This window comes from Cetorhinus maximus, chromosome 1 (assembly GCF_964194155.1).
Source record: "Cetorhinus maximus chromosome 1, sCetMax3.hap1.1, whole genome shotgun sequence".
Lineage (NCBI taxonomy): Eukaryota > Metazoa > Chordata > Chondrichthyes > Lamniformes > Cetorhinidae > Cetorhinus > Cetorhinus maximus.
The window spans coordinates 233,076,930-233,365,287 of record NC_135879.1 but is presented as its reverse complement, the minus strand read 5'-3'; the positions used below and the strand labels follow the sequence as shown (position 1 = coordinate 233,365,287).

General features: G+C 44.0%; 2 protein-coding genes and 1 long non-coding RNA gene across 3 annotated transcripts in view; 2 read left to right on the top strand and 1 right to left on the bottom strand.

Annotated features, from left to right (window-relative positions):
- atrn (attractin) overlaps positions 1–44,094 on the top strand; it is a 364,031-nt gene extending 319,937 nt beyond the window's left edge. Inside the window, exons 28-29 of the mRNA XM_078554529.1 lie at positions 27,907–28,021; positions 37,354–44,094. Of these exons, the coding sequence (XP_078410655.1) occupies positions 27,907–28,021; positions 37,354–37,478 (240 nt within the window). The 3' untranslated portion in view covers positions 37,479–44,094. The remainder of the gene's footprint in view (positions 1–27,906; positions 28,022–37,353) is intronic.
- Positions 44,095–81,703: 37,609 nt separating this feature from the next.
- On the top strand, positions 81,704–98,184 carry LOC144687944 (uncharacterized). The gene is made up of 3 exons (XR_013578250.1): positions 81,704–81,825; positions 83,055–83,119; positions 98,021–98,184. It is a non-coding gene; the product is annotated as an uncharacterized LOC144687944 (long non-coding RNA).
- On the bottom strand, positions 81,819–281,781 carry gfra4a (GDNF family receptor alpha 4a). The gene is made up of 8 exons (XM_078554577.1): positions 281,484–281,781; positions 164,362–164,640; positions 138,646–138,726; positions 129,087–129,432; positions 103,751–103,860; positions 103,238–103,372; positions 99,212–99,375; positions 81,819–82,065 (listed from the first exon to the last, which is right to left on the bottom strand). Exons 1-8 carry the CDS (start codon positions 281,521–281,523, stop codon positions 81,925–81,927), a joined length of 1,296 nt encoding a protein of 431 aa, XP_078410703.1. The 5' UTR covers positions 281,524–281,781; the 3' UTR covers positions 81,819–81,924.
- Positions 281,782–288,358: the final 6,577 nt, after the last annotated feature.

Here is a 288,358-nt window from a genome sequence, read left to right as displayed (position 1 = left end):
GATTATGTGTACGTTTTTGTCCTATTTGCAAAGTGTCCGACTGACCCAGTGTTATTAAGGTTTGTGGTACAGAGCTGTCGACTATTCTTAACATCGCCTCTGTTCTCTCTATCAACGTGTGTGATAAAACTCAAACACTTACCTTAAGCTGAAGTCGGAGGTTGGGAATTTCAGTTCCTGAGGAGCCCCGGGCTTTTTGCGCATGCGCCGTCTGGGAAATGGCTGCACATGCACAGTTCATTTATTTTACCACCTTCGAGCCAGGAACCGATCCTGCACACCTGTGCAGAAGCAAGGAAGTGCAAACAGCGTGAAAAGCAGGTCAGATGATCTGAACTGGAGCGCCAACACCAAGTGAGTGTCCCAGGGAGAAGTCTCAAACCAAGGAGAGGCACAGGAGGAGGTCCCAGAAGAACTTCCCAGCTAAGGGACAAAAACAGCGATCAGAAATAGGTCTCATTAAGTTAAGCTAAAAGAAAGGAGCAGAGTAATAGGCTCTGAGTTAAAGAAAGCTGCAGTGAGCAGACTTGAAGTGAAGTGGGCTTGAGAGAAGCCCTGAGGATCCAAGAAGTCCGCGGAAAGTTGGTGACTCCATGCTGTGGGTTGTTGGGGCAAAGGTCCCCCTTTGAATCAGTGGTGTTCTGCTTAACACAGCTTGGAAGGTGATGCTCGAGTGTACCCAAAAATCTAGAGAAAAGGAATTTCAGAAGGCGAGATTGAAATCCTGTGAGTTGGGCCATTGTAGAAACTGCCCAAGTAGGAGCGACTTTTGGAAAGAATTCCAAGGTGAGATCTTCAAATGTGGAGATTGGAAACCCTTGTGAGAAAGACAAAGTTTCAGTGAGATTAGTTGGCTCACAATGTGACAAACGCCTGGATGGGCTGTGAAGAAATCCATGGAATCTACTTTGGTCGCACCTGCCATTTATTGGGGGAGCTATGTCAGAGAGCAAAGACAGGGATTTTGAAGTTCTGAGAGAAGAAAATCTACAAGGTTATTGAGACAGTAGTTAACTGATTAATCAGTTATAAGACTCAGTAAAGTGATCAGTTTACCAAAGGTGATACTGGAAGACTGAGTTTGGGGAACTCAACTGTTTGCTCTGCAGTTGAAGAAACAGTGAGTTCAGAATGCAGGTTTTGTGTGCCTCGGAGGGATACAAGTCGAGTGAGAAGAATTAAGTGAATGTTCAGGAATTCACTGGAAGAAAACTGTTTGCAACTGTGCCAGTCCCAAGCGAGAAGCCTTTGTGTCAAGCAAGTGGTAACTCTTCTCTGGTTTATGTGTCCGTAAATACATTGTTGGGGTAAAGGAATAGTGTGAATTTGAATCGTCATCTTGTGTTTGTATTGAGATCTTTCCAACCTTTATGTCTGGTGTAATATAGTTCACTTTTCTTGTGATGCAGACTCCTGTGAATTTGTTCAGTAACTTTCCTCCACGCATTTCTTAAAAAAAAAGTTAGGATATATCTGGGATCTGAGTGGTCGAATATTAACATCAGCTGGGATCGTAACACATGGAGTACACAATACTGCTATAAAGTGTGGCACTGTTAATTCATCAAGGCTAGGCTACTCCTACCTGGAGGAGAAGAAAATAAAGTGAGCAAAGAAAGGTTTCCTAAAGAGAGGGAGCTCATGTTACTTTAAGTGAGAGGAATGACTTTCAGCTTTCTTGAGGTAATTAAATGAGAAATTAGAATTTTTATTTTTTTTAAGAGACTGGTTAGAATTTGGTTTAACTGTGCCACAACTGTTGTTGAAGCAAAGTTCACGTTTTGAGAATAAGCAGGAGACTGCAAATAGACCAGCTGGTTGAAGGAGAAAAATACTGATGCAGGCTAAGTGGCCTATTTCTGTGCTGTAACATTCAGAGACTCATGGTAATTATTGGGTGCACCCAGTTATAACATTATGTTCTTGTTTGGCTCATGAGGGTTTTCAAAGGATGTAAGGAGCACGTGTTGATGTTTGAACCTCTATTTGAAATCATCATGCTCTCTCCCCTCTGTGTTCACAGCCCCTTTACCCTCTCTGTCCTCCTACCCAAATTCCCCTTCCACGCCCAAGCCATACCCTCTTTTGTATCCAACCCCTGGAAAAAAGAACTACTCCCCAATTCATTGATACCTGCACTTTCAAAATCCAACTGCCTAAACTTTGGCCCTCCAATTGACACAACATTTCTGCAGCAGCAGCAGCGACACATCTCACCTCTACCTTCGATACCCTAGTCATCAATAAAAATATTACTCCATCTCACCCTTGCCATTCCCCAGTTTTGGCTCTCATCTTTGCTCCATTAGGTCTAAGGGACGCAGGCTTGAAAGGATTTGCCAGGCAAATGGTTTCGCCATCCTTTTGGATCCTACTCTTGTACGTTACAATTGCTCACCATTCCAGGCTCATCCTGGATTGCAAAGATATAACCCTTGGCTTCTTTTCTCCACTGCAAACCATCTTCTTAAACCCCTCCCCCCCCAACAATAAGTGCGAGAGCTCAAGGACTTATTTGTTACAAAGGTCAAGACCATTCCATCAGCTGCCTCTGCCGCCACCCCTCTCCTTCCACTAGCCCACCAAGCAAAAATTCAAAGCTGTCCCCTTTTTCTTTCTTTCCTATCCCCCCTCCTGCACTCTCCAAGCTCACCTTGTCCATGAGATCCACTCCTCAACCCTATTCCCTCCTGTCTACCACCCAGCTTCCCCTCCTGGTTCCCATGTTAGCCGATATTCTTAATGGTTCTCTCTCTTTGGGTGTTGTCCTCCTCTTTAAATCTGCCGTCATCACTATTCTCCTCAAAAAAAAACAACCTTTGACCCTACCATCCTTGCAGACTGCTGCCCCTCTTTAAAGTCCCTTGTAGTGGTTCAAGAAGGCAGCTCACTACCACCACCTCAAGGGCAATTAAGAATCGGTAATGAATGCTGACCTTGCCAAAGATGCTCAAATCCCAAGAAGGAATTTAAAAAATTGACCCCAGGATGAAGCTCCAGTCATCACTAAGATTGCCTTTACCACCTCCAGTACATTGCCCGATTTCAACTTGCTTCAGCTTATCTGCTGCAGAAAGCTTCATTTTCATGCCATTGTTAATTCTAGACTTTTAGCTATTCTAATACTTTCCTGGCTGGACTCCCACATTCTACCCTCTGTAAACTTGATGTAACCTAAAACTCTGCTGTCCATGTCTCAACTCAGACCAAGTCAGTTCACATATTACTCCTGCGCTCACTGATTAAGGAGAACGTTGCAGTGATGGAGAAAGAGGATGACCCAGAGGGGTCGAGGACAGAATCTATTTGGCTAGAGATAAGGAACAAAAATGGTGCAGTTATATTGCTTGGTGTAGTCTATAGGACACCAACTAGTGGGAAGGATGTGGAGGAACAAACTTGCAAGGAAATTAGAGTAGCAAAAATTATAGAGTACTCATACTGGGAGACTTATATTATCCCAGTATAGATTGGGATAGTAGTAGTGTAAAGAGCAGAGAGGGGCAAGAGTTCTTAAAGTGTAATAAGGAAAGTTTTCTTCAGTATATTTCCAGCCCAGCAAGGAAGGAAGCACTGCTAGTCCTGGTTCTTAGAAATGAGGTGGGCCAAGTAGATCGAGTGCCGGTTGGAGAACACTTAGGGGAAAGTGACCATTGTATCATGTGTTTAGGCTGACTATGGCAAAGAACAAAGAACAGTCCAGAGTAAGAAAAATTAGCGGGGGAAAGTCAACTCCAATGGGCTAAGAATGGGCTCACCTGGATGGAGGGCTGTAAAATTCAGCCCAGTGTGTTGTGTGCTGCCAATTTCTTTGTGTTTGGAACCATGTTGGCTTAGAGTAGGAGAGGGCTATGCTCATTGTACTTTTATATGACTACAAAACTGGATACTTTAGCTTTTAAGAGTTAGGAAGATTCCTGAGGTTTGGGAAGGGAATGGAAATGGTGCATTCTGTACCACATTTAGTAGTTTGATCAAGAACAAGACTCTGGGCGAATGGCCGAATTTGGGTTTGGCAACACCCGAAAGTTGAGCTAGTGTGTGGTGTGAATATGTGGGTGGCCCTAGGATGAGGTAGAAGTGAGGGAGGATGCAATAGCCTCAATTGTTACTGCTTCCATCGTGGCTGCATTATTTGGTTGACCACTTTTGAACTGCATGGCTCTTGTGAATGGGTATGTAATCGGGAGGGCAGGGTCACAACTTGAGCCAGTGCAGAAGGGAAAACTGAAACGAAGTATCACAGATGAAGTCTTCTGTTGAGGGAAGACTTGTTTTAATTAGTGAGCAACACCACTGGAGATCAGCTAGTAACCAAAAAGAACTCTTAAAAAGTGACATCCAAAAAAAGTATCAGTATTTTGGCCATTTTATCAGCGCTGAAAAGCTACAGAGATCTCTCTAAAAGGGCAAAGTGGAGTGCAGCAGAAAGAGGGATCGACCTAGGTGTAGTTGGATGACGGATGTCACAAAGTGGTTGAAGACATGCTATAGTGGGTGTGTGTAAGGATGGCACAAGACAGATGAGCCGACATACCGTGACAACAGATCTTTTGATCGGAGTAGCTACAAGCAGGGCAGGACATCAGACTTTTTTGAAGAGAATGCTGCTTCACATGCACTACCTCCCCACCCCAATCAAGATGACTTCTTGGCCAACATGATGTGGCTCTGACCTAGAGACTAAACAGCTTCTGGTTTATATGGTGCCTGTTCTCTGTTGGGTGGCACTGGATTCTGCAGCATATCTTGATGATATTGGGCCAGAGGAGAGAACCTCAGAGATCCTTGTGACAATTGTTGGAATTGTGCTCGCAAGCATGCATGTGAATATCAGATGCAAGTTCGATGTACCTTCCCCCATCACAGGCACCTACATTCACTGTAACACTTCATATAGGTGGAACAGCATTTTGAGTGAGGAATTGCATAGCTGTAATCCCCTGTAGAACTACCCCAATACAAGTCGCATCTTATAGAGAAGTTAAAGGAGAAACTAGAGTAGAGAAAAACAGCTAATTTGAATAGCAGCATAGCTGTGTTTCATCCCACTTTGATGTGACATTTTTTGACTGCAAGTCTGTCAGTCAGAAGAACCAGGTAATAGAGTTCAGCTGGCCCATTTCCAAACAGAATTGCTACCTTGATTTGATTTTCTGTATTCTCATAAGTTCCCATGACAAAGCACTAACACTTTAGAATTTCAAGTTGTACTATTTAACAGTCTTCCATTTATATATCAGCTGTTGATACTAAAAATCAACTGAAACCAGTATTTATTTTCTGGAGCAGTCAAGTGTTCATGGTTGTGATTAGCTGAAGCCTGAGGAGTTTTGTGCAATTTAAGTGCAACTCAGTGTAAAACTGATAAAAAATACTATGTTACAAGTTGTGTTTACTTTGGTAATGATAAATTGGTCAGATGAAACCACTCAATCACTATGCAAAACCTTATCCACGTGTGCAGTTTACAAACATTGACAGCATGTGCACTGAAGTATTTGATGAACGCTAAATCCACAAGTTCCTCTACGTTGCAAGTAGTTTTAGAAAAACTATAATACAGAGTTCCAAAGGCAGTTTACTACCTGTCACACAATTGCAGGTTACTGAAGTAAAATGGCACCATTTGGCTCACGAGATTCACCTACACAATACGTAGCCTGCAATCTAGATTTATTCTGAAATGTGACTTTTAAGGCCATTTTAACTTGCAGAAGAATGAAAGCCTCCAGTTCTTATGAATTTTCTGTGTATATATTCCTATCTTTTCTATTGAACAAAGTTTGTTTTGTTACAATCTTGCATTCTAAAGTAACTCTAATGAAGCTTATAAGTCGAATGGAGTTAATAAGAGGTCGCAAGCAAACACCTTGTGAAAGACCAGATGCAGAAAATCTCTGGCTTACATCTTCCACAAAGTTCATGGACAACCCACAACTGCATCCATACAAACCATGTCAGATGCGGATACTTGATGCACAAATGGAAAATTATAAACTCTCCAGTGCACATCTGTAGTTACGCACAACAGGCCAAGGAGCATATAATGGCTCAGTGCCTGATTCTCACATACAAAGGAGCCTTCAGAGTGATGCATTCTGCTACTGCTGATGCAATTAGCTGGCTTAACCACCTGAATTAAAATTATAATTGTTCCTCTATATCTACATCAGCCATAAAAAAGAGAGACTGAAGTATGCTACTGAGTCTCGGCTCTGTGTTCCTATCACGTCAGGAAAGCTAGCTAGTGCAGTCAAGCGTACATATTGAATGCCTTAGGAACTTTCTGCTGTCTTGGATGTCATTGTCAACAGAGGCTGATTTATATATGTCCTGGAGCAAGTGTTATCATATTCTCCTCTACAGACGGATGACTGATAGAGAGTGGGAATGTTGATGTGACCAGTGTTGGTGACATTGCTGTCAGGTGGATTTGAGTTGTTGGGGGTTTATGCAGTTTTATGGCTTATCAAAATGTTTGGTAATTCAATTGTAACTTCAGAAAACCACACTGTACATAAAATTTCAATAAAAGTTTCAAGTGCACATCGGAAGATTCAGTTTTCTGCAACAAATTCTGGAAATTCTGTACACTGAGTGCTGATTATACTGTTGACTGTGTCTGTAGCTGATTACTCAAAGATTTATGGCCTGCACAGTATCTCACTTGATCTGCTGTATATCAAAATTATATCACTATATTTTGTCATAGTGAGCCAAGCCAGCACAGCAAGTGTTTGTGAATCTAATTTACTTTGTAGCTAGAGCCCCACTCCAACCCCCTTTTCTGTCATTAGCAATTTTCTCCATAACCAAATTTCAACATCTCACAAGCTGGGTGATTGAGCCTTGCCTACTGACAGGTTGATGAAATAGTAAAAGCTTCAAGTTCAATTACAGTAAACAGTCAGTCTTGGAATTGCAACCTTTTGATGAAACATCTAGTCAATTTCTCATCAAGATTTTAACCTGAAACTGACTGCGTACTTCATCAAAGGGGTTTCATTGCACCCTCGAGATGGACAGTTCACTACAGTTGAATTGAAATGACCGCTTTTAAAATGGTCTTATTAAGAGATTCAGTCAGTGTGCCAACAGAGATGAAGCACATGGTGTCTGAAGGTTTATTTAAATTATTTATTTAATTTATTGAGGAGTTGATTTTGCATCCGTTTTGGTAGGCTAAATAGATGATTAAGACATGGAATTTCATTATAAGTGGGTGGATATTTCGAAGTATAAAGATTGATGTGTTTATATGTGATACTTTTCACTTGTTCAATGTGGAACCTCTCTCAGATGGTTGTGGTAAATTGTTCTGCAGAAAAGCTAAAACAGCAGTATCTAAACTAAGCTCAAAGGCTGCATGCAGCTCAAGTGTCCTAGCAATCTGCCCTTCAAAACTCAAGCAGATTCTGTTCCATTTACAGATGAACCAGCAACCTTCTGACTCTGAGGTGAAAGTGCAACCTCATAAACTCAGTAATAACATTCTCATCTCTAGGTCAGAACGTTGTGGGTTCAAGCCTCACTTAGCACGTAATCTAAGTTGACAGTTCACTGTAGTACTGTACTGATTGTGTGGCACTGTGGGAGGTGCTGACCTCTTGGGTGGATGCAAAAAATCTTGTGGTTTAAAACTTATTAGCTGGTTATTTATCCCATTACTGACTGAGAGTTTGCTGTTTGCAGTTTGGTTGATGTGTTTCCCTATATTACAACAGTGCTTACACTTCAAAAGCACCTAATTGTGAAATATTTGGGATTTGTTTGCTCTTTTATCTATTTGTTGGTTTGTCCTGGTTAAATTTTATTGGCCTACAGGCTTGTGAATGATTGTTCTCAGTACTGTTGAATAAATCTTTAATGAGTGCATATTACTATCAACAATTTAAGATTTTTGCAAATTAATTGGAACAAGGAGTTAATCATCATGTTCTACAAGGCTCTGTATGGAGCCTCCCAAGAAATGGAGCGCAGGTCGCAGAATCAGCCTGTAGTATGCTAGCCAAGTACGCATGATCCATCTCAAAAGCTATGTATTTAGGTGACTTCCCAAGATACAAAGCTGGTGATGTAGAGGGTATAATATTGAGCCATTGAATAATAGGAAATACAGAATAACATAATTCGCAGAAAATGGCGGAGATGGCCCAGCCGGTCAGTCTGAAAGCAAAGACAGCTTTAAATTTCAGGTGAAGCCATTTGTCGGACCATCTCATCTGCCTCACAACAATGTTGATCTGTCTTTTTGTTTCAGGCACTGACCCATCTATTGTTCAGCTTTTAAAACATTGTCATTCTTTTATATCTTTGTTGTCCAAAAGCTACGCTATCATTTCCCTATGCTCCCTTAATTCTGTTACAACAACAAATATAGAATCTGTACTATATGTAGTGTAAATGCCTCTTTATTTTTCTGTGTGAATTTTCATGATTGAGTGAACAATAAAACTTGACGTGTCAAGTGATCATACTGACATAAGTGCACGTGATGCCCTCTCACGCTTTTTTTTCACTAGTACTCGCTTTAACTTAGATTGTGAGAGTCTAGCTTCTGAGCCAATATTCTACATTGCTAAATCTCTCTCCACACCTCGGCTAGGGACCAACAATTTTGCCTCCAGGACCCAAACTGAACAAAAATTTGGATGAAAGGAACTTGAAATATTAAGCTGCAGATGCACAATTCTAACACTGTCAGCTTCATTCAGATAAGAATCGTGTAGCATACTTTGTTCTCGTAGAAGTGATGTAAGTGCATTTGTTCATGGATCTGTGATTTGTTGTCCAAGCAATGACCCCTTCTTGTGCTCTGCTAAACTCCTTGAAAACAGATCGGTGCATCAAGGTTCTTTTGCCATCAAACACAATTGGCTCAGGGCCTGTATCCAGGCAGTTCCCCAAAATTCTTCTTATTGCAGAAATATTTTTTAAACTCAAAAGAGGACAAAATCATTCAAACAATCCTGTGCTTCCACTCCCGTAGAAGCCAGTTGGAGATGGATATAGAAAAGGAGAAAGATCTTCTGAGCACGCTCAGATGAGTGTAACTGTGGAAGAACAGCAGAGATTGATTTGGTGCGATTTGCTGAAATCCTGGAAAAAGTGTAAAGCAGCTTATATTCTGCCAAAGGAGTGTGTCTCGTCCTCATTCTCAGACAATGTCCTTGCTGTTCCAGAGCTGTAGAAAAGAACATAACCCAAGGAAAGTCAGAAGAGGCTCAAAAAGGAATAAGAAAATCTTGCAAGGGATATCAAAGCTAACAGTAAAAGTTGTTGTAAATATCTTGAGAAAGAGTGGAGTATAGGGGAATGCAGATCTAAAATTAGATACTTGTGAAACTATAATTGGTGAAAAGAAGTGGCTTGCTTGTTAAGTGAAAACTTTGTTACTGGAGAGAGACAGCACCAGTGGAAATAATTCAAGAGAAGCAACTTCGATTTTATATGTTTTTAAATGGTAATGGAGAGCATAATGAGACTTGAGAAAGAATAATCTTGAGTATTGCTGAAAAAAGAGACATGAAAGTTTTTGTCTTGCACTCGTCAGGACACTTCAAGAATACCAATATAACAGCGCACTCTTCACACACACTATAAATTGTTGTATTTCTTTTATATTGGTATTCTTGCAAAGTGTCCTGATGAGTGCAAGCCAAAAAGCTTCAATATGTCTCTTTTTTTTAGCAATACTCAAGTTCTGTACTACCAAACGACTAAAGAATAATCTCCAAAATCTGGTGGCTTCAAGGCAAATATTAAAAAGAAATAAGTAAGGAAATTACAGATGCATTGGTCATAATTTATTAAAGCTTTCAAGATTCTGGGATTCTTCTTTTGGATTAAAAATTGCAAATGTTGCATTAAGATAGGAGGAAGTGGGAAACTGCAGACCTCAGAGTCTTCAGTTGTAGAGAACATAGGAACAGGAGTAGGCCATTCAGCCCATTGAGCCACTACGCCATTCAATCAGACCATGGCTGATCATCTACTTCAACACCCCCTTCCTGTGCCATCTCCATATTCCTTGATGTCATCAGTCTCCACAAATCTATCGATTTCTGTCTTGAACACGCTGAGTGATTGATCTTCCACAGCCTCTGGGCTAGAGATTTCCCAAGATTCACCACCCTCTGAGTGAAGAAATTCCTCCTCATCTCAGTCTTAAATGGCCACCTCTTATCATGAGATTATGTCCCCTAGTTTTAGATTCACCAACTAGGAGAAACATCTTATCTGCATCCGCCCTGCAAGAATTTTGTAACTTTCAATGAGGTCACCCCTCATTCTTTGAAACTCAAGAGAATACAGACCCAGTTTCCCCAATCTCTGCTCATAAGACAATCCCGCCATCCCAGGGATTAATCTGGTGAACCTGCGTTGCACTCCCTTTATGACAAGTATATCCCTCCTTAGAGAACGGGACCAAAACTGTACACAATTCTCTAATTGAGGTCTCATCAAGGCTCTGTACAACAGCAGCAAGACACCTTTACTCCTGTACTCCAATCCCCTTGCGATGAAGGCCAACATACCATTTGCCTTCCTAATTGCTTGCTACACCTGCATGCTAACTTTTAGTGACTTAAGAACAAGGACACCCAGGTCCCATCAGGCACCCATACTTCCCAACCTCTCATCATTTAAGAAATATTCTGCCTTTGTTATTTCTGCCAAAGTGAATAGCTTCACAATTATTCACATTATATTCCATCTGCCATGTTCTAGCCCATTCACTTAGCCTGTCCAGGTTCCCTTGAAGCCCTCTTGCATCTTCCCCACAATTTACGTTCCCACCCAGTTTGGTGTCATCAGCAAATTTGAAAATATTACAATTGGTCCCCACATCCAAATCATTTATGTAGGTTGTGAACAGCTATGGATCTAGCATTGTTTGTTGCAGTACCCCACTAGTAACAGTCTGCCATCTGAGAATGATCTATTTATTCCTACTCTCTGCTTTCTGTCTGTTAACCAATTCTCAATCCATACTAGTATATTTCCCCCAATCCCATGTGTTCTAATTTTACTTTAAATTACCCTTCTGTGTGGGACCTTATCAAAAGCCTTCTGAAAATCCAAATACACCACATTCACTGGCTCTCCTTTATGAATGCTACAAGTAATATCCTCAAAGAAGCTCCAAATTTGTCAAACATGATTTCCCTTCTATAAATCATGTTGACTTCACTCCTTTCCCTATCTCTATAATCTGAGCTCCTCTAATTCTGGCTCCTTGTGCATTCCTGTATTTAATTGCTGTTGAGGCGTTAAAGCCTTGGAATTCCCTCCATACGCCTCTCCTCCTCTCTATCTCGCTATCTCTCTTTTCTCCTTTCTACCTCCCTTTCCTCCTTTAAGACACTCCCTGAAATCTACCTCTTCGACCAAGCTTTTGGTCATCTACCTTATGTGTTTCAGTGCCATATTTTGTTTTATAATGCTCCTGTAAAGCAACTTTGGGCATTTTGTTACATTAAAGATACTATATAAATATAAGTTGTTATTGTGATGCCCTCTGTGGCTCAAGGCTCATTGTCTGAAGTGCTTATTAATTATTTTTCAACCTCATTGGTTAAGTTGATACACAGTGTCTTGCCCTGATCACAAAGGTCCCTGGTCTCCTGTAGAGGTTGGTGTTCTCTAATTTGTATTAAATTCCAGTGCAGAATCTCATAGCTTGTGGGCAAGTTCAAGTAATGGATGGCTGGTGATCTTGAATTTATGACCTCCAGTTACCAACTCGATAACCAGTGGAACTCACTAAACAGTGACTAAACATCACAAAAACGGATTACCATATTTCCATTTGAGGGAGCTTGCTAAGCGCAAATATGACTGCTGTGTTTCATTAACCTTGGTTTAATGTCTCATCTGAAAGATGACACCTCCGACAGTGCAGCCGTCCCTCAGTATGGCACCGGAGTGTCAGCTTTATTTTTTGTGCTCGAGTCCTGGTGTTCTCATCCTGTCCTGGAATGTGCGACTCCATTAAGCCACAACTGAACATCTGTGGTTTTAGGTTTTATGAACTGACTATAAAAGAAATGGAGTAATACAAAACCTATACAAATTATTAGTTAAGTCAGTAATTTAAAATACTCACCTAACTTTGGATACCTTCAAGATGATAAGGATATGGAGCAGATGCAGCAGAGATGTATTAGGATACAAGAGATAAGATCTGTGGTAAGAGCAAGCAGACATTTTTTTCACAAGAACAGAGTGGTTGAAAGACCTGATAGGCGTTCAAACTTCATAGAACCATAGAACACTACAGCACAGAAAACAGGCCATTCGGCTCTTCTAGTCTGTGCCGAAATATTATTCCGCTAGTCTCATTGACCTGCACCTAGTCCATAACCCTCCAGACCTTTCCCATCCATGTATCTATCTAATTTATTCTTAAAACTTAAGAGTGAGCCCGCATTTACCACGTCAGATGGTAGCTCGTTCCACACTCTCACCACTCTCTGAGTGAAGAAGTTGCCCCTAATGTTCCCCCTAAACCTTTCCCCTTTCACCCTAAAGCCATGTCCTCTCGTGTTTATTTCTCCTAATCTAAGTGGAAAGAGCCTACTCGCATTTACTCTGTCTATACCCCTCATAATTTTGTAAACTTCTATCATATCTCCCCTCATTCTTCTGCGCTCCAAGGAATAAAGTCCTAACCTGTTTAATCTTTCCCTGTAACTCAACTTCTTAAGACCCGGCAACATCCTAGTAAATCTTCTCTGCACTCTCTCAATCTTACTGATATCCTTCCTGTAGTTAGGCGACCAGAACTGCACACAATACTCCAAAGTTGGCCTCACCAATGTCTTATACAACCTCACCATAACATCCCAACTCCTATACTCAATACTTTGATTTATGAAGGCCAGTATGCCAAAAGCTTTCTTTACAACCTTGCCTACCTGTGACGCCACTTTCAGGGAATTATGTATCTGAACTCCCAGATCCCTTTGTTCCTCCGTGCTCCTCAGTGCCCTACCATTTACTGTGTATGTCCTACCTTGGTTTGACCTGCCAAAATGTAACACCTCACACTTTTCTGCATTAAATTCCATCTGCCATTTTCTGGCCCATTTTTCCAGTTGGTCCAGATCTCTCTGCAAGCTTTGAAAGCCTTCCTCGCTGTCCACAACACCTCCAATCTTAGTGTCATCAGCAAACTTGCTGATCCAATTCACCACGTTATCATCCAAATCATTGATATAGACAACAAACAACAATGGTCCCAGCACAGATCCCTGAGGCACACCACTAGTCATAGACCTTCAGTCTGAGAAGCAATCATCCACTACCACTCTCTGTCTTCTCCCACACAGCCAATTTCGAATCCAGTTTACAACCTCTCCATGGATACCAAGTGCCTGAACCTTCTGAACTGACCTCCCATGTGGGACCTTGTCAAAGGCCTTACTAAAGTCCATGTAGACAACATCCACAGCCTTTCCTTCATCTACTTTCTTGGTAACCTCCTTGAAAAACCCTACAAGGTTTGTTAAACACGACCTATCACGCACAAAGCCATGCTGACTATTCTTAATCAGCCCTTGGCTGTCCAAATAATTATATATCCGATCTCTCAGAACACCTTCCAATGATTTACCTACTACTGACGTCAGGCTCACTGGCCTGTAATTACCTGGTTTACTTTTGGAGCCTTTATTAAACAACGGAACAACATGAGCTACCCTCCAATCCTCCGGCACCTCACCCGCGGCTAAGGACATTTTAAATATTTCTGCCAGGGCCCCTGCAATTTCTACACTAGTCTCCCTCAAGGTCCGAGGGAATATCATGTCAGGCCCGGGGGATTTATCTACCTTTATTCGCTGTAAGGCAGCAAGCACCTCCTCCTCTTTAATCTCTATATGTTCCATGAAACTACTGCTTGTTTCCCTTCCTTCCTTATACACTATGCCAGTTTCCTGAGTAAATACTGATGCAAAAAAACTGTTTAAGATCTCCCCCATCTCGTGAGGCTCCACACATAGATGGCCACTCTGATCTTCAAGGGGACCAATCGTGTCCCTTACTATCCTTTTACTCTTAATATACTTGTAGAAACCCTTCGGGTTTACCTTCACATTATCTGCCAAAGCAACCTCATGTCTTCTTTTTGCCTTCCTGATTTCCTTTTTTAGTATTTTCTTACATTCTCTATACTCTACAAGTACCTCATTTGTTTCTTGTTGCCTATACCTGCTATACACCTCTCTCTTTTTAACCAGATTGCCAATATCCCTTAAAAACCATGGTTCCCTATGCCTGTTAACTTTGCCTTTAATCCTGACAGGAACATGCAAACTCTGCACTCTCAAAATTTCGCCTTCAAATGCCTTCCACTTACTGAACACATCCTTGCCAGAAAACAACTTATGCCAATCCACTCTTCCTAGATCCTTTCTCATTTCCACAAAATTGGCCTTTCTCCAATTTAGAATCTCAACTCGAGGACCAGACCTATCCTTATCCATAATTAGCTTAAAACTAATGACATTGTGGTCACTGGACCCAAAATGTTCGCCTACACATACTTCTGTCACCTGACCTGTCTGGTTCCCTAATAGGAGATCAAGTATTGCATCCTCTCTCGTTGGTACCTCTATATATTGAATTCAATTTTTTTAATGTCATTACTGTCTTCATTGTTTAGTGAGTTCCACCTGTTATTGAGTTGGTAACTGGAGATCATAAATTCAATTTGACTAGCCATCCATTACTTGAACTTGCTCATAAGCTTTCTATGGGATTCTGCACGAGACCCTAATAGAAATTAGAGAGCAGCAATCTCTGCAGGGGATTTGTGACCTATGTAAACAGAGCAAGACACTGTGCATTAACGCATTTATTTTTTAAAAATTTACAGCAATAATTGAAATCAGAAGAAATGATACTCCACATTTGTAGAAGTTGATCTCTTGTGCCAGATGTGTTGTTTAGCAGTAATTAATTCATTGACTGTAAAGTGTAATTGTATAAATTAAGCTTAAATATCTACATTGAATAATTACTTGTGCACATCAAAAGAGCATAAAGAGACACTTTTATTGACACTGGTGGGTTGTAGAGTCAGGAGATATACATTTGCAATGTCTCATTTTGTGGATGAATCTAAAACTGAGTAAGGATTGATTTCTGGTCTCCCCCTGAAGTTTAACGTCATGAGGTCATGGAAGGTACAATATAAGTGCAAGTCTTTTTAGCAAACAACGTGTTCTCCTATTTTTAAAATGAATCTTTTAAAATATTACTATTGAAACTTTTAAAATGTTTATTTAAATCTCTTTGCTCTTCTATTCTTTTTTAAAGTTCTTGCATTTAGTTTATATTTTCCTTGTAGTTCTTCCCAAGGTGTATCACATTACATTTCTCTGTATTAAATTTTTTGTGACCTCTGTTTGCCCAGTCTGTCTATTTGCCTTTGAAAGTGCTTAGCCCTGTCACAGTTAGCCATGCTCTCCCATTTTTTAAACCGTGCTCCCATACCTTCCTGCCCTTGCCACATCTGAATTCAGATTATTAACAGAACAATGCTCTCAACATTGAATCCCGTTGGGAAATCGCTGTTTCCATCACTCCAGTCCAAAAAACATCCATTAGCCACAGCTCTAATTTTTCTGTCCTTTAGCCAACTTCCTATCCAAACTGAAACATTCCATTCACCAATGTCTTCCCTAATTGCATTAACAGTTCTCCTATGAGATACCTTATCAAGCATGGATCGAAAATCCATATGCTCCGCATTCATTTAATTTCCTATCTTAATACTCTCCATTATTTCCTCAGAATTCAATTAAATTGGTGAGACAAATCCATGCTGGCTGTCTTTAATTAAATCATTCCTTTCTAACTGAGTATTAATTATACTTATTACTGATGTACAGCTAACTGTAAGTTATCCAATATATTCCTTTCTCCCTCTTTAAACAGATGTAGTACATTGGCACGGTTATGGGGTATGTTGGAAACATTCTCTGCATCGTGCCAATGTAACACTACCACCTGAAAGTTCCTCTCCAAGCCACTCAGCATCCTGACTTGGAAATATATCGCTGTTCCTTCATTGTCGCGGGGTCAAAATCCTGGAACTCCCTTCCTAAAGCACTGTGGGTGTACTTACACTGCAGCAGGTCAAGAAGGCAGCTCACCACCAACTCAAGGGCAATTAGGGATGGCCAATAAATGCTGGCCCAGTCAGCGATGCCCACCTCCCATAAATGAATAAAAAATAACTCTGTTCAAGTGAACGACCCACACCAACTCTCTTGTCTTTAAACATTGTATTGAACATAGTATTCACGAAGGTCCATCTCGTTCACTTTCTCTCATCCTAGTAGTTGCAAGATATAACAGTGGAGATGTTGACTAATGGCAAACAATCTCTATGAATTAGTCTACAACAGACCCAGCAAGACATGACGTGAGAAAAATCCCAATGGTGGAGAATGTCATGGGTAAAGTCACGTGATCCTGCCAAGCATGCGCCACTTACAATACATCATGTCTCAAATTAACATATATCGTATCCCAAAATATTTCCTTGAAATCTATCAAATTTGAACGTGTCAACACTTTGCTGCTCTTGAGCCTGTTCCATAGATTGAATCTCAGTGAAATATTGTTCCTGCAGATATATTTTGAATTTACTGCCCCTTCAAGTGCAGGCCATGCCCTCTGTTTCTACTGTCTGGACAAGTGGAACAGCCTGTCATGGTCAACATTCTCCCTCATGGGGGAATCTAAAATGAGGGGGAACAGTTAAGGACTCTCCCATTTAATGCAGAGTTGAGGAGGAATTTCTTCTCAAGGGGTCATTAACCTTTGAAATTCTCTACCCCAGAAAGCAGTGGAGGCTGGGTCACTCAAGGCTTAGTTAGACAGGTTTTTGATCTACAAGGAGTTGAAGGTTATGGGGGGCTGACAGGGAACTGGAGCAGAGAGTTTTAAGTAGGAAAAAAGTAATTAAGGCTGATGTTGGTCCCCTAGAGAGAGAGAGTCTGGTGAGTGACTTGGAGGGGAACTTCCAGGTGGTGGTGTTGCCATCTATCTGCTGCCCTTGTCCTTCTGGATAGTAGCAGTCTTGGGTTTGGAAGATGCCTTGGTAAATCCCTGCAGTGCACCTTGTAGCTGCTACTGTGCGTCGGTGATGGAGGGAGTGAATGTTTGTGGATGTGGTGCCAATCAAGCGGGCTGCTTTGTCCTGAACGGTGTCAAACTTTTGGAGTGTTGTAGGAGCTGCACTCACCCAGGCAAGTGGAGAGTATTCCATCACACTCCTGCCTTGTGCCTTGTAGATGGTGAACAGGCTTTGGGGAGTCAGGAGGTGAGTTACCCATAACAGGATTCCTAGCCTCTGACCTGCTCTTGTAGCCACAGTATTTATATGCCTAGTCCAGTTCAGTTTCTGGTCAATGGTAACTCCCAGGATGTTGATAGTGGGGATTCAGTGATGGTAATGCCATTGAACATCATGGGGCGATAGTTGGATTCTCTCTTGTTGGAGATGGTCATTGCCTGGCTTGTATGGCGCGAATGTTACTTGCCACTTGTCAGCCCAAGCCTGGATATTATCCAGGTCTTGCTGCATTTGGACATGGACTGCTTCAGTATCTGAGGAGTCGCAAATGGTGCTGAACACCATGCAATCATCAGCGAACATCCCCATTTCTGACCTTATTATGGAAGGACGGTCATTGATGAAGCGCCTGAAGATGGTTGGGTCAAGGACACAACCCCGAGGAACTCCTGCAGTGATGTCCTGGAGCTAAGATGACTGACTTCCAACATCTTCCTTTGTGCTAGGTATGACTCCAACCAGTGGAGAACTTTCCCCCTGATTCCCATTGACTCCAGTTTTGCTGGGCTCCTTGATGCCACACTCTATCAAATGCAGCCTTGATGTCAAGGGCAGTCATTCTCACCTCACCTCGGGAGTTCAGCTCTTCTGTCCATGTATGAACCAAGGCTGTAATGAATTCAGGAGCTGAGTGGCCCTGGCGGAACCCAAACTGGGCGTCAGTGTGCAGGTCATTGCTAAGCAAGAACTGCTTGATAGCACTGTTGATGACCTCTTCCATTACTTTACTGATGACGGAGAGTAGACTGATGTGGGGGGGCGGAATTGGTCGGGTTGGATTTGTCCTGCTTTTTGTGTACATTATCGTGGGCAATTTTCCACATAGCTGGGTAGATGCCAGTGTTGTAGCTGTACTGGAGCAGATTGGCTAGGGGCATGGCAAGTTCTGGAGCACAAGTCTTCAGCACTATTGCCAGGCCCCATAGCCTTTGCAGTATCCAGTGCCTTCAGCCGTCTCTTGATATCACATGGAGTGAACCGAATTGGCTGAAGACTGGCATCTGTGATGTTGGGGACTTCCGGAGGAGGCTAAGATGGATCATCCACTTGGCACTTCTGGCTGAAGATTGTAGCAAATGTTTCAGTCTTATCTTTTGCGGTGAGGTGCTGGGCTCTTCCATCATTGAGGACGGAGATAAATAGTGGAGCCTCCTCCTCCAGTGAGTAGTTTAATTGTTCACCATTTACGACTGGATGTGGTAGGACTGCAGAGCCTAGATCTGATCCTTTGGTTGTGGGATCGCTTAGCTCTGTCTATCACTTGCTGTTTATGCTGTTTGGCACACAAGTAGTCCTGTGTTATAGCTTCACCAGGTTGATACCTCATTTTTAGGTATGCCTGGTGCTACTCCTGGCATGCCCTCCTGCACTCTTCATTGAACCAGGGTTGATCCCCTGGCTTGATGGTAATGGTAGAGTGGGGGATATGCTGGGCCATGAGGTTACAGATTGTGTTCGAGTAGAATTCTGCTGCTGCTGACGGCCCACAGCATCTCATGGATGCCCAGTCTTGAGTTGCTAGAACTGTTTGAAATCTATCCCTTTTATCACGGTGATAGTGCCACACAACACGGAGGGTATCCTCAACGTGAAGGTGGGACTTCGTCTCCACAACAGCTGTGCGGTGGTCATTCCTACCGATACTGTCATGGACAGATGATTCTGCGGCAGGCAGTTTGGTGAGGATGAGGTCAAGTATGTTTTTTCCTCTTGTTGGTTTCCTCACCACCTGCTGCAGACCCAGTCTAGCAGCTATGTCATTTAGGACTCGGCCAGCTCGGTCAGTGGTGGTGCTACCGAGCCACTCTTGGTGATGGACATTGAAGTCCTCCACCCAGAGTACATTCTGCACCCTTGCCACTCTCATTGCTTTCTCCAAGTGGTGTTCAACATGGAGGAGCACTGATTCATCGGCTGGGGGAGGGCGGTACGTGATAATCATCAGGAGGTTTCCTTGCCCATGTTTGACCTGATGCCATGAGACTTCATGGGGTCTGGAGTCGATGCTGAGGACTCCCAGGGCAACTCCCTCCCGACTGCATACTACTGTGCCGACAGCTCTGCTAGGTCTGCCCTGCTGGTGGGACAGGACATACCCAGAGATGGTGATGCTGGTGTCTGGGACATTATCTGTGAGGTATGATTCCGTGAGGATGACTATGTCAGGCTGTTGCTTGACTAGTCTAAGAGTCAGCTCTCCCAATTTTGGCACTAGCCCCCTGATGTTAGTAAGGAGGACTTTGCAGGGTTGACAAGGCAGCAATTGCCATTGTTGTTTCCAGTTCCTAGGTCGATGCTAGGTGGTCCAACTGGTTTCATTCTTTTTTTGTGACTTTTCAGCGGTTTGTTACAACTGAGTGGCTTGCTAGGCCATTTCAGAGTCAACCATGATGCTGTGGGCCTGGTGTCACATGTAGGCCAGACCAGGTAAGGACGATAGATTTCCTTCCCTAAAGGACATTAGTGAACCAGATGAGTTTTTACAACAATTGATAATGGTTTCATGGTCATCATCAGACTTTTAATTCAAGCTTTTTATTGATTTCAAATTCCACCATCTGCCGTGGCAGCATTCGAACCCCAGAGCATTACCCTGGGTCTCTGGGTTACTAGTCCAGCGACAGTACTACGTCATCACCACCTATAATTAGGACTATTATGCCAACTGGAAGTTCTTGGAAAGACACAGGCTGTGGAGAAACAGAACTGAAGATTGAAATAATTCCTCGAATGTACAAGTGCAAGTAGATAAACCATAAAAAGACCAATGCTTTTTTATAAATAGGGATAAAGTACAAGTGTCAAGAAGTAACCATGAGTTGATTCAAAACATTGGTTATATCAGAGAGTCATGTCTGCAGTCTTGGGCACTCTATTATGGAAAGGGCATTAAAGCCCTAGAGAGCAGTGAAATATAGATTCACCAAGATGATGCCAAAGATGGACAGCTTTAGTAATGAGGAGAGACTTGGGATACTTGGACAGTTGCCACTATAATAATGAACGTCAGAACAGGAGTACCTGTAGGCTATTCGATCCCTTGAACCTTTTCCACCATTCAATGAGATCATGGCTGATCTGTGTCCTAACTCCATTCACCCACCTTGCTTCCAGATCCCTTCGTACTTTTGACTAACAAAAATTCATTGATTTTTTTTACATGAAGACGTGTTCCTAACTTCTCTGCTGAAATGGCTTGGCTCTGATTTTAACAAAACCCTTTTATTTATGACCCTTGTCCTGTATACCCCATTAGCAGAAACAGTTTCTCTCTGCCCTTCTACCAGTTCCTTCCAAGATCCTAAAAACTTCTATTAAATTACCCTTTAACCTTCTGTATTCTAAGGAATACAACCCTAGTTCCTGCAACCTCCTTGATAACATTGATGAATCTGTGTGCACTCCTCCCAAGGCCAGTAAATTTTTTCTAAGGTGAGATGCCCAGAACTGTATACAATATTCCTGTCTGACTAGGATTTTGTACAGTCAAAACAGAACTTCCTCCCCTTTATATTTTAACCCTCTAGTTATAAAGGCAAATGGTACAAAAATAAATAAAACCAAAAAAAAATGCTGGAAATACTCAGCAGATCAGGCAGCATTAATGGAGAGAAGCAGATTTAATGTTTCAGGTCCATAACTTTTCATCAGAACACAAATGATATAGTTGCTTGGGAAGGCAACTCTTTGGTGCGAACATTATTTGAATTCTCATGCAATTAACTTTGTAAAACATAGTAGTTGGGTACAAAAAAAATTAACAGACAGGATACGAGAAATTTAAGAGGTTTTTAAAATTTATGGAGAGTTAGCCCTGGTTTGGGGAGATAGCAGAGGAGGTTCACGAGAACGATCCCAGGAATGAAAGGCTTAACATATGAGGAATGTTTGAGGACTCTGGGTCTATACTCGATGGAGTTTAGAAGGATGAGGGGGGATCTGATTGAAACTTACAGAATACTGAAAGGCCTGGATAGAGTGGACGTGGGGAAGATGTTTCCATTAGTAGGGGAGACTAGGACCCGAGGGCACAGCCTCAGAGTAAAGGGAAGGCCTTTTAGAACAGAGATGAGGAGAAACTTCTTTAGCCAGAGAGTGGTGAATCTATGGAATTCATTGCCACAGAAGGCTGTGGAGGCCAGGTCATTGAGTGTATTTAAGACGGAGATAGATAGGTTCTTGATTGGTAAGGGGTTCAAAGGTTACGGGGAGAAGGTGGGTGAATGGGGTTGAGAAACTTATCAGCCATGATTGAATGGTGGAGCAGACTCGATGGGCCGAATGGCCTAATTTCTGCTCCTATGTCTTATGGTCTTATGATAATGATGAGGGATCGCGAATTTAAAATTCTCAGTGAGACCACCAGTTGGGGTTGGAGTATGGAAATCTTTGCAATAGGGACCACTGCATGTTTTAAGAGAAATTTGAATGAAGCAGGCTAGAGGGGGAGAGAGGAGCAGTAGGATTTGTTCTGGGTTACAGTAGTATAAAGATGGCGCAGATATGATGGACAGAATAGCCTCTTTCTATGATATAGATGTGAATGGTTATATGAATTTCAGTTATGGGTAATGATTAAGGAAGCTCAGCTTGTTTTCTTTGGGAGAAATGGCAACTTCCAGTGCCATTACTGAAATTTTCACAACTTTTTGGGGAGGATGGCAAAGTTGTTCCATGTAAATTGTTCCTGGTGATGAAGGGTTTTAATACCAGAAGTGATTAGATAAAAAATTAATAGAATCATAGAATGATATAGCATAGAGGTGGCCATTTGGCCCATCATGCCTAGGCTGGCTCTTTGAATGAGCTTTCCAATTAGTGCCACTCCTCTCAGCCATACAAAACTTTCCCCTTCAGGTATTTATACAGTTCCCTTTTAAAAGTTTTATTATTGATTCTGCTTCCATCACATTTCAGACATTGTCTTCTATATATAACAATTTGCCTTTTTTTAAAAAAAAGGTTTCCTCATGTTGCCTCTGGTTCTTTAGTCAGTAACCTTCAATCTGTGCCCTCTGGTTACTGGCCCTTCTACTTAAAAAGTAGACAGCTTTTGTTTTAATAATGGTCATAATATGGTCAGTATAAATTAGCATGGTTGAACATTGATGTTGATGCTTTCGATGGATTTATGATACATTTTGAAAGAGAAAAAAATACATATTGAAAAGTTACACTTGGGCGCAATCCGAAAGGATGGGCTTGAACTTGCTGTCCATTTCCTCTTCCTTAACATCCACATGTCTTCATCTTAAAAGTTGTAAATATTATGCATTTTTTTAAGTGTGAAATTATTGTTTTAGAAAAAAATATTATGTCTGCATTTAAGATTAGATGGGATTGATGGATGAAGAAGAGGAGTTTACAGAGATATGTAACAAGGTGGGAATTGCGGGAAATTTTTAACCAAAATTGCTGGGTGGGAAAACCACAGGACTAAATGAAAAGCTGATTTTACACCCAGCCCAGTGCGGCCAATTTTAACGTATCCAGGTAACTGACAGGATTGGATGAAATGTTGGTTTTGCACCCAACTGATTTTGCTCTCCATCAAAGTCAACAAATTAATATTAGGCAGGGATGTTAGATCAGCATTTCACCAGATTCTCTGTGGGTCTCCCACCAGGCAAGCAACGTTGTAATTGTTCCCTATCTATTTGAACCCCGAGGTGTGTCTGTATTTATTTGTTCTCATGGTGGGTTAACGCTAACCCTGGTTGGTTGAGTCCCAAGACTTTTGTCCAAGTTGTGACTTCTGTGTATTTCCTTGTAGTTCACATGAACAGAAGATTAATCATAAACCCAGGATGGGGATCTGCTTTGGCTTCAACTGTCTGAGCATTCAGCTGCTTTACATTAGTCCTCAGCAATTCCTTCAAAGAATCTGTGATATAATCAGCACACATGTGAAGAGTTATATGCAGCTAAATAGCCTCTAGGTCTTTATCAAGTGAATAAAATTGTTGGATGTTTGCTGGCTTACTTTGCAACAGAAGGACCAATTTTGCAGCAACAATACAGAATGAGTTTTAAAAAGCAAAAATCATCTAGATATTCAAGTTTAGAGAATGTTTCTACTTTTCAGAAAATATGATGTTAGTAGTATTTTACCAAGTATATTTTTTATTAATAAACTTTGTTATAATTAAGACGATGTCAGGACATTGGCAATTTACCTCACCACAATTTCATCTCCTGCTCCAGAATCCTCATCTTGGCTGTGTTGCTGTAGGCAAAACAAGAATATTGCAGTTGTTAAAGAGAGGGCTAGAAAAATTTCTGGCGGAACCAAGAGTGTTTTTTTAACTTGGAAGTAAACGATCTACTTTGCTTAATAAACAGCAGGATGTGTATTATCCAGAAGGGCGATAGCAAAGCTGTTTGTAGTCAGAAAAGCACTGCTTTAGGATATGACGCAAAAACAAGTGCTGCCTCCTTCCTCAACCATCTTCCTGTGGTGATTCTTCAACAACCCTTTCATTTCGATGTCGCTTCCCTGTGATTTGGGAAATGTTAATTGTGTATTGATTGTGTTTAATTCTCAGCAGGTGGTTGGCAATAACTGGGGATTCACTTGTGTCCCTCGAAATAGACACTGACCTAAACTGTGGTTGTTGAATTGGTGAGGTGCTTGTTTGTAATCAGTAACTGTATAAATAAATGCTCTTAAAAATGTGTCAAGGTTGGTTCAAGTTAAATACTTCACCAACTGGCTTTTTAGACTATAACAAATGTAACTGATTATACTTTGGTGTAGCTGTATATTTTCTTCCATGTTATTGAAAAATGCTTTCTAACTTACCTCCTCCCTGAACCTAATGATGCCAATATTTTATGCTTGCTTAGTGAGTTTATTCCATAAGTAGCTAAATTATACAGACTAGGAAGGTCCCAGGTTAGCTGATCTAGCTAAGACTAAGCTGTGATATGTATCAAATTTGGACTTTATGCTACCTGAGATGATTTTTTTTACATGCAGTATTTATGCTATGCTGGATTGCATGGTGGCCAGGCCCACAGAATTGCATGGGAGGCCATGCATCAGCCTGTTGGCGGCAAGAAAGCCTTCCGCAGTTAAGTTGGGGGGGTGGGAAGGGGCCGACTCGAGCAATTCACCCGCTCGTGGAAGATGCCAATTAGGCTCATGAATGACCCTCTCGACACCAATTACCACTGAGCCCACTGGAATTTAGTAGTAGCTCAGGGATTAAATGGGAGCTGCACGGTGTTCTCATACCTCCCGAAGGCCACCCAGCAAACCCTGTTGGATTCGCCTTGTTGGCGGAGTGGGTGCAGGGAGGCCCTCTTGTTCACAGCGTCTGATCGAGAGACCTGGCATCAGGAAGAGAGGACATTGAAAGCCACCCACTTGCCCTTGCCTCCAATGCCCCTTCCTCCGGCAACCTATTCTCCACCACCCCCATCCTACCTTTGTCCAGGGATGCAGCGTCGATCCTGGTGAAGTCCTAAGAGCATTACCGCAGCAGCCTCCACTCCCGGTGGTGCTACTGACAATGGAGATCTGTAAGCCTCTGATTGGTCTGTGGTTCTCGTGGGGTGGAATTTTCCACCCAAGGCATCCTAAATCTCAGGGAATGACTGATGCTGGCCAGTTAAGTGCCTTACAGGAAATTAATTCCGTCAGGTGAAGCAGGGTTCCCACTGGTTCTCCAACTGGTGGGCTAGACCCCTGTCACCCACATTAAATCACAACCATTAAGTAAAATATCAGGCATTTCAGGCTGTTAAGAAAAGATGGCTCCTTGCGGTGGAAGCAGAGTCTTTGAATATTTTTAAGGCAGAGGTGGATTGATTCTTGGTAAGCAAGAGGATGATAGGTTATCGGGGGCAGGCGAGATGCAGACTTGAGGTTACTATCAGATCAGCCATGAGCTTATTAAATGGCAGGGCAGGCTCGAGAGGCCGAACAGCCTACTCTTGCTCCTTGTTCGTATGTATGTTCGTATTATGCTGTGCATTGCCACAATGGCAGGCACAACAGGAGTTTCCTACCATATTAAAGAGCACTAACCGTGATCGACATTTTGACCCAAACGCCCATCTCCTTGACTGAAACACGAGGGTTCACAAAGAGACTGTCTCTTAGCAATCTGTTTGCTGAGACAGATTGGTCTCTATTTGTGTGGCACTAATTTGGATTATCATTGTATGGAGTAAGAGTTCTTTGTTACAATCCATGGATTATGCTACCAGTGCCATCTGCCTAAATATTAAACGGAAAATATTCACTCCAGATAAGGGATGTGAGGTCTGCTTATCGGTGTAACTGCAGACTAAGTGGTGGACTAATCACCTTTTGTATAATCCTGGACTAGACCCCCAAATTTGGTTATGATCCATCTAGGGACTAGTAACTTCTTGTTTAAAGTAGACAAAATTTGAAATCCCAGGTCCTTACTAAGAGAATAAGTCCACAAGGGACACCCACATCCCATAAATGAATTTTTAAAACTCTACGGTTTTAAACAAACTAAAATAAACTTTACTATGTGTAGTCAGAAAAGTGTACAATTTACAATACCTATCTTACACTCTTAACATTCAGAACTAACATGAGGTACATGTGAATTAACAAGCAAACTGTGGTTAAACACATTACACTGCACAATAAATGGCAAAGGCGACCAAGACAGATTGCACAGATTTCTCAGCAACCCTCCCAGACATCGTGTCCACTGTGAGTTACACAATCTCGTTAAAACACTGTCTCCCTCACAAGGGATTTCCAGCCTTCACCTTCGAAGGTCTGTCCTCAGAAATCCCCCCAAAAGTTGCTCCAACTTGGACTGCCTCCATGACCACTCACCACCTGATGGTTTAATCTCTTCTCCTGAGACTACTTCCACTGGCTTCCCAAGGCTACACTCCAGCGCCAACTCTCAGGCACAGCTCCAGCTCCTCAGCCATGCCAAGCAGAACACCACTGCTCCAAAGGGTTACCTTTTGCCCCAGTCACACACAGCACAAAGTCACTGACCTTCCGAAGCCTTTTTAGCTCTCCAGGGATTTTCCCAAGCCCTCACTACCTGAAGCATGTCAATTGCAATACTTTTGCAGCCTGGAGTCTCTTCCTTTGCTCCTCTCCCCAGGGGTTTCTGTCCTCGGTGTTCCTACCGGTCATCTCTCTCTCTCTCTCTCTCTCTCTCTCTCTCTCTGGGTCCTCTGTCCTCTCCTTGTGTTCCTTCCCGGGTGGTTTTCTTCTCTCTGGGCCTTCCCCAATGGCTCCTCACCTTTGGCTCGGGACTTTCCCCTTTTATGGCATCCTTGCACCATTTTTCAACAAAAAGGTGCATTGCTGTCAGGATGGCCGAGCCCTTTAACTGCAAGAAGAGAAACCCAGAACAGGGTATACACAGCCAGACAAGCTATCCGCACTGCAGATTGGCCAAAACTGGCAGGTTGCTGGGGATTGTAGTCCTTGGCCTCCTCCTGAGAAACCTCCCCTCTCCTGCCTCAAGAGAAAGCTAAATCAGTTTCAAAACACCTTAAACTCAGCAAATGAGGAGGCTATTGCTTGGCTTTGGGGATTTGCATTCATAAAATACAATCAGAGTAACTGGTGATATTAAAGTTGAGTAAATATCTAACATACAGTACTGCAAACTATGAGTTGAGTCTTACAAATGACCTCCAAGCTCCTCAATTGAGAGAGAAGTTGGCTTAGGGTTCCTGCTTCTGATCACTATTAAGCAACTCCCAGTGAAAGTGTATATGTCCTCCTTGAGGACAGAATCTGGCTCGAACATGATGTTTCCTCAGTTAGATATCTTGCTGACAAGGTTCTAGAGGTTTACCAATGCCTGTAAAATTGAGATCCAGTAAGGACTTGATTCCTTTAGAATGTCTAGGTGGGAGGAAAGATGACCATATTATAGTTAGTAGACATTAACATTCATTTCACCTCCTCCCATTCATTACTTCTTGTCTGCTGCATTAACTGCTGACTCTTTGCCACTGTGGGAGAAAATTAACGTGTCCCTATATATGTGCACATGCAACTTAATTTAGGAACAGTACAAATTACTTAACATGGCGACTGCCAATCTGAACATCAGCCCTGCCAACCCATCTGTGCAAACCAAGCTACTGAGCCAAATTTACAGAAGTGGGCTTCAGTACTGACAAAATATTACATCCAAATTTTGCAAAACGAGGATGGTTTTTAGGTGGCCGGGCATGATTTAACCGTGAAGATTGCTTTGCAAGTTTTATTTACACATTTATGTGTACAATGTGTTTCATTAGTATTCACTGGGCTGCTGCCTTCACAAAATGAAGGGACCTAGTGTTCAAGAAAAAGCTAATAACAATAAATGGTGCTGAATGTAACTATTTTTATTAGAAATATGATATAGTGCCAAAAACCTGCTTTTAAAAAAAAATGTTTTAGACCTGTGTCTGGATATGTCAGTCACATAAAGATCAATTATTTGCAATCCAATTTATATCTGCTCCATCTTTAAAATACTCTCATACAATTACAAAATATTTTGTTTCTTCTTCTCTTGCAGAGCATCCCTAAACCCATTGCATTAGAGCCGTGCTTTGGTAATAAAGCAGCTATCCTCTCAATATTTGTACGATTACCAAGAGGAGTGGGAGGAATACCACCACCAGGACAGTCAGGTCAGTGACAGTTCCTTGCCTAACTTACAATGAATGCTTAGTTCCTGGATATATTTTAAGTGTTCAATTCTATGCCTTGCCAAACAGTTTGTGTTTTAAAAAAAAAACATCCTTGCTCAGTGGGATGGAGGCCTAAGAAGACTTTTTAAGTATGTGAGAGGATGGGAAGGGGCCATGTTCTTTTGCTGTTTGGTAACTTTCACTCTGGAAGGACTGAGGATTTGTGATTACTTGATTAACTTGTGTAGAAGAGTGCATTTTTGTAAAGCAGAAGAAAAGGTTTGCTGTGTAGTCTCTGTCGTTTTCCCCTTTGAGGACATTCTGACATTTGATACAAATGTGCTCTTTGCTTCCAAATGGAATCCTGCTTTTAATTAAAGAACATCCTTTTCTTAAATTTTGCACAGTACAAAGGAAACTGTGTGCACAATTAAATCAAAATCCTACATAGAAAAGTAAAGAACAAGTTTAGAAGTTTACAGCATGGAAGGCGTTTGGTCCATTGTACCTCTACTGGCTCATCGCTGGAACATGGGCAAAGCAGGAGGCCATTTAACCCCTCAAGCCTATTCTATTATTCAGCTAGATCGTGGCTGAATTTACCTCCACTCTATTTTATCCACCTCTGATCCATATCCTTTGATAGTCTTGCCTTTAAAAAAAAACTTGTCAATCTCCATTTTGAAGAATCCAATTGTCCCAGTATTTGTGGGGGAGAGTACCAGATTTCTTCTTTGTGGAAATAATGCTTCCTGATTTCACTACTTTAAGACCAAGAGCAATTGAAAATTAACCTCAACCCTGATGTCCTTCAGTATCCTTATATCTTCCTCCACTTCAAATATTTACAAATCTTTCCTCTAAAATTGTAGTGATTTCTGTTCCAGAGCCTTTCATACTCCAATATTCTTACCCTAACTTTATCGTTTAAGTTTTAGCCTTTTGTAGACCCCTATTTTAATTGCTTCATCAGTTGCCTAGGCCATAAGCTCTGGAGTTCCCTCTCCAAACCTCTGCCTTTCTCTCATCCTCTAAGTCACTTGATAAAACCTAACTCTCTAACAAAGCTTTTGGTGCCTGTCATAATGGCCCGGTGTCCTCTTTTTGCCTGTTAATGCTCCTGTTGAGTACCTTGGGACATTTTACTACATTATAAGTGCAATATAAATAAGTGCAGTTGTTTAGTTGTAATCTCTTAGTCCATGAAATTCTACACCTGGCACTTTATATTCATTCATTTTGCTTTATCATATTTTATTTTTGATCTTGCATCCTATTTAAAGATTTTCCACTGTTAATCTCTTTGCTGATTTCTCCACCATGTTATTTTAGGGCCGATTCCTTTTCAACTCTCTGAACTTGGCTTTTTTCCAGTCTAGCATCCTTATGCCTAACCCAATAATATCCTTTTCTAGTCCTGAACCTGTTGTAGACACCATTTCTCAATTGTTCTGCTCTCCATAACTTATTTGCACTACTTAACTTCCTAGAAATAAATAAGATCATAAGAAATAGGAGCAGGAATAGACCATTCGATCCCACTCCACCATTCAATAAGATCATGGCTATTCTGATCGTGCCGTCTTTCCACTTTCCTTCTTGCCCCCTATAACCCTAAAAACCTGCCTATCTCAGCCTTTAATATACTTAACGACCCAGCCTCTACTCCCTTGTAGATGAAAAATGTGTCTAGCTCAGCCTTGAATATTTTCAACGACCCAATGATCCACTGCTGTCTCTGGAAGACAATACCACAAATGACCCTCCAAGAGAAAAAATCCTCCTCATCTCCATCTTAAATGGGAGAAGCCTGACTTTTAAGCTGTGTGCCCCAATGCACATCCCGCCCCAATGCCCATCCCGCCCCCACCGCCCAGTTCTAGATTTCCCCATGAGGAGAAACATATTTTCAGCATCAGTCTAGCCAGGGGGAGGCGGTGGCACAGTGGTATTGTCACTGGACTAGGGATCTGGGTTCAAATCCCACCACAGCAAATGGTGAAATCTGAATTCAGTAAAAATCTGGAATTAAGCCTGATGGTGATCATGAAATTGCGATTGCTGTATATAAAAAAAAAATCTGGAAGGAAAACTGCCTACATGTGACTCCAGACTTATAGCAATGTGGTTGACTCTTAAAAATGCTCGCTGAACGAGGGCAATTAGGGTTAGGCCTACAGCACAAAAAAGCCCTTCGAGTCTGCGCCAATCAAACAAGTACCTAACTATTCTAATCTCGTTTTCCAGCACTAAGACTTGGCATTGCAAGTGCACATCTAAATACTTCTTAAATGCTATGAGGGTTTCTGCCTCTACTCAGGCAGTGAGTTCCAGATTCCCACCACCCTCTGGGTGAAAAAATTCTTCCTCCATCCCCTCTAAACCTCCTGCCCCTTACCTTAAATCTAATTAATAGGTTGATCCCTCCACCAAGGGGAAAAGTTCCTTCCTGTCTACCCTATCTATGCCCCTCCATAATTTTATACACCTCAATCATGTCCCCCCTCAATCTCCTCTGCTCCAGGGAAAATAACCCCAATCTATCCAATCTCTCCTCATAACTAAAACTCTCCAGCCCAGGCAACATTCTGGTAAATCTCCTCTGCACTCTCTCTAGTGCAATCACATCCTTCCTATAATGCAGATTTCAGAACTGCACGCAATACTCTAGCTGTGGCCTAACCAGCGTTTTATACAGTGCCAGCATAACCTCCCTGCTGTCATATTCTATGCCTCTGCTAATATAGGCAAGTATCCCATGTGCCTTCTTAACCACCTTATCTACCTGTCCTGCTACCTTAAGGGACCGATGGACATGCGCGCTAAGGTCCCTCTGATCCTCGGTACTACCCAGGGTCCTACCATTCATTGCGTATTCCCGTGCCTTGTTTGTCCTGCCCAAGTGCATCGCTGGTTCGGCCAGCATTTATTGCCCAACCCTAACTGTCCTTAATTTGAATGGCTTGCTAGGCAATTTCAGAGAGCAGTTAAGAGTCAACCTCTTGCGGTAGTCACATAAGACCGTAAGATGTAGGAGCAGAAGTAGTTCATTGGGACCATCGAGTCTGCTCCACCATTCAGTCAGATCATGGCTGCTCTGATAATCCTCAACTTCACTTTCCTGCCTTTTCCCCATAACCCTTGATTCGTTACTGATTAAAAACCTGCCTATCTCAGCCTTGAATATACTTAACGACCCAGCCTCTACAGCCCTCTATGGTAAAGAATTCCACAGATTAACTACCCTCTGAGAGAAGAAAATCCTCCACATCTCTGTCTTAAATGGGCTACCCCTCACTCTGAGATTATGGCACCCCCACAAGGGGAAACAACCTCACAGCATCTACCCTGTCAAGCCCCCTAAGAATCTTATATTTTTCAATAAGGTCACCTCTCATTCTTCTAAACTCCAATGAGTACAGGTCCAGCCTCTCCTCATAAGAAAATCCCTCCATACCTGGGATCAATCTCGTGAACCTTCTCTGGACTGCCTCCAATGCCAGTGTCTTTCCTTATAAAAGAGGACCAAACCTGTTCACAGTATTCTAGGTGTGGTCTAACTAGTGCCTTGTTAGTTTTAGCAAGACTTCCCTATTTTTATACTCAATTTACTTTGAAATAAAGGCCAACATTCCATTCGCCTTCCCTAATACCTGCTGAACTTGTGCGTTAGCTTTTTGGGATTCATGCACGCAGACCCCTAAATCACTCTGCTGCAGCTTTATTCAGTCTTTCTCCGTTTAAGTAATATTCAGCTCCTCTATTCTTCCTGCCAAAGTGCATACCCTCAAATTTTCCCACATTATATTTCATCTGCCAAGTTTTTTGCTCACTCACTTAACCTGTCTATATCCCTCTGTAGACTCTCTGTGTCATCCTCACCACTTGCCTTCCCACCTATTTTTGTGTCAACCACAAACTTAGCGATAGTACATTAATTTCTCTCATCCAAGCCATTAATATATGTTGTAAATAATTGTGGCCCCAGCCCTGTGGCACTCCACTAGTTACAGGTTGCCATCCTGAAAATGCCTCACATATACCAACTCTCTGCCACCTATTAGTTAGCCAGTCCTCTATCCATGCTAAAATACTACCTCCAACACCATGGGCTCTTATCTTACTAAGTAGCCTTATGTGTACTACCTTATCGAACGCCTTTTGGAAATCCAAATATATTACATCTACTGGTTCCCCTTTAACTAACCTGCTTGTTACCTCCTCAAAGAATTCTAATAAATTTGTCAGGCATGATTTCCCCTTCATGAAGCCATGCTGACTCTGCTTGACCATATTATGCATTTCTAAATGTTCTGCTATTACATCCTTTATATTAGACTGTAACATTTTCCCAATGACAGATGTTAAGCTAACTGGCCGAGAGTTACCTGTTTTTTGTCTCCCTCCCTTTTTGAATAAGGGTGTTACATTGGCAGTTTTCCAATCCTCTGGGAGTTTTCCAGGATCTAAGGATTCTTGGAAGATTACTACCAGTGCATCCACTATCTCTGCAGCTATTTCCTTTAATATCCTAGGATGCAACTCATCAGGTCCAGGTGACTTATCAGCCTTTAGCCCCATTAGTTTCCCTAGTACTTTTTCTCTAGTGATAGTTATTGTATTTATTTCCATCCCCCGCCCTTTTGCACCATGACTATTTAGTATTTTTGGTTTGCTATTAGTGTCTCTTGCCGTGAAAACTGATGCAAAGTATTTATTCAACTCCTCTGCCATTTCCTGGTTCCCCATTATTATTTCCCCAGCCTCATTCTTTCAGGGGCCTATATTGACTTTGGCCTCTCTCTTCCTTTTTATATATTTAAAGAAGCTCTTAATGTCCCTTTTTATATTACTTGCTAGTTTACCCTCAAAGTTTATTTTCACCATCTTTATTTTTTTTTGCATGTAGGCCAGATCAAGTAAGGACAGCAGATTTCCTTCCCTGAAAGGAAAGATGATACAGATGGGTTTTTATAACAATTGACAACAGTTTCATGGTCACTATTACTAGCTTTTAATTCCAGATTTTATTAATTGAATTGAATTTAGATTCCACCAAGTGCCATAGTGGGATTTGAACCCATGTCCCCTGGATTACGAGTCCAATGATATTACCACTACCCCACCATCTCTCCTTGCAATCTTCAAAAATTGTGTAAAGCTTATATCAAACATATTGATATAGGAAGCAGTACTGCATGCATTTTAAAAAGCATTCCACATTTTACATATATTGTCTTATTCCAGTCTATTTTGAGATACAGTAAATTGCCCAAAGGTATTACCCTCTTTTCATACAATCCTGATTTATTCGCAGATATCTCCCTCTATTTCATCTCCACTGTTTAGTGGTATGTGATACACAATAAATTTTGTACCGTTTGTTGACTCTGCATATGGATTCTGTCTTAACATAATTACCTTGTATATCCTTCTGTCCTGGTGTTGGGACCCGTATACTTTACTAAAACTACCAGCCCACCTTCTCCCATTTTCCCTTCCTCCCCATCTCTCCTGAAATTATTAAATTCTGTAGTCTGTCCAAATTTAAACTATGTCTCCATTATAGAACTCTCAGCTTTGTTTTGGATACTTTGTATTTTCACATGCAAGTTGATCCAAGTATTTGGAACTAACTTTGAAGCTAGCTGGTCAAGCTGAGAAGGATTTTTTTTTTTTACATAAAAAGTGTATAAGATCATTGGCTTTATTAATAGAGACATTGTGCACAAAAGAATGAAATTATAAAATTCTGGTTAAGCCTCAGCTGGAGTATTGTGTTCTGTTCTTGGCACTGCACTTCAATGAGCATGTCAAGGTCTTAAGAGAGGGTGAAAAAGGGATCGATTAGAATGATACCATGGATGAAGGACTTTGTCTCTGTGGAGAAGGATCTCCTTAAAGTAAAGAAGGTTAAGAGGAGATTTGATTGAAGTGTTCAAAACCTTGAATGGTTTTGATGGAGTAAATAAGGAGAAACTGTTTCCAGTGACAGAGGGGTCAGTAACCAGAGGAAGCAAATTTAAAGTGATTAGAAAAAGATCCAGAAGTGACATGAGACAACTTTGTTTTTTTTACACAGTAAGTTGTTGGAATTTGGAATGCACTGCCTGAAGGGGCAGATTCAATAGTAAGTTCCTAAAGGGAATTGGATAAATGAAGAGAAAATATACCATTCTATGAGATGAGAGCGAGCGGGTGGGACTAATTGGATAGCTCTGCCAAAGATCTAGCACACGGATGAATAGTCTCCTTCTGTGCTATAACATTCTATGATTCATTCTTCCCATTTTCCAGGTTTTATTCATTTTTGATAGCCATTTCAATAACGGTATTTATACCTCTCTATTAATTTTCCTTCCCAAATCAAGTTATTTCCTCTGGCATGCAGGCATTTTTCCCGCCAAAATGAGCCAGAATGATTTTATCATGAGCCTATTACAAACCCAGCAGGGGTTATTTTAAAAATTGAAATACTAAATTCATTTTTCTAAAAAAAAGGTTTAGGCTTTATAAAATTTTAATCCTATTTGCTCATTTTCAAATCATAGAAATTTTAGTACAGAAATAGGTCATTTGGCCCACTGTGCCTGTATCTTTGATCCTCCCTTGAATTTTCATTCCATTCCCTTGTCCCACTCCTCATTAGAACCATGGAAAAGTTAGAGCATTCGGTCTATCTTGTCCATGCCAGCCCAAGGACACCCAGATGCCCTTTCTAATCCACCTTCCTGCACCCGGCCCATAGCCCTGCAGCTTACGGCACTTAAGGTGCAGATCCAGGTACTTTTTAAAAGAGTTTAGAGTTTCTGCCTCTACCACCAACTTGGGCAGCGAATTCCAGACACCCACTACCCTCTGCGTAAAAAAGTTCTTCCTCATGTGCCCTCTACACCTTCTGCCACTTATCTTGAATCTATGTCCCCTGGTTCTAGAATTCTCCACCAAGGGAAACAATTTTATCCTGTCCACTCTATCTATTCCCCTCACAATTTTGTACACCTCAATCAAGTCACCTCTCAGCCTTCTTTGTTCTAAGGAAAATAACCCCAACCTATCCAATCTCTCCTTGTAGCTACACTTTTCTAACCCAGACAACATTCTTGTAAACCTCCTGTGCACTCTCTCCAGAGCTGTTATGTCCTTCCTGTAATGTGGTGACCAGAACTGCACACAATACTCCAGTTGTGGCCTCATCAGTATTTTATACAATTCCAACATTATATCCTTACTTATATATTCTATACCTCTGCCATTGAAGGAGAGCATTCCTTATGCCTTCTTTACAACCTTGTCTACTTGAACAGCTGCCTTCAGGGACCTGTGTACTTGTATGCCAAGATCTCTCACTTCATCTACCACTCTTAGTATATTCCCATTTATTGTGTAATCCCTGTAAGTGTTTGACCTCCCTAAATGTATGACCTCACACTTCTCTATGTTAAAATCCATCTGCCACTTTACCGCCCACTCCACCAACCCATCTATATCGTTTTGGAGATTATGGCTATCCTCTATGCTATCCACTACTCGGCCAATCTTTGTGTCATCTGCAAATTTCCCAATCGTGCCCCCCAAGTTCACGTCCAAATCATTAATATATAACACAAACAGCAAGGGTCCCAACGCTGAGCCCTGTGGAACACCACTTGAGACAACTTTCCATTCGCAAGGGCATCCATCGACCATTACCCCTTGTTTCCTGTTACAAAGCCAACCTTTTATCCAATTTGCCACATTACACTGAATCCCATGGGCTTTTACTTTCCTGACCAATCTGCCATGTGGGACCTTGTCAGATGCCTTGCTAAAATCCATGTACACAACACCTTCATCAACCCTTCTTGTCACTTCCTCAAAGAATTCAATCAAATTTGTGAGGCAAGACCTTCCTTTAACAAATCCATGCTGACCATCGCTGACTAGTCCATGCCTTTCCACATGATAGTTAATCCTATCTCTCAGGATTGATTCTACTAATTTACTCACCACCAATGTAGGACTAACTGGCCTATAATTGTTTGGCATTTCCTTTGATCCCTTTTTAAACAATGGAACTACGTTTGCATTTCTCCAGTCCTCCAGTACCTCCCCTGTATCTGGTGAAGATTGGAAAATCATCCTCAGAGCATCCACTATCTCCTCCCTGACTTCCTTCAGCAGCCTCGGAAACAATCCACCTGGCCCTGGTGACATATCAGCTTTCAAGGATTTCAACCTTTCGAGTACTTCCTCTCTCTTTATGACTATCCCATCCAATATCTCGTAGTGTTCCTCCTGGACTACTATATCTACATCCTCCCTTTCCTTTGTAAACATGGAGACAAAATATTCATTCAAAACCCTTCCCACAGCCTCTGCATCTACACACAAGTTTCCATCTTCATCTCTGATAGGTCCCACTTTTTCCTTAACTAACCTTTTAGCATTAATATATTGGTAGAACATCTTTGGGAACTTTACTTGCTAATCTTTTTTCGTGCCCTCTCTTTGATTTCCTTATTTCCTTTTTTACTTCATCCCTGCACTTCCTATATTCGTCTAGGCTATCTGCAGTGCTTAGTTCTTTGTGCCTATCGTACGCTTTCTTTTTCTGTTTGATCTTCCCCTGTATTCCTCTAAACAACCAGGGGGGGTCTAGATTTGGCAGTACCGCTCTTATTTTTGTAGGGGACGTGTCTACTTTGTACAATTAGGGTCTCACTTTTTAGTGGTTTTCCACTGTTTTATCCTCCAGCAGTGCTGTCCAGTCCGCCTCAGCCAAGTCCCTTCTCATTTCTGCAAAATTTGCCTTCCCCCAGTTCAAGACTTTTACTCCTGCCTTATGTCTGTTCTTTTCCGTGGTACTGCTAAATCTAACCGAATTGTGATCACTGTCCCCGATATGGTCGCCAACGGTCACTCCACCCACTTGCCCTTCTTCATTCCCTTCAACACCTTCCTTTTACCTAATGTTTAAATGTTATGAGTGACTGAAAAGCTACTCATGATAGAGCCCTATTACTCTTTGTTTGAAAAATTTCTTCTTTCCAGGGATCTTTCCTGGGTTGGAGTGATAAATCTGCCACAAGGTATCGAGGGTAGGCTGCTGATGCCCCTCAATTTATCTGCCACAGGAATGTGAAGGTGCCACCCACTTTCTTCCCCTCCAGATTCTTTCCTATGAATGATCCCCTTCTCACACCGCACCCTCTGTTGACGGTACCACGTGTGGAAATTCTCACATGTCTGCGTCTCATGTGACTTCCCACCAGCCACATCGTGTTAATTTGTCAATAGCCATGTCATAGCTTTTGATGTACTAAATTTTCTTTGTTTTGTTCTTTCATTAGGTCTTGCTGTAGCCAGCGCATTAGTTGACATTTCCCAACAAAAATCAATGGATCACAAAGAAAAGCCTGGAGCCGTGCGGAATAGGAAACACCTTCCCCCTGCACAGCCGGCCACCTGCATTTGACACTTCAAAGCCTCATTTTGTCGATCTCTGAAGGATTTTTTTTAAAAAACTTAGCTTGCGGTGCCGGTCCACTTCCGTTCCGATATGTGGCCAAAAGGGACTAAAATCATTTTGAGAAACACATATCTCCATCTACCCCTCTTCTGTGCATGTGTGATATTTGCTCGCTGAAGATTATGTGCTAGTGTCTATATTTCCAAGACAGAGTTTCTCATCCTGCCACATTACTTTTTTTTTGCACTCACTTAGTGAAATCCTGTTAACGATCACATTGCCTGGAGAAAGAGGAAATGATGATCAAAAGCAATATCTATTTTTTAAACATTTTTATTCATCCCTAGGAACTTTAGGCGAGGGAGGGCCAGAAAAGACTTTATAAACTTCATGATGTATTAAAAAAAAGGCGAGATTAAAATATTACATGCTTTTGACCATTGTAACAGATTACAGCTCTATTGTTAGGAAGGGGGAAGTAAGTACTGTCTGTCTCAAGTCGCCAGGGATGCCAGCTCTGTTGACTTGTTTCAGAATGATCACAGATCATATCTACACAGGGACACTGATAACATACCTCAGCTTGTATATATAGTCATTTAGAATTGCTGCATCTCAATTTTAATAACATCCAGGAGCCTTCCAAGAACACTACAGAACAAAAACTATTCTTGAATTAAACTACCTGATTTTTATTCTTTTTTCTGTAGTTCTGTCTAGGTGAGCAGATAGCCATGTGCTTATTCAATCCATGGGAAATTTGGTAAGAAACACTAAATTGAAAGAAAAGTGATTTGCATCATTTTTATTAAGGGAAACTTGGTCATGAATTTTGTACCTACGCCCTAAACAATGAAAGTTAGTAAGAACCTCGTAGCAATAGAAATGGTCTGTTTATATTTGATGCTTGATCCTTGTGAAGCTGCCTTGCTCAAACATAAAGGAATAGTTCACCTATGAAAGTGGTTTGCATGTCTCGTGCAGCTTGATCAACAATAAATCTTGATCAAATTCTACATATAAGCTTTTATGAGGAACAGAAATAAGACGCTATTGTCAGCAGTAATTATCGACTTTCCGTGATAACTTGGTGGACTGGCCACTGTGATTTGAGTGCTCTGTGCTATACATCATATATTTAACACTTTCTGCTAGCCACTGGCGAAAGCGTGTTGAACAGAATGTTGTTCTCTACTTTTCTGTTATGAACACTTCCTTTTAAGGATGTGAAAAACAAGCTTCCACACTTTTCTGTTTTACAGGAAGCCTTGATGCACAAACTATGATGGTCGTATGACCTGAAAGCTGGTTAAGCCATTGATGTTGTCAGTTTCTCTCTACTGAACTACTTAAACAGTTTTGCTGAGCCAATAATGTTGTAATTACAGATTTAAAACTGGAAATAATGGAGATTTGAATTAAAAATTAAGAATGCTGGAAACACAACAGGCCAGTCAACATCTGTGGGGAAAACCGATAGAGCAATGTTTCGAGCGTAGTTCTCGTGTAAAACTGAACATCACTTCAACTTGATCAGTATTTTAAAAAGAATGATCAAAAATTAATGTTTTAGATGTAAGTATTCATCAAAAATAGTTCTGACATTGAATTACACCAAAAATGTTAATCTTTAATTTATCTTTAAAATGTTGAAATGCCTGCAGTGTGATTCCAACAATTCTTGATATTGTAAAAGAAAATTTATTTCGGAATTTACGGCATTCGCAGCAATCTCCGAATCACTCCTCTTTTGTTATTCCTGCTGAACTCTCTATCACAATTGACTAACCTAAAAACCAGCATTAGTGCGCGTTTAAATTTAATTCAATTATTCCAAAACTCAATTATCAGAAATTTAAACTGATCTTGATTTAATTCATGGCATTCGAGCGACCCAGAAATATAACTAACTGATACTGATCACTATCTTACACTGATACAGGGAGGGACAGAGACTCAATTTAAAAGTAAGGGCTCTCAGGACTTACCTATATTTGTTTTGCTATTTTTAGTAAGGCTCAGTCCCTTCTAGATTATTAATTGTATCAATATTAATTGTAATGGTTCATGATTGTCACAAATGGTGCAAGAAAGTTGACTGATTCCAAATTGTTTACTTAAAGTGTTTTGAGCTTTTTCCAGCAGTGTTAACAGCGCACTGTACTGGCACCATTCAGCTCGGTCATTCAACCCAGGGCACCTGTCAAGGTCAGAAGTCAGTGCCCAAACCATGCACTCCAAGAATACATGTACATTATGGAAAACTTGAATATTTGGCACTGGGGAAACCAGTTTGTCATTTGACTTTTGTTCCTATTTATTCTCATTGGGATGAGGACAAGGCAGCTTGGGGTCCTACAACTCTTTAACTGACCAAATCATATTGTGCTGTTGGTAAGGCTTGTAGTAATCCTCGAGTAATCCAGAGTAAATTGTTATCATCTTTCAGAAAGCCAGACTATGACTATAATATGTTGTGGATACATAATGGCTGTCGAAATTGGTGGCTTTGAAGCATAATGAGTAAAAACATAATTTGGAATCTAAATGCTTCCCTAGAATTCAATGTAATAAATTGAGAAAAATAGACGCCGACAAATTCTGAGCTCCTGGTCTGTTTGTCAAAAGGACCTTTTATATTCACAGTAATTAGATTAGCTGGTCAGGTGGTACACCCCTTTGGCTTTTTATTGTTTGGAGGCGGTATTACTTTTACACTCACTAGATTTTAAATTTTGGGGACGTTTTTATATTAAAGCTTAGAAAGTGAATATGCTGACATCATTGACATTCATAAGATAGCCAAGCTTTGGACTGGAAGGAAAGTCAGAAAGGCATCTTCTAAACTGAAACAGAAACGTACACACATGGAGAGGCTTTTGTTCAAACCATTTGTTCTCTAATAAAAATTTTATCAGGGAATCGAAGCTAGTTGAAGAATTTATCTTTTATCAAGAAGCAGAAACAGTCAACCTATTTTTCTTTCCTCTTCATAAGATTGTAATTTAAAAGATAATTTATGATTGGTGCAGCTCTCGTCTCCCTTTGCTATTCACCTTTATATCTCCCTCACAAAATAATTTATTTTGTCTTGCCATCAGTGAAGAGGAGGGGCAAGTAACCACTGACTGGTCAAGCTAGTTCACAAAGCTCCTATTTTCTTTTGTCTTAAAGTAAAGCAAGAGCATTAACAATTCTCCTTTTGTCTTCCTCCCTGTGAACAATTCTGTTCATTACTATTGTACAGATGGGACTGGGAACCACACCTGGCCACTTGGGTCATGAGTGCAAAATTGAGATAGGACTTTTAAAAAAATTATTCTTTCATGGATGTGGGCGTTGCTGGCAAGACCAGCATTTGTTGCTCATCCCTAATTGCCCTCAAGAAATATAGCATAGGTATAGCACTTTCTTGTGTTTATAATGAGGGTGAATTATTTTCTCCTCAGTCATGCATGCTTTGAATCATGTAGAACTTGCAAATGCTGGCAGCTGGAATAACGAAGAAGGGATTAAATTTAGTCCTCTGATGGTTTCTTATCAACTATGTCTTTGGGGAATCAGCCTACATTCCTTAATGCTATTCTATGAGGGCCTCTTATCCCCCATTAACACTTTTATTTCTTCATCCAAACCTTCCTTTACCTCAGTGACATGAGCCTGCATGGCAATGATATTGTTCTTTAATGCGCCTCTGCAGGCACTCAGCTGGTTATGTTAAGCTGAAACCTTGGTTGCATTGTAAATCTAACCAACGTATATAGAAGAGGAAACAGCACCTTCCTGTTCAGATCTGAAATTTAGTATGCTTTTACAGTTTCCGGGTGAAATGAATGAAGGCTTTTTCAAATAAATCAGTGTTCCCACTGATGCTCAACCCTACTTCCTTAGATGCTAGAGTTCAATTTCCTCAGACAGTGCAAAAAAAAGCTATTCTTTAATGTCCAAATGTCTAGAAGCAATGATTCAGAAAAGGTGAGCAGCTATTAAGGAGGGAGAAAATTGTAAATATTCCACTTTTCTAAATAATACATTCAGGCTCTGACTGTCTGCTCAGCAGAGAGCTCTCTTGGTGAACTGGCCAACATTCCTCTCCCCACCAATTCCATCAGATATAAATTAACAGGTTGACCTTTCAGTCATTAGTTGTTTATGGAATCTTGTATGTGCAAATTAGCTGCTGTATATCCCTACATTAATTGCAATTTAGCAGCAACTCATTGATTGTAAAGTACTTTGGAATGTCTTGAGGATGTAATGGGGTGCTATGCAAGTACAAATTTTTTTCCAGTAAATATATTAGGCGTGGAGGAGTTCAACACACGAGAACCTCCCAAAGCTTCTGGCTGGAGAAGGAGAAAGAAACTTTGACTTATTGCTGTTAGCCAACTTTAAGGTAGACTTGATGCATTTACCCATCCATCGCAAGTGGCAGTTTCTTTCTTTTCCTTCAGCATTTGAACCTCTAAGGCCTTCAGTGACCTCTCCTACCCTAGAGATTTGTCCCTTGCCCATGCTAACATTTTATTGATTCTAATTTATTTCTTAAAATTCAAGTACTTCTTAAATATTCAACTAATCAGAAAGTTGTTTTATCCAATATTGTTGGGCTTCTGTTAGAGATTAGGTAGGGCCAATATTTGACCTAACTGGCTATTGCAAGTAGCTGAAATTAGCCACAACGTAAGTTTGCAAGACAGAATGACTTTGTGGACCTCACTTTTTGGCTGTACTTCAAAACCTTTTGATGGACAACTCGGCTGCTGATGTTATTTTTCCTTTCTTCTCCTCCTCCTCCAAGCCCCCGCATACACAACCAATTAACACCTGGACTATTGACATATTGGATTGTTTTACCCTTTCAGGACCTGTTCTCAACACTTTGAAGGTTACATTCTGTGTAGGCCAACAAAAGTGACATGTTACCTTGAATTAGTTGGCGTTTTCCATTTGGGGTTAGTGGTTAACCCAGGTTTTAACAGAATTTTCTACAATGAAGATAATCAACCTATCCAACTTCCTTTCTCACTTGTTACATATAAATATAAAATAAGCAAAAGTTATGCCATTACCAAATAGTTTGTAGCTTCAAAAGTAGTATTAAACATTTCATAAAATTTCATATGAAGAATGCACTGTGCAACTTGTTTATCTTTAGAACAAGTGTCACATTTTGCCCTTCCAGTTAGTCACGTTTGCATCCTGTTCCAGTTTCAGAAGGGGAGAGGGTTTGATTTTGCTGCACCCCGTTCTAAACAAAACCCACAGGTCAACTTCAAAGCAATAGTTGAGAATTGTAATTGTTAGTCGAGTGGAGTATTCCATCAGATATAATTTTTTAAAACGCATTGCAGAGAGAAATTGTTAAAGTTGAAAATGTAAATACTTTAATCTCCTTGGGAGTCCGGTCTTCGCTAACAAATTTTAAATATTCTAATTAGCTGTAGCAATCAAATAAATCAGACAAGATTTTTTTAATTGCTCACTTGGATCGAACCTTGAAATCAGAGCATTGAAGAGTTGCAGACACAGAACTTTGAACTATTAATTTTTTTGTGTGTTTTGTTTCTTTGTGTGCAAAGTTTTTTGGGAGTCAGTAAGTTCTACTTTAGGAAAACTTTTTTAAGACACAAAGAAGAATATGCAGCCTGTTGTGTATTGTAAAGTGTTTTAAACAGCAAATGTTTGAGGTGAAAATTTTTATGTTGCCAGGTGCATTGTTTGCATAATGTGTAGAAGCAGTGATTTCTCTTTTTCTACTAGGAGGGCTGCTATAGAAAATTCTGCAGGGATAATAGATTCCTGTAGTTTTCTGTAGTGGTGATTGCACGGCTGAGAAGTTAGTAACTATTTTAATAACTGATATGGAAGTCTAGCACCTTGCTGTAACACATCATAAATATATATAGCAGGTTCATCATGTGAGTATAGAAAAGACGAATTAGGGGTTCTGAAAAAGACGTAACATGCCTTCTTTGTTTCCAGATGCTGATGGGCTTGCTGAGTAGTTCCATCATCATCTGTTTTTGTTTCAGATTTTCATCATATGCTGTTTGTAATGCTCCCACACAAAAATCACCCTCATCTTCATCTGATTGTTGAACAGGATAGCCCCATTTGAAGGTAGACTTAAATTAACGTGAGATGTAGTAAAGGAAAACCTAGCGGTGTGATTAAATTCTAGTGATATCACTGCAAAGAGACTGAAAGATAATGTTCTATGAACACTGCATTTTATTGAAGTGCCCACACAATCCCACCTTATGTGCACAACTGAAAATGTGCATGCAATGTCTTTTGGATGATAGCTATCTTCATTTTATACGATCACCGAGTTTAGTCAAATGGCTGTTTGTTGGGGGGGGAGGAAAAACACAACTGGAATAACATTCTGGAGCCCACCTCAACTTGTGCATTTAATTGGTCTGGTAATCTTTTTATTAAAAAGTGATTAATCTGTACAAATGCTGGGCCTGTCCTTGAACTACTATCTTGGGAAACCCAGAAAGAGGAGAATTCAGTGATGAAAAAAGGAGCTATCTTTTTTGGAAAAGGAGTGGGGTATTTTGGAAAATTATTGGCATAGCTTTCCAATCCTTTCTAAAATGTACTGCATTGGAAATCAGTAAGTCACTGGCATCCTAAGGATCAAGCATTACGGTGACTGAATCTTCCAGAATCCCAAAATGGAATTGGATTTTACCATTGTTTTAAGGATTACATTCCACAATTGTGTCCTGTTTTAGGTAAAACTGGACTTATGTACATGGGGCCTGCTAGTCCAGTGATGATGGCAAAGATGCTAAATCCTTCCCAATTGCTGCTCGCCAGAAGAGTCCCGCGCTCCCATCACTTAATATGCCCTATCTTAACAGATGCATACAGCAGAAAACTTGTACTTGAAACCTTGGGACCAGCTGCTCACTAGTCTTTTCCTGATGTATCATTTCCTTGATCCCTGAATGTGTGTTGATCCTGAACCATGAGCTGTGAAAACGCACAACAAGGCATCATATAAGCCATTGGCTGATTTTTCTGTAAAGTCTTCACTTACTGCTTCCAGAATGTTCTTCCTGTATTCTTACTTCCATGTGCATAAAATTAGTAGTTTGTTAATATGTATAATTTAGCATCGATTGCACTGGTATGTAAATATTGAGTAAGTATTGTAAACCGTTTCACTGCGAGGGGGATTGTTGAGGGGGTAACATTTAGGATTGCACTTTTTCGTATAATTTTTGTATTGTAAAATAACAGCTAATTTAATGGTTGAAATTTGAATTGAAATGAAAATAATGGAGGACTTCAAAATGGGGGAAAAGGCCTGTAATACACATGTAAATAAAGGATGAAATTTCACTGAAATAAAACTAGTTCCAATTGTGATACTGTGAATATGAAGGTGATTTCCTACATTACAACAGTTACTACCTGTCAGTTTTTTTTTGTCTGTGCAGCACTTTGGGCCATCCTGAGGTTGTAAAAAGCTCTTCATAAATGCAAGTCCGCTCTTTGTTGTGCATTGCCACAAAGGCTAGTGTTTTATACTGTGCATTAGCTGTCACAAGCCCTTTTTAGTTCATAGACTTACGGAAAGAGGTAAATTGCAGCAACATACCTCTTTCTTGTTGCACCCTTAGCAAATTCACTTCAGCTTTAATTTTATACTGTTCTCGCATGTCTTAAGACAATGCTTCAGAGGACCTCAAGATCAGGTTAGCATGGGATTGCTACCATGATTGAGCAGCACTCCCGATACTCACTGTATTGTAGGCAATAAATAAAAACTTGAGCCTGGTGCTGGAGAGATTTAGAGTTGTACTGCACATGAATCAGGAGAGATGGGCAGGTTACAAAATCTGAGCAGAAACACGAGTGGGCCATGCGAAAGGCCAGGCTATAACAGCAAGTAGCTGGTGCTGTCAAATTACAATAGTGAAATGCTCTTCAGAGAACATGCTGACAGTGTCTCCATAGTACAAAGTTAGGGATAATCTCAGTATTCCGTTAAAGTGATTATCCTCATCTCCATGAGGAGATGGAACACACTGCCTGAAAGCATAGTGAGAGCAAATGGGAACTTTCAAAATGGGAATTTAATTTATTGTTGAAAGGGGAAAAAATGCAGGGCTATGGGCAAGGAGTGGGAGAATTTGGATAGTGATCTATGGGAAATTATGGTGTTGACTTTGGCGTCAAGCCCTAGTTCAATTCGAGTTCCTTTCCAATTTATAATTTTACTCCAGGCTTTGAATGTATTCATTACTGGTTAAGTTGCCAAGTAAAGAAAATCTTTGCCTGTTTAGCTTCTTAGCCAAGTGCTGCCCTTTTAACTAGCTGGATGCAAAGCTGGACTGGCTGATTGCCACTGTGCTTTCTAAGAATCGTAAAATAGAACTTCACACGACTCAGTTTTAAGTTTCATATTCTATCTGTTAATTGGGCCAACATGGTCAGCTTGGAGAGGCAGTGGCTAACTTTAAAGACTGGCCCTAGGTCTGTTAGACACTGGCAACTGATGTTTCCAATAATTTCATTGCCTCTGCAACTGAAGTTGGAATTAAACTGAGGTTAGGAGCCTGCCAGCTGTCCATACACAACGTATCACATTGTTGAAATAACCTCAAAGAGAAGGAAAGTGGTTAGGTGAAATCATAGGGACTTTAAAACATTACCTGAAACCCTTTTAGAGAAATGGAGGGGACATAACGACAGAATGTCGTGAGATGAGAATGGTGAAGCAACAGCAGCGGACTGAATTTGTAGAAAAACTTATCCTTTTCACCATAAATAAGAACAAACTTTTAAGGGCAGTATATTATTAATTAGTTCCTACATTATCCCTATTAGTAGCTCTAACCTTGATCAGAGACAACTACCAAAACTAGTACTAAGATTATGAAACACTATCTAATTACCAAACAACAGCAAGCTCTAAACAATATTCACACAAAAACATGCGTTCGAGCTTGAGAAGGTTTACTTAAGTAATTATTCCTTATCTTCACCCTTCCTGATGATTGCCCCTCCTTTTCATAGTTTTTTGAGACTCAGTTGACTCCCGTAAAACACCATTATTAATTTTTGTTGCAGTGTTCAATGCCATGATCTTTCCTGTTTTCCTTGGCAGCAGACAAGACAACTTGGTTAATTTACAGACTACGTTTTCCATTAGCCCAAAAGTTTGTGACATTTAAATGACCCAAAATAGCCTTATACCTTACAGGGGTTTCTCTGAACCAGTGCCAATGACTGATCAATTTGGTGTGACGGTATTTTGGAGCCTGGAGAGAGCATTCTCTTAAGTTGGTGTCTCAGCTAACATTTTACGCTTGGGATCCATTTCATGAAGTTCAGAAAATCTGTTGCACTGAATGGGGTTTAATGAGCCAGTTCAGTGGGAGGCGATAGATTTCACACCGTCAGCCAACTAACAACAGCATGGCAGACTTGGACAGCGCTTGTGCTCAGTTAAGAGATGCTCTGGGTGAAAGGTAGATGAATGGCGAAGGTTTACAAGAACAGGCCAACCTAGAGCACCAACACGCCTTTCTGAAACTGTTGAATTCTGTTGAGACATACCCTTGGTGTATTAGAATACACATTTTGGTTTCCATCCTGAAGTGTAGAAAGGGATCCCATTGGTACCACCCATCGGGTGATTCTTCAGGCCATTGCAGCATACAAATTGGATATCGAATTCTGTGCAGTATTCAGAAATGAGCAGGCTGGATCCGTCCTTGTGAGAAATGTTTAGGGCAGGTTGTGGCTTTTTTTTTACAGGATTTCAGAATGTTGTATGATTCAGAGGACTTGATGTCACTTCAATCAATTCACATGCGTTGATCTAATGCCTCATGCGGGATTTGTGAAGTAGCTGGAAGCTAAGTAATTATATGGCCAAATTTTGGATTGTGTCCAGGACCTGTACCCCAGCTCCAAGATCAGTATAACGTTAGAGAAGAGTCTCTGCAAAGCTGTTTCTCTCAAAAGCAGAGATGGTAAAATTCTTCACTGCCACACATTTTTTTTATTTTGTAAAAATATACTTTATTCATAAAATATCTTCAATCACATTCCAAACCATTTCAAAAACACCATTACAAGGGTACAATCCAGGTTAAACTTTTACAAAATGTATCACCAGGTGCATCAGTACAAACAATACATGCTCTACCTCACTATTGACATGCATTGAATGGCATGAAGTTGTTGAATTTGCACAGATATGAGCCAGAGAAAGTTAAGTGCCCTTTAGCAACATGGTAACTCTTAATTGCTGACAATCAACCTCTCTGGCACTAAAAATTAACTATTATGAGTGTAGTCTCATTCCTTCAGGTATTAATTTTAAGTCACATTTTGTCTTTTTTTTGTCTTCGTCTGCTTTCTTTCCCTCACTTTATTTCCCTTTCTATACCTGATTTGATATTGAATTCATTTAATTTACACTTCCTTCTCAGTCCTTCAGTTTATTTCCCAATCCTTTAAACAGAGGTTGTGAAAAAGTGTTATCTAAGGAGGTACCCTATTCATTGCTCTGTTCACCATTATCGTGTCCCATTTTCTCTTCTGTGCTGTTTTCAGCTCGTACTTTCAACAATCTGTGACACAAAAAATTTAAATACTTGGACAAAAGCAAAACACACTGCAGATGCTGGAAATTTGAAATAAAAATAGAAAATGCTGGAAAAACTCAGCAGGTCTGACAGCATCTGTGGAGAGAGAAACAGAGTTAACATTCGAGTCTGTATGACCCTTCTTCAGGGCTAAAGAGAAGTAGAAATGTGATGAAATTTACACTGTTTAAGGGGGGGGTGGGGGTGGTGGTGGAGCAAGTGAAGCTGGATAGAAAGCCAGCGATAGGTGGGGGCTAAGGAGAGATTGACAAAGATGTTATCGACAAATAGGCAAAGGGAGTGCTAATGGTAGTGGTGAGAGCTAAATAAGGTGCCGATAGTGGCATAAGGGTAAGAAAGCAGAATGTGTTAAAAGCAGAACAAGAGTAAGCAAGGGTAATTTAAATACTTAAATGTGCAAAGGAAATATCTGACTTCATAATGGATGGCCTCATTTCCTGTTCCAGTATTTTCAGTGAGTACTGTGACACTCCTTTTTATGTAGACGCTATAGTTCTGAGGAGCTGAGGCAGTGTGAATTGGTTTTGCATGGTGCAAGAGGAAATCTTAACTATGTCCCTGAAACCATTCCTTCAAATTAAGAACATTCAGAACTTTTTAAATAACATCTAGGCTCCTATCTGGTATTGATGTTCACATGAACATATCTGAGAACACACAATGAAAGACCTTCTGACCTATTCCTGCTTTATAACTCTTTCAAGTACATTCACAGTTCTTGACTTTTTTTTTCCATGAGTGGGACATGAACCCACAACCTTCTGACTCAAAGGCGAGGGTGCTATGAACTGAGCCACAGCTGACTACACTGCTCTCAATTGAGGGACTCCACTTAGTCAGGGTCAAAGCCGTTTATGCAATTAATTGTTTGCGAAGCAATTGATTACTTGAGAAACACTTCCAGGTATCCCAAGGCTGTGACAAAATGCTATCTACTTAAAGGTTGGTGTCTAATGATCAGCTAGTGACAGTCTTCCCTGGGAATAGATAAACAGAATCATTTTGGGATCAAGGTGACATAAAGATGTAAGTTATGAATTATATGAACCCTTGTGAATGACTTGATAATTCAGTGCCTTAGACAGGCAGATCTACAGTACTCCAACGCACTGGTGATGGTTACCTAGATCAATAATGGGCTTTGAACAGGTAGAGAGCTGTGTGACCAAGGATTCTGGAGACTCTTAAACATGATGGGATTCTGTGTTCATCGGACACCCGTTTGACCAAATTTCATTAAATTCATTCTTCACTTCATCATATTCCAGTTATAATTTACAATGTAAGATATACAGTTTGTGGCCATATTTAAAGTGCAGCTGCGCGCACACCTCTCAGTGCTTCCGGCCCAGGACCGCCACACGGAAAACAGCATAGCCCCGAAAGACAAAAAGACTGCAGCCCACCCGGACTTAAGTGATGCGACCCTCAAGCGCCTTTTGAACATAGTAGAGGCCCACCCTCATGTCCTCTACCCCACCGCTCTGGCCGCAGGATGGGCAGCTGCATCATCAATCCAGCATGGGAGACAGTAGCATTGGTGGTCAGCCCCAATGTCCTGCAAAAGAGGACAGCCACTCAGTGCCGCTATAAGATGAGAAAAGTGAGTTACCCTGCTGTCTCATCCATTCCACCAGGGTAATTCACTCTCCTCATCACTCTTAGCTCTCACAAATCCATCACACACCCATAGGGATCTCACACCTCAAAGGACAATATCACTAACACACACATCCTCACATCTCCATCAGGCTCATACCCTCTCGACCTCATCCCATCCATGGCTCCACTCACCACACAAACATTCCACACAGTGCCATGTGTCCTGCTCGCACTCTATCCATCTGTTTTCGTGCAAGAGAAGCCTGCTCACATCAGCAGGAAGAGGTCCCAGACTGGGGGTGGAGTGGTCCACATTAGGCCCCTCACTCACTCTGAGGAGCGTACCATTGCGCTGACTGGTGAGGACATGGACCGTGCTTACAGTAAGGTTGGTGGCAAACACCCTCATTAGGATCCTGCACCACATCATCCCTTTCTCAATGCAAATATGAGTGCTCCCTTTCCTGCTTTTGACTTTGCTGCCATGCACTACTTATCTCTACGTTGGTTCACAGGGAGCTCTGCCAAGCGACTGACACTCCACCCACGTCCTTGCCTCCAGCCAAGAGGACACCTCCTCCATTGAAGAGCTGGAAATAAGCAGCCTGGAAGACCCGTCACATCGCTTACCCACACCCTGCACCAGCGCAGAGACACACTCAGCTCGGTGGGACCTAGATCTAGAGCAGGCTCGGGTTCACAATCTGGTGGTCGTCACACAGACATGTCCTCAGCAGGCCGAGGCAAGGCTGAGCTCCCCGGCACTCGGAGGACTGCTGGGGAACAGGCATCTGTGAGGTCCGAGTCAGATGACAAGCCTCTGGATTTGGCCTTCCAACTCATCCTGGAGAGTCAGCAGAAGGTGTGGAAACATCACACAGAGATATTGGAAACCCTCAATAGAGTGGCACGTGAGTTGGAGGACTGCATCTGCCTGCTTTCTGGTGAAGTGCTTATTTCCATGTGTGTGTATGGAGGTCTCCATGGGGAGGTGGCAGATGCCATGGAGACTCTAATCCAGCAGATCACAGAGATGTGTGCAGGCCTGCACTCTATTGCGGGAGCCATGGGTGGGTTCCTGCAGTGGCAATGCAAGAGGGAAATGAGGCACCTCGACATCCCTGCAGGTGCTCCTTCCACTTTGGGAGTTTGGTCGGGACCCCCGGGCACCCGAAGGGGAGAGGAGCGGCAGCTGGACACCCTTGTGTCATCCACTCAGTAACCTCGAGGCTGTCCTCTCCCTCTGAGTCCCCTTTGCCTGTGAGCCCCTCAACCTCGTCCTCTGTCACTGCAGAGGGAGCAGCCGGCCAACAAGAGATTCTGGAGGGAGAAGTGTGTGTGTGGGGCAGGGCCTTTCGGAGCTCCATGCAAACTCTCTCCCAGACACACGATCCTTCATGTATCACACTCACCTCAATGTCCTGAGCATTCTCAATGCTGCCTGCTGGGGTTCACTTTCGGTTGTCCATCTGAGCTGACCTGCATCTCTGTCCACCTGGTGATCACACTCCCATACAGCACCTGATCTTGCCCACCACGACTCTCGTTTCACTTTTGCCTCCCCCAGCCACCCATTTCCTTTCCCCCATCACTAATGATGCCCCTGGCATCACTTTCCACCTCCCCTCTGTGACCTGCCAGCCACAACCCTTTTCCTTCAGGGACGTCCAGGTGAACGTACACGTTCCCTCCCTTCTGAAAATCCCACTCACATCCACATTCATTCCCCCGACCACTTCCTTCCCACTCCCGGGGTCCGTCTCTGCCTCTGATCCCCACCAACCACCCTTGCCGTCCCTTCTATCGCTACCGTCGAAACCTTACCCTACCACCTCACTCTGCCCTCGGTCATTCTCACCATTCCCTTGTTCCACGCCCAGTCTTAGTTTGCTCCCCAGGAGGCAGTCATGGACCCATCAGAACCCTCCCTTGCACGTTCACCTGGACATTCCCCCCCTCCTTGGAACCACTTCCCCTTCCCGACTATTTCCACCCCACTGCCTCCACTTGCTCATTCCCCGCCCGGAGTCCACCCCCTGTTTAGTCCTTCCCCCTCCCTGACTCCTTCAGACACCCTTACTTCTTCTCCAGTCTTACTCCCTCCACTCTCCGCACTCCTTCCTCCCCCCAGACTCCCCTCTCTACACCCCTTCTTCCCCCCAGACTCCCTCCCCGCTCCACAATCCTTCCTCCCCCCAGACTCATAACAACATAAGAACATAAGAAATAGAAGCAGCAGTAGGCCATTCGGCCCCTCAAGCCTGCCCCGCCATTCAATACGATCACGGCTGATCTGCCCCAGGCCTCAACTCCTCTTTCATGCCAGCTCCTCATAACCCTCAACTCCCCGATATTTCAAAAATCTATCTACCTCCTCTTTAAATACTTTCAGTTATCTAGCCTCCACAACTCTCTGGGGTAGAGAATTCCAGACATTCATAAGAAATAGGAACAGAGGTAGACCATTCGGCCCCTCGAACCCGCTCCGCCATTCAATAAGATCATGGCTGATCTTCTTGTGTTTCAATTTCCACATTCCCATCTAACCCCGATAAATAAGAACATAAGAAATAATAAAAACATAAGAAATATGAATAATAAGAAATAAGAAACATTCACTACCCTCTGAGAGAAGAAATTCCTTCGCATCTCAGTTTTAAATGAGTGCCCCCTTATTCTGTAACTATGTCCCCTAGTTCGATATTCCCCCACTAGTGAAAACATCTTCTCAACATCTACCCTGTCAAGCCCCTTCACAACCTTGAACGTTTCAATACGATCCCCCTCATTCTTCTAAACTCTAATGAATAAAGGCCTAACCTGTTTAGCCGTTCTTGAAAGTCAACCCCTTCATCCCAGGAATCACCATAGTGAATCTCTTTTGAACTGCCTCCAATGCCAGTGTATCCTTTCTTAAATGCGGGGACCAAAACTGTACTCAGTACTCCAGGTGTGGCCTCACCAACACCTTGTACAGTTGTAACAAGACTTCCCTATTTTTAAACATCAACCCTCACAGCAATACAGGCCAAAATTCCATTTGCCTTCTTAATTACTTGCTGCACCTGCATGCTAACTTTTTGTGTTTCATGCACAAGAACACCTGGATCCCTCTGTGCTGTGCTTTTTTGGAGTCTCTCCCCATTTAAATAATAGTCTGCCTTTAGATTCTTCCTACCAAAGTGCACAACCTCACACTTTCCTACATTAAACTCCATCTGCCAAGTTTTTTCCCACTCACTCAACCTGTCAATATCCCCTTGCAGATTCCTTATGGCCTCATCACAACATGCCCTCCCACCTACTTTTGTATCATCTGCAAATTTGGATACATTACACTCTGTCCCCTCCTCCAAGTCATTAATATAGATAGTAAATAATTGAGGCCCTAGGACTGATCCTTGTGGCACTCAGCTAGTTACATCTTTCCATCCTGAAAAAGACCCATTAATTCCAACTCTCTGTCTTCTGTGTGTTAACCAATCCTCAATCCATGATAATACATTATCCCCAATACTGTGAGCTCCTAACTTGTGCAATAACCTTTTACGTGGCACCTTATCGAATGCCTTCGGGAAATTCAAATACACTACATATACCGGTTCCCCTTTATCAACTCTGCTTGTTATATCCTCAAAGAACACTAGCAAATTTGTCAAACATGATTTCCCTTTCACAAAACAATGTTGACTCTGTTTGATTACGTTAAGCTATTCTAAATGTCCTGCTATCCCTTCCTTAATAATGGGCTCTAGCATTTTCCCAACTACAGATGTTAGGCTGACTAGCCTATAGTTTCCTGCTTTTTATCTCCCTCCCTTCTTGAACAGGGGGGTCACATTAGCAGTTTTCCAATCCTCTGGGACACTCCCAGAATCCAGTGAGTTCTGGAATATTTCAACCAATGCCTCCACTATCTCTGCAGCCACTTCCTTCAAAACTCTTGGGTGCAGGCCATCAGGTCCTGGCGACTTGTCTGCCCTTAGTCCCATTAAATTTATCAAATACTTTGTCCCTCGTGATAGAGACTGTTACAAGATCTTTCCTCCCATTGGGCAGAATTCTCCCCCTGTCGGGGGGGGGTGGGGATTTTAAGAGCAGGTGAGTGGATGGGCAGGTCCATTAATTACTTTAATAACTGTCAATGGCCTCAAATGGCCATTGACAGGTCGGTGGGCACACAGCTGATTCAGCTGAGCCCCCGCCTACCTGAAAATTTAAATGGAGCGAGGTTATATCGGGAGTTCGACCTGACATCATCCTGTGTCATTTTACATGTCAGTGAGCGAGCCCTGCCCCCTGCTCACCGACCAGGAAATCTTGGCCATTAGCTCCTTGCTTATCTGATATCTTTGGAATGTTTTTGTATCCTCCACTGTGAAGTCCGATGCAAAATATTGGTTTAAATTATCTGCCATTTCCCTGCTCCTCGTTATCAATTCTCCAGTCACATCCTCCAAGGGTTCCACACTCACTTTAGCCACTCTCTTTTTTATATACCTGTAGAAGCTCTTGGCTGTTTGTTTTTATATTTCTTGCCAATTTAATTTCACAATCAATTTTCTACCTTTTTATTAGCTTTTTAGTCATCCGCAGCTGGTTCCTAAAAAATTCCCATCCTCTGGCCTACCACTAGTTTTCGTCACTTTGTATGCCTTAGTTTTTAATTGGATACTCTCCCTGACCAGCTTTGTTAACCACAAGAAGGTTCATCCTTCTCATTGAGTCCTTCTTTTTCATCGGGATAAATTTTTGCTGAGTGTTATGAAATATCTGCTTAAATGTCTGCCACTGCTCATCCACTGACCTTCCCCTTAGTCTATTTTCCCAGCCCGCCTTAGACAACTCTTTCTTCATACCTCTGTGATTGCCCTTTTTAAAGCTGAGGACACTGGTCTGAGACCCGAGTTGTTCACACTCAAACTGAATTTGAAATTCTACCATGTTGTAATCGCTACCCCGTAGAGGACCCTTAATTACGAGATCCCTTATTAATCCAACCTCATGACATGTTACTAGTTCTAAAATAGTCCGTTCCCGGGTAGGTTCTGCAATCTATTGCTCTAAGAAACAATCCCTGGTGCACTCTGCAAATTCGTCTTCCATGTTACCCCGCTAATCTGATTTGTCTGGTCAATATGCAGATTAAAATCACCCATGACAATTGTAGCGTCCTTCTTACACGCCTCCATTACTTCCCGATTTATACTTTGTCCTACAGTGAGGCAACTCTTCAGGGGCCTATAGACGACTCCCACCCATGACTTCTTCCCCTTGCTATTCCTTATTTCCACCCAAACTGATTCCACATTACGATCTATGCCACCTATATCACTACTCACCACTGCACTGATACCTTGCTTTATTAACAAAGCTACCCCACCTCCCTTTCCTTTTTGCCTATTTTTCCGGAACATCGAATACCCTTGAATATTGAGTTCCCAGTCTTGGTCACCCTGCAACCACATCTCTGTAATTGCTATCAAATCATATTAATTTATTTCTATCTGTGCCGTCAACTCATCTATCTTGTTACAAATGCTTTGTGCATTCTGATAAAGAGCCTTAAGCTTTGACTTTTTACTATTATTAGTCATTTTGTTTCTAATTTCTGCAGCAATCTTCTGCTTATATTTTCTGCTCCTTCCTGTCACAGTTTGATTATTATTCGCCTCTTCACTATCCTGCACCTCGGCTCTCTTGTTTTTTTTGATTTTTTAAACTTCCCTTCAATTGTACCCTCGCCCCCACTAATTAGTTTAAAGTCCAATCTACAACCAGGACACGGGTCCCAGCATGGTTCAAATGAAGCCCGTTCCAATGGAACAGTGCTCTCCTTCCCCAGTACTGGTACCAGTGCCCCATGAATCGGAACCCATTTCTCCCACACCAATCTTGGAGCCTCGCATTTACCTCTCTAATCTTATTTACCCTACGTCTCCCTAATATGTCGCAGTGTCCACAGCTCAGACTCCAACCCATCAACTCTGAGCCGAAGTTCCTCAAGCAGCCAACACTTGCTGCAGATGTGGTCACCGTGGATCGCACCAGCGTCCACCAGTCCCCAAATTCTACAGCTGCAACACATCACCTGCCCAGCCATCTCTATTCTATTGAATTAATTAATTTGAATGTTAAATATTTTAAAAATGAATTTTTTAACTGTACTCGTCAGCTGTAAATATCGTCTCCTGATTTAAACCACTTGGCCAATCAAACGAGACATGGAAGAGATACCCACCAATCATCTACCTGTTTTCCTTTGACGTCATACTTCAGTGCTAACGGGTAGAAACAGGTTGAAGGGGCTCTATGCCGCTGGATTTTATCTCCCGTCAGCGCTGCCCTTCTCACGTATGTCTGCTCTCCATGTGCTCCCGGCTCTCCTCTCGCTGTTTTAAACAGTGAAAATCCTGGCTCTCCTCCCGCTGTTTTAAACTATGAAACTCCCCCTCTCCACTCGCTAACTCCCTCCGCTCTCTGCAATCCTTCCTCCCTCCAGACTCCCTCCCCTCTCCGCATGCCTTCCTCCCCCCAAGACTCCTTCCCCTCTCTGCAATCCTTTCCCTCACTAAACTCCTTCCTTTACACTTTACACCTTCCACCCCCTCTTACACCTATCTCCTCAGTTGCTGTCTTCTCCCATCACCCCCTGCTTCCCCGTACTCCTTCCACCCCAACCTCACCCCTGACACTTTCATTCCCACCTCAGCCTCACCCCATCCTGACATCCTCATTCGCCCCCCACAACCTCATCCCATCCTGAGACCTCTTCCTCACCCAGTCAATCTTAGATCTTCCTCTCCCACCCGCCTGTACATCCTTCTCTCCCAAGCACAGCTGGACCTTCCTCTCCACCTCCTTGACCATCATCTGTTGTGAGCAGAACCTCAATGGTGATTTTCCAACTTCCATTAACTGCTTCGCAGCAGAGCCGTGTCCATGAGAATCCCCTGAGCATGCCAGGGGCATTCCTCCAGTTTGCCATTGCTGTCGGGCTCCGGCACCTTCTGCTCTTTGGATATCTGTGATGTGAGGAAGGCCCTGGTGGTAAGTCATGAGTTCTGCACGTCACACTTGTTAAGACGTGTTCTGCATCAGCACATGATCATGCCGACATGGACAGTAGATCCAGTGGGGCGGCGATAAGTCTGTCAGGCTGGCCTTATATAGATAGGCCTCATAATGATATGCAGATGCATTACAATGAGGTTCCCGACGTCCAATGGCGGGGGAAGACGGCCCGCCATCGACCGGCTGAGCGTTTGATCGCAAACTGGTTTCACCACGTCGTGAAACCGATTTTTGGCCTTCTTGCTATATTTTCTGTGGGGCACAGATGATTCTACCCTATGTCCTTGAAGGGACTGCCCATCTAAACTCATCACCTCCTCCACAAAATACATAATTTACATGGCAGGGCCTTCCTGTCCACGTAAAACGGCATGTTAACAAAAATTACTCGGACGGCTGGTGAAATCATATTTATTCAACATGTGAACTGTTACATGACAGAATTCAGGCTCTGCAGTCAGTTGAGTACATGATTGTCTGTTGCAGCATATAACTACTTGGTACTAAATCAAAGTGGTTTTGGCATAATAGGTGCCAACTGTGGCATTCAGTGGAGAAATTGTACGTATAGTATGTGCCACGTGACACACCTGCAAACACCGGGTGGGATTTTCCAGCCCCACCTGCCGCCGGAATCGTCCGGTTCTGCCAAAAGTCAATGGGCCACTGCATCCGCCACTGTGGGGCCGGAAAATCCCGGCACGTGACTTTTACTTGACGCTGTTGTAAATCTGTTGCTTGCGCCTCCCGTGGTTGTTGGGTTGGCTTGTCTGTTTCTCGCTTGCTTTATGGTAAGTGAATTCTTCACTTATTGATACACAGACAGCTGCCTAATGAGAAGTGTCAATCATCTTACGCACAGGAGTCAGTTTGTGCCAAGCTTTGAGCACTTTCCCAGGTGAATTTCTTGTGAAAATAGGTAACATTGTGCACAATCTATGCATCAATCTGCATGCGCAGAAACACTTGTAGTCAGCTTTCACTAAATACTTTAAGTGACTTTCTGTCACCAGATTCTTCGTAATGCTGGAGCTAAGCTAGTTGGGGGCAATATTGCCCTGTGTCAACCACCAGACTAAAGAGAAAACTTCTGTAATTCAGTATGCAACTAGATTGAAGCTGGAAATATAAGTAACACTCAACATATGAACTAAAAGCTTAATGTATTGGCTGTGCGTCATGGTCATACTTTGAAATATATGCTTTCTGTTCGAATGGTTTTTTTCCACTTTGAAATATATGCTTTCTGTTCAAAGGGTTTTTTTCCACTTTGAAAACTTTTGAAGTTATAAACTGCATATGGCTACTGCCTGCAGTACTCAGAAAGATGTTCACACTCATACTTTAAGAAATGTAATCATGTGATTGTCTTTCTGCACTTTCTGCGAATTGCTGGCTCTGTTGGTTGCACTGTTGCCTGAGTCAGGAGGTTGTGGATTCAATCCACCCCAGAGTCTTGAGCACTTCAGGTTGAAACATAATTGGGTGTAGTACTGAGGGAGTGCTGCACTATTGAAGGTGGAACAAGACGGTAAACCAAGGCTCTGTCTTCTCTCTCACGGGGATGAAACAGGTGGCGCTACTTTTGAAAAAAAACAAGCTGGAGAGTTCTCCCTGGCGCACTAGCAAATATTTATACTTCAACCAACATCAATTAAACAGATTACTGGTCATTGTCACAAGGTCCTTGATCATGTTGTCGCCTCCCAAGTCTGTGACCATCTTTCCGGGAACTTCATGTTTCCACTCGGTCTCAGTATAAAAATGGCTCTTATCAAAACCACAGTTGTCCTATGTGACGATGATGAGGGTAAACCATCCCTCCTCGTCCGTCCTTTTCTGTCTGCAGCATCTGACAGTTGACTGCACCATCTTTCTCTGATACTTATATACTGTGGCCCAGCTGGGTGGTACTGCTCTCACCTAGTTCCATTTTTATCTAATCATTCATCGTCATGAGTGAAATTTCTTTTCACACCCCCGGCTTGTAATCTCTGACGTCCCCTCAACGATCTATCTTTGACGCTTCCTATTCCATATCAATATGCTGCCATCGGCCACACCATCCAAAAGCAGTTAGTTTTCACGTGCTGACAACACCCAGCTTTACCTCACCACCATCTCTCTCAGCTACTGCACTGTAGCTAAATTATCAGATTGCTTATCCAACTTTCAATTCTGGATGAGTAGAAATTTCCTCCAATTCGATATTGAGAAGACTAAAGCCAATGTTTTTGGTCCTGCTTCGAACTCCATTCCCTCTCCCTGGTAACTGGCTGAGAGTAAGTCAGCCTGTTCACAACCTTGGTGACGTTTGACCCCCAGTTCAGCTTCTGAGCACACATTTGTGCCGTCGCCAAGTCTACCTATTTCCATCTCCATAACATCGCCCAATTTTGTCCCTGCCTCAGTCCTTCTGCTGCTGAAGCTCTCACTCATGCTTTTCTTATATAGGAACAGGAGTAAGTCATTCGGCCCATCGAGCCCGCTCCGTCATTCAATTAGATCACAGCTGATCACCTACCCCTATGCCACTTTCCCGCATTATTCCCATATCCCTAATGTCTTTTGTATCCAGGAAACTACAGCTTTCTGTCTTGAACAGACTCAATGATTGAGCTTCCACAGCCTCTGGAGTAGAGAATTCCAAAGATTCGCCACCCTCTGAGTGAAGAAATTCCTTCTCATTTCAGTCTTAAATGGCCTGCCCCTTATTCTGAGACTGTCCCCTGGTTCTAAACCTACCAGTCAGGGGAAACATCCCATCTACATCCACCCTGTCACACCCTGTAAGTATTGTGTAAGTTTCAATGAGATCACCTCTCATTCTTCTAGAGATTACAAGCCAAATTTCTTCAATCTCTCCTCAAGACAATCCCGTCATCCAAGGGATTAATCTAGTGAACCTTTACTGCACTCCCTCTATGGCAAGTATATCCTTCTTTAGATAAGGAGGCCAAAAATGTACACGATACTCCAGACACAGTCCATCAAGGCATTATACAATTGCAGTAAGACATCTTTGCCCCTGTATTCAATCCCCATGCAATGAAGGCCAACATACCATTTACTGCAACAGTATTCTAGCTTTCAGTGACACATGAATAAGGACACCCAGGTCCCTTTGGACATCAACACTTCCCAACCTCTCACCATTTAAGAAATACTCTGCCTTTGTGTTTTTTCTGCCAAAGTGGATGTCTTCACACTTACTCATATTATATTCCATCTGCCATGTAATTGTCCATTCACTTAGTCTGTCCAAGTCCCCTCGAAGCCTTCTGGTATCCTCCTCACAACTTACAATCTTAACTAGTTTTCTGTCATTAGCAAATTCCAATGCACCCCTGGCTGGTTGCCCACGTTCTACCTTCCACAAACTTGAGATCATCCAAATCAAGTATGTCTTACTGCAGCTATACAGGGCCTTTGGTGAGACCACACCTGGAGTATTGTGTGCAGCTTTGGTCACCTTACCTAAGAAAGGATATACTTGCCATAGAGGGAGTGCAGCGAAGGTTCACCAGACTGATTCCTGGGATGGCAGGATTGTCGTATGAGGGGAGATAGGGCCGACTTGGCCTGTATTCACTGGAGTTTAGAAGAATGAGAGGGGATCTCATCGTAACGTATAAAATTCTGACAGGGCTGGACGGACTGGATGCAGGGATGGTGTTTTCTCTGGTTGGGGGGTGTCTAGTACAAGGGGTCACAATCTCAGGATACGGGGTAGACCATTTAGGACTGAGATGAGGAGAAACTTCTTCACTCAGAGATTGGTTAAACTATGGAATTCTCTACCACAGAAGGCTGTGGAGGCCAAATCACTGAATATATTTGAGGAAATAGATAGATTTCTAGACTCTAAAGGCATCAAGGGGTATGGGGAGAAAGCAGGTGTACGGCATTGAGACAGAGGATCAGCCATGATCGTATTGAATAGCAGAGCTTGAAAGGCCGAATAACCTACTCTTGCTTCTATTTGTCTATGTTTCCTATCTCTGCTGCTCGTGGCTTAACTCGCACCAAATCCAGTTCCCCTATCATCCCTGTGCACGCTGACTTATGTTGGCTCCCAGTCAAATTTTGATTTTAAAATTCTCATACTGGTTATTAAATCCCTCCAAGGTCTTGCCCCTCCCTATCTCTGTAATCTCCTCCAGCCCCACAGCCCTCCAAAATATCTTCGCTCATCCAATTCTGGCCTTTTGAGCAGACCCAGTTTTAATTGTTCCATCATTAGTTGCCGTGCCTTCAGCTCCCTAGACCCATAGGCTCTCGTATGCCCAAGGTTCCTTTGACAGCACCTTCCAAACCCGGGAGCTTGACCACCTTGAAGGACAAGGGCAGCAGATGCATGGGAACACCACCACCTGCAAGTTCCCCTCCAAGGCACACACTATCCTGACTTGGAAATATATCGCCGTTCCTTCACTGTCACTGGGCCAAAATCCTGGAACTCCCTCCCTAACAGCACTGTGGGTGGACCTACATCAAATGGACTGCAGCAATTCAATAAGGCAGCTCTCCACCTCTCTACTTCACTTTCCTGCTCTTAAGACAATCCTTAAAACCTACCTGTTTGACTAAGCTTTTAGTCATCTGACCTTCAGTTTATACAACATTGGTGAGACCACATCTGGAGTACTGTGTACAGTATTTGTCTCCTTATTAAAGTAAGGGTGTAAATGCATTGGAAGTAGTTCAGAATAAGTTTACTAGACTAATACCTAGAATGGGTGGGTTGTCTTATGAGGAAAGGTTAGACAGGCTAGGTTTGTATTGCTGGAGTTTAGAAGAGTAAAAGGTGACTTGATTGAAACATGTAAGATCCTGAGTAGTATTGACAGGGTGGATGTGGACAGGATGTTTCCTATTGTGGGAGAACCTAGAAATAGGGGTCACTTTTTAAAAATAAGGGGTCACCCATTTAAGACAGAGATGAGGAGAATTTTTTTCTCTGAGGGTCGTGAGTCTTTGGAATTCTCTTCCTCAAAAAGCAGTAGAAGCAGAGTCTTTGAATATTTTTAAAGCAGAAGTAGATAGATTCTTGAGAAGCAAAGGGGGTGAAAGGTTATTGGAAGTAGGCAGGAATGTGGGGTTGAGGTTAATATCAGATAAGCCATGATTTTATTGAATGGCAGAGCAGGCTCAAGGGGCCGAGTGGCCTACTCCTGCTCCTAGTTCGTATGAATGTTCATATGTTCATATGATCCTTATGTGGTTTGGTGTCATATTTTGTTTTATATGCTCCTGTGAAGCGCCCAGGGACATGTTATTATATTTTTGTCATGTTTCCTAAGTAGCAACAGCGACCACACACCTTCTTAGTTGTAAAGCGCTTTAGGACATTCTTAGGTTGAGAAAGGTTTTTTAAATTCTTTCATGGGATTTGAGCATCACTGGCAAGGTCAGCATTTATGACCCATTCCTATTTGCCCTTGAGAAGGTGGTGGTGAGCTGCCTTCTTGAACTGTTGCAGTCCAGGTGGTGTAGGTACACCCACAGTGCTGTTAGGGAGGTAATTCCAGGATTTTGACCCAGCGACAGCGAAGGAACGGCGATATATTTCCAAGTCAGGATGGTGATTGGATTGGAGGGGGACTTGCAGATGGTGGTGTTCACATGCGCCTGTTGCCCTTGCCCTTCTAAATGGTCGAGCTCTTGGGTTTGGAAGGTGCTGTCAAAGGAACCTTGGGGAGTTGCTGCATTGCATCTTGTATATGGTACACACTGCTGACACTGTGCATCGGTGGTGGAGGGATTGACTGTTTATGCTGGATGGGGTGCCAATCAAGTGGGCTGCTTTGTCCTGGTTGGTGTCATCTTGAGTGTTGTTGGACCTGCACTCATCCAGGCAAGTGGGGAGTATTCCATCACACACCTGACTTGTGCCTTGTAGATGGTGGACAGGCTTTGGGGAGTCAGGAGGTGAGTTACTCATCGCAGAATTCCCAGCCTCTGACCTGCTCTTGTAGCTACAATATTTCTTTCTAACTTCTTTAATTTGAGTCTGCAGTATATCATTCTAGTTATTGCTTTGGAGTGATGATCTAAAACCACAAATCAACTCCACTGATCCCCATCTGATATTAAAGCTGCTTAGATGCATTAAAGAAAAAAAAGGCACAGAGGCAAGTAATGCATCACAAATTTGCATTGGAAAACACAGTCGTAAATTTGGAGCTTTTGCTCTTCACATGATTTAGGGTAAAACAGGTTTCAGAGCCATAGGCATCGGTCACAGCCTGTAGTCCTGGGAATTCAAACGGGTCAAATTTAATCAGCGAGAAGGTAAACAGTGAGAGACCAGAGTGGGGCTGAAGAGCACTCCTCTCCAGGCCACTGTCTCTGGCAGCTTATCTGGCTTTTAACCCTGAGGTACCGTTGGCACTCCTGCAACCCATCACTGCCACTACTCCACGCACTTTAGCTGCTCCTTGCAGCCAGGAAACCTGCGGATCACCATTTTTTACAATACATAGACTTACATAACAGTTATTCAAATGTATATTGTAGGTACCATGTGTGTTTCATTAAGGAAACAGGACATTTTAGAGGGCAGCTAGCAAACTTGAGGTCAGAATGGAGAAAGTTGAAAACAAAGGAATGATGGCACGGGAGAAAGAGAGACAAGTTCAGACATGGGGAGAGAGAAAGGCAAGTTAATCAGGAGTGAGAGGCAGACAAGTTCACATACGGGGAGGAAAGTTTGGACATGGAGAGGGAGAGCCATAAGAGAAAGACAGACAAGCTTTCGTACAGAGAGGGACAAGTTGAAACATGGGGAGGGAGAGGAAGAAACAAGTCCAGGCAGACACAGGGACAAGAGCACAGATTGCCAACTCGGGTTTGACATGTTCTTGGAGATTTGATCCTGGTATTCAATTGTGATTTAAGAATAGTGAAGTTTAAATTTTTTTAAAAACTGATTCATTGAAAATTTAAGTAACCTGTGACTAGTTTTCATAAAATTTTATTACTTTTTAATGATACACATCAAATTATAAAATAAAAGCAAAAACCAAACCATATTTGATTCATTCACTCCTACATTCCATCCCTGAATCCTAGCTACAGGGAGGTGAGGCTGATTTCTCAGGAAGCAACATCATAGCTGTCTGAATCCCAGAACAAAACACTTTGCACAATTGCGCATCTCACCATCCGACATTAACTCTCCCTATTGTTTGTTCCCTGTCTCTCTCCCTCCCTAGCTTATGCTGCTCTATGTTCCTCTCTAGTTTGTGATTCCCTCTGTACCTCCTCAGTGTGTGTTGTTCTCTCTCACTTTGCAGACAAAAAAAATTACTTTTGGTAGCCAATTTGTGCACAGCCAGGTCCCTTTATCATGAGATAAGTTATCAGATAATCTGTATTTGGTGATGTTAATTTAGGGATGAATGTTGGCCAGGACACCTGCCTTGCTCCTTAAGCACTGCCATGAGATTGTTTTCATTCACCTGAGAGGGCAGATGGGAGCCTCAGTTTAATGTCTCAATTGAAAGACAGCATCCTTGACGGTACAAAACTCCACTGGGAGTGTCAGCTGAGATTATGTGCTCTCGTCTCTGGAGTGAAGCCTGAACCCACAAATCTTATGGCTGATGTGCATGTGTTACCGAGACCAGCCATCAAGGCTGCACCATGGCAACTACTTGTGCACTAGGTAAGAAACCCTCCCCTGCCTTAACTACTCTGTAGTTGCATGTGGTTTGCTAAACATAATAAGTCAATGAACCAGCCCAAATGGAATCTGGACTGGTTGTTCTCAGCTATTCAGTAACTAATTTAAACTGATATGTTACAGGCAATATTGCACATGTCCAGAACACTGAAGGATGAGGCTGAAAGTCAATGAGGGGCTGTGTCACTATAGGAATACAAAAAGGCGGAAAGGTGGGTCTCCATGTTAATGGGGCTGTCATGTACAAATTCCACAGATTGCCATGTTTCTTATTATACCTTCTAACTAAAGACTGTCTGTGCAGCAAGAAGAATTCCTTTGAGATGGAACTTGGACTAGTGCCCAGTAAGGTAAATTCCATTATACTCATATGTCCAGAGGGCTTTGTTAGAAAGCACAAACAGTTATTTATCATCCTTTACTTTACTCCTTTAAGACACTGCTTAAAACCTATTTCTTTGTCCAACCTTTTGATCACCTGACCCAATAGCTCCTAATGTGACTTGCTTTCGTTTTATAGCAGTCCTGGGAAGTGCCTTGGGTCATTTTATTAAGTTAAAGGCGCTTTATATATCTAAGGCGTTATCAGAAAAATCTTATCTGGCTTTTTCAATCATTTGAAACAAAGTCATATTTCTCCTGTGAGTATATGGGCTTGGGTTTGCAGATGGGGAAGTGGATCTCCAGTGGCTGTGACTTCCACCCATCCCAGACTTGCACCCTGATCTTGGATATAGTTCTGGCCTCGTTGTGTCATTCCCAATGAGAGATGGTCTTCCCCTGCCTCCATTGCGGGCTTGCGGTAGGCTCTGGCAGAGGTGGGGGTGCAAAGCCTCAGCGGCCTGCCCCAACGGAAAAGGAAGCAGCAGCCCATCTGCCTAAAGGTATTTTGTTCTCTTTTGCATTTTCCATCCTGTTGTTGAAGCTTGTGAATAGCCGCCCTCTGAAGCAGCCGACATGTATCCCTTTGAAAATTCTTCCAAGGCATATTTTAGCTTGGGCCCATCTACCAGAGGCCTTGATCTCTGGTTCTACTATTCTGTACATGGTCTATCCTCAGTGACATTAATCATAGGTATGGAGTCAGCTGGCATCCCATTATACCCATCCCTGTCTCTCCCAAGCCATCATTAACACTAGGGATGTTGCTCCATGAATCAACAATCTCCAGATGATTCCTGATAATCTGAACTTTCTTGCAGCTCAACAATGAGACACTGAAACTCGTTGTGGGCTCTCACTTGGCTTAGGTTCTAATTCCATCAGCCTCTGTGGCTGATTGAACTCGGCATTCTGCTCAATCATGAGTTGACCCTCTAAGCTCCATATCAAATCTGCCACAACAATGACTCTTGCCACCTCTATAACATTGCCCACTTATGCATCTACTCCACCTTACTGCTGTTGAAACATTAATCTATGTCTTCATCGCCTTGCAGATTGATTGCTCCGACATCTTCTTCACTTAACTTCACCATTCCCCCCACTGCTTCTTCCCCTACTACTCTCTCCACTCCAGCCTAACAGCGTAATCTTTCCAGCTATTACCTATTTTCTGGAACTTTCTTCCAGAAGCACTTTGCATTCATGGCTCTCCCTTTGTTCAAAAGCACACTAAATACCCATCTCTTCAACTGGCCACCACCTGAGCTTGCAGAACAGGTGGGCCTGTTCCTTGTCAGGCTGGCAAAGGGAAAGATATAAGGCTATGCCGCCTTGCACCCAGGGCAAGCCTCATACTCTCGTTTCTTGCTTCATTCTCTCCACTGGGTAAGTAGCGTAACATCCTTCTGGTGTAGAATGCCTTCATGACCTCCTTGATACAACAGTTAACAACAAACTAGGAGATGTGACAGATGCAGCCTGGATCCATCTGGCATAAAAGTGAAGGGTTATGGTCATTGACAGTGCTGCCCATACTCCAATTCAAGGCTGCAGTCATGGTTATGGAAGGTGAAACAGCTCTGTGATACCCTCCATGGTGGAGTGAAGGTGCCTGACTTATTGCTCAGTGAAGGTAAGGTGTGCTCCCACCAGACACTCATATGGATATGGTCTCCAATCCAGGGCCCTCCTCTCTCTTCACGCTGTATTTTTTGCTGGTAAGACCAAGTAATACATGTTTAGAATCAGCTGAAGCTAACAGCAGAAGAGCTGGCAACTTTACAGCCACAAGTTTAGCAGTTTCTGTGTTTTGTCTAGGAGAACAAATGCCTAATGGTGAAGGAGTGAGCTTGCAACGAAGGATCTGAGTCCTTTGGGAGTCTGGTAGTAATTGGTGTTGTCATACAGTAAGTAATCAGCGCAATTGCTTTGTGTCATGGCCTGAATACAGCTGAAAGCAAAACGCCATGAAAATTGCTGTCAGCTATAAGAGTAATCTGTGTTTTTCTCCATCCAATCGGTATCTCCTCTCTTAGCAATGAGAGGGGATTCTTGAATCAGAAGACTGCAAGCATCTCACTCAAACTGGCACAGTCAATTTTGACAGGCTTCTAGACCATGAGGAATATAGTCAAGTTTCCATGGGCTATTAGAACCCTAAAGGCCTCACCACCAAAGTCCATGGCCATCCTCAATCAGGAATCACTGAGCACAACTTTGGAATACAAAGGAGTAGATGTTATACCATCGTAATATAAAGCTCTGGTTAGATCTCATTGGGAATACGGAGTTTACTTCTAGCACAAGAAGAGCAAGATTCCCACACGAAAACATGGTGGGGCTCTCTGCCCTTTTACTGTTGCTATATGTCTATGGCTTTCGAACACTTATAAGTTAATTGAAAAAAAAAGCAGCAAGCAACAGAAAAGCATCATTGCACATCCTGCACCAAAAAATGCCAATATTTGCAATCAAGGCCCAATGAGTGCAAAGACGCAAACCAAATGCAAATTGATGGCGTATAGTAATTATCAGTTTACACATGGGGTCAGAAAAACATCTCATTAAATGCAGGGAAGTGTCAGGAGCTTGGAAAGTAGCTAATATTATGATTTTCAAATACAAAAAGGTCAAATGTAATACCGGGAATTCCAAGCCTGTTAGCTAGACATCCAGAAAGGAGTCAATTATAAAGTCAGTGATTTAAGTGCATTAAAAAAAATTAAAGATGACAAATCAAAGCCAACATGATTAATAAAAGCCAGTTTGGGCCTAGCTGATTTGATGCTTCATACATATTGTTGTCTTTAAATTTGATGAGGGTCCCTCACAACAGACCTGCCAGCAAAACTGAAAATTGCTAGGAAGGGGTGAATTGGATAATAAATTGGCTAAATAATTGGGAACAGAAAATAGTGATTAATTGTAGTGGTGTGTCCCAAGGACCAGTCTCCAACCTTTACAAGTCTAAATCTTTACAATCTCTTCCCTGTCCTGTTGCCCCCTAGTTCTAACATAGTGACCCTGAGGCAGCTCCCAGTGTAGTTCAACACCATGCGCATCACCAAGTTGCAGTTTCAACCCTTGGCTTGTGCAGAAGCTGAAAGCCGATCTCTGCCAGGGCAACAGGTGGCTACAGTTAGCCCCAGCGTCCTTGAACTAGGGAGAAAGATTATAACTCATCATTACCTTCCAGCATCTCCGGCTGGAAACTGCATGCCAATGATTGTCAGATGAGAGAGCAAAGTGACTCAGATGTAATGCTCTCCATTGGCTGCTGCCACTCACTGTCAAGCCTTAAAGCAAGGACAATCGCCAGTCTGAGAATACAGTGAAAAGCTTCAAGGTTAGAGCCATGAACATTGACAGCTGGAGTGGATAGCCTTCGGCTATTATCAGCAGCCAATGATGAGTTTGTGGATAAATTCTAACGGGTCTCACAGGCTGCATCCCAGATCAGTATCGAGTTAGCTAATCAGGGCCAGGGTAGCGTTGAGAAATGTTATAATTGCCTTCAATGTGATGGAGTGGGAGAAAGTTCCTGCTGCTTATTGCTTTTCGATGATGCTTGATAAAATGCGCGTCTCAATATCAAACGAGGACACGACTGGTTCAACTGTGATGGTGCCTATAACAACAACTTGCATTTATTTAGTACTTTTAACGTGGGAAAATATCCCGTAGGGCTTCACTGCATCATCAAACAAAAATTGGCTGTAGAGGCAGTGAATGCCTTTGTTGTAATCTTTCAGAATTCCTTAGATTCTGAAAAGGTCCCAGCAGATTGGAAACCTGTCAATGTAACACTCCTATTCAATAAAGGAGAGAGACAGAAAGCTGGCAACTACAGGCCAATTAGCTTAATGTCTGCCATTGGGAAAAATGCGGTTCACCACCAGCTTCTCAATTAGGGATGGGCCATAAATGTTCGCATAAACAGCGACGTCCATATCCTGTGAAGGAACAAAAAAAAGGATGGATTTTTAAATTATTCATTCATGGGATCTGGGCATCACTGGCTGGGCCAGCATTTATTGCCCTTGTTCAGAGGTCATTTAAGAGTCAACTGCATTCCTGTGGGTCTAGAATCACATGTAGGCCAGGCGAGGTAAGGACAGCAGATTTCCTTCCCTGAAGGGCATTAGTGAACCAGATGGGTTTTTACAACAATCATCAATGGTTTCATGGTCATCATCTAGATTTTTATTGAATTCACATTTCACCATCTGCTGTTGTGGGGTTTGAACCTGGGTTTCTGGAATACTAGTCAATGACAATACCACTATGCCACCGCCTCCCTGGATGTGGATGTCCTTGTATATGAATCACAAAACGTTAGCATGCAGGTACAGTAAGTAATTGGGAAGGAAAATGGAATAGGCTTTATTGCAAGGGGAATGTGGAAGGGCAGCATTTATTGCTCATCTCTAATTGCCCTTGGGAAGGTGGTGGTGAGCTGCCTTCTTGAACTATTGCAGTTCATGTGGTGTAGGTACACCCAGAGTGCTGTCAGGGAGGGAGTTCCAGGATTTTGACCCAGCGACAGTGAAGGAACAGCGATATATTTCCAAGTCAGGATGGTGACTGGCTTGGAAAGAAACTTCCAGGTGATGGTGTTGCAGGCAAGTGGAGAGTATTCCATCACACTCCTGACCTGTGCCTTGTGGATGGTGGACAGGCTTTGGGGAGTCAGGAGGTGAGTTACTCGCTGCAGGATTCCTAGCCTCTAATCTGCTCTTGTAGCTACAATGTATGGCTAGTCCAGTTCAGTTTATGATCAATAGTAACCCCCAGAATGTTGATATTGGGGTATTCAGCGATGGTAATGCTATTGAACATCAAGGGGCGATGGTTAGATTCTCTCTCATTTGTTGGAGATGGTCATTGCCTGGCACTTATGTGGTGCGAATGTTACTTGCAACTTTTCAGCCCAAGCCTGGATATTGTCCAGGTCTTGCTGCATTTGGACATAGACTGCTTTATCATCTGAGGAATTGCGAAAGGTGAACATTGTGCATTCATCAGCAAACATCCCCACTTCTGAACTTATGATGGAAGAAAAGTTACTGATGAAGCAGCTGATTAGGCTGAGGACACTACCCTGAGGAATGTCTGCAGTGACGTCCTGGAACTGAGTGGACTGGGAAAGGAGTTTAACATAAAAGACGGTTGATGATCAATGCCAGATGTTTAAGAAAATAGTTCATGACTCATAACAAAGATATATTCCAGTGAGAAAGAACGATTCTAGGAAGGGGATAAACAAACCATGGTTAATCAAGTTAAGGATAGTATCAAATTGAAAGAAAAAAACGCAATGTGGCAAAGAATAGTGGTAAGAGAGAGGATTGGGAAAGTTTTACAAACTAACAAAACATGACCCAAAAAATGAGGGAGAAAATAAACTTTGAGGGTAAACTAGCAAGTAATATAAAAACAGATAGTAAGAGCTTCTTTAAATGTATAAAAAGAGGGAGGCCAAAGTGAACAATGGCCCCTTGGAGAATGAGGCTGGGGAAATAATTATGGGGAACCAGGAAATGGCAGAGAAATTGAATAAATAGTGTTCATGGTAGAAGACACCAATAGTATTCCAAAAGTACTAAATAATCGAGGGGCAAGGAGGCGGGGGGTGGGGTGGCGGTGCATGGAAGGGAGAGAGAAACAAATACAATAACTATCACTAGAGAAAAAGTACTAGGGAAGCTAATGGGGCTAAAGGCTGATAAGTCCCCTGGACCTGATGGGTTGCATCCTAGGGTATTAAAGGAAGTAGCAACAGAGATAGTGGATGCACTGGTAGTAATCTTCCAGGAATCCTTAGATTCTGGAAAAGATGACCAAAAAAGATTGGAAAACTGCCAAACTGCCAGTATTCAAAAAGGGAGGTAGACTGTGAAGGATGTAATAGCAGAGCACTTAGAAATGCATAATATAATCAAGCATAGTCAGCATGGCTTCATGAAGGGGAAATCATGCCTGACAAATTTATTAGAATTCTTTGAGGAGGTAACAAGCAGAATAGATAAAGGGGAACCGGTAAATGTAATATATGGATTTCCAAAAGGTGTTCGATAAGGTACCGCACATAAGGATAATTAATAAGAGCCCATGGTGTTGGGGGTAGTATATTAGCATGGATAAGGGATTGACTAACTAATAGAAGACAGAGTTGGGATAAGGGGGGCATTTTCAGGATGGCAATCTGTAACTAGTGGAGTGCCACAGGGATCAGTGCTGGGGCCACAATTATTTACAATACATATTAATGACTTAGATAAGGGAAGTGAATGTACTATTGCCAAGTTTGCGGATGACCCAAAATAGGTGGGAAGGCAAGCAGTGAGGATGACACAGAGGGATATAGACAGGTTAAGTGTGTGGGTAAAAAACTTAGCAGATGGAACATAATGTGGGAAAATGTGAGGTTATGCATTTTGGCAGGAAGAATAGAGTAGCTGAATATTATTTAAATGGAGAAAGACTGCAGAAAGGTACAGCACAGAGGGATTTGGGAGTCCTTGTGCATGAATCCCCAAAAGCTAACATACAAGTTCAGGTAATAGGGAAGGCGAATGGAATGTTGACCTTTATTTCCAAGGGAATGGAGTATAAAAAAGGGAAGTTGCTAAAACTACATAAGACAGTGGCTCAACCAAACCTAGAATACTGTGACCAGTTTGGTCCCCTTATCTAAGGAAAGATATACTGGCATTGAAGGCAGTCCAGAGAAGGTTCACTAGGTTGATCCCAGGTATGGAGGGATTTTCTTATGAGAGGTTGAGTAGGTTGGGCTTGTGCTCATTGGAGTTTAGAAAGGCGACCTTATTGAAGCAAACAAGATTCTTAGGGGGCTTGACAGGGTAGATGCTGAGAGGTTGTTTTCCCTTGTGGGAGTGTCTAGGACCAGAGGGCATAATCTCAGAGTGAGGGGTCGCCCATTTAATACAGAGATGAGAGAAATTTCTTCTTTCAGAGGGTAGTCAATCTGTGAATTCTTTATTGCAGAGGGCTGTAGAGGCTGGGTCATTAAGTATATTCAAGGCTGAGACAGATTTTTAATCAGTAAGGTAATCAACGGTTATGGGGAACAGGCAGGAAAGTGGAGTTGAGGATTATGAGATCAGCTATGATCTCATTGAATGGCAGAGCAGACTCGATGGGCCAAATGTCCTACTCCTGCTCCTACACGTTATGGTCACAAGTCCATTTTAAGGAGCGCCTTAAAGCTTGGGGGTTGAGGTGTGGTGAGATTTAAGAAGCACTTTCCAATCTTTAGGACCATGACATTTGAATGCACTTCTGCTGATGAATGAAAGAAGTGGTGGATGTGTAAAAGCCCAGAGCTCTTGGAATGTATGGTTTTCGAAGAGTGTAGAGCTGGAGGAGGTTACAGAGATAGAGAAGAGCTTGTGAATTAGCCTGCAGAGATTTAATGATGAGGTTCACAAATAAAGAATGCAAGTCCTTAGAATAAAAAAAATTAAGTTTAAAGTTAGATGGTTATATAATGGGCAATGAGCAAAGAATTACAAAAGTCAGAAGCCTTGAGGAAGAACAGATTATTTTATTCATCCAAAGGATGACGGATGTGTGGAACACAACATGGAAACATAGTTCATTCAGGGTCAATTGAAATTTTTAAAGAAGGAACTTGGATCAATACAAGTGGGGGGAAGAGAAGAAATAGTTGACTGACATGGGGAATAAGTGGTAAGGAGAGAGATCTTGGAGGTGGGGATTCATTAATGAGGTGGTCGTGCATTGACTGTGGAAGGAACAGGATGAACTTGTCTCACTCTAAGCTCTAGGTTCTTGTGTGTTTGCAGACGATGTAATGTGAATAAAAGGACACACAAACCTCATTTGTTTACATTTTAATATGGATAATAAAAATCACTCATTACAATCAAAAGAAAATTCATACATAGCTTCCTAACAACGAAGGCTTGTTGCCATAACGAGAATATTAGCATGAACAAAATGGTTTTGCATGGTGGGTGGAGAGAAGTGGGGGGGGGGGGGAGAAGGGGAAGAGATTTGCCAGAATAGACATCGTACACCACAGAACAGGACACCCAGGTTCCAAATCAGTACACTGACATTTAAAGTAAAAACATAAAGTACTGTGTGAAAGGAATGGTAATACATTAAATTGCAATGTTAACCCTTTTAGTTTCCCATCCCATATGATGGTTGACAAAATCAGCCAGGAACATGATTATTAACACTTACACCTGCTTACGTCATAGAACGTGGCCACATATACCTCAGAAAATCAGCTTGTTTTTAGAAAGACTTTCCGTACAGAAACATCTATAATTTTAGAAAATGTTTGATAATGTTTCATAAACTTGAGCAATGTTGCTAGCTTATGGTCTTTGCTGAATAAGCTGCGGCAGGGTGAGATTCCAACAGGCACTGCTACAACAGTTAGTCGCTCAGTATCTCTTTCCCCCCTCCACCCCCTCAATCTCTGTCAGATTTTCAAGAAATGGCTCATTGTCAGCTTTGTGCCAATTAACAATTGAAGGCAGTACAAGTTCTGGTCTGAAGACGGTTCAGGGCTCCCTCTCCACTGCACCAATAATGTGTCTCCAACTGAGCCCTTAGCTTCATAACAGTATTTCCGCCTCTAAGTCAGAAGGTGCAGGGGAGTCAAACCTTGATCCACACAGTTCCAGCTTTGAATTCTGAGTTCATATCAGGGGGTTCTCTCGCCTGGTGAGGTATGGGTGACTCCCCACTATTGCACAGACCGAGGAAGGCCATAAAATCTTGCCTCTGTGTAGGTCTATGCATCTTATTGGGTGATAGAAAGATGGTTATGGTCATAGGAGCATTAATATTGCGACTGTTAATCAGTCTGCGAATCCTTCCACTACTTCACACAATTCATCATGGTTACGCTCAACTTTGTGAAACAGCTCTATTTGATTACTGTAGAATTGCGTGTGTATTGTCAGCTAGTATCACTGGGAACTGGCTGAAGGCTATTTTCACTTGGGATCTTTGAAATCAGAAGGAGACTTCACAGCAGAAGGACAAGAGCAGCAGACACATGGGAACACCAACGCCTCCAAGTTCCTCTCCCGAGTCTCACACCATCCTGGCTTTGAACTATATCATCGTTCCTTCACTGTCGCTAGGTTAAAATCCTGAAACTCCCTTCACAACAGCACTGTGGGTGTACTTACACGACGTGGACTGCAGCCGTTCAAGAAGGCAGCTCACCACCACCTTCTCAAGGGCAGGTGGGGCCGTCCAAGAAGGATGGTTTACACATTAACAGGACTGGGACTAATGTCCTCGCAGGGACATTTGTAATCTCAGGATTACTCCCAGTGCCACGTGCTAATGAGCATAAGAATAGGAAGACTGAACAGTTCAACATGTGGCTGGAGAAACGGAGTAGAAGGGAGGGCTTTAGATTTCTGAGGCCTTGGGACCAGTTCTGGGGCAGAAAGGACCTGTACAAGGACAGGTTATACTTTAGGATTGGAACTAACATCCTCACGGGGAGGTTTGCTAATGCTAATGGGAGGGCTTAAACTAGATTGGCAGGGGGATGGGAACCTGAGGGCAAATTCTGAGACAAGAGGTGAAAAATTGGCAATGGTTAGTAGAGAAGCATTAACTGATAAGGAGGATATATCAGGGAGTAATATCAAGGTAAACAGAATACTTGGAGAGTTTGATAGAAGTAAGTCATTAGATGGGGTCAGAGCAAGAGGGAAAGTTAAAAAGCCTAAATCAAGATTAGTGTGCATGTATGTGAATGCACTGAGTATGGCTAATGATTGGTGAACTACGGGCACAGGTTGACAAAGGGAACTGGTATTATTGCTATAACAGAGACCTGGCTCAAAGAAGGGCAGGACTGGGTGTTAAATATTCCTGGGTACAAGGTGTTTAGGAGAGACAGGAAAGGAAGACAAGCAGCGCTGGGGAGTGGCAGTATTGATTAAAAATGGTATTACAGTGCTGGGGAGCGAGAAGGGTCAAAGATGGAATCCCTCTGACGAGAGATAAGGAATGAAAAAGGTGCAATAACATTGATCGGTGTAGCACATAGACCACCAACTAGCAGAAAGGATGTGGAGAAACAAATTTGAAAAGAAACTACAGAAAGGTGCAAGTATTATCGAGTAATTATATTGGGGAACGTCAATTGTCCAAATATAGACTCGGATAGGAATATTGCAAAGGGATAAGAGGGGCGAGAGTTCCTGGAGTGCGGTCAGGATAATTTTCTGCAGCAGTATGTTTCCAGTCCAACGAGAGGGCAGGCACTGTTGGGCTTTGTTCTGGGGAATGAGTTGGCCCAGGTAGATCAAATAACAGTGGGAGTGCATTTAGGGGAGAGTGACCACTGTATCATAAGGTTTAGATTGGCCATGGAGAAGGACAAGGAGAAAGTCAAAGCAGGGATAATTAATTGGGGGAAAGCCAACTTCGAAGGGATGAGATGCATCTGAGTCAAGTGAGCTGGAATCAAATGTTGGCGGAAAAGACAGTGGCTAAACAATGGGCTACCTTCAAAGAGACAGTATTACAAGCAATGTCAAGGTATATTCCCTTAAAGGGGAAAGGTAGGACAAATAAATCTAGAACACCCTGGATGACGAGAGCGATAGAGGTGAAGATGAAAAGAAGTACGGGTATGATAAATGTTAGGTAGAAAATACAATGGAGAATCAGGCTGAATGTAGAAGGGCCAGAGGGGAATGAAAAAATAAATCAGAAAAGCAAGGAGGGAGCATGAAAAGAGACTAGCAATGAAGATAAATGGGAATCCCAAGGTCTTCTATAAGCATGTAAATAATAAAGGGGTGGTAAAAGAAAGAGTAGGGCCGATTAGGGCATGTGGAGGCTGAAGAAGTAGCAGAGGTATTAAACGAGTACTTTGCATCTGTCTTTACAAAGGAAGAGGACGCTACCCAGGCTGACGTGAGAGAGGAGATAACTGGTACACTAGAAGAACTTACAATTGAAAGGAAAGTGTTGGAAAGGCTATCTTTACTCAAAATTGATAAGGTACCAGGATCAGATGAGAAGCATCCAAATATACTGAGGGAGGTGAGAATGGAAAAATTCAGAGGCACTGGTGATAATCTTCCAGTCTTCCTTAGGGACAGGGGTGGTGCCTGAGGACTGGAAAATTGCGAATGTCACAACCTTGTTCAAAAAGGGGTGCAAGGATAATGCCGGCAACTAGACCAATCAGTTTGACTTCAGTGGTAGGGAAACTTTTGGAAACTATAGATCGGGCCAAAATCAAGAGTCACTTAGACAGGTGTGGGATAATTAAGAAAAGCCAGCGTGGATTCATTAAGGGAAAATCATGTTTAACTAACTTGGAGTTTTTTGAGGTGGTAACAGAGAAGGTTGATAAGGGCAATGCTGTTGATATTGTGTATATGGATTTTCAAAAGGCATTTGATACAATGCCACACAGCAGGCTTGTGAGTAAAATTTTAGCTCATAGAATAAAAGGGAAAATAGGCACTTGAATAAGAAATTGGCTGAGTAACAGGAAACAGAGTGTTGTGATAAATGATTGTTTTTCAGATTGGAGGAAGGTTTGTAATGGAGTTCCCTCGGGGTCAGTGTTGGGACCTTTACTCTTCTTGAACTATATTGATGACCTAGACTGCAGGGCATGATTTCAAAATTTGCGGATGATACGAAGACTAGAAACATTATGTGATGAGGATAGTCTTGAGCTTCGTAGGGACATAGATATGTTGATGGATTGAGCAGACACATGGCAGATGAAGTTCAATGCAGGGAAGAGTGAGGTGATTCATTTTGGCAGGAAGAATGTGGAGAGTATAAAACAAAGGGAGAAACTCTGAAGGTGAAGGAACAAAGGGGCATGGATGTATATGTACATAAGTCATTGAAGGTGGTAGGGCATGTTGAGAAAGCAGTTAATAAAGCATAAGGTATCCTAGGCTTTATTAATAGGGGCATTGAGTACAAGAATAAGGAGGTCATATTAAATTTGTATAAGACACTAGTTAGGCCTCATCTAGAATACTGCATCCAGTTCTGGGCACCATACTTGAAGAAGAATAGACCATAAGACATAGGAGCAGAAATTAGGCCATTTGGCCCATCAAGTCTGCTCCGCCATTCAATCATGGTGATAAGTTTCTCAACCCCATTCTCCCGCCTTCTCCCCGTAACCTTTGATCCCCTTAACAATCAAGAACCTATCTATCTCGGTCTTAAATACACTCAATGACCTGGCCTCCACAGCCCTCTGTGGCAATGAATTACATAGATTCACCACTCTCTGGCTAAAGAAGTTTCTCCTCATCTCTGTTCTAAAAGGTCTTCCCTTTACTCTGAGGCTGTGCCCTCAGGTCCTAGTCTCTCCTACTAATGGAAACATCTTCCCCATGTCCACTCTATCCAGGCCTTTCAGTATTCTGTAAGTTTCGATCAGATCCCCCCATATCCTTCTAAACTCCATCGAATATAGACCCAGGGTCCTTAAACATTCCTCATATGTTAAGCCTTTCATTCCTGGGATCATTCTTGTGAACCTCCTCTGGATCCTCTCCAGGGCCAGCACATTGTTCCTGAGATACAGGGCCCAAAATTGCTCACAATATTCTAAATGTGGTCTGACCAGAGCCTTATAAAGCCTCAGCAGCACATCCCTGCTTTTATATGGCCAAGTAGGTGGTGAATAAACCGGATCACCAAGGATCTTTTCTCCAAGGCATAGAACCTAGTCTAGCTAGCCATTTGATCAAAGGGTGCTTCCGAGGGCAAAGGCTCCTGTTTGTCAGTGTCTAGGTGTTCATATTTCAATACTGGCTCTCACTGATTTCCAAAGAGACCAATTGCCACCAACCATCCACAGCCTAAAGCATTCCACTTTGTGTCCAGTTGGAGTCAGCCTGAACAGTTCACTGGTTTGTCAAAGGTACGATTGTGAGAAAGTTGCAGACCATTGCATCTGCTTTCCATTCCAGAAGTGCTTTCCCAACAACTCGGGGAGCACCTTGTTGTAGTGGCCAGCAAGATTGCTTTTATCCTGCTGAGGAAATAATTTGGCCAAATTTCTCCATAAATTGCTCCATAATCTTCCTTCATCAGCAGGTCCTCCAACCCTAAATCCCAGTTGGCATTTTCCACTTTTATGTCTTCAACTGTCTCCTCCAACATCTTAGTCATCATAATCCAGGGCTCTGGAACTATTTTCCTAAACTCCACTGCCTTTCTACATCTCTTCCCAATTTAAAATGCATTCAAAACCTACCTATTTGAACATGCCATTGGTAATTTCCACAGATCATCATCTGGTGCCCAGTTTACCCTTTTGTGAAGAACATTGCCATGTTTCATCATTTTACAAGGCGCAACTTCAGTGTAAATTTTTGCAGGCAGCTGCTAAAGGTTGTCTCCTGTAAGATCCCATTCTTAATGTCTGAAACCTGTATGAACATCACAGGAAGACTTAAGGACCAAGATGGTGTTCCTATCCACTGTCACTTAGAGAATATGATTTGGGGACTGGCTAAGAGGAAGTGGAAAGTGGCAACAGCACAAAGTGTTGCTATTCCACTTGTTTCTATAGATTAGTTTTCACTGAGAGGAGTGGATACTTATGCTTCTACACTGTGTAATGTTCAAGCTTATCTCTCCTTCAATGACTGATATTACAGTGCAGTTCCCCATATTCAGTATTAGGAATCTGCTGTTTGTTGCCCTTGAGGTGGTGGTAGGCTGCCTTAATGCTACAGCAGTCCATTTGGTGAAGGTGCTCCCACAATACTATTGGTAAGGAGTTCCAAGATTTTGACCCAGGATTCAGAGTTTATTAAATTGATCCAAAACACACAGGTTAACCAACAGCAAAAGTATATCTTAGTGTTAACAATCAGGTTTTATTTTAAAACAGATCAAGGCTAAACTGTTGAGGTCATTAATTTTAGGGACAAGGGTGAAAGCAACCCAATACAGGGTAAGTTGTAACAAAAATAAAGAGAAGGCTCCTCGGATAGCTAGGTGGGTTGCATGTGGTCCAGAGTCACAAGTACTGCTGTGATTTCAGTCAGAGAAGCAGTAAAGAAAGAATTTTCATCTATATAGTGCCTTTCACAACCTCAGGATATCCCAAAGCACCGTACATCTAATTAAGTAAAAATAAGCAATTAATTTTGTACTTAAAGCTGAAATCAAACCCTTCTGTGCAGTTTTTCTGCTTTCATCTGAAAAGAGGGTTGCGAGATTAAATAAACTTCAGGTGATTCTATGTTCGTTTGCTACAAATTTACCCAGGAGTCTGGGGAAGCTAAAATATTCTCCTTGGGACTTAGGGACCCAAGGCTCAGCTTTAGGAATTGTCTGAGATAAAAATCAGAAAACAACAATTTACATTTATATAGTTCCTTTAACACAGTAAAAGTGCTTCACAGGAGCATTATCAGACCCAGTACTGTGTCCAGTTCTGGGTGCCATACTTGAGAAAGGATGTGAAGACTTTGGAGAGAGTACAGAGGAAATTTGCAAGAATGATTCCAGGGATAAAGAACTGTAGTTACGAGGATAGATTGGAGATGTTGAGACTCTTTTCCTCGAAGAAAAGAAGGCTGAGGGGAGACTTAATTCAAGATCCTGAGGGGTATGGATTGGGTAAATACTGAGAAACTGTTACCACTCAAGAGAACTAGAGGGCACAGATTCAAAATAATTGGCAAAAGGAGTAAATGTGATGTGAGGAAAAGTTTTTTCAGTCAGAGGGCGGTTAGAGTCTGGAACAAATTACATGAAAGGGCGGTGGAGGCAGGTTCAATCAAGGTATTCAAAGGGGAATTGGATTGCCATCTGAAAAGAGAGAATGTGCAAGGTTACGGGGATAAGGCAGGGGAATGGGACTAGGTGGAATGCTCTTTCAGAGAGCCAGTGCAGACTCGATGGGCCGAATGGCCTCCTTCTGCACCGTAAAGATACTGTGATACTATGAAAATGTAACACCGAGCCACAAAAGCAGATTGTAGTTTGGTCAAAGAGGTAGGTTTTAACCAGCATCTTAAAGGAGAGAAAGGTAGGGAGGTTTATGGAGAGAATTCCAGAGTTCAGAGCCTAAGCAACTTAAGACACCCCACCAACGGAGGAACACAGAGTCCTTGGAGGATTGATACAGAGTCAGAGATGGGAAAGGTCATCAACGAGTTTGAAAAGCGTGAAAACTTTAAATGAGGCATTACCGGACCAAGGGCCAATGTAGGTCAGCAAGCACAGTCTGGATTATAAAACAAATCTAAAGTATAAAAGAGCAAAGACACCTAAAAAGGCACAAAGTAATGGGGCAACAGTAGATATTATCTTGCAGCAATGACATGAAACCTCCTCCTGTATTACAACCAAGAAAATACATGGTCTTTACTGCTTGGCTTTCATATTAGGGGTCTATAAACTGTAGAGGAGTTTACGAGGCCCTTAGATTTCTGTTTAACTAGGCTAGGCTGCGAACAAACTGTCTCAAGAATTCTGTATTTTTAAAATTATTTGTGTGTAATTTCTGTCAAGTATCACCTGTGGCTCAGCACTCTCATCTCTGAATCAGATGGTTTTGGGTCAAGTACTACTTCAGTCTTGAACACAAAAAGCTAGGCTAACAGGCCAGTGCAGTACTGGAGCTGTTATCTTTCGGACGAGATAAACTGAGGCCCAGTCTGCCTTCTCAGGTAGACATAAAAATCCCACAGCACTGTTTCAAAGAAGAGTAGGGGAGTTCTCCCCTGGTGTCCTTGCCAATATTTACCCCTCAGTCAACATCATTACAATTAAATCTGATCATCACGTTACTATTTAGTTTGTGCAAAATGGCTATTGTGTTTCCTACATTCTAACAGCACCTACACTTCACAGGTACTTAGTTGGCTGCAAAGCACTTTGGGATACCCTGAAGTTGTGAAAGGTGTTATACAAATGCAAGCCATTCTTTCATGCCGTAAAATGATAAAAATGTCTAAATTGACTACCATTTTGCTTTGGGTAGCTAATGCTCTCTTTCAAAAGTGGGTATTTGGATGGAGGGGGTTGGGACTTCCTGTAGATGTGTCTCTGAAGGTTTGCAGAGTCCCCAAGCGTGTGCCTATACTGACTAGTGTCCTCCACCTTTTAAAAGCCTGAAGTATTGGAATTTCTCTTTCTTGTTTTTATCTGTGGCAATGAGAACTACCTGTTAACCCTTAAATAGAGGAACTAAATGGCAATTCGTGAAAAAGAAATGTGCCAATCTCCTCTTTAATTCAACAGCTCCTTAATATTTGACAAGGATAACCAGGGTTTAAATTCATTCCCTATGTCTTACATCTATTGAAAACGGATCATTGAGATCCGACCTTGAACACCACAAAATAGGTACTGAAGATTATAACTTTTGAGTCTTTAATTAATTTTGGTGAATTAAGTACCTCCGAAAACTGTTTAAAAGGAAAGAATAAAAGCTTTGGGATGTCCGGCTGGGGCCACAGGCTTCCTTCTCCACCCAGGCAGGTGAAGTCAGGTTAAACTGGTTACTTAGCTGCTGCTCTTTTTAAAAAAAAAATCCTTACGATCAGAAGGCGGTGTGAACAGATGTTGAAAGTTGTCCAGGATTACATATTTGCTATTGTTGGGTGGTTTTTGTTTGTTGTTGTTGTTGACAATGACGAACCAGCAGAAAGTGACCAACTGATGCCAGACACCAGTCTCCCCATGGAGGAAGTGTGCACCTCAAAATGGCTTCCCCGGAAACTGTGTACGTCGCAAAATGGCCTCCCCGGGTGAAGTGTGCGTCGTAAAATGGTTTCCCCGGTGGAAGTGTTTCCGGTGTCGGTGTTGACTTTCCATTTCTCAGATGGCCGTTTAGAATCTTCGCCCGGTTTAAAAACAAAATGGCGTTTGACGGCACAAAACCTCTTGTGTCTCTTATGTAAAATCTTTCTCGGCCTGGAGGGAGGTGAATGAAGTTAATATACATTGAGTGTGTTTGTTTGTGTGTGTGTGTGTGTGTGGACAGAGGTTGATGGGGATCCTTCCAGCCCAGTGTCTAAATTATTCACATTGTAAAGTGAAAGTGGATCGAGGTGAGCAGGAGACCCCAGACCAGCTCCACTTGGCTGCCCACAGCCACTGCCAGGCCCAAGGCCTCTGAGGCCGAGTGCGTCGACTCTCTCCACAGCGGCCTCTCGTCAGCGACCTGCAGGGAGAGACCAGCAAAACAAGTCATTCATGCAGCACGGAATGAGACCATTCAATGGAATATAACCTTATCCAATTAGTTCCACTCTCCCCTGCGCACGCTTTCCTTTGTCAGTCAAGAGGTGTCAGCTATGGCTCAGTTCATAGCACCCTCGCCTTTGAATCAGAGGGTTGTGGGTTCATGTCCCACTCCCGGAAAACCAAGAACTGTGATTGTACTCGAAAGAGTTGCAATCTGTGACTGTTGATAACTCGAAAGAGTTTCCTTTGCCAGTCAGGGTGACCAACTCTTGGGGAGAAAAATTAAGGGACACTTTGGCCTGGGGGGGAACCATACCAGCAGGTAGGGGAACCTGTGAGAGTAGGCAGAAAGGAAGGTGGGGGGGCAGGGGGTGAGATGCAGCTGAACATGTGGGAGCATGAGCGGACAGCTGGGAGCAGTGCAAATGCACTGATGCATTCTGCACATGCACAAAATTTTAAGGTCTCAAATACAGGACAAGCGGCCTCCAGCAACATATAACCCAGGACACAGGACAGTCACCTCAATTACAGGACAATCCCATAAAATCTGGCATGGTTGGTCACCCTGTTGTCAATATATACCCAATTCCCTATTGAAAGTTAGCCATGCAGGTCTCAGTCTCCCGGTTCCCATAAGTTAGAAATAATCACATTTTAGACTCAAAGTGCTGGAACTTCATTGAGTGTATTTCTTACAGCTCTCCATATGGTTGATAGACTGATACATTGTTACTCAGCACATGAAATCAGCAGTGAAATGTGGCATCCCGGGATAGATACCCACATAACAGTTAGTTCTAACACTTCATAAAGAATGTAACATCCTTCTTTGTTCAAAAAATACTCTATATCAATATAACTGTTCCAACCATTAATTATTTTTTCCTAAATTATGGAATATTAGCAAATGACTTTTTAAAATAAACGGAACCACTTGGAGTCTTGTTTAGCTTGTTTTCTCAGAAAAACATTATTCCCAGTTTTGCTCAGGCCATAGGATGTTGTGCTTAATACTGTGGATTTCAGTGGTGAGTTGGGATGCTGCATAGGTAATGTTGTGCATGTAACTCTGGAGTTTTTTCATATTCTTTCATATATTCCTGCCCATTGCTAATTGCCCTTGAGAAGATGAGTTGCCAATACTTGAACTGTTGGAAAAACTGAAGGAAAAACTTTTTTACCCAGAAGGTGATGACGGTTTGGAATGCGCTGCCTGGGAGGGAGGTTGAGGCGGGTTGCCTCACATCCTTTAAAACATACCTGGATGAGCACTTGGCACATCATAACATTCAAGGCTATGGGCCAAGTGCTGGTAAATGGGATTAGGTAGGTAGATCAGGTGTTTCTCACGTGTCGGTGCAGACTCGATGGGCCGAAGGGCCTCTTCTGCACTGTGTGATTCTGTTGCTGTTGCTGTTGAACTGCAGTCCATGTGCTGTAGGTACACCCACAGTGCTGTTAGGGAGGGAGTTCCAGAATTTTGACCCAGCAACAGTGAAGGAACAGCGATATAGTTCAAAGTCAGGATGGTGAATGGCTTGGAAGGGAACTTCCAGATGGTGGTGTTCCCATGTATCTGCTGTCCTTGTCCTTCTAGGAGGTAGAGGTTGCGGGTTTGGAAGGTGCCTTGCAGAGTTGCTGCAGTGCACCTTGTAGATGGCACACACTGCTACCACTGTCTGGTTGGTGGTGGAGGGGGTGCCAATCAAACAGGCTGCTTTGTCCTGGATGATGCTGAGCTTCTTGACTGTTGTTGGAGCTGCACTCAGCCAGGCAATTGGAGAGTATTCAATCACACTCCTGACTTGTGCCTTGTAGATGGCAGAGATTCAGGAGGTGAGTTACTCTCTACAGAATTCCCAGCCTTTGACTTGCTCTTGTAGCCACACTATTTATATGACTGGTCCAGTTCAGTTTCTGATCAGTGGTAACGCCCAGAATATTGATAGTGGGGGATTCAGCAATAATAATGCCATTGAATGTCAAGGGTTAATGGTTAGATTCTCTCTTGTTGGAAATAGTCATTGCCTGTCACTTGTATGGCATGAATGTTACTTGCCACTTATTTGCCCAAAGCTAAATGTTGTCCACATCTTGGTGCACATGGGTATGGACTGCTTCAGTATCTGAGGAGTGTCGAACGGTGCTGAACACTGCGCAATTATCAGTAAACATCCCCACTTCTGATCTTATGCTAGAGGGAAGGTCATTGATGAAGCAGCTGAAGATGGTTGGGCCTAGGACATTACCCTGAGGAACACCTGCAGTAATGTCCTGGAGCTGAGATGATTGACCTGCAACAACTACAACCATCTTTTGTGCTAGGTATGACTCCAACAGCAGAGAGTTTTCCCCCTGATTCCCATTGACTCCAGTTTTGCTAGAGCTCCTTGATGCCACACATGCCGTCTTGATGTCAAGGGCAGTCACTCTCACCTCACCTCTTTTGTCCATGTTAGGACCAAGGCTGTAATGAGGTCAGAAGCTGAGTGACCCTGGCGGAATCCAAGCGTCAGTGAGCAGGTTATTGCTGAGTAAGTGCCGCTTAATAGCACTGTCGATGACCCCTTTCATCACACTGTTGATCAAGAGTAGGCTGATGGGGTGGTAATTAGCTGGATGGATTTGTTCTGCTTTTTGTGGACAGGACATACCTGGGCAATTTTCCACATTGCTGAGTAGATACCAGTGTTGTCGCTGTACTGGGACAGCTTGGAGTCAGCTTGATGTTTGGGTCAAAATCCTGGAACTCCCTATCTAACAGCACTGTGGGTGTACCTACATCATATGGATGCAACGGTTCAAAATGGCAGCTCACCACCACCCTCTCAAGGACAATCAGGGATGGGTAATAAATGCTGGCCTAGCCAGCGATGCCCACCTGTGGAAGAATAAATAAAATGTCGCTAATGTTTCATTTGCTGGTGACGTTGATGTTGCACTGCTTGTTGGTGATGCTGTTATGTTGTCTTCCTGGTTAGTGATGTTGCTGGTGTAGATGATTATCTTTTCTGCTTTTTCAGCTTGAATATTCAGCAGGTCGAATATTGATTCTATTCCTTCTCATTTTGCCTACGGGTTTCAGTCTCAATGATGTATGACCTTGGAGTCTAAGCTCCACCAACAATCTTTGCTGGGTTCTAGTTTTTTCATGATTGAAGTCTGTACATGTATCGTTTGTCCTTTCAATAGCTCAGGCAGAGATTCAGCGTGCTTGTTCAAGTATTGACCTTCCCCTGCCTGTGCATCAGTGAGTTAGGAACATAGGAATTAGGAGCAGGAGTAGGCCATTCAGCCCCTCAAGCCCACTCCATTGTTCAACTAGATCATGGCTGATTTTCTACCTCAACGCCATCTTACCGCACTATCCCCGTATCCCTTGATGTCATTGGTATCTATAAATCTATCAACCTCTGCTTTGAACATGCTCAATGACTGAACTTCCACAACCTCTGGGGTAGAGAATTCCCAAGATTCACCACCCTCTGAGTGAAGAAATTCCTCCTCATTTCAGTGCCAAATGGCCTACCGCCCACTCTGCGGCTGTGTCCCCTGATCCCAGACCCCAGCCAGAGGAAACATCCTGCATCTACCCTATTGAGCCCTGTGAGAATTTGGTATGTTTCAATGAGATCACCTCTCATTCTTCTAAACTCTGAAGAATACAGTCTCAGCCTCCTCAATCTCTCCTCATAGGACAATCCCACCATCCCAGGGATCAGTCTGGTGAACATTCACTGCAGTCTCTCCATGGCAAGTATATTGTTGTCTTACTTCCCCCTGGTCACTTGGAGGGACTATCTTGCTTGGCAGAGTTGGCTTATACTTTCTTCCATTCAATAGCTCTGCAGGTGATGTCATGTCAGCTTGAGAGGTGTAGACTGGAGTGTTAATAAGGCAAGATTTGGGTCTTCCTTTGTCCCTCGGCATTTTAGCAGTGTTCTCTTGACTGTCTGGACGCGTCTCTCTATAGACCCTTGTACCCTGGGTAATGTGGTGATGAGGTGAAGATGTTAAACTCATATTGTCCAATGAATTGCTTAAATTCTTTGGAGGTGAATTGGGTCCCATTTCCATATATTATTCTTTCAGGAATCCCTTGCTCAGCGGACAGCACTTGTACTATTCGGATGATTGCTGTAGCTCTCAAATCTTTCACAATTTGGATAAAAGGGAACTTTGAGTAGTAAGCTGCAATTATCTCACCTTCTTTAGCCCACCACTACCTTCTCAAGGGCAATTAGGGATGGGCAATAAATGCTGGCCTAGCCAGCGATGCCCACATCCCATGAATGAATAAAAAATAACTATGAGATACCATTCTTGATTGTGTGTGAATAAATTGGCTCCCACAGCATGCCATGGTTTGAGTGGTACGTCAGCAGAGATCACCTCCTCTTTCTACTGTGTATTTCTGTCATACATTGCATGTAGATACCATTCTTTCTATGTCTTTGCATATGCCTATCCAGTACACAGCTGATCTGGCTCTGACTTCTCCATTTCCATGCATTCTTCATGTATCCTCTGGAAGAGTTCTTCCTGCATCATTTTGGGTAGGATTACTTGGGATCCGGTAGCAAAACTCCATCCTCTAGTGAGATGTCATCTCTGATAAACCAATACTGCCATATTGCTGGCTGTGTTTGCTGTATCTTAGGCCATCCCTGGATCACTTGCTGAGAGACCATCGGTAACTCTTAGTCTTTGCTGGTCTCTTCTCTAACCTGACTCAGTTTCATGGGTATTATGTTCACCAGGTGATGGATCTTCCTGGCTTGTATTTCAGAGTGAAATCGTAACTCTGAAGCCTCAAGAATAACCTCTGCAATATTGCTGGAACTCTGCACAGATTTTTCTTGTAGATCTGCTCCAGTGGATGATGATCACCCTCCACTATGAACTTTCATAAGAGATATGTGTGGAATTTCTCACATCAGTACATCATTGCCAAAAGCTCTCTTTCCATGTTGGCATATCTGCTCTTAGCTGATGTTATAGCTTTGGATGTGAATGCTATCGGTTTTCCCTCTTGGACCAGGGCTGCTCCCAGTCCTCTTGTGGAAGCATCTACTTGCAGAGTGACAGGTTTCTTTCTCTCGTGCGACTCTGACCACAGGCACTCAACATCTTCTTTCATCAGCTCTCGTAGGTTTGCTGTGTGTTTGGACTTGAGGTATGAAAGAATTCATGTACTGGATCAAGCCAAGGAAACTTCTCAACCCTTCCTCATCTCTTGGAACTTCCATCTCAGAGATGGCTGTGATTTTTTTCAGGACTTGGCTTAACTCCGTTAGGTGTGTATATCATTCCAAAGAACTGGCATTCTGTCACCTTCACAGTGCCTTTTTCTGTGTTTAGCTTGATCCCAGCTTTTCTGGTTCTCTCCATGGCTTCATTGTAGATGGTGGTCGTGATCTTTTTCAGCGACACCATAGATCTGGATATCATCAGCTATGGCGAATGCTCCTTTACATCCTCAGTATCTCTGCTATATTTTCTGCTGGGACACATCCCGGTTCACTTTAAGACATATGAATTAGGAATAGGGTAGGCCATTCAGACCATCGAGCCTGCTCTGCCATTTGATACGACCATGACTGATCTGATTGAGGTCTCTACTTTCCTGTTTACCCTCTAAAACCTTTGACTCCCTTGTCAGTCAAAAACCTACTGAACACAGCCTTAAAAATATTCAATGATCCTGCCTCCACTGCTCTCTGGGGAAGAGAATTCCACAGATTAACAACCCTCAGAGAGAAAAAAAAATTCTCCTCATCTCTGTCTTAAAAGGGAGACCTCTTATTCTTGAACTGGGAACTTTCAGCATCCATCCTGTCAAGTCCCCTCAGGATCTTACTTGTTTCAATAAGATCGCCTCTCAGGCCCAATCTGTCCAACCTTTCCTCATAAGACAACCTCTGCAAGTGAACCTCCTCTGCACTGTTTCTAAGGCCAAAAGGTAAACACAGGAACTTGTACCAGCCAAAGGGTGTGTTGAATGTTGTCAATAGCAAAGATGCTTCATCAAGCTCACGTTCAGTTGCCATTTCTAGCATTAAGCTCACTAAAAACTTCTGCCCTTGCCAGTGATGGTGTGATCTCTTCCTGTGTTGGAATAGGGTAGTGATTCCTCTTTATAGCTTGATTAAGATTTTTGGGACCTAGGCAAATTCTTAGCCACCCATTTTGCTTCTCTCTCACCGCGATGGACTTCACCCAATCTGTAAGCTCTGTGACTCTGGTGCTCACCTTCATTTCCATATCTTGGAGCTCTTTTTCAAGCTTTCCTTTTAGTTCTGTTGGTACTTTCTGTGGGGGGTGAATCACTGGTTTCATTGCTGGGTCAATACTGAAAATCTTCAAAGCATCCAACCGTCTCATCAAAACACTCTGGGTACATTTGTACCAGATCTTCCTTGCTTCTGATTGTAGGGTGCTTTTCAATGGGTGGACAACCTTCAACCCTGGTATTGCCTCCTTCACCTCATGATTTACTGAGATCAGCTGCAGCTCTTCGCAACTGCTCAACCCAGGATATAAGGACCATCGGTTTCAGTGACGTAGAACATACAGTTGACATATTTTCCTTTGTGTGTCTCCCTGATTTGGGTTGTTCCTAGCTGTTAAATCTCAGTTCCACCATATGTCATTAGCATGATGTTGCACGATTTCAGAGCATCTTCCCTTGTGTAACCATTTTTTCAAATTTTTAGGAAAGATCTTCTGGTATAGGCTGAGCGGGATGATGTTACTCTGTGCTCCGGTATCAAACTTCAAATCCAGATTCATTGTTGCTGAATTATTTCTCACTCTCTTCCTGATCTGAATGGTTTCTTGAATTTCTTTACTCTGGGGACTGTCGCACCCAGCCATTTCATGCAGTTGTATGGTTCCTGTGCCTATTGTGTTCTCAAACTCATCATCATCTTCAAGGGTATGGATGCTTTGTTTCTTTTTTACTTCTCATTTGCTCTGATGGTTTGTCTCCAACTGGTTTACCATCTTCTTTCTTTGTTCTGCAGTTTTTTCCAGTGATTTGGCTTTCCACAAGTTCTGCAGTTTGATTCGTATGCAGGACATTTCCTTCTGTCTCTGAACTCGTGGCTGTCCACAGCTCTTACACATCTTTCTCTCTGATTTGCATTCTTTTGTTGCTATTTCACTGCATCAACCCTACTGCCTTTCTCTTGACTTAACTGAAAGCTATTCGATTGGGTAGTCAGCTTTCTTCATCTGTCCATTTATGGCTTCATGTACTCTGGCAGTGTCTACAGCTTGCAATATTGTGAGTTTGTCCTGTCCAATTAAATCTTTTTGTGCTTCAGAGGGTGCGGAGCCCCAAATGAGCTGATCGAACAGCCTTTCATCTGTGTCCTTAAATTTACGTTTTCTGGCTGCGTTTTTCAATCTTTTTATGAAATTGTGAACAGGCCCACCCAATTCCTGCCTCAGGCCTAGAAATTCATACCAGTAGATCCGGTGATTTGACTTTGGCTGGAAATGTGTGCTGAATTTTCCAAAGTTTTATCTGGGTTTTTGCTGTTGTCTTTACTCAGCTTCTGGCTATTAAACAAATTTAACCCTCTCTCTCTCCTGCCCGCAAAAGATTTTTTAGCCGACCCTTTCTTCTTCGCTCGTGCCTTTTAGAAAGCTACTAAATGTCAGCCTGCACTTCTGTTTAAGCTTCTCCAATGAGATTATCAGCTTCCCAATGGGCCGGAGCTATCTGTTTATTGCTGCAGTGACCATTTCGGTTTCACACGATTCACTGAGTTTTTTTCTCTCTCTCTCTGGCACTAATTCAGGTTAATTTTTCAACCTAATTCAGCTTTAATTTCATTTAAAATGTTTGGATCTCTAGTCACAGACAACCACTGCCACCATGGTTCCCATAAGTAAGAAATAATCACACTTTAGGCTCAAAATGCTGGAGCTTCACCAAGTGTATTTCTTGCTGCTCTCCATGTAACTGGTAGACTGATACGATGTTACTCAGTACATGATTGCAGTGCAGCAGTGAAAGTAGCACCCCAGGCTTCACATAACAATTAGTTCCTGGCTCTTTATGAATAATATAACAATATAACCCTCAATAACCATCCGTCTTATCTAATACACAAACCTTCTCAAAAATGTCACACCTCGTTAGACATAAGGACATCTATGAGATTACTAAAATGCCACATTTGGTCAACGTTCCTATATGGATGTGAAAATTGGAATATAAGGCTGAGAGGAGATTGAAAAGAAGGCTGAAAGGAGATTTGATAGAGCTATTCAAAATCATGAGGGGTCTGGACAGATTAGATAGGGAGAAACTGTTCCCACTCATGAAAGGGTTGAGAACAAGAGGGCACAGATTTAAAGTAGTTGGTAAAAGAAGCAGAAGCGACACGAGGAAAAGCTTTTTCACACAATGAGTGGTTAAGGTCTAGAATGTGCTGCCTGAGAGTGTGGTGGAGGCAGATTCAATTGAAACATTTAAAAAGGAATTAGACTGTTATCTGAAGAGGAGGAATGTGCAGGCTTACAAGGAGAAGATGGGGGAATGGTACGAAGTGAAATGCTCATTTGGAGAGCTGGTGCAGACATGATGCTGCGCTATAAAAATTCTGTGATAAGCAAGACAAGGGAAGATAAATTAAAGTCAACAGGGATATGGCTTCTGAGATGTATGAGATGTATGATGGGGATTTGTTGGACAATACCAGAAGTAGTAGTAAACCTGAGGATTGGGAGGTTTTTCGAATACAGCACAATATGTGACCACACTATGATAGAATTTTACATTACGTTTGAAAGTGAGGTAGTTCACTCTGAAGCAATAGTGTTAAAGTTGAATACAGGAAATTATGAAGGTGTGAGGGTCAAATTGGCTGAGGCGGATCGGGAAAATACATTAAAAGATATGACTGTGCATAGGCAATGGATAGTCTTCAAAGCACTATTACACAGCTTACAGCACCTATACATTCCTTTAAGATGCAAAAAACCCCAAAAAGTCAGTCAGCCATGGCTGACAAAGGAAGTTAAGGATTGTATAAGATTAAAAGTAAAGGCTTATAAAGTTGACAAAAATAGTAGTAAGCCTGAGGATTGGGAGGTTTTCAGAATACAGCAAAGGAAGGCCAAGAAACTGGTAAAGAAAGGGAGAACAGAATATGAATGCAATCTAGCAAAAAACATAAAAACGGGCTGTAAAAGCTTCTATAGGTATGTAAAAAGGAAGTGTTTGGCTAAGACAAATGTGGGTCCATTACAGGCAGGGTCAGGAGAATTCATAATGGGGAATAGAGAAATGGCAGAGAAGCTAAATGATTACTTTGTGTCTTTTCACTGAGGAAGATACAGGAAACCTTCCAGATTTAGAGATGCAAGGGAGTAGGGAGAATGAGGAGTTGAAGGAAATTAGTATAAGTAAGAAGGTTGTATTTGGAGAAATTAATGGGACTAAAAGTTGCTAAGTCCCCGGGACCTGATATCCTGCATCCTAGAGTGTTGAAAGAGGTTGCTATAGAGATCGTGGATGCATTGGTGATGATCTTCCAAAATTCTATAGATTCTGGAATGGTTCCTGAAGATTGGAAGGTAGTAAATGATTTGGATGTAGGGACCAAATGTAATATTTCCAAGTTTGCGGATGATACAAAGCTAGACAGGAATGTGTGTTTGGAGGAAGATGTAAAGCAGCCACAGGAGGATTTGGACAGACTTAGTGAGTGGGCAAGAACATGGCAGATGGAATATAATGTGGAAAAATGAGAGGTTATCCACTTTGGTTGAAGGAACAGATGTGCAGAGTATTTCCTAAATGATAAGAGATTAGAAAGTGTAGATGTACAAAGGGACCTGGGTGTCCTTGTGCATAAGTCACTGAAGGTTAACATGCAGGTGCAGCAAGTATTAGGAAGGCTAATGGAATGTTAGCCTTTATTGCAAGAGGATTTGAGTACAGGAGTAGTGAAGTCTTGCTTCAATTGTATAGAAGCTTGGTTAGACTGCACCTGGAGTACTATGTGCAGTTTTGGTCCTCTTACCTCAGAAAGGATACTATTGCCATAGAGGGAGTACAACGAAGGTTCACCAGACTTGTTCTGGGGATGGCGGAACTGTGTTATGAGGAAAGATTGGGCAAACTGGGCCTGTACTCTCTAGAGTTTCGAAGAATGAGAGGTGATCTTATTGAAACCTACAAAATACTTAAAGGAATAGACAGGGTGGGTAAGATTGGTTGGGGAGTCTAGAACCAGGGGACACAATTTCAACATAAGTCACTTAGGACTGAGATGAAGAGAAATTTCTTTACTCAGAGGGTTGTGAATCGTTGGAATTCTCTACCCCAGAGGGCTGTGAAAGCTCAGTCATTGAGTATGTTTAAGGTAGGGATTGATAGATTTCTGGTTAATAATAAGGGGGTTATGGGGATAGTGTGAGTAAAAGTTTGATCAGCCATGATCGTATTTTTTTATATTTGTTCGTGGGATGTGGGCATCGCTGGCTAGGCCAGCATTTAAATTGCCCTTGTTCAGAGGGCACTTAAGTCTGGAGTTACATGCAGGCCAGACCAGGTAAGGATGGCAGATTTCCTTCCCTAAAGAATATAAGTGAACCAGATGGGTTTTTACAATAGTGATCAACTCAATAATGGCTAAATCAATTCTAGATTTTTATTAAATTCAAATTTCACCATCTGCCAAGGTGGGATTCGTACCCAGGTCCCCACCCTGGGTCTCTAGAATACTGGTCCAGTGACAATACTGCTATGCTACCATCTCCCCCTTAATTGAATGGCAGAGCAGGCTTGACAGGCTGAATGGCCTTCTGTTCCTATATTCCTAATACGTGCAACTAATGAGGAAACTTTGAAGAAAGCAGGCAACAGGAAGAGATTTTGCAAATGATTACCAAGAGACAACTACAATTCCTTGGACATATACCTAGGAGAGAGAAAGTAGAATATCTGGTAGTGACTGGTAAAGCTGAGGGTAATAGAACAAGAGGGACAAAAAGGAGGAAATACACCGACAGCTTTAGAAGAAGAACAGAGACAAGATTTGAGAACAACACCAAGATGTAGGCTGCTATTGAGGACAGTGAAAGTTGGAGAGCCATAATCGCTGATGCTGTAAAACATGGCACCCGAAGAAGACGTATCTATATAATGAGCCATCATTTGCCTTGTTATCTAACCATGTCTATCCACCAATAAATCTTTCTAGCTCCGTTTGTCTATTAATCTCTCACTGAGTCTAATTCAACGCCTATAAATTAATCAAGCAGTCGTTATCTGTCCATTTATCTGTCTATGTTTATCTATTTATTCCTTTCTTGCACTACTTATCTATAATTCTATCTAACGTAAAACGAAAGCACAAAAAGAGGCTATTCAGCCCATTGTGCCTGTGCCAACCCTTTGAAAGTGATCCAATTAATTTCACTCCCCTTCTCTGTCCCATAGCCATGCAAGATTTCCCTTTCAATTAAATCAATGAACTGAAGTCCCTCATCCCTATATGAAGATGATGTGTGAACTGGACATTTATATTTACTGCAAGGACACCCTGGAATGCACCACAAAAGTGGAACCCAGAGGATATAAATGGAATGGGTGAGAAGCAAATTTAGAACCAACAACAGGAGGTGTTTCACGTGATGATAGAAAGGAAGACAATCTGCATCAAGGCCAGCACAAGATGCAGGTACTAGACATAGTAATGTAGAAACACCAGTGCAGTTGAGAAGATGGTACACTAGACTCTCACCTAAGACAGTTCTTACTGAATGCCTAAGTTATCCCTTTAGGGAACTCCTGTCTCCATCACAAAATGGATATCACGCCTTCTGCAACATCTGTTGTGTGAAATCCCTGTTGATTCCAGTCTAAGAATATTCTTGCACATTTTTAGCACAAAGGTTCTTAGTAAACCTATATAATCTTCTCAGAATAAGTATTATCAATATGAGGTCTCTGGGAGACACAAGTAAAGGGAGACAAGTGCTTTCCTCCATCCCTAGATTTTCTTCCTTTCCTGAAGGTGCAGCTACAGGAAATTCCAGTACCAGTACTAATGGCCGTCTTCATAGAAGAGACAGGCTGTAAGCGTTGACAGGCTATGTGAGCCTGAGGAAGACCATCACAGTTACATCCACCAATCTTTCTATCTGACAATCCCAGTTCGCAGCAAAAGTTGATTCCCTCACCCCCACCCCTTTCCTTTGCAATCTGACCAGTTGTCTGGTTCTGTTAACAGCACGGACCAGTTAATTGAAGATGGGGAATCTTCCTAATCTGCAAAGCTCAGTAGAACATTGGGATAGTGAAGATCTGGAGGAAGATTTTAGTAGGAAAGAATTAAATATGTGAAGAAAAACAAAATTCTGGAAATCTGACATAGAGCCTGTAATGCTCAATGGTCTTTTCAATTTTAGGTGCACCCTTACCTGTTGTGATTGGTAAATTGTTAGCACTGTCTGATCAATTTAAATGATTACTCAATTTAAAAGTGGACAGTTTTAGTGGTGTGAACTATATGCATACTCTTGGGAATTTTAAAAAGAAAACATGCCACCTAATAGTACACTCTGCCCTAATATTAAAGTAACTTTTCAAGTTAGCTAATTTATAGTATTATGTAGGCAGTGTCAAAAGCAGTAAGTTTAATGCAGTTTATCCTACTTGGAATTTTCAAACCCATTGTCACTGTCCTTCATGAGATCTTCTTCCACTTGATTGATAAACCATTTACCTTAGTGTTTTCACAGTTCCTCACTACATTCTGCACCCTCAATTTATTTCTCAGAGATAAGCATAGACAGGCTGAGGCTGCAGTGTATTAGTGATATAATCAGAGTCAGCCTATGTTCCTCCACTTCCAATTCACTTTAACAGAATGTGGACGAGTCCTATTTTAAAGACAGTTTTTGCTGCAGATCTAATATTTTCACTTTGTGTTTCTGTTCTATTATTGACATACTAATTGGGCAGGCAGTGGCGCAGTGGTATTGTCTCTGGATTGATAATCCATAGACCCAGGGTAATGCTCTGGGGACCTGGGTTCGAATCCCACCATGGCAGATCTGAATTCAATGAAAGAATTCTGGAATTAAAAGTCTAATGATGACCATGAAACCATTGCCAATTGTTGTGAAAAACCATCTGGTTCTCTGATACCCTCTAGAGAAGGAAATTTGCCATCCTTACCTGGTCTGGCCTACATGTGACTCCAGACCCACAGCAATGTTGACTCTAAACTAGGGATGGGCAATAAATGCTGGCCACATCCCAAGAATGAATTTTTAAAAAAACTGAGGGGCCAGATTTGCTCTGTGATCTCATTTTGCATGGTCAAACCATCCTGTGATCTGTCTTTGTTTCCAGTGCTGTTTTGGATTAGTGTAATTTAATGTACCATTAGAATAGAGGATGACATATCAGGACTGACAGGGTACAATAGTGCAGTAGTTATATTATTGGACTCGCAATTCAGAAGCCTAGTCCACAGGGAATATAAATTTCTATCTCATTATAGTAGTTAAAGACATTGAATTCACTTTTATGAAAAACATGGAAATAAAATGTTGGTATCAGTAAAAGTGGCCACGAGCCTGGTTTATGACCCTGGTTGTCATAAAAACCTAACTGGTTCACTGATGTTTTCTAGGGAATGAAACCTGCCATGCTTGCCTGATCTGACCTTAATGTGATTACGGTTCCACACACCAACGTGGTTGGCTCTTCCCTCCGAAGCAGCCTAGCAAGCCACTCTGTTGCATCAAATTACTAACGGTTTAAGATGGCTGCCCACCATCACTGTTACAAGAGCAACTGAGGATGAGCAATAAATGCTGGGCTTGTCAGCAACACCCACATCCTGAAAATGAATAGTGAAAATAAAGAACATTGCTGGACCTAGTGGACTTCACTCATCCCTGACTTTGCTGCTGATTCATTGATATGAAAATGAACGATGCATCACCCTTCGCAAGAGCCCTTTCTCTAACGGCATCAATACTCATTGATCATCTCGGTCAAAATAGTTTCTGAGAGCTTCCTACTCATTTCAACTTTGTCAAGAATAACAGTCAGGTTTGGACTCATAAGTAGCTAGTAACATTCATGCCACACAAGTGCCAGGCAATAAACATCTCCGACAAGAGAAAATCTAACCACCTCCCCTTGACATTCAATGGCTGAATCCCCCACAATCAACATCCTGGGGGTTACCATTGACCAGAAACTGAACTAGACTAGCCATATAAATACTGTGGCTACAAGAGCAGGTCAGAGGCTAGGAATTCAGCAGTGAGTCACTCACTTTCTGAGTGCCCAAAGCCTTTCATCCTCTGCAAGGCACAAGTCATGAGTGTGATGGAATACTCTCCACTTGCCTGGATGAGTGCAGCTCCAACAACACTCAAAGAAGCTGACACCATCCAGGACAAAGCAGCCCACTTGAGAGGCACTCCATCCACCACCTTGATCATTCACTCCTTTCACTCCTGACATACAGTGGCAGCAGTGTGTACTATCTACAAGATGCACTACAGCAACTCACCAAGGATCCTTCGATAGCACCTTCCAAACACGCGAACTCCAACACCTGGAAGGACAAGGGCAGCAGATGCATGGGAACACCACTGCCTGCAAGCTCCCCTCCAAGTCACACATCGTCCTGACATGGAACTATATCGCTATTCCGCCACTGTCGCTGGGTCAAAATCCTGGAGCTCCCTTCCTAACAGCACTGTGGGTGCACCTACACCATGCCTCAAGAAGGCGTCTCACCACTACCTTCTCAAGGGCAATTAGGGATGGGCAATAAATAATGGCCTTACCAGTGATGCCCAGATCCCATGAACAAATAAAAAAAAACCTGGTCCTACTCCATTTAATGGATACTTATGCAACCTTCCACAAGTATGTAGTTTGCTGGCAAATCCAGCATTTGTCATACGAGGAAGAGAATCCTGTGATGTAAGGGCCATCCCAGCATTCATAGGAAAAATGAAAACCCTCTATCAAAATTAGGGCCCATAAATTTAATCAAGTGCCTTCACAGCTATAGGGGAAAATATTCCCCCTATTAGGGGGGGAAGTGCAGGAGCGGGTGCAGGCTGGCGTGCCTCTGATCGGCGCCCCTGATTGAGGGGTGCGCTGCCACTTTATGTGGGTAGGCCAATTAAGGCTTGCCCAGCGTGACATCCACCAGGAAGCACTATGCACTCCCTGTGCGGGCGGGGCAGGCGGATTCCCTCAGCCGAGGGTACGCTCTTACACGCGTGTGTGCAAATGAGCGCACTGATCTCCCTGAGGCTAAGTGCTGCCTCAGGGAGATCGGCTCCTAATTTAAAAATGTTAAGCAAATGATAGCAACATTTCCCTGATATGTCCCCTCATGTGACGCTGTCTGTCACATGAGTTGGGCCATGTCCATCACTTTTACTGAAACCTTTATTAAATATTTAAAAACCCTCATGAAACATCACTCCGCCCATGGATGAGGTTTCATGCTGTTTCTTAAGCCCGCCAGGGCTCCAGGCCTGCCCGCCAACCCTAAGGTTGGACGGGCAGGTCCATTAATGAGGTCAATTACTTTTTAAATAGCCTCAATAGGCAATTGACAGGTCGGCGGGCGTGCAGCGGACTCGGCTGCGCCCCTGTTGACCTGAAAATGGAAATGATGCAGGGTGACATTGGGAGTTCCACCCGACGTCATCCCACATCATTTTACGCATCAGCGAGCGGGCCCCGCCCCTGCTCGCCAACTGGAAGATCCTCCCCATGGTGTATATTGGTAAATCCCACCTCTATAGCATTTCCACTAGGTTGCAGAACATTCAGGTTGTCTGTGAAGAGAGAGCAAAAGGAGGGAAAGAGACTGTATTAACATCATTTGCAATTCACTGTGGCCCTTGTCACTTTTTAGCTATGAATTCTGTTTTGGATGTGTGGTGATCTGTTCGATATTCAGTTTATGACCAAAAATCTCTCACCTGGAGGAAAAAGACAGTGCTTGACAGCCAACTAAGTACTTTTGAGATGGGGGTATCACAGAGAAGTCGTAAAATGGAGTGCATCGCAAACCGTATAAAATAAGTAGTGAGGGAGTAGCAAAGTTCCGTTAAATTTCTCTTTGCTGTGTGCGGCCTGCTTGTTGTCCTGTGCAGTTCCTTTGAGATTGCCGTGTGTCACAGAGTGTAAAAGCTGGGAGTTTGGCAAGTGGGAATTTGGTGCAGAGAATGAAGGAGTTGCTGCTTTTTGCCTCCAATACATATACTGGTTTGTGTTACAGATAAATATTGAATTTAATCTACCATCACATTTAAACTAGATCAAGTAATTAGTTAAAAAACTGAAAGTTTTAGGCTAAGTTGATTAAATGCATAATGAATTAAATAAATAAAACAATATTGGATAGGGATAGTAGGGCTGGTGGTGTGCTGCAACTGCAGCATATTGGAGTTTGTGGAGACCATTACAATCCCAGAAACCACATCTGCAGTAAGTGCCTGCGTCTCGAGGAACTTCAGCACAGAGCTGTTGAATGTGTTTAAGTTTGTTGACAAACCTTTAGAAAGAGATTGAATACTGCCTGTCCTGGACTCTACATGCCAGGGATGGTGGTGTAAGTATAACAATCTGATGTCCAAATCCCCCTCATATGACCTATCTCATAAGACTTCCTTAACACAAGTGGCTGAAAGGAAGGAGCCCTGAGAATTACTGTGATGGGAGACACTCGAGCAAGTGACTGGTTAATGCAGCTCTGACCAGCAGGGCATTAGAAGCTGCTCATGGCCTTCCAATACTCCGTGTAAGCAGTCGTACTTTAAGTCTGAGTATAGACAATGTGGCTATTCAAACTCAGCATCACAACTGAGTCCAATCATATCCTCACTTGTCATGTACATATCCCCTACTAACAAGGATCGCTGACAAACATAGCTGTCAGCAACAGGGATCCTGACTGATTTCTTTCACCTCCTTAGCACAAGGAGATTGTTTGAGATTGCCAACTTCAGCAAGCATCAAAATGAGACCTTACTGGTCTGTGTGGTTCAGTACAACTCTGCACAGTAGGAGGATCTTTTTCTCCTATAATACCTTCCATTCCTACCTGTGTGGTTAGTGATGGACTGAACACATTATCTTCTTGGTGTGAAAGATCCGTGTCATTTGTGTGTTTGTCCACTCGGGTCTGCGATGTGGGGAGAGTTGACTGTTGAACACTGGAACCTGTGTTAAGATCTGTCCCATTTCCAAATGCTTGAAATGCATTCTCTGCAGATAAAGAAAGAGATGACAGGTTTAAACACAGGAAGAACAGGACCTCAGTCTTGATTCATTGTCCTGTATGAAATGTTTTCCTATCTTCTGAAATGCTGTGATCCAGTATTTTCAGTTTTAAATCACTTGCTACTTCTCAATTTTGAGTTTTGCTGAAAGAACGAGACATGTAGTTGAAGCTTTTCATCTTGTACTCATCAGGACATTTGCAAGAATACCAGATTGTAAAGGGAACAACAATTTATACTGCAAGCGAACAATGCTGATTAGTTGGCAAATGGACTTTGATTGGTAGAGGCATTGCCATGGAGAATGCACCAATTAACATAACTGACAGTTAACTGCCAAGCTTTGTTTAAATTCAAACCAGGAGGGTTGACTCTGATTGGTCAAGGCTTTGCTCTGGGGAATGAACCAGAGAATGGCTGTCGCCTATTTTGTTTAGTTGAAAAAGGCACAATCTGTGCACGTTCTTTCTGTCTACAAAGGACAGGACTCTGGATGTAGCTAGGGATATGGAGACTGGGTGGAAAAATTGAGTTCAGGTTGAGAATCAGCCATGATTTTACTGAATGGTGAAGCAGACTCAGTCTACTCTCTAGCGGTATGATCTATTTCTGTTTCTATTTGTTATATTCTTAACTGCTTATTACACAAACATTGAGAACATGTACACACATCATGCTTGTTTCAGCTAAACAAAATAAGTGGCAGCCATTTGCTGACTAATTCCTCAGGGCATTGCCTTGACCAATCAGGGTCAAGCTGTCCGGTTTAAATTTCAAACAATGCTTGGCGGTTAACTGTCAGTCACCGTCACTGGTGCATTCTCCATGACAACGCCCCTACCAATCAAAGTTGTTAGAATCGTATCTCCCAAGACTGAAGTTTTCTTTTACAAAATGGAAGGATTTGGCATGATCTGGACGTGTGGATACTAACTTGGGATTTTTTTTATATAAAGAAGGTCATAAGTTCACCTTGGAACTGTAAACAAGCTGGCCTCTTCCAAGAAATCACCTGACCTATATGGTACTTGAAAAGGGTTTGTTTTGTTTGTGTTGTGCTGCAAAGTACTTTAATTAATGAAGCTGGGAGACAAAAAAGGCAATCGTATGGGAGAGAGAAGAAAAGCTTAAGTTATGAACCTGCTTTGTTGAAGGCAATCTGGTTGGAGAACAATCTGAGGAAAGAAGGCTCTCTCTCTCTACCTTGCCTGAAATTGTGTGTGGCTATCAAACTGTAGCCAGAGAACACTCATTGGAGTGCAACTAGTCTGCATTTGGACCTGCAAAGCTGGATAGTTGGTGGGAACTTCCAGGCATCTACCGGGACTAGTGGCCCATCTGCACACGAGAGAACAGAACACGAGAGACCCTGCGGACTTTATCCTTTATTTTATAACACCCGTCCTCCAAAGCCCATCTCTGCAGAGAGAGATTCTATCTGTTGTCCTTTGTTTGCCTATATGTGTGTGCTGGGGGAATTCTTTAGGAAGAGATAGATAGTTATACTTCCCGATTACAACTGCGTGTTGACCAGCAACTTGTTAAAAGAAGTTTTGCTTTAAAATAAATTAATCATTCTGAGTTTTTGAAAGAAGCCTAGTCAGAGTCTCTTTTCCTTTTGGGTACCAGAAGTATAGGTACACAATTAGCCATTTTGGTGAGATAATTAAACATTTAAATTAATGGTATGGCCCGTGGAGTACTGGGGCTTGATAATTCGCGCACTCCTCCCTGGTTGTAACAGAGTCCACTTGTCAACCAATCAGCACTTTTTTCTCATACAGTATAAATTGTTGTTTTCCCCTTATATTGGTATTCTTGCAAAGTGTCCTGAATGAGTGCAAGATAAAAAGCTTCGACATGTCTCTTTTTTCTTCAATACATCTTCTGGTGCTTATGCAAATTAGCACAAATTTGAAATCGCACTATATGTTTTTCTCTCTCTTCACGGATGTTGCATGAACTGTTAAACGTGTCGAACATTTTCTGTTTTTATTTCAGAAAACCCACTGTTGGGTTTATGTTGGGTGCAAGTGCTTCAAGAAGTCTTTGTCATTGTGACTTGTCAAGGCTTATCAAATGACAACAGTACATAGAGATAAAAACAAAAAGCTAAAAGCTACTGCGGATGCTGGAAATCCAAAACAAAAACAGAATTACCTGGAAAAACTCAGCAGGTCTGGCAGCATCGGTGGAGAAGAAATCAGTTAACGTTTCGAGTCTTCATGACCCTTCAGCAGAACAGGGTCATGAAGACTCGAAACGTTAACTGATTTCTTCTCCACCGATGCTGCCAGACCTGCTGAGTTTTTCCAGGTAATTCTGTTTTTGTTTTTGACAGCAGTACATACACTGCCAAAAAACAAGTCTATGTCAATAAATATATTAATAAAGTGCAGGAAAATTCAGCAGCATCTGTGGAGAAAGACGTTTCAGGCTGATAGCCCCGCCTCTTTTTAAAAATTTACATGCTACTTCTTGGCAACATCATCCAAACACGCAGGTTCAGTTTCCACCTGTACACTGATGACATCCAGCTCTATCTTGCCACCACCTCTGTCGACCCCTCCATTGTCCGGTTGCTTGTCCAACATCCAGTTCTGGTTGAGCAGAAATTTTCTCCCACTAAACATTGGGAAGACCAAAGTCATTGTCTTCTGTCCCCACCAAAAACTCTGTTCTGTAGACTCCATCCCTCTCCCTGGCAACTGTCTGAGGCTGAACCAGACTGTTCGCAACCTTGGTGTCATATTTGACCCTGAGATGACCTTCTGACCACATATCCACGCCATCACTAAGGCCACCTATTTCCACCTCTGTAACATCGCCTGACTGCACCCTTGCCTCAGCTTATCTCTGCTGCTGCAAGACTCTTCATGCCTTTGCAGGAATGCCAACCCTACCATCTCATAAATCATGAGACAACCTGGATGCACAAGTCAGGCTTTACAGCTGCTGGATGCCAGGCAAGGAGAGGAGAGGGTTTATCATGGCATGGTCTCTTCCTATTTGTAATTTCTAGTGTGATATCTGTGCTCCTCTAATTCTGACTTGAGCATTCCTGATTTGAATACACTCCACTATTGGTGGCTATGTCTTCAGCTGCCATGACCCAAAGCTCTGGAATTCCATCCCTAAAGTTCTCTACCTCTCCACCTCTTTCCACCTTTAAGATGCTCTTCTCTTTGACCAAACTTTGATCATCTGCACTAATATCTCTTTATGTGGCTGCGTTAAATTTTGATTGATAATGTCCCTATTTTATGTTAAGGGTGCTATTCAAATACAAGTAGTTGTTGAACCAGAACAGCTTTCCTAACATTACAGCTGTGACTACACGTCATTGGCTGTAAAGTGCTTTGGGCCATCCGGAGGTCGTGACAGATGCTTTATACATTAAGGTCTTTCTGTCTTTCAAGGACTGAGCAGGAGAGAATTAAAGGGAAAGGTCTTCGATAGGGTGGAGGTCAGAATGACAAAATTGATGATGGTGCGAGACAAAAGGAGGTAATAGTGGGGCAAGCAAAGAAATAAAGCTGGGTCCAGAGAAGGTGTAACTTGTTTGCGGCAGAAGAAAATATTGATAATCTGGCAAAGCGAAGAGACTGTGGCCAAGGAATGTCATGGGAGAAGACAAGGTCGACCTCAAAGGTGTGGACCAACCCCTGGGCTGTGTACCAATAGGAGAGCACCAGCCCAGACGCCCCCCTCTCCCTGGCTCTGCTGTAGTGATTCACTAATGTGAGGACTGTTTCAGTTCAGATTTCCAGCATCCACAGTATTTCAGTTTTGCTTTAGGCAATAAATTAAATGTCAGTTACTTCCCGATACAAAGCAGCCTTACTCACTGAGGCAGATATTATCCGTGAAGAGGTTGAAGAAGCTCTCACAGTCCTCCCTCTGATTTCCGCTGCCACTGCAGGTACACCAGGGGGCTACATTAGAGCTGGAATTGTCAATGTAGTTTGGGGTGACCACAGTACCTAATAAAAGAGATAAAGAACAAAACAGCATCAACAACAGAGGAAATTTCAATGGGCAGAAGTCCCACTCAGCCCTCGTTAGTCCTTTATGGCTGCAGGGCAGGTCGGCATGGAGCATATGAGCTCCACGCCGACATGGTTTCCAGGGGGGGCATACTGTCTGCCCACATCCCCCCCCTCCACCCAACCTGCCTCACCCCCCGTATTATTCTGCCAATGATGTGTGCAAACACTGGGGAATGTTTACTGATGGCAGGGAAGTTCTGAATTGGAGAGGCTGCATTTCCCAGCAGTGTTATCCTTCACCTCAACAAGCATAGAATTCAGTACAAAATGGAAGTAACAAGACAGCTAAAAGACAAGAACTCTGGATCTTACCTATTATCCCAGTGTATGAGAGCAGACATGCAGCATAGTTCTCCCTGAGACAACCACTCTCAGACTGTGTGGAAGGCTGACAGCTCGTTTGGAATTCTGCTAACCTCGATCTGTCAGGGAGGAGAAAGAAAGGTAGAGATAGAAATTGAGCTTGGATGACTTTTGAACCAAGAGAAAGTAAAACAATGAACACTTCCCCTTCAACATACTTGTGGATACAATCTATCACAACACCAGGGCAACAGTTAGGATGTTTCCATCACAAATACTTCTCTTTTTCTTCACTAAGAGTGACTCAAGTGCTTGTGACAGTCTAATTTGTATTCTCAGAGCACAGTGTAGACCTGAGGAATAGGGCAAAGTTGCCAACTTTCAACCTAGTAAGCGTATTATTTAAGATTTAGATTTTAAAAGGTTTGAGAGCCCTAGTGAGACATCACCAGATGTACAAGTAAAGATAATTCAGACTGGCTTTTATAAAAGTCGGCATCATAGAAGAACAGGAAGCTCTGAATTTAAAGGTATTCTGTAGTTAACTGCACAAATAAATTGACTTCCTGCACTTCCTAATAAGTAAAACACAAAGAATCAGATTGATCATCCTACTGGCAGTAAAGGTCATCAATATAATCTGAAGGTAATTGTAAAATCAGAATAACTTTCAATCCTATTCTCTCTGTACCTTATTGAGGCAGCAAGGAACTGACACGGCAAATTGGAAGCCAGCATTCAGCCTTCTTGCATCACCAACTCTATCTCCACCTCAGCATCCCACCCATAAGCTGCTCAAGTGCTGCTGAAGAGATGAGAAGAGTGAGGTATCTCTCTGCACTGCAGACACACTGCAGCAACTCATCAAGGCTCCATCGACAGCACCTTCCAAACCTGCGACCTCTACCGCCTAGAAGAACAAGGGCAGGAAGCGCATGGGAACAACACCATCTGCAAGTTCCTCTCCAAGTCACACAACACCCTAACTTTTTAATTTTTTTTTCATGGGATGTGGGTGTCACTGGCTGGGTCAGCATTTTTGTTGCCCATCCCTAGTTGCCTAGAAAATGTGAGGATTGGTGGAAGGTTGGCATCATAGAGTGGGCCTGCTGATTAATTGTCCTGGAGAAGGTGGTGGTGAGCTGCCTTCTTGAAGCGATGCAGTCCATGTGGCGGAGTTACACCAAGGGCGGTGTCAGGAAGGGAGGAACTTGGAATGATATCACCACGGGGTCAAAATTCTGGAAGTTCCCCTCCAAGTCACTCACCATCCTGACTTGGAAATATATTGCTGTTCCTTCACTGTCGCTGGGTCAACATCCTGGAACTCCCTACCTAACAGCCATGTGGATGGACCTACACCACACAGAGTGCAGTGGTTCAAGAAGGTGGCTCACCACCACCTTCTCCAGGACAATTAATCAACAGGCCCACTCTATGATGCCAACCTTCCACCAATCCTCACGTTTTCTTCAATTAACGTACTAAGAACTTCTTCTTTGAAAGGTTAACCCTCAAGACATTAATAAACTATATTATTTTCTGTTGTCCTTTTTTTGAATTCTTTGGTAATTTTCAAACTGTAACCAATAACAAGAGTTATGTTACAATCCAATTGACTTACTTGCCGGTACACTCTTTCCGCCTATTAGTTCAGACTCATCCCTCTATGCAGGACAAGATCGTACCATCTAGAATCATAGAATGGTTACAGCACAGAAGGAGGCCATTTGGCCAGTTGAGTCCATGCCGGCCGTCTGCAAGAGTAAATCAGCTAATACAGTTCCCTGCCTTTTCCCTGTATCTCTACTTTTTTTTAATCTTGAGGTGCTTATCCAATTCCTTTTTGATAGCAACAATTGAATCTGCCTCCAACACACTCTCAGGCAATGCATTCCAGATCCTAACCACTGTTGAGTAAAAAAACTTTTCCACTTGTTGCCTTTTATTTTGCCAATCACCTTAAATCTGTTTCTTTTGGTTCTCAACTCCTCCACCAAAGGGAACAGTTTCTCTCTACTCAGTCTAGATCCCTCATGATTTTGAACACCTCTATCAATTCTCCTCTCAACCTTCTCTAAGAACAGCTCCAGCTTCTCCAATCTATCCTCATCACTGAAGTCCCTCATCCCTGGAACCATTCTCGTAAATCTTTTCTACACCCTCTCCAAAGCCTTCACATCCTTCCAAAAGTGTGGTGCCCAGAATTGGACACACTGCATCAATTAAGGCTGAACCAGCGTTTTATAAGGCTTCATCATAACTTCCTTGCTTTTGTACTCTATGCTTCTATTTATAAAACCCAAATTCCTGCATGCCTTTTTTTTTTAACCACTTTCTCCTTTTTGGTTTTCAACACATTACCTGAGAAGTGGCAAAAATGATCATGTAAGAGTCTAGTTGCATCACTGACCAGACATCAGGTTTTAACAATGTTCTTCAGCAAGTCCACAGCCCAGATTGTCCCTGTTACATGGCTGATTTACATATGTAGAATTCCACAGGCCAGAAACAAAAACAGGCCATTTGGCCTAACAGGTCCATATAAAGTATAAGGCTAGCAATATACAGGAAGGAAGGAGAGGCCTCAGTGTGAAATAGAAAGTGGAGCAAGTAGCAACAAGAATGTTCAACCCTTGGTGGAGGGTTGATGCGCCTTGGAGTCATGGGTTTATGTGCTTTCCATATAGTGTGTCTTTGAGCTTAAGGTGTAGTTACTGTTAAATGTGAGGCAGATGCCAGCTTTCCTCAGAGAAAGGAAAATTCCTTCATCTCAGGGGCGATTCTCACATGTCCTCTGATGGTGCTCACAAAGCAGTGACACGAAAGTCCGGGAACACATTTGGCTGTTGGCCAGTTCTCCTCTGGATGCTCATCAGGCGTTAGTGTAAGCCATGATGGTTCCGGGTTTTACAGAGTGCCAGTCCAGTTGGATAACCCACAGTCATACACAGAAGAAAGTGAGGCCAAATGCCTGGAATGCCCATTCTTCTGCCAGTTATGAGGATATGAAAAACCTCCAGAAATCCCTTGAGACTTGGGGTGGCATATGTCTCTGTCCCCAATTCCTCTTCACTGAGCCTGGGAACTGCGCACATTCTTCAGACCCAACGAGAAAGAACATTTCTCCTCATCAAATTTTTTTTAAGGTAATTAGCTGCTTGAGAAAGAAGTATGGAATTTTCTGTTCAAGTAAAGGTGAGGCTAACAGTGTTCACCATTATTTAGGTGGAAATTGGATATCAATTTCCTGCAGCAAGGGCAGTTAAATTGGGATGTTGCATATCTTTTGTTTGAGAGGCATGAGTGCTATCAGCTGAGCCACAGCTGAAACAAGGAAGACGAAAACAAAAAAAGGGCCTGAATTTACCACAGCAGACAAGCATGCCCATTCCATTTAATTTCCATGAACTTTAGTACGGCAAATTGCTGTGAGTAGGAGATGGAAACAGCACAATGTCCTCTACAGGGCAACTTTGTATCCCCTGAACCAATCAGATTGAAAGATTGAGGTTTGCACTGTGCAATCTGAACCAAGACGTGCAACTCAGGATAGTGAATTCAGTGTCAAATAAGAGACAGAAGCATTGAATTAAGAAAGAGAGAAAAAAGGACAGGCAATTTTTGAATTTCTTTTAACATGTTAACAACAATTAAAGCTGAAGGAATGAGACTCCACAATTGCAATAACAAAAACGGTTAATATTTATATAGCAGCCATAATGTAATAAAACATAGGAAGGAACATTATAAAACAAAATATGACATCGAGCCACATAGGAGATTTTATTTATTCACTCACGGGATGTGGGCATCACTGGCTATACCAGGATTTATTGCCTATCCCTAATTGCCCTTGAGAAGGTGGTAGTGAGTTGCTTTCTTGAACTGGTGCAATCCATGTGGTGTAGGTATACCCATAGTGTTGTTAGGGAGGGTGTTCCAGGATTTTGACCCAGCAACAGTGAAAAAACAGCGATATATTTCCAAGTCAGTATGGTGAGTGGCTTCCAGGAGGGGAACTTCCAGGTGGTGGTGTTCCCATGTGCCTGCTGCCCTTGCCCTTCTAGATGGTAGTGGTCGTGTGTTTGGAGGTGCTGTCTCAGGAGGCTTGGTGAGTTACTGCAGCACATCTTGTAGATGGTACACACTGCTGCCACTGTGCATCGGTGGTGGACGGAGTGAGTGTTTGTGGATGGGGTGCCAACCAAACGGACTGCTTTGTCCTGGATGATATCCAGCTTCTTGAGAATTGTTGGAGCTGCACTCATCAAGGCAAGTGGCGAGTATTACACCACAGTCCTGACATGTGCCTTGTACATGGTGGACAGGCTTTGGGAATCAGGAGGTGAGTTAATCGCCGCAGGATTCCTAGTCTCTGACCTGCTTTCGTAGCCACAGTATTTATATGGCTTGTCCAGTTCAGTTTCTGGTCAATGGTAACCCCCAGGGTGTTGATAGTGGAGGATTCAGTGATGATAATGTAATGGGGCTATGGTTCGATTCTCTCTTATTGGAGATGGTCATTGCCTAGCACTTGTGTAGGGCATATGTTACTTGCCACTTGTCAACCCAAGCCTCGATATTGTCAGACGAAAAATAGCTTGGTCAAAGAGTGTCATAAAGGAGGAAAGTGAGGTAGAGAGGGTTAGAGAGGGAAGTTTGGAGTTTAGGGCCTAGGCAGCTGAAAGCCTGTCCACCAATCGTGGAGCAATTAACATTGGGGATGCTAAAGAGACCAGAAGTAGAAGAGCACAGATATCTCAAAGGGTTGTGGGGCTGGAGGATGAGAATTTTAAAATCAAGACATTGCTTGATTGGGAGCCAAGTTGGTCAGCTAGCACAGGATTCACAGAATCACAGTGCAGAAGAGGCCCTTCGGCCCATCGAGTCTGCACTGACATGTGAGAAACACCTGACCTACCTACCTAATCCCATTTACCAGCACTTGGCCCATAGCCTTGAATGTTATGGCGTGCCAAGTGCTCATCCAGGTACTTTTTAAAGGATGTGAGGTAACCCGCCTCCATCACCCTCCTAGGCAGTGCATTCCAGGCCGTTACCACCCTCTGGGTAAAAAAGTTTTTCCTCACTTCCCCCCTTAATAAGGATTGATAAGTGAATGGAACTTGCTATGAATTGGGATTTGTCCAGCAGAGATTTGGATGATCCCATGTTTACAAAGGGTAGAATATAGGAGACCAGCCAGGAGTGCATTGGAATAGTCAGGTCTAGAATTAACAAAGACATGAATAAGGGTTCCAGTTGCAGATGAGCTGAGGCAAGGGTGAAATCGGGTGATGGTATAGAGGTGGATATAAGTGGTCTTACTGATGGTGCAAATATGTGGTTAGAAGCTCATCTTGGGGTCAATTATGACGCCAAGGTTGTGTGTGAATAGTCTGGTTTAACCAGTTGTCAGGAAGAGAGATGGAGTCAGTAGCTAGGGAATGGAGTTTGGGGACCAAAAGCAATGGTTTCAGTCTTCTGAATATTTAATTGGAGAAAATGTTTGCTTATCCAGTACTGGATGTCAGATAAGCAGTCTGATAATTTAGCAACAGTGCAGGACTCGAGAGGTGGTGGCGAAGGAGAGCTGGGTGTCAACAGCCTACATATGAAAATTAATGCTTTTCAGCCTCAGAGAACTTGACTGGCAATAATCAATACTTTTCATACTTTTAAAATAAGTTTGGTAGAAATGTTCAAGATTTGATAGAGGCGTTCAAAATCATGAATTGTTTTGATAGTGAATAAAGAAAAATACTGTTTCCAGTGACGGAAAGGTCAATACCAGAGTGCACAGATTTAAGGTGATTGGCAAAGGAACCAGATGGGACATGAGGAAACATTCTATTTTACACTGTGAGTTCTTGTGATCTGGATTGTACTGAAAGAGTGGTGGAAACAGATTCAAAAATAACATTCAAAAGATAAATACTTGAAGGGAAACGAATTACTGGGCTATGGGGAAGGAGCAGGGGAGTGGGACTAATGGGTAGCTCTACCAAAGAGCTGGCACAGGGACAGTGGGCTGAATGGCCTTTTCCTGCGCTGTATCATTCATGTTACGAAAAAGGGTCCTGAGACTGGAATGGATAAGTCCTAACTTGCTGTGGAAAATTTTGTTCATGTCTACCATGCCAACACAGGAATTTCACACTGTTTGATGCATTTGAATGGTAAGGCACAAACAGCGGGATGCCATTTTTGGAAAGCTAAGAGCAGAGCCACATATGTTGAACATCAGCTCCCAGATTTTTACATTTAACCATACATCTGTCCTTGATTGACGTTGCTGTGCAATTTGCGCATAAATAAACATGAGCCCTGCTCTTATTTTGACAGTAAATTCTGGCCCATCGATGAGGGTAATATTTCACTCCAGAGAAGAGGTTAATAAGTTTTTTTTTTCCCTTGATGGATTTTGAGTCTTTTTCCTTGTAATTTGTTTTCAGCGGTTTGATGAAATGGTGATAAAGGAGCTGTTATGAATGCAGCCTTCAAGTGCAGAGCCTCTTCACAATGATGCATGTCTGCTTTTATTCCACAGAGGGACTCTTTGACCCCTCCAAGCTCTCCTGACTTGGGACTCGCTATCTGGAAAGCACACGGCTACACGCACAAAATAATATCCCTGCTCAGCCGTTGTAGGAGATGAATAATAAATCATATTTAGGTCAGATCACAGGGGTTTATAAAATCAAATGAAAAGCAGTCCTTGAAAAACCTAACTACCTATGGACTACAATAACTGCTCAAAGAAAAAAAACCCTCCAATTTCAATGAAAATATCTATTACATTGGAAATCTGAAATACTTAGTTCTATGAGAAACATCTGGAGATATATTTTTCGTCAGTCCCCCTGGACTGTCAGAAGTAAGATAAGAAGAACAGGCTTAAATAGTTCCAGTAGTGTAGTAGTAACTTAACGTCCACACGAAATAAATAAGAAGATAAAGGTACATTAACTGCGCACTCATTTCCTCGTCTCCCTCAGTGTTCTCTGCTTCAAGGTGGAGGGGGGTAATTTTAACCTAATCAGTTCATGGATGGGGGTCTGCCATCTATGTTACATCACCTGATATTAGCAGCTATTGACTTCAGCAGGAAGTAAAATGGGGTACGTTGCAAATAATCCAATCCGACCAGGGAGGTCAGGAGCACAGGGACAGGAGTCAGCCATTTATCCCCTGGAGCCTGTTCTGCTAGCTGTTCAGCATGATCACAACTGATCTGTGACCTAACTCCATATACCTGCCATTGCCTCATATCACTTAATATAAGATCATAGAAAGTTTACGGCACAGAAAGAGGCCGCTTGGCCCATCGTGTCTGTGCTGGCCAAAAAAACAAACCACTCAGCCTAATCCCACTTTCCAGCATTTGGTCCGTAGCCCTGTAGGTTATGGCACATCAGGTGCACATCCAGGCATCTTTTAAATGAGTTGAGGGCTTCTGCCTCTACTACCCTTACAGGCAGTGAGTTCCAGACCCCCACAACCCTCTGGGTGAAAAAACTTTTCCTCATCTCCCCTCTAATCTCTTTACCAATCATTTTAAATCTTTGCCCCCTCGTCACAGACCTCTCTGCTAAAGTAAATAGGCCCTTCCTGTCCACTCTATCCAGCCCCCTCACAATTTTGTACATCTCAATCAAATCTCCCCTCAGCCTCCTCTGTTCCAAGGAGAACAACCTCAGCCTATCCAATCTTTCCTCATAGCTGCAATTTTCCAGTCCTCGTAAATCTCCTCTGTACCCTCTGTAATGCAATTATATCCTTTCTGTAATGGGGCGACCAGAACTCCACACAGTATATTTGGTTAGCAAATTTCTATTGATCTCAGATTTAAAGTTAACAACTTATCCATTACCCAGAGAGAGAGTTCCCAGACTTCTGCCACTTTCTGTGTTTATAAGTGTTTCCTAACTATACTCCTGAAAGGTCTGGCTTTAATTTTTTAGGTCATTTCCTTACTCGTATGTTGTCCAAACAGCAAAAGGAGTTTCTCTCTATCTACTCGAGTAGTTTCCCTTAATATCTTGAAAAGTTCAATAAAATCAAATTTAATCTCGATTTAAGCTGCCTTCTTTCCCATCATTTTAAAGTTTGATGGTGCCTTGCACTTAGGTGTTGCCCCTTCCCTGGTGAAAACATGTTTTGGTCTTATTAGAAAATGTCACAAGATGGGCTCAAAGGAAGAAAGCATTTATCCCTCTTGACCTCAAAACTATCATCTTTCCATTATGCATGTAATAATCACCAAATCAATGAGACAGGGTTTTAGTTTAAAATCTGAACCAGAGGATGACAGTTCTAAATGTGCATCACTACCTCAGTCCAGCATAGTAATCTGACTGAGGTGTTTATCTAATTTATGTCTTCTTAAAATTATTAAAGGGTTTCATACAGTTGATCAAGACTATTTCCTTTGTTAGGGGAGTCCAAGCTGAGCTAGGTTGCTTAGGGGAGTGTTAGGAAGCATTTCTTCACACAGGAGGCAGTGGAAACCTGGGATTATCTCCCCCAAATAGCTGTTAGCTCAGTAAATTGAAAGATTCAAACTGAGATAGATAGATATGCATTGCAAGATGGGCTGTACCTGTTGTGTCTTTTTAAATATATGATACCTCTATATTGTGGCTTGGCACAGTCCAAGGCCTGACAGCACAATGACAAAATGACTAACTTACTCTCTACATTTCAACTTGGCCGCCAGCCTTTAAAAAGCCGGGTAGATCCACAGTGAAGGTGTGTAGAAGCAAAATGTGTTTTCACGACTGCCAAGACAAGATAGATCAAGTGATCAGCGCTGGAGAGTGCTGACACCAAGTAATATTAAAATGCCCAATTTCAGACAGAGTACACAGGGAGATGGAGATGGGAAAGCAATGTTGGCTTAGCACAACTGTGTTGGTACCATTTGTCTACAAGTAATTGGTTTTGAACAGCAAAGAAAAGGAAAATGGGCCCCAAAGCATTAAAAGACATACCTTTTCCCCCCCCTGAGTTTCCCTGTGGCACAAAGGTTGGTAACTGGGGATTCCTGGTGAAACCCACACCATTGGGTCAGATATATCCATATTGACATTTGGGATTTACTGGTGTGTCAACATTACCTAAAACATTATCTTTCTTCATTAATTTACATGAGCTGTATAAGTTTGAATGGTATCTTGCACAACCAGGGGAGGCGAGGGCGTGGTGGTATTGTCACTGGAGCAGAGATCCAGGGTAATAGCTCTGGGGACCTGGGTTTGAATCCAACCATGGCAGATGGTGGAATTTGAATTCAATACAAATCTGGAATTAAACAGCTAATAATGACCATGAAATCATTGTTGATTGTTGGACTGGTTCACTAAAGTCCTTTAGGGAAAGAAATCTGCCATGCTAACCTAGTCTGGCCTACATGTGAACCCAGACCCACAGCAATGTGGTTGACTCTTAAATGCCCTAGCAAGCCACTCAGTTGTATCAAACTGCTGCAAAGTCACAAAAAAGGAATGAAACGGGATGGACCACCTGGTATCAACCTAGGCACTGGAAATGACCCTGCAAAGTCCTCCTCCCTAACATTTCGGGTCTAGTGTCAAAATTGGGAGAGCTGTCTCACAGACTAGTCATCCCAATGGAATCATATCTTACAGATAATGTCCCACAACGCCACCATCACCATCCCTGGGTATGTCCTGTCCCATCAGCAGGACAGACCCAGCAGAGATGGTGGCACAGTGGTATATGGTTGGGAGGGATTCCTCAACATCGACTCCGGGCCCCATAAAGTCTCATGGCATCAGGTCAAACACAGGCAAGGAAACCTCCTGCTGATTACCATGTACCGCCCTCCCTCAGCTGATGAATCAGTGCTCCTCCATGTTGAATACCACTTGAAGGAAGAATGAGGGTGGCAAGGGCACAGAATGTACTCTGGGTGGAGGACTTCCATGCCCATCACCAAGAGTGGCTCGGTAGCACCACTACTGACGAGCTGGCCGAGTCCTAAATGACATATCTGCTAGACTGGATCTGCGGCAGGTGGTGAGGGAACCAACAAGAGGGAAAAACATAATTGACTTCATCATCAACAATCTGCCTGCCGCAGATACATCTGTCCATGACAGCATCGGTAGGAGTGACCACTGCACAGTCGTTGTGGAGACGAAGTCCCGCCTTCACATTGAGGATACCCTCCATCGTGTTGTGTGGCACTACCACCGTGCTAAATGGATAGATAGATTTTGAACAGATCTAGCAACTTAAAACTGGGCATCCATGAGGTGCTGTGGGCCATCGACAGCAGCAGAACTGTACTCTAACACAATCTGTACCCTCACAGCCCGGCATATCCCCTGCTCTACCATTACCATCAAGCCAGTGGATCAACTCTGGTTCAATGAAGAGTGCAGGATGGCATGCCAGGAGCAGCAGCAGGCATACCTAACAATGAGGTGTCAACTTGGTGAAGCTATAACACAGGACTACTTGCGTGCCAAACAGCATAAGCAGCAAGTGATAGAACTAAGCGATCCCACAACCAACGGATCAGATCTAAGCTCTGCAGTCCTGCCACATCCAGTTCTGAATGGTGGTGGACAACTAAACAATTCACTGGAGGAGGAGGCTCCACAAATACCAAATCCTCAATGATGGGGGAGCCCAGCACATCAGTGCAAAAGATAAGGCTGAAGCATTTGCAACAATCTTCAGCCAGAAGTGCCAAGTGGATGATCCATCTCAGCCTCCTCCGGAGGTCCCCAGCATCACAGATGCCAGTCTTCAGCCATTCGATTCACTCCACGTGATATCAAGAAATGGCTGAAGGCACTGGATACTGCAAAGGCTATGGGCCCTGACAATATTCCGGCAATAGTACTGAAGACTTGTGCTCCAGAACTTGCCACGCCCCTAGCCAAGCTGTTCCAGTACAGCTACAACACTGGCATCTATCCAGCTATATTGCCAAGGTATGTCCTGTTCACAAAAAGCAGGACAAATCCATTCAGCCATTTACCGCTCCATCAGTCTACTCTCCATCATCAGTAAAGTAATGGAAGGGGTCATCAACAGTGCTATCAAATGGCACTTGATTAGCAATAACATGCTCACTGATGCCCAGTTTGGGTTCCGCCAGGGTCACTCAGCTCCTGACCTCATTACAGCCCTGTTTCAAACATGGACAAAAGAGCTTAACTCCCGAGGTGGAGTGACAGTGACGACCCTTGACATCAAAGCTGCATTTGACCGAGTATGGCATCAAGGAGCCCTAGAAAAACTGGAGTCAATGGGAATCAGGGGGAAAACTTTCCACTGGTTGGAATCGTGCCTAGCAGAAAGGAAGATGGTTGTAGTTGTTGGAGGTCTCTCAGCTCCAGGACATCACTCAGGAGTTCCTCAGGGTAGTGTCTTCGGTTCAACCATCTTCAGCTGCTTCATCAATGACCTTCCTTCCATCATAAGGTCAGAAGTGGGGACGCTCGCAGATGATTGCACAATGTTCAGCACCATTTACGACTCCTCAGATACTGAAGCAATCCATGTCCAAATACAGCAAGACCTGGACAATATTCAGACTTGGGCTGACAAGTGGCAAGTAACATTCGTGCCACACAAGTATCAGGCAATCACCATCACCAACAAGAGAGAATCCAACCATTGTCCCTTGATTTTCAATGGCATAAGCATCATTAAATCCCCTACTATCAACATCCTGGGGGTTACCATTGACCGGAAACTGAACTGGCTACAAGAGCAGGTCAGAGGCAAGGAATCCTGCAATGAGTAACTCACCTCCTGAATCCCCAAAGCCTGACCACTATCTACAAGGCACAATGCAGGAGTGTGATGGAATACTCCCCACTTGCCTGGATGAGTGCAGCTCCCATAACACTAAGAAGCTTCACACCATCCCGGGCAAAGCAGCCCGCTTGATTGGCACCTCATTGACAAACATTCACTCCCACCACCACCGACACACAGTAGCAGCAGTGTGTACCATCTACAAGATGCACTGCAGGAATTCACCAAGGCTCCTTAGACAGCATCTTCCAAACCCATGACCACTGCCATCTAGAAGGACAAGGACAACAGATAGATGGGAACACCGCCACCTGTAAGTTCCCCTCCAAGTCACTCACCATCCTGACTTGACTGTCGCTGGGTCAAAATCGTGAAACTCCCTCCCTAACAGCACTGTGTGTGTACCCACACCACATGGACTACAGCGGTTTAAGAAAGCAACTCACCACCACCTTCTCAAGGGCAACTAGAAATGGGCAATATATGCTGGCCCAGCCAGTGAAGCCCACATCCCGTGAATGAATAAAAAAGGAACAGTGCAAGGATATTGCCTGATTGCTGACCACTCCAAATACATCCTTTCATCAAGAAGATAAATATAGGATAATGTGGAACCATTCTCAGTACAAGCATTGGCATCTCCTGGACTATACCATTGTCTGAGCCCAGGATAGGAAGGATGTGCACATCCCCTGAGCTATTTGGGATGCAAACATCTGCTGGACAGAATACAGACTTGCATGCTCCACCATGCACTTAAATATCAAAGATTCTCAAAGAAATCCAGAAGGTTTAACATCCACATTCTGCAGCATATAAAACCAGGAGAACAATCCCATGTGCAACTTTCTTCCCATCTCGCTCTTGCAGGCTCCAATGATGCCAGTGTCATTGTGGAAGGGCTTTGGGACAAGATCAAATCTGAGATCCAAGAGATATGCACCCATATCATCGGTTTTAAATCTCACAGGCACCCAAGACTGGCTTGACATGAAAGATACAGAAATATGTTCTTGATCGGAAACATCAAGTCTCCATTACATGTCAAAATCACCCTACACCACAACAGAAATGAGAAGAATACTTCCTACTCAAATCCAAAGCTCAGAGAATGATATATGTCATCAAGAATCTGTGGTGGATAGAGAAGGCCAACTCAATGGGAAGCTTTTCAATCTTAACAGGATGAGAGCCAAGACTCAGTCGACTTTCCAGCATATCCACGACTTACAACATGCTGATGACTTGTGGCCCACAACGTAAGCGATATTCAGACCACCCTCAACCTCTTCAGGTCAGCGTACAAAAGAGTTAGTCTCTCACTCAACAGCAGCAAGACCAAAATCCTCCACCAGCACTCCCCTGGACAAGCACGTACACTTCCAGCAATTGTTGATGGGGAGACTTTAAAAGTCATTGAGGACTTCCCAAATCTCGGCAGCTACCTTCTTCACAGAAACATAGGAACTAGGAGCAGGAGTAGGCCATTCGGCCCTTCGAGCCTGCTCCGCCATTCATTTTGATCATGGCTGATCATCCAACTCAATAGCCTGCTTCCGCTTTCTCCCTATATCCTTTGATCCCTTTCGCCCCAAGACCTATATCTAACTCCTTCTTGAAAACTTACAATGTTTTGGTCTCAACTACTTTCTGTGGTAACGAATTCCACAGGCTCACCACTCTCTGGGTGAAGAAATTTCTCCTCATCTCAGTCCTAAATGGTACACCCCATATCCTCAGACTCTGACCCCTGGTTCTGGACTCCCCCACCATCGGGAACATCCTTCCTGCATCTACCCTGTCTCGTCCTGTTAGAATTTTATAGGTTTCTATGAGATCCCCCCTCATTCTTCTGAACTCCAGCGAATATAATCCTCAAAAGGTCACTATCGAGGAAGAGATCCAGCTGTGAAGAATCAACTGTGCCAGTGCAGCCTTCTAAAAATTATGCAACTGGGTCTCCATAAGAGGAAGAAGGCTTTAGTCTACAATACTGTTGTATCCACCCTTCTAGAAGCCAGTGAAACTTGGGTACCAAAGGCACCTCCGGGGGCTGGAGAATCTCCATCAGCCGAGTCTCGGCAAAATATTCAAAGGCAAGTGGGAAGACAGGTGATCAAACTCCGGCATCCTGACTGAAGCCAATACCTCCAGCATCACAACCACGATCATGCAAAATCAGCTCCGCTGGTCTGGGTGTTGCACCCGCCTGCCAAATAATCGACTTCTGAAGCAGATCCGCTTTTCACAGCTTAAGAATGGCAACTCTGAAGGCCTCATTGAAAAGGGGAAAAATTGACATTGGTGCAAAGAAGGAAATTGCACAAACCGTGCCACATGATGGTGTCTCATCCAATAAGCTGCGACACAGTCGGAAACTGTTTGCATAAACTCTGCTGCGGAGAAGCAACAAAAGCGGAACGAGAGAGTGCAGAAACCTAGCTTGAGAACCCCCTTTCCTCAAGACAACCTGTGTCCTCTCTGCCCAAAGACCTGTGGCTCCAGGATTGGCCTGCTGAGTTACCCGAGACACACAAATCATGAAGCCTGGCCAGCAAAGTTGAAAACAGTAGCAGCATGGATACAAAATTGGCTAAGTAACAGAAATCAGAGAGTAGTGGTGAACGATTGTTTTTTGGATTGGGGCAGGGATTACAGTGGGGTTCTCCAGGGGTCGGTATTGGGACCACTGCTTTTTGAAATATACACTAATGACTTAGGTGTGCGTTACATAATTCCAAAATTTGCAGATGATATGAAATTTGGAAGTATTATGAATGCTGAAGAGGATAATGGTAGAGGACATAGACAGGCTAGTGGAGTGGGCAAACACATGGCTGTTGAAATTTAATGCAGGGAAATGTGAAGTGATAAATTTTGATTAGAAAATCTAGGAGAAGCAATATAAACTAAAGGGTAGAATTCTACAGAAGTGCAGGAACAAAGAAACCTAGGTGGCAGGACACGTCGAGAAAGTGGTTAAAAAGGCATACAGGATCTTGGACTTTATAAATAGAGGCCTAGTTAAGTTATGATGAACCTTTATAAGACACTGGTTGGGCTTCTACTGAAATATTGTGTCTGATTCTGGTCACCGCACTTTAGGAAGGATGAGGGTACATAAAAGATTTACGAGAATGGTTCCAGGGTGAGGGACTTCACTTATGTAAATAGATTGGAGAAGCTGGGGTAATTCTACTCAGGGAGAAGTTTAAGAGATTTGATAGAGGTATTCCAAATCATGAGGGATCTAGCAAAGTAGATAGAGATAAACTCTTCCCCTTGGCAGAGCACCTGAAGAGAAAAGAATTGCAGGGCCCCAGGGAAAGGATGGGGGAATTGAATCTTTTTTTTAATTCATTCATGGGATGTGGGCTTCACTAGCAGGGCCAGCACTTATTGCCCATCTGTAATTGCCCTTGAGGTGGTGGTGAGCTTCCTTTTTGAACCGCTGCAGTCCATGTGGTGTAGGTACACCCACAATGCTGTTAGGAAAGGAGCTCCAGGATTTTGACCTAGCAACAGTGAAGGAACGGCGATATATTTTCAAGTCAGGATGGTGAGTGACTTGGAGGGGAACTTCCAGTTAGTGGTGTTCCCATCTATCTGCTGCCCTTGTCCTTGTAGATGTTAGCGGTCCTGGGTTTGGAAGGTGCTGTCGAGGAAGCCCCTAGCTAAATTGCTCTGGCAGATACTGACACAGACTCGATAGGTCGAATGGCCCCATTCTCTGCTTTGGCAATTCCATGTTCTATGAACAGTTATCATCCTCGTTTTGAGGGAGTGATGACGATGCCCAGACACTATGAACATGTCTCAATAGAAACATGGAAAATAGGAGCAGGAGTAGGCCATTTGGACCTTCGAGCCTGCTCCGCCATTGAATGATTATGGCTGATCCGCTATCTCAACGCCATACTCCCGCTCTCGCCCCATATCCCTTGACAGTCCAGAAATCTATCTATCTATTTCCTTCTTAAATATATGCAGTGAATTGGCCTCCACAGCCCTCTGTGGTAAAGAATTCCACAAATTCACCATCCTCTGAGTGAAGTTTCTCCCCATCTCAGTCCTAAATGGCCTACCCATTTATTACAACAATGCACAAGGTCAAGGGTAGAGAATTAAACTGACAGGCAATGAAACTCAACACAGGTTCAAGGAACAGTAGCTCATTTTCAATCAGTTAGGGACATTACAGCCATCCAAACTCCCAGTTCAACAATTTCAGACCTTAAACTCTGGCCCCATTTTTTCAGATAGCAGATGTTGCTATTCCCTCTTAAACCTTTTCTAGTTTCTTTACTTGTCCCATTATCATTTTCTTTTGGCTTGTCATTGAATCGCTGCCGCCTTTGCCCCAATCACAGACCCTCCCTGCCGCCTTTGCCCCATCACAGACCCAACTGCCACCTTTGCCCCTATCATAGACCCTCCCTGCTGCCTTTGCCCCTATCACAGACAAGGTTGGATGGTATTTATTTTAATGCAAGGAGTCTGACGAATAAGGCAGATGAGTTGAGGGCACAAATTAACACATGGAATAATGATGTAATTGCTGTCACAGAGACATGGTTGAGAGTGGGGCAGATTGGCAGCTCAATATTCCAGGATATAGGGTCTTCAGGCGAGACAGGGAAGGAGGTAAAAGAGGAGGGGGTATCGCAATATTGATCAAGGAATCAATTACAGCAGTAAGGAGGGATGTCATCTTAGAAGGCTCCTCAAATGAAGCCATATGGGTAGAACTGAAAAACAGAAAAACAAAAAAGGAGCAATCACATTGCTGGGAGTGTACTATAGGCCCCCAAACAGCCAAAGAGAAATAGAAAAGCATATATGTAGGCAAATTTCAGAGAAGTGTAAAAATAATAGGGTAGTAATAGTGGAGGATTTCAACTTCCCCAACATTAACTGGGTTACTCAGAGTGTGATAGGTTTAGAGGGAGCAGAATTCTTAAAATGCATCCAGGAGAGCTTTTTAAGCCAGTATGTAGAAGGTCCTACAAGAGAGGACAAAGAGGGGCGGTCCTGGGCTTAATTTTAGGGAATGAAGCCGGACAAGTGGTAGAGGTATCAGTGGGGGAACATTTTGCAGATAGTGATCATTACTCTGTTAGATTCAAGGTTGTTATGGAAAAAGACAAGGATGGGCCAGAAATCAGAGTTCTAAATTGGGAGAAGGCCGATTTTAATAAGATCAGATATGACTTGGCCAGAGTGGACTGGGAGCAGCAACTTTTAGGTAAATCTGCGTCAGAGCAGTGGAACTCATTCAAGAAGGAAATAGGGAGAGTACAGGGCCAACATATTCAAGTAAAGTCAAAGGGCGGGACTAACAAATCCAGGAAACCCTGGATGTCGAGGAATATATGGGATTGAATAAAGAGAAAAAAGGAGGCTTATGGCAGATACTGAGGGGTCAAAACAGCGGAAGCCCTAGAGGAGTATAGAATGTGTAGGGGAGAATTAAAAAGGAAATTAGGAGAGCAAAAAGTGGGCATGAAAAAACATTGGCAGGTAAAATACAGGAAAATCCAAAGTTATTTTACAAGTACATTGAGAATAAGAGGATAACTAGGGAAAGAGTAGGGCCTGTTAAGGACCATAGTGGTAATTTGTGTGTGGAGCCGGAAGATGTATGTAGGGTTCTAAATGAATACTTTGTGTCGGTGTTCACAAGTGAGACGGACGAAGTGGGTATGAAAATCAGGCAGAAGGACTGTGATATAATTCAAGAAATTAGCATAGAAAGGGAGGAGGTTCTAAGTGGTCTGGCAGGCTTAAAAGTAGATAAATCTCCAGGCCCAGATGAAATGTATCCCAGGCTGTTGAGTGAGGCAAGGGAGGAAGTAGCAGGGGCGCTGGCAATAATTTTCAATACTTCTCTGGCCACAGGAGAGGTGCCAGAGGACTGGAGGACAGCCAATGTGATACTGTTATTCAAGAAGGGAGGAAGGGATAAACTAGGGAACTACAGGCTAGTCAGTCTAACCTCAGTGGTAGGGAAACTTTTGGAAGCAATTCTGAAGGACAGAATTAATCTACACTTGGAGAGACAGGGATTAATCAAGGACAGTCAGCATGGTTTTGTTAAGGGGAGGTCATGTCTGACCAATTTGATTGAACTTTTCAAAGAGGTGACCAGGTGTGTAGATGAGGGCAATGCATTTGACGTAGTCTACTTGGACTTCAGCAAGGCTTTTGATAAGGTCCCACATGAGAGGCTGATAACGAAGTTAAGAGCCCATGGCATCCAAGGTAATTTGGCAAACTGAATCCAGAATTGGCTGAGTAGCAGGAAGCAGAGGGTGATGGTTGAGGAGTGTTTTTGTGACCGGATGCCTGTGTCCAGTGGGGTTCCACAGGGATCGGTGTTGGGTCCCTTGCTGTTTGTGGTATATATAAACAATTTAGACTTGAATGTAGGACGTTTGATCAGTAAGTTCGCGGATGACACAAAAATTGGTGGGGTGGTAAATAGTGAAGAGGATAGCCTTAGCTTACAGGAGGATATAGATGGGCTGGTCAGATGGGCTGATCAGTGGCAAATGGAATTTAATCCGGATAAGTGTGAGGTGATGCACTTGGGCAGGAAAAACAAGGCATGGGAATACACGATGAATAGTAGGACCCTGGGAAGTACCGAGGATCAGAGGGACCTTGGTGTGAATGTCCACCGGCCCCTTAAGGTAGCAGGACAGGTAGATAAGGTGGTTAAGAAGACATATGGGATACTTGCCTTTTTTAGGTGAGACATAGCATATAAAAGGAGGGAGGTTATGTTGGAACTGTGTAAACTGCTGGTTAGGCCACAGCTAGAGCATTGTGTGCAGTTCTGGAATCCGCGTTATAGGAAGGATGTGATTGCGCTAGAAAGAGTGCAGAGGAGATTTACCAGAAGGAGATGTCCTTCCACACAACCCAAAAACTTTGTGAATCTTGAATATTAAGGGGTATAATGAATAATTAACATTATATATAGGAATGAACAATGTGACCCACCAGCGGTTTACTCATTGGCCTGCTTTGGTTGTGACCATGGCTCAGTTTGTAACACTCTCGTCTCTGAATCATGAGGTTGTGGGTTTGAGTTCTTCTCCAGAGTCTTCAGCATTAAAATCTAAGCTGAGGGAGTACAGCACTGTCAGAGGTGCCATCTTGCAGATGAATTATTAAACTGAGGCTCTGTTTGCCCTCTGTAAAATATCCCAAGGCAATATATCCCTTGCACTTAGGGACATTCCCATCCCACACCTCTCTCCCTCCCCCACCCCCATGCCCTGGCCAATATTTCTCTCTCACTAACTCTAAAAACAGATAATGCTGGAACTATTCAGCAGCTTTGGCAGCATCTGTGGACAGAATTCACATGTGGAGTGGAATACAACTTCTTCAGAAAACTCTGCTCCCTGTGTCTTTACTCATTCCAAGCCCTTTTTTTCATTTATTCACAAGGCGTGGGCGTCGCTGGCTAGGCCAGCATTAATTGCCCATCCCTTATTGCCCTTGTTCAGAGGGCATTTAAGAGTCAATCACATTGCTGTGGGTCTGGAGTCACATGTAGGCCAGACCAGGTAAGTACGGCAAATTTCCTTCCTTTCCTAAAGGATATTAGTGAACCAGATGGGTTTTTACAACAATGGGTTTGTGGTCGCCATCAGACTTTTAATTCCAGATTTTTATTGACTTCAAATTTCACCATCTTCCATGGTGGGATTTGAACGCAGGTGCCCAGAGCATTACCCTGGGTGTCTGGATTACTAGTCCAGTGACAATACCACTATGACATCACCTGTCAACTCTGTGTTCACTCACCTACATTGGCTTCCAGTTAAGCGATGCATCAATTTGTAAATTCTCATCCTTGTTCTCAAATACTTTCATGGCCTTACCCTCCCCATCTTTGTAACCCCTTCAACACTTGCTGACATCTATGCTGCTCTAATTCTAGCTTCTTGTGCATCCCTGATTTTAATTGTTCCAGCATTGGTGGCTGTGCCTTCACTTGCCTAGGCCCTAAGCTCTGGAATTCCCTCCCTACACCACTCCATCTCTCTTCCCTCCTTTATGATGCTCCTTAAAATCTATCTCTTTGACCAAGCTTTTGGCTATTTGCCTTAATATCTCCTTAAGTGGGTCAGTGTCAAATTTTGCTTTATGAAGCAATTAGTAATGGCAACAAATTCTGGCCTTGCCAGTGATGTCCACATCCATTCAAAGAATAAAAAAAAAAGTGGGCGATACAGGATCCAATGTTACTGCAATTCATGGGTCAAAGTATAAGAAAGAAACATCTTACTATAACTGATGAGGTCTGTACCGTCTGGACAGTCTACACCTGAACCATGCTGGGACCAGTGTTCTCATGAGCTGCATAGCTAGGGAAGTAGACAGGGTTTTAAACTAAATAGTGGGGGCAAGGGATCAATTTAGGAAGATGTGGTAAATCAAAGAATAGAGAAAAGGCAAGATAGAAAGATATTGTGGGAAATGATAGACTGTGACAGGAAGAGACAGAGAGTACATAGAGTACAAAGCTAAGAGTAAATCAGCAGATAAGGCTAGATGTTACAAGATAATAAAAAGACAAAACTAAAGGCTCTGTATCTGAATGCATGCAGCATTGTAAACAAAACAGATGAACTGAAAGCACAAATGGAAATAAGTAAGTACAATCTGATAGCCATTACAGAGACATGTTGCAAGCTGACATTGAATGGTTCCTGAATATTGAGGGTACATGGCATTTAGGAAGGACAGGAAGCTAGGAAAAGGTGGAGGGGTGGCTCTGTTAATGATGGTATTAACACAGTAGAGAGGGATGGCCTAAGTTTAGGAAACCAGGATGTAGAGACGGTTTGGGTAGAGATGTGAAATGATAATGGCAAGAAGTCACTTGTGGGAGTGGTGTACAGGCCCCCTAACAGTAACCATCTGGTAGCACGGTGTATAAGAAATAAGAGAGGTTGTCAGAAACGGCGATACTCATGGGGGATTTTAATCTGCATATAGACTGGGAAAATTAGATGGGTAAAGGTAGCATAGATGAGCAATTCGTAGAATGTTTTCTGGATAGTTTCTCAGAACAACACCTTCTGGTAGCAACCAGAGAGCAGGTTATTTTAGACCTGATATTCTGCAACAAGATAGGATTAATCAATGACCTCATAGTGAAGATGCCCCTAGGTAGCAACGATCATAATATGATTTAATTTGGCATTCAATTTGAGGGAGAGAAGGATGGTTCTAAGACTAGTATTTTAAACTTAAATAAGAGCAATTGTGAGGGCATAAAAACAGAGTGAAGTGAACTGGAAAATTAGGTTAAGGGATAAGTCAATAGAGATGCAATGGCAGATATTTAAGGGGACATTTCAGAATATATAGAATAGATACATTCCAACGAGAAGGAAAAGTTCCAAGGGGAGGACTCCCCATCCGTGGTTAACGAAAAAGTTAAAAATGGTATCAAACTTAAAGAAAAAGCATATAATTGCACAAAGATGGGTGGCAGGTCAGAAGATTGGGCAGAATATAAAAAACAGCAAAGAATGACCAACAGGTTGATAAGGAAGAAAAAATTAGAGTACGAGACAAAGCTAGCTAGTTAAATAAAGACAGGTAGTAAGAGTTTCTATAGTCATTTAAAAAAGAAAAGTTAACAAAAGTGAGCGTTGGTCCTATAGAAAGTGTGTCTAGGGAATTAATAATGAAAAAGGGGAGATGGCAGATGAACTGAACCGGCATTTTGCATTGGTCTTCACAATAGAGGATACATGAAACATCCCAGAAATAGCTGTAAATCAGGAAATGGAAGGGGGAAAGGAACTCAGGAAAATTGCAGTCACTAGGGAAGTGGTACAGAGAAAATTGTTGGAGCTGCAGGCTGACAAGTTCCCAGGTCCTGATGGACTTCACCCTAGGGTCTTAAAACAAATGGCTAATGAGATAGCTGATGTGTTGGTTTTAATTTTCCAAAATTCCCTAGATTCGGAGAAGGTCCCATAAGACCATAAGACATAGGAGCAGAAATTAGGCCATTCGGCCCATCGAGTCTGCTCTGCCATTCAATCATGGCTGAAAGTTTCTCAACCCCTTTCTCCCGCCTTCTCTCCGTAACCTTTGATCCCCTTACCAATCAAATTCCATTAGATTTGAAATAGCAAATGTAACTCCTTTATTCAAAAAGTGAGGGAGACAGAAAACAGGAAACTACAGGCCAGTTAGTTTAATATCTGTGATGGGGAAAATGTTAGAAGCTATTATAAAAGATGTTATAGCAGGGCGCTTAGAAAAATTCAAGGCAATCAGGCAGAGTCAACATGGTTTTGTGAAGGGGAGATCATGTTTATCCAATCTATTGGAGTTTTTTGAAGAAGTAACTGGTAGATGTAGTGTATTTAGATTTCCCGGGGGCATTTGGTAAGGTGCCACATCAAAGGTTATTGCAAAAAATAAAAGTTCATGGTGTAGGGATAACATTTGCATGGATAGAAGATTGACTATCTAACAGGAAACAGTGGGTAGGTATAAATGGGTCTTTTTCTGGTTGGCAAGATGTAATCAGTGATGTGCCACAGGGATCAGTGCTGGGGCCCCAATGACTTGGATGAAGGGACCAAAGGTATGGTTGCTAAATTTGCTGATGACACAGAGATAGGTAAGATAGTAAGACATGAAGACGACACAAGGAGGCAACAAAGGGATATAGTTAGGTTAGGCGAGTGGGCAAAGACCTGGCAAATGTTGTCTCACAGAATCTTAATAGCCCAGAAGGAGTCCATTCGGCTCTCCAAATGAGCATTATGACCTAGTGCCATTGCCCTGCCTTTTCCCCGTACCCTTGTACCTTGTTTCTATTCAAATAATCATCTAATGTCCTCTTGAATAACTCAATTGAACCTGCCTCCACCACACTTCCAGGCAATGCATTCTAGACCCAAACCACTCGTTGTGTGAAAAAGTTTTTTCTCACGTCACACTTGCTTCTTTTGCAAATCGCTTTAAATCTGTGCCCTCTCGTTCTTGATCCTTTTATGAATGGGAACAGCGTCTTCCTATCTACTCTGTCCAGCCCTGTCATGATTTTAAACATCTCTATCAAGTCTCCTCTCAGTCTTCTTCTCTCCAAGGAGAACAGTCCCAACCTCTCCAATCTGTCCTCATAGCTGAAGTTTCTCATCCCTGCCACCATTCTTGTAAATCTCTTCTGCACTCTCTCCAGTGTGTTCACCTCCTTCCTATAATTTGGTGTCTAGAACTGTGGACAATGTTCCAGCTGAGGTCTAATGAGTGCCTTATATAAATTCAGCATAACCTCCCTGCTCTCATACTCTATGCCCCTATTAATAAAGCCCAGGATACTATATGCTTTATTAACTGCTCTCTCCACCTGTCCTGCCACCTTCAATGATCTATGCACATATACACCAAAGACTTTCTGCTCCTGCACCCCCTCTAAATTTCACCCCTTATTTTATATTGTCTGTCCATGTTTTTCCTACCAAAATGCATCACCTCACACTTCTCCGCATTGAACTTCATCTGCCACCTATCTGTCCACTCCACCAACTTGTCTATGTCCTCTTGAAGCTCCACATCGTCCTCCTCACAGTTCACAACACTCCCAAGCTTTGTGTCATCCACAAGTTTTGAAATTGTCCCCTGCACACCAAGATCTAGATTATTAATATATATCAGGAAAAACAATACTGACGCCTGGGGAACTCTACTACAAACCTTTCTCTAGCCCGAAAAATATCCATTGACCATTACTCTCTAAAAGCAGTTCAGAGAAGGTTTACTAGGCTAATACCTGGGTTGGGCGGGTTGTCTTATGAGGAAAGATTGGATAGGCTAGGCCGGTATCCGCTGGAGTTTAGAAGAGTAAGAGGTGACTTGATTGAGACTTATAACGTCCTGAGGGGTCTGGACAGGGTTGATGTGGAGAGGATGTTCCCTCTTGTGGGAGAATCTTGTACTAGGGGTCACTGTTTCAAAGTAAGGGTTCGCCCATTTAAGACAGAGATGAGGAGAAATTTCTTTCTCTCTGAGGGTTATGAGTCTTTGGAACTCTCTTCCTCAACAGGCGGTGGAAGCAGAATCTATGAATATTTTTAAGGTAGAAGTGGATAGATTCTTGATAAGCAAGGAGGTGAAAGGTTATGGAGGTAGGCAGGAATGTGGAGTCGAGATTACAATCAGATCAGCCATGATCTTATTGAACGGCAGAGCAGGCTCGAAGGGCCCAGTGGCCTACTCCTGTACCTAATTTGTATGTCTGTATTAGTTAATGATGCAATTGCTCTAGAAGCTGAAGTAGCAATTAGCACAATGAAGGGCATCTGTTTTTCTCTTCTGCTGCTATATAGTTTGATACTAGTCATTAGGTCTGGGCCTGCTACACTGGAGTTCAGAGAATCTACCTCATAAGTAAGCTAACAGTGAAAAAACGTACAGGATTCCTCATGATTATACAGAGGGAATGCCAAAAACAGAGCTGACGGAAGCTTCTAAAACACTATTACTCCCAGTGATGTTAGTAGCAAGGTGGAGGATGCGACCCACTGATCAATGACTCTTTTGCAATACCACGATCCCCAAATCTAATAAAATCCAATGTTTGCATGTGTATAAATCAAAAGAACACTGGATTGGTTTTGCTATGGTGTCGTCCAACCCCTCACAATGGATAATGGCCTCCCAACAACTCGGTGTGAAGCACACAGATAAACAATGACCACTTGGGCAAGGAACTACATGGTTTCTCACCCCCGTGGAAACCTGCCAGGCAAAATCAATATCTTCTGGAGATGAGGAAAGGCAGGAATAATCAGCATGAGAAAAAGAAGCCTGCTTATTACAAAAATGACACTACTGACAGTACAGGGCTAGAAAATTGCATCTTAGTTCACCTGGCTAGCTGAGAGTGAACAACAGAATGTAGGGGCAGCTTTTTCCAGTCGGCGAGTGGGGGGCGGGCCATTTGATCTACTTGTTTACTAAAGTGAGAGTTGCCAACACCGGTACCTAGAATCAGCGGCAAGCACACACGCTCAGGTTTAGCACAAATTGTATGCAATTTGAAACTCAGTATTTCCCTGCAACATGCTTTAGTTCCAGCTTTGATAGAACACCCCTTACTGCATCAGCGTGAAATTTTGCATTTCCCACACTCGTGTCTGTTTCAAATAGGATATCAATTTAATGCCAAATTAGGGACAGTTTTATGCTTCTCCTGGGAGCTGTGTTGACATTGTACTAACTTTGTTTCATGTAGAAACCTAACCAGCTGGCTGAGACAGGAGATCTTAAACCCTTCTAACCATTCAAACTCTGAATCAGCAGGGGGAGAGCTGGGGGAAGTGATAGTGTAAAACAACCACCCCCTTATACAGTTTTTTATTTCCACTGAAGCCAAATGGATGTAAAACAGGTTGCCGACTCGTTGCTTTGGACTATTTCACAAAGTCGCTATGTACGTGTGTGTGTGTGTGTGAACTCACTGAGGCAGCCGGTCTGCACGCTCCAATCTCTTTACCTGCAAACAACATTCATTTTGCATGACTCCAGCAATGTCAAGCAGTTCTGCTTCTCCTTAACGTAATAGGAACACGACGGGACGATGGTTTGCCTTCTGCGCTCCGCGCACGCCGTGTCCTCGCAGGGGCAGAAGAGCAGCTCGTGCGTGAACTCGACGGGCACACGGTCGAAGAACTTGCGGAGGGCTTTGTGGCACTTGGGGTGGTTGCAGGTCTCAGACTTGCTGGAGCGCTTGATGCAGGAGGAGACGTACTCCGTCCGTAACTTCTGACATGACTCGTCCACGTTGCAGGCTTTGGCTGCGTCCAGGCAGCGGTTGGCCCGTGTGATGCCAATGTCAGATCCTGTGAAACCAATTGGACAAACATTGAACCTTCCTATAGACCTTGTGCTAATTGAGGTGACAGAAGCTAACAATCACAGCACATACCGCAGAGACAGAAACCGTACATTGATAGAGAAACCAAGATCCCCCAGTGGATGATGACATTTACGTTGACAGAGAAAGACTTGGACTTATGCAACACCTGACCGACTCTATTAGAAACATCCCAAAAATGCCGTGAATTGCTCTGAACTGACGTCACTTTTGTTACAACATGGCAGCCATGTTGAGCACAGCAAGATTCCACAACCAGCATGGAGATGAATGAACGTTTAATTTTTGTTTTTTGTTATTAGCTGCTGCAGGAGAGAAGGTGTGATGAATCGAGAATCAAGAAGCCCAAATCTGGACTTTAGATGCCTGTAGACAAGACAAAGGGAGAGCAACTTGTCTCTCCATTCATTACCCCAATGCTAAGTGACTATTTCAAAGTCAGGGGGCCAGAGGAGAAGTCTGGAGCTTTCTTAGGGCAACATACGAATATATGAACATACGTATTAGGAGCAGGAGTAGGCCATTCGGCCCCTCCAGCCTGCTCCACCACTCAATTATATCATGGCTGATCTGATTGTGGCCTCAAATTCACTTTCCTTCCTACCCCTTAACCCTTTGCCTCCTTTATCAATCGAGAATCTATCCAATTCAGCCTTAAAAATATGCAATCACCCTGCCTCCACCACTGTCTGGAGAAGAGAGTTCCACAGACTCAGGACCCTCTGAGAGAAAAAAATTCTCCTCACCCACTTATTTTTAAACTGTGTCCCTTAGTTCTAGTCTCTCCCACAAAGGGAACCATCTTTTCAGCATTCACCCTATCAAGTCTCCTCAGGATCTTATGGCAAAAATCTTCGGGTCGGTGAGCGGGGGTGGGCCCTGCTCACTGACGCGTTAAATGACACGTGGTGATGTCGGGCATACATCCCAATGTCACCGCGCGTCATTCAGATCCTCAGTTTGGCGGGCGTGCACCAGAGTCAGCTGCATGCCCACTGAACTGTCAAAGGCCTATTAAGGCCATTTAAAAACCAATTAAAATAATTAACTGAGCTGCCCTTCCAACCTTAAGGTTGGCGGGGGGGGCAGGCGAAGAGCCCAGGCGGCCTTCACATTTATCATGAAACCTCATCCACGGGCAGGATGAGGTTTCATGAAGGTTTTTAGAGTTTAATAAAAATTTTTAATAAAATTCATTGACATGCCCCAGCTCATGTGACACTGTCACATGAGGGGACATGTCTTAAAAAATTTTTTTTTCTTCATTAAAATTTTTGAAATTCAAACTAATCTTCCTGAGGCAGCTCTGCGCCTCAGGGAGACTTCTGCGCTCTTTCGGGCCCCGACTCAGGCTACTCCCCCCCTCCCGCACTGCGCTTCTGGGTGCACGTCACGCTGGGCGGGCCTTAATTGGCCAGCCCACACAAAATGGCAGTGCGCAGCCGATCACGGGCGGCGATCGGCTGCACACCCGCCTGTGTCCACTTCCGCCCAACCCCCCCCCGATGGGGAGAAAATTCTCCCCTATATGTTTCAATAAGGTCACCTCTCATTCTGCTAAACACCAATGGATACAGGCCCAACCCGTCCAACCTTTACTCATAGGATAGCACCATCATTCCAGGAATTAGTTGAGTGAACCTTCTCTGAACTGCTTCTAATGCAATTATGTCCTTTCTTAAATAAGGAGACCGAAAATATAAAAAGTTCTCTCGATGTGGTCTCACCAAAACCCAGTACAACTGTAGCAAAACATTCCTACTTTTACATTCCAATCCTCTTGCAATAAAATGACAATATTCCATTTGCCTTCCTAATCACTTGCTCTACCTGCATACTAACTTTTTGTGATTCATGTACCAGGACACCTAGATCCCTTTGTACCTCATAGTTCTGCATCTTTTCCCATTTAAATAATTTGCTGCTTTTTTATTCTTCCTGCCAAAATGGACAAGTTCACTTTTTCCCATATTATACTCCATCTGTCAAATTTTCATCCACCCACTTAACCTATCTATATCTCTTTGCAGACTCCTTATGTCCTTTTCATAACTTAGTTTCCTACCCATCTTATGTCATCAGCAAATGTGGCAACCATACATTCGATACATCAGCAAGCCATTAATATAGCTTGTAAACAGTTGAGGCCACAGCACTGATTCCTGAGGCTTTCCACTGCTGCATCTTGCCAACCTGAAAATGAGCCATTTATGCCTACTCTTAGTTTCCTGTTAGCTAACCTATCCTCTATCGATGCTGATATGTTACCTCCTACACCATGAGCTCTTACTTTGTTTAGTAACCTTTGATGTGGCACCTTGACAAATGCCTCCTGGAAATCTAAGTACAGCATATCCACTGGTTCCACTTTATCCATGTTGCTTGTTACTTACTCAAACGTAAGGAAATAGAGATAGTTTAAGTAAGTTACATGTGTATTTGGGTATGTTAGGTATAAGATATATTTTTAGGTTTAAGTTTTAGCTTTAAGTTTAATTTGTCTTTCTGTATTTGTGTGTTAAGAAAAGGATAGGTTGTTTTTAGTTTCACTTTAAAAGGTGCCTGCCTTTTAATGAAGATTTTATGACTCTTAAAAAGAAGTTAAACAAAAGTAGAAAAACACTGGGGAAGCGAGTTCCACAGACTCAGGACCCTCTGAGAGAAAGAAAATCTCCTCATCTCTGTCTTAAATGGGGGGCCACTTATTTTTAAACCATCTCCCTTAGTTCTAGTCTCTCCCATAAAGGGAAACATCCTTTCAGCATTCACCTATCAAGTCCCCTCAGGATCTTATATGTTTCAATAAGGTCACCACTCATTCTTCTAAACTCCAATGGATATAGGCCCAACCTGTCCAACCTTTACTCATAGGATAACACCAACATTCCAGGAACCAGTCAAGTGAACCTTCTCTGAACTGTTTCTAATGCAACTATGTCTTTTCTTAAATAAGGAGACTGAAACTATAGAAAGTTGCCTAGATGTGGTCTCACCAAAACCCAGTACAACTGCAGCAAAGCTGTGCTGTTGCCTAGCAACAGGAGTCCAGAGACGGAGGCCAGACACACACATACACACACACAAACCCCTAAAAAAGGCAGTTTCAGTTCAGTTGAAGCCAGGATTCCATAGAGGCTGAATAGCAGAGGGACAGATAGCAAGTCCCAAACTAAAGTTGAAGACAGCTGCCAGGAGAAGCAGGACAGGAGAAGGAACTGCAGAAACTAAAGAAGAAAGTCCCCAAGTCCAGGGGAGTGGAACAGGAAAGGTCTCAAGAGGACAGTCTAGCCAAAAGACAAGGACAGGAAGCTGGAAAAGGTCTTGTTCTGTGGAAGTGAAAGTAAGGAGCAGAGGGGAAGGCTCTAAGCTTCAAGCTCAAAGGGCAGGACGCATATTTGAAGTTATATAGGTATGCGAGAAGCCATAAGATCCAAGGAGACAGCCGAAGGTCTGTAAATCTTTACCATGGGCATGTGAAGTAGTGGTGTTCAGTTGGCATGGCTGAGTCAGAGAGAGAGTGCGTAGAAGAAAGCTTGAATGCACGTGGCACGTGGGGAGAGGAACATTGGAAGGAGAGTTCAAAACCCTGGAGGTGGATCCTTGTGGTAGGTGTCTGAGAGAAAGCGTCAGTTTGGGAGAAGATTCCAAAGCGAGTTCTTGGAAAGTGGTGATTGGAAACCCTCGTATGAAAGACGGAGTTCAGTGAGACCGGTTGGCTCACAGTGTGACAAGTGTCTGGTGGGAGTTGAGGTGGTTGGGGCGGCATCTGTCACTTGGTTTCAGAGTGTGGTGTTTCTGACCACAGATCACCTATTGGTTTACACGAGCTGTGTATTTACTGTGAACATTAGACCATAAGATAGCTTTTGTAGCTTGTGTTATCCTTACAAATCTGTATATATCTGTAAAAGGTATAAATGTGGGTGAAGGAGTATTGTAATATAGTTCATTTTTTCTTGTTTAATAAATGTTTTATCCTTTTGTTAAAAGCTTATCAGCTGACTCCTGTGACTCTGTTAAGTAGCCACTCTCCATCTACCTAAAAAAAAAAGTCAGGATCTATCAAGCCGGGTTCCACTCTGTGGCCGGACTTGTCCAGTAGTAACATCAGCTGGGATCATAACACAAAGAACTGTAACAAACTGATCAAACATGATTTCCCTTTCACAAAACCATGTTGACTCTGCCTGATTGCACTGAGATTTTCTAACTGCCCTGCTATAACCTCTTTAATGATAAATTTCAGCTTTTCCCCCATAACAGATGTTAAGCTAACGGCCTGTACTTTCCTACTTTCTGTCCCCCTCCTGTCTTGAATTGAAGAGTCACATTTGATATTTTCCCATCTGGTGGGAAAATTCTTTTCAGAATCTAGGGAATTTTGGAAAATTAAAACTGATGCATCTATTATCTCAGCAGCCACTTCTTTTAAGATGCTTGGATGAAGTCCATCAGGACCTGGAGACTTGTCAGCTTTTAGTTATAATAAGTTTCTCAGTGCTTTTTCCCTGGTGATTGTAATTGTTTTAAGCTCCTCCCTCCCTTTCACCTCTTGATGCACAATTATTTCTGGGATGTTATTTGTATCCTCTAGAGCGAAGACAGATGCAAAATATCTGTTCAATTCATCCGCCATTTCCTTATTTCCTATTATTAATCAGACTCATTCTGCAGAGGACCAGTAGTTCACTCTACTTACTAATTTCCTTTTTAAATATCTGTAGAAACTCTTACTACCTATTTTTTGTATTTCTAGCTAGCTTTTTGTCCTATTCTAATTTCAACCTCCTTTTTTTTAGCCATTCTTTGCTGTTTTTTATATTCTGTCCAATCTTTGAACCTGCCACTAATCTTTGCGGAATTATATGTTTCTTCTTTCAATGTGATCGTTAACTTCTTTAGTTAGTCACGGACGGTACATCCTTCCCCTAGAGTCTTTCTCACTGGAATGTATCTTTGCTGAGTCTTACAAAATATCTGCTTAAATGTCTGCCACTGCTTCTCTACTGACCTATCACTTAACCTAATTTCCCTGTTCACTTTACCCAGCTCTGTCTATCTAAGGAAGGATAAACTTGCCATAGAGGGAGTGCAACCAAGGTTCATCAGACTAAACTCTGGGATGGCGAGATTGTCTTATGAGGAGAGATTGAGGAAACGACCTGTATTCTCCAAAGTTCAAACAATGGAGAAGTGATCTCATTGCAACTTACAGAATTCTTACAGGGAGTGACAGGGTAGATGTAGATAGGATGTTTCTCCTGGCTGGTGAGTCTAAAACCAGGGAACACAGTCTCAGAATAAGGGGCAAGCCATTTAAGACTGCAATGAGGAGGAATTTCTTCACTCAGAGGGTGGTAAATCTTTGGCATTCTCTACTTCAGAGGGCTGCGATTGAGCATGTTCAAGAGAGAAATCGACAGATTTCTGGACATTAATGACATCAAGGGATATGGAAATACTGGGGAAAAATAGGTATAGAGGTAGATGATCAGACATGATCTGTTTGAATGGCAGAGGAGGTTCAATGGGCAAATGACCTACTTCTGCTCCTATGTTCCTATGTTCTTCATACCCTCATAACTGCCCTTATTTAAGTTCAAAAAGTTAGTCTTAGACCCACCCTTCTCTCCCTCGAACTGAATGAGAAATTCAATCATGTTATGATCACTGCTACCTAGGGGCTCCTTTTACAATGAGGTCATTAATTAATCCTGTCTCGTTGCACATTGCCAGATCTAGAATACTCTACTATCTGGTTGGCTCTAGCATGTGCTGCTCTAAGAAATTGTCCCGAATATATCGGGCTAAATAATGGAACATCAGATCAGCTATTGGCAATCAATACTCAGGATCTTTAAAGAGAGACTAGAGTATAACTCTGAAAATTAGTTTTACTGAGAATCAGTGGATCATCTTTTTCTTAAAGAGGACACAGTTGCCTTGCAGTGTGTCTTAATGGATTTGTATACAGGCAGCCTCAGGCAAGTCTGGTGCCATGGTCCTTCCATCTGGCAGCTAACATGGTGGCACAACTGAGGACTCTCCCAGTGCCTGTCCTTCTCTGAAATCTCTGCCATTAAGCTGACAAAGCTCATTCATAAGGAAAAGAATTAAAAGTACAAATATTTCAAACTCTGGTTGTGCTAAGTTAGCCAGATGTTTGAAATATAATTGTACAGGAGAAAAGGCCATTGAAGGACAACCAGGAGATGACATTATCAGATGGATAGGAGAGGGTGAGGTTGGAGGTTAAGTGGCAAGAGAAGGTTGCTAAAATCACAAAATTGTTATAGCACAGAAGGAGGCCATTTAGCTCACCGTGTCTGCACCAGCTATCTGCGTAAGACTCATGATCAGCAGTGTCAGTACGTTGCACCTATCTCAAAGATTTGCAATGCTCTTCCATTCATCCATTTCTTCAAGGACAGGTTTTGCTGCATGCACAGCTAAACAAACGCCTCTTTTTTTAATTGCCTTGGAGGAAGAGGCCAGCCACTGCCAAGGAACCCTAGGGCACTTCCAAAAGCTGTGCCATGTTCTTGCCAACTGTGTCCTGGTACCTCAGCTGTGCAGATAACCCTCACAAGGAATTAGACAGGTTTGTCATTGGTTGTCTAAGGACATTGATGTCCCCTGGAGTGGAATCTACCAATGCTTAAATTAGATGCTTTATACCGCGTGCCTTCACAGAGCTTCCAAGACCTCACCAGGACTATTTGATTTGTAGCACCTCTGAGTATTTTCCCAGCTTCAAGGAGTAGGCACAGAAGTAATGGTGTCTCCACAGAGTGACAGTGAGCCCATTTGCTTAAATTCCCTCCCAATACCTTCACATGGGAGAGCTTCAGGCAAGAATCAGGTAACCCTGTCTGTTGTAAAGACCAGAAAGGTCATTCCTGAGAGTCATCTCAGGCATGTAAAGCTCCAAGGGGAGACACATCCCAGCCACCCACAGTTCAATCGTGACACCCTAGTGAACACCTCTTAGAAGTAGAAAATTAGGAGCTGGAGCAAGTTAGCTGGAGGTTAGTCATATTGTTAAAAAGTAGTTGCAGAAATTAAAGAACATATTTTGTTTATAATTCTTGTTGAATGTTGTTTCAAATAAAGACATCTTGGTCACATAGTTACGAGTTCATTTCCGTATCTGCTTTCAACTCTTGTGAGTTAGATGATGGCATGGGAATTGTGGACTTCTGAAGGGCTTTGTCAGAATTTTTAGGAAGTGAGGGATTTTGTGAGGAATGACGATGGGGAGCAGGCAGATGTGTCAACTTTATTTGGCAGGTCAATCTTAAACTATTGAAAGTTCTTGGCTCTCATTTGTGCTGTGCTTGTTCCAGCAGTTGGCTGCCCTGTTCCACTCCTTCTTCATCTTGTGCACCATCCTCATGCTGTGAACCCTTCCTGTTCTGTAGACCCTGGTGCATGTATAGCGAAAGGATACCTTCGGAATGACTGACTCTGAGAGCTTTCAATCTGGCCTCTTCCATGTGTTCATCCTCCTCCTCTTCATAACATCAAAATACGTCATCAGAAGTCAAAGCAATACTCTGAGGTGAATGGAGTATAGTTGGCAGCAAAAGCCATGACTGAATCCTAAAAGAAGCAAGCGGCTACTTTCCATAGTCGCACATACAATGTCCTCCTCAGTGTGGCATCTACCTCAGGGTGACCTGGCAGATTTGGGGCAGAAATGAACTGGCAGTGAGTCAAAGAGGGGTCTGGGCAGAGTAAACAGGAAGAAACTGTTCCCTTTGGTGCAAAGATTGAGAACCAGAAGTTATAGATTTAAGGAAATTGGCAAAAGAAGCAAAGGCGACATGCAGGGAAACCTTTTCACACAGCGAGTGGGTAGATCTGAATGCAGTGCCTGAGATTGTGGTGAAGGCAGATTCAATCATGGCATTCAAAGGGGAACTGGATAATTATTTGAAATGAAAAAAGGGAGGGCTACGGCAAAGGGCAAGGGAGAAAGGGACTGGGTGATTTGCTCTTGGAGAGAGCCAGCACAGATATGACAGGCCGAATGGTCTCCTTCTGTGCTGTATGGCTAGCGATAAGTGACTAGCCATGCCCATTTGACCCTATTTAAATGTGGTAGAATGGACTTGCAGTGGGCCTTAAAGGGAATTGATATTTTGTTAGATGAACTCAACTTTTAGGGGTTTTTTGGTGGACATGAGGCGGTATCTTTAGAATGCATTTTTTCTGTTTACTGCCAAATGCGTCCTATCCCCTGCTCCAAAACCGATGAATCCAGAGCCTGATCTCTACTCAGCCTCCCCTGCTGAAAAATGTGCTGGTAGAGACACTAGGAGCTGCGTTTGAGAGACAGGTTTGTGTTGGGATTGGAGTTGGGGCGGCACCGCAATTTTGCTCCACCAGCTGTGGTGCCAATTCGGCACCATGATCCGGAGCCCGAGCCAGTTTGGAAGAGGCCAAGTCCGGAATGGAACAGCTACCTGCACACAAGCAGCCGAAAGCCAATTGAGTGACATTAGGGCCAATAATGGGGCCTTATTTCCCACGCTGACTGTGATTTCAGTTAGTAATGCAGGCAGGAGACATTGGCCTGGACCATGGTCAGACAACCGTGATGATCTCATGTTGGAAAAGGTGGTGGGGGGGTCGGGGGTGGGTGGAGATGGAGTCCAGCAGTCATGGCTGTTGGGCCATATCCGTGACTGCTAGCTGTCCCATGGATCACAGGGAGGCAGCTTTGGCATTTGTAAATATGAAAAATGGCTGACCTTTGCTTCCAAGACCACCTTCATGTTGAGGCAGCATCTCTCTCTCTTTCTCTCTCTCTCTCCCGCCGTCATGAATTAGCAGTTCCCACCTTGGCCCGGTGCGGCTACCAATGTGTTAGTCCTCTCATCGACCACCTCCACCTTCGGGAGCCCACCATAACCCATCCATAACCGGACGGCGAGCTGGCTCCACGCCCGGAGCTGAACCCGACTTCAGGTTTCCAAACCCAGACTGAGAATCCAGCCCCAAGGAATTCAGTAAAGAGATATTTGCCTGAGCATGGTGTAAGGTGGAGCGAGTGGTACAACTCAGTGCTGCTGGCATTCACCACGTCGGATCTGCTAAACAGACCCAATCAAATACTCAAGGCTATGTCCACGGGCCCTGGAGAACCTTTTTATTTATTAGGTAGGAGACTCACCTGCTGTTATTGAGGCCAGTCTGGCATAGTCATACCCCCTCTTGCTGGGTTCATAGGGTGAGCTGTCATCCATTTCTTCACCTGCAAACCAAAGGATTCACAACATTATGTTCACATCCGCCTGCTTCAGTCAATTTATCTTTTTTAACCAGCTCTCCATTTAAATGGAATGAAATGTATGACTGAATTTTACACTGAAAATAAATCAGGTTCAGGCCTCAGGCAGGAAGTGGGATGCGCCTTTATCAGCAACCCCCTTCTATCATCCGGCATGCCCCACCACCCCGACTTCAGGTCCAGTAACCCACAGGACCTCCCTCCCCAACCCCCAGCCTCTCCCACACCCCAATCCCCCTTTGCCCACATTCCCCCCCCCACCACCCCCCACAAGCTTCCCCGACCCTTCCTGCCCTGGGATCTCCAAAACTTACCTTCTCCTGGAACCCTGGGACTTAGGCTCTGGGGACCGATTGCAGTCCCAGTCCTGCCCACCGCAGCTTCTGGTGCTGTAGGGACTGGACAGCTGCTGGCCAATCAGATTGACAGGCAGCTCTCTAAGGTGGGACTTCATCCCGAGTGAGGGGCAGAAGTCCCGCCTCCAGTCAATGAGCGCTCGTTGGAGCGTTAAATGGCTGTGGGAGGCAGTGCCCCTGCCCACTCTTTGGATGGCGGGAAGGGAAACCCCGCCACCCTAAAAGTACTGGCTGGAATGACTAAATTGGGGGAAGTCAGGGGGAGACAATGGCATAGTGGTAATGCCACTGGAACACACGGGCCCAGGCTAATGCTCTGGGGACGTAGGTTCAGATCCCACCACAGCAGCTGGTGGAATTTGAACTCAATAAATCTGGAATTGAAAGGTAGTCTCAGTAATGGTGACTATAAAACTATCATTGATTGTTGTAAAACCCCATCTGCTTGACTAACATCCTTTGGGGAAGGAAATCTGCCGTCCTTAGCTGGTCTGGCCTACATGTGACTCCAGACCCACAGCAATGTGGCTGACTCTTAGCTGCCCTCTGAAGCGGCCGAGCAGTGACACCCACATCCCATGAACAGATAAAAAGAGGAAAGCATTTTCTTTCAATGCTTTACCACACGTGGGCCATTGAGGCAAGTGTGGTGGCAGTGGGGGTGGAGGGGTGGGGGGTGAATTTCCTCAGAGCTTCGCCTGCCTCACAAGAATTTTTGCCCAAACTCTGTTATGTCACTGCGGTAGAGGGGGAAAGCTCAGAGGCAGACCACCCTTCTCTGTCCTCTGCAGAGGAATTGCCACTAAGCTGCTTGTGAAGCCCCACTGGTGACATGAGGTCTCTGAAAATCCTGCCTCGTAACACCGTTTAAAAGGGAATTGGATAATAAGGGGGACAGTGGTATAGCAGTAATGTTATTGGACTAATAATCCCGAGGCACGGACTAATGGTCCAGAGGAATGAGTTCAAATCCCACCTCAGCAGCTGAGGGGAATTTACAATTATTCTGGAATAAATTGCTGGTCCCATTAATAATAATCATTCCAACAACCAGATTCTTGTAATTGGTTCACGAATGCCCTTCAGGGGAGGAAACCTCTGTGAGTCCCTGCCTGGTCGGGCCTACTGGTGACTCAGACCTACCACAGTGTGCTTTCAGAAATAGTCAAGCAAGTCACTCAGTTGTATCAAACCACTACAAAATCATCGAGTAAGAAAGAGACTAATATTTATCGAAGTACTGGAAACAACAAAAGCACACCCATTCAACTCTGCAAATTTGCCCTAATTACCATCTGGGCCAAAATTGGGAGAGCTGTCCCATAGACTAGTGAAATAAAAGCCTGACATAGTCACCAAATCATACCTTATAGCCAATGTCCCAGACTCCTCCGTCATCATTCCACTCAGGTCAGACCCACCAGAGGTGGTGGTACTGTAGTATACAGTTGGGAGGGGGAGGCCTTGGATGTCCTCAACATTGACTCCTGACACCATGAAGTCTCTTGGCATCAGGTCAAACAAGGACAAGGAAACTTCCTGCTGATTACCACCTATTTCCTCACCTCAGTTGTTAAATCAGCACGTCACCATGTTGAACAGCAATTGGAAGAACACTGAGGGTGACAAGGGCACAAAATGTACTCTGGCTGGGGGGGGGTGGTGGGATTTCAATGTTCATCACCAAGACTGGCTCAGTTGCCCCACTACTGATCGAGCTGGCCGAAACCTAAAGGACATAGCTGCTAGACTGGGTGTGGCAGGTGGTGAGGGAACCAACAAGAGGGAAAAACATACTTGACCTCGTCCTCACCAATCTATCTGTCACAGATTCATCTGTCTTGCAGTATTGACAGAAGTGACCACTGCACAGTCCTTGTGAATAAGAAGTCCCACCTTCACCCTAAGGTCACCCTCAATCGTGTAGTGTGGCACTACCACTGTGCTAAATGGGATGGACTGGGAAAAGACCTAGCAGCTCAAAACTGGACATCTATGGGGTGCTGTGGATTAGCAGCAGCAGAATTGTATTCAACCACAAGCTCTAAACTCATGGCCGGACATATCCATCATTCTACTATTACCATCAAGCTGGGGAATCAACCCTGGTTCAATGAGGATTGTAGAAGAGCATGCCAGGAGCAGCACCAGGCTTACCTAAAAATGAGGTGTCAAGCTGGTGAAGCTACAACACTGGACTAGACTTATGCTAGGCAGAAGTAGCCAAGGTAGAGCTAACCAATCCCACAATAAGGCATCTGATCAAAGTTTTGTAGTCCTGCCACATCTAGTCAGGAATGGTGTTGTCCAATTTAACAACTAACTTGAGGGAGAGGTACCACAAATACCCCTATCCTCAGTGATGGGGGAACCTAACACATCAGTGCAGAAGATAAGGCTGAAGCATTTGCAAACATATTCAGGCATAAATGCTGAGTTAATGATCCATCTTGGCATCATCAAGAGGTTCTCACCATTATAGATGCCAGTCTTCAGACAATTCAATTCACTTCACGTGATAACAAAAAACAGGATATTGCAAAGGCTATGGATACTGACAACATCCGAGTTTGTGCTCCAGAACTAGCTGTGCTCCTAGCCAAGCTGTCCCAGTACAGCTACAGCACTGGCATCTACCAGAAAATGTGGAAAATTGCCCAGGTAAGTCCTGTCCACATAAAACAGGACAAATTCAATTTGGCCAATTCCCGCCTCATGAGTATACTCTTGATCATCAGCAATGTGATGGAAGGTGTCGTCGATAGTGCCCTAAAGTGGCACTTACTCGGCAATAACCTACTCACTGATGCTCAGTTTGGGTTCTGCCAGGGCCACTCAGCTCCAAACCTCGTTACAGCCTTGGCCCAAACATAGACAAAAGAGCTGAACTCCCGAGGTGAGGTGAGAGTGACTGCCCTTGACATCAAGGCAATATTTGACCGAGTGTGGCATCAAGGAGCCCTAGCAAAACTGGAGTCAATGGGAATCAGGGGGAAATCTCTCTGCTGGTTGGAGTCACACTTAGCCCAAAGGAAGATGGTTGTGGTTGTTAGAGGCCAATTATCTCAGTTCCAGGATATCACTGCAGGAGTTCCTCAGGGTAGTGTCTGCTCAGGGTAGCAGCTGCTTCATCAATGACCTTCCTTCCATCATAAGATCAGAAGTGGTGATGTTCGCTGATGATTGCACAATGTTCAGCACCATTCACGACTCCTCAGATACTGAAGCCACCCATGCTCAAACGCAGTAAGACCTGAACAATATCCAGGCTTGGCCTGGTAACTGGCAAGTGTTCATGCACAAGTGCCAGGCAATGACCATCTCCAACAAGAGAGAATCTAACCATCTCCCCTTGACATTCAATAGCATTACCTTGTTGAATCCTTCACCATCCACATCCTGGGGTTTCCATTGGTCAGAACTTTAACAGGATCAGCCATATAAATACGGTCTACAAGAGCAGGTCAGAGGCTTAGAATTCTCTAATGAGAAACTCACCTCCCGACTCCCTAAAGCCTGTCCACCATCTGCAAGGCACAAGTCAGGAGTGTGATGGAATACTCTCCACTTGCCTGGATGAGTGCAGCTCCCACAACACTCAAGAAGCTCAAAACTATCCAAGACAAAGCAGTGCTTGATTGGCATTTGATTCATTATCTTCAACTCTCATTCCCTCCACTACCGATGCACAATGGCAGCATTTTGTATTATATACAACATGACCTGGAGCAATTTACCAAATCTCCCTTATCAGCACCTTCCAAACCCATGACCTCTACCACCTAAAAGGACAAGGACAGCAGATGGGAGCACCACCATCTGCAAGTTACCCTCCAAGTCAAACACCATGCTGGCTTCTTTTTATTCTTTCATGGGATGTAGGGCATCGTTGTGAGATCAGCATTTGCTGCCCATCCCTAATTGCTGTTGAACTGAGTGGCTTGCTAGGCCATCTTAGGGGGCAATTAAGTGTCAACCACACTGCTGTGGGTCTGGCGTCACATGTAAGCCAGACCAGGTAATGATGGTAGTTTTCCTTCCCTAAAGGGAATTAGTGAACCAGATGGGTTTTTACAACAACCGATGATCGTTGTCATGGTCACCATTATTGAGACTAGAAATTTGGAATGATATTGCCATTCCTTCACTGTCACTGGATCAAAATTCAGGAACTCCTTTCCTTACATCTTTCCTGGAGGCCATTCAGCCTATTGTGGCCGTGCTGGCTGACAAGTACTTAAAGTTGACAAGGGACTGGACGAGATGCATCCAAGGATATTGAAGGAAGTGAGAGTAGAAATTGCAGGGACACTGCCCATAAGTTTTCAGTCTTCCCTAGACTCGGGACTGGTGCCAGAGGACTGGAGAATTGCAAACGTTACGCCCCTATTCAAAAAAGGTTGTAAGGATAAGCCCAGCAATTACAGACCAGTCAATTTAACTTCAGTGGTGGGCAAGATTCTAGAAACAATTATTTGGGATAGAATTAGTAGTCACATGGAAAAATATGGGATGATAAGGAAGAGCCAGCATGGATTTCTAAAGGGGAAATCGTGTTTAACTAACTTTCTGGAGATTTTTGAAGAGGTAACAGAAAATGTCGATGAGGGTAATGCTGTTGAAGTGGTGTACATGGACTTTCAAAAGACCAAACAACAGACTTGTGAGAAAAGTTATTGATGATGGAATAAAAGGGACAGTAGCAACGTGGATACAAAATTGGCTGAAAAATAGGAAGCAGAGAGTAATGGTCAGTCGATATTTTTTGGGCTGGAGGAAGGTTTGTAGTGAAGTTCCCCAGGGGTTGGTATTGGGACCCTTGCTTTTCCTGATATATATTAATGATCTAGATCTTGGTGTACAGGTGACAATTTCAAAGTTTGCGGATGATACAAAGCTTGGGAGTGTTGTAAACTGTAAGGAGGACAGTGTAGAAATTCAAAAGGACACAGAGAAGTTGGTGGAGTAGGCAGATAGGTGGCAGATGGAGTTCAATGTGGAGAAGTGTGAGGTGATGCATTTTGGTAGGAAGAACCTGGACAGACAATATAAAATAAGGAGTACAATTTTGAAGAGGGTACAGGAGCAGAAAGACCTGGGTGTATATGTGCATAGATCACTGAAGGTAGCTGGACAGGTGGAGGGAGCAGTTAATAAAGCATATAGTATCCTGGGCTTCATTAATAGGGGAATAGAGTACAAGAGCAGGGAGGTTATGCTGACCTTATTAAAGGCACTCATTAGACCTCAGCTGGAGTATTGTGTACAGTTCTGGACACCATATTATAGGAAGGATGTGAACACATTGGAGAGAGTGCAGAAGAGGTTTATAAGAATGGTTCCAGGGGTGAAAAACTTCAGTTATGAAGATAGTTTGGAGAGGTTGGGACTGTTCTCCTGGGAGAGAAGAAGTCTAAGAGGAGATTTGTTAGAGATGTTCAAAATCATGACAGGGCTGGACAGAGAAGTTGGGAGAAGCTGTTCCCACTGGTAAAAGGATCAAGAATGAGAGGGTACAGGTTTAAAGTGATTTGCAAAAGAAGCAAATGTGACATGAGAAAGATACTTCACACAACGAGTGGTTTGGGTCTGAAATGCACTGCCTGGAATTGTGGTGGAGGCAGGTTCAATCGAGGCATTCAAGAGGGCATTAGATGATTATTTGAATAGAAACAATGTGCAGGGGTACGAGGAAAAGTCAGGGCAATGGCACGAGGTCATGATGCTCATTTGGAGAGCCGGTGCGGACACGATGGGCCGAATCGCCTCCTTCTGTGCCGTTAAAATTCTGTGTTTCTGTGATTCTGTGAAGTAACCATCTAGCCTGATCCCACTTTCCACCTTTTGGCCTGTATTTATAACACATGGACTGTAGCGGTTCAAGGGGGCGACTCACCACCACCCTCTCAAGGGAGGGATGGGCAATAAATACCGACTTTACCAGTGATGCTCACATCATAAGGACAAATAAAAAACAACTTTGGAAAGAAGGAGCCTAAAAGGATATAGGGAAGGAGAAGGAAATCAGACAAAACAGCTTCACTAGAGGATATTACAGGGAAAGTTAACCAAAGTTTTCAAAAGTATGAAGGGTTTTGAAAGAGTTGATAGGGAGAAATTACTTCCACTTGTCGACAACACAGATTTATGATAATTGATAAAATATATGGGCAGGTAATGATGAGAATTTTTTTTTAAGCAGCGAGTTGTGATCCAAATATCATTGCCTGGCAGCTGATTCATTTGTAACTTTTAAAAGGGAAATGGGTAAACTCTTGAAGGGATAAAGTTGCTGAAAACAGCAGAGGAAAGTGAGACTAATTAAATAACTCTTTCAAAAAGCACAATTACAATAGGCTAGATGACTTCCTCCTGTGTGTAGGTTTCTGCCAGCTTTAGTTGATGGGTGTCATGAATATTATTGGAAAATAGTTTTCTTTTAAAATAGAGGTTTAGCCTGTGGCTGTGTCTTAATTGGATTAAAGCCAGTTAGTCTGGGTGCTTTGATGTGTACTAGTTTTGATATGTAAGAGAGAAGAGAGTATATTTGCATTTTTTGAATAGAGCATTCAAGAAGTGGGGTGAAAACGACCACCTAGCTAGCAGCTACTAAGTAATATAAGTTATATATAAGTTCATATTACTAATAAAATTGGTACTATGAAAGGGGTTTTATTATTAAAAGGTGGAGTTCAAAGAGGCTGGTGATACAATGAGAATTTACATTCAATGAGCATTGCGAGGTATAACTTCAGCAGTTTTCAGGTGTGCAGAGCAGAGGAGATGTAAGATCAAAGCCTGTAAGCCTACCACGGTGTCTGCAAGGAACCAAAGTGAAAGGAACCTCATTTTGAATTTGTAAGGTGAAAATGCTTTGCCTGGTGTCTGGTTAAGTCTATGGCCAAAATTTTACCTTCGGCGTGCGGGCGAGCGCCCGACACGCCTGAACGTAATATTACGCACAACGACGTCGGGCGTGTGTCCTGACGTCATCGCGCACTCGTGCAACATTTCGCTTGGTGGGCGCGCGCTGGAGTTGGCTGTGCGCCCGCCGATAATTGAAAGGCCTATTAAGGCCATTAACAAGGTAATTAAACTGAAGTTTACATTACCCATCCAACCTAACGGTTGGCAGGCAGGCGAAAAGGCCAAGCGGCCTTTACATTTTTTAGGAAACCTCATCCACGAGTGGTATGAGGTTTCCTAAAGCTAATGCAAATTAAATTAAAACTTTATTTTGAAAATAAAAACATGTCCCATCTCATGTGACACAGGCACATGAGGGGACATGTTTCATTAAATTTTTAATGTCTTTATCTATTTTATTAAAAAGCACTTCAATCTCCCTGAGGCAGCTCCGTGCCTCAGGGTGTTTGAAGCGCTCTTTCGCATGCATGCGTGAACTGTGCGCCAGGCCCGACTCTCCCTCCTCCTCCCGTCCGCACAGGCAGCGCTCAGCACTACTGCTCGTGATCCACACAGGGCGGGCCAAGAGTGAAATCGCGGTGCGGAGCCGATCGAGGGAGGAGGTCGACTTCCCAACAGCCCCCGCCCGCTCCCACTGAACCTGCCCGACGAATGAAAAATTCAGGCCTATGGGTTGCTGTTGCCTTCATGGAGATTAGTTTGGGAATTTGTTAAAAGTTATGATCGTAGTAATTTGTAGTCTTGTGTGTATATATATTTTAACCTGTGTAACTTAATAAAATGTTTCATTTAGTTTAATCACTGCATAAAAAAAATTTCTCATCATTACCCCTCCCACCCACCCATATATTTTATCAATTATAAATCTGTGTTATCATAAAACCTCGAGAACTAGTGGTCTAATTCCTCAATTCCTCAGTTGCGTCTCAAACATAACACTTAAAACAACAGTTATGACAGCTGTTTAAAGTTTCCCTCTGGGGTTTTTTAATAACTCTGCTGTACCACCTGCACGGTCATAACAATGGACTAGCATGATGTGTCTCTTTCTGTTCTGTCCTGTCATTGCTGTGATTCTGCAGGTGACCGTATGTAGGATGGATATATGCATTGCTGAGGAACAAATCATTTCTCAGGGCCCCGTTCTCCACAGCTATACTGTGAAGTAGGATGATCAGCGAAGGCACCTGTTGTCACTTTGGCGATGAAACCATAAGGCTCATGCTTTGTGGTGTCCAAGTACCAAAGAGCGCCAAGCACCTGTAACCTTAAATAGGAAGACCTGGGTTTCTGCCCACCTATTGAGCTGTCAGTCTCAGCTCACTACCTCTAATTATCTGGCTATTATCACCTTTTGTATGATCTCTTATAGAAACCTGCTTCACAAGAGGTCAGCAGGAAATTGGGAAAATGAGCGATTTAGCATCTCAGACCCCGATGGAAGCCCGAGCTGCTGCTGATCTGTTTCCAACTACCTCCAGCCAAGATTGTCTGAAGGCAATACTTGTGCCAAATTGGCAAGCACTACTTGCAGCGCACCACCCCCACCAACTTCTCCACTCTCCTCACATTGTATTAGCTAGCACTCACCTCCGCAAAGATGAGTGAATCCTGTCAGAATTTCAGCGCAGGCCGCCACTGAAAACGATGGAGCCAGCTGGGTCATCTTCAGTGATTTATTTTTTACTTAAAACAAATCCACCTTTCTACACTGCTGGACGGTACAAGGTGGGGTACTGCTAGTGGTATCTGAGTTGGAACTAGGACAGTCTTTAGTTACACCAAATCATTAATCACGGACAGAAAGAGCCCTCAGCATTTGAAAATCGCCCAGTGCCACTGCTCCTAATGGCAACTAATAAGGCAGCTAGCCTAGTTAGACGTGTGCTGCCCTGCGTCCAAGCAACAGGAGCAACCCACCTGGGCCTCAGTGCCTGTGATTACCTTCCAACAAAAAAATTCCAACATTTCAAAGACCATTTTCAGCTGAAGCCTCTGTTCCTTAAATTTATTTTCTTTAAAAACTTTAGAAACTTAGGTAGAATGGCTAACATCAACATCACAACATGTTCCAAGAAAATGATGAAAGATGTGTTGCATCCTCTCGAGTACCATCCATCCTTTGTGTTTTATGTTTTTTTTCCCTCCGGGATGTGCAATGATAGAATTTGAAAGCTTCCTTAAGGGCCATTTTATTCCCCTTCCATTGACATACTTTCCAGATGTTTCCTTCTGGTTTTCATCAGTAAAGAGTGAAACAGGCAACCTCACCCTCCCCCCCACCACGGCAGCACCACCACCCCCCACCCCCCACCCCGACCAGCCTCTCCCATACCTAATGATCCACTCCAATAAATATTGCCAAATGAAAGCAATCCTTTCACGGGGGTCACTCACTGGCTGCCAAAGGGATTCATATCTTTGTTAATGCAATTTTGCTAAAGGTGGACAGTCAATTTAAAGAATGATATCATCCCCACTGTCATATTAAAGTTAATAAGCTCCCGTTGTGGAAGTGAATCAAAGTAGGTCCAATTTAAGGAGTCACTCTGAAAGGGAAGGAAGGAAAGATCAGGCAAAGTACTTTAGTTTTCTGAAATATTTCCTCAACATATATTGAAAAAAACATGTTGCTCTAAACTTTGTTTTTGGCCTTTTTGGCTAGGGGGTTAGAGTTTAAAACTAGGGAAGTCTTGTTACAACTGTACAGGGTGTTGGCAAGGCTGCACCTGGAGTACTGTGTACAGTTTTGGTCCCCGTATTTAAGAAAGCATATACAGGAGGCGAGGTAAAAGAGATTCACTAGGCTGATTCCTGGGATGAAGGGATTGACTTATCAAGAACGGCTAAACAGGTTAGGCCTTTATTCATTAGAGTTTAGAAGAATGAAAGGCGATCTTATTAAAACGTACAAGATTCTGAGGGCTTGACAGGGTAGATGTTGAGAAGATGTTTCCACTAGTGGGGGAATCTCAAACTAGGGGACATAGTTACAGAATAAGGGGGCACTCATTTAAAACTGAGATGTGAAGGAATTTCTTCTCTCAGAGGGCAGTGAATGTCTGGAATTCTCCAACTCACAAGAGTGGTGGAGGCTAGATCACTGGAAGTATTTAAAGAGGAGGTAGATAGATTTTTGAAATATCGAGGAGTTGAGGGCTTTGAGGAGCTGGCACGAAAGAGGAGTTGAGGCCTGGGGCAGATCAGCCATGATCTTATTGAATGGCGGGGCAGGCTTGAGGGGCCGAATGGCCTACTCCTGCTCCTATTTCTTATGTCCTTATGTTGTTATGTTCTTTTTATTAATAATACGCAGCAGGCCAAAACAGCTCCTGTGTATGTTTGGAACCCCACACCCTACGAGATGAACAGCCACAGAGGGATGGTCTACGTACATGATGAACACTTGAGTCAGTAGCACCGGGGAGGAAATTATGCAGATGGGAAAGAGACTACTAATTGAAGAGCAGAACAACGGTGCTGCCTCGATCTCTTTCAAAGATCGAAGGAATATCAGCATCCTCATAGATAGCTACCATCAGCATGGGAACTGAACCCAAACTGAACAGCAGTGTATGTTGGAACAATAAAAAAACTGGCTTCCTGAGCTGTCATTTTGATAATGACCATATTCATAGCCATCAGACATAGTCTAAACAATGGATAAAGGTCGCGGGGTGGGAGCAGGTGCGGGCGAGGAACTAAGTGCATTATAGGATCCAAAGTTTGGTGCCCCAGGAAAGAGTGAGGTAGGTGACTGTGTAAGGGATCTTAATTTTAACACTGAGGATAGAAGAGAGAAGACAGCATGGCATACAGCACAGATGAAGGCCATTCAACTCATTGTGCCTCTGCTAGCTCTTTGAAAGAGTTATCCAATTAGACCCGTACCTTGCTCTTTTTCTAGCCCTGTGTATTTTTTCTTTCCAAACATATATCCAATTTTCTTTTGAAAGTTACTATTGAATTTCCTTCCATCACCCTTTCAGGCACTGCATTCCAGATCACAGTAAAAGAAAATCTCTCCTCAATTGTCATGAAGCTATTAATGTCTATATACTTTATAATATAATATATAATATTTTTCTTTTAAAATAGAAGTTTAGTCTGTGGGTGTGTCTTAATTGGATTAAAGCCAGCTAAGTCTGGGTACTTTGATGTGTATTAGTTTTGAGATGTAAGAGAGGTAGAGTGCATTTGCATTTTTTGAATAGAGCACTCAAGAAGTGGGGTGAAATCTGGCACCTAGCTAGCAGAGACAAAGCAATATGTTTATATTACTAATAAAATTGGTACTATGAAAGGGGATTTATTGTTAGAAGAGACTGGTGATACAATGAGAATTTACATTCAATGAGCTGTGCTAGGTCTAAGGATAGCAGTTTTGTGTGTGCGGAGCAGAGGCGATGTAAGATCAAAGTAGCTATAAGCCTACAACTGACTCCACAGGAACCAAAGTGAGAGGAACCTCATTTCGAATTTGTAAGGTGAAAATGCTTTGCCAGGTGTCTGGTTAAACATCTATGGGTTGCTGTTGCCTTAATGGAGATTAGTTTGATGTTAGAAGCTACGATAGTAGTAATTTGTAATCATGTGCATATATTTAACTTGTGTGAATTAATAAAATGTTTCATTTAGTTTGAAATAAAACCTCTCGAGAACTGGCGGTCTGATTCCTGAATTCAGAGTCGCATCTCAAACATACCACATAAAATATAGGTTATGACAGTTGTTTAAAGTTTCCCTCTGGAATTTTTAAATAACTCAGCTTTACCAAACAGCTGTCTCAGATCATCAATCTCTTCTTGGTTCTTTGGCAATCACCTTAAAATATAGGAGCTTAAAAGGAAAAAGAGAGGGAACTCAGAGGAACACTCTGTGGGGAGGCAGTGGAGTAGTGTCATTGTCACTGGACTGGTAACCCAGAGACCCAGGGTAATGCTCTGGGGATCCAGGTGCGAATCCCACAATGGCAGATGGCGGAATTTGAATTCAATAAATATCTGGAATTAAAAGTCTAATGATGACCTTGTCATGACCATTGTCGATTGTCATAAAACCCATCTGGTTCTTTAGGGAAGGAAATCAGCTGTCCTCAACTGGTCTGGCCTACATGTGACTCCAGACCCACACCAATGCAGTTGACTCTTAAAAATGACCCCTGAACAAGGGCAATTAGGGATGGGCAATAAATGTTGACTTAGCCAGCGGCACCCACATTCCATGAACAATTAAAAAAACTGATAAAAGGGGGATTTATAAAAATAGACACGAAAAGGTGGTAGAGAGCGAGATAGGTTGGAGCTAGAACTAACTCAAGCAACAAATACATTTCTACAGCACTCATAATATACAAAGGGCATTTTTTACAGGGTAGCAGGTGAGCATCAAACCAGAGTGGAGTTGTATTAAGGGATTTTATGAAAGCAAGTGTTTGGGTTTTGAAATACAATCATTACAATATGTCCTATCTGACTTGCCGTAGTCATGCGACCTCTGCCATGAGGCACAGAGCTGGATGCAGCCATGTTACATTCAGTTGAATAAAGACACTACACTAGAAAGATTGTAGTCTTTCAGCTCATAACAGCAGGTGAGGGCGGTACTGCGGAAGGTGTTGAAACTGGAGTTCCAATTGTCTGAAGGAGCAGTGATGGAGGGAATGGAGAATAAAATGAAGGCCTATGTTGGACGATAAAAGCCTGTGTACGTGGACATGGAAGGAGAACTAATTGGAGGGCTTCACGTTGTTACTGCAGGACATGGGAAACTCATTGCAATTTGGGTTCACTAATGTCCTTTAGGGAAGGAAATCAATTGTCTTCACCTGGTCTGGCCTACATGTGGCAGCAATGTGGTTGACTCTTAAATGCCCTCTGAAATGGCCTAGCAAGCCACTAAGTAGTATCAAACTGCTACAAAGTCACAAAAAAGGAATGAAACCTTTTCATCGACCTAGGCATCAGAAATGACAACGGCAATCTCAGCCCTGTTGACTCTGCAAAGCCCCCTTACTTACATCTGGGGGCTAGCGCCAAAATTGGGAGAGTTGTCTCACAGGCTAGTCAAGCAACAGCCTGACAGTCATCTTTACTGAATCATAACTTACAATGTCCCAAACACCACCATCACCATCTCTGGTTATGTCCTGTCCCAATGGCAGGACAGGCCCAGCAGAGGTGGCAGCACAGTGGCATACAGTCAGGAGGGAGTTGCCCTGGGAATCCTCAATATTGACTCCGGACCACAAGTAGTCTCATGGCATCAGGTCAAACATGGGCAAGGAAACCTCCTGCTGATTACGACATGCCACTCCCCCTCAACAGATGAATCAGTGCTCCTCCATGTTGAGCACTACTTGGAGGAAGCACTGAGGGTGGCAAGGGCGCAGAATGTACTCTGGGTGGGGAACTTCAGTGTCCATCACCAAGAGTGACTTGGTAGCACCACTACTGACCGAGCTGGCTCCTAAATGACATAGCTGGGTAGACTGGGTCTGCGGCAGGTGGTGAGGGAACCAACGAGAGGGAAAAACATACTTGACCTCATCCTCACCAACCTGCCTGTATCAGTCCATGACAGTATCAGTAGGAGTGACCACTGCACAGCTGTTGTGGAGACGACGTCCCGCCTTCACATTGAGGATACCCTCTATCTTGTTGTGTGGTACTACCACCATGCTAAATAGGATAGATTTCGAACAGATTTAGCAACTCAAGACTGGTCATCTATGAGGCGCTGTGGGCCAACAGTAGCAGCAGAATTGTACTCGAACACAATCTGTAACCTCATGGTCCGGCATATCCCCCACTCTACCATTGCCTTCAAGCCAGGTAATCAACCCTGGTTCAATGAAGAGTGCAGGAGGGCATGCCAGAAGCAGCACCAGCCATACCTAAAAATGAGGCATTAACCTGGTGAAGCTGCAACACAGGACTACTTGCATGCCAAACAGTGTAAGCAGCAAGCGATAGGCAGAGCTAAGCGATCCCACAACCAACGGATCAGATCTAAGCTCTGCAGTCTGGCCACCTCCAGTCGTGGATGGTGGCGGACAATTAAATAACTCACTGGAGGAGGAGGCTCCACAAATATCCCCATCCTCAATGATGGAAGAGCACAGCACATCAGCACAAAAGATAAGCCCGAAGCATTTGCTACAATCTTCAGCCAGAAGTGCCGAGTGGATGATCCACCTCAGCGGCCAGAGTGGGGGCAGAGGACGTTTGGACGAACCTCCACAGCGTCCAGAAGGCATCCCAGCAATGCATCACTGAACTGGACAGGGCTGCACTTTCTTGGCTTTTGAGGCTATGTCTTCACCAGAGCAGCCCTGGGGCGCAAGCATTGAGAATTGTGCGTGCGGCTACAGTATAAATATGGCGCCTGGCATGAGGAAGCAGTGAGGTAACGGCGTGGTGGCCAAATCGGTGGCCGCCTGCCAGCCAGACAGACCTGTTTCCTGTGGCTGCATGATTAATGAGGCGGGGCAGGAAGGGGACAGTATGGCGCAAAAATCTGCCATTGCGGCTGGCGGGTAAAAGGGCTTTTTTCGTGCCTGTTACCGCACATAGTGCAAATCTGGGAAGATTCCACCTATAGTCCGAGGTGAGGTATTGATAATTTAGGGAATAAAATTAAAGCTTTGAATGACATCTTTGCTATCTAGTCACGCACTGGATGCTCCCGAGGCAGAATTTGAAGGAATTGCTGTCAAGAAAGAACCAGAGGACAACCTTACTCTTCAGCGACCTGATCACTTGTTTGAAGCTGTAAAGTCTATTTTGTGTTGTTAAGTATACTGTTTCCTTTTTAAAATTACCTTTCTCTTTTAATTTGCTATTTGAGAGTTCATCTTGCCTTATGGCTATGTTTTGTTCGAGCCAAAACATTTATTGGATTTTATTGAATTAATATGAAGTCAGGTAATTGTATGATTAATAATTAAGATCAATTAAAATACTCCATATATAACCTACACTGGGAAGAGTGTGAAGCAGTTTGGGATCGCTGTGATGCAGATTGGGAGGAGTGTACAGCAGGTCAGAATCACAGTGAAACAGACCGGGAGGAATACACAGCAGGTTGGGATCACTGTGAGGCGACGCGATCAATGAAGTCAAAGAAAAATAAATTAAACTGTGACATCACAGGAAGGCTGTAAGTTGATTGGCTGCTGAATATTGTACCTTTGTTTCCCTCTCTCCAAAGTTAGCAAGTTGGATCAGGAGCTGGGATTTTTTTTTTTATAATAACAGTTAAGTAAAGCATTTCAATTCATCTCCCTATATTTAACTGGCAATCAAAGAAGAGAAATAAGAAGTTGGTGGGTCCTTTTTTTAAGTAGAAAATTTTATTATCTAATAGATAGAGGAATGGCAGGACAGCTCTGACCCCTGGTGTGCACATCCTGTTCCACGTGGGAACTTCAGGACATTTCCTGTGTCCTGTATAACCATGTTTACAGGAAGTGTCATCAGCTACAGCAGCCTCAATTCTTGGCTGGTGTCACTGTGACGCATCTGCAAGGTTGAGAACTTTGTGAATGGCACACTTATAGATGTAGTCATGCCGCAGCTTAAGAGTTTGCAGGGAAGAGGGAATGGGTGACCACTGAGCAGTCAAAAAGAAATAGGCAGGATGTGCAGGAGTCCCTTGAATGCACACACTCTTCAACCAACAATCAATTCTGAATGCCTTTGAAGGTAATGGTTAATCTGGCAAGTGCAGCCAGAGCCAAGTCCATGGCACCACAGCTGGCTCAGCTGTACAGAGGGTGGGGGGAGGTGGTTGGTGGGGGTACAAAGAAGACTGGAAGATCAATAATGATAGGAAATTCAATAGTCAGGGGAACAGACAGGCATTCTGTGGCTGCAGACATGAATCCAGGATGGTATGTTGCTTCCCTGGTGCCAGGGTCAAGGATGTCACTGAGCGGCTGCAGAGCACTTTAATGGAGATGTTGGTGGGGTGGGGTGGTGGCGATGCATGAACAGCCAAACATTGTGGTCCACATTGGTACCAATGACATAGGTAGAAAGAGAGGTGTGGTCCCACAATCAGAATTTAGGAAGCTAGGTAAGAACTTAGCAAACAGAACTATAAAGGTGATCTCTGGATTACTTCAGTATCACACTCATGTGAGTACAGAAATAGGAGGGTAGAGCAGATGAATGTGTGGCTGGAGAGATGCTGAAGGAGGAAGGGCTTTAAAGTCTTGGGACATTTGAATCAGTTCTGGGGGAACTGACACTTCTACAGGCCTGACGAGTTGCACAAAGCTGGGATCAGTTTCCTCGCTGGCGATTTGCTAGTGCTTTGAGATAGGTTTGAACTAGCTTAGCTGGGGAACTATGAGGTCACATCAGAGAGGGATACCAAAGTGCACAGAATACTGGGAGAGACAAATAACGCTAGAGCAGGAAAACGTAAGGCACTAGGTAGATTCAGCGTTAAGAGGGAAAGTAATAAAGTCTAAATTAGGGTTACAGTGCATGTATGCGAATGTGCGGAGTGTGGTAAATAAGATTAGTGGGTTGCAGATGCAGAGGCATGTTGTGATGTTGTGGTGATAACAGAGACCTAGCACTAAGAAGGGCAGGACTGGGTATTAAATATTCCTGGATTCAAGGTGTTCAGAAAAAATAGGAAAGGAGGAAAAGGAGGAGGCATGGCAGTATTGATTAAGGAGAACATTGCAGTGCTGGAAGAAGAGGATGACCCAGAGGGGCCAAGGACAGAATCTATTTGGCTAGTGCTAAGGAACAAGAAAGGTACTATCACAGGAATTCACCAAGGGTCCTTAGACAGCACTTCCAAACCCATGACCATTACCACCTAGAAGTACAAGGGCAACAGATAGATGGGAACACCACCACCTGGAAGCTCCCCTCCAAGTCATGCATATAATGTTTTTGGAAATTATTTTAAATTGGACTTCTGGCAGGGTCTGTTTCTGTGAGTGTGTGTATGTTAATTGGATTAAAGCCAGCTAGTCTGGGTGCTTTGATGTATAGTAGTTTTGAGATGTAAACAGTAAGGTAAAGGGTACATTTGCATTTTGTTGAATAAACCATTCAAAGACTGGGGGTGAAATCTTGCACCTAGCTAGGAGACACCAAGCAATATGTTTATATTACTAATACACTTGGTACTATGAAAGGGGTTTTATTGTTAGAAGAGGTGGAGTTCAAAGGCCCTGGTGATACAATGAGAATTTGCATTCAAAGCGAAGTCTAGGCACATACAGAAGAGTTTTGTGTGTGGAAGTTAGAGGCATCTGAAGTCTAAGCAGCCTGTAAACCTTACCATTGTGTCTGTGAAGGAACATATTGAAAGGAACCACACTTTGAATTCGTAAGATAAAAATGTGCTTGGCCTGGTGTCTGTTTAAGTCTATGGGTTATTGTTGTCTTGGGGAAGATTACCTGGGAGTAATTAATTGAGGATTTGTTTAATAGTTATTATGGCAGTAATTTGCATATGTGTATGTGTTTACTACCTTGTAAAATTAATAAATATTTAATTTAATTTATATAAAAAAACCTCTGGAGGCTTGCTGGTTTCATTTCTGAATTCAGAGTTGCATCTCAAACATACCAATTGAAAATATAGGTTATGACAGTTGTTTAAAGATTCCTCGAGGATTTTAAATAACTCAGCCTTTGCCAACTGCTGTGTCACAACAAGGAGCCTTGGTGAGTTGCTGCAGTGCATCTTGTAATTGTACACACTGCTGCCACTGTGCACCGATGGTGGAGGAAGTGGATGTTGAAGGTGGTGGATGGAGTGCCAATCGAGCAGGATGCTTTGTCCTGGATGGTGTCAAGATTCTACAGTATTGTGGGAGCTTCACTTACACAAGTGGAGAGTATTCCATCACAGTCCTGATTTGTGCCTTGTAGGTGGTGGACAGGCTTTGGGGAGTCAAGAGGCAAGTTACCCCATGCAGAATTCCCAGACTCTGACCTGCTCTTGTAGCCACAGTATTGCTATGGCTAGCTCAGTTCAGTTTCTGGTCAATGTTAACCCCCAGGATGTTGATAGTGGGGGCTTCAGCGATGGTAATGCCATTGAATGTCAAGGGGAGATGGTTAGATTCTCTCTTGTTAGCGACGGTCATTGCCTGGCCCTTGTGTGGCACAAATGTTACTTGCCACTTGTCAGCCCAAGCCTGGATATTATCCAGGTCTTTCTGCATATGCGCACGGACTGCTTCAGTATCTGAGGAGTTGCGAATGGTGCTGAACATTGTGCAATCATCAGCGAACATCCCCACTTCTGACCTTATGATGGAAAGAAGGCCATTGATGAAGTAGCTGAAGATGGTTGGACCTAGGACACTACCCTGAGGAACACCTGCAGTGATGACCCAGGACTGAGATGATTGACTGCCAACAACCACAACCATCTTTCTTTGTGCTAGGTATGACTCCAATCAGTGGAGAGTTTTCCCCCTGATTCCCATTGACTCTAGTTTTGCTAGGGCTCCTTGATGCCACACTCAGTCAAATGGGGCCTTGATGTCAAGAGCAGCCACTCTCACCTCACCTTGGGATTTCAGCTCTTTTGTCCATGTTTGGACCAAAGCTGCAAGAGTTCAGAAGCTGAGTGGCCCTGGCAGACCCAAACTGAGCATCAGTGAGCAGGTTATTGCTGAGGAAGTGCCGCTTGATAGCACTGTCAAGGATACCATCACTTTGCTGATGATCGAGTGTAGACTGATGGAGCAGTAATTGGCCAGATTGGATTTGTCTTGTTTTTTGTGTACAGGACATAACTGTGCAAATTTTCACATTGTTGGGTAGATGTCATTGTTGTAGCTGTACTGGGACAGCTTAGCGAAGGGTGCAACTACTTCTGGAGCACAAGTCTTTAGTATTACTGCTGGGATTTTTTAGGGCCCACAGTCTTTGTTGTATCCAGTGTTTTCAGCCATTTCTTAACATTAAGTGGAGGGAATTGAATTATTAAAGACTGGGAACTGCGCTACTCTAGACCGAACGAGGAGGCCGAGATGGATCATCCGCTTGGCACTTTTGGCTGAGGACAGTTGCAAATGCTTGTCTTATCTTTTGCACTGATGTGCTGGGCTCCCCATCATTAAGGATGGAGATATTTGTGGAGCCTCCTCCTCTAGTTAGTTGCTTCATTGTTGGCCACCATTCATGACTGATTGTGGCAGGACTGCAGAGCTTAGATCTGATCTATTGGTTGTGGGATCGCTTAGTTCTGTCTATTGCATGAATTAAAAGCAAAATACTGCGGATGCTGGAAATCCGAAATAAAAACAGAAAATGCTGGAAAAAGTCAGCAGGTCTGGCAGCATCTGTGCAGAGAGAAACAGAGTTAACGTTTCGAGTCTGTATGACTCGAGTTCTGAAGAAGATTCTTAATTCTTTCTCTCTCTATGGATGCTGCCAGATCTGTTGAGTTTTCCAGCATTTTCTGTTTTTATTTCTGTCTATCGCATGCTGCTTCCACTGTGGTTGAATACAATTCTGCTGCTGCTGATGGCCCACGTATGCCCAGTTTTGGGCTCCCAGATCTGTTCTGAATCTATCCCATTTAGCACGGTGGAAATGCCACACAACACGATGGAGTGGTGAGTGTTCTCAGTGTGGAGACGGGCCTTTGCCTCTACAAGGATCAGGTGTGGTCATTCCCATCAATGCTGGCATGGACAGATGCATCTGCAAAAGGTAAGCTGGTGGACCCTAAGTAAATAGCAGAAAGAGTGAGGCCGCGTTCTTTGGGAACTGGGCCGACCAATCCTTTGCCCCTTTCACTGTCAGGTTAGACTATCTGACGGTGTCTGCCACCCTTGTCCTTCTGGATGGTAGTAGTCGTGGGATTGGAAGGTGCTGTTGAAGGAGCCTTGGTGAGTTCCTGCAGTGTACCTTGTAGATGGGGTATACACTGCTGCCACTAGGCGGCTGTGGTGGACGGAGTGAATATTTGTGAATGTGGTGCCAATTAGGGCTGCTTTGCCCTGGATGATGTCAAGCTTCTTGAGTGTTGTTGGAGCTGTACTCATTCGGGCAAGTGGAGAGTGTTCCATCAGACTCCTGACTCGTGCCTTGTAGATGGTGGACAGGCTTTGGGGAGTCAGGAGGTGAGTTACTCACCACAGGATTCCTAGCCTCTGACATGTTCTTATAGACACAGTATTTATACGGCTAGCCCTGTTCTGTTTCTGGTCAATGGTAACCCTCAGGATGCTGATGTTGATCATGGGGGATTCAGTGATGGTAATGCCATAGAATGTCAAAGGGCAATGGTTAGATTCTTTCTTTGTCGGAGATGGCCATTGCCTTACACTTGTGTGGCGCAAAGGTTACTTGCTGCTTGTCAGCCCAAGCCTGGATATTGGCTAGGTCTTGCTGCATTCAGACATGGATTGCTTCTACCACCTAGAAGAACAAGGATAGCAGATGCATGGGGACACCACAACCTGCAGGTTCCCTTCAAGTCACACATCACCCTGACTTGGAAATATATCGCCATTCCATCACTGTCGCTGGGACAAAATCCAGGAATCCCTTCCTAACAGCACTATGGGTGTATCTACACCACATGGACTGCAGCGGTTCAAAAAGCCAGATTACCACCGTCTACTCAAGGGCAGTTAGGAATGGGCGATAAGTGCTGGCCTAGCCAGCAATGCTCACATTCTGTGAGAGTATACAAAACATATCCTGATCATCAGGTCCAAGGTGCTTTTGGTGTTACTCTATGTGGCGCAGATCTGGCCTATACTCCAATCCTGCACTGCAGTGGTCACTCAAGCCATCTTTTGCTTTATCTGGAGATCAAAAATGGACCATGTCCTTAAGAACGCCACATATAGTTCTCTAGATAAAGTGGGGGCTGGGGTGGAGGAATGTGTCCAATGTCGCCCTCATCCTGTTGGCTACCTTTGTGTGTGGCTGCATCAAGCTGTGCGTATACCCTCGGTACACAAACAGCAACTGTTATGTGCTGAGCTTCCACCTGTGCCTGGTGTTGCAAAAGATGAGCCTGGCCTCAGAACGCTCCATTCACTTGGACCATGCCACACCACCTGTCCCTTGTGCAGAATTTTGTGTAGAAAAACACCCTGAACACCCTGGCACCCTGGTAATGTCCTCAAGCACCCATGGATAAAGGAGATGGAGGATCCCGTTGGAAGAGTCCCCAAGCAGGCTGTCATTTGGCAGAAGGTCTCATCAAGAGAATTTTCAAACATGCACCAATATTTAACCTGACAGGTGGTGCGAAGCGCCTTTCCTGTCAGATCCTGAGTCTCAATGCTATCGTAAAGTGGCTGTGATGGGGAACAGACTGTCGCCCAACAGTGTGCTTTGCAAAACAAGCCTGGAATGGGATGCAGTGTTTTTTGTCAAGGTTCATCTTGAGCAGCACCATTGTGCAAGACTCTGCTCCATGGGCTGTTCCCAGGGATGCACTCCAAGACAAACCTGCTGCTGGAGGTCCATCAACTCAGTGAAAGGTGCTCTTTATTCTGTCTGAAACTCGTTGGTGTTCCAGTACAAGGAGCTGTCCACAACCGAGTGTTGCAAACTGGCGCATTCCAAGATCCAGGGTTATCTACAGAGGGGTGCACTAAAGCTCAGGGCAGCTGCTGCAGAGGTTCAATTGGAAAAGGCCACAGTCTAAGGCCCTCATTCCAGCCCTCATGGGCTGGAACCCATATAAACTGTATGCACCAGAGAAGGTTTGACATAAAATTACTTGTTACATTTTAAGTGTAGTGAATGACATTCACAGTCTTGAAAAAAAATTGAACTGTATGGCACTTTACGTAATGTCAAATTTGAACTGTATGTAATGTACTTTTACAAATTTATAAATGAAGTATATGTTTGAAAGAAAAACAATCTGCCACAGGTAGATTGTGAGGATGAGGTCTAGCCGGTTTTTCCCTCTTGTTGTTACTCTCATTAGCTGCCGCAAACCCAATCTAGCAGATAATGTCCTTCAGGACTTAGCCAGCTCTGTCAGCAGTAGTGCTCCCACTATTGAAGACCCCACCCCAAGTGTATTGCTACCCTCAGCGCTTCCTTCAAGTTGTATTCAATATGGAGGAGTACTGATTCATCGGCTGAGTGGGTAGGTGGGGGTGGGGGGCGTGGAGCTGCTGCGGGTGGCAGGCAACAGTGCGGTAAGTGCTGATCACCGGAAGGTTTTCTTCTCCATGTTTGACCTGCTGCCATGAGGCTTCATGGGGTCCGGAGTTGATGTTGAGGACACCCAGGGCAACTCCCTCCCGGCTGTGTACCGCTGTGCCGCCACCTCTGCTGGATCTGTCCTGCCTGTGGAACAGGGCAGAGCCAGAGATGGTAATGTTGGTGTCTGGGACATGATTTATAAGGTATGATTCCATGAGTATGACTATGTCAGGCTGTTGCTTGATTAGTCTGTGGGAAAGTTCTCCTAATTTTGGTACAACCCCCCAGATATTAGTGAGGAAGACCTTGCAGGGTCAACAGGGATGGGTATGCCATTATTATTTCCGGTGCTTAACGTCAATGCCAAATGGTGCGCAATGACTTTTCTGACACAATTTGATACAACTGACCATCTTGCTGGGCCATTTCAGAGAGACATTTCTGTGGGTCTGGAGTCACATGTCGGTCAGACCAACTAAAGACAGCAGGCTGCCTTCCCTAATGGGCATTAGTGAACCGGATAGGTTTTTTTTGACAATCTAGGTCACCATTAATGAGACTGAGCTTTTTATCCTATATTTATTAATTAACAGTTGCTTGGCAGTGCAGAACTTGAATATTGCTGAAAAGATAGACATGTTGCCAAAGCTTTTCATCGTGTACTCATCAGGACAAACACAAGAATGCCAAATTTCAAACGATCACAACAATTTATAGTACAGGAGAAAAGGGTGCTGATTGGTTGGTAAGTCAACTCCATTGGCTGAGGCATTGCCATGGAGAAAGCAGCAGGGAACTATAAGTTCCCCAGGCCTCTAGGTAATTCAAAAAAGATGCAAGGCTTGAACATTACCCTAAAATAAGAGCAACATACAGATACATTGAATGGGTCCCTGAGTATGACTGTATGTCACTTCTAGCAAGCATAAACCAGCCACGTTATGAGCTCAGCTGACTATCTTAAATTGGTTGCTGGTGTACTTATTCGTGCACTCATGATTGTTTAGCAAGTGTTGCCACCCTGCAGAATCACATCTAACAGAATTGCACCGGCTGTATGTCCAAACGATTGGCTGATTGAATCAAACAAGATATTGCTTTGGCTGTTCATAATAGGCAGAGTACAGACCATAATGAACCAGCCAGCGCTTGCAAAACCCAAAACAAGACGTCTACTGCTCGATGTGATTCTGCGATTGGGCAGCACCTGCTGAACAATCCTGAATGTGCTAATAGCTACACTAACAACCAGTTTAAGATAATCAGTTGAACTCAGCATGGCTCATTTATGCTTGCTAGGTGTGACATACACAGGGATCCATTCTCTGCAAACAAAAGGAACATGTTCAAGCCTTGTGCCTTTTGTGAATTACCCAGAAGTTTGGGGAGCCTATAATTCTCCAGTGCTTGCTCCATGGATATGCCTCGGCCAATCAGAGTCAACTAACCAATCAATCAGCACCCCTTTTCTCTTGTAGTATAAGTTACTCCAATCGTTTGAAATTTAGCATTCTTGCATTTGTCCTGATGAGTACAAGATGAAAAGCTTTGGCAAAACACCTCCCTTCTCAGTAATTTATTAATTAATTGAATTGAGATTCCATTAGTTGCCACCATGGGATTTGAACACATGTGCCTGGCACATTAGTCCAGGCTTTTAATTACTCATCCAGCAGCAATTCCACTATGCTCCCTTTGAGCACAAAGCTGAAATATCTTCAACAAACAAAGAAAAAACCTTAAATTAAAATATGCAGCAGGCATGATTAATGTTTCAAATACAAAACCCACCTCAATGTCTTACACCCTTAACATTAACCTTTCTTTACAGATGCTGACTGAGCTGCTCTGTATTTTCAGTATTTTCTGTTTTTATTTTAGGTTTTCAGAGTTGCAAAAAGTTTTAAAAACTTGAACTGAAATTGTGGCGTTTTTTTCCCCCCTTGTTCTATGCGTCTCTATGCTGCGTGTAGCGTTGCCAACTCTGGTCGGATGGATTTCTGGTGGTTTCATCACGAGACCTCTCACCTTTAACTGGCCTGCCCCGTGCTCCTGAAATTGGGCGCCCAACACACCCACCCTCATCCACATCACCCACTAATTAGAAAGCGATTAGGCTCTTTATGACCTGATTGGATGAATTTTGACTGTTAGTCTACCTTTTTCTCATTGTCTACATTCTTCAAACTTAGAAACAAAAATGTTTAAAGAAAATGAAAAAAATAAAATCAATTTTCTAAATGCCCCTATGGTTTTCCCCTTGGTTTGCCTGCAGCAATGTCCTGGAAATTAATCTCCATTAATAGAATAAAAGCCAAATACTGCGGATGCTGGAAATTTGAAATAAAAAACAGAAATTGCTGGAAAAACTGTGCAGGTCTATCAGCATCTGTCGAGAGAAAGCAGAGTTATTGTTTCGAGTCCGTATGACTCTTCTTCAGAGCTGGAGCTTCAGAGCTCTGAAGGAGTCATGCAGACTTGAAACATTGGCTCTGTTTCTCTCTCCACAGATGATGCCAGACCTGCTGAGTTTCTCCATTAACAGAATGTTGGCAAACCTCACCAGGGGACAGCCTAAGAGCTTACTCCCAGGCCTTCACCCGTGAGGGGCTTCATTTTCTGTTTACATCTCACCTTCCTAATTTTTTTGATCAAGAAGCCTTTGCATACACTTTTTCCATCTCCCTCTGAAGGCACGGCAGAGCTGGGAAACTCACAGTGTCTGAATAAACACTCCAATTGGTGTCGTAATAACCAGTCGCGTTTATTTCCAGATCCTCTGGACCATTCCACCCATGAATAACAAAGCCAACTGAAGAGAAAAGCTTAGATTGTGAGTGATTGCTACAATGTGCTTCCTCCTTCAGGGCATAGTCTAGTGTCCAGTTAACAATATTTAAGAGGAATCTCCACTGACTACAACTAAACATGACTGGAACTACAGGAACCCCAGAAAAAAAGCAAAATGCAGTGAGCGGAGGATAGTTGCATGACATAAATTATGTGTGGAAAGTCAGTCCCAGTCACTTACAGCAGCGTGGGTCTCCAGGTGTGATTGGCGGAGGAATTACCTGTCCGTTTCTGTTCTGGCCAGGACTTGGAGTGTCACTATACGCAGCCAAGAAAGAAAGGTTGGAAGGACTAACCTTGCGTCATGCTCTGATGCAGGCTCCAGTAGATCCCCAGGCAGTTTTTCTCTTTCTTCATGCCTCGCTTGCACTTGCAGTTGTGCAGGGGGCTGGACAGAAGTGACATGACCGCACTCATGCACTGGTTCTTGGCCCCAGGCCCGAGCGGAGCGGCACTGCTGCCTGCCATGCATTGGCGGAACGTCCTGTACTTGGGGCTACATTTAGGGTCATTGATGCAGGTCTCGCTGGCTTGCAAACAGTCGTTGTGGGCCCCTTCCACATTCGACAGTCCATCTACCAAGGGAGGAAAGGAACAAAAAAAGTCCACATTTAGTTGACTGAAATGACTCTAGTTACTGATCAAATCTTAGAAAAATTTTCGTGGAATATATTCTTTTATGCCAGATTCTAACATTGAAATGCTAAATGGGTCTAATTTCAAAGGGCCAACACAGGTATGATGGGCTGCGCGACATCCTTTTGCACTAAGACTGTGATTCTACATAGCAATTTCATATCAAGCCTCCATTGATCAATTAGCATTCCTATACCACTTTTGGCAAACGAAAAATGTCTCAAAGAGGGGAGATGAGGAGAGCATTATTTTACAGGGCAAGTTGTGATGTGGAGTCTCCCTGAAAATGTGCTGGAAACAGATTCAATATTAACTTTCAAAATGGAACTGGATATTCAACAGTGAAGAGTAATGCAACCTAGGCTGCACCTCCCTCACCCGGCAACCACACAGATGCATTTTTTAATAGTCATTATGGCGATCAGATGTGGGAATGCTGGCTGTTCATTTTTTTTTTTGTCTCCTGACTCAGGGACATGTGTCCTTCTCACTGCCCTGAAAGGAATTTATTGCTTTTTATTTCACAGACGTGGACAAGTTGGTGGAGTGGGCAGAGAGGTGGCAGATGAAGTTCAATGCAGAGAAATGTGAGATAATTAATTTTGGTAGGAAGAACATGGAGAGACAATATAAAATAAGAGGTCCAGCTCTAAAGGATGTGCAGGAGCAGAGGGACCTGGGTGTATATGTGCATAAGTCATTAAAGGCAGCAGGACAGGTGGAGAGAGCAGTTAGTAAAGCATACAGTATCCTGGGCTATATTATTAGGGGCAGAGAGTACAAGAGCAAGGAGGTTAATGCTGAACTTGTATAGGACGCTAGTTGGACCTCAGCTGGAGTATTGTGTACAATTTTGGGCGCCACAGTTTAGGAAGGATGTGAACACTTTGGAGAGAGTGCGGAAGAGATTTACAAAAATGGTTCCAGGGATGAGAAACTTCAGTTATGAGGATAGATTGGAGAGGTTGGGACTGTTCTCCTTGGAGAGGAGAAGGCTAAGAGGAGAATTGATAGAGGTGTTCAAAATCATGAGGGGATTGGACAGAGTAGATAGGGGGAAACTGTTCCACTTATAAAAGGATCGAGATTGGGAGATTTAAAGTGATTTGCAAAAGATGCAAATGTGACGTGAGAAACAACTTTTTCACGCAGCAAGTGGTTCGGGTCTGGAATACACTGCCTGGAAGTGTGATGGAGGCAGGTTCAATCGAAGCATTCAAGAGGGCATTAGATGATTATTTAAATAGAAACAATGTGCAGGGTTACAGAGAAAAGGCAGCAAGATGGCACTGAGTCTCAGAGAGCTTGTGTGGACACAATGGGCCAAATGGCCTCTTTCTGCCCAATTCTGTGATTTTGTGATGGATTAGGAACAGGAGTAGGCCATTCAGCCCTTCATGCCTGCTCCACTAATTCAATTAAAATTATAGCTTACCTGTAGCATTTTGGAAGGGAGGGGGATGTGCCTGCGTTTCTCCAATGACTTATTCACATATGAAAATCATTGGCATGTTAGTCAGGGTGCATCTCAGGTGATGAAGATGGAGATGGGGTAAGGATCGGAGAGTAGGGGCAAGTGGGGAGAGGAGGATGAAGAATAACAAAACATACAGTTAAGGGGTAGAATGGAGGGCGCTGAGCAGGAGCTGGGTAAATGACCAAAGCAAGAGATACGAAGATAATGTTTTGTGAAATAATTCCTAAAAATAGAGAGATAGGGAATTGTTTTAATTTAAACCACCAATCTAAGGCATAATGCCCTGCTCTCAGTGTGACCTAACTTTTACATTAGGAGTTTGCTTGCTCTATCCACACTATATTGCACAAGGAATATTGGCAGAGATGTAATAGATTGTCCAAAAGAAAGTATTAAAAACACTCTTTGCTGTTATGGGATTTTCCATACACAGAGAAAGCTGCTTCCATTAATCCTGATCTTTCTCAAGATCCCACAAGCTATTTGTTCCAGTCAAACTGATGTTTGATGACTAAAACCCACCAGAGTTGAGGAAATAACGCTGCCTCGACCTTCCAGCACCATCATTGTGTTTTCACTGCGAATAGAATAAAGCACATCATCTGCCGCCTGGTCTCCTGTGCCTGGGATTAGACAGATCCCTCAGAACATAAAGTAACATCTTGCAGAAACCGTGGATGGTTTAATTTCTCACTTCCTTCAAATGTCACAACTGCCTGAGTGCAAAACCACCTGGCAAAACATTTCAATCGGCTTAAAACCATTTGGTAGAGCTACCCAGATGGCCTAATGGATAAATGCATGATGTGCTGTGCTAATTAGCTGTACAGGAATGTTGCAGCTTGCATCGTGTTTTTAGCTGGATTACCTCAGCTGCTGTAGAGTAGGGAGGGATTGCAATTGACTCCCTGGGCTGGAGTGGGGGGAGCGGAGAAAGAAAACTGAGCCAGGGCTCCTTTTCCTGGATTGCTAGCCAGTGACAGATGCTGCTGAGCACTTATTCTTTATTCAGCGCTGTTCCCGCAGCCAAACAGCTCAACAACATTTACAACCTAGGTGCACATGTAGCTTGGAGATCTCCCTGCTCCTGTGGAACTCTCCCAGGTAAGCGTCAGCACTTTGAGAAGGAAAGAAAACTGGTGGAAGGTGGGGAATGGAACCAAAACAAATATAAGGGAATGCTACAACTTCCAGCACTGCCTCATGAGCTTGGGCTCTCCATTCTTTTCCTGAGGCAGCGATTGAACGGGACTGGAGTATGGGAATGGGATAGTGGCTTGGGTTTTCATGCTTGCTTTTGCTGTCAATGAAGGTTTGACGAACGGCTTCAGTAGCTGTTGGTACAGTATCAAAGGTCCCCTACGAATCCGGTCAGGAGAAACTCCTGCTTGCTGGTCCCACTGTAGTATACAGTGGTATACAGTTGATTAGCATCTTTAATTGCTTTTCATGTCTGTCCGCCAGCCTTCAGTGACTTGCGTAAACGGACACCACCATTTCTTTGCTGCTTGGCAGTTCCTCGTCTCTCACTAGTCAAAAATACCTCATTCACAGTGCACCGTGGTCTAGCAAGTCTCCAAAACTCTTCCACCTGGAACCTATGTTGTAAGCTCCCCTCACAAGCCCCTATTATGTTCTTCCCTTATGCCTCCAGCCGCTCATATTACTGGGGTTCCGCAAGCACTTGTCCTCCCTCTTGCACCAGCTACAGTTAGTTTAGGGCACGGTACTTTGGAAGAGATGTCCAGGTCACAGAAAAGGCATGGGAAAATATTCACCAAAACAATACGGAAGGATAAAGGGCTACAGCTGTGAGGAAACGCTTGAAAAGTTGGGGCGCATTTCAAAGAAAGTTAAGTTACGAGGTGGGTTTTAATAATTAAATTGAATAGAGGAACAGGAATGGACCATTCAGCTCCTCAAGCCTGTTATGCCATTTGATCAAATAATGCTTAATCTGTGCCTGCACTCCATTTACCCGCCTTTGCTCCATATCTCCTGATATTACTTGATACTGAAAATGTTGACCTCAGTTGAAAAGTTCTTCCTGTTCAAATCCCTCCGTGGCTCCAATTGACCAACTGTCCACAGCCTTTTCGGAGGCTTCCACCAGTTTTTATTTGACTAAGTGCTTCTCTTCCTGATTTCACACCAAAATGGCCCAGCTGTAATTTTAAGATTGTGCCCTCTTGTGGTGAAAACCCACAACAGAGAAGATAGTTCGCAGTACGTTCTATGTTGTATCCTTTCAACATTTGCTTATCTCTCAACAATTACTATTGTAAATTGTCGTCAACATTTCTCAATCGATTTTGCTATGTCAACCGTCACAATTTACTTGCATACTCTGGCCTCTAAATGGTTCTACGAATCGTATTTTTAGCTTAACTTCATTGCCCCTTGTTTGTTAGTTATATAATGAGGAAAGCTTTGCCACAATCTACATGTCACATACCAAACACAACACACTATCTAATGCAAATTCCTGCATCATATTTAATACTGGACTCAGGGCCGGATTTTATCATGAGCTTCGGGACCCCCGACATCTGAACCAAAAGGAGGCCCTGAGCCCTCATTTGCCGGCAGCCAGATTGACAGGGCAATCTTCCCAGAGGTGGCCTCCTAACTCCCCGCCTCCGCGCTCAAGGCTCAATTAAGGATCTCGGTGGACTCCCAATGCTGCTGATCCAATCAGAAGCTCTAAATTCTCTGCAAGGCCACCAGGCGAGGCAGGTTGGGGGCTGCGCAGGTACCTCAAAATGGAGGCACTCTGTGAGGTGTGCATCTAAATTAAAATTTCTGGGGGGGTGAAGACATTGGGCCCCTTGGTGTGGAAGGGAAAGCCCTCCGAGGGAATCATTTTGGCTGTGGGTGCAGCCTTTCCTGCCCCTTCTTTGGGTCATGGAGCCTTAATGAACTCCAGCCTGCCACAGGGACACCACTTCCAGAATGGCTGGCCCTTCCCCTATTGACAAGCCCATAAAATCACACCTAATTGGCTGCCTGCCTCTGTGCAGCCGATCATAGTCCCAGTCTGCCCTGGGAAAGTTCCTCCGCAGCAGGAATGGGGAGACATCCCAACACGACTCTCCCTATTTTACCAGCCACCCTTCTCCACCCCCCAGTGCCACTTATGCTCTTCTGAGGCCCACCATCATGAGACCAGGAAAATTCAGCCCAGAATATCTGCTGCTTCCCAAATGACCTCCCTACCAACAAAGGCAGGGTTCTGATCTGAAGTCCAAACCTATAATTGTACTTAGCTCTAATTTCAAGCATGCCTAGAAAGTGGGAGCCTTATGTGCTGCAAAATGCCTTCCAGGTATAGGAGCATGACATCACTAAAAAGGAAGCGTGTTATGCAATCCAGTTTAGTTTCAAATTTGCTTTTAAGCAGAGCACACACACAGACAGCTCTGCTGCTGATGTCTCCAAGCTTTATGCCTCTGTATAAATGTCCTCATGTGCCTAGTCTCAATAAATGAGCCCACTATGTCTTTACCCAATCCTTTATGAGTGATTGGTGATTTTATATCATTATAAAAACACAAAATTAGGCTCATTCGGGAGTAAGCATTATTCAAGCAAGAAATAATCTGAATGGGGTAGCCATTATCCTGCAGGGCCCGAGCCATTTGTTCACCTTGCAAACTTAACGCCAAAATAAAGCTTATCAAAGCTATCTAGTGGGTTAATAGCTACCCCGTTCAGATGCCTTTTTTGAGTTAAACAAAAGAGTTTATAATTTATAGAGTTTATAGAGGACTATAGTTCCTTGCTACATTCTTCATGGCAACACCTTGACCAATCAGAGTCAACTTGCCGATCATTCGGCACCCTTTTCTCATGCAGTGTGAATTGTTGCTCCCTTTGAAATTTGGTTTTCTAGCGTCTGTCCTGATGAGTACAAGACAAAAAGCATCAACAGCATGTCTCTTTTTTCAGTAATGCTATCAACGTCACGTTGTAATTTTATATTTCCATCGACAATGCTTACAATACTGCCTATCAGTGTGTCATTGGTAAAATTTGGATATTTGGCTTTCGATCCCATCATCGAATTCATCAGGGAGTACAGTGAAAATCTGAGGTCCCAACATAGATCCTTGTGGGACACTACTGGGATCATCCTGCCAATTACAGTACATGCCCTTTAACCCTACTCTCTGTCTCCTCCCACTCATCCAATTACCTAACCAGGTCAATAATTTGCCTTTAATGCAAAGCAATATTTTTTTATTCATTTATGGGATGTGAGCATTGCTGGCTAGGCCAGCATTTATTGCCCATCCATAATAATTTTTTTATTCATTCACAGGATGTGGGCTTCCCTGGCTGGGGCAGCATTTATTGCCCATCCCTAGTTGCCCTTGAGAAGGCGGTGGTGAGCTGCCTTCTTGAACCGCTGTAGTCTATGTGGTGTAGGTACACTCACAGTGCTGTTAGGAAGAGAGTTCGAGGATTTTGACCCAGCGACAGTGAAGGAACGGCGATATATTTCCAAGTCAGGATGGCGAGTTACCTGGTGGGGAACTTCCAGGTGGTGGTGTTCCCATGTATCTGTTGCCCTTGTCCTTCCAGATGGCAGTAGTCGTGGGTTTGGAAGGTGCTGCCTAAGGAGCCTGGCACTTGTGTGGCGCGAATGGTACTTCTTACTTGTCAGTCCAAGCCTGGATATTGTCCAGGTCTTGCTGCATTTGGACAGGGACTGCTTCAGTATCTGAAGAATCGCGAATGGTACTGAACATTGTGCAATCATCAGTGAACATCCTCACTTCTGACCTTAAAATGGAAGGAAGGTCATTGATGAAGCAGCTGAAGATGGCTGGGCCAAGGACACTACCCTGAGGAACTCCTGCAGTGATGTCCTGGAGCTGAGATGATTGACCTCCAACAACCACGACCATCATCCTTTGTGCTAGGTATGACTCCAACCAGTGAAGGATTTTCTCCCTGATTCCCACCGACTCCAGTTTTGCTAGGGCTCCTTGATGTTACACTCAGTCAAATGCTGCTTTGATGTCAAGGGCAGTCACTCTCACCTCACCTCAGGAGTTCAGCTCTTTTGTACATTTTTGAACCAAGGCTGTAATGAGGTCAGGAGCTGAGTGACCCTGGCGGAACCCAAACTGAGCGTCAGTGAACAGGTGATTACTAAGCATGTGCTGCTTGATAGCTGTTGATGACATCACTTTACTGCTGGTCAAGAGCAGCCTGATGGGGCGGTAGTTGGCTGGGTTGGATTAGTCCTGCTTTTTGTGTACAGGATATTCCTGGGCAATTTTCCACATTGCTCGGTATATGCTCACTAGCAAGGATGATTGTCTTCCATGAGTCTGAAGATGAGCTGATGAGGCCATAAATAAATGTATATTTTTATACTCTGTCCAGTCCATCACTGACTCTAGTCTCAGGTCATGATTCTCTACATAATACTGTGGGCAGTACTGTTTCCTGCTACCACATTAACCCTTGCTATGTCAGATACCTTTATATTATAATACCCAGTACCCTGGTCAATATTTATCCTTCAATCAACATCACAAGAAATAGCAAATTATCTGGTCATTATCACATTTCTGTTTATGGGATCTTGCTATGTGGAAATTGGCTGCCACCCTTCCAACATTACAACAGTGACTACACTTCAACAATGCACTTCATTTGCTGAAAGCGCTTTGGTACGATCTGAGGATGTGAAAGACAGTATAAGTGCAGGTCTTTCTTTCTTTATCTCTCTCCTTAACTGTCAAGATAATCGGCAAATGAAAGGCATCTCAAGTTAATGTAACTGTACTTTGGAGCACCAGTTGTCATGTTGCATATATGTATATCACCAGTTCATTAGCAAGAGGAGTTTTGTATTATCCTGCACATGTGGTGCATCAGATTTCCAAAAGGCCCTTGATGCATTGCAGGAAGTTTCAGGGTAGAGTGACAAGGAGCACTTTGGGACTCAGGGTGTTAAATTATCAGGTTACGGAATGGAAATTGTTTTGATTGCAGTTTTAAAAAAGAACAGATTGGGAGGAAATGTGATCCAGGTTTGAAAGGATGAAAGATGATGGCTGATGTCGAATGCAAACTTGGATGTAAATCATCTATTCTGTTACACTATGGAGGAGTTAAGATCCCATTTAAAAAAAGAATTAGCTGACTGTGTTAGCACCATTATTATTCATTAGTACAGCGTCATAGGATCTGAGCTGTACCAATATACTGCTAATGCTGCAGTAACAATGTGTTGGGCATTGAATCATCCATCATTAAAGGTCGATGTTGCTGCTTCTTCCTTTTCAGCCCTCTCCTACTAATGAAAACACTTCAGGTGCCCTCGCAGATTTAAGTGTCTCTCACCGTATGCCACAATGTGTTTATAGTCTAAATCGCTTAGCAATTGGTACCCACACACCATCGCTGCTTGACCCCAGCCTGACCCCTCAGTTTATTTGGTTTCAATTAAATATCTACGTGGCCTGGGCAATTGGTGCATGAAATTTAATACGGAGAAAAATTAGCTAAAGGTTTAAGAGCATTGGCAAAAGAGGGGAGGTGAGGAGAATATTTTCACAAGCAGTGTCTGGTTACAATCTGGAACACACTGGAATGGTGCTGGAAGCAGATTCAATAGAAACTCTCACAAGGGAATTTCAAAAGACAGGGCAACGGGGGACAGAGCAGAGCAGTGGGATTAATTAGACAACTCTTTCAAAAAGCTGGCACAGGTCAATGGGCTGGGTGGCCTCTTTCTGTTCTGTATGATTCCTATGATTCTGATTGCAGGGTACTGCCTATTGGAAGAAAGACTGGGTAAGATGTGCATTGTGGAGCTGGTGTCAAGATTGCTAAGGATGAAACTGAAAAAGACCAAGAAATCAATGAAAGAAAAATCAGTCTTGGGCTGAGGCAGAAAATGGAAGGTAGCAAATCTTCAGCCCATTTTACATCCAATTTTATTTTTTATTGAAGTCAATAAAGGACTTGAATTTATACAGCACCTTCCAATAACTTTTGGTCATCCCAAAGTGCTTCACAGCCAGATAAGTACTTTTGAAGTCTAGTCGCTGTTATAATGTAGAAAACATTATAAAATGAAACAAGAAAATCAGGCAGGGTGTAAAACAAGCACCTGATTCACGATCGCCCATTTTGCATTATTACCAACATGTTCAAATTACAAAGGAACAATCAATAATGAAAATAGAATGTTGAACTATATATCCCAAGCAGTAGACTACCAGTCAGCAGAGTCATACTCAGGCTGTACAGTGTGCTAGACAGATCCCACACTGATATCTATGTCTGCCTCTGGTTACCAAGACACAGGTGAGATATTTGAGCACTGGAGATGGTGCACAGATCTCTGGTTTGTAATCTCCACTGGAGACAGTGCATGGATCTCTGGTTTGTAATCTCCACTGGAGACAGTGCATGGATCTCTGGTTTGTAATCTCCACTGGAGACAGTGCATGGATCTCTAGTTTGTAATCTGCATTGGAGACAGTGCATGGATCTCTGGTTTGTAATTTCCATTGGAGACAGTGCATAGATCTCTGGTTTGTAATCTCCACTGGAGACAGTGCATGGATCTCTGGTTTGTAATCTCCACTGGAGGCAGTGCATGGATCTCTGGTTTCTAATCTGCACTGAAGACAATGAAATCAATGAATCAAGCAATGAGCCAGTAGGTTGAAGCATCTTATGTAATGGACACCAAGTCTACCTGATGCAGCTCAGAGCAGGAATTTCTTCAGATCTGTATCCTTTCTGCCTCTGTGATTGCGCCAGAATTGCGGTGGAACACTTGTTTATATATGAAGGCAGAGCAGGGGTAGCTTCAAGGAAATTCTGGACCATGCGGTTTTACTGGGAAGGAAATTTTTTTTCTTTATTCTTTCATGGGATGTGGGTGTCGCTGGCAAAGCCAGCATTTCCTGTCCATCCCCAACTGCCCATGAAGTGAACATTCCAGAGGGAAGTTAAGAGTCAACCACATTGCTGTGGGTCTGGAGTCATATAGAACCATAGAAACGTTACAGCACAGAAGGAGGCCATTCAGTCTATCTTGTCCATACCAGCCCGAGGACACCCCAGGTGCCCTTTCTAATCCCACCTTCCTGCACCCGGCCCATAGCCCTGCAACTTACAGCACTTAAGGTGCAGATCCAGGTACTTTTTAAAAGAGTTTAGAGTTTCTGCCTCTACCACCAACTTGGGCAGTGAATTCCAGACAACCACTACCCTCTGTGTAAAAAAAGTTCTTCCTCATGTCCCCCCTACACCTTCTGTCACTTATCTTGAATCTATGTCCACTGGTTCTAGAATTCTCCACCAAGGGAAACAATTTTATCCTGTCCACTCTATCTATTCCCCTCATAATTTTGTACACCTCGATCAAGTTACCTCTCAGCCTTCTTTGTTCTAAGGAAAATAACCCCAACCTATCCAATCTCTCCTCATAGCTACACTTTTCTAACCCAGGCAACATTCTTGTAAACCTCCTCTGTACTCTCTCCAGAGCTATTACGCCCTTCCTGTAATGTGGTGACCAGAACTGCACACAATACTCCAGTTGTGGCTTCACCAGTGTTTTATACAATTCCAACATGATATCCTTACTTTTATATTCTATACCTCTGCTAATGAAGGAGAGCATTCCATATGCCTTCTTTGCAACCTTGTCTATTTGAACTGCTGCCTTCAGGGACCTGTGTACTTTTACCCCAAGATCTCTCACTTCATCTGCCCTTCTTAGTATATTCCCATTTATTTTGTATTCGCTGTAACTGTTTGACCTCCCTAAATGTATGACCTCACATTCTCTATGTAAAATCCATCTGCCACTTTACCGCCCACTCCACCAACCCATCTATATCGTTTTGGAGATTATGGCTATCCTCTACACTATCCACTACTCGGCCAATCTTTGTGTCATCTGCAAATTTCCCAATCGTGCCCCCAACATTCATGTCCAAATCGTTAATATATAACACAAACAGCAAGGGTCTCAACACCGAGCCCTGTGGAACACCACTTGAGACAACCTTTTGGGGGTCTGTAGTATACTGCCAGTAGTGTGACTGCCCCTTTTTTATTTCTAAGCTCAATCCATAAAGCTTTGTTTGTTGACCCATTTAGTATCTCATCCCTTCTCACAACTGGAATTGATTCTTTAACCATTAGTGCTACTCCCCCTCCTTTTTTATCTCCTACTCTATCGTGTCTGAAGACTCTATAACCAGGGATATTAAGCTGCCAGTTTTGTCCCTCCTTTAGCCAGGTCTCCGTTATAGCAATGACATCCTGCTGTCATGTGTCTACCTGTGCCCTTAAATCATGTACCTTGTTTGTAATACTCCTTACATTGAAGTATAAATAGTTTAACCCCATCAATTTCCCTTGCTGGACACTTTGTAAACTTTGCTTCTCCTGCAACTCCATGTCTATCACAACGTCCCTAGCTAATGTTCTACCTCCATTTTTCTGATCTGAATCTGACCTATCTGATCCTACTCCTGGGATCCCATCCCCCTGCCACACTAGTTTAAATACTCCCCAACAGAACTAGCAAAAGCCCCTGCAAGGACACTGGTCCCAGCTCTGCCTGGGTGCAGCCCGTCTGGTTTGTACAGGTCCCACCTCCCTCAGAACTAGTCCCAGTGCCTCAAGAATCTGAATCCCTCCCGGCTACACCATCTCTCCAGCCACGTGTTCATTTGGTCTATCCTCTTATTCCTGCTCTCGCTAGCACATGGAACTGGGAGTAATCCTGAGATTACTACATTTGAGGTCCTGCATTTTAATTTATCTCCTAACTTCCTGTACTGAGCTTGCAGGTCCTTATCCCTTAGTTTACCTATGTCGTTGGTACCAATGTGTACCATGACCACTGGCTGTTTACCTTCCCAGAATGTCCTGCAGCCGCTCTGTGACATCCTGGACCCTGGCACCAGGGAGGCAACATACCATCCTTGATTCATGTTTGCGACCATAGAAGCGTCTGTCTGTGCCCCTAACTATTGAATCCCCTATCACTATAGCCCTGCCACTTGTTTTCCTCCCACCCCTCTGAGCAGCAGAGCCACCCACGGTGCCATGAACTTAGCTGTTGCTGCTTTCTCCTGAGAGGCCATCCCTCCCAACCGTATCCAAAGCGGTATATCTGTTAGAGAGGGGGATGACCACAGGGGTCTCCTGCACTACCTTCCTGAGTCTTTTACTGTTCCTGATGGTCACCCATTCCCTTTTTGCCTGTGTAATCTTCACCTGCGGTGTGACTACCTCGCTAAACGTGCTATCCACGACTTGCTCAGCATCGCGGATGCTCCACAATGAGTCCACCCGCAGCTCCAGCTCCGAAATCCGGTTAGCTAGAAGCTGCGTTTGGACACACCTTCTGCACACATGGTCATTTCCCACATCCTGCAGGAGCAGCATATCATGGGTCTGAGTTCTCCTGTCATGATGTCCCTCTCGATTAAAAAATACGCTAGCTTGGGGCCTTATTTATGTTAGCTAGGAACCTTGTTTCTTGACTAATTATACTTGTACAGTACTACTCTATACTTTTATTTTTTTAGCTCCTACCTCAGTATTAAGCAATGAATGACTTTAATAGATTGAAAAAAAACCTCACCAGGATTTACTTTTTAAAAACCCACTTTCAGAAGAGTGTACCTCGCAGGTCTGGTGCACTCCTGAAGGTACTGCCTCTCCCTCTCTTTTTTGGTTTGAGGAGGAGGGGGGATGGAAGCACTACAGCAATGTAATGTTTGGGGAAATTCTGTTCTTTGACAGTGGGTCCTCCTCCTGTAGGCCAGATGGGGTAAGGATGGCAGTTTTCCTTCCCTAAAGGACATTAGTGAACCAGATGGTCTTCACAACAATCAATGATAGTTTTATAGTCACCATTCCTTAGACTAGCTTTATATCCCAGATTTATGAATTGAATTTAAATTCCATCAGCTGCCACAGTGGGATTTGAACCCACGCCCTTAGAGAATTAGCCTGGGCCCCTTGTTTACTAGCTTGATGACATTACCACTATGCCACAATTCTACCATCTCCCCCCAGTAGAATACAGTAAAGCAGATGCTAACTAGTCAGCAGCTCATTTATATCTCCCCCAATTCCACAGACTAATAGAAATAAAAATAGCAAAAGATACAAAAGAGGCTAGCAACTCAGTGTCTCCCATTTTTGCACTATCCCACAGCACCAATGTTGCACCCAATCTCTTTTGCTGGTGCGTCATCATCTAATTTTAACTCAGTCAGGAGTTTTGCACGAGCTGACAGATTGTGGTTACTCAGTGGCCCCCATGGCAGTGTTAACGATGAGTGACTGCGTTCCAAGAATCAACTTTATGGTGAGGGTTAGTGTGGGTGACTAAAAAGTGATTGTGTCAAAAATTAACTGTTGTTTCGATATTTCAAGGATGATTACTAATCACTGTAAACAAGCAATATGCACTCATTTGTTTAAATGTTAAGAAGCATATCTGTTGGTTTAATGCCAGATTCCATTTGAGCAAATCTTCCTTGGACTACAGAAGATAAGGAGGTCACATGGTGCTGGGTGGGAATGGTAGCATGTTTAGTAGTTATGTTACTAAACTAGTAATCAAGTAGGTTGGGTCTAATGATCCAATAACACGAGTTTATACCAGGATGGTAGCTGGATAAAATCAAAAGCTTGTCTCTGTAACGTTACTTTCTTCTTCTCTCCGCCGTAAATGTACCAATCATACACAAGGGTTGATGAAACAATAATGTGGTTTCTTTAAGATAGGACTATATACAGATAGTATTCACCAGGAGGCTAATTATAATACCCCTTATCTCTACTACTGCTGCATGTAGACTGACTACAAGTCATGGGACTGATATGTCACATCTTATTGAGGTGGTAATGATTGACAGTGGTTTAAGATACACTCCCTTAAAGGTGCATGCACATCATATCACAAGATCCCATTTTTTCTAACTAGAGGTTTACTCTTTAAGGAATCAAACCATTTACACGAAAGCAAAATAAAATAACATTGTGTCTGAATGTACTTTAGCTCAGGGCAATGAATTTACACATCCCTGAATTGTATCAGCAGTTTGCTTATCTGTCCAGTTTTAGTTATGGCGATCTTTGTGGAAGGTTGCTGTACCTTTTCAGAATGCTGGTGAGGGGTGCTTTGGTTGTGTTGCATCTTAGACCATGTTCTGTTCTCAGTAGGATTATTTAGTGTTCTGATGGTGGTCTGGTTCTGATTTGGCACCTGTTTCGTCACACTGTCGCACCATTTGTTGTTTGTACTTGATACGATCTTAGTTCTAGGCATATGCTGACAATTTCTGCTGGGTTCCAGGTGCCATCAGTTGGATGTTGTATTTGTTCTTTCTGCCTGATGTTCAGGTTAAGTAATTTGACACCTGCAGGCTGGTTGTGGGCATCTTTCATCTTCCCTTGTTTTTTGAGTAATGCATCACATACTCCTGGGAGTAATGACGAGTAAAGACAGGGTAATAGTGTCTGCACCTGGTTGCTGAATAGCAATTCCTCAGTGTGACATTTGCAAGTTCAGAATGGGTATACCTGCTCGATTCAAAGAATGTGCAGTAGGCTGATGACCTGTTTTGCAGAGTTAGGTGACCTTCTCCCAGTGTAAGCACAGGGTTTTCAATAGTACTCCTTGTGGCCTCTGGTCCTCGTCATTGACGATACCACGGCTGGTGACCAAGGACGGGTCCTTGCACAGCGGTAGGCCTGTGATCACTAGACCTGAGGTGTCCGCAATATGAAATTTCTGGGATTACAAGGGTGAGTTTTCGGAGTGAAAATTGAGTGTAATGGATCCAAGGAATGAAATCTCTGAGCCGTTGTACATGGTGAGTTTGGCCGTGATTAGTTGAATCATCGCTTGTCCAGTCTGAGTATATACCGTATTTACCTGTATACAAGACTCATTTTTGAGGCCAGATATTTAGGCAAAAAGTAGGGAGTTGACTTTTACATGAGTACTACTTTTGATGGGTTGAAATCCATACCGAGAACTGCCGAATGACTGATAACAACACGGTCCCAGTGGTTGCTGACCATGGTCCTGAACTCCCAATCAATCTATTTCTGCTAGTTTAAATCAGAAAAGAGCACTTGTGACAAAAACTCACTGGACTGTTCCCACCAACCTCACTCCCTAAAGTAGCACAAGATATATGAAAAACTAAGGTTGAGCATTACTTGGGTATAAACGGTACATTTTAATGTATCTGCATCTCTATCCAGTTTTGCATCTGTGGGAATATAATCTGTACAGTGGCAAAGCCTTCTGTTATTACCACTGTACCAATACATTCTTTTACGTTCACCATGCTGAATGTCTGCTCACTGCGTGTGCCCATGGTCTGGTCATCCTCATTATCTGATCGTCTAGCTTGGCTAGACATTTCATGGATATTGTCTTGATGCTGTTTGGTACGTGCCGTTGGTTGGTTGGAATGCTGTACCTATCTGGCTTTTGGATGTGGCTTCTTGTGATATCAAACCAGTTTTTTGGCCTTTGCCTTCTGCATTGGCGCTTCCAGTGTCCTCTGGTGCCACATGCCTTGTATACAGTGTTAAAAGCTGGGCCTTTTCTTAGTGCATGTAAGAGGCGGCACCACCTGCATTGCTTACTAGGTTTGCCTGCATTGGCTATCATGCCAATGGTGGACAAATTATGCACAACCTGTAGATCATGCCTACCCATTAGTATGGCTTCATACTTGTGTCTGCTTTGTAGCAGTGCTTCCATGGGTTGGTCCAAGATGGCTTTTTGGAAAGCTTCCATTGAGATAGATGTTATCATGAGCTCAATTATCCTGCCAGCTAGCTCCGCTGCCATGGAGTTGCAATCACACTCCTTGTACTTGCATGTTTTTTTTTTAATTCATTCATGGGATGTGAGCATTGCTGGCTGGGCCAGAATTTATTGCCCAACCCCTAACTGCCCTTGAGAAGGTGGTGGTGAGCTGACTTCTTGAACCGCTGCAGTCCATGTGATGTAGGTACACCCACAGTGCTGTTAGGGAGGGAGTCCCTGGATATTGCCCCAGCGACAGCAAAGGGACGGCGATATATTTCCAAGTCAGGATGGTGACTCATTGTTGTTTTAGATAAAAATGTGGTGGGGGTAGTGGATGTTAAGGTACTGGGTGGAGTGCCAACCAAGAGGACTGCTTTGTCCCAGATGGTGTCAAGCTTCTTCAGTGTTGTTGGAGCTGCACTCATCATGGCCTATTTCTCATATCTACCTCCTCCACTCCATCTCTAGCCCAGAGTTGCAAAGTTTCTTTAGTAAATTGGCTCCTTAGGATGGAGATGGGCTGTAAAAGCCAGGAAAATTCAACATTCTGTCCCCAGTTTGCAATGTGCTTGCTGGTCTCAAGCAGCATTCTACAAACGTGCCCAGCATCTTTGGGCTAGAGATGGAGTGGAGGATTGGGTATTAGAAAAAAACCATGACGTGTGCAGCTCCAACATTCAAGAAGCTTGACCCCATCCAGGACAAAGCAGTCTGCTTGATTGGCACTCCATCCACAAACATTCACTCCCCACACCACTGACGCACAGTAGCAGCAGTGTGTACCGTCTACAAGATACACTGCAGAAACTCACCAAGCCTCCTTAGACTGCACCTTCCAAACCCACGACCACTACCATCTTGAAGGACAGGAGCAGCAATTGCATGGGAACACCGCCATCTGGAAATTCCCCTCCAAGCCCCATAATGCCCCAGCGACACTTGTCATGGCTTTTTCCTAATACCCATCTCCTCCACTCCATCTCTAGCCCAGAGATGCTGGGCACGTTTATAGAATGCTGCCTGAGACCAGCAAGCACATTGCAAACTGGGGACAGAATGTTGAATTTTCCTGGCTTTTACAGCCCATCTCCATCCTAAGGAGCCAATTTACTAAAGAAACTCTGCAACTCTGGGCTAGAGATGGAATGGAGGAGGTAGATATGAGAAATAGGCCATGATGAGTGCAGCTCTAACAACACTGAAGAAGCTTGACACCATCCGGAACAAAGCCCACTTGGTTGGCACCCCATCCAGTACCTTAACATCCACTACCCCCACCACATTTTTATCTAAAACAACAAAGACCAACATTATTATAGCATCTTTAATGTAGAAAAACACCTGAAAGTGATTCACAGTGTTAATTATATTGTAATTGAGTATTCACTAGTGGTGGATGTTAACTGGGATTCACCTGTGCTCCTATATATAGAAGCAGACTGAAACTGTAGCTGTTGGGTTAGGAGGTGCATGTTTGTAATGAGCGTTTCTGTAAATAAAAGCTTATAGATTGGATAAATACATATTAGGCTCTAGTTGTATTCTTCATTGCCTGGAGATCTGGAGTAGAACACAAGATTGTTTTCAGACAAAAAATGACATTTGAGTCAACAAAGGAGACACTGAGCCATGTGATCAGCAGCATGAGCAAAGCAGTAGGTCATAAGGAGGGTCTTACAGGAGGACACGGAGATTAAATCGAGCAATTCCAAAGAAGCTTTGCCTGTACAGCTGAAGGCATGTCCGCCAATGGTGGAGTGAATGAAATGGGGATGGGTGTGGGTGTACATACACCACACGGACTGCAGCGGTTCAAGAAGCCGGCTCACCACTACCTTCTCAAAGGCAATTAGGATGGGTAATAAATGCTGGCCCAGCCAGCTCCCACATCCCATGAATGAATACCGAATGGAGGGACACAGAGATCTCGGTGGGTTGTAGGCCAGGAGCAGGTTACAGAGATCGGGAGGGTGAGGCCACGGAGGGAATTGAACTTGAGGAAGAGGTGTTTAAAATCGGGGCGTTGTCAATGTAATGCCAGTCAATGTAATCTTAGGATATTGGAAAAAGATCCAGAAGCAATTGATGTTAAATTTTCAACATAATTCACTGGTTGTGTCCATCATTTTATGATGCCTAAGACACCTGCATTGAATAATGATACCATTGGTACAGATACGCCACTTTGTACAACAGTGATCAAAAGGGATAGTAAAATACCCCAAAGCATTACAGAACAGTGAGTTAGTTTGACCATGAAGTACAAACGTGATGGAATTAATTTTTTTCTTTTAATAAAAAATGAAACATCTAGAAATTATAGACTGAACTATCTGTCAAATTCAGATCCAGAATTAGAAATAATTTCTTCAGCCACATATAAATGACAATGTACGCTCACTTCATCTATCAGCAGTTTGCAGGCCGTTAACACTTTGAGTCCTCAAAGACCTTCAGATCTTTTGAAAAGATTGTATTCCTTTTATGTCACAAATCATTCTGCAGCAACGAATTGGCTGCGATATTATGTGATATTGACTGCTGGGGAAAAAAGAAAATTGCTGCACCGCTTAACATTTCTTTAAAGGAGCAGGGCCCAGCATCAGCTTGGCTGTGACACCTTGTGCTGTTGAATAGCTAGCTGGTATATAGCTTTGTGGCTCACGTACGTGAGGAATTGCCATGTGGAGGTGCTAGAGGATGCCTGATACATCTACAACTGTATCCCAGACACCCTTAAGAGAGATGAGATGATGGAGGAAAGGGAGAAAACTCTGGTAAGAAGAGGGATAAGACAATACTACACCGATTAAAAGGAGGAACCAGACAGCCAAATGGAAAGGGGCACAATGATCTGACAGGTAATGCAATGATATGCACAGTATTTCAAACATGGGATCATGGAATAGAATCTTACAGCACAGTCTAGCATGGATGGATGCAATGGGCTGAATGGCCTCCTTCTGTGCCATAAGTAGCTCTTAATGACTTTTGAGAAGGATGCTATTCACCCATCACACCTGTGCTGGTTCTTTGAAAGCTATTTAATTTAGTCCCATACCCCATCTTTTTCCCCATTTTCCCTCTTCAAGTACATGTGCTATCACCTTATGAAAGTTCCTATGGATTCTGGTTCCTCCAGCCTTTCAGGTATTGCATTCCAGATCATAATAGCCCTCTGTGTATGGATTTTATTCCTTGCTTCCAGATAGCTCTCTTACCAATTATTTTAAATCTATAACTGCTGTAGCTCTCAGTTTAATTTAGTTCCACATTATTGCCCATCTAGTATCCTGCCTAACTAGCTGGGCATATGGGTTCATATCCTGAGTTTTATAAATAGAGACATAGAGTAAAAAGCAAGATGAATTTCTAAGAAACACTGGTTTGGTTTCAACTGGAGTACTGCATTGGATGTCATCATTCAGGGCACCACACTTTTGGAAGAATGTGAAGGTGTCAGAGAGAGTGCAGAAAATATTTAGAAGAATGGCTCCAGGGGATGTGGAACTTCAGCTAGGAGGATAGATTGGAGAAGTTAGGACAGTTCTCCTTAGAGAAGCCAAGGTTTAGAGGGGATTTGATAGAGGTGTTCAGGATCATGAATGGTCTAGACAGGGTAAATAAGGAGAAACTATTCCCATTGGCAGAAGAATTGAGAGCCGGATGTGTGAAGTGTTTGGCAAAAGGACCGAAGATGGACATGAAGGAAAGCTACTTGCTGCAGCGAGTAGTTAGGATCGGGAATGCACTGCCTGGGCGTGTGGTGGAGGCAGATTCAAATGTGGTTTTCGAGCGGGAATTGGATAAGCACCTGAAGGGATGAAATTCGAGGGGCTTATGGAGAAAGGGTGGGAGTGTGGAACTAGAAAAATTGCTCTTTCAGGGAGTCAGCATGGGCTCAAAAGGCCAAATGGCTTCCTTCTGCGCTGTAACTATTCTGTTTTATTCTGAGATTCTATCTGTGGGCCAGAAGTGAAAAGGAGCTTTACTTTACCTCTAAATGCTTGGCGTTGGGTATAGCAGTCAGACACACAATGAAGCTCCTTTTAGATGCTTCAAAGTTCCCTTCCAGTAACATCCATTAACTCGATAAGCACAAAATCCATACACTGCCCTCTTTTAAAAAAAAAGTAATCAACACCTTTTGCGTAAAAGGAGTTGTTGCTATGACGATGGTATGCAAATATCTTTGAATAAGGTTGTGTAGTTCTGCAACATTTATGGAGATGTTATATATGCAAATTTTTTGTGATTTTGGTGCTTGACATAGAATTTAGTTTGATAGGAGAGGGGATATCAACAATTCAGGAGCAAAGGTTAAAGCTCAGAATTTCAATGCTTCAAAAAAAAAGCTCACGTTGCACAAATTTGATTGTATTTTTTTGAAGTAGTTATGAAGTTGCAGCTTGCAGTAATGCCAATTAACCCCACCATTTCATAAATAATGAGACAAGCTGTTAAAATCAAGAGATCTGTGTAAAAATCTGCACATAAAACAATATAGCTTGACAATCGGTTTAGAAATCTTAATAATGGTTTATTTAATCTCTAACAGGTCAGAGCTCTTTATATAAATGCATCCGAAAATGCTTTTCCATAAAACGTTTAAAAAAAATCCTCCCTCTTATCTGGGTACAATCGTGGCCCCACCTGAGGTGAAGGAGGTTCATTGCATCGTTCTCCCCTCAGAGGCCTACAGCGTAAGGCATCGGATGCAGAACTTGGGCCTCACAGCTGCTGGGTGTCAGGCAAGGAGAGAAGGCTCATCATCATTAGGGCGAGGTGTTACCAAAGCAACAACAGAGCCATAGAAACCAAAGAGGGAGGGGATGTTGGGGGTCCCTGGGTCTCTTCCCTTCACCAGCAATGCTTTTTCAAATTCTGTCATGGGATGTGGGTACTGCTGGCAAGGCCAGCATTTGTTGCCGATCCCTGGTTGCCTTTGAACTGAGTGGCTTACTAGGCCATTTCAGAGGGCAGTTGAGTCAACCACATTACTGTGGAACTGGAGTCACATGTAGGCCAAACCAGTTAAGGCACTGTCTACGAGGCACAAGTCAGGAGTGTGGTGGAATACTGCCCACTTGTTGCATCAGTGCAGCTCCAGCAACATGCAAGAAGCTCGACACCATCCAGGACAAGACAACCCGCTTGATCGGCACCCCATTCCCCACCTTAAACATCCACTCCCTCCACCACCAACACACAGCGGTGCGTACAATCTATAAGATGCACTGCAGGGAACTCACCAAGGCTCCTTCAACAGCACCTTCCAAACCTCCAACACCTAGAAGGACAAGGGCAGCAGATACATGGGAACACCACCACCTGCAAATTTCACTCCCAAGCCCACACCATCCTGACTTGGAAATACATCCCCATTCTTTCACTGTTGCTGTGTCAAAATCCTGGAACTCCCTCCCTAACAGCACTGTGGGCACTGTACCACATGAACTGCAGCAGTTCAAGAAGGTGGTTTAGCCTTCTCAAGGGCAATTAGGGATAGGCCATAAATTCTGCACTAGCCAGTAACTCTGACAGCCCATGAACGAATATAATAAAAGGATGGCACATTTCCTTCCCTAAAGGACATTAGTAACCAGATGGGTTTTTATGACAATCAATAATAGCTTCACAGCTACCATTACTGAGGCTGGTTTTCAATTCCAGATTATTAATTGAATTTAAATTCCACCAGCTGCTGTGGTGGGATTTGAGCCCACATCCAGAGCATTAGCCGGGGCCTCTCGATTATTGGTCTAATGACATTATCACCAGGCTATAATTTACCCTATGCTACCTGAGCTGAAAAATAAACCCGTGGGCCAAGTGCCCATCCACAACAGAACCATCCCAACGAGATGAAGTATCCAGTCACCAGGAAATTACAGCCCCCAGCCCCAACCCTGAGGGGCAGGAGCCGCCAGCGAGAGGTCAAAGAGGTCACGCTGAGAAGCAAGAGACTGGTGGAGGCTGCCAGCAGCTCACTGGTCGTGGACAACAGGAGAAGATCCAAGTATAGCAAGGGCTAGAGGTACATCCTGTATGGTCAGTGCAGTGGTTCTCAAGCTTTTTTTTTGGCCAAAGGACCTGTTTCAAATGGGTTACTAATCACAGGCCACAACCCCATATGAAAGTACTACGTTAGAAGAGTGCCTTAAAGTCTTTTTAAGGAACAGGTATTTATATGTCAGAAGGTACCTGTTTCTCGCTCGTGCCTGTGTATCCTTGACAGGAGCACCAAGGGAACTGGAGAGGATAGAGCACAGTGGGACCAGGGCGGAGGAGCAGAGCACAGTGGGCCCACAGCAGAGGAGCAGAGCACAGCAGGCCCACAGCGGAGGAGCAGAGCACAGCAGGCCCACAGCGGAGGAGCAGAGCACAGCAGGCCCACAGCGGAGGAGCAGAGCACAGCAGGCCCACAGTGGAGGAGCAGAGCACAGCAGGCCCACAGCGGAGGAGCAGAGCACAGCAGGCCCACGGCGGAGGAGCAGAGCACAGCAGGCCCACAGCGGAGGAGCAGAGCACAGTAGGCCCATGGCGGAGGAGCAGAGCACAGTGGGCCCACAGCGGAGGAGCAGAGCACAGCAGGCCCACAGCGGAGGAGCAGAGCACAGTGGGCCCACAGTGGAGGGGCAGAGCACAGTGGGCCCACAGCGGAGGAGCAGAGCACAGCAGGCCCACAGCGGAGGAGCAGAGCACAGCAGGCCCACAGTGGAGGAGCAGAGCACAGCAGGCCCACAGCGGAGGAGCAGAGCACAGCAGGCCCACAGCGGAGGAGCAGAGCACAGCAGGCCCACAGTGGAGGAGCAGAGCACAGCAGGCCCACAGCGGAGGAGCAGAGCACAGTGGGCCCACAGTGGAGGGGCAGAGCACAGTGGGCCCACAGCGGAGGAGCAGAGCACAGCAGGCCCATGGCGGAGGAGCAGAGCACAGCAGGCTCACAGCGGAGGGGCAGAGGACAGCAGGCCCACAGTGGAGGAGCAGAGCACAGCAGGCCCACAGCGGAGGGGCAGAGCACAGCAGGCCCACAGCGGAGGAGCAGAGCACAGCAGGCTCACAGCGGAGGGGCAGAGGACAGCAGGCCCACAGTGGAGGAGCAGAGCACAGCAGGCCCACAGCGGAGGGGCAGAGCACAGCAGGCCCACAGCGGAGGAACAGAACACAGCAGGCCCACAGCGGAGGAGCAGGGCACAGCAGGCCCACAGCGGAGGAGCAGAGCACAGCAGGCCCACAGCGGAGGAGTAAAGGACAGCAGGCCCACAGCGGAGGAGTAGAGGACAGCAGGCCCATGGCGGAGGAGCAGTGCACAGTGGGCCCATGGCGGAGGAGCAGAGCACAGCAGGCCCACAGTGGAGGAGCAGAGCACAGCAGGCCCATGGCGGAGGAGCAGAGCACAGCAGGCCCACAGCGGAGGAGCAGAGCACAGCAGGCCCACAGTGGAGGAGCAGAGCACAGCAGGCCCACAGCGGAGGAGCAGAGCACAGCAGGCCCACGGCGGAGGAGCAGAGCACAGCAGGCCCACAGCGGAGGAGCAGAGCACAGTAGGCCCATGGCGGAGGAGCAGAGCACAGTGGGCCCACAGCGGAGGAGCAGAGCACAGCAGGCCCACAGCGGAGGAGCAGAGCACAGTGGGCCCACAGTGGAGGGGCAGAGCACAGTGGGCCCACAGCGGAGGAGCAGAGCACAGCAGGCCCACAGCGGAGGAGCAGAGCACAGCAGGCCCACAGCGGAGGAGCAGAGCACAGCAGGCCCACAGCGGAGGAGTAAAGGACAGCAGGCCCACAGCGGAGGAGTAGAGGACAGCAGGCCCATGGCGGAGGAGCAGTGCACAGTGGGCCCATGGCGGAGGAGCAGAGCACAGCAGGCCCACAGTGGAGGAGCAGAGCACAGCAGGCCCATGGCGGAGGAGTAGAGCACAGCAGGCCCATGGCGGAGGGGCAGAGCACAGCAGGCCCATGGCGGAGGAACACTGCACTGTGAGCCCACAGCAGAGGAGTAGAGGACAGCAGGCCCACAGCGGAGGGGCAGAGCACAGCAGGCCCACAGAGGAGGAACACTGCACAGTGAGCCCACAGAGGAGGAACACTGCACAGTGAGCCCACAGCGGAGGAACACTACACAGTGAGCCCACAGCAGAGGAACACTACACAGTGAGCCCACAGCAGAGGAACACTACACAGTGAGCCCACAGCAGAGGAACACTACACAGTGAGCCCACAGCAGAGGAACACTACACAGTGAGCCCACAGCAGAGGAACACTACACAGTGAGCCCACAGCAGAGGAACACTACACAGTGAGCCCACAGCAGAGGAACACTGCACAGTGAGCCCACAGCGGAGGAACACTGCACAGTGAGCCCACAGCAGAGGAACACTACACAGTGAGCCCACAGCGGAGGAACACTGCACAGTCTGTCCACAGCGGAGGAACACTACACAGTGAGCCCACAGCGGAGGAACACTGCACAGTCTGTCCACAGCGGAGGATAGGGCAACGCAGGAGCACAGCTGAGAAGCAGAGGTAGATTTGGATCTGTTTGGAGATCTGTTTGGAGGACCTGTGAAGTCCTGGGGGTCCAGTTTTCAAACCATTGCTCTTTGCTATTCTGATGGATGTAGGTGTTGAGGGCATGATCTGTAAATATGTAGATGATATAGAGATCCGTATGAATGTCAGGACTTTGAACAATGGTCAAGTGCTTCAGATAGATCCTAGTGTGCTGGTTGATTAACCAAACAGAAACATAGAAAATCAGAGGAGTAGGCCATTCTGCCCTTCGAGCCTGCTCTGCCATTCATTATGATCATAGCTGATCATGCAACTCAATAGCCTGCTCCCGCTTTCTCCCCATACCCTTTGATCCCTTTTGCTCCAGGAGCTATATCTAACTCCTTCTTGAAAACATACAATGTTTTGGTCTCAACTACTTTCTGTCGTAGCGAATTCCACAGGCTCACCACTCTCTGGGTGAAGAAATTTCTCCTCATCTCAGTCCTAAATGGTCTACCCCATATCCTCAGACTGTGACCCCTGGTTCTGGACTCCCCCACCATCGGGAACATCCTTCCTGCATCTACCCTGTCTAGTCCTGTTAGAATTTTATAGATTTCTATGAGATCTCCCCTCATTCTTCTGAACTCCAGTGAATATAATCCTAATCGATTCAATCTCTCCTCATATGTCAGTCCCACCATCCCAGGAATCAGTCTGGTAAACCTTCGCTGCACTCCCTCTATAGCAAAAACATCCTTCCTCAGATAAGGAGACCAAAACTGCACACAATATTCCAGGTGTGGTCTCACCATGGCCCTGTACAATTGCAGCAAGACATCCCTGTTCCTGTACTCGAATCCTCTCACTTTGAAGGCCAACATACCATGTGCCTTCTTTACCGCCTGCTGCACCTGCATGCTTACCTTCAGCGACTGGTGTATGAGGATACCCAGGTGTCGTTGCACATTCCCCTCTCTCAATTCATAGCCATTCAGATAATAATCTGCCCGTTTTTGCTACCAAAGTGGATAACCTCACATTTATCCACATTATACTGTATCTGCCGGGCATTTGCCTGCTCATTCAGCTTGTCCAAATCACACTGAAGCATCTCTGCATCCTCCTCACAGCTCACCCTCCCACCCAGCTTTGTGTCATCTGCAAATTTGGAGATATTACATTTAGTTCCCTCATCTAAATCATTAATATACATTGTGAATAGCTGGGGTCCCAACACCGATCCCTGCGGTACCCCACTAGTCACTGCCTGCCATTCGGAAAAAGACTGTTTATTCCTACTCTTTGTTTCCTGTCTGCCAACCAGTTTTCTATCCATCTCAATACACTACCCCCAATCCCATGTGCTTTAATTTTACACGCCAATCTCTTATGTGGGACTTTGTTGAAAGCCTTCTGAAAGTCCAAATAAACCACATTCACTGGCTTCCTCTCATCAACTCTACTAATTACATCCTTGAAAAATTCCAGTAGGTTTGTCAAGCATGATTTCCCTTTCATAAATCCATGCTGACTCTGTCCGATTCTGCCACTGTTTTCCAAGTGCTCAGCTATTAAACCTTTTATAATGGACTCTAGAATTTTCCCCACTACTGACGTCAGGCTGACTGGTCTATAATTCCCTGTTTTCTCTCTACCTCCCTTTTTAAATAGTGGGGTTACATTAGCTACCCTCCGATCTGTAGGAACTGTTCCAGAGTCTATAGAATCTTGGATGATGACCACTAATGCATCCACTATTTCTAGGGCCACTTCCTTAAGTACTCTGGAATGTAGATTATCAGGCCCTGGGGATTTATCGGTCTTCAATCCCACCAATTTCCCCAACACCATTTCCCTACTAATACTAATTTCTTTCAGTTCCTCCCTCTCACTAAACCCTGTGTTCCCCAACATTTCTGGTATGTTATTTGTGTCCACCTTTGTGAAGACAGGACCAAAGTATGTATTTAGTTGGTCAGCCTTTTCTTTGTTCCCCATTATAAATTCCCCTGTTTCTGACTGTAAGGGACCTACATTTGTCTTCACCAATCTTCTTCTCTTCACATACCTATAGAAACTTTTACAGTCAGTTTTTATGTTGCCCGCAAGCTTACTCTCGTACTCTATTTTCCCCTTCTTAATCAATCCCTTGGCCTTCTTTGCTGAATGCTAAACTGCTCCCAGTCCTCAGGTCTGTTGTTTTTTCTGGCCAATTTGTGTGCCTCTTCCTTGGATCTAATACTATCTCCAATTTCCCTTGTAAGCCATGGATGTTTAACTTGGATTAGCACAGCGTTACGAATGGAAGCTGGGAGTAAACCCGCACGCTTAAACACTTCAGGGAAAAACATTGAAGCAGGTTGAGTAAGAAAGGGATCTGGTATTCTAATTCATAATCAAAATTTAAAATCAAAATGGGAGTTGCAGTGAATTTCTAGGAAATTGAATAAAAGGCAGTAATGTATGCTTTGGGCAGAATCTTCCCAGATTTGCACCAAGTGCGGCAGGGGGTGGGTAAAATGATGTTTTACCTGCCGGCCGCGATGTCAGGTTTTCACGCCGTATCGTCCCAAACCCGCCACATTATTTATGCATTCCTGGGAAACATGCCGTTTCCATGGCGGGCGGGTTCCCATTCGCCCGCCCGCCATCACCTCACCTCCTCATCATGCCGGGCGCCATATTTAAAGTCCAGACATGCGCACACCTCTCAGTGCTTCAAGCCCACGACCATTGCAGGGAAGACGTCCATGAAAGGCAAAAAGACTGCAGCCCCTAGGTTCAGCAACAAGACACTGGATGCCTTAGAGGCCTGCTGTAACGTTCTCTACTGTCGCTCTGGCCATAGGATGGGCAGCGGCGTCCCCAACCAGGCTTGGGAGGCTGTGAGCAGCGGTGGTCAGTGCCAATGCCCTGCAGAAGAGGACAGCCACCCAGTGCCGCTACAGGACGAATGGTCTCATCTGTTCCCACCAGAGTAAGTCACTCTTCTCATCACTCTCAACTCATATGATCATAAACCCATCACACATCCACAGGGATCTCACACCTCAAGGTCAACACCACTAACTCTCCCACACACCATCACATCTCCATCAGGCTCATATCTTCTGGAGCTCACATCCTCATCCTGTCCATGGCTGCGCTCGCCACACAAACATTCCACGCAGTGCCATGCGTCCTGCCCACCCTGCCCACACTCTCTCCATTTTCGTGCAGGAGAAGCCTGCTCACATCAGCAGGGAGAGGTCCCAGACCGGGGTGGTGTGGCTCACATTAGGCCCCTTGCTCACTTTGAGGAGCGTGCCATCGCACTGACTGATGAGGACATGGACCCTGCCTGCGGCGACAGTGGGATCAGTAATGAACACCCACATGAGGATCCTGCACCACATCAGCCCTCCCTCAACGCAACTGTGAGTGCTCTCTCTCCTGCTGTTGACTCTGCTGCCATGCACTAATTATCTTTACTTTGGATCACAGGGAGCTCTGCCAAGGGACCGACACCCTCAGCCAGCCAATCTCTCAACTCCATCCACATCCTCATTTGTAGCCAAGAGGACTCCTCCTCCAGTGAGAGGTGGAAATAAGGAGCCTGGAAGACTCGTCACCGCAGAGGGGGCAGCCGGCCCACGAGTGATTCTGAAGAGAAAGGCGTGTGTGTGTAGCAGGGCCTTTCAGAGCCTTGTGCAAACACTTTCCCATGCATGTAGATCCTTCATGTTTCACATTCATCTCACTGTCCTGAGCATTTTCAATGCTGCCTGTTGGGGTTCCCTTCCAGTTGTCCATCTGAGCTGATCTGCATCTCCGCCCACCCTCTGATCACACTCCCATGCAGCACCTGATCTCGCCCACCTTGACTGTCGTTTCACTTTCGATTTAGACAGCGTGGTGCTAATTCAATTTTATTTTCGCTGCCCCATCCTTTACCCTCCCCCTGACACCCATTTCCTCTCCCCCATCACAGCTGACCCCCGGCATCACCTTCCACCTCCCCTCTGTGACCAGCCACAACCCTTTCCCTTCGGGGATGTCCAGGTGAACATGCACGTTCCCTTCCTTCCCAAAAATCCCACTCCCATCCACATTCACCAAGGTTCGTCTCTGCCTCCGAGTCCCCATCAACCACCCTCGCCGTCCCTTCTACCACTACCGTCCAACCCTCACTCCCCCACCTTACCGCCTCACTGGAACCTCAGTCATTCTCACCCTTCCTCCATACCACACCCACCCTCAGTTCACTCCCCAGGAGGCTGACATGGACCTATCTGACCCCTCCCATGGACGTTCACCTGTATATCCCCCTCACCCCTTCCCCCTTCTGCACCCCTTCCCCCCGGAACACCTTTCCCCCTGGTACCCCCCTCCATTCCTGCTGGCCCCTCTGGACTCACCTCCCCACTTAGTTCCTCCTCCCTCCTGACTCCTTCCTCCAGCCTCACTTCTTCCTCTAGCATTACTCCTACCCCCCTCCTGACTCCTTCCTCCATTCTCTTCTTCCTCAATACTTAAACGCTCCCCACTCCGCACCCCTTCCTTCTCCCAGACATCTTGCCTTCTCCGCACCCCTTCCTCCCCTTGGACACCCTCTCCGTATTCCTTCCCTTGCACCTTCCACCACCCCCCCCTTACACCTACCTCCACAGTTGCAGTCTTCTCCCCTGTTATCCCCCTCCCCCAGTTCTCCCTCCCCTCCCCCAACTTCCCCCCAACCTGACACCTTCATTCCCCCCTCCCAACCTCCCCCCATCCTGACACCATCATTACCCCCTCCCAACCTCCCCACAGCCTGACTCCTTCATTCCCCGCTCCCAACCTCCCCCCAATCTGACACCTTCATTACCTCCCCTTCCAACCTCCCCCCACCCTGACACCATCATTACCCCCTCCCAACCTCCCCACAGCCTGACTCACCTCCTGACTCCCCAAAGCCTGTCCACCATCTACAAGGCACCAGTCAGGAGTGTGATGGAATACTCTCCACTTGCCTGGATGAGTGCAGCTCCAACAACACTCAAGAAGCTTGACACCATCCAGAATAAAGCAGCCCACTTGATTTGCACCACATCCACATACATTCACTCCCTCCAGCACCAATGCACAGTAACAGCAGTGTGTACCATCTACAAGATGCACTGCAGGAATTCATCAAGACTCCTTCAATAGCACCTTCCAAACTCATGACCACTACCATCTAGAAGGATAATGGCAACAGATAGATAGGAACACCATCAACTGGAAGTTCCTCTCCAAGTCACTCACCATCCTGACTTGGAAATATATCACCGTTCCTTCACTGTCGCTGGGTTAAAATCCTGGAACTCCCTCCCTAACAGCACTGTGGGTGTACCTACACCATATGGACTGCAGCGGTTCAAGAAGGCAGCTCACCACCACTTTCTCAAGGGGAACTAGGGATGAACAATAAAAATGCTGGCCCAGCCAGCGATGCTCATGTCCCATGAAAAGAATATAAACATTATGCTGCAATGTCCTGTATATTGATGATGTCGCATCAACACTCTGGGATTGTTATGTATGGTTTGTTAAACTAGGGATTCAGTGAAAAAAAGATAAAACCAGTGTACAGAGAATGCAGGAGTCCAAGATCTAGCATTTTCATTATTAAATTATGTGTACATTAAACTACAGATATTACAATTGCAATTCCAATCGTTTGTTGCGGTTATTCAACAGAGATCAACAAACACACTTCTGTTTCTGTTTTGGTCATGTTGGCATCACAGACTAATATCTGTATTTCACCAAAATTTATGAATGAAACAGCAATGTGATAATGACCAGATAGTCTCCCAAGACAAAGGGACCTGACCACCCTGGTCACTCTGCTATCCAGACAAAGGCATTGCTGGGAAGAGATCAATGTTTGTCCCTTCATTGTCACCACAGCTTTACTTTTTCTCTTCTCATGCCGCTTTCGCAATAGAGGCAAAAGCGATGTGAGAAAAACTTTTTCACGAGTGAGTGGTTAAGGTCTGGAAAGCACCGCTTTGAGAGTGTGGCAGAGGTAGCTTCAATCGAGGCTTACAAAAGAGAATCAGACTGCTGATTGAAAAGGAAGAATGTGCAGGGTAACGGGCAGAAGGCAGGGGAATGACATTAAGTGAATTGTTCACTCAGAGAGCCAGTGCAGACACGATGGGTCAAATGGCCTCCTTCTGCACTGTAACAATTCTGTGATTCTGTGATCATGGGGCTGTTGCCATCATCTTGCTTCTTCTCTGGCTTTGGAGGACGATGGTGTGATTATTGTGTCAAAGGCTGTAGGCAGGTCGAGAAGGATGATAAGATAATTTGCCTTTGTGACAGTCACATAGGGCGTCATAGGTTAGTTTGACAAGAGCCATTTTAGTACTGTGGCAGAGGAGAAAACCTGATTGGAGGGATTCAAACATGGAGCTCCAGGGAAGAGACGCATGATTTTTGGTTCAAGTTCAAGGACTTTGGAGAATAAAGGAAGGCTGGAGATGGAATGGTAGTTTACAAGGTCAAGGGTTGGTTTTTTTAAGGAGAGGGTGATGATGGCAGATTTGAAGGAATGAGGGACAGAACCTAAGGGGACAGAGCTGTTAACAATGTCAGCAATGTTAATAATTTAACATGGGAGCCAGGAAGGGCAGTTGGGTGGTCAGTAGTTTAGTGGGAACAGGGTCGAGAGAGCAGGTCTCATGGACTAGATGAATTCACTTAATAATAATCTCACTTCTCTCTGTTTTATCCCTAATCCAACTGGTTAAAGCAATTAGCCCTTAAAGATCATGCATCTGTGAGTCAGAGTAAGTCACCTATCTACTGATGAAACCTTTATCCATATTTTTGTTATCTCTGGAATAGATTGTTTTCAATACTTTCCTAGCTGGCTGCCCATTTTACACCCTTCCTGAAGTTGAGCTCATCCAAAACACTGCTGCCTGTATTCTAACTTGCATCAAGTACCGTTCACGCATCACCCTGTACTGAATGACTTATATTGGGTCCCAGTTCGGCAGTGTCTTGATTTTAAAATTCTTATCCTTTTTTCAAATCCCTCTCTATCCTTACCCCTCCCTATCTCTGCAACCTCCTCCAGCCCCACAATTTTCTGAGGTTTTATTTATTTGTTCATGGGATGTGGGCATCGCTGGCTAAGCCAGCATTTATTGCCCACCCCTAATTGCCCTTGAGAAGGTGGTGATGAGCTGCCTTCTTGAACCGCTGCAACCCCTGTGGCGTACATCTCTGCACTCTTCCGATTCTGGCCTCTTACACATCCCTGGTTTTAATCTCTCCAGCAGTGGGGCTCTGCCTTCAGCTGGTTAGACCCTCGCTTTTGAATTCCCTCCGTAGACCTCTCTTTCTCTCCTCCTGTAGGACTGTTCTTAAAATCTACCTTTCTGGAGCAACTCGTTATGTGGCTCAATGTCAAATTTTACTTGATAGCCCTCCCCTGAAGCACCTTGGGAGGTTTTTTTAAAGGTGCTATATAAATGCAAATTGTAGTTATTGTTGTTGAATGTGGGTTCAGGTCCTACTCCAGAGAAAATCTAGACTGGGGCTCCAGTGCAGTACTGAGCGAGTGCTGCACTGTCAGAGGGGCAGTCTTTTGAATGAGATGTTAGATCGAGGCCCTGTCTGTCAGCTGGATGTAAAAGATCCCATGGCACTATTGGACAAACAGCAGAGGGGTCCTCCTCCCTGGTGTCCTGGCAAATATTTACCTCTCAACCAACACCAAGACAAATAAAAACAGAAAATGCTGGAAAAACTCAGCAGGTCTAACAGCATTTGTGGAGAGAAAAACAGAGTTAACGTTTTGAGTCCATATGACTCTTCTTCAGAGCCGCAGTATTTTGCTTTTACCTAAAACAAATTCTTTGTCAACCCCTCCTTTGCCCCCACCTATCGCTTGCCTTCTATCCCGCTCCACCTGCCCCACCCCCCCTTAAACAGTATAAATTTAATCACATTTTCCACTTCTCTTCAGCTGTGAAGAAGGGTCATATAGACTCGAAACGTTAACTTTGCTTTTGTCTCTCCACAGATGCTGTCAGGCCTGCTGAGCTTTTCCAGCATTTTCTGCTTTTGTTTCATATTTTCCAGCATCTGCAGTATTTTGCTTTTACCTAAAACAAATTATCTGACCATCATCTCATTACTGTTTGTGGGAGCTTGCTGTGCACAAATTGGCTGCTGCATTTCTTACATTACAACATTGACTACACTTCGCAAGCGTTTGACTGTAAAGCGTTTTGGGACACCCTGAAAGTTGCCAGGTATAAATGCAAGTCCTTTTTTTTTTAAATAGCTTGCTTGCAAAGATTTACTGCTGCTCTGGAGCAGATTTTTTGCTGTGCCTTTCCCTAATGTTTTTCTTGAATGACTGCCTATAGCTACGGTTACATTGAAGAATTGCAGCCGGTTGTACATAGAACTCTCTCCTCAGTTACGCTCTAAATGGCCTCACCTGTAGTGGAACGATGGCCAACAGAGACTGACATCTGACAGCCAATCTAAAGTGTGGAACCAGCAATTCATGACACCTCTGCAGCAGCAAAGAACAAGGCAGTGAGCAGAACAGAGCTTTATGACCCTTTAGATTCCTGGTGTCGCTTCACCAAGATGTATTTGCATACCGCAATCATTCCTTGATTGCTTGATTGACTAGCCTGTATGAAGCCTCAACTTTTACCCATAATAAGAGCCCAAAAGCACGATATGTGGAGCATTGAAAATGAGAAGGCAAGCCAGGCAGTCTGTCAGGCTGCCAAATGATTCTGCTTACTCCTGTCACTCTTCAAGCCATCGGATATCCATCTATCCAGCCTGTCAAAGCAGGTTCCAACAGTGGCTGGCTGGCTCTCATTGCAATGCTCTTCAGTGTTTGCAGCCAGGGTTAATGAAAAAATGCTGAAATTAAGGCACTGGCACGTATTACTCGCTCGGTGCTGAGAAGCAGATCTCTTTCAGCTAACGAAAGCAAAATGCAAAGGAATGCGGGCAGGGTTCAGTGGAATGGCATGATCCACTGTCACTGTAAGACTATGCCCCTGTCTGTCAATCGCATTAGTCAATCCTCAAAAATCACTGCATGTAAAATTCACTTAATGGTTGACTGGGCCTAATTTTGAATTCAGGCAAGCGTACGAAACAGGTAATTTCGGATCAACTGGCCATTATACATGGCTCCCGATTTCCATTTCCTGTGACGTAGGAATATTAGGAACAGAAGAAGGCCATTTAGCTCCTCGAGCCTGCTCCGCCATTCAGTTAAGTGACAATTGATTGGGAGTCCATCTCCATTTATCCGCCTTTGTTCCATATCCCACTGAGTACTGTGAGACAGACAATCGCTGGAACCTGGGATTAGCTGCAGTACAGATTGTCCGGATGGAATCTCGGATAACTCTTAAGGATCCTACTGAAAACTATTTTAAGCAGGATCAACGCCATTCCTACTGGGTGAAGGACAGCAACAGGCAACCTACAAGATGGCAGTAGAAAATGCAGAAATATCACTCTTAAGGAGAGTGATGGAAAGGTAAATTAGGTTTATGAAGACAGTTCTATACCTCTCAGAGACTTTTTTCATGTGCTCATGGATGTGGTTGTGCTGAGCCGTCTACTTGAACCGCAGCTGTTAGGGAGGGAGTTCCAGGATTTTGACCCAATGACAGTGAAGGGACAGCGATACAGTTCCAAGTCAGGGTGGCATATGGCTTGGAGGGGAACTTGCAGATGGTGCTGTTCTGCTGCTTTTGTCCTTCTAGCTGGTGGAGATTGCAGGTTTGGAATGTGCTATTGAAGATGCAATGCATCTTTGAGACTTCGAGGACTTAGAGAACTTCCCAAAGATACTTGAAAATCAAGAGGTGAAAGGGAGGAAGAAAATTAAAACAAAAACTATCACCAGGGAAAAGATACTGGCAAAACTAATCTCATTGCTACAGGATGGCATAGATTGGGACCTGAATATTGAAGGGTATTTAGGGAGGACAGGAAGTGAGGAAAAAGGTGGTGGGGTGGCTCTGTTAATTAGTGATGGTATTAGCACATTAGAGAGGGATGACCTAAGTTCAGGATTGAACATAAAAGTAAGGATTTTACGCTTCATTTATACAGGGCATTGGTGAGACCGCACCTCGAATACTGTGCGCAGTTTTGGTCTCCTTATTTAAGGAAGGATGTAAATGCATTGGAGATGGTTCAAAGGAGGTTTACTAGATTGATACCTGGAATGAGTGGGTTGTTAAATGAGGAAAGGTTGGACAGATTGGGCTTGTTTCCCCTGGAGTTTAGAAGAGTGAGGGGTGACTTGACTGAAGTATACAAGATCCTGAACGGTCTTGACAAGGTGGATGTCGAAAGGATGTTTCCTCTTGTGGGTGAGTCCAGAACTAGGGGGCACTGTTTTAAAATTAGGGGACACCCTTTTAGGATGGAGATTAGGAGAAATATTTTCTCTCAGAGAGTTGTGCGACTTTGGAACTCTCTGCCTCAGAAGGTGGTGGATGTGGGGGTCATTGAATATTTTTAAGGCAGAGTTTGATAGATTCTTATTAGGCAAGAGAATCAAAGGTTATCAGAGTTAGATGGGAATGTGGAAATCGAAACACAAGAAGATCAGCCATGGTCTTATTGAATGGCGGAGCAGGCTCGAGGGGCTGAATGGTCTCCTGTTCCTATTTCTTATGTTCTTATGAAACCAGGATGTAGAAACGGTTTGGATTGAGATGAGAAACGATAAAGGTAAGAAGTCACTTGTGGGAGTGATGTACACGCCCCCTAATTATAACTACACAGTAGGACAGAGTATAAAAGAAGAGATAATGGGAGCTTGCCAGAAAGGTACAGCAATCATTATGGGGGATTTTAATCTACATATGGACTGCAAAAATTAGATGGGAAAAGGTAGCATAGGAGTTCATAAAATGTTTCCGGGATCGTTTCCTAGAACAGCACGATCTGGAGCCAACCAGGCAGCAGGTTATACTAGACCTGGTATTGAGCAATAAGATAGGATTAATTGATAACCTCCTAGTGAAGGCATCCCTAGGTAGTAGTGATCATAATATGATTAAATTTTTCATTCATTTTGAGGGAGAAACGAGTGCGTCCAAAACTAGTATTTTAAACTTAAATAAGGGCAACTATGAGGGCACGAAAGCAGAGCTAGCTGAAGTGAACTGGCAAATGAGGTTAAGGGATAGGTCGATAGAATTTCAGTGGCAGACAGTTAAAAGGAATTTCAGAATATTTCAGAATACACAGAAGATATGCATTCCAATGAGAAAGAAAAATTCCAAACAGAGGGCCCACCCGTGGTTAACTAAAGAAGTTAAAGACAGTATCAAAATTAAAGAAAAATCATATGATAACACAACGATGGATGGCAGGTCAGAAGATTGGAAAGAATATAAAGAACAGCAAAGAATGACAGAAAGATTAATAAGGAGGGAAAAATGAGAGTATGAGAGAAAGCCAGCTAGTAATATAAAGAAATATAGTAAGAGTTCCTATTGATATTTAAATAATAAAAGAATTAACATAGTGAGCGTTGGTCCTATAGTGAGTGCGCCTGGGTAATTGATAATGGAAAGTAGGGAGATGGCGGATGAATTAAACAGGTATTTTGCTTCGGCCTTCACTATAGAGGACACAAGTAACATCCTGGAAATAGCTGTAAATCAGTAAATGGAAGGGAGGGAGGAACTTGGGAAAATTATAATCACCAGGGGAGTGGTATTGAGCAAATTGTTGGGGCTGTGGGCTGACAAATATCCAGGGCTGGATGGACTTCACCCTAAGGCCTTGAAAGAAGTGGCTAGTGAGATAGTTGATGCACTGGTTTCAATTTTCCAATTTCCCTAGATTCGGGGAGGTTCCATTTGACTGGAAAATAGCAAATATCACTCCTTTATACAAAAAGGGAGGGAGACAGAAAGCAGGAAAGTATAGGCCAGTTGGCATAACATCTGTCATAGGAAAAATGTTAGAAGCTATTATTAAAAATGTTATAGCAGGGCACTTAGAAAAATCCAAGACAATAAGATAGAGTCAACATAGTTTTGTAAAAGGGAAATCATGTTTGACCAATCGGCTGGAGTTCTTTGAAGGAGTTACATGTGCTGTGGATAAAGAGGAACCGGTGGATGTACTGTACTTAGATTTCCAGAAGGCATTTGATAAAGCGCCACATCAAAGGTTACTGCGGAAAATAAAAGCTCATGGCGTAGTGAGTAACATATTGGCATGGATAGAAGATTGGCTGGCTAACAGGTAGCAGAGAGTTGGCATAAATGGGTCTTTTTCTGGTTGGCTGGATATGACGAGTGGTGTGCCACAGGGATCAGTGCTGGGGCCTCAACTTTTTACAATTCATATCAATGACTTGGATGAAGGGACAGAATGTATGGTTACTAAATTTGCTGACCACACAAAGATAGGTAGGAAAGTAAATTGTGAAGAGGACGTAAGGAGGCTACAAAGTGACATAGACAGGTTAAGTGAGTGGGAAAAGATCTGGGAAATGGAGTATAATGTGGGAAAATGTGAAATCATTCATTTTGGCAGGAAGAATAAAAAAAAGAAACTTATCAAAATGGTGAGAGATTGCAGAGCTCTGAGATTCAGAGGGATCTGGGTGTCCTGGTGCATGAATCACAAAAGGTTAATATGCAGGTATAGCAAGTAATTAGGAAGCTAATACAATGTTATAATTTATTGTGAGGGGAATTGATTACAAAGAAGCATCAATGATGCTTCAGTTGTACAGGGCATTGGTGAGACCATCTGGAGTATTTTGTACAGTACTAGTCCCTTATTTAAAAAAAGATATAAATGCATTAGAAGCAGTTCAGAGAAGGTTTACTGGACTAATACCAGGAATAGGTGGGTTTTCCTATGAGGAAAGGCTGGACAGGTTAGGTTTGTATCCACTGGAATTTAGAAGAGTAAGAGGCGACTTAACTGAAACCTTTAAGATCCTGATGGGTCTTGACAGGGTGAATGTGGAGAGGATGTTTCATCTTGTGGGAGAATCTAGGACTAGGGGTCACTGTTTAAAAATAGGGGGCTGCTCATTTAAGACAGAGATGAGGAGAAATTTTTTCTCTCAGAGGGTTGTGAGTCCTTGGGACTCTCTTCCTCAAAAGATGGTGGAAGCAGAGTCTTTGAATATTTTTAAGGCAAAACTAGATGGATTTTTGATTATCAAGTGGGTGAAAGTTTATCAGGGGTAGGCAGGAATGTGAGGTTGAGGTTATTCAGATCAGCTATGATCCTACTGAATAGCAGAGCAGGTTCGAGGGGCCAAATGGTGCTCCTAATGGTACTCCTGCTCTTAATTCATAACATCTACCATAGGGAAATTGCAAGAATCCATTATTAAGGAGGTTATAGCAGGATAATTAAAAGTTCATAACGGGATCAGGCAGAGTCAATATGATACTGAGAAAGAAATCGCATTTAGCTAATTTATTAGAGTTAGAACCATAGAACCATAGAACACTACAGCATAGAAAACAGGCCATTCGGCCCTTCTAGTCTGTGCCGAAATATTATTCCGCTAGTCCCATTGACCTGCACCTAGTCCATAACCCCCCAGACCTCTCCCATCCATGTATCTATCTAATTTATTCTTAAAACTTAAGAGTGAGCCCGCATTTACCACGTCAGATGGTAGCTCGTTCCACACTCTCACTACTCTCTGAGTGAAGAAGTTCCCCCTAATGTTCCCCCTAAACCTTTCCCCTTTCACCCTAAAGCCATGTCCTCTTGCGTTTATTTCTCCTAATCTAAGTGGAAAGAGCCTACTCGCATTTACTCTGTCTATACCCCTCATAATTTTGTAAACTTCTATCATATCTCCCCTCATTCTTCTATGCTCCAAGAAATAAAGTCGTAACCTGTTTAATCTTTCCCTGTAACTCAACTCCTTAAGACCCGGCAACATCCTAGTAAATCTTCTCTGCACTCTCTCAATCTTATTGATATCCTTCCTGTAGTCAGGCAACCAGAACTGTACACAATACTCCAATACCTCACCATAACATCCCAACTCCTATACTCAATACTTTATCAGTGTTCCTTCAGGAAGTAACAAGCAAGGTGGATAAAGGGGAACCTGTAGATGTGGTGTACTTGGATTTCCTCAAGGCATTTGATGAGGTGCCACATCAAAGGTTACTATACTAAATGAGAGCTTATGGTGGAGGGGTAACAGAATCACAGAATCATTACCGCGCAGAAAGAGACTATTCAGCCCATTGTGTCTGCACCGACTCTCTGAATGAACAATTCACCTAGTGCCATTCGCCTGCACATTCCTCTTTTTCAGATAACAGTATAATTCCCTTTTGAATGCCTTCACCACACAATCAGGCAGTGCATTGCAAACCTTAACCACTCACTGCATGGAAAAGTTTTTCCTCATGTCATGTTAGCATGGGTTAAGGATTGGTTAGCTAACAGGAAGCAGAGAGTAGGGATAAATGGGTCTTTTTCAGGTTGGCAAGTTGCAACTAGTAGAGTGCCACAAGAATCAGTGCTGGACCTTAACTATTTACAATGACTCGGACGAAGGGTCTGGGTGTCCTGATACATGAATCACAAAAAAGTTAGTATGCAGGTACATCAGGTGATTAGGAATGCAAATGGATTATTGGTGTTTATTACACGGGGAATAGAACATAAAAGTGGGGAAGTTTTACTGCAGCCGTACAGGGCCTTGGTGAGACCACATCTGGATTACTGTGTACAGTTTTGGCCTCCTTATTTGAAAAAGGATACAATTGCGTTAGAAGCAGTTCAGAGAAGGTTTACGGAAAGATTGAAGAGGTGGTCCCATACCCATTGGGATTTAGAAAAATGAGAGGTGATCTTGTTGAAACATATAAGATCCTGAGGGGAATCCATAGGGGAGATACTGGGAGGATATTTCCACTTGTGGGTGAGACTAGAACTAGAGGACAAAGTTTAAGAATAAGGGATCTTCCTTTTAAGGTGGGGATGAGGAGAATTTTTTTCTCTCAGGGGGTGGAATTCTCTGTGGAATTCTCTTTCTCAGAAAGCAACAGAGGCTGGGTCATTGAATTTATTCAAGGCTAAGTTAGGCAAATTTTTGGTTGGCAAGGGAAGGGTTATGAGGGGCAGACAGGTACATGGAGTTGAGACCACAATCAGATCTGCCATGATCATATTGAATGGAGGAGCAGGCTGGAAAGGCCAAATGGCCTTCTCCTGCTCTTAACCCCTATGTTGCTATGTTGTAGAAGGTACACATTGTTGCCACTGTGCATCAGTGGTGCAAAGTGAATGTTTAAGGTGGTAGATGGGGTGCCGATGAAGCGGGCTGCTTTGTCCTGGATGGTGTTGAGTTCCTTGACTGTTGTTGAAGCTGCGCTCGTCCAAGGAAGTGATGAATATTCCACCACATTCCTGACTCGTGCCTTGTGGATGGTGGGCAGGATTTGGGAAGTCAGGAGGTGAGTTACTCTCTGCAGAATTCCCAGCCTCTGCCCTGCGCTTGTAGCCACAGTATTTATGTGGCTGTTCCAGTGAAGTTTCTGATCAATGGTAACCCCCAGGATGTTGATGGTGGGGGAATCAGTGATGGTAATGCCATTGAGTGTCATGGGGACATAGTTGGATTCTCCCTTGTTGGAATGGTCATTGCCTGGCAGATATGAATGTTATTTGCCACTTACCAGCCCAAGTCTGGTATTGTATCGATCTTGCTGCATATGGACATGGTCTGCATCAGTATCTCAGGAGTTACAAGTGGAACTGAACATATTTGGCCATGAAAATATAATTTTTCCAGCAGCTGAGTGACTTTTATTACCACGGCCCCTAAACTGCACCTGAATTTCAATGGAAATTCCCTGCAATTAAATGCAAAACCCTGCTGCCCAGATCTTAGCTCGTACCAAGTCCAATTAATCCATCACCACTGTGCGATATTGGCTCCCAGTCTGGCAACATCTTGAATTTAAAATTCTCAGCCTTATTTTCAGGTTACTCCATGGCCTTGCCCCTTCCTATCTCTGTAATCTCCTCCAGACCTTTGACCCCTTGAGATATCTGCACCGCTCCAATTCTGGCCCCTCACACGCCCCCAGTTTCCATCACCCCACAATTGGCAGCCATGCATTCAGCTGACGAGGCCCTAAGCTGTAAAATTCTCTCCCTAAAACCTCTCTTTTTTTCTTCCCTCCTTTAAGAGAGTCCCTAAAAAAACCTCTTTTGGCCAAGTTTCTGGTTATCTGTGCGAATATCTTTTTATGTGGCTCAGTGTCAGTTTTTTAATTTGCTAATACTCCTGTGAAATGCTTTGGGTTGTTTTGCAACATTAAAGGTGCTATATAAATGCGAGATTTTGTTTTTGTTGTTGTTGGAAAAATCTCAAATCGACTTGATTCCAAGTCAAAGACCCTAGGCACTCTGAAACCTTTATTTCTCTGGGTTAAAGAAGCACAGTATAATGAGGCTCTAGTAACACACTCTCAATTAGCAAGTTTATGGTGGAATGCCTCATTTGGAAAACATCTAATGACTGCTGTGTAGGCTCACATCACTGTCAAAGTTAGTCATATGTCCGAGGGCTGAATTTCTGAAATGCTTTCGCAATCAGTTTTCAAATGATTTCACTGTGATAGTTCATTGCTGATAGCAGTGAGTACCCAGGGCTGTATGTTTACCCTTTAAAGAGGAGAACCTGTGTATTCGTTCTGTCATTGCTGGGAATGAAATATTTTACCACCATCTCAGAATTAAGTCATGAATCAATCCATAGGATGGATTCTGTTGGCCCATCACCAATAGCGTACCTATTGAAATCGGGAATATCGCAGCCTCCCTAACATTCTGCAGCGAGTTTAATTCATATTTACCCCGTAAATCGAGCAATTTCTTAAAGCTCATGGGGAATTTGACAACATGATCTAGTTTTTGTGAGGTCAATGACGGAACAGTTTAAATTTTCCAGCGAAATGTGACAACTTGCAACTCACAGCATGTCCCCCTCCTTGCCACAAACTGCTGGGTTCTTTACACATTGGCAAAGGCTTGCCCATAATTTGCGCTGTTATTTTCCCAGCCAATCCTAGGCCACTGTCTTAATTCCTTATGTTTACAGTTTTGCTACAAGCCGTGAGCTGAGGTAATGCTCCACCCCCCCACTCAGAAGATAAGTCCCACCAACACCACCAGTACTATGTTACGATGGGGAGCGCACCAACTGGAAGGGAGGTGGAAGCTGTTTCAACAGTAACTTTCTAAAGGAAAATGGATATCTACCTGCAAGGGAAAAAAATCTGCAGACGTATCAGCAAAGAGCAGGGGAGTGGAATTAAGTGGATAGCTCTTTCAAAGAGTATTGTGTCCAATTCTGGAAGGATACCAAAGTCTTGGAGAGGGTCCCAGAGGAGATTTATGAGGATGATGCCAAGGATGAGGAATATAAGTTTTGTGGAGAGCCTACCAAAAATTTGCAAGACAATGGGAAAGAGAAGGTGAGTGGGGTCAATTGACAGTTCTTGCAAAGACCAGGCATAGGCATGATGGGCCAAATGGCCTCCTTCAGTGCAGTACGATGTTATGATTTTGTGTGTGACCTTCACCAACTCAAGCTTGTAAACACTAATGACTGGGTCACCGTATCCCATGTGTGCCAACTTGCATTTTGTCCACTTCAGTTCTCTGCATGTCTGAAAATGCTCGCTCATACTGGGATACAGTTTGACAGCCCCTCTCACTGAATGACCATTCTTCTTATGTAAGCCTGGTCAGCAAGTGCTGATGAGCTGTTCATCTAAGGCAGCGATTACAGCCGAGCCTGAACTGACATCCAAGAAAGCATACTTTCCACAAAGCCTGCGATTAGGAGCAGCAACTGTAAGAGTCTTTTCCTCTTTGGTCCCGAGGCTATTTCGTATGAAATACAGGCAGGGTAGGCCATACAGCCCCCTGAATCTGCACTGCCATTTAGTGGTTAATCTTCTGCTGATTTCCCACCTAAATCCCCACATCCCTCGATTCAGAGTTCAAAAATCGAACAATCCCAGTTTTGATGACAGACATTGACTGGAAATCCACGGCTCTTTGGCATGCAGAATTCTAAAGATCACAAACCTCTGAGAAATATTCCCTATAAAATTGTCCTTGTGTGCAATCAGCTTTTTCCATACGTATTCCCTTTCCATGCGTATTTAAACCGCACAAGTGGTACCTTTCAGGCAAGGTGACCAACTCTGGCGAAAGAAGGTATGGACACTTCGCCATGGGGGGCCGTGGGAGCGGGGGTGGTGGGCCGTGGGAGCAGGGGTGGTGGGTGGGGTGGGTGGTTTCAAGCCTGTGCTCGGGCCGAAGGCTGCCTCTGCCGCCTGATCTGAATTTGGAACCACCGCCCCACCCCGAATCGGCCTGAGGCTGCACCCGGACGCCCGCTGGACACTCTCCAGCCCCCAACCCAAACCACCCAACTAGTTGAAGCCGAGCAGCTCTCTGAGAAGAGTGCCAGCCAGTGCTCCCTCTGCTGTTTCATAGCTGAGTGGGTTCAGGCCTGCGCATGCAGAGCAGCACGCTATGCACGCACAGACATATAAAATTCAGACACTAGAGAAATCCGGAACAAATGGTGTCCCTGGAAGCTCATAACGGGATGTGGGATGAAAAGTGGACTTCTGGAACAGTCTTGGAAAATCTGGACAGTTGGTCACGCTGATTCTAGGTAACTGTGCAGCTACACACACATACGGCTTAGTGGGAACATTACCCCTCAGCGAAGAAATCTCTCCTCATCTCAATCTGAAATGGGCATCCTCTTATCCTTACGCTATGCCTTCTAGTACCAGATTCTCCAACCAGAGGAAACAGCCTCTCAACACCTATCCTGTCAAGCCGTCTGAGAATCTGAAATGTTCCAATATTACCTCTCATTCTTCAAAACTCCAGAGAGAATTGGCTCATTCTATTCAGTGCTCAATGCTAGAGACCAAGAATGCTGAGATTAACTGAAATATAACCTGGGGGCCATCTGGACTGTACAGTTTAGCAACATTCGCATGATGGATTTACTCATTAAGTGGTTGGAAGACTCCCCTGATTCACAAGCCATCCTATTTGAATTGCAGAATCATACAAAACAGGAGATGCCTATTTGACCCATCATTCCTGTGTTGGCTCTTCGAAACATCTATCCAATTAGACCCACTTCCCCACCCGTTAGCCTTGCATTATTTTTCTTTTCAAGTATTTATCCAATTCCCTTTTAAAAGTTACTATTGAATCTGCTTCCACCATCCTTTCAGGCTGCGCATTCCAGATCATAACAACTCACCCTGTAAAATAATTTCTCCTCATCTCCCCTCTGCTTCTTCTGCCAATTATCTTATATCTGTACCCTCTGGTTCTCAACCCTTCATCCACTGGAAGCAGTAGCAGCTTGATAATCAGAAATGAATGAAATTAAATAAAATGCTGCTATAAAATGTTGCTATTGTGGTATACTTTAAAATTATTTTAGGTTTGATTAGGTAAATGCATGGTGAAAAATGAAATGCGTCATGCCTGAAATTTCTAATTTGAATGTGCGAGAATTTTGGATCGTGTGCGATGATTTAGAATGTGTCAGAAGCCTTCACATTGTCTCAATAACAAAACAGTGGAATGTGTCTCTTTCGGGGGTTTCGTTGAAATACTGGGTACAACTTATTGGCAACTGATTTCAATGCAGAGAGCTAAGGCACTGAATTAAAAAAAAACTATTGTGTTTCTATGAATCTTGTGTTCTGAGGGATCTTAGTGCTAAGACCATAAGATCATAAGACATAGGAGCAGAAATTAGTCCATTCGGCCCATCGAGTCTGCTCCGCCACTCAATCATGGCTGATAAGTTTCTCAACCCCATTCTCCCGTCTTCTCCCCGTAACCTTTGATCCCCTTGCCAATCAAGAACCTATCTATCTCGGTCTTAAATAAACTCAATGACCTGGCCTCCACAGCCTTCTGTGGCAATGAATTCCATAGATTCACCACTCTCTGACTAAAGAAGTTTCTCCTCATCTCTGTTCTAAAAGGTCTTCCCTTTACTCTGAGGCTGTGCCCTCGGGTCCTAGTCTCTCCTACTAATGGAAACATCTTCCCCACCTCCACTCTATCCAGGCCTTTCAGTATTCTGTAAGATTCAATCAGATCCCCCCATCATCCTTCTAAACTCTATTGAGTATAGACCCAGAGTCCTCAAACGTTCTTCATATGTTAAGCCTTTCATTCCTGGGATCGTTCTCGTGAACTTCCTCTGGACTCTCTCTCGGGCCAGAACATCCTTCCTGAGATACGGGGCCCAAAATTGCTCACAATATGGTCTGACCAGAGCCTTATAAAGCCTCAGCAGCACATCCCTGCTTTTATATTCTAGTCCTCTCGAAATAAATGCTAACATTGCATTTGCCTTCCTAACTACCGACTCAACCTGCAAGTTAACCTTAAGAGAATCCTGGACTCCCAAGTCCCTTTACACTCCAGATTTCTGAATTCTCTCCCCTTTAGAAAATAGTCTATGCCTCTATTCTTCCTACCAAAGTGCATCACCTCACACTTCCCCAGGTTGTATTCCATCTGCCACTTCTTTGCCCATTCTCCTAACCTGTCCAAATCCTTCTGCAGCCTCCCCGCCTCCTCAATACTACCTGTCCCTCCACCTATCTTTGTATCATCTGCAAACTTAGCCAGGATGCCCTCAGTTCCTTCATCTAGATCATTAATGTATAAAGTGAAAAGCTGTGGTCTCAACACTGACCCCTGCGGAACTCCACTAGTCACCAGCCGCCATCCTGAGAAGGACCCCCTTATCCCCGCTATCTGCCTCCTGCCAGACAGCCAAACTTCTATCAATGCTAGTACCTTGCCTCTAACACCATGGGCTCTTATCTTACTGAGAAGCCTCCTGTGCGGCACCCTGTCAAAGGCCTTCTGGAAGTCCAAGTAGATAACATCCATTGGCTCTCCTTTGTCTAACCTACTTGTTACCTCCTCAAAGAATTCTAACAGATTTGTCAGGCATGACCTCCCCTTGATAAAACCATGCTGACTTTGCTCTATTTTACCATGCGCTTCCAAGTATTCTGAAATCTCATCCTTAATAATGGACTCTAAAATCTTACCAACGACCAAGGTCAGGCTAATCGGCCTGTAATTTCCAGTCTTTTGCCTCACTCCCTTCTTAAACAGGGGGGTTACATTAGTGATTTTCCAGTCCTCTGGGACCCTCACTGACTCCAGTGATTCCTGAAAGATCACCACTAACGCCTCCACTATCTCTTCAGCTATCTCCTTCAGAACTCTGAGGTGTAATCCATCTGGTCCAGGTGATTTATCCATCTTCAGACCTTTCAGTTTTCCTAGCACATTCTCCTTGGTAATGGCCACCATACTCACCTCTGCCCCCCGACTCTCTTGAACTTTGGGGATGTCACTCGTGTCTTCCACCGTGAAGACTGACACAAAGTACCTATTCAGTTCCTCCGCCATTTCTTTGTTCCACACTACTACTTCTCCAGCGTCATTTTCCAGAGGCCCAATGCCCACTTTTGCCTCTCTCTTACCCTTTATATATCTAAAAAAACTCTTGCAATCTTATTTTATATTACTGGCTAGTTTATCCTCATATTTAATCTTCTCCCTCCTTATTTCTTTTTTAGTTGTCCTCTGTTGGTCTTTGTAGGCTTCCCAATCCCCTGGTTTCCCATTGCTCTTCTCCGCATTGTATGCTTTCTCTTTAGCTTTTATGCTGTCCCTGACTTCCCTTGTCAGCCATGGTTGCCTTGTCTTCCCTTTAGTATGCTTCATCTCCCAGTTAATTCTGGCCAGCTCCTCCTTCTGTAGTTGCCTTTATTCAACTGTAATACCGTTACATCTGATTCCAGCTTTTTCCTCTCAAATTGCAGGGTAAATTCTATCATATTATGGTCACTTCCTCCTAAGGGTTCCTTCACCTTAAGCTCCCTTATCAAATCTGCCTCATTACACATCACTAAATCTAGAATTGCCTGTTCCCTAGTGGGCTCCACCTCAAGCTGCTCCAAAAAGCCATCTTGTAGACATTCCACAAATTCCTTTTCTTGGGATCCACTACCAACCTGATTTTCCCAGTCTACCTGCATATTGAAATCCCCCATGATCACTGTAACCTTGCCTTTCTTACACGCCTTTTCTATCTCCTGGTGTATCTTGTGCCCCACATCCTGACTACTGTTCGGAGGCCTGTACGTAACTCCCATTATGGTTTTTTTACCTTTGCGGTTCCTCAACTCTACCCACACAGATTCTACATCATCTGACCCTACGTCATTTCTTGCTATCGATTTAATTTCATTTCTTACTAACAAAGCAACCCCAGCCCCTCTGCCAACCTGCCTATCTTTTAGATAGGATGTATATCCTTGGATATTTAGCTCCTAGTCCTGATCCCCTTGCAGCCATGTCTCCGTGATGCCCACCACATCATACCTGCCAATTTCAATCTGCGCCACAAGCTCATTTACCTTATTTCGTATACTGCATGCATTCAGATACAACACCTTCAGTCCTGTATTTCCCGTCCCCTTTCTCATTGTCGTCCCTTTATCTGATGTGCTTGAAGTTAGATTCCTAGCCCTTTTCAAACACTCTGTCCTATCTTGTGTTCTGGGGACTTTAATAGCCTCTCCTGGGCTCTCCTTTCTTTTCAGTTTTTTCACAATTTTCCATGAAGTTGAATCCACCCCCCCAACACGCTAACCTGCTGCTTTGTTTCCCATTAGTCATACTTCTGCTAAAGGACTATGCTTTCAGTTCCCTCAACCCTAAGGTCTGGAATTCCCTCCATAAACCTCCCTGCTACTCCACCTCTCCAACCTCCTTCAGGATACCCCTTAAAAACCTACCTCAGACCAAGCATATGGTCATCTATCCTCATGTCTTATATGGCTTTGCATCAACTTATGATTGAGAATGCTGCTGTGATGTGATCTTGGGTCATTTTATTGTTGCTGTCCAGGCTGGCGCAGCCTCTTTGCTGAGTTAGAAACACAAACTTTGTCCAGAGGCTATATCTGAATGCATACACACAATCCTATAAATGTCCTGAACTACTTACAAATGCAACTTACCTAATTTTAACAGAGCTTGGGAATCTCCCCCAGCCCGCACCGGCCATGTGTCACGCTGGGCGGGCCTTAATTGGCCCGCCCATGTAAAATGGTGGTGCGGAGCTGAGCGCAGGTGACGATTGGCTCCGTGCCCACCTGCACCCACTCCCGACTGGCCCGCCCGACATGCAGAAAATTCTCCCCTATGTAGTTATATATAGCTAGGTTCCTGACACATGGGTCTTGTACAGCTGGCAGCAATCCAGAATAATCTTGGCTAATGCCAACTGTCTGGTAGATCTAGTGAATAAGGTTGGTCTCCTATCTCTAAGGGTGACTGAGGCAGAGAGTCCCCTCATTATGTTACTCACTAAGTACCAATCTCTAACGCCAACAATTTACCAGCATTGCACCTATTACAGTCACAAAACAATTAGAAAATAATATTTGGGTACTGCTGAAAAAAGAGACAAGCTGGCGAAGCATCACAGAATCACAGAATCTCACAGTGCAGAACAGGCCCTTCGGCCCATCGAGTCTGCACCGACACGTGAGAAACACCTGACCTACCTACCTAATCCCATTTACCAGCACTTGGCCCATAGCCTTGAATGTTATGGCGTGCCAAGTGCTCATCCAGGTATTTTTTAAAGGATGTGAGGCAACCCGCCTCCACCACCCTCCCAGGCAGCGCATTCCAGACCATCACCACCCTCTGGGTAAAAAAGTTTTTCCTCACATCCCCCCTAAACCTCCTGCCCCTCACCTTGAACTTGTGTCCCCTTGTGACTGACCCTTCAACTAAGGGGAACAGCTGCTCCCTATCCACCCTGTCCATGCCCCTCATAATCTTGTACATCTCGATCAGGTCGCCCTTCAGTCTTCTCTGCTCTAACGAAAACAACCCAAGTCTATCCAACCTCAACCAGAACAGAATTGCAAGAATATCAAAGCTCAAGAATAATATTTACAGCCAGGAAAATCTAAAAGGGATGATTCCCACAGAGAGCGAGGCATCGGCGAATTGTGAACCCACAAGTCATTGATCTTCCACCTATTCAGATTAGTGGACAGGGTGCAGCTTGTATTCGGGTCAGACTAGGGCTATGGTATGTGGTGCTTGGGGAGGTATAATTCCTAAATATATCCATTCCCAAAGGGCACAGTCTTCCTTTAAATTCACAAACCAATTCAAGAAATTTGTCCTTTTGGCAGCTGGAATGGAGAGGAATGAAAGATAAGCAGACAGCAACTTTTTTCAGAGAGGCAATCCTAAAACTTTGCCCAATGTGTTGTTTTATGCTCAGTTTCTCATCGCATGATTGGGGTACACACTACAGGGATGCAAAGGATATAAATTGTGAGCTGTAATGCTTTCGAACATCTTCTGAATCCGGGCAGTTTTGTAATGTGGGAGAGATGTTTTAAGCCGACTTACTTCAGTATTGGGTCAGGGGCGTTACAGTGCCCCCGATTCCCAGCGCTGCAGGTGTCACACGCTTCCCACCAAGAAGTGGCCAATTGGCCATGTGTGTCATCAACAATTCTCCTTTTTTTATTTAACCAAGCAGTTTCCTGATGTGGATTAAAACAAATTAAAACGAATACACAGAATGCACTGTGTGGCCCACTGATTTTCAATGCCCAAATGGCAAACATTATCTCTCCTGTCTGCCTCACTGAGCTGGCTCCAGTTGCCTGTTCAGCTCAAAGGGGCATCAAAGACTCCATGGTACTTTTTTTTTTCAAAAAAAGGGCATGAGGCTCCCCCTACCAGCCCCACACCCAACCCAATTGCACTCCCCCTCCCCCGCACTCTCCCCCCCCCACCCCCCCACCCCCCCACCCCCAAACCCCTGTCTCCTGAGCAACATTCCCCATTAGGCAATCCCGCCAGAAACAGACTTCTTGGCCATTCATCTCTTGACTGCTTGCCCAGAGTGGCTGAAGTGGAATCATCTAGAGGGGGCTATAATGAGGGATTTTGATGGATGAGGCAGGGAGAACATGGCAGGGTGGGTCAATAACCAGAAAACGCAAATTGAAGATAATGGACACAAGAACTGGAACAGGGATAGCTGAAAGAGCTAGCACAGGCACAAGGGGCTGAATCGTCCTCTGATCTGCACGCTTCAATAATTTTAATCACTGCGCTTTGAAAATATCTCCTCATGAGCAGCATATTGAGATATTTCAGTGTGTTAAGGAGCTCCTGAAACGCTAGCACTGCGCAAATTAATTCATGTGCCCCTTGGTATCAATAACTGAGCAAAACTTGGATACGAGTGTCAGGGGATAATCAGACGAGCATGTACCAAACCAATGTCTGAAAATCTAAAAGTTAGGAAATTGGGATAATTCAGACTTGCATTTGCTTGAGGCCTCAGTCGGCAATAAAGTATAGCAGGTTAGGTGGAATGAGAGAAAAATTAGAGGCCATTTAGCATAAAATTAGCTTGTAGTACCCAGGGCGCTTCTGATTGGGGTGTTTAAAGAATTTGACAGGGTTGATACAGACAAATTATTTTGTTTGCTCGAAGAATCAAGAACAAGGGGACATAAACTTAAGTTAGAACTATGACACTTTTTTTTCTTCATTCTTTCATGGGTAGTGGGCATTGCTGGCGGGGCCAACATTTGCTGCCAATCCCGAATTGCCCTTGAACTGAGTGGCTTACTAGGCCATTTGAGAGGGCAACTAAGAGTCAACCACATTGCTGTGGGTCTGGAGTCTCATGCAGGGCAGACCAGGTACATTAGTGAACCAGGTGGGTTTTTACAATAATTGTTTATTATTATTATAATTGATTACCGTTTCACAGTCTCCATTACTGAGGCTAGCATTCAATTCCAGATTTTGTTAGTGCAACTTTAATTCCACCAGCTGCTGTGGTGCGGTTTGAAACTGTGTCCCCAGAGCATTAGCCTGGGCCTCAGGATTGCTAGGCCAGTGACATTACCATTATGCCACCATCTCCTGAGAAATCAGGAAGCACTGTCCCAAAAGGCCATGAATAGGGTGGCTCAAAGCCTCCGACAGTGGCTAGAGAACCAGGAAAGTGAAGTGGAGTGGGCATGCAGCTGCTGGAGAGCTAGCCGGACCAACTGGGCAGCTCCCCTGAGTCCGAGAACATTCAAGGAGAGTGAGATTCCCCTCATTTCTGGGAGACAAGGTAATCAGGTCACATGATCGTGGGTGATTAGCAGTAGGAACCCCACCAACTGAACTCTGCTACCCGGCTGATTAGAGATGCAGAGTTACACTCTCAACAGTATCCTGGTGGAACTGGAGCATCAGTCGCAAATATCCATTGTAGTCTGTTCCTCTAAGTTAAGCTTTTTAATTAATGTTTAGAAAGATTTGATGCCAGTGGAGTAAAGAATCCCTGTTTTATAACCTAGTGCAGTCATGTGCTTGAATTCCCCATTACACAAACAATAGCACTGTCAGTAATTCAGTGTTCCAGCATTAGTGCACTGGAGTGTCAGCTGTGATTTCTGTGCTCAAGCCCTGATGGGACTTGAACCCAGATCCTTGTGACTCAGCCGTAAGAGGGCCTTGAGCTGACAGTCAAAGTGTGGTGGAAATCTGTAATTCTCAGCCCTAAAAGGCTGTGGATGCCAGGGGTCAACTGGAGCTTTCAAGACTGAGATTGACAAATTTTTTTTAGATCACGCTATCGAGGGATATTACCGTCTCTGCTCATACTACACCCTGTGGCAAAGCATTCCAAGCTGCAACAACTCTCTGTGTGCAGGATGTTCCACTCACCCTGTCACCCCACTTTCTTAGTGACAATTTTAAATGAATGATTTCTCACTACTGACTTCCCGACCAGAGGAAATGATCTTCCTCTATTCATTCTGACCTGAGGGAATTACTGTAAAAAGCCATGACAGAAACAGCCTGAAATCATTTTCTAGAACTAAGGTCAACCTGACGTGTCACAATCAAAGAAAGAATAGATCAAAAAAAAAGAACATCAGAACAAGAGCAGGCCATTCAGCCCCTCAAGCCTATTCCGATATTCAATTAGATCATGGCTAATCTGTACCTCAACTCACTCTGTCTGTCTGTCTGTCTATTTATGTTGGTTCTGTAAATCTTGGGGAAGAGTTCCAGGTTTCCACCAACTTTTGTGTGAAGAAGTGTTTTCAAGAATCACTCCCGAATGGCCTCGCTCTAGCTTTATTCTGGGCTTCCTCACCAGAGGAAACAATTTTCTTCCATTTACCCTATCAAACTCCTTTAATCTTCTTAATCACCTCAGTTGATCACCCTTATTCAGCTACATTCAAGGGAATACAAGCCTAGTCAATGTGACGTGCCCTAATGGTTTAATAATCTTGTTAGCCCCAGTACCATTAAAGAAACTAAAAAAAAAATCTCAGGATGCAGTTTGCGGGGGTGTGTGGGGTGGAGGGGCAACGCCACAGGAAACTTTGTTTGCCGCTCATGTCTAGTTGTGTTAACAAGGTAGTGGCAATGGGACTTATCCTTGAACTGCTGCTCCAGAATGGAGTGGCTCATTAGGTTTCTCCAAGGATCAAAACCCAAAAGCGTGGGGCTGGAATCATACAAAAGTCAGACTGGGTAAGAGTGCCATGCTCCTTTCCTCCATGGATGTTAGTGGACCAGCTTGGTTTTTAAGACAACCTGGCAGTTTATCATGGCCATTTTTTTTTTCTGTAGCCAGTCCACAAAAGACAAAGGTTTATTTAATTTAGTTTCACAACTTGCCCTGGTGGGATCAAGACTCCCTGTTTCCTGGTCCAACCTTTTAACTGCTACACTACCCATTATAGTTTGGAAAGAAAATAATAGTTCACGTGCTAGTGATTTCCTAGAAGGATAGCTGAAAGGCAAGGCTACCCCCTCCCTCATGATATGTAATCAGAAAAATTAACCCTAACTAATCTAATCATTCTACAGTCCAACCGGATGACTGGAGGTGTGGAAGGAACAATAGAAATAGAAGCTCTTTAATAACATAGAAATTGTTAGATGATAAAGAGACCAAAGTCCATCCAGTTCACCATCTACCATCCTGGTATGATACAATGACAATGGAGTTATTAACTCATCATAGTAATCAATCTCTATCGATTGGAACCAGACACATCATGTGACAAATCGCCAGTGCTGGGAAACTTAGGAACCTAAACTCTCACTTTTCCTCGCACATGTACGATGCTTACCTCATGCTACGGTTCGAATTATTCATACACTGTATCCCAAAATGTTATTTTCTGAAAGAAAACTATTTAATATGCATTTGGAGGAATCAATAGTAACAGCTTCCATGATCTCCCTGGGATTCTGCTCCATAGGCTGACCATTCAGTCACTGAAATATTTGGCATGGATTTTGCATAGATGGTACTGTTAAGGCTAACAGCGTTCATCATTGTAATGGGAAAGCAGCCTCCAGCATCCACACGTGTAGTTAAACTTGAAAATCAGGGAGTTGCTGTCAGAGGCACCTGGTCTTCGACAGGGTAGATTGCAGTAAGATTCTGAAGAGGCTTTGACAGGGTAGACACTGAGAGGTTGTTTCTCCTAGAGAATCTAGAACACGGAGGCTCGGTTTCAAGATAAGGGGATGATCATTTAGGACTAAGTTGAGAAAGTTCTTCACTTAAAGGGTTGTGAAGCTTTGGAATTCTCTACCTCAGTGAGCTGTGGATGCTCCATCGTTGAGTATATTTAAGGCTGAGGTTGATAAATCTTTGGGCACTAAGGGAGTCAAGGGATACAGGGAGCAGGTGAAAAAGCAGAATTGAGGCAGAAAATCAGGCAAAGTTGTATTGAATGGTGGAGCAAGCTTAATGGGCTGAATGGCCAACTTTTGCTCTTCATCAACAAACTCAGCATTGCAATCAAGGCAATGAGGTAAATTTGCTGTATTTGTCTGCTAAAAGCGGCTAAAAAAAAAGGGCTGGTGCACTCACGAGTAAGTGAGTTTTCAACAGCATGAGAAGTGATAATTACTGCCAAGCAACCTCTCTAGCCCTGAAAATTGGAAGTGTGGAATCTCATTCCTTCAGAAGTTAATTAGCATTGTAGATTCAAGTTTTTTTTTACTTTTTCTGTCTGTCTCTCTTAGTCCCATTTGTATTTCCCAATCTTTATTTCATTTTCTGTACATCATTTAAATCTGATTCATACTTCCAACTTTGTGCTTCCTGGTTATAACTTGCATCGTCTAGTGAGGATTGTTCAATACGATTGGTTGAAGAACCTCATGACTTGCTTACAGTTGGACCAGATCCTCTATAAAAATTAATGCGCTGAATCAGATACCAGATTAGAGCAAGATTGCTCTAAACCCTGGAGAAATGTTGTGGGCAGCTGTCAGCGAATATCATTCCTTCATTGCTGACAGCAAAATCCGGCCCATTGTTTCTGCAGGTCAGTTTTGAATTTACTGCTCTTCAAGTGCAGGCTGTATCCCCAGCTCTACTGTTCTGGATGCGGTGAAACCACTTGGCATGGCCTACATTACCCAGTCTCTTTAGAATCCTGAAAACAGCACTTCTATCACTACTCTTACCTTCTCTTTTCCAGTGAAAACACACCCTTCTTTAATTATTCCATCACCCAGTTATTCTCCCGAAAAATGATTGCATATAAATATTACCTGAACCTTAAAGGTAATCAAGCACAATGCTCATAAATTGTATCTTCACTATCCATCCTGGGCTGCTGTTCTCCAGAGAACATCCCTCCCCTATCCAGCAGCATTGCAGATCGTTTGTCCTGCGAGGTACTTGATCATTTCAGCCCCCTCCTGGATAACATTAATTCTTGCCACTGTTCACCAGATTCTCCTTTCATATCCATTTTACACTACATGCAGCTTGATTTCATCAATATCAACCATCAAAGAAGCCAGACTCTCACAGAAGGTTGTTCATTCTGCATCGATTGATATCTTTTAAAAGAACTTTGCTACATTACAACAGTAAACAGTAAAAAGTGTGTACCATCTACAAGATGCACTGCATCAACTCACCAAGGCTCCTTCGACAGCAGCTTCCAAACCTGTGAGTGACCTCTACCACCTAGAAGGACAAGGGCAGCAGATGCATGGGAACACCATCACCTGAAAGGTCCCCCCCCCGCCCCAAGCCACACAACATCTGGACTTGGAAATATATCGCCATTCCTTCACTGCTGCTGGGTCAAAATCCTGGAACTCTGTCCCCAACAGCACTGTGGGTGTACCTACACCACATGGACTGCAGCAGTTCAAGAAGGCAGCTCACCACCACCTTCTCAAGGGCAATTAGGGGTGGACAACAAATGCTGGCTGTGCCAGCGACACCCACATCTCTTGAGCAAATAAATAAAAACACACGACTGAAAGAGCTATCCACTTCATCTCACTCCCCTATTCTTCCCTCATAGCTCTGCACTTTTCCCCCTTTTTAAGGATATATCCAGATTTCTTTTGAAAGTCACTACTGAATTTTGGGAATCACACTTGAAAAAGGATGTCAAGGCCTTGGAGAGCATTCAGAAGAGATTTATGAGAATGGTACCAGGGAAGGTCGTCTTCAGTTACGTGGGGAGACTGCAGAAGTGGAGGTTGTTCTTCTTAGAGCAGACAAGATTAAGAGGAGATTTGATGGAGGTGTTCAAAATCATGGACTGTTTTGATAGGGGAACGGAAGGGAAATGGTTTCCAGTGGCAGAAAGGTCGATAACCAGAGGACACAGATTTAAGGCAAAAGATCCAGATGCAACATGAAACATTTGATTTACACAATGGGCTATGGTGATCTGGAATGCTCATCCTCAAATGGTGGTGGAAGCAGATTCAGTGATAACACGCAAAGGAAAATGGGATAAATACTTGAAGGGAAACAATTTATAAGGCTTTGGGGAATGAGCAGGGGAGTGGGATTACATGGATAGCTCCACCAAAGAGCTGGCACAGGCACGATGGGCCGAATGTGCTGTACCATTCTATGATTCTATAAATCTGATTCCGCCAACTGTTCAGGCAGTGAATTCCCAGATCCTAAATTTTCCTTGGGTTGCTGATCTTCCTGCCTGTTTAATTCTTAATACCCTTGGTATCAGAAGAGTGAATTATGAGAAAAAAGATAGAAAATAACAACCTTTCAGCCTTATAAGGATGCGTGTGAGAAAGGACTTTGTAGGGGCAGGAGAACATACATACCAGCTGATAAAAGGCAAGCTCACTACTTTTGTCAACTAATGCACTTTCATTCAAAGAATTATTAATAACTGGAATGATCCCCTGGATAAAAGAGAAAAACTCTGGAACTTTGAAACCTGTTGGGGAGATCATAAACGTATATCGAAGGATTAAATAAATGAGTTGAATAACTTCCATCATCTGTCCGTACCTTTCTGATCTTTGAGTTCAGTGTGTAGAGAGAGCACACAATACAGTCCGAAGGGAGCTGAGAGAACATCTGCTCAAGACTGAGTTTGGAGATTAGAAGGATAAGTAGAGAGAGATGATCAAACAGTCTATTGAACGTGTGCCATTGGGACCAAGGGAGAATCTCTCTTGCTCTCCAGGATGCAACTGGCCAGTATTGAATAATGCAGATTGTACTGTTAGATTGATATCCTGAAGTTTCACTACATTACTTTAGGGAGCCAGGGATGCATTTCACAAAGCTTTATCTTCTCAGAAATTTTACGGATAATTGACTTCAGTGAGTGGCTATTAAAATGTGCCTTACAAGAGGGAATTAATTTTACCTGTAACTGGGGGGGGACTCTCGTAGGTAAAAGGAAGCTTTGCACCATTGCAACGCTGATCTTTCTGCATTCCATCTCTTACACTGCCCTGACAAAACTTTGCAAGGGCTTTTAAGAGAAGTCACTGGATTCCCCACTCCATGCCGGCTGTCCCACTAGTGAGGCAGAAGCTCTGTTCAGCTAGAACCCCTCCCACTTTGTGCCACCGCTGCATTTCGGAGGGGTAAATGGCCAGCGTTCCTGCCCGGGCAGACAGTAGTTTAATTTTAATAGTCACTTGGGATGAAGGGCTTTCCTGTGTATTGGCAACGAGGAGCTGGTTTTTTTAGGGGCTACATGGCCTCATACACCCCCAGATTGGAGTGCAGGATGAGCGCGCACACTTCCGACTGGAAGTGTGTTGACTACCATATTGGATAAGGACAAACAAGAGGAATCTTTTATCCATGCCTGAAGCAAACATTAGACCCATAGACATGTTTATCAATGGAGTACATTAACATAGTCGTTATACTACTGGACTAGTAGTCCAGAGGCCTTGGCTAATGATAAAAACAAAAAACTGCGGATGCTGGAAATCCAAAACAAAAACAGAAATACCTGGAAAACCTCAGCAGGTCTGGCAGCATCGGCGGAGAAGAACAAAGTTGACGTTTCGAGTGCTCATGACCCTTCAACAGAACTAAGTAAAAATAGGAGAGGGGTGAAATATAAGCTGGTTTAAGGTGGGGGGGTGGGTGGAGGCAGAAGTCGGGGGGTGGGGGGGGAGGGGGGGGGTGGTTGTAGGGACAAGCAAGCAGTGATAGGAGCAGATAACCAAAAGATGTCACAGACAAAAGAACAAAGAGGTGTTGAAAGATCTCCTGTGGAGATCTTCCTCCCACAGCTTCCAACCTGATAGTCGCCCAACCTCGGACGGCCCGCTTCTACCTCCTACCCAAAATCCACAAACAGGACTGTCCTGGCAGACCAATCGTGTCAGCCTGTTCCTGCCCCACGGAACTCATTTCTCGTTATCTTGACTCCCTTCTCTCTCCCCTTGTCCAGTCCCTTCTCACCTACATCCGTGATTCCTCTGACACACTACATCATATCAACAATTTCCAGTTCCCTGGCCCCAATCGCTTCCTCTTCACCATGGACGTCCAATCCCTCTACACCTCCATCCCCCACCAGGATGGTATGAGGGCTCTCAGCTTCTTCCTCGAACAGAGGCCCGAACAATCCCCATCCACCACTACTCTCCTCCGTCTGGCTGAACTTGTTCTCACACTGAACAATTTCTCCTTTAACCCCTCTCACTTCCTCCAAATAAAAGGTGTGGCTATGGGAACCCGCAGGGGCCCCAGTTATGCCTGTCTCTTTATGGGGTATGTGGAACATTACTTGTTCCAGTCCTACTCCGGCCCCCTCCCACAACTCTTTCTCCGGTACATCGATGATTACTTCGGTGCTGCTTCATGCTCTCGTCGGGACCTGGAAAAATTTATTAATTTTGCTTCCAATCTCCACCCCTCCACCATTTTCACATGGTCCATCTCTGACACTTCCCTTCCCTTCCTTGATCCCTCTCTGTCTCAATTTCTGGTGATAGACTGTCCACCAATATCCATTACAAGCCTACCGACTCCTACAGCTACCTCGACTACAGCTCCTCACACCCCGCTTCCTGTAAGGACTCCATCCCATTCTCTCAGTTCCTTTGCCTCCATCGCATCTGTTCTGATGATGCTACCTTCAAAAACAGTTCCTCTGACATGTCCTCCTTCTTCATTAACCGAGGTTTCCCACCCACGGTCGTTGACAGGGCCCTCAACCGTGTCCGGCCCATCTCTCGCGCATCCGCCCTCATGCCTTCTCCTCCCTCCCAGAAACATGATAGGGTCCCCCTTGTCCTCACTTATCACCCCACTAGCCTCCGCATTCAAAGGATCATCCTCTGCCATTTCCGCCAATTCCAGCATGATGCCACCACCAAACACATCTTCCCTTCACCCCCCCGGCGGCATTCCGTAGGGATTGTTCCCTCCCTGACACCCTGGTCCACTCCTCCATCACCCCCTACTCCTCAACCCCCCAGCTACGGCACCTCCCAATGCATACACAAATTATGCAACACCTGCCCCTTCACTTCCTCTCTCCTCACCGTCCAAGGGCCCAAACACTCCTTTCAAGTGAAGCAGCATTTCACTTGCATTTCCCCAACTTAGTCTACTGCATTCGTTGCTCCCAATGCGGTCTCCTCTACATTGGAGAGACCAAACACAGACTGGGCGACTGCTTTGCAGAACACCTTCGGTCTGTCCACAAGAATGACCCAGGCCTCCCTGTCACTTGCCATTTTAACACTCCACCCTGCTCTCTTGCCCACATGTCTGTCCTTGGCTTGCTGCATTGTTCCAGTGAAGCTCAACGCAAACTGGAGGAACAGCACCTCATCTTCCGACTAGGCACTTTACAGCCTTCCGGACTGAATATTGAGTTCAACAACTTTAGTTCTTGAACTCCCTCCTCCATCCCCACCCCCCTTTCCGTTTCTTCCCCCTCCCTTTTGTTTTTTCCAATAATTTATATAGATTTTTCCTTTCCCACCTATTTCCATTATTTTTAAATCTATACCTTTTATGCCCTTTTAGTCTTATTTCACCCCATCCCTACTAGAACTGTACCTTGTGTGTCCTGCCATCCATTCTTAATTAGCACATTCTTTTAGATAATATCACCACCTTCAACACTTCTTTGTTCTTTTGTCTGTGACATCTTTTGGTTATCTGCTCCTATCACTGCTTGCTTGTCCCTACACTCCCCCCCACTTCTCCCCCCCACCTCCCCCACCTTAAACCAGCTTATATTTCACCCCTCTCCTATTTTTACTTAGTTCTGTTGAAGGGTCATGAGGACACGAAACGTCAACTTTGCTCTTCTCCGCCGATGCTGCCAGACCTGCTGAGATTTTCCAGGTAATTCTGTTTTTGCCTTGGCTAATGATCTAGAGCCAATTGCTGCAGCTGGGGGAGTTTAACTTCAGTTAATTAATTAAACAATTCTAGGATAAAAAGTTACTGTCAGTAATGGTGATCAAGAAATTACTGGCTTGGCATTAAAACCTATCTGGTTCATTAATGTCCTTTAAGGAAGGAAAGCTGCCATTCTTACCCAGTTTGGTCTCTATGTTAACTCTGAACTGCCCTCTAAAATGGCCACACCAGCCACTCAGTTTGAGAAATTAGGGATGGTAATAAATGTTGGCCTTGCCAATGCCATCCACACCCTGTGGAAGAATTTTTAATATAATGTAGATCAAAGAATAATATATCACAGTGGGAGTCAATCATTCCATTGGGTTCTTGTCTGCTCTCTGATTGATTTGTTCAATTAGTCCCTGATTTTCCCTACTGTCCTGCAAATCTTTCCCTTTCAAATATTTATTCAATTGTCTTTTCAAAGTTCCTACTTTAACCTGCTTCCATCACCCTTTCAGGCACTATGGGCAGAATTTTACATCCCGGGGATGGGTGCGCGCCCGATGACCTGAAAATCCTGCCCCATGTTCCATAACAACAGGAGGGCTAGTCTGAGCACCCCTGAGAGGTGCTTCTGCTGCACCATTAACTGCTGGAAGTATGACCCAGCCACGGTGCACATTAGGATGATGATTTACTCCATTGTTAATGGCAGAGAACTTGATGCCACGCACCAGAGTCCCACACAAGTTAATAGAGAGCTTCCCCAGCATTCAAACATGCAGCTCCCTGGTGTGCTCTCCATCACACTGATGTACCAATGACCTTGAGGCAAGGGCACAGCAAATGGCTTGAGATGCTGGGATTATTTCCACTGGAGTAGAGAGAGCTCAGAGGAGACTCAATGAGTTGTTTTTAGAAAAGAATTATGGAGGACTTTAGAAGGTGATTGGGAAAAGACGAATCAGGGAGTCAGTGACAGAAAGGTCATCCACCCAAACCTCTCACAAAGAGAGTGAGGAGAATAGTTTATTCAACAGAGAGAAGTAGACATAAAGGATATAAAGGTAACTCTCCTTTTGTAGCCCTGTAAACATATTCCCCTTCAAGAAGGATATTTAGGATATTTCCCTTGGTTGGGGGGGGGGCGGGGGGGGGGGGGGGGGGGGTGTCTAGAACCAGGGGACATAGTCTCAGAATAAGGGGCAGATCATTTAGGATCGTGATGAGGAGGAATTCCTTCACTCAGAGAGTGGTGAATCTTTGGAATTCTCTGCCTGTGGAAGCTCAGTCATTGAGTATGTTCAAGACCGAGATCGATAGAATTCTACACATTAAAAACATCAAGGGACACGGGGATAGGGCAGGAAAATGGTGTTGAAGTAGAAGATCAGCCAGGATCCAGGGCAGGCTCCAGGGGCTGAATGGCCTACTTCTACTCCTATTTCTTATGTTCTTAAGTATTTATCCAATTCCCCTTTGGAAACTACTGTTGACTCTGCTACTCTGATCCTAACTTGCCCCAAGATCCCTGCCCCACACACCACCCCCCCAACCCGCTTCCCCCAACGACTCCAGACCTTGATCCTGACCTTTGAGTGGATGAGGTAACTTTACTGAATGTTGGGGTGGTGGGATGGGAATTGGAGGGAAGAGGATCTCCTGAATTGGAAGCTCTGGGCTTCTACATCATGTTCCTCCTGAGCATCATGTAGCCTTCTGGTCAAAATATGGACTTCAGACCTAAACCTTCTCCCCCATTTTCCCGCCTTTTTCTTCCACCTACATCCCATTAATTTTGAAAATGTTTTTATTCCTCTTTTGTCTTTCTAAGGGGTTTGCACTGCCTGATCTTCTTTGCACACCATGCTATATTTTTTTTTCTTAACCTCTTTCCAGCTTTTAAAATGAAACAAAACCTGGTCACTGATCATCGAACTGTCAGTAGCAACACTGACCCTTGACCTTTACCTACATCTCCCGCTCCCTGGGGTCATTTTCACCCTCTGATTTTGAGTGTTAAGTGGCTGGATTAGAATGTCCGCCCATCATAAAACTCAATTTTCATTCCTGTTAATTTCGCTAAAGAAAGAGCTTACGTTTATAAAGCACCTTTCCCTAGACATCTCAAAGCACTTTACAGCCAATAAAGTACTTTTGGGGAGTAGTCACTGTTGCAGTGTAGGAAACGCAGTGGTCAATTTGTTCACAGCAAGCTCTCACAAACAGTACAGAATACAGAAGGTTCAGAGGGGAGGTGAAAAAGCACATTAGAGAAGCGAAGAGAGATTATGAGAAAAGACCGGCAGCCAACATAAAGTGGAATCCCAAATTCTTCTACAGACATATAAATAATAAAAGGGTGGTGAAAGGAGGAGTAAAGCTGATTAGGGACCTAAAAGGGAATTTACACATGGACGAAGGGGCCATGGCTGAGGTATTAAATAAATACTTTGCATCCATCTTTACCAAAGAAGTAGATTCTATCCAGGCCATGGTGACAGACGAGGAAATTCTGTCACTAGAAGGGTTGAAAATTGATAAGGAGGAAATGTTGAATAGACTATCGGTACTTAAAACTGACAAGGCACAGGGACTGGACGAGATGCATCAAAGGATATTGAAGGAAGTGAGAGTAGAAATTGCAGCAGCATTAGCTATAATTTTTCATTCTTCCCTAGACTCAGGGGAGGTGCCAGAGGACTGGAGGATTGCAAATATTACGCCCCTGTTCAAAAAAGGTTGTAAGGATAAGCCCAGCAATTAAAGACCAGTCAGCTTAACTTCAGTGGTGGGCAAGATTCTAGAAACAAATACGCGGGACAGAATTAGTAGTCACATGGAAAAATTGATATGGGAAAGCCGGCATAAATTTCTAAAGGGGAAATAGTGTTTAACTAATTTGCTGGAGTTTTTTGAAGAGATAACAGAAAAAGTCGAAGATTGTTATGCTGTTGATGTGGTGTGCATGGATTTTCAAAAGGCATTCGATACAGTGGCACACACCAGACTTGTGAGAAAAGTTACTACTAATGGAATAAAAGGGCAGTAGCAACGTGGATACAAAATTGGCTGATAAATAGGAAGCAGAGAGTAATGGTCAATGGATGTTTTTCGGGCTGGAGGGAGGTTTGTAGTGGAGTTCCCCAGGGGTCGGTATTGGGACCCTTGCTTTTCCTGATATATATTCATGATCCAGATCTTGGTGTGCAGGGGACAATTTCAAAGCTTGCAGATGATATGAAGCTTGGGAGTGTTGTGAACTGTGAGGAGGACAGTGTAGAACTTCAAAAGGACATAGCCAAGTTGGTGGAGTGGGCTGATAGGTGGCAGATGAAGTTCACTGTGGGGAGGTGTGAGGTGATTCATTTTGATAGGAAGAACATGGTGAGACAAAACAAAATAAGGGGTGAAATTTTGAAGGGGGTGCAGAAGCAAAAAAACCTGGGTGTATATGTACACAGATCATTGAAGGTGGCAGGACAGGTGGAGAGAGCAGTTAATAAAGCATATAGTACCCTGGGCTTTATTAATAGGGTCATAGAGTACAAGAGCAAGGAGGTTATGCCAAATTTATATGACACTTGTTAGACCTCAGCTGGAATATTGTACAGTGTACAGTTCTGGATGCCACATTAAAAGAAGGATGTGAACACACTGGAGAGAGTGCAGAAGAGGTTTACAAGAATGGTTCCAGGGATGAGAAATTTCAGTTACGAAGATAGATTGGAGAGGTTGAGGCTGTTCTCCTTGGAGAGAAGAAGTCTAAGAGAAGATTTGATAGAAATGTTCAAAATCATGAGGGGGCTGGACAGAGTAGATAGGGAGGAGCTATTCCTGCTCGTAAAAGGATCAAGAATGACAGGGCACAGATTTAAAATGATTTGAAAAAGAAGCAAGTGTGACATAAGGAAAAACATTTTTCACACAACGAGTTGTTTGGGTTTGGAATGCACTGCCTGGAAGTGTGGTGGAGGCAGGTTCACTCATGGCATTCAAAGGGCATTAGATGGATATTTGAATAGAAACAATGCACAGGGGCATGGAGAAAATGCAGGGCAATAATGCTCATGTGAAGAGCCTGTGCAGACATGATGAACTGAATGGCTCCCTACTGTGCCGTTAAAACATTCTGTGATTCTGTGACAAAGACCAGATTACATATTTTAGTTAACATTGGTCAAGATACTGGGATAAGGTGTCTGCATTATTAATGTTTGCGTGAGTATTTTTTTCTGAAGTGTATTAGCTTTTTAAAAATTCTTTTACAGGATGTGGGCATCGCTGGCTAGGCCAGCACTTATTACCCATGCCTAGTTACCCTTGTGAAGGTGTTGGTGAGCTGCCTTCTTGAACTGCAGCAGTCAATGTGGTTTAGGTACACCCACAGTGCTGTTAGGAAGGGAGTTCCAGGATTTTGACTCAGCGACAGTGAAGAAACGGCGATATATTTCCAAGTCAGGATGGTGAGTGACCTGAGGGGGAGCTTCCAGGTGGTGGTGTTCCCATCTATCTGCAGCCCTTGTCCTTCTAGATGGTAGTGGTTGTGGGTTTGTAAGGTGCTGTCCAAGGAGCCTTGGTGAATTCCTCCACTGCATCTTGTAGATGGTACACACTCTTGCAACGGTACGTTGGTGGTGGAGGGAGTGAATGTTTGTGTATGTGGTGCCAATCAAGCGGGCTGCTTTATTCCGGATGCTGTTAAGCTTCTTGAGTGTTGTTGGAGCTGCACTCATCCAGGCAAGTGGGGAGTATTCCATCACGCTCCTGACTTGTGCCTTGTAGATGGTGGACAGGCTTTGGGGAGTCAGGAGGTGAGTTACTCGCCACAGTATTTATATGGCTAGTCCAGTTTAGTTTCTGGTCAATGGTAACCCCCAGGATGTTGATAGTGGGGGACTCAGTAAAGGTAATACCATTGAATATCAAGGGGCAATGGTACGATTCTCTACTGTTGGAGATGGTCATTGCCTGGCACTTTTGTGGCGTGAATGTTACTTGCCACTTGTCAGCCCAAGCCTGGATATTGTCCAGGTCTTGCTGCATTTGGACATGGACTACTTCAGTGTCAGAGGAGTTGCAAATGGTGCTGAACATTGTGCAATCATCAGCGAACATCCCCACTTCTGACTTCTGACCTTATGATGGAAGGAGGGCCGAGGATACTACCCTGAGGAACTCTTGCAGTGATGCCCTGGAGCAGAGGTGACTGACCTCCAATAACCACTATCATCTTCCTTTGTGCTAGGTATGACTCCAACCAGTGGAAAGTTTTCCCCCTGATTCCCATTGACTCCAGTTTCACTAGGGCTCCTTGATGCCACACTAGGTCAAATGCGGCCTTGGTGTCAAGGGCAGTCACTCTCGCCTTGGGCGTTCAGCTTTTTTGTCCATGTTTGAACCAATGACAGAATCACAGAATCTTACCAGCACTGAAGGAGGCCATTCAGCCCATCATGTCTGCACCGGCTCTCCAAATGATCATTATGACCTAGTGCAATTGCCCTGTCTTTTCCCTGTAACCTTGCATGTTGTTTCTATTCAAATAATCATCCACTGCCCTCTTGAATGCCTCGATTGACCGTGCCTCCTCCACACTTCCAGGCAGTGTATTCCAGACCCAAACCTCTCGTGTGAAAAAGTTTTTCTCACATCACACTTGCTTCTTTTGCAAATCAGTTTAAATCTGTGCCCTGTCATTCTTGATCCTTTCACGAATGGGAACAGCTTCTCTCTATCTACTCTGTTCGGCCCCCTCATGATTTTGAAGATCTCTATCAAATTTCCTTTCAGCCTTCTTCTCTCCAAGTAGAACAGTCCCGACCTTTTCAATCTATCCTCATAACTGAAATTTCTCACCCCTGGAACCATTCTTGTAAACCTCTTCTGCACTTTATCCAATGTATTCACATCCTTCCCATAATGGTGCCCAGAACTATACACAATGTTTCAGCTGAGGTCTAACGAGTGTCTTATATAAAGTCAGCATAACTTCCTTGCTCTTGTACCCTATGCCCTTATTAATAAAGCCCAGGATACTATATACTTTATTAACTGCTCTCTCCACCTGTCCTGCCATTTCAATGATCTATGCACATATACACCCAAGTATTTCTGCTGCTGCACTCCCTTCAAAATTTCACTCCTTAGTTAATATTGTCTGCCCATGTTCTTCCAACCAAAATGCATCACCTCACACTTCTCTGCATTGAACTTCATCTGCCACCTATCTGCCCACTCCACCAACTTGTCTATGTCCTCTTGAAGTTTCAAACCACCCTCCCCGCAGTTTACAACACTCCCAAGCTTCGTCTCATACACAAACTTTGAAATTGCCCCCTTCACACCAAGATCTATATCATTATTATGTATCAGGAACAGCAAGGGTCCCAATACCGACCCCTGGGGAACTCCACTACAAACCTTCCTCCAGCCTGAAAAATATCCATTGACCATTACTCTCTACTTTCTATTTTTTAGCCAATTTTGTATCCACGTTGCCACTATCCTTTTTATTACATGACCAATAACCAAGGCTGTAATGAGCTGAGTGGCCCTGGTGGAACCCAAACTGGGCATCAGTGAGCAGGTTATTGCTAAGTAAATGCCGCTTGATAGCACTGTTGATGATCCCCTCCATTACTTTACTGATGATCAAGAGTAGACTAATGGGGCAGTAATTGGCTGGGTTGGATTTGTCTTGCTTTTTGTGTACAGGACATACCTGGGCAATTTTCCACATAGCCGGGTAGATGCCTGTGTTGTAGCTGTATCGGAACAGCTTGGCAAGGAGTACGGCATGTTCTGGAGCACAAGTCTTCAGTACTATTGCTGGAATATTGTCAGGGCCCATAGCCTTTGCAGTATCCAGTGCCTTCAGCCATTTCTTCATGTCATGTGGAGTGAATTGAATTGGCTGAGGACTGGCATCTGCGATGTTGGGGGAGGAGGCTGAGATGGATCATCCACTCGGCACTTCTGGCTGAAGATTGTAGCCAATGCTTCAGCATTATCTTTTGCACTGTTGTGCTGGGCTCCTCCATCATTGAGGATGGGGATATTTGTGGAGCCTCCTCTTCCAGTGAGTTAGTTGTCCACCACCATTCATGTCTGGATGTGGCAGGACTGCAGGGCTAAGATTTGATCCATTGGTTGTGGGATCGCTTGTTGTTTATGCTGTTTGGCATGCAAATCACCCTGTTTTACAGCTTCACCAGGCTGGCACCTCATTTTTAGGTATGGCTAGTGCTGGTCCTGGCATGCCCTCCTGCACTCTTCATTGAACTAGGGTTGACCCACTGGCTTGTCGCTAATGGTAGAGTGGGTGGTATGCCGGGCCATGAGGTTATAGATTGTGATCAAGTACAATTCTGCCGCTGCTGTTGACCCACAGCGCCTCATGGTCTCCAGTCTTGAGTTGCTAGATCGGTTTGAAGTCTATCCTATTTAGCACAATGGTAGTGCCACACAATACAATTGAGGGCATCCTCAATGTGAAGTGGGACTTCGTCGCCACAACAACTGTGCGGTGGCCACTCCTACTGATATTGCCATGGACAGATGCATCTGCGGCAGGCAGGTTGGTGAGGATGAGGTCAAGTATGTTTTTACCTCTTGTTGGTTCCCTTACCACCTGCTGCAGGCCCAGTCTAGCAGCTATCTGATTGAGGACTTGGCTAGCTCAGTCAGTAGTGGCACTACCGAGCCATTCTTGATGATGGACATTGAAGTCCCCCACCCAGAGTACATTCTGCTCCCTTGTCACCCTCAGGTGTTCAACATGGAGACTCACTGATTCATCAGCTGAGGGAGGTGCAGTACATGGTAATCAGCAGGAGGTTTCCTTGACCATGTTTGATCTGATGTCATGAAACTTCATGGGGTCCAGGGTTGATGTTGATGACTCCCAGGGCAACTCCCTCCCGACTGTATACCACTGTACCGCCACCTCTGCTGGGCCTGTCCTGCCGGTGGGAGAGGGCATACCCAGGGATGGTGATGGTGGTGTCTCGGACATTATCTGTAAGGTATGATTCCATGACGAAGACTGTGTCAGGCTGTTGTTTGACTAGTTTGTGAGACAGCTCTCCAGATTTTGGCGCTAACCCCCAGATGTTAGTAAGGAGGACTTTGCAGGGTCGACAGGCTGGGTTTGCCGTTGTCGTTTCCAGGGCCTAGGTCAATGCCGGGTGGTCCATCTAGTTTCATTCCTTCTTGTTCATTAAACTATCAAAACAAAGCAAGGTGAGAAATGCCAATGAGTAGAATACGACCAATTTCAGTATTGAAGAGATATCTGAACAGACTGGGAACACCTGAGGGAAGGGCGTACAAATAATGCTGCAGAGCTAATGAGTGTTTTCTTAACCCAGCAGAGGCTGCATTTTCATCATTATCTGTAGCACAGAAGCAGGTCAGTCAGTCCATAATGTCCATCCCAGATGTAGATACGTTAGATCCATCATGAATCAAAGAACGAGGGCCAAAACTGGAGGATGGAGATGGGGGCGGGCTGCCAGATCATCTGACAGATTCAGGAACTGTACAGTGTGACCCTGCCCTGTTTAAGAAATTCTGGTGCAGTGGATGGGGGTGGAGTGCAGGGGAGCCCTTTAGAAATCTAGAGAATTAGTCTGAGATCATTCTTGGGTAACCCTGGCAATGCATCCCATTATGGTCTCCAATAAGCCAATGGGTAAGTAATTAGCCATAGTCCACAAAGGACCATGGGCATCTCTCTCCATTAGAGACAGACAACTGGTTATTGGTAAAAGGAGGAGTAGGGCCAATTAGGGACTAAAAAGGAAATTTACACATAGAGGCAAGAGGTATGGCTGAGGTGTTAAAGGAATATTTTGCATCTGTCTTTAACTACGAGGTAGACACTGCCCAGGCCATGGTGACAGAGGAGGAAACTCAGCCACTAGATGGGCTTAAAATTGATAAGGAGGAGATATTGGATAAGCTGTTGGTACTTAAAGTTGATAAGGCACTGGGACTGGATGAGATGCATCCACGAATACTGAAGGAAGTAAGAGTGGAAATTGCAGAGACACAGGCAATAATCTTTCAATGTTCCCTGGATTCGGGGGAGGTGCCGGAGGACTCTCAACATTTAAGAAGTATTTAGATAAACACTTGAAATGTCATAGCATACAGGGCTATGGGCCGAGTGCTGGGAAATGGGATTAGAATAGATAGGTGCTTGATGGCCGGCACGGACACGATGGGCCGAAGGGCCTGTTTCTGTGCTGTATAATTCTATGACTCTATGACTGGAGAATTGCAAACATTATGCTCTTGTTCAAAAGAGGGTGTAAAGATCTTCCCTGCAATTACAGACCAGTCAGTTTAACTTCAGTGGTGGGGAAACTTCGAGAAACAATTATTCGGGATAGAATTAATAGTCACATGGAAAAATCTGGATTAATTTGGAAGAGTCAGCATGGATTTGTTAAAGGAAAATCGTGTCTAACTGATTTTCTGGAGTTTTTTGAAGGGTTAACAGAAATAGTTGATGAGGGCAAGGCTGTTGTTGTGGTGTATATGGACTCCCAAAAGGCATTCGATACAGTGCCACACAACAGACTTGTCAGGAAAGTTATAGGTCATGGAATAAAAGGGGCAGCAGCAAAGTGGATACCAATTGGCTGAGGGATAGGAAACAGAGAGTAATGGTTAATGGGTATTTTTCGGGCTGGAAGAAGGTTTGTAGTGGAGTTCCCCAGGGGTTGGTATTGGGACCCTTGCTCTTCCTGATATATATAGATAATCTAGATCTTGGTGTGCATTGGGACAATTTCAGAGTTTGTGGACAACACAAAACTTAGGAGAATTGTAAACTGTGAGGAGGACAGTGTAGGAGTTCAAAAGGACACTGACACATTGGTGCAGCGGGCAGATAGGTGGCAGGTGAAGTTCAATTATGAGAAGTATGAGGTGATACACTTTGGTACAAAGAACATGGAGAGACAGTATAAAATAAAGGATACTATTCTAAAGGGTGTGCAGGAGCAGAGAGACCTGGGTATATATGTACACAAGTCATTAAAGGTGGCAGGACAGGTAGAGGGAGCTGTTTCTAAAGCATGCCATATTCTAGGCTTCATTAATAGGGACATAGAGTACAAGAGCAGGGAAGTTATGATGAACTTATGTATGACACTGGTTAGACCTCAGCTGGAATATCGTGCACAGTTCTGGGCACCACACTATAGGAAGGATGTGAATGCACTGGAGAGAGTTCAGAAGAGGTTTATGAGAATGGTTCCAGGGATGAGACACTTCAGCTATGTGGAAAGACTGGAGAAGTTGGGACTGTTTTCCCTGGAGAGGAGAAGGCTGAGAGGAGACTTGATAGATGTTTTCAAAATAATGAGGGGCCTGGGCAGAGTATATAGGGAGAAACTCTTCCCGCTTGCAAACAGATTGAGAACCAGAGGGGATAGTTTTAAAGTGTTTTGCAAAAGAAGCAAATGCGAGTTGAGAGAAAGCTTTTTCACACAGCGAGTAGTTGGGGTTTGGAATGCACTGCCTGGAAGTGTGGTGGAGGCAGGTTCAATTGAGGCATTCAAGAGGGCATTAGATGATTATCTAAACAGAAACAGTGTGAAAGGTTATGGGGAAGAGGCAGGAGACTGGCACTAAGTTAAAACGCTCAGAGAGCCGGCGCAGACACGCTGGGCCGAATGGCCTCCTTCTACACTGTAACAATTCGGTGATTCTGTGATAGCTTGAGGGGCAACGCGGGGCAAGGCGAAGTGGCAGGCCTCCATGAACTTCCACAGCTGGTGCGGAGATTGAATCCATGTCACTGGCATCATTCTGCATCATAACCTATCCATCTAGCCAACCGAGCCCCCGGGAAATTCATACCCTATTGCCATTGTAACTGCTGACTGCTGGCTGGGATTGCCTACTCACTCTTACCCAGGCCTTAAGCGGCATATCTAATCCATCTGGTTGCCTTCATGTACAGAGACCCACCAGAACGAACATGGTAACAGCCGGTGTCAGCCCAAATTGACTGGCCCTCAATGAGAATTCACATGAGATGAAGTGAAATAAGATTGCTGAAGGAAAAAACAGTGGGAGTTGGTCCACTCTGCCACTCCCTGACCATGCTCGTCAATTCTATGCTCTCCGAGGGAAGTCAGTTTCCAATGGCTTGAGATTATCTTCAGTCATTGCCATATCTATGTAGGTTTCTGATAGTGAGATCAGGAAACTGCATCGAAAACCTTTCTATAAATCACTTTGGCTACTGGATCCGCTCTGCCTCCGTGAGATTTTTCTCACACCTTCAGGTTTAGAGAGATGTCGATATTACTTAGGATGTACAGCACAGAAACAGGTCATTTGGCCCAATGGTTCAGATGATAACCTGAAGTAGGAGCATAGTGGTATCGATACTGGACTAGTAATCTAGAGGCTTGTAATTCCATGCTCATTGGCTTTAAGCCAAACGTTTTGCTCCTGTACACTTCTCACTATCTTGACGGATTGTCTTTTTGTGCCGGAGAATTCCATATAGGCACTGCGACTCTAGCTTAAATATTTAAATGATGTTCCTACCTTTTCTGAGCAGAATTATTCAAAAATCGAGTGGGGTAGGCCTTGGGTGTGATTTCAACAGGTGATTTCCATTCTCCTACTAACGCTAAAAGTCATGCCTGTGTTTTACACTATTCTGTGCCTCCATTTTTGCTAAGCAGCACCACAGCTTAAGCCAGTTTATTTTGAGATTTCCAGCAGTTCAGTAAGATATACTTCAGTTGTCTCACCCATGTTACCTCTGGGACTCATAAATATCCCACTAATCGTAAACAATCTCGTGCCAAACCGCAAATGTGCTATATCAATTGGATTCTTGTATCTCGTTTGAAACCTGGGTTGTTTTGTTTTTATGTCTGTGGTAGGCAGGGTGAGTGTTAGTAATGATGATGGCCGTCTTTATTATTATCATGAGTCAGTGCCGAGGAATCCCAACATAGATTCAATTACCAAACACCAAGAAAGCACGCACTCTGAGCAAGTGTGCATTCATCACACATCTACTGGAGGAAGCAAAGCGACTAACAGTCTGACATCTTGGGTGAACTTGTTCTATTGATTCCTAAATGTGTGAATGTGTTTGTGAGGGATGTTAGTGACTGTTTGGGGGTGTATGTGCGGGGGTGTATTTGTAAGGGGGGTTGGTGAAGGAGCGAGACTGAATTTATCCTTCTTCAGTAATGGTTAACACTGTGAGGGAAAAATTTTACAATGGTGTCTGTTGTAATGACAGATCAGTGTACAGCCCCGATGCACTACACATTACATCTAATATTATGGGTACACAATGGTCAGAATATATCTGAAGTACAGAATTACTGAGGTGTGTTCGTTCCTCTTCAGATCTTTTCAGACTCTCTTATTCCAGATATATTTGGCCTCTGTATTTTAGATTCCTCTCTGAGGGAAGTCAGTTTCCAAAGGTTTGAGATTATCACTGTGGTATCTACGTACGCAGTGAGCTCAGCAAACTGCATAGAGAACCTTTCTATAAATGACTTCAGCTGCTGGATCTACTCTCTGCCTCTGTGAGATTTTTCTTACATCTTCAGATGTAGATGTTATGTAGGATGTACAGCACAGAAACAGGCCATTTGGCCCATCAGTTCAGGTGATCAACCTAAAGTGATAATTTAGGGCGGAGTCCTGTTGGTGGCAGGCATCATGGCGGGCGTGAGCGGACAATAAGGTGAGAAGGCCAAAAATCGGATTTGCGCTGTCGTGAAACTAGTTTGCAATCGTCCGCTCCACCTGTCAGTGGCAGGCTGTGTTTCCTGCCGTCGCATATCGGGAACCTAATTTCAATACTTTAGCATCTCATTAAAAGTCCTGCCTACTGGAATCATCCCCCCACGCTGGATCATCTGGACACCACGCTGACACGTTTCACAACTGTACATAAGCGACGTGCACCTGGTGAGCTGCACTTCACTCGGGACTTTGAGGTTTGTTTGCCCACCTTGCTTCGGGCAGCACTCACAGTCATCAGCGCCAGGCTTCACAGGCAGCACCACATCACTTTTAGGGGTCACAGTTCAGGTCTCTACCTACCAGACCCGCCGTAAGGTGGGGGTGGCTTTACAATGGCTGCAGGACTGGGGCTTGCTTGGGGAAGGGGGTGAAATGGCCTCAGGCAAGGGAAGAGGCCGTAGGGTGGGGGCTGTACTGGGGAAGGAGGGGTATCCCAGGTTGTGTGTGGGGACAGATATTGATCTATGCAAGTGGGCTCAAAATGCTGAGGAGGCAGTCTCCAGAGGAGATGAGGACAGATGGAGATGTGAGTGTGTGTGACAGAGAGCGAGTGGTGGTGCCCCTTGAGCTGGGTGTGATGCCTATGAATGTGTGATAGCCTTGTGAGTGTGTGAGTTTAGAGTGATGAGATGGCTGCCTTACCCAGGCGGCATGGATGAGATCATTCATCCGTTTTCTGCACTGGATGGCTGACCTCTTGTGTGCAGCATTGGCACTGACCACCTCTGCCACTGCCTCCCAAGCTGAAATGGTGAGACCGATGGGCCTCCTGTGGCCAGAGCAGGGGTAGAGGACATCGCGGTGGGCCTCCATGGCGTCCCAGGGATGTGTCACTGAATTGTGGGGCTGCACTCTTCTTGGCTTTTGGGGCCATCTCTTCATTGGAGCAACCCTGGGCTGTAAGCATTGAGAAGTGTTTATCTAAACTGCAGTTTAAATATGGCACCCTGTGTGAGGAAGTGGCGAGGCTGCCTGCCAGCGAGAAAGCGTGTTTCCTGTGACTGCATAATTAATGAGGTGGGAAGGGGATGATACGGTGTGAAACCCACCATTACAGCCAACGGGTAAAACGGCTTTCTTCATGCCCGCTACCACACTTATTGAATACCTGGGACGATTCCGCCCATTGTGGTATCGATACTAGACTAGTAATCTAGAAGCCCGGCCTAATGCTCTGGAGATATGAGTTCAAATCCCACAATTGCAGCTTGTGGAATTGAAATTTTATTAATAAATCTGGAATGAAAAACTAGTCTCATTAATGATAATGAAACTAGTGGATTTTCATAAAAACCCATCTGATTCACTCATGCCCTCAAGGGAAGGAAATCTTCTATTCTTACCTGGTCTGGTCTACATGTGACTCTAGACCCACAGCAATGTGGTTGACTCTTAAATGTCCTTTGAATGGGCCCAGTGATCCAGTTAGTTGTATCAAATAGCTACTGAAAAGTCAAAGAAGGATAAAACTGGACTGACCACTTGACATCGACCTAGGCACCAGAAACGACAAAGGAATACCCTACCAGCTGACCCTGCAAAATCCTTCTTAATAACATCTGGGAACTTGTGCCAAAATTGGGAGAGCTGTCCCACAGACCAGTCAAGCAACAGCCTGACATTGGCTCTAAGGTATGTTTCGGTAAGTATGACAATATCCCATCAGCATCCCTGGTTATGTTCTGTTCCACTGGCAGGACAGACCCATCTGCAGTGGTGGCACTGTGGTGGGAGTCAGGAGGGAGTGACCCTGAGCCTCCGCAATATTGACTCTGGACCTCATGAGACCTCATGGCACCAGGTAAAACAGGGCAAGGAAACCTCCTGCTGATTACCAAGCTCCGCACCCCCCCAGCTCCTCCATCTTGAACACCACTTGGAAGAAGCACTAAGGGTGGAAAGGGCACAGAGTATACTCTGTCTGGGGACTTTAATGTCCACCACTAAGTGTAGCTTAGTAGTAATATAGCTGGCAGAAGGAAGGACTACCTGCCAGGCTGGGCCTGGGGCAGTTGGTAAAGAAACAAGCAAGAGGGTAAAACCTACTTGATCTCACCCTCACCAACTTACCTGTTACAGATTTATCTTTCCATGACAATATTGGTCGGAGTGACCACCAATGTGCAGTCCCTGTGGATACCAAGTTCCGTCTTCACAATGACGATACCGCCCATCATGTTGTGTGGCACAACCACCGGTGCAAAATAGGGTAGATTCAGAACAGACCCAACAGCACAAAACTGAGCATCTATGAAATGCTGTGTGACATCAACAGCAACAAAACTGTCTTCAACCACAATCTGTAACTCCATGGCTTGACAAATCCTTCACTTCACTGCCGTGATGTGAGTAAAACTTTTTCACACTGTTTTGGGGATCACGTGACTGTATAGATGAATCAGCCCTAAGCGCGGGTAATCTTAGCGGCGGAGCTTTCTAGTCCTGACCTGATTCGAACATGTAGCTTCTTCATGAGGTCTGTAAATAAAGTTTATTGTTCCTAACAGGGAACCTGTCCGGTACACCAAGTTAATTACAATTGGTGACGAGGATAAATAGCTCCGTGCTGCGCCTCGCCTCCTGAATGTGAGTATTTCACTTTTTAAGGGAAGAAAGAAAAGTATACTCACCAGTCATGCCACTCTTCGGCAGAATCGACCTGTAAGACTCATCCATGGAAGACTGGAGCCAGTACATAGAGCACCCAGGTTTCTACTTTGTGGCAAATGAAATAACAGCGGAGGAGAAGCAGAAGCAGAAATCAACTCTTCTAAGTGTCTGCCGGAGCAACACATATAGTCTCATCCGTAATCTGATGGCCCCGCACGCACCCAATTCCAGATCTTTTAACAAGCTTGCAGACCTCGTGAAGACACATTTTCAGCCTAAGCCATCGGTCATTATGCAAAGATTCAAATTCAACTCTAGAGTAAGGGCACCACTTGAGTCAATCGCAACATATATCATGAAGTTAAAGCAGTTAACGGAGCACTGCGACTTCGGGGACACTCTCGATGACATGTTGCGAAATCATTTGGTTTGAGGTGCACACGACGACACCATTCAGCGCTGTTTACTTGCAGAAGTTAATATTGATCTGAAGCGCACCATGGAAAGAGCGCTAGCAATGGAGAGTGTCGAGAGGGATCTGCAGGCTTTGCTGAGTGTGCAACATGGCACCGTTCTGCAGTTAGGGAGGGAACCTACCACCGGGCATGGTGCGAAAACCAGGGAGACAACTGCGAAGCAGGAAATAGTCTCCACCACTCGAAAAATGAAAAGGAATACAGGAAGCATCTCACCAGCGACTCAGAAATTAATTTGCTACCGATGTGGGATTAACATCGTACTGGAAACCTGCAGATTTAAAGAGGCAGAATCCCTCTACTGTCACAAAAAAGGGCATGTTATAAAGCAATGCAAGGTGAAATCAAGACAACCAATCAGGCAGCAGACCAAGATGACTGAAGTGCACAATATAACTGAACCAGAAGCTGCTGATTCTGATATCCATTCCCTGTACAATGTCAAAGCCGTGAAAACTGAACCAATCATCATCACCCTTCAAGTAAATGGGAAGCCTCTAGTCATGGAGGTTGACACAGGAGCAGCGACCACAGTGGTGAGAGAACACATCTTTCAATACCTAAGCGAAGCTACCCAGCCACTGAATCTGGAGCAAACCACGGCTCAGTTGAAGACATACACTGGAGAGGCAGTACAGTTGTATCCTACAGGCAGCAGCTGCCAGTGATTGTTGTAACAGGCGAAGGACCTAGCCTTCTGGGCCGCGATTAGTTAAAAGAAATAAAGCATAATTGGTCAGAAATTTTTCAAGCCAGAACAGGAAGAAATCCTATGTTCTTAAGGGAATGTGATGGTGTCTTTTGGAATGAGATAAGAGAACTGAAGGATCTTTGCAGGATGCAAAGGTTCCACGGGAAAATCATGAAAAGAAGCCACTCTAAACAAGCTGAAGGAAGCAGTTGGCAGAAAAAGCTCGACAATGTTCAATGTTCCAAGAGGAAGCCAAAAGGTACAAAAAAGGAGACTGAATCACCGAAGAATCAGTTGATGGAGACAAGAGAGGCAGTAGAAGGAAAAGTCATGGAACTTTCCAAGATGTGAGTGGGTAACGAAGCCATGGGTAGCTCAACCCCCCGAACCAAACCAAGTTAAGATTTCACCAGAGAGAAAGTTGGCCGACTGTGAAATCAGAACGAAGGATGTGATAAAACCATGTGGCAGACACAAGAAGAGAAGACAGAAATCAAATCCGAAAGGCCTATAGGATATGTCTCCAGAACCCTCTCTGCAGCCGAGAAGGCTTACTCACAACTTGAAAAAGGCGGCTTATCCCTAACATTTGGAGTAAAGAAATTCCATCAGTATCTGCATGGTCAACATTTCACCACAGTGTCAGATCACAAGCCACTAAGGGGTTAATTTAGTGAAGATAAAGCAATTCCGCCGATAGCCTCTGCCAGAATTCAAAGATGGGGCTTTGATTTTGTTATGAGTGCACTTTAATGCAGCGTCCAGGTGCGCAAATAGCCAATGCAGACGCTTTCAGTCATCTTGATAAAAGCAAAATACTGCGGGATGCTGGAAATCTGAAACAAAAACAAAAATAGCTGGAAAAACTCAGCAGATCTGGCAGCATCTGCGGAGAGGAAGACAGAGTCAACGTTTCGAGTCCGTATGACTCCTCATCAAAACTAAAGAGAAATAGAAATGAGCTGAATATATAAGCTGTTTAAGGGGGTGGGACAGGTGGAGCTAGATAGAGGGCCAGTGATAGGTGGAGGCAAAGGGGAGATTGCCAAAGATGTCATAGACAAAGGGTCAAAGGGGTGTCGATGGTGGTGATATTAGCTAAAGGATGTGCTAATGGTGACATTAAGGGTCGAAAGCAGGATGAGCAAGTGACAGATGGCCCTAGTGGGGGGGGGGAAGGGATCGAAATAGGCTGAAAGGTAAAACAATGGATAGAAGTAAATTTAAAAATAATAGTAGAAATAGGTGGGAAAAGAAAAATATATTAAAAAAATATATTAATTAGTAGAAAAAAGGGGATTGGAAAGGGGGTGGGGATGGAGGAGAGAGTTCATGATCTGAAGTTGTTGAACTCAATGTTAAGTCCGGAAGGCTGTAAAGTGCCTAATAGGAAGATGAGGTGCTGTTCCTCCAGTTTGCGTTGAGCTTCACTGGAACATTGCAGTAGGCCAAGGATGGACATGTGGGCATGAGAGCAGGGTGGAGTGTTGAAATGGCAAGCAACAGGGAGGTCTGGGTCATGCGTGCGGATAGACCGAAGGTGTTCCACAAAGCGGTTGCCCAGTCTGCGTTTGGTGTCTCCAATGTAGAGGAGACCGCGTTGGGAGCAGTGAATGCAGTAGACTAAATTGAGGGGAGTGCAAGTGAAGTGCTGCTTCACTTGAAAGGATTGTTTGGGCCCTTGGACGGTGGGGAGGGGGCAAGTAAAGGGGCAGGTGTTGCACCTTCTGTGGTTGCCATTGGAGGGGGTTGAGGTGTAGGGGGTGATGGAGGAGTGGACCAGGGTGTCCTGGAGGGAACAGTCCCTACAGAATGTCGACAGGGGGTGAAGGAAAGATCTGTTTGGTGGTGGCATCATGCTGGAGTTGGCGGAAATGGCGGAGGATGATCCTTTGAATGCGGAAGCTGGTGGGGTGATAAGGGAGGACAAGGGGGACCCTATCATGTTTCTGGGAGGGGGAGGAAGGTGTGAGGGCGGATGCGCAGGAGATGGGCTGGACACGGTTGAGGGCCGTGTCAATCAGCGTGGGTGGAAAACCTCGGTTAAGGAAGAAGGAGGACATGTCAGAAGAACTGTTTTGGAAAGTGGCATCATCAGAACAGATGCAACAGAGGCGAAGGAACTGAGAGAATGGGATGGAGTCCTTACAGGAAGCGGGGTGTGTGGAGCTGTAGTCGAGGTAGCTGTGGGAATCGGTGCCCTGGTAATGAAAATTGGTGGACAGCCTATCACCAGAAATTGAGACAGAGAGGTCAAGGAAGGGAAGGGAAGTGTCAGTGATGGACCTTGTGAAAATGATGGAGGGGTGGAAATTGGAAGCAAAATTAATATGTTTTTCCAGGTCCAGACGAGAGCATGAAGCAGCACCGAAGCAGTCATCGATGTACCGGAGAAAGAGTTGTGGGAGGGGGCCGGAGTAGGACTGGAGCAAGGAATGTTCCACATACCCCATAAAGAGACAGGCATAACTGAGGCCCATGCGGGTACCCATAGTCATACCTTTTATTTGGAGGAAGTGAGAGGAGTTAAAGGAGAAATTGTTCAGTGTGAGAACAAGTTCAGCCGGACAGAGGAGAGTGGTGGTGGATGGGGATTGTTTGGGCCTCTGTTCGAGGAAGAAGCGGAGAGCCCTCAGTCCATCCCGGTGGGGGATGGAGGTGTAGAGGGATTGGACGTTCATGGTGAAGAGGAGGTGGTTGGGACCAGGGAACTGGAAATTGTTGATATGATGTAGGGCGTCAGAGAAACCGTGGATGTAGGTGGGAAGAGACTGGACAAGGGGAGAGAGAATGGGGTCAAAAAAGCAAGAAATGAGTTCCATGGGGCAGGAACAGGTTGACACGATCGGTCTGCCGGGATAGTCCTGTTTGTGGATTTTGGGTAGGAGGTAGAAGCGGGCCGTCCGAGGTTGGGAGACTATGAGGTTGGAAGCTGTGGAGGGAAGATCTCCACAGGAGATGAGGTCAGTGACAGTCCTGGAAACAATGGCTTGATGTTCAGTGGTGGGGTCCTGGTCCAGGGGGAGGTAGGAGGAAGTGTCTGCGAGTTGATGCTCAGCCTCTGCGAGGTAGAGGTCAGTGCGCCAGACAATAACAGCACCACCCTTGTCGGCAGGTTTGATGACAAAGTCAGGGTTGGACCTGAGAGAACGGAGTGCGGCAAGTTCAGAAAGAGACAGGCTAGAGTGGGTGAGAGGAGCAGAGAAATTGAGACGACTGATGTCATGCCGACAGTTCTCAATGAAAAGATCAAGAGAAGGTAAGAATCCAGAGGGAAGGGTCCAGGTGGAAGGAGGATATTGGAGGCGGGTAAAGGATCCGTTGAACGGGGAGAGGACTCCTGCCCAAAGAAATGAGCACGGAGACGAAGGCGGCGGAAGAAGAGTTCAGCATTGTGCCGAGCCTGGAATTCATTGAGGTGAGGGCGTAAGGGTATGAAACTAAGTCCTTTCCTGAGCACTGAACGTTCAGCATTATAGCTTATATTTCAGCTCATTTCTATTTCTCTTTAGTTTTGATGAAGAGTCATACGGACTCGAAACGTTAACACTGTCTTCTTCTCCACAGATGCTGTCAGACCTGCTGAGTTTTTCCAGCTATTTTTGTTTTTCTCTCAGTCATCTTCCTTTGCCAGATAGCATTATACATACTCCAGTGCCTCAAGAAGTTATACTTGTGTTGAATTTCCTGGACTCCTCAACGGTCTGTGCGAAGCAGATAAATAATTGGACCAACCGGGATGGAATTTTATCAAGAGTCTAAGAACAGGTATTGCAAGGATGGTTGAATGCACAAGTCTCTGTAGAGTCAAAACCATTCTATGCCCGTAAAACTGAATGATGTTGTCAAGATGGAATCTTGTTGGGGGGGATCTTGTTGTTGGGAGCAAGAGTTGTCATCCCTTCGCAAGGAAGAGAACCACTATTGACAGAGCTTCACAGTGCACATCCAAGCATTTTGAAAATGAAGAGGCTTGCACGAAGCTATATCTGGTGACCAGGTATAGACAGTGATATAGAAGAAAATGATTAAACACTGCCTCCACTCCAGTGTCAGCAACAGCAGAAGTTTCCCATTTCAGTTCCTCTGCATCCGTGGGAGTGACCTGGTTGATCCTAGGTTAGACTACATATAGACTATGCAGGTCCATTTTTAGGTACCATGTTTTTAGTGACCATCTACGCGCATTCTAAGTGGGTGGATGTGTATGAAGTTAGATCACTGGCATTGTGTGCTATTGAAAAGCTGTGCCAATGTTTTAGTGTGCATGGCCTACCAGGAGTCATTGTTTTGGATAACGGTACTGCTTTCACTAGTTCTGAATTCCAGAGGTTTATGAACTTAAGTGGGATTAAACATATTAAAACAGCACCATATCATCCCTCATCCAATGGGTTAGCAGAAAGAGCAGTACAAACTTTTAAAACAGGAATGAAGAAATTATCTGAAGGAACGTTAGAAGTTTGAATTTCGTGATTTCTTCTCAACTATTGCACAACTCCTCATGCAACTATGGGTCCAACACCATCTGAATTACTAATGAAATGCCACCTTCGTACAAGATTGAGTCTGGTGTTCCCTAATTTAGAGGGGAAGTAGAGGGGAAGGTAGAGAAGAACCAGAGTAATCAGAAAGTGACTCATGATATTCACAGTAAAGATCGAAAATTTACTGTGGGAGAGATGGTTTTTGTGCAAAATTTTGGAGATGGGTTCCTGGTATAATTGTCTCTGAAACAAAACCTTTGTCATACCAAGTGGAAGTGGAAGACGAGTCAGCCCTAAACACAGGTAGCCTTAGGGGCGGAGCTTTCTAGTCCTGGACCAGGTTCAAGCACGTAGCTTCACAGAATCAGAATCACAGAAGCACACTTCGGCCCATCGAGTCTGCACCGACACGTGAGAAACACCTGACCTACCTACCTAATCCCATTTACCAGCACTTGGCCCATGGCCTTGAATGTTTTGACGTGCCAAGTGCTCATCCAGGTACTTTTTAAAGGATGAGCTCTGTAAATAAAGATTACTGTTTCTAACTAGAAACCTGTCCGGTACACCAAGTTTATTACATTCACCAGACCATCAAGCCAGCGGATCATTGAAACTTATGATGAGGGGAGATCTCATTGAAATGTGTAAAATTCTGACAGGGCTGGACAGACTGGATGCAGGGATGATGTTTCCTCTGGCTGGGTGGTCTGGAACAAGGGGTCACAGTCCCAGGATATGGGGTAGGTCATTTAGGACTGAAATGAGGAGAAACGCCTTCATTCAGCGGGTAGTGAGCCTGTGGAATTCTCTATCACAGGAGGCTGTGGAGGCCAAGCCACTGAATATGTTTAAGAAGGAAACAGATAGATTTTTAGACATGAAAGGAGTCAAGGGGTATGGGGAGAGAGCGGATGTTTGGCGTTGAGATAGAGGATCAGCCATGATCATATTGAATGGCGGAACAGGCTCGAAGGGCTGAATGACCTACCCCTGTCACTATTTTCTATGTTTCTAACCCTGGTTCAATGAAGAGTGCAGGAGGGCATTCCAGGAGCAGCACCAGGCTTACCTAAAAAGGTGTCAATTTGGTGAAGCTCTAACACAGGACTACTTGCATGCCAAACAGCATAAGCAGCAAGTGGTAGACAGAGCTCAGCAATTCCACAACAACGGATCAGGTCAAAGCTCTGCAGTCCTGCCACATCCAGCCTTGAATTGGTGGACAATTAAACAACTCACAGGAGGAGGTGACTCCACAAATATCCTCATCTTCAATGAGGGAGGAGCCCAGCGCATCAGTGCAAAAGACAAGGATGAAGCATTTACAACAACCTTCAGCCTGAATTGGGTGACCCCTGAGGTCACAGGTGCCAGTCTTCATCCAATTTAATTCATGCCACATAACATCAAGAAACCGTTGAAGGCACTGGATACTGCTACGGATTCTCAAAAAATTTTGACTATGTTATTGAAGACTTGTGCTCCAGAACTTGACACGCCCCTAGCCAAGCTGTTCCAGGACAGTGACAACACTGGCATCTACCCAGCTATGTGGGAAATTGTAATTGGTTGTGTGTCTATGGAACTCTCTTCTCCAAAGAGTGGTGGAGGCAGGGTCATTGAATATTTTTAAAGCTGAGTTAGATTGATTCTTAATTCACAAAGGAGTCAAAGGTTTTCAGGGGTAGGAAGGAAAGTGGAGTTGAGGCCACAGTGAGATCAGCCTTGATCTTATTGAATGGTGGAGTAGGCTTGAGGGGCCGAATGGCAGGCTCCTGACCCTAGCTCATATGTTTGTATTTCTGGAGATAACAGGGCAATCCAGGAGAGTTGGCAACCCCTAGGTGCTTTGGGAGAGAGGGAAAATATTAAAAGGAAAAGTTCCTCTTGGCTTTCCTGACAGTCTCGACAACGGAATCGAGCAGTGCTTGACTACAATATAGAATCAGCCCGGCAGTGTTTAATTTGATCCCCTTGGCCCTACCCCCCAAACTCACAGGTGGACCCAGGCCAGACACTAAGAGGTGGACCCAGAACCTCACAGGTGGAAGTAGGCACTGAGAGGTGGACCCAGAACCTCACAGGTGGACCCAGGACCTCACAGGTGGATCAGAGGGACTCAAAAGGTGTCTCGCATTGTTCAAATATAAATTAGGGAAGGATGTTTCATGACAAATTATCTTCAATATTATAATAGACTCCTAAAAATAGCAAGATTTACAAATGGGGCTGGAAAGTGATTGATTTGCCGGTGAGATATATCCACAGGAAATATTCAAGCTGGCAAGACCTAAGGAGTCAGGAATTGGAATATTTGGCAGTGGCAGGCGATCCTGGCTGGTTCCAGCATGATTCCTGCTGCTAGTCATTTTCCATTTGGGCTCAGAGTCAGTCCATTCAGAGCAATGTCCCTTTAAACTTATTATTAACACACCAGATTCCTCTTACCAATGCCATTGTTCAGATGAGACGTTAAAACTGAGCCCTCGTCCATCAGCGCAGGTGGTTGTTGAACAGTATATGGCGCCAAGATATCAGCCTTGGCTCAGTTGGTAACACTCTCACCTCTGAGTCAGAAGGTTGTGGTTGCAAGGCAACACGAGGAGAGTTTTTGTTTTTTACACAGCGAGTTGGAAGGGATTGAGATCAGGAAGGGATTGCTTGACAGGTTGGTGAAAACAGATACATTAGTAACTTTCCAAATGGAATTCAATAAACAGCTGAAAAGGGAAAATTTCCTGGGCTATGGGCAAAAGGCCTGATGTGGGACTAATTAGGTAGTCTTTTCAATGAACAGATACAACTGGCCTATGATTCTATGTCCCATTCAAGGACTTGAGCGCTTCATAAGAACATAAGAAATAGGAGCAGGAGTAGGCCATTCAGCCCGTTGAGCCCACCATTCAATGAGATCATGGCTGATCTTCTACTTCAACACCATTTTCCTGCTATCCCCTCGCCCCTTGATGTTTTTAATATGTAGAAATCTATCGATCTCAGTCTTGAACATACTCAATAACAGCCTCCACAGCCCTCTGGGGAAGAGAATTCCAAAGATTCACCACCCTCTGAGTGAAGAAATTCCTCCTCACCTCAGTCCTAAATGGCTGGTCCCTTACATCCTTCATCTAGGCTGTCACTAAATTGAGGTATTGAGGGAGTGCTGCACTGCCAAAGGTGCCGTCTTTCAGATGAGACATTAAACCGAGGCCCCGCCTGCCTTCTCTGGTAGATGTTAAAGATCCACTTTGCAAAGAAGTGCAGGGGAGGTTGGCGACAGGAAAAACATTTATGCCTCAATCTCACGACCAAAACCAAATGATCTGGTCCATTTATTTCATTTCTGTTTATGGATTCTTGCTGTGTGCAAGTTGCCTGTGTGCTTCAGATGTCACAACAATGCCTATATTTCAATGGCTTTGAAATGTTTTAGAATTACCCGAGGTTGAGAAAGGTGCTATATAAATGTAGGTTCTTTCCTTCGCTATTCAGAAAAAAAAGTAGAATGTTTTTTTCTGTATCCTTAGCAAATTTATCTACTATCACTAGCAGACACAGAGTGAAATGTCATTTATCTTGTTGCCATATTTGGCATCTTGCTATGCATAAAGAGCACATAGCAACTTCAACCTCATTCATGCACATACTTGAAATGCTGTGAAAATTAAGTACATATCATTACTTCTGTGCAATGACTTGTGGGTGGCCAGAAGAATCACAGAGCGCGGAGAGAGAGAGACGAGAGTCCATTAAAGAGCATGGAGAGAGAGGCAAGACATCATTAAAGAGCGCAGAAAGACGAGAGTCCATTAAAGAATGCAGAGAGAGAGAGGTGAGAGACCATTAAAGAGCGTGAGAGGGAAAAGAGCGCAGAGAGCAGCTGATTGGTGAGTAGGATTGGGGAGTACTTCTAGTCTTTAAAGTGAAAGTAAGGTCTTTAGTTTGTGTTTAGGTCTCTAGTCCTGTTTTTCTCTTTCTCTTAAAAATAGCTTAAGTATAAGATCGATACTGGTGTATAAAAAATAATTACAATGAAGTGTAAAGAGCGGGGGATTCTTCAAGTGTAAGGAGCAGGAATACTAGAGTAATTAATAAACTAAATAAAATACGATAGAGATGGCAGGACGGGTGATGTGTTGCTGCTGCAGCATGTGGGACTGCTGGACACCAAGATGATCCAGGGTGAACACATCTGTACTAATTGTTTGAGGCTCGAGGAACTTCGGATCCGAGTTGAGGAACTAGAGTCTGAGCTGCAGACATTGTGCCACATCAGGGAGGGGGATAGCTACCTGGACACTTTGCTCCAGGAGGGGGTCACACCCCTCAGATTAGGTAATTCAAATTTGGTCTGTGATCAGGGACAGGAGGGTGTGACTGCAGGTGAAGCAGGTATGGGGACCCAGGGGGTAGCATTCGAAGATCCTTGGCCTCTGCAACTGTCCAACAGTTACAGGGTTCGTGCAAGCTGTGTGGATGAGAGTGGGGACTGCAGGGAGGATGAGTGAACTGACCATGGCACCATGGTACAGGGAGCTATTCAAGTGGGGGGAGGAATTAGGAACGTAGTAATGGTAGGGGACAGTATAATTAGGGGGGTGCATTCTTTTCTCTGCAGCCGTGAACGTAAGACCCAAAGGCTGCATTGCCTGCCCAGTGCTAGGGTTAAGGACATCTCCTCAGGGCTGGAGAGAAACTTGGAGTGGGAGGGGAGGGATCCAGTTGTCGTCGTCCATGTTGGTATCAACGACATTACTAGGACTAGAAAGGAGGTTCTGCTGAAAGAATTTGAACAGTTAGGGGCTAAATTAGAAAGCAGAACATCCAAGGTAATAATATTGGGATTACTACTTGAGCCACAGGCAAACTAGCACAGGGTAAATAAAGGCAAGGAGTTAAATGCGTGACTCAAAGATTGGTTTGGGAGGAATGGGTTTCAGTTCATGGGGCACTGTTACCAGTACTGGGATAGAAGGGAGCTGTTCCAATGAGACATGCTTCATTTGAACTGTGCTGGGAATAGTGTCCTGGCAAATCAAATAACTAGGGCTGTAGAGAGGGCTTTAAACTAAAAAGAGTCGGGGGGGGGGGGGGGTGTGTGTGTGTGGGGGGTAGTGGTGGTTCTGGAGAGGGGATTCGTACACTTACAAAGCAAAAGGACATTGCAGCATTGCAGGGCAGCTACTTAGGTAATGATACCCAGAGTGTGACAGGAAGTGTACAAACATTAAAAAAATAGCAGCCAATAGGGTCAAAGGGGGAAAAAATGGTAAAAAGGCAAAATTTATGTCTCTTTATTTAAATATATGTAGTATTCGAAAAAAAATAAATGAATTAACGGCAGAAATAGAGATTAATGGGTATGATCTTAGAGCCATTATGGAGACTTGGTTACAAGGAGATCAAAGCTGGGAACTAAATATTCAGGGGCATGTGACTTTTCGAAAGGACAGGCAGGAAGGAAAGGATGGTGGGGTAGCTTTGTTAGTACGAGATGGAATAAGTACAACAGCAAGAAATGATCTTGGATCAGGAGATGTAGAATCCATATGGGTGGAGGTGAGAAATAACAAGGGGAAGGAGACACTGATGGGAGTAGTCTATAGCCCCCTAACAGTGGCCATGCTGTAGGACAGAGAATAAATCAGGAGGCAATGAGAGCATATAAAAAAGGCAGCACATTAATCATAGGTGACTTTAATCTTCATGTAGATTGGGAAAATCAAATTGGCATAGATAGCCATGAGCAAGAATTCATAGAGTGTATTCAGGACAGTTTCCTGGAACAATATGTTGTGGATCCAACCAGGGATCAGGCTATTTTGGATCTGGTATTGTGTAATGAGGCAGGTTTAATAAATGATCTCAGAGTATAAGATACCCGAGGAAACAGTGACCATAATATGGTAGAATTCAGCATTCAGCTTGTGAGTGAGAAACTTGGGTCGGAAACATCTGTGCTAAACTTAAATAAGGGTAATTACAAGGGAATGGGGGCAGAGTTGGCTGGAGTGGACTGGGAAAGGAGTTTAGCAGAAAAGACAGTTGATGAACAATGGCAGAAGTTTAAGAAAATAGTTCAAGACTCACAACAAAGCTGTATCCCAGTGAGGAAGGAGGATTCTAGGAAGGGGATAAACCAACGATGGGTTAACCAAGAAAGTTAAGGATAGTATCAAATTGAAAGGAAAAACATACAATGTTGCAAAGATTAGTGGTAAGCCAGAGGATTACAAAAGTTTGAAAAACCAACAAAAGATGAACAAAAAAATAATAAAGAGTGAGAAAATAAACTGAGGGTAAACGAGCAAGTAATATAAAAAATGGACAGTAAGAGCTTCTTTAAACATATAAAAAGGAAGAGAGAGGCCAAAGTGAACATAGGCCCCTTACAGAATAAGGCTGGGGAAACAATAATGGGGAATGGCAGAAGAACTGAATAAATACTTTGCATCAGTCTTCACAGTAGAAGACACTAATAGCTTTCCAAAGATACTAAACAATCAAGGGGCATAAGTGGGGGAGGAAATAAATACAATAACTATCACTAGAGAAAAAGTAATAGGGAAAGTAATGGGGCTAAAGGCCAATAAGTGCCCTGGACCTTGATGGGTTGCATCCTAGGGTATTAAAGAGATAGTGGATGAACTGGTAGTAAATTTCCAAGAATCCTTAGATTCTGGAAAAACCCCAGAAGATTGGAAAACTGCCAATGTAATGCACTTATTCAAAAAGGGAGGGAGACAAAAAAACAGGTAACTATAGGCCAGTTAGCTTAACATCCATCATTGGGAAAATGTTAGAGTCTATTATAAAGGATGTAATAGCAGACCATTTAGAAATGCATAATATAATCACGCAGAGTCAGCATGGCTTCATAAAGGGGAATTCATGCCTGACAAATTTATTAGAATTCTTTGAGGAGGTAACAAGCAGGATAGATAAAGGGGAACCAGTAGCTGTAATACATTTGGATTTCCAAAAGGTGTTCAGTAAGGTACCACACATAAGGCTACTTAATAAAATAAGAGCCCATGGTGCTAGGGATAGAATATTAGCACGGGTAGAGGATTGGCTAACTAATAGAAGACAGAGAGTTGGGATAAGGGGGGCATTTTCAGGATGGCAACCTGTAACTAGTGGAGTGCCACAGGGATCAGTGCTGGGGCCTCAATTATTTACAATATATATTAATGACTTGGATGAGGGAAGTGAATGTACTATCGCCAATTTGTGGATGACACAAAGATAGTTGGGAAGGCAAGTGGTGAGGATGACACAGAGTCTGCAGAGGAATATAGGCAGGTTAGATGAGTGGGAAAAAACTTGGCAGATGGAATATAATGTGGGAAAATGTGAGGTTATGCACTTTGGGAGGAAGAATAGAGGAGCTGAATATTATTTAAATGGAGAAAGACTGCAGAAAGTTGCAGCCCAGAGGGATTTGGGAGTCCTTGTGCATGAATCCCAAAAAATTAACATACAAGTTCGGCAGGTAATAGGGAAGGCAAACGGAATGTTGGCCTTTATTTCAAAGAGAATGGATTATAAAAATAGGGAAGTCTTGCTAAAGCTATACAAGGCACTAGTTAGACCACACCTAGAACACTGTGAACAGTTTTGGTCCCCTTATCTAAGGGGAGATATACTGGCATTGGAAGCAGTCCAGAGAAGGTTCACTAGGTTGATCCTAGGTATGGAGGGATTTTCTTATGAGGAGAGGTTGAGTAGGTTGGGCCTGTGCTCATTGGAGTTTAGAAGAATGAGAGGTGACCTTATTGAAACATATAAGATTCTCAGGGGGTTTGACACGGTAGATTCTGAGAGGTTGTTTCCCCTTGTGGGAGAGTCTAGGACTAGAGTGCATAATCTCAGAATAAGGGGTCGCCCACTTAAGACAGAGATAAGGAGGAATTTCTTCTCTCAGAGGGTAGTCAATCTGGAATTCTTTACCGCTGAGGGCTGTAGAGGCTGGGTCGTTAAGTATATTCAAGGTTGATATAGGCAGATTTATAATCAGTAAGGGGATCAAGGGTTATGGGGAAAAGGCAGGAACATGGGATTGAGGATTATTAGATCAGCCATGATCTCATTGAATGGAGGAGCAGACTCGATAGGCTGAGTGGCCTACTTCAGCTCCTATGTCTTATGGTTTTACAAGCACTAAAATACTTCAAAACAGCTCATAGCATCTCCAATGGAAAACTGACTCCTAACTCAACTTTCATAGCTGACCTCTACTACCTAGAAGGACAAGGGCAGCAGGGGAACACCACCACCTCCAAGCCACACACCATCCTGCCTTAGAACTATATTGCGGTTCCTTCACTGTCGCTCGATCAAAATACTGGAACTCATTCCCACAGCAGTGTGGGTGTACCCACACCACATGGACTTCAGCAGTTTAAGGAGGCAGCTCACCACCACCTTCTCAGGGGCAGGTGGAGATGGTAGCGTAGTGGTATTGTCACTGGATGAGTAACCCGAAGACCCAGGGTAATGCTCTAGGGGCAAAAACAAAAAACGCTGGAAAAACTCAGCAGGTCTGATAGCATCTGTGGAGTGAACGACAGCTAACCTTTTGAGTCCGTAGGACTCTTCTTCAGAGCTAAAGAGAAGTAAAAATGTGGTGAAATCTATATTGTTTAAGGGTGGTGGAACAGGTGAAGCTGGATGGAAGGCCAGTGATAGGTGAAGGCAAAGGAGAGATTGCAAAAGATGTCATAAATAAAAGGTCAAAGGGGATGTTAATGGTGGTGGTGCTTATGCCTGTCTCTTTATGGGGTATGTGGAACATCCCTTGCTCCAGTCCTACTCTGGCCCCCTCCCACAACTCTTTCTCCGGTACATCGATGATTGTTTCGGTGCTGCTTCATGCTCTTGTCTGGACCTGGAAAAATTTATCAATTTTGCTTCTAATTTCCACCCCTCCATCATTTTCACATGGTCCATCACTGACACTTCCCTTCCCTTCCTTGACCTCTCTGTCTTAATTTCTGGTGATAAACTGTCTACCAATATTCATTACAAGCCTACCGACTCCCACAGCTACCTCGACTACAGCTCCTCACACCCCGCTTCCTGTAAGGACTCCATCCCATTCTCTCAGTTCCTTTGCCTCCGTCGCATCTGTTCTGATGATGCCACTTTCAAAAACAGTTACTCTGACATGTCTTCCTTCTTCCTTAACGGAGGTTTTCCACCACGTTGGTTGACAGGGCCCTCAACCGTGTCCGACCCATTTCTGCCAACTCCAGCATGATGCCACCGCCAAACACATCTCTTCACCCCTGCTGTTGGCATTCCATAGGGACCATTCCCTCCGGGACACCCTGGTCCACTCCTCCATCACCCCCAACGCCTCAACCCCCTCCCAGGGCACCTTCCCATGCAATCGCAGCAAGTACAACACCTGCCCCTTTACTTCCCTCCTCCTCACCATCCAAGGGCCCAGACAGTCCTATTAGGTGAAGCAGCATTTCACTTGCACTTCCCTCAATTTGGTCTACTGCATTCGCTGCTCCCAATGCGGTCTCCTTTATATTGGAGAGACCAAACGCAGACTGGGTGGCTGCTTTGCAGAACACCTCCAGTTTGTCCGCAAGCATGACCCAGACCTTCCTGTCGTTTGCCATTTCAACACACCATCTTGCTCTCATGCCCACATGTCCGCCCTTGGCCAGTGAAGTTCAATGCAAACTGGAGGAACAGCACCTCATCTTCCGATTAGGCACTTTACAGCCTTCTGGACTTAACATTGAGTTCAACAACGTCAGACCATGAACTCGCTCGTCCATCCTCACCACTTTTTGATCCCGTTTTTTCAATATTCATTTTTACTTAAAAATTTTTTTTCCACTTATTTCTATTATTATTTTTAAAATTTATTTCCATTTTTATTCATTGTTTTATCACCACCTTTTATCCAATTTTCGATCTTATTTCCCACCCCGTCCCCTTCCCCCACCCCACCCCACCCCCACAAGGGCCATCTGTTACTTGTTCATGTTGTTCTTTCCAGAGTGCTTACCCTTGTCTTGCTCTTATCACATTCTGCTTTCTAACCTTAATGTCACCACCAGCACCTGCTTTAGCCAGTACCACCACCATTAACACCGCTTTGACCTTTTGTCAATGACATCTTTGTCAATCTCTTCTTTGCCTCCACCTATCACTGACCTTCTATCCAGCTTCACCTGTTCCACCCCCCTTAAACACTATATATTTCACCACATTTTTACTTCTCTTTAGTTCTGAAGAAGAGTCATACGGACTCGAAATGTTAACTGTCGTTCTCTCCACAGATGCTGTCAGACCTGCTGAGTTTTTCCAGCATTTTTTGTTTTTGTTTCAGATTTACAGCATCCGCAGTATTTTGCCTTTATTTGAATGCTCTGGGACCTGGGGTTTGAATCCCACCATGGAAGGTGGGGGAATTGGAATTCAAAAAATCCGGAATTAAAAGTCCCTCTCGGCTCCAGCCCCGCTCCCCCCTTAAGGATCTGACCCCGCTCCCCGCTCACTATCCCCCACTCCCCCTCTCAGCTCTGACCCCACTCCCCCCTCACTGCCCCCTCTCAGCTCTGACCCCACTCCCCCCTCACTGCCCCCTCTCAGCTCTGACCCCGCTCTCCCCTCACTATCCCCCACTCCCCCTCTCAGCTCTGACCCCACTCCCCCCTCACTGCCCCCTCTCGGCTCTGACTCCACTCCTCCCTCACTCCCCCCTCTTGACTCTGACCCACTCCACTCCCCCCTCTCGGCTCCAACCCCACTCCCCCCTCTCGGCTCTGACCCCACTCCCCCCTCACTGCCCCCTCTCAGCTCTGACCCCACTCCCTCTTCACTACCCCACCTCTCAGCTCCGACCCCACTCCCCACGCTCTGGCCATGAAACCACTGTTTCTGTAGAAACCCATCTGGTTCACTAATGCCAGATCCAAAGCAATATGGTTGACTCTTAACTTCCCTCCGAAATTGCCTAGCAAGCCACTCAGTTGTATCACAATATCAAGAATCATGTCACAAAAACAAAAATAGCTGGAAAAACTCAGCAGGTCCGACAGCCTCTGCGGAGAGGAACACAGGTAACGTTTCGAGTCTGAATGACTCTTCATCAGAACTTGCTTTTATGCAAGAATCATGTATTGACCTAGGCACTGGAACTCAACCCTGTCGACCTGCAAAGATGTCCTTACTAACATCTGGGGGTTTGTGCCAAAATTGGGAGAGCTGTCCCACAGACTATTCAAACAGCAGCCTGACATAGTCACACTCACGGAACCATACTTTACAGTTGAGAGTGACTGCCCTTGGCATTAAGGCAGCATTTGACCGAGTGTGGCATCAAGGAGCCCTAGCAAAATTCAAGTCAACAGGAATCGGGGGAAAACTCTCATCCGGAGTCACATCGAGCACAAAGAAAGGTGGTTGTGGTTGTTGGAGGTCAATCATCTCACTCCCAAGACATCACTGCAGGAGTTCCTCAGGGTAGTGTCCTGGGCCCAACCATCTTCAACTGCTTCATCAATGATCTTTTACTGATGTTTGCACAATGTTCAGCACCATTTGCAACTCCACAGATACTGAAGCAGTCCACGTACAAATGCAGAAAGACTTGGACAATATCAAGATTGGGCTGACAAGTGGCAAGTAACATTCGCGCCACACAAGTGTCAGGCAATGACCATCTCCAACAAGAGAGAATCTAACCATTGCGCCTTGATGTTCAACGGCATTACCATCGCTGAATCCCCCACTATCAACATCCTGGGGTTACCATTGACCAGAAACTGAATTGGACTAGACATATCAATACTGTAGCTACAAGAGCAGGCCAGAGGCTAGGAATCCTGTGACGAGTAACTCACCTACTGAACTCCCATAGCCTGTCCGCCATCTACAAGGCACAAGACAGGAGAGTGATGGAATACTCCCCACTTGCCTGGATGAGCGCAGCTCCAACAACACTCAGGTTGCTCAACACCATCTCGGACAAAGCAGCCCACTTGATATGCACCCCATCCAAAAACATTCACTCCTTTCCATCACTGATGCACAGTGGCCAATGTATGTACCATCTATAAGATGCACTGCAGGAACTCACCAAGGCTCTTTAGACAGCACCTTCCAAACCCACGACCATTACCAACCAGAAGGACAAGGGCAGTAGATACGTGGGAATGCCAACGCCTGGAAGTTCCCCTCCAAGCCACACACCATCCTGACTTGGAAATATATCGTCATTCCTCCACTGTCGCTGGGTCAAAATCCTGGAACTCCCTCCCTCCCAGCACTGTGGATATACATACCTACACCACATGGACTATGGCCGTACAAGAAGGCAGCTCATCACCACCTTCTCAAGGGCAATTAGGGATGGGTAATAAATCCTGGCCCAACCAGTGACACCCACATCCTATGAAGAAACATAAAAAAAAGAGCGATTGTCGATAAATGCTGGCCTAGTCAGCGATGCTGGCACCCCAAGAATGAACAGTGAAAAAAAACTGTCAATAGCAGTCAATTGCCCAATGTGTGGAGTTGGTGTGTAATTCAAGGAAATGCCCAGCAGATGGCAGTCACTGTTGAAGGTTTCCTACCCTGTTCATGAGTGCAACTGGGAGCAATTTTGGTGTATTTTGTATGCATTTGTATATAAGATTCTATTAATAAGACATATTGTCTCTATACACAATGATGATTTGACCACAGAAACCAACAACTGTTACTTGACCGAGTGTCCAAGTCGGTTTCTGATAAAGGCATTTGAACTGTGAGTGTTTTCTGGGTATGAATGTTTTCTATGAATTGATCATTGAATTTAATGTACTGCATTGAACATTGATTTAGCAGGGAGTTGGTTGCCAAATGGTAGTCTTCGCTCCTGCAACACTGCGCTTTCACAACATTTCTGCTGTGTTTTTGCAAGACCCAGGACATTGGGACATGAATCGCAGGTGACAAGGAAGGAACCAGAAGAGAGGACATGAGCTGGCAAGTGTCCACTTCACCATGTGCTGCCTGGCCTCTTTAATATACAAAAATAACCAGGCCCCAGCGTAGGGCAGATGAATGTCACCCATATAAGCTGAGAATTTTGGGAAAAGAAAGACTTGCATTTCTATAGCGCCTTTCACAACCTCAGGATATCCCAAGGTGCTTTACAACTGATGAAATGTTTCTGAAGTTTAGTCACTGTTATAATGTAGGAAACACGGCAGCTAACTTGTGCATGGCAGGCCCTACAAACAGAAATGGGCCAATGACCATTATCAAATGTAGTGATGTTGGCTGAAGGATAATATTGGCCAGGACACCAGGGAGATCTTCCCTGTTCTTCTTCAAAATAGTGCTATGGGATATTTTACGTCCACCTCAGAGAGCAAACAGGGTTTAATGTCTTATCCAAAGGATAGCACCTCTGACAGTGTAGCGCTGCCTTGATACTGAGTATCAGCCTAGATTTTTATGCTCAAGTCACTGGAGTAGGACTTGAACCCACCAACTGCAGACTCAAAAATTTGTTTCACATTGCTTCATAGCCAAGGAAGTTCTTTGAAGTGGGCTCAATTATGGCAGGAGGGCCTTGTTATGAGTTCAAAGGCTAGTTTTCCTAGTGCAGTGCCTTTATTGAATGGACTGTTAGATGACTGCCTGCAGGGAGTCCCTCATAGCAGAGGTCACATGACTCCAGCAAGACAGCTAGGATAGGTAGTAATGATTGCATTTCAAAACCCAAACATCTCCCTTTTCATAATAAACAAGACACAATCACCCCCCTTGTTCTAACAAACGAAATACAAATTTGCATGCACTATCATGTGTAACTGTGAGCTACCCAAGTCACCCGCTAAACCACAATTGTTCTCATTTATGAACAAGCTGTCCGTTATTTTCGTCAATTGCTGCATATGCATTGCGTACATAGTCGTTAAATCGTGCAGGTCTCTTAATAGTACACATGCGTGTTATCATTGGCTGTTCGCCTGGGGAGTATTGTTCCTGTGGCGCTTGTTGCTATGCTAACTGTTGCTGCTGTTCCATTTCCATTGTTGGGGACTGGTGGACCTCTGGGAGTGATGATTGTTCTGTACTCTGTGCAGCTTGTGAGATCCCAACTTCCTCATCGTCCACCTGCATTGAGGGAACAGCTTCTCCTGTGGTTCCTATATGCCTGTGGTTACGTTGGTATCAATGGTCGTTTGCTTCCACCACACATGATTGAGCTGACAACTACTCTATACATGTCCCAAGTTTCCATGAGGGCTGATTCCTATTGAGGCCGTTGAAGATTTGTACCCTGACTGGCTATCCAACGCTCAACTGTGGTAATGGTTTGACAGTCTTGTCAAAATGAAATTTGACCTTCTGCCATTTCACCTTGATTTTTTTCACACACACACCTCTTACTACTTCTGGTTTCAGTAGCTTTTTTGCTATTGGAAGAGTAGTTTGGGTGCAGCATGCGACTAGTCTTTGGACTGGACTCCTTTCCTTGCCTTCAGTCGCTCTGTGTCTCCACTTGAGGATTGCCTTGTATACATCTGTGCAAGATTTGCTTGATTTCTTGATGATCCCTTTGGCGATTTTCACTGCTGCCTCGGCCTTTCCATTCAACTGGGGATAGCGCAGAGATGATGTGTGGTGTTGAATTTCCCAATCCTTGGTGAAGTGGCTGAATTCTTCACTCGTGAGCTAAGGGCCATTGTTACTCACCGCAATGTCTAGAATGCCATAACGAGTAAAGTGCGCTTTCAGGCATTCTACTATCTCTCCTTTCATCGTTGAAGTCAGTTGGTGGAACTCCCAGTAGTCGGAATAGTAGTCTACAGTGACAAGATAGTCAGTTCCTGCTAAAGTGAAGAGGTCCACTCCCAGCTTCATCCATGGTGTGTCTGGGATGTCAGGCATTATCAACAGCTCTCTAGCTTGTTACAAGCACCGCACTGGGTGATGTGGTCTTTAATTTCATTGATCACATTTAGCCAGTAGAGAGCAGTTCTCTGGCCTTCCTCAGGCTCGATTTAATTCCTTGAAGACTTGCATGGATGCGCTTTAACATCTCCCCTCTCATCTCCTTAGGGATGATGACTCTATTTCCTTTGTACAAGATGCCACCTTGGGCTGTCAATTTATCTCAGTATGCCCAATAGGCTCTTGCGACCACAAGTGTGTCCTTGATGATCTCAGGTCATCCTTTCATCACTAATTCTTGCAGCACTTGGAGAGTTGCACCTTGTTCAGTGGTTTGCTTGATTTAAGCAAGGCGCTGTGCTGTCAGATTCAATGTCTCTGCAGAGTTGATGACTTCCAGATCATGTCAAGCTGCTGCTTCACATTGAATGTGGAAGATTTCACATTCTGTTGTAGTGTCCTTAACTTTCTTCATGGGGAATGCTGATCTCAACAGCATGTCAGCAGTGTACATCTGTTTCCCTTGCTTGTATGTCACGTCCAGAATGATATCTCTGTAAACGAAGTAACATTATTTGCAAACGCTTTTGAGCAGATAGCAGTGGTTTGAGAAAAAATACTTTGAAGTGGCTTGTGGTCGGACTCCACTGTTACTTTTTCTCTCCCAAGCAGGATTTGATGAAAATGCTTACAAGCATAAACAATACCCAGGCACGCTTTCTCCAGCTGAGCGTAGTGCCGTTCAGTTTACATTAATGCCCTGGATGCAAATGAGACCAGTTGTACTTGCTGCGTTAGGGTTGCTCCAAGACCTGTCTCGCTGGCAAAGTGACTTCATCATTGATGTCATAGTAGTACAGCACTGGCATTGCTGTCGCTAGTTGTTTGATTTTAGTGAACACTGCTTCTGGCTCTGTTCCCCAATACCACTTCACCTCCTTGGCAGTGAGCTTACATAATGGCTCACACTCCGATGAAAAATTATAAGACCATAAGACGTAGGAGCAGAAATTAGGCCATTCGTCCCATCAAGTCTGCTCCGCCATTCAATCATGGCTGATAAGTTCCTCAACCCCATTCTCCCGCCTTCTCCACGTAACCTTTGATCCCCTTACCAATCAAGAACCTATCTATCTCCGTCTTAAATACACAAATAGCCAAATTTTGCTAAATAGTTCAAGAATCCAACAAATTGTTGCACTGCTTTCATGTCTGTCGGTCACTGCATCGCTGCTTCAGCTCTCACTTTGTCAGGATCCGGACAAAGCCCTTTTACTGTCAGTACATGACCTATGTACTTGGATTCAGGCATCTTCAATTGCAATTTTTTCTTGTTCAGCTTCAGGTTTATCTGGCGAGCTCTCTTCAGCAGTCGTATTAAATTCTGGTCATGGTCAGCCATGGCTTCTTCCATTGTGTCTCCACAACCATAGACTGTAGATCATTCACTGTGGCTCCACTCCGGGAAGGTCACTGACTATCTCATGCTGCCTGTGTTGATACTGTTCTGGAGCTGTGGAAATGCAAATGGTAGGTGCAACAACCTGTATCTCCTGAACGGTGTCCAGGATGTAGTTAAAAAACAGTTGCTTTCATCCAGCTTCACTCGCCAGTAACCATCCTTCACATCTAAGGTCGTAAATATCTTTGCCTTGGCAAAATTCCTTCAGTGGTTGGCATGGGGCAGTGAGATCTCTTCACTGCTTTATTTAGATCCTTTAGGGTCTAAGCATACTCACAGCTTTCCAGGTTGTTTCACTGCTATCAGGCTGCTAATCCAGTCTGTAGGAGTTGTCACTTTCTTGATTACTCCCTTCTATTCCTGCTCTTCTATCTTGTTTTTAGGCTTGACTTGGAGTCAGCGGGAACTCTCCTCGGCAGATGCTGAGTTGGTCTTACGCTCTCATCTACTTCAAGATGATATTCACCTGATAGACGTCCCATCCCTGTAAACACATCTTTGTGCTCCTCTAGGACCCGTTCAGCAGTCGATGGTTTTGTGCGCTGCAGCACACTGTAAATCTCTGTTGGCACGTTTAGGGTTACCAGCCCCAGCTTTAGACTTGCGTCAGCTGAGATGAGTGGCTGTTGCATCCCATCTATGATCTGGAACTCCAGATCTTCGTTCTTGCCACTGCACTGGGTTGTCTGACTAATTTGTCCTCTCAGTATGAGTATCGTGCCAGTTCTGCTACACGAGCTTCTGACCCTCTGAATGGCCGGTGGCTCTTGGAAGGGGGTCGTCCCACCTCGGAGGTGGGGGTGCAGGTGCAGCAGACACAACTTTGGGCAATTAACTGAGCCAATGGGGCAGAATTGTCCCAAGTGTGGTAGCAGGGGGGGGGAAAAGGGCGTTTTACCTGTCGGCCGCAATGGCGGCTTTTCGTGCATCCTGCTTCATTAATAATTCATTCACGGGAAACATGCCGGATCTCTGGTGGGCCCACCACGCCGTGACCTCAGCGCTTCCTTGCTCTGGGTACCATATTTAGAGCGAACCACAGTGCATGCCGACCTCAGGTCTTCAGATCAGGACTGCTCCAGGTGACAGATGGCCCTGAAAGCAAAGAATATGGCAGCCCACAAATTTAAGTGGGCTCTCTGGGGTGGCTGCTGGTCGCAGGGGAAGGCCATGGCGACATCCTCTACCCCCCACTCTGGCCACAGGAGGTCCACCAGAGTCACCAATCCGACCTGGGAGGCAGTGGCAGCAGTGCTCAGCACCACCCGGACCCCAGATGTGGTCAGCCATCCAGTGCAGGAAGAGGATGAATGGCTGTCACTTATTTTGTTTAGCTGAAACAGGCGTAATGTGTGTATATGCAATGTGTGTATTGCCTGTTTCAGCTAAACAAAATAAGTGTTAGCCCTTTGCTGGTTCTTTCCTCAGGGCAATGTCTTGACCAATCAGAGTCAAGCATCCTGGTTTAAATTTCAAACAATTCTTGGCAGTTAACTGTCAGTCACCATTAACCGGTGCGTTCACCATGGCAATGCCTCTACCAATCAGAATCCACTTGCCACCCAATCAGCACTCTCTTCTCATACAGTATAATGTTGTTGCTTCCCCTGACATTGGCATTCTTGCGATTGTCCTGATGAGTGCAAGATGAAAAGCCTTGACAAAATGTACTTTTTCAGCAATACTCAAGTTCTCTAGAACCCAACAACCATTGGAAAATCTGGTGTGGGGGGACAATTCCGGTTGGTCCTTACTTTGTAGCCCATTAGGGGGATGCAGAACGGCTTCACACCAGCCTCCGGTGGAATTGACATTCTACCATGGCGGACGCCATCGGATGATCCCACTCTGTCTTCACGCTGGCGGGAAACCGATTTTTGGCCTCCTCGCCATTTTGTCCCCCCTGTACCACTCCAACACCCCAACCCCCACCGCCTGCCATGACCCCCAAAGCTAATGGGACTGGAAAATTCCGGCCTTGGCTTCCAGGCCACCTTCTCCAGTTAAAACTCCAATCTCCGTACCTGACTCTGGGTGAAGGAAGTAAATAGAAAAACACAGAGGATTGATGGGGGGTGGGGGAGTGGTGGGGTGGGGGAGTGGGGGAGGGGGGGGGGGTTGGGGAGGAGTGGGAAGGGGGAATTACACAAGCAGCTTGAATGGAGTCTAATGCTTCAATTATTTGTTTCAGTACTGTAAAGAAATTTGAAACGTAACTGCAGTAAAGTTCATCACAAGACAAAGAAATAAATATATTCATGCAAGTTTAATGCAGTGATCAACATGAATGAATTTAAGAGCAGTGCAATATAAATCATACCCATACTTACAGCCACATTGCCATCTTGCTTGACATGTTCCTTTTCTTTTTGTCACTAACTAAATATATATTTTATCGAGTTTGCACACGTGCAATCCAGCAAGGATCTCAAAGTTGCCTTGTTTCAAATGATCCCAGCCATAGAGACATTGACAGTGTCAATCTTGTCTCAGTGACAGCCAATTTGCTGTGGAATCTTGCAACTTTCATTTAAACAGCGCTTTTAGTGCAATAAAATGTCCCAATGTGCTTCAGAGGAGCGTTAGAAAATTAAATTTCACACCAAGCCACATAAGGAGATGTCAGGACAGATGACATATGCTTGGCCAACCAGGTCGGTTTTAAGGAATGTCTTAAAGGAGGAGAGAGAGAGAGAGAGAGAGAGAGAGACAGAGAGGGGCAGAGAGATTTAGAGAGAGGATTCTAGAGTTTCTGGCCTATCAGCTGAAAGCAAGGCTGCCAATGGTGGGGCGATTAAAATCGAGGATGAGCCAGCAGACAAAATTGGAGGAGTGCTAAGATATTGCAGGGCTATAGGACTGGAGCTCCAATCCAGATACTTCAGCACCTAGATAAAAGCAAAATACTGTGGATGCTGGAAATCTGAAACAAAAACAAAAATAGCTGGAAAAACTCAGCAGGTCTGACAGCATCTGCGGAGAGGAGCACCGTTGACGTTTCGAGTCCATATGACTCTTCATCAGAACTAAGCAAATAGAGAAATGAGGTGAAATATAAGCTGGTAGAGGGGGGGTGGGACAGGTAGAGCTGGATAAAGGGCCAGTGATAGGTGGAGGCAAAGAAGAGATTGCCAAAGATGTCATAGATAAAAGGACAAAGGGGTGTTGATGGTGGTGATATTATCTAAGGAATGTGCTAATGGGGACATTAAGGGTAGCGAGCAGGACAAGCAAGTGGCAGACGGCCCTAGTGGGGGTGGGGTGGGGGGAGGGGATTGAAATGGGCTAAAAGGTGGAGATAAAACAATAGATCGAAATAAATTTAAAAATAGGTGGGAAAAGAAAAATATATTTCTTAAAAATTATAAATTCTTGGAAAATGGGGGATCGGAAAGGGGCTGGGGATGGAGGAGAGAGGTCATGATCTGAAGTTTCTGAACTCAATATTAAGTCCGAAAGCACATAATTTAGGCTGACACTGCTCTTTGCTGATGAAAGCACAGTCTCTAGCTCCACTCGCAATTCCTCAGATAATGAAGCAGTTTGTGTCCATATGTTGCAGGACCGATCATGGGTTAATAAGTGACATGTAATATCTATGCTCATAAGGGACAGGAAATTATTATTTCAACGAGAGTTGAACCTCCTCTTCTTAACGTAAAAAGCCATCACCATCACCAAACCATCAACATTTTAAAAATTCATTCATGGGATGTGGGCTTTGCTGGCTGGGCCAGCATTTATTGCCCATCCCTAGCTGCCCTTCAGAAGATGTGGTGAGCTGCCTTTTTGAACCGCTGCAGTCCATGTGGTGTAAGTACACCCACAGTGCTGCTAGGAAGGGAGTTCCAGGATTTTGAACCAGTGACAGTAAAGGAACAGCAATATATTTCCAAGTCAGGATGGTGAGTGACTTGGAGGGGAACTTCCAGGTAGTGGTGTTCCCTTCCCATCTATCTGCTACCTTTGTCCTTCCAGATGGTAGTGGTTGTAGGTTGTTGGGAGGTGCTGTCTAAGGAGCCTTGGTGAATTCCTGTAGTGCATCTTGTAGATGGTACACACTGCTGCCACTGTGCGTTGGTGGTGGAAGGAGTGAATGGTTGTGGATGTGGCGCCAATCAAGCGGGCTGCTTTGTTCTGGACGGTGTCAAGCTTGACACTTTAGTGCTGGACCAGTCACATGCATACGTTGACTACTAGAACAAGTCTGGGACTGGATATTCTGTGATGTGTATCTCACCTCCTGAATCCTTCAAAGCCCACAAGTAGGGTTGCCAATCCTCTAGGAATTCCCTAGAGTCTCCATGAATTAAAATCCATGACCTCCACCACTTAGAAGGACAAGGACAGCAGGTACATGGGAACACCACAACTTCCAAGACCGCATCCAAGCTATACAGCATCCTAACTTGGAACCATATTATCATTCGTTCATCGTTGCTGGTTCAAAACGCTGGAACTCCTTCCCAATAGCACTGTGGAAGTTCCTTCACCACTGCAGCATTTCAAAGAAGATAGGCCACTGCCCCCAGCACCTCTCCCCTGAACTTCTCAAGGTCAACTAGGGACGGGCAATAAATGCCAGCCTTGCCAGTGACACCCTTATCTCGAGAACAAAAAAAAACTCTGGATGAAGGTCAAGTTGTATTGGTTGAGAAGGTTTGGGAAGGATGACAAAACGAATCAGAAAAAAATGTATAGATGACACTGTGTTTGAATTTTAGAAGCCTACAGTTTGAAGGACAAAAACTCCAGTGTTTTGAGTCCCTCGGAAACACAGACAGTACACCGATATCACCACAGTTCCAGTCACCATCAACATGGCAGTGCACTGCAAATTGGGCAAGAAACAAATGACACTATCTAGGAGAGGGAAGTGGGATCTATTGTCAAATGAGACAGCTTACCAAGATCGGTGAGTTGGGGTAAAAAAGTTCTTTGGAGCCAACCAAATGCTTGGAACCGCCTGTCCATCAGGAACATTTGAATCACACTCCTGATTATGCAACACATTTCACAGGATCACAGAATCTCTACAGTGCAGAAGGAGGCATTTGGCCCATTGAGCCGGCATAGGCTATCTGTAAGATTATTCCACCTAGTCCCACTTCCTTGCCTTATCACCGTAACCTTGCACATTCCCTCTTTCCAGGTAGCAATCCAATTCCCTTTTGAATACCTCGGTCAAACCTGCCTCCACCACCCTTTCAGGAAGTTCGTTCCAGACCCCAGCCACCCTCTGGGTGAAAAAATGTTTCTTCACATCACTTTTACTCCTTTTGCCAATTATTTTGAATCTGCGTCCTTTAGTTCTTGATGCTATCTTGATTGGGAACAGTTTCTCACTATTTACCTTGCCCATACCCCTCAGCATCTTGAATAACTCTATCAAGTCTCCTCTCAGCATTCTTTTCTCCAAGGAAACCAGTCCCAACCTCTCCAATCTATTTCAGTAAAGCTAACAAGCCTTACTGGGACCAGAAAGCTGAATAAACACCAATTAAAAGGCAGTAGTTAAGCATTCCTAAGGCATTCTCTTGTCGACCTGAGCCTTGTGCCTACCCTGTTACATCACACACACGCACACCCGTCCTGAATCAGCTTCGAACACTTTCACCCTCATAACGGATCCTCCAACATCCCATGGGGTGTTTTGCTTTGTTTTAAAGCACATTCTACGAGCTGCAGGAAAATTTAGGGTTTCCTTCTCAGCAAGTAACTCAAGTGATTAAATCAGCCAAATTGGACAGCAGGTTGCTGAAGAAATGCATGGGATCATTTTTACATCTTTCTTGTTCAATCACATCTTGGAACTACGTCTCAAAGTGAACAGAATGGTGTCCTGTGCAAACATAGTAACGCAAGAAGAGATGAAGGCCAGTCAGCCCCTCAATTCTGTTCCAACGTCCAATTTGATCACAGCTGACCTGCACTTCAAATCCACTTTCCTGCCATACCTCCAAATCCCTTGATGATCAAAGGTCTATCGAACTCAGTCTTGAAAGCTGCAATTGGCTCCCAGCATCTACCTGAGAGAGTTCCAGATGACTACAGCAACTGAGGAAAAAAATGATTCCTGATTTCCCTCACAAATGGCCTGGTTCTAATTTTAAGATTATGCCTATCCAACCTTTTCTCGGAAGACACCCCACCCATTCCCACATCAGAGGAAGTAGTCTCTCTTCATCTACCTATCGAATCCTTTTAACATTTCGAATGACTTGGTCAGATACATACAAGCATATGAACATATGAGTTAGGAACAAGAGTAGGCCACGTGGCCCCTTGAGCCTGTTCTGCCATTCAATAAGATCATGACTGATCTGACTGTAACCTCCCGCCTGCCTTCAATAACCCTTCATCCACTTGTTTATCAAGAATCTATCTAACTCTGCATTGAAAACATTCAAAGATTCTGCTTCCACTGTCTTCTGAGGAATGGGACGGTCTACATTTGAACCAGCGTGGGACTAACATCCTTGCAGGCGGGTTTGCTAGTGCCGTTGGGAGGAGTTTAAACTAATTCGGCAGGGGGAGGGGGCACAGAATGTTAGCAGAATAGGGACACATCATAATACAGTAAAACAATCAAGTCAGAGGGAGTACAGCTGCAATAAGCTTCAAGGGAGTACAGCAAGGCTGGATGGCCTCTACTTTATTGCCAGGAGTATTACAGGTAAAACGGATGAGTTAAGGGTGAGGATTGACACGTGGAATTGTGATATAGTAGCCATCACAGAGACGTGGTTGAGGGAAGGGCAGGGTTGGCAGCTCAACATTCCAGGATATAGAATCTTCAGGCGAGACAGGGGAGGGGGTAAAAGAGGAGGAGGCATTGCGTTATTAGTTAAGGAGTCAGTTACTGCAGTAAGGAGAGATGATATCTTGGAGGGGGCATCAAATGAAGCTTTGTGGGTAGAGCTTAGGAATAAAAAAGGGGCAACCACATTATTAAGTGTTTATTATAGACCCTCAGATAGTCAGCAGGAAATTGAAGAGCAAATATATCGCAATTTGCAGAGGTGTGTAAAAACAATAACAATAGGGGTGATTTCAACTTTCCCAACATTAATTGGGATAGACATAGTGTTAAGGGCTTGGATGGAGTGGATTTCTTGAAATATGTACAGGAGAACTTTTTAGGTCAACATGTAGAGTGTCCAACATTGCTGGACCTAATTCTGGGGAATGAAGCCGGACAGGTGGCTGAGGTGGTGGTGGGCGAGCATTTTAGTGATAGCGACCATAACATGGTACAGTTTAAGTTTGTTATGGACAAAGAAATTGACAAATTGCAAAAAAATGTTTTGGACTGGGGGAGAGTGGATTTTAGTGAAATAAGGCAGGATCTGGCCAAGGTAGACTGGGAACAGTTACTTGTGGTAAAATCTACAGAGGAACAGTGGGGGGTGTTCAAAAATGTTCCCTCTAGGGTGATAGGAAGGAGTAACAAGCCCAGAGAACCATGGATAACCAGAGATATTCAGGTTACGATGAGAAGGAAAAGAGAGGCTTTTAGCAGGTACAAGGGAAGCAAATCAGCAGAGGCATTGGTGGAGTACAGACAGTGCAGGGTGGAGCTTAAGAAAGCAATTAGGAGAGCAAAGAGGGGATATGAGAAAGCTCTGGCTGGTAAAAGTAGGGAAAATCCCAAGATATTCTATAAGTATATCAATGGGAAGAGGATAACCAGGAAAAGTGTAGGGCCCATAAGGGACCAAGGGGGCAATCGATGGGTGGAGCCAGAGGACATCGTTAGAGTGTTGAATGGATACTTCACGTCCGTCTTCATCCAAGAGAATGAGGATGAAGGTATTGAACTCGGAGAGAGAGACTGTGAGGTTCTTAAGCAAATTGATATAGGGAGTGACAAGGTATTGGAGGTGTTGGCAGGCTTAAAAGTGGACAAATCTCCAGGTCCGGATGATTTGTGTCCCAGACTGCTGAGGGAGGCAAGGGAGGAGATCGCAGGGGCTCTGACCCAAATTTTTAATTCCTCTCTGGCCACGGGGGAGGTGCCAGAGGACTGGAGAACAGCTAATGTGGTTCCACTACTTAAGAAGGGTTGTAGAGATAAGCCAAGGAACTAGAGGCCAGTGAGTCTCACGTCAATGGTAGGGAAACTATTGGAGAAAATTCTGAAGGACAGTATCCATCTCCACTTGGAGAGGCAAGGTTTGATCAGGCATAGTCAGCATGGCTTTGTCAGAGGGATGTCATGCCTAACAAATTTGATTGAATTTTTTGAGGAGGTGACCAAGTGTGTAGATGAGGGCAGCGCAGTTGATGTAGTTTATGTGGATTTCAGCAAAGCCTTTGACAAGGTCCCACATGGGAGATTTATAAAGAAGGCAAATGCACATGGGATACAGGGTAATTTGATAAAATGGATTCAAAATTGGCTTAGTTGTAGGAGACAGAGGGTGATGACAGAAGGTTGCTTTAGTGACTGGAAGCCAGTGTCCAGTGGCGTACCACAGGGATCTGTGCTCAGTCCATTATCATTTGTCATTTATATAAACGACATAGATGATGGGGGGTAGGATTAGTAAGTTTGTGGATGACACAAAGATTGGTCGGGTGGTTAACAGTGAGGTTGAGTGTCTTGGGCTACAGGAAGATATAGATGGGATGGTTAAATGGGCAGATAAGTGGCAGATGGAATTTAACCCTGAAAAGTGTGAGGTGATACACTTTGGAAGGAGTAATTTGACAAGGAAGTATTCAATGAACGGCATGACACTAGGAAGTTCTGAGGAACAAAGGGACCTTGGCATGTGTGTCCATAGATCTCTGAAGGCAGAGGGCCATTTAGTGGGGTGGTGAAAAAGGCATATGGGACACTTGCTTTTATCAATCGAGGCACGAGGCATAGATTACAAAAGTAGGGAGGTGATGTTGGAGTTGTATAGAACCTTGGTGAGGCCACAGCTGGAATACTGTGTGCAGTTCTGGTCGCCACATTATAGGAAGGATGTGATTGCATTGGAGCAGGTGCAGAGGAGATTCACCAGGATGTTGCCTGGGATGAAACATTTAAGTTATGAAGAGAGGTTGGATAGACGTGGGTTGTTTTCTTTGGAGCAGAGAAGACTGAGGGGGCGACCTGATCGTGGTGTACAAGATTATGAGGGGCATGGACAGGGTGGATAGGGAGCAGCTGTTCCCCTTAGTTGAAGGGTCAGTCACAAGGGGGCATAAGTTCAAGGTGAGGGGCAGGAGGTTTAGGGGGGATGTGAGGAAAAACTTTTTTACCCAGAGGGTGGTGACGGTCTGGAATGCACTGCCTGGGAGGGTGGTGGAGGCGGGTTGCCTCACATCCTTTAAAAAGTACCTGGATGAGCACTTGGCACGTCATAACATTCAAGGCTATGGGCCAAGTGCTGGTAAATGGGATTAGGTAGGTAGGTCAGGTGTTTCTCACATGTCGGTGCAGACTCGATGGGCTGAAGGGCCTCTTCTGCACTGTGATTCTGTGATTCTGTGAAGGGAGTTCCAGAGACTCACTACCCTGGGAGAAAAATGTCCTTCTCATTTCTGTCTTAAATGGGTGACCCCTTATTTTAAAAAATTGACCCTCTAGTTCTAGATTCTCCCACAAGAGGAAACATCCTTTCCTCATCCACCCTGTCAAGGCCCCTCAGGATCCTACATGTTTTGATGAAGTCACCTCTTACTCTTCTAAACTCCAACAAATACAAGCTTAGCCTATCCAATCTTTCCTCATAAGACAACCCGCCCATTCCTGGTACTAGTTTAGGAAACCTTTTCTGAACTGCTTCAAATTTATTTACATCTTTCCTTAAATAAGGAGACTAATACTGTACACAATACTCCTGATGTGATCTCACCAGTGTCCTATGCAACTGAAGTATAACCTCCCTACTTTTGTATTCAATCTCCCTCGCAATAAGCGATAACATTCTATTAGCTTTCCTAATTACTTGCTGTACCTGCATGACAGATGTTAAGCTAACTGGCCTGCAGTTGCCTGCTTTCTATCTCTCCCCCTTTTTGGATAAAGGAGTTACATTTATATTTTCCAATCTAATGGCACCTTCCTCAAATCCAGGGAATTTTGGAAAATTGAAATCAACGCATTAATTATTTCACTAGCCACTTCTTTTAAGACTCTAGGATGAAGTCTATCAGGACCCAGGCATTTGTCAGCCTGCAGCTCCAACAATTTGCTAATTACCACTTCTGTGGTGATTGTAATTTTCCTGAGTTCCTCCCTCCCTTACAATTCCTGATTTACAGCTATTTCTGGGCTGTTACTTGTATCCTCTATAGTGAAGACTGATCTAAAATACCGGTTCAATTCATCTTACCCTTTTTATTTCAGAGCTGCTGCCTGTTTGCACAGCCCATCTCCCTGGAGGACTGGATGGTTCTGTTGGTTAGTTACTGGTCTAGCACCTCTCTGCCTTACATCCAGCCTAGACTGATGAACCAAAAGCACTTAGTGGTGCTAAAGTCACAGCACCAAAATACCTCAACCTTCTTGGGTGTCTCATTCAGGGAGGTCTTTGTGTTATGGGCAAGGTAAAAGTTTTATATTGTTGCAGTAGCAGGAATTTGGCTGAACTTCACGCTAGGTGACACATAGCCAAACTAATAATCTTGAAGGGGACCGCTGAAGGCCGCCACCAAGAGAGAAACAAAACAAAAAAATATATATTTTCCTGAATGTGGACGAAAGAGCACTCCTTCAATAAAAAGGTTGGCTGCTATTACCAGTAACATCTCCCTTCCGACCCCCATCATCTCCTTCCCCCAAGCCCCCAGTTCATGTTTGGCCCAGTGTCCCCAGTCTTCACCTTCTTCCCAACCGGCACATTGGCTCTTGGGGTGCGGCAGGTATCTTCAGCACACACTGGTTCAGTCCCCCTGGTGCAAGAGGACCAATTTTGTCTGATCCTCTGGCTGATTGGTTTTGGCTTGGAGTATTGCCTTACTGCTGGATCCAATATCTGAGCGCCTGAAGTTGAAATTGTTCCTTTTCCCACCACTACCATCTTGATTGGAAAGCAGCACAGATTTGTCAAGGGAAAATTGTGTTTAACAAACACGCTTGAGTATTTTTGCTGAGGCACCAGAAAGGGTCCATGAGGGTAATGCGATTGATGTGGTCTTTGATAAAATGTCACATAACAGGCTAAGTCAGCAAAGTTGAATGTAATGGAATGGAAGGGACAGAGCTCTGAAGAGGAGTCATATGAACACGAAACATTAACTCTGCTTCTCTCTTCACAGATGCTGCCAGATCTGCTGAGTTATTCCAGCGTTTTTTGTTTTTATGTCAGATTTCCAGCATCTGCAGCGTTTTCATTTTATCACAGTGGTGAATGGATATTTGTCAGGATGGGAGAAGGTGTAGAGTGGGGTTCCCCAGGGGTCAGTAGTAGGGCTGCTAGTCTTCCATATTTATATATAAATGACCTAGACCTTAGCGTGCAGGGCATAATTTCAAAATTTGCAGATGATATGAAATTTGGAAGTATTGTGAATTGTGAGGTGATAGATTTAAAGATGGCATAGAAGACTGATGGAATGGGTGGATATGTGGCAGATAAAATGCAGAGAAGTGTGAAGTGATATATTTTGGTAGGATGAATAAGGAGAGTAAATAAAGGGTGCCATTTTAATGGGAATGCGGGAGCAAAGGGACCTGGGGACATATATGTACAAATCGTAGAAGGTGGGAGGGCAGGTTGAGAAAGGCATCCAGGATCCTGGCAAATACAGGCAGAGAGGACAAAAACAAGGAGATTACAGTGAACCTTTGAAAAACACTGGTTTGGTCTCAACTGGAGTATTGTGTCCAAATTTGGGCACCACTTTAGGAAGGATGTGAAGGCATTGTAAAGCAGGTGCAGAAAAGATTTAGGAGAAGTGTTCCAGGGATGAGGGATTTCAGTTACGTGGATTGGAGAAGCTGGGACCATTTTCCTTAAAGAAGAGAAGGTTGAGAGGAGATTTGATACAGGTGTTTAAAATTATGAGGGGCCTGGGCAGAGTAGATGGAGAGAAACTGTTCCCATTGGCAGAAGGGTTGAAAACCAGGAGATACCAATATAATGGCAAAAGAACCACAGGCAGGACTTGTTTACACCGCGACTGATTAGGATCTGGAATGCACTGCCTGAGAGTGTGGTGGAGGCAGATTTAATCATGGCTTTCAAAAGGGAATTGAATAGTTACCTGAAGAGAAAAGATTTGCAAGGCTACAGAGCAAGAGCAGGAGAGAGGGACTAATGAGTTGCTCTTGCAGAGATCCAGTACAGACATAAAAGGCCAAATGTCCCCATTGTGTGCTGTAACCATTCTATGATTCTATGTGCACACCAAAAATCCCCTCGCCTTTTCCTCTCTGCCAATCACGTGTCCCAGCAGTTACTGATCTGGCTGTTACAAGTTATCACGGAATTGGGTTGTAACAATTCACAGCATTGAGGAATGTACAGTTAAACCTGACACTGTATCATACATCACAGAATATAATTTTAACATTTCAAGATCATGAAGGGTTCTGGTAAAGAGTGAGAAACAGTTTCCACTGGGAAGGGGGTTGGGCAGGGGTTGGAGTTAGTAACTAGAGAACACAAATTTAAGATAATTGGCAAAAGAATCAGAGAAGAGATGTGGGGAAAAAAATGTACACTGTGAGTGACTCATAGACGTTTACAGCACAGAAGAAGGACATTCAGCACATCGTATCTGCGCTAGTCAACAAAGATCTGACTACACTAATCCCATTTTCCAACGCTTGGCCCATAGCCCTGGAGGCTATGACAACACAAGTGAATATCTAAATACTTCTTAAATGTTATGAGAGTTTCTGACTCAACCACTCTCTGGGTGAAAAAAAATCTCCTCAACTCCTCTCTTAGCCTTCTACCTCTTACCTTAAATCTATGCCCCCTGGTTATTGACCCCTCTACTTATGGAAAAAGTGCCTTCCTATCCACCCTATCTATGCCTCTCATAATCTTATACACCTCTATCAGGCCCCCTCTCAACCTTTGCTGCTCCAAGGAAAACAACCCCAGCCTATCCAATCTTTCCTCATAGCTCAGACCCTCCAGCCCATGCAGCATCCTGCTAAATCCCCTCTGCACCCTCTCCAATGCAATCACATCCTTCCTATAATGTGGTGAGCAGAACTGCACGCAGTAATCCAGCTGTGACCTAATCAGCGTTATATACAGTTCCAGCATAACCTCCCTGCTCTTGTATTCTATGCCTCAGCTAATAAAGGCAAGCACCCCATATGCCTTCTTAACCACCTTGTCTACGTGCCTTGCTCCCTTCAGGGATCTGTGAATATGCACACCAAGGTCCCTCTGGTCTTCAGTACTTTCCAGGTGTAATTCCTTGCCTTGTTAGCCCTCCCCAAGTGCATTACCTCACACTTTTCCAGGTTGAATTCCATTTGCCACTGCTCTGCCCACCTGACCAGTCCATTGCTATTCTCCTGCACTTTATGGCTATTCTCCTCACTATTTACCACCCTACCAATTTTCGTGTCATCTGTCAATTTCTTGATCATCCCCCCTACACTTAAGCCCAAATTATTCATGTACACCACAAACAGCAAGTGCCCCAGCACTGAGCCCTGAGGAACCTCACTGGAAACAAACTTCCAGTCACAGGAACATCCCGCTGCCATCACCCTCTGCTTCCTGCCTCTCAGCCAATTTTGGATCCAACGTGCCACTTTGCCTTGGATCCCATGGGCTCTTAGCTTCTAGACCAGTCTGCCATGAGGGACCTTATCAAAAGCCTTGCTAAAGTTCATGTAGACCACATCAAATGCATTACCGTCATCAACACTCCTGATTACCTCCTCAAAAAATTCGATCAAATTTGTCAAACACCACCTTCTCTTAACAAATCCGTGCTGACTATTCCTGATTAATCCGTGTCTCTCCAAGTACAGATATATTCTGTCCCTCACAATTCTTTCTAGTAACTTCCTCACCACTGAGGTTAGACTGGCTGGCCTACTATTTCCTGGTCTATCTCTTCTTCCCTTTTTTAATAATGGGACAATGGTAGCTCCAGTCCTCTAGCACCTCACCTGTGGCCAGAGAGGGTTTGAAAATTACTGTCAGGGCTCCTGGTATTTCTTCCCTGGCCTCCCTCAGTAGCCTGAGATACATCTCATCCTGGCCTGCGGATTTATCCACTTTTAAGGCCGCTAAACCCGCTAGTACCTCCTCTCTCTCTATGTTAATTTCTTCTAACATTTCACAGTCCTCCACCCTGCTGTCTGTACCTGCTTCATCTTTTTCCATTGTGAAGACTGATGCAAAGTATTCAATGAGGACTGCACCCACGTCTTACAGGTCCACACACAGGCTACCTCTATGGTCCTTAATTGGCTCTACTCTTTCTCTCATTATTCTCTTGCTCTTTATATATTTAATAAATCCCCTTGGGTTTTCCTTTATTCTACCCGCCAATGCTTTCTCATGCACTCTCTTAGCTTTCCTAATTTCCTTTTTAAGGTCCCCCTGCACTTTTTATACTCATCCAGGGACTCTGCCGTATTGAGCGCTCGGTATCTGCCATAAGTTTCTCTTTTTTTCTTAATCCTAACCTTTAGGTCTCTTGACATCCAGGGTTCTCCGGACTTGGTCCCCCACTTTGTCTTTATGGGAACATATTTGCCCTGTACTCTTGCTATTTCCTCCTTGAATGGCTCCCACTGCACTGACAGTTTTATCTGCAAGTAACTCTTCCCAATCCACTTGGGCCAAATCATACCTCATCTTAGTAAAATTAACCTTTCCCCAGTTTAGAACTTTTATTCCTGGCCCAACCTTATCCTTTTCCATAACTATCCTAAATCTAGCTGAGTTATGGTCACTATCTGGACCAGTTAGAATCTGGAATGCACTGCCCTCTGGAATGCACTGTCTGAAAGGGAGTTTGGTGGAACTAACTTTCAAAAGGGAATTGAACAAATACTTGCAAAAGGAAACATTTGCGTGGAAAAGACAAGGGAATGGGACTCATTGGATTGCCATTTCCAAGAGCTAGCACAGACACAAAGGGCAGAATGGTTTCTCTCTGTGCTGTTTGATTCTATGTTTTGTTAAAGTGAATTGCTTTTTTTCTATAGGTTCCATTGCTGGAGACAGTGTGCAGAAGGTTGACAGTGAATTACGAGGTGATTATTCGATCGATGGGTTATGATGACAAAAAGCTCTAGGGTACAATGTCTGTCTAAAGTTACAATATTTACAAAGCTGTCACTATAAACCAATGATAGTTTAGTAAAGATTTTTTTCTTAAACTTCAAGCATGGGGAAAATATATACGTTTCAAAGCTTGTATGTTTCATTAATAGGAGGAGAATCTCTGGGATTGAAAGCTTTCTTCACACACTGAGGAGCCTTGGGTGAAACCATGAAAGGCTAAGGCCCATAGAACAGGCCCATACAATGCAGGAATGAATGAGACCTATTGAGAAGCAGTAATTAGGTGAGGCCAAGCTTGAATCTAACTGTTTGTAAAGTCAATGGAGCAAAAGAGAAAAAGGATGAAATAAGGGAATGTACATTGTCATTAAATTCCCATAAAGCATTCCTGCCCTTGAAAAGTGGCATCAGTGAATGCACCAAGACTTTGACTGATGTCAATGTAGGAGCTATGATTAGCAGAATACTGGTTGTGAGCTACTGGTGTAACATTTGATAGACATTTTGCTGGAGAAAATATATTTCCTTGAGTGAGACAGAAGAAATGGTGGCAACACAGTGCGACGTAATGTATGACCGAGCATTGCCTTAAATATACAGTGGGCTTGGTGAGAGCTTGTAGCATTGTACGTAGATTCCAGTTAAAAAGTTGCTTCTGGTTTTACCTTAACCTCCTCAATACTCGTTGTTTAATAAGGGTGGGCTGCAGCAATGTGTTTCTGCTAGAGAGTCTTAACCTCAATGTGCATTACAATTGGCATGATAATAAGCAGCTGCTTTTATATACAGCCCCTCTATCCCATCGAGCTGCAATACAGGAGAAGATCTCAGACATTGCCACAATGTGGTTACTGCTTTGGGGGTGGGTGAGGGTGGGAGGGAGGGAGGTTGGCAAGCGACATACGTATGGGATCGGACCCATTCAGCTTCAAGTTCAATTTTGTATAAAGTTCAGGTTACTGCTGCTGCTCTGCGTTTGGCACTCTGGGCTCCACCCTGAGACTACACCGGGGTTACACTGGGGAAGGGGAAGGCCAGGTGTGTCTAACAACTGGTGCAGTCTGGAAATGGAACATGTCCTGATTTCTAGCAAGTTTCAGGATAATTATCAACTCACCATCACCTTCTCAAGGGCAACTAAGGATGGGCAATAAATGCTGGCCCAGCCAGCGAAGCCTACATCCCGTGAATGAAAGAAAAAAAAAAATTCTCTCTTTGCTATTCTGCTGTAACCATTTATTCTTTTCTGGACCCGCCTTTTACTTTGACTTGTCTCATCATCACCCCTTTTGCCTTGCATCCTCATCCTTTTCGTCACTCCACCCGATCACTTTCTCTGCATCCCGTCCCACCACCCACCACCCCCACCCTGGCAATCCCCCGCCAACCTTTTCCCTGGCTTTGTTCTTGTTTATAAGTTGTTTGTGTCTAACATCTTTCAGCTCTGAAGACAGCTCGTTGACCTGAAACATTAACTCTGTTTTTCTTTCTACAGATGCTGCCAGACCTGCTGAGTGTTTCCAGCAATTTAAAAAAATGACCTGACTGGCTGTTCCAAACACTTAATGGACGTGGACTAACTCCCTCTTTGTGCTTGTCCTAAGTTTGAGGGCTGACCCGAAATGGGTTAACAAACTCAGGGAAGAAAACACAGAGGGACATTCTGCGTAAATGCAGTGTGCTTCATAATAACATAGAATCGGTTTAAAGCTATACTGCCGTTATTGCTTTGCTGTGAAAAACCCAAAATTGGTGGTGTACCTAGGACTGTAGTATCTTCAGTGGGTGGGACTGAGAGGAGATTTGATAGAGATGTTCAAAATCATGAGGGGGCTGGACAGAGTAGATAGGGAGAAGCTGTTCCCACTTGTAAAAGGATCAAGAACGAGAGGGCACAGATTTAAGCTGATTTGCAAAAGAAGCAAATATGACGTGAGAAAAAACATTTTCACACAATGGGTGGTTCAGGTCTGGAATGCACTGCCTGGAAGTGTGGTGGAGGCAGGTTCAATCGAGGCATTCAAGAGGGTATTTGGTGCTTATTTGAATAGAAACAATGTGCAGGGGTAGAGGGAAAAGGCAGGGCAATGGCACTAGGCCATAATGCTCATTTGGAGAGCTGGTGCAGACATGACGGGCCGAATGGCTTCCTTCTGTGCCATTAAAATTCTGTGATTCTGTGAATCCAAATGCACTAATGGAATCCAGCTTTCAAAACACAGACTTGACTTCTATTCAAGTGTATTTCCACAACAGTTTCCTTGGTAGTTTACATTACTGAGAACCATAGACAAGAAGGGGTACATATGACCATTTAGCTTTTCTGTGCCAGCTCTTTGCTAGAACAATCCACCACTGATCCCATTGTCCTACTCCCTCCCTCTATCTTCCTCTACTTGTCTGAGAGAGCCATCAATATAAATCTGTATGGGAGTGTACGCATTAGGGTAATCACGGCTCTTTTTTAAAGAAGTTTGATTAGTAAAGATTAAGATAGAATTAAAGGGGGACCATTTTTATTGCTGAGAATGGAGTCATTTTTCTGTCATTGTGTTATCACTCACGAGCACATAGCAGCACTTCTGGTGACACAATAGCAGATCTGACAGTGAGCCACAGTCACTGCATCGCCAAATTTGGCAGGATAGAATGAAAGATTGGCCGAATGTTTTTTTTTCATTAGCGGCGACACCTCTTTACGTGATGCCTGATCTAAGCTTCTCAACTCACCGCTACCACCACCGTCCTCCCCCTCCACCCCACAACTGTCTGCACTGATCGTGCAAGTTACAGCAATGGACACACACTCAGTTTACTGACCAATCTTATACAACGGGGACAACACCAATAGTGAGTGTATGCATGTTCAACTTTACCAATAACATTTGCAAAACAATGTATTGAAAAAAATACATTCCTGTTGAGTGAGACTAGTTCAGCACCACACCTGTTATGCTTCTTTTATATTCAAAATGACATTCTTTCAGTTAAATTTTATTAATTTTATTCATTAAATCAATTATTTATTAAATTAATTATTCATTAATTAAATTAATTTTATTTTAATAAATATGATTCTGAATTGAATCTCCTTCCATTCCAAGTGTCCCCTTTTTAAAGACTGGCTTTCTTTAGAAAAGGGTTTCTAAAAGAATCAGGAGGGAGATGAGGGGATTTTTTTTTAGCACTGACTTGACATGATCTAGAATGCCCTGCTTGACAGGGCGATGGAAGCAGATTTGATAGGAAATTTCACAAGGGAACTCGAAGAGGCCTCTTTCAAAGAGGCAGCAGAGGCACAATGGGCTGAGCGGCCTCCTTCTGCATCGTGTGGATGGTGCATTCTGCACCATGGATCCATAATACCCTACAAATGCTGGAAATCTGAAAGGGAAGTTTGCAATGCTGGAAGGTCGGAATCTGCGAAGAACTCAAACAGCTTTCGTAATTCTGACAGACCCTCTTCCTTTGGAAGTCAGGGGCTCTGAGGCAGGGGCAATGTGTCTGGAACTTAAAAAGGTGTATTTTTTCCCCACTCTTGTTCATTCCGACTGACTTGCTGCGCACTTCCAACATTCTGGTTTTGCGCTTTTAAAAAAAATCTTGATGTGGGTAAGTTAGTGGATGTCTCAGTTCAGTTATTAAGGTCTGCTGTGCTTTAAAACAAATAGCGGACATATTTCCCATTTAAATCAGAGACTGACAGAGGAACAGAGGGGAGCGAGAGGAATAGATAAAACCAGCACCTGCCATATTAACCCCTTCTGCACCAAACATCCAATCTGCTTTCTTCACAATGCGCCTCTCTGCCAATTTAAGCTTTTGTAAAATTCTTGAATACAAGGGCAGGATTAAGTACATTTTATAGATCCCAACCACTCCCGACTCCCGCCGCAGCCCCACTTAACCCCATAAAAATTTATACTGATCTTTAAAAGACGCAGTAACATCTAAACTGCGTGACTATTAATTATATATTTAATATATCTGAATTTAGGTAGAGTACAGGCATAAATGCTAAATAAATCCACAAAGCAAGTGACAAGGGATAACGGTTCAAATGGGGACTAATGGGAATCTCTACCTGGTACTAGATTTCATTAAATGCTGAATAGCTTTATATATATACACACACGTGCTTAAACATGTACTTTACATACATACTTAAACATATATGTGCTTAAACACACACACATTCACACACACATACTTTAACACACGCACTTGCACACATTCATGCACACCTACACATGTTCACATACACACACATTAACACATTCACATACACACACATTAACTCATATTAACACACATCCACATACACACACATTAACTCATATTAACACACATCCACATACACACACATTAACTCATATTAACACACATCCACATACACACACATTAACTCATACACACATTAACACAAACACACATTCACACACATTCACATACACACATATTAACTCATATTAACACACATCCACATACACATTAACTCATACACACATTAACACAAACACACATTCACACACATTCACATACACACACATTAACGCACACATATACTGACACATTCACACACACATACTGACACGCACTCAAACACACTTGCACACATTTACACATACACACTTAAGCATTCACACACACTTATCCACATTTACACACTTGTACGCACACATCTAAACACACGCACGCACATCCTTACATACCTTCACTTACTCACACATAATCACACACACACGCAAGTGCATCTCAAAAAACAGATCGTGTCGTATAACAAGAAGCCAATTGCATTCAACAGAACGCGAGCCAAGCAATTTTTTTCCCCCAGCCTTTTATTTTCAGTCCATCCTTGCCTTTGCAACGCTGTGAAATCGCTTCATGTCGATGAGGAAAAAGTCGATATTAATGTCCTGGAGATAATTCTGTCCCATTCAAATGAACATTTCTCTCTCTCTCTCAGCCGTGGCTGGCTCCTTGCGTCCGAAACGATTACGCTTCAGTAAAGTTCTCCCTATTTTTTTTTCTCCCTTGATACGAGGCAACAATTTGATCGCCAGCACAAATAATATTTTCCCGAATGTGGACTCCCAGCATAATTTTTACGCTAAAAAAAAAACACCTCTTGTGGCCTGAGATTAAAAAAAAGTCGAAGCTTATTTTAAAAGTTGAAGATTATTTAAAAAAGTTGAAGATCATTTTCCTCAAAAAAGCCGAAATTGCTGGGATAACTAAAACCGAAAAAAAAGACCCTAATTTTCACAAGCACATTAACTGTCTACTCGAACTCAAAGTAACCCCGATGTGACAGAAGCCACATGGTAGATACTGAAAACAAAATAACTGCTAACATTTTGATGCTTGCAAAGTGCCTTGGCTGAGGATGTCCCTTCATGGGCATTAAGTGCATTATAAATAGCGGCACCCCGTTTATGGCACCTTCACGATTAAAGATAACTGGGCACTTACCAATAAGTGTCAAGATTAAACAAATCCCCATCAGCAACATTGCGTGAGAGCCGTTTTCCCCCAGCACACTCCCCGCCTCACGAACAGAAATCGATTCAAAAATCACTTGTCCAATCTCGTATAAAAAATATAATCCGCTGGGTTTTGCTGGGGTCTTTCTTTAGAATCATTCCTTTTCGGATTCGATGCAAAATGAAAAAAAAAAGTCCGATCAATTTTTTGGCTTGAGGGGGGAGAGAGAGGGAGAGAGAGAGAGAGACAGAGAGAGAAAATGGAACTCCTGTTTAAACCCCCAGTTTTTAAAAATGTTTCTTCAAATGAAGAAGAAGCTGGGAATCTGTTAGATGAGAATGAGGGTTTGCAATGCAGCCCCGCTGGTCCGAGCTCGGGAACGTCTTAAATCCATCGTATTTAGGTAGTAAATCATTGTCCTATTGTTTGTTCCGACCCACTTTGTAAAGAGGAAAGAGTATGAAATATTGGTGCTCCTCCATCCAGTTTTAATTCACCCCCCCCACCACCACCACCACCCCGCGCCTCTCTCTCTCTCTCTGAAGCATTTACCTTCTCTACTTCTGCCGCCTCGCGTCACTGGGAATAAGCCAGTGCTTGAAGCAAGACAGCTTTCCCTACACCACCCCCCCCGCCCCCCCCAACTTTCACCTGGGCTCCCCCAAGTCTCTCTGACCGGTAATGATCAGCATGTGTTGTAATGCCTGGGATTAACCCTTCAAGCGCTCTCTCGAAATGACACCGCCACCATCCACATCCACCCCCCTCAGCACCCCCGCCGACCCGACCTCATTAAAAGTTTTACAAAGATATATTTTATCCCCATTGCTAATGTTGGCTTTTTCTCTTGTTGGAAATTGGGGCGGGTGGGGAAATATCGGGATTCCTCCCTCCCTGTGGTTTTGGTTTCATGGGATACAGGTGTATTCTGGTACTTTGCGACTGCTTTCCATTCTCATGTGACTCTGGGGTATTTTCAGTGTCAGAGGCTAATCCGAGAATGAGACTGTTCAGAGGTGGAAGCAGATTCAACAGTTACCTTCAAAACGGAATTGGATACATACTTGAGTAGCAAAGTGGGAGGGGGGGTGGCGGTAATTGCAGGGCTACATATAAAATGAGGCTAATTGGATTACTCATTCAAAGAGCTGGCATGAGTGTGATGGGCTGAACGGCCTCCTTCTGCGACGAAGGTATCACAAGCCCCGGACTCGGAGCCGAGCTGATCAAGTTTCTGAGTGACTTTTTAAAAGTGTTATATTTACACTGATCTGATATCCACGAGGGGGTGTTGGGGGGTGGGTCAAGGCAGAATCACCAAATTGCCATCAGAAAATCACCACTTTTCCATTTCTTTGTGCGGAGGCAGCTGCTACCCACCTAGCTCAGGTCAGCTGTCTGGAAACAAACTGCACTTTACTATATTCCTTCTTGGCGTCTGTGTGTGGATCAAATTACGCACTGGCTTTGTCATGTGAATGAATGTTTTTATTACTATTCATTTATGGGACGTAGACGTCACTGGCTGGGCCAGCATTTATTGCCCATCCCCAACTGCCCTTGAGAAGGTGGTGGTGAGCTGCTTTCTTGAACCGCTGCAGTCCATGTGGTGAAGGTACACCCAAAGTGCTGTTAGGAAGGGAGTTCCAGGATTTTGACCCAGTGACAGTGAAGGAACAGCGATATATTTCCAAGTCAGGATGGTGAGTGACTTGGGGGGGATCTTCCAGGTGGTGGTGTTCCCATATGTCTGCTGTCCTTGTCCTTCTAGACGGTAGTGGTTGTGGGTTTGGAAGGTGCTGTCTAAGGAGCCTTGGTGAGTTTCTGCAGTGCATCTTGTAGATGGTACACACTGCTGCTACTGTGCGTCAGTGGTGGAGGGAGTGAATGTTTGTGGAAGAAATGAAATCTTAAAGTGTCATATGTTACTGTTTGTGTAAAATATTTATGCACTAATCAAAATTTAAATTAAAGGGTTTTTTTTTACATAGAATTGGAACGCACAGCACAGAAATAGGCCTTTCTATCTAAATGGTCCATGACATATGAACCTCCTCTCCCTTCCTTCATACGAACCAATTAGCATAACCTTTCTCTCTCATTTGCTTATATGAGATTCCCCTTTAATAATTCTTCTCTGTTACTAAATTTCTCAAATTCCATTTAAATTTCAAGTAATATTTATCTTGGCAGCAGATTTTGAAAATCCTCTCCTCTATCCCTGTCAATGGTCATGTGATTTGGTGGGGAGGGATGGGGGCAGGTCCCTAGAGAGTGGCCCTCTGTCAGATTGCTCCTCCAAGCCCCAAACTAATGCCACCAAGATAGGGAACCCAGTATTTCAAGGGGATTGTTGACATAAAGCCATGCCTGGCTGCTTAGCTGTGCAGGATTTCAGTTTTCTCATGCAGCATCCAAGGGCAGCAGATACATGGGAATGCCAACATCTGGAAGTTCCCCTCCAAGTCACTCACCATCCTGACTTGGAAATATATTGCCATTCCTTCACTGTCGTCGGGTCAAAATCCTGGAACTCCCTTCCTAACTGCACTGTGGATGTACCTACACCACATGGACTGCAGGGGTTCAAGGAGGCAGCTCACCACCACCACCACCTTAAAGGCAATTAGGGATGGGCAATAAATGCTGGCCTAACCACCAATTCACTCATCAGGTCTCCTGTGCCACAACGTCTGTAAAAAATCTTAAAGAGCTGCTTAAAAATAAGTTGCTGAAATAAATGCATCTGTCCTGCAGGGAGAGGTAAACTAATTAAAGAATCACTTGTCCTTTCTAATATAATGGCCCACCTTGATTCTCTTCATGTCCCCACTTGTAACTTGGGTCATTGGGTGAAAGGCACTGCTTCCAATAGGCAAGTACACTTCGCTGTATTCAGACTCTCACCGGGCACCCTCTCACACTACATGCCACCCTTCCTACTGCAGAACTCTTCCATTTCCTCTTGACCCAGGTGCCAATTTCAGTGTTCTCCTCCACCACCCCCCACATTCACTAATGCTCCTTTAGGGAAGGAAATCTGCAGTCCTTACCTGGTCTGGCCGACATGTGATCCAGACCCAAAGCAATGCTGTTGACTTTTAGCTGCCCTCTGAAATGGCCACTCAGTTCAAGGGCAATTAAGGATGGGCAAAAAAAGGTTGGCCTTGCCGGCGGCACCCAGATCCCATGAAAGAATTTAAAGGAATACATTGCTTGGTGGGATAAATGCCACCCGACACAGCTGCCTTTATGTGATGCCCTCCATAGTCCAATTGCGGAAACTCTGCTCCAGTAAAAGGCGCGGAGGACAGGGGGGGCTGTCTGGGCGGGACGGTGGCAATGGCAGGGGGTGAGCACTGCAAAACTGAGCAAAAATAGCACTGAGTTCCTGCAACAGGGCGTCAGGAGATCAATAACTAATGCATTCACTCGATACAGCCGACAAACTGCATCTGTTATTGATGCACACGCCCCACCGAATCTCCAAGGCTCCTCACAATATTGCTGAAGCAAAACAAAACATGCTTTCTAAAATCTTCGGCATCACTTGACTGACGTTCGGGACCAGGCGATTTTCCAAGCTGTGGCTCTGCAGCGCTACCTCCTACAGGAGGTGCTGTTGTCAGCGCTGTGCAGAAAGTTATTTTCATTAGTCATTTTTGAAACTTGTGCGTGAGTGGAGCTTTTTTTTTATATATGTCCACAGGTTGGCATGTCTCACGACATGTCAAACAGATTTTTTTTTGCAAATCGAACAAGTCTCAACAAATTATTGACGTTTTTTGATGCAGAGGATGGGTATACATGGTTCGTAAATAGTTGCCAATCACATTGTTTTCTCACGTACCCTTGAGGGGGAAAGTGCGGTGTTATTAAGAGGTAATGGACACAAGGAAGTGTTTACAAGAACAAAACAAAAACAGAATTACCTGGAAAAACTCAGCAGGCGCATCATTGACGGGTTTTGTGGTTTTAGATAAAGAATACCTTTAATTGATATAGAATTGCCAGTTCTTTCCGGGAGGAGGGAGTAAAAGGGTCACTTTTGCTCAGCTCGGTAGAAGACTCGCTTCATTCCAGTTTTAACCTGTGACTTGCCTGGTCTGGAGTTCATTAACGACCGTGCCCGGGAAATCCCTGACAGCAGCTCCCACCTCTCCACCGCCCTGTGAAGTGAAGCGAAAGAAAAACATCCCTTGCTAGCGTGGTGAGGGGAGATGAGCAGACTGTTTTAAGGCAGTGAGTTGTTCTGATCTGGAATGCACTGTCTGAATGGGCGGCGGAAGCAGATTCAATGGGAACTTTCAGAAGCGCTTTGGGTAGATTCTTGGAAAGCAGAGGAATGAGACTAATTGGATTGCTGTTTCAAAGAGCTGGCACAGGCACAATGGGCTGAGTGGCCTCCTGTGTTGGGTGCATCTATGATTTGCTGTGTTAAAGTGCTTTGCATTTTGCTCTTTAAGTACAGAAGGATGGCAGTGAGTCGGGAGGTGATAATTCAATTGTTGAGTTACAATGAGAAGGAGCTCTAGAATATATCTATATAAAATTACAATATTTACAAAGCAGTTACTATAAACTAGCAATATTTTGTTAAAGATATTTTCTTGAACTTGAAACACAGGGAAATATATACCCTCCAATGTCAGCTTGTGTATATTTTTCAGACACAGGAGTTTTGGGTGAAAGACTAAGGACTGGAGAATAGGTCAACACAATTGTTGACGACAGTGTGAATGAATGAGGCGCTTTGGGAAGTAGTGACTAGGTGAGGCCAAGTTTAAAGTTAACGGTCAAGTCATTGGATGAGCAAAAGAGAAAAATAAAGGAATGTATATTGCCGTTGGCAGAGTCCAGCACGTGAGTGCAAAAGACAAGGCTGAAACAGAGGTGCTGAGTGAATGATCCATCTCGGCCGCCTCCTGAGGTCCCCAGCATCACAGATGCCAGTCTTCAGCCAATTCAATTCACTCCACTTGATATCAAGAAATGGCTGAAGACACTGATACACAAAAAGCTAAGGGCCCTGAGGATTTATGTTCCAGAATTAGTTGCACCGCTTCTAGTGCCGTAGGATCATTTATCACCCAGCTGAATAGGCAGTCAGAGTTCTAATGTCTCATATGGTGTGGCAATGCTGGCAGTGCAGCACACCCTCACCACTGCATTGAGGTGCCAGCCTAAACTAGCTACTGTTCTGGAGTGGGGCTTAAAGTCGCAATATGCTCACTGACACTGCTGCTAATCGAGCCAAGCATTTCATGTTTTACGTTCTCTAGTTTCCAAACATGTCCAGACTCTCCTCCCCACTTAATTTGGAGGACTGATGTATCATTAGGTGGGAACAATTTCTCTTTATTTACTCTGTAAAAAATCTTCAAAATGTTAAATGCCTCCATTAAATCTGCACCTAATCTTCTGTGCTCTATTTTACTACTCTGTGGCACCCCACCCCCTTTCTAGATTCATGTTAGTTAGATTGGATTGTTCAAAATACATTGTAATTTGTTCAATGCATTAGAATTGTTCAGGTCATTGACCTGAAATGTTAACTCTGTTTCTCTGTCCACAGATGCTGCTTGGAGTATCCTGAGTATTTCCAGCATTTTCTGTTTTTATGTCAGATTTCCAGCATCTGCACTAATTTGCTTTTGTGTCAGTAATTTGTTTAATTGCTTCTGGATGAGGTGGAATGCCAGATGTACACATCTCTGGTTTAAGGGTAATAAATGTCCTGATTTATCAATGGTAGTCAGCAATGACCTACTTGAGAGAGGCTTTGTTGGGCACAAAGGGTAATAAATGTCCTCAAATTTATCTGTAGTAGTCAGCAGCGACCCACTTGAGAGAGGCTTTGTTGGGCACAAAGGGTAATAAATGTCCTCAAATTTATCTGTAGTAGTCAGCAGCGACCTACTTGAGAGAGGCTTTGTTGGGCATAATGCCAAGAGGTGGGGAGCAGACAGCTGCCGCTAGGTATTGAAAAGTTGTCTTTGAAAAGTGACCCATTTCACCAGACAGCTTGTCATGGGTACATTCTTGTAGGATCTTAATCCAGATGAACCATAAAATTAGCACTGCCCCCCCCGCCCCCCATTCTTTCATGGGTTGTGCGTGTTCCTGGCAAGGCCTGCATTTGCTGTTCATCCCTAATTGCCCTTGCCTTCTTGAACCGCTACAGTCCATCCTCTGTAGGTGTAGGTCCTTACAGCGCTGTTAGGAAGAGATAGAAGGTGCATTCATCATAGAGCACCTTATCACCTCTCTCAGAAACACCTTAAATGTAATGTTGTTGTTCACCATTTACATAAATATAAATGACTTGGGAATTGGAAGTACAACATAAAAATTTGCAGGTGACGCTAATTTGAGGAATCTAATACTGAGCAAGACAGCGACAAAGTACAAGAAAGCATAAATAAATGTGCGGGTGCTTAGATAGCAAATGAATTACAATATAGACAAGTGTGAGATGGTATACTTTGGGAGGAGGAATAAGGAGGACTGAGGTAAGGAGAAATTTCTTCACTCAAAGGGTTGTAAGTCTTTGGAATTCTCTACCCCAGATGGCTGCAGATGCTCTATCATTGAACATATTCAAGGCTAAGATAGACCGAGTTTTGGTCTCTCAGGGAATAAGAGATATGAAGGGTTGGCTGGAAAGTGGAGTTGAAGCCAAAGGTCAGCCATGATTGTATTGAATGGAGGAGCAGGCTCGATGGGCCGTATGGTCTACACCTGCCCCTATTTCCTATGTTCTTATGTACCCGATACTTCTTGGAAAATAAGACACCAAATGCAGTAGAGTAACAAAAGATCTAGGGGTACAGAGTCACAGATCTTTAAAAGTAGCAATTTAG

What these genes read in the sequence shown, in the direction of transcription:
- gfra4a (XM_078554577.1), bottom strand. Translation starts at nt 281,523, where the DNA reads ATGTTGCTGATGGGGATTTGTTTAATCTTGACACTTATTG. An exon ending in TTTAATCTTGACACTTATTG is followed by an intron (nt 164,641 to 281,483) that starts GTAAGTGCCCAG and finishes CTCCCTTGGTAG; the next exon opens with ATGGACTGTCGAATGTGGAA. An exon ending in CACGGATAATATCTGCCTCA is followed by an intron (nt 99,376 to 103,237) that starts GTGAGTAAGGCT and finishes CTTTATCTGCAG; the next exon opens with AGAATGCATTTCAAGCATTT.